The sequence below is a fragment of the Capricornis sumatraensis genome, chromosome 21 (assembly GCF_032405125.1).
Source record: "Capricornis sumatraensis isolate serow.1 chromosome 21, serow.2, whole genome shotgun sequence".
Lineage (NCBI taxonomy): Eukaryota > Metazoa > Chordata > Mammalia > Artiodactyla > Bovidae > Capricornis > Capricornis sumatraensis.
In genome coordinates, this window is record NC_091089.1 from 26,176,228 (window position 1) to 26,464,585 (window position 288,358).

The 288,358-nt window shown below is 39.0% G+C and overlaps 1 protein-coding gene across 1 annotated transcript; it reads right to left on the minus strand.

Annotated features, from left to right (window-relative positions):
• Positions 1–655: 655 nt before the first annotated feature.
• ASXL3 (ASXL transcriptional regulator 3) lies at positions 656–194,820 on the minus strand. The gene is made up of 12 exons (XM_068993650.1): positions 194,329–194,820; positions 161,081–161,163; positions 123,043–123,151; positions 121,699–121,807; positions 103,295–103,416; positions 90,479–90,596; positions 89,399–89,518; positions 74,272–74,435; positions 17,198–17,294; positions 15,051–15,156; positions 7,245–9,207; positions 656–4,375 (listed from the first exon to the last, which is right to left on the minus strand). Exons 1-12 carry the CDS (start codon positions 194,818–194,820, stop codon positions 656–658), a joined length of 7,203 nt encoding a protein of 2,400 aa, XP_068849751.1.
• Positions 194,821–288,358: the final 93,538 nt, after the last annotated feature.

Here is a 288,358-nt window from a genome sequence, read left to right on the forward strand (position 1 = left end):
GTACCATGTCCAAGGCAGATCCAGGTAATCTGCCCATCTCCGAAAAGAGTCAAAAGGGAGGAAAGAGAGTAAGGGCAGTGGAGTTCATTAAAGGTATACCTCCTTTAATATCTCTTGTGATATGAGTAAATACAAGGAATCATACACTTAAATCAGATTCCCTTTGCCAAACAGAATGTCATCACTTATGGTGAAGGCAGATCCAAAGGAGTCAACTGTGGGAACCCTCACTGGAATGGTTTACCTGTAGAAGAATGCATCACCACCTCAAAATTGCTTTTACCAATCTCTTTCTACATCTCCATTTCTGGTTACCATGAAGTAATTAAATTGTCCTTTTCCTTGCTACACCTGGATTTTTTTTTTAAGCAACAAATTGGGAGGGAGTGACCTGTATACACACGTGTAGAAATTTTCCAGGAGTTGCAAATAGCAACTGAATATGCAAAAGACATGCTGCTGAGCCCCTTGGCTGGGATGCGATCTCGCCTCTCCCAGAAACGCCAGAAAACAATATGAGATACAGAAAAGAGCCTCTGTTCCAAACTAAAATAAATTAGCATGGGATAGACCCCAGAGTGACTCAATGTGGTGTTGATGATGCCGTTTGGCTTTTCCGTAGAGGAAAAGGGATACTGCACCTTTCACTTGGCTTTTATCGCACAACCAGGCAAGCGACACAGAGTTTAGAAGGCCCTATGCAGTCGTCGTGGCAGAAGGCCCCGCAGCCTTTGCACACAATCATGGCTTTCAGCCGGCAAGAGCATTTCAGTTCCAATTCGTCCGCGTTGCTGCTGTCGGCAAAGTTCTGAACAGGCATCTGGGCGTTTTGAGCGGGCAGGCCCGTGGTGGGACTGGAGCCACTTCCCAAAACCCCAATGGACTTTTCAATGGCAGACGTGGCCCTTCTGAAGCTTGTGCTCCCAAAGTGGATGGTTGGATAGTTTCCACAGACCTGCTGTTGTTGCTGCACCTGCATTTTCTGAGCAGCTAATTGGGTAAAAGGCTTTTGGGGCTCGGAAAGCAAATAGGAAGAGAAATCGGCATTTTTCAGCGCAAAGGCCTTCAACTGTTCTTTCATCTCATTCTGGTCATAGGAAACTTGTTTCATGCCCAGTTCGCAGCTGCTGCTCAAACCTTCCTCAAAAGAAAGAGGTTCCGATTTTATATTGCTACATATGCCCGTGGACTGTGGCCAACTGAGTCGCTTAGTGGTTTCCATGGTAACCGGCGGTTGTTTTTGCTCGGGTGGGACTTCTGGGTTAGGATGAGGTGGAGGTAGCGGAGGTGGCGGTGGGGGGGGCGGCGGGGGCAGAGCCAAGGGGGGCGGGGGCGGGGGTGGAGGCGGCGGGAGATGCACCAGGGCCTTGTGTGGCATTCCGTGCGGGTTCCCCCCGACGTCATCACCTTCTTTAATGGGCACGTTGGGGGGTGCCATGTTGGCTAACCTCAGCTGGTGAGGCGCCGAGGAAAGGCCAACCTCCCCCAGTCCCTTCTGTTCAAGGTGCCTGTTGAAGGCGAACGCATTACAGCCTGCTGAGGTCTTGGCAGAGGCCGGTAACAGAGCTGCTGGAGGAAGGGGGCCCCTGGGTGTCAGAGGCATTTGGTAAAACTGCTGTCTGTGCGAGGTCCCGGGGTCGGGATGGAAGCCCCCGTTCTTGTCGACGTGAAACAGGGTCTGCTGGAAGCTACACGAGGGGAGCAGCCGCTTCTGCTGTTTGACCTCAGGGCTGTGAGCAATCCTGCTCTGCGCAGGGTGCTTGTTCAGCCACTCCTGCTTCAGAGGTTGGCTGTGTGCCAGCGGACTCAGGCCGGAGCCGAGGACACAGGGCACCCCTTTCACGTCGGGGTCCGCCAGCAGTTTCCCCGGCTCACATTTCACTTGTGTGTGCTCCCCCACGGTCCTAGCCACCCTCTTCTTGGGGTGGTTCTCTCGCTTCCTCATTTGGAGCGGTGCCAGGGCTCCGGCCAAGTAGCCCTTCCCATCTGGATTGGGCGAGCTGAGGGGCATTTCAACCACGTTCCTCTCTGGGGCTGCTTTACCCGCTGAGGTAGTCGGAAGAGGCAGGGGGAGCCTGTTGATCTCCAGCTTGGCTCCCAATCTGGGCTGCGGCAACACTTTCTCCAGAGGCAGGTTGCCCTGGAGTAACTGTGTGACGAGGGGGTTGTTGGCCTCCACCGACGACAGGCGGCAGCTGGAGCTCCCAGCGCTGGGCACCCGCTTCAGGGTGTCTGTGGCCAAAGAGACGGCCTCCTCCAGGGGCCCGGAGGCGGGGGCCTTCACGGTCTGCGGCGGCTGCGCACTCGGGGCTGCCTCGGCGGCCGGAGCAGGCAGCTCGGAGCTGGGGAAGTCTTCGGTGTCCATCCTGAAGCCCTTGTCCACGTCGTGAGGTTCGGACTTCACGGGGAGCGTGACGCTTGTGATGAGATTCCGGGGCTGAAGTTCCGCCACGTGCGAGTAGCAGGCATGCTCGGTCTTGATGGACTTGGGACAGCTCTGCTCCAGATAGTCCTTCTGTTTGCTGGAAGCCGGATGGCTGGGCGGAGGCTGGCCCGTGCTCCGCATCCCGTCCTCACTCCAGCAGATCCGACTGCCCGGGTTGTATGGATGGCTACAGGTGGTGTCAGCTTCACTCTTGAACGCGGCTGAGCCACGCCCCTGCTCGGCAAAGCTGTGACTTGGAGGATGCCCCTCTTTTAATTTATCGGGACCAACCAGGAGTCCTTCACGAAGACCCGGACAAGTGGCCTTCATCGTCTGACTGTCTTGCTCGGCTGCGGAAGCCGCGATGAAACTGGAACCGTGATCTCCTCCTTCAAGGGCCACTGGCTCAGGCCTGCTGATGACAGACACCTGCGGGAAGGCCACGGGTGCCCCGGTTGCCTCCGTCCTCCCGGGCCGGGTCTGGAGCTCCAAGCCAGCTTCTGCGCTCTCTAGGGAAACCGTCAGAGACAGGGTGGAGGTCAGCGTGGTGCTGTGGTCCACGATGACCTTACACGGGATCGATCGGTTTATGGGTGCTGGTGTGAAGCCGCCCGGGATTGGCTGAGGTTTCCCAGAAGGGTCTCCCCTGTTCCGAGTCCCTGAAGTCTTTTCCAGGCTTTCGGCACTTAACTTGGGAGGGCTATCATAAGAGCTGATGGTCAGCATGCTTCCAGAAAACACTGCCACGGGTGGGCGTGCCACCAGGGCATCGGTGACTGAAACAGGGTCCCTACAGCCAAGGGAGGCTCTCACAGTGGTGCCAATGGGCACGGTGGCCGGTTCTTCGCTCCCAGGCATGGCTATCTTCTCAGAAGGGTATCTGTTGTTCATTCCCGTTGGGGGCATCAAAACAGAGCTCGTGGGGAGATGATTGGGCAAGTTGCTTCCAATCGAGGGAGCTGGCACGGAGGTGTACTGAGCAGAGCTGAGGCTGCCAGCACTGCTGCTGGGTACCAGTGCCAGCTGGTCATTGCGGGGGCTGGCCGAGCCTGAGCCCTCTGAGGGGGCGGGGAGAGGTGTGCTCTCCATACATTTTGGTATAATGGCTATGCATGGGGTGTCCGTTCCCTGGATGGTTTTTAACATGCTTATGTTACAAGCAGAAATTGTAGCGTTTGCACTGTCAACAGACATTAGGACGGAGGATTTATCAACAGGACTTACAAAGGGATGCTCTTTAATGGCTCCCGACAGAGCGGTGCTGCAGACAGACGCGGGGACGGGGTTTTTATTAAAAAGCATGGGCACACTGCTATTTTCAGAAGAGGTAGATGAAACCATTTTCTCAGGTAAGTGTGACACAGGTGTGTTTTCGTCAGAACTATGCACAGATAAGTCTGTGGCGGTTTCTGGAAGTTTCGTCGGGTTGAGAGGCTGCTGTAGAACCGTGACGGTGTCCCGGAGGTGCGCGGCCTTGTTGCTGGGAGATCGGCAGTTCGGGTTGACAATGATGACGCCAGGCGAGCCTTCAATTTTTGTTTCAGGGGCAGGAGAGACAACGTCTAAGCTTGGAGGCCCTTCCTTTGGGCCGAGCAGGGGAGGCCCCCGGGGCTCTTTCGGGTTCTGGAAGAGGTGGGCTCGTGCTTGATGCTTAGCAAAGAGCTTGGCCTTCGTCTGCTCTTTGATGTGCGCCAGGGTCCGGGCCTTCCCGCCCTCTCCGGGGCTCCCCATGGCACCTGAGACGATGCTGGCCGCGGCTGCCACAGCTGCAGCCGCCGCCGCCTCGCGCTGGGCCCTGGCTTGCTGCGCTCGGGCCTTGATGTCTGCCAGGGTCCGGGCTCCCGTGTTCCTCCCGCTACTGACCGAGGTGCTGGAAGACGCACGAGCCTCTGGTTTGGAGACGGGTTGGCTCTTGATGATAAAGGGTGGCCCAATTTTGGAAAGCTGGATCTACAGGAAGGAGGCGGGGGGCGGGGGGTGGGGTGGGGCGGGGCAGAAATGAAAAGATAAAGTAAGCGTAAGGAGCACGGAAGAGGCGCATGTGCACATGATTCCAGAGGCGCGCATGAACTCAAGGGCAGGGAATAACCACGTTTTTTAAGGGCTAACCCCTACATCCAGGAATGGGCTTTTGGGGGTAAAAAAAAAAAAAAGCAACAATAAACGCAGCAGGAATGTGAAAATTAAAAAAATTTAACCTCTGTTTTAATCTACAAAACATCAAACAGTGACTTCATTTGGCATGGAAATGAAACATATTAAATGGAACATCTATGAATGGAAAGGGAGCCCAAGTGAGAGGAACCCTCTTCAAATGAGGTGAACTAAAAATAGTTAAGCTTTCGACTTATCTTCCTGGCTGGCATGAAAAAGCAGGACCTTGACTCTGTTTGAATTTACTGGTCTTAATTTGACATAAAGGAGAAAGCCCCAAGGAAGGCTCAAGACTAGAATTCTCAGCTGTGATCCCAGGCTGTGTACTTTAGTTTCTCCAACAACCTCCCAAGTCGAAGGCTGGAGGTTTTATGTGGTCCCATACCACCTAGCATGCTGCCTTATACATATAATAAGCACCCAATACAAGTTTGTAAATTCAGTTGTAAAATGAGCCTGGCTATTTCCGGTCTATTTCCTTCACAGAGCTGTTATAAAGAGGGAATGAGACTGTTTTTGTGAGAGTGCTCTGCCTTCCAAAGGGATTTTGTTATTAGCAGTACGTTATATTGAAAGCAAGGGCAACTTTAGTTTTCTGCCTCTAAAATAACAGGGGTTGGGCAGTTTATTTTGGAAATCCACAGTGTGCTGAATTTCATACATGTCCCAACACACACTGTTCACTTACTCATGCTAACTGAGAAACGCATATGTGTGTGCTCAATTGCTAAGTCATGTCTGACTCTTTGCAACCCTATGGAATGTAGCCTGCCAGGATCCTCTCTGTCCATGGGATTTTCTAGGCAAGAATATTGGAGTGGGCTGCCATTTCCTCCTCCAAGGGATCTTCCCAATCCAGGGCTCAAACTTGCATCTCCTGCTTGGCAGGCGGATTCTTTACCATTGAGCCACCAAGGAAGCCCAAGAGATGCACAGTTGTCACCGAATTCATGAAGCCTAAGGCCTAACAACCAATATCCCAAAGCAATGGCCTGTGATATGCTAGCCACTGAGAATGTTCACAGAGTCACAGATTTGTGGAGCTGGAAGGGATCTAGTTAAACCCCTTAAGGTACAGTTGCAAACACTGAGCCTCTGGAGATAGGCTGCTCTGGGGTCGTCTAACCAGAGCACGATGGAGACTTTCAGCTCCCTGTTCTCTCCTGTTGACATGTACTATGCTTCCTTTTATTCTGTCCTCTAGAAAAAAGATTCTTCCTAAAAAACTTACATCTCTCTTCTTAACATTTGTGCACTTACATATGTTGACATTATAAACACGTGACACATATTACAAGATCATTTCAACTTGAAATTATCCTTTAGAACACTGGAAGGTGGAATTATTTTCCTGAGCTCTCATTTCTCATTTTCAAACATGTGCTGGTTCTCTTCTAATCCAAGGCCTCCAAGAAAGATCAATTTAGAAAAGGATTTCAGCTTTTCCTTTTAAGTACTTCCCTTCATTTAAAAAATTAGAAACATAAAGCCTAACAACAAATTTATTTTATCTAACTAATCCACATATGTTTACATAAAGGCATATTATCACTTTGAAAAACAGCTTTTGACAAAAAACAGGATACTTCAATGTATTATATACTTGCATGTTTGTCTATACTTAAACATATTATACTTAAAAGTATTTCCTAGGGGAAGCATGCTTATTATATTTGTCTTTTCATTGCTTCATAAATTAAAATGCATAGCAGGGTTTTAATGCGAGCTTAATGTTCATCTTTTATATCTCTAGAATCTTATTTAATAGGGAATGATTCATTACACAGAATAACTACAATCACACCCTTAAAAGTCAACCTTAGGGAGATTAAGAGTCCCTATTACAAGTAGATGTCAGAGCAGAATAAAATAAAAAGACATGAAGAAAAACAAAGGCTGAGTTTGTTTATAATTCTTTGAATCAATCTTAATTTTCAGTTCACTTAGGCAGATTCAATTATATAAAAGATTGGTATTCTGAGAGTTAAAATCTACCTGAGAATCAAAATAAAAAGTATAATTAGGAATGTTTGCCTACAGGCTTTATTATTTTGTGAAGTCAAATACTTCCTAACTATCTTGGAAATAAAATAGTAGCATTTGTATACATGTATATCTGTGGCATTTTCCTCTGGGTTTGCAAAGCAATTTCATTTATTTATTCAGGAAGTATTTAATGAAGGTCTTTCAGAAGCCGGGCCCTCTCTGCTGGGCAGTGTGGTGTGTGGGGAGTTCAATGTTTGTTGGCAAACAAATGAAGGGATAATACGTACTTTCATTTCTTGAGTGCATGCCTCTGACTTGATCACTACTGTCTCTAGTTCTGATAACTTTTATAGAATGCTGAATTAACCTTCAAATTTATGTAGATCTCGGTCCTACATCTTGGAGTCCCCCAAAGGCCATGTATCTGAGTGGCCTATGGGCTCCTCCAGGCTCAGTTCTCCCTCTTCATTTTTTTTCCCCCTTAAATGCCCAGGTCTAAATATATACATGTATCTAAACTTACTGTATGAACTCAATGCAGTCTGAAAAAGAATCACTTAGTATCAGACTGGTGCTGGGAGTACTGGATTATAAACTGTGACATGTATTTTTGAAAAATGAAATATCTGAATAGGAAAAGCCTATCTATGGAATTTTTCATTAAAAAAAAATACCATACCTTGAGAGGTGGGACCCTTGGCTCCTCTCTTGGGGGTGGCTCTTTCTCAGGTGGGCTGCTGGACGAGATGTTCCGTCCAGCAGATGACTGGTCATCGTCTATCCTAGCCCTCTTCTCCTTACAAATCCCGAAACCGTGATGCTCTGCAGTTTTCCTCTTTGATATTTCAGATTCTCTGCTTTCATTTCTTACCCCATCTGGGGACTTGGAGGGCTCTGACAACTTGGAAGAATGTGAGTTCTCCAGCCGATTCTGTGAGCTCCCCTGCTTATGCATTTTATTTCTAGAGCCTTCTGAAAATGAAGCCTTATCTACTGACGAGACGTATTGTTTGTCCTGTAGTTTAGCTGATAGGACCTCATTTCCCTTACTCTCTGTCTCTTCAGAAAAGATGGGTAAGTCCAATGGTGAAGACATCCCTTTCTTTTCTGCTCTTTGCAGGATATTATGATTTTTCACTTTGATCATTTCTGTAGAAGGAAGTTCTGGAATTGAAGTAGGATAAGATTTCTCAGTTTCAACGTGTGATTTACAAGGCTGCTGATTCAGGGTGTTACTGTGTAATTCTTCTGATGAATACGCTTCAGGAGCAATCGAAGAAGAAGCCATTTTGATGGGTTCAGGAGCATTTGATAGAATCTTCTGTTGAGAGGTAACACCCTCCCCCAAGGGCTTGGCAGGAGCAGAACCTTCGTCTTTCTGCGGGGAGGGTGGTTCTTCGGATACGGAAGTGGACTTCCTTTGTTGATGCACCATTCTTTCATTCATGGAAGAACTGGAAACTGGAGATGTTTCTGAAGGAAGTGGCAAACTGGATATAAAAGTGGTCTCAGGTGTGAGAAGCATGGAAGACACTGAAGAAGTTTCTGATGTCAAAGGTAAATCAGACATGGGTGAAGTTTCTGATGTTAAAGGTAAATTTGATACTGGGGATGCTTCCGATGTCAAAGGTAAATTGGACATCAAAGATGCTTCTGATGTCTCAGGTGAGGTGGATATTGGAGAGATTTCTGACAGCAAAGATGCATGAAGGTTTTCATCAGTGGCATTTCTCTGATTGTATTTGTCCACATTTTCAGTGCTAGACACCTCAGAGCAAAATGTTGTCTCAAGGGAGGTTGGAGTACACGACTCTTCTGAAGTGGATTGGTTTTCCCCTGCTGGGGATGTCAGACTGGTACAGGCTCCCTCTGGGCTCTCAGAAGAGAAGGATGTTTCAGAGACACAGGCATTTTCAGAAAGTTGCTCATCAGGCTCGCTCTGCAACTCCATATCCACGGCAATTCCTTCACTTGGAAATCGGCCTTCTAGGGATGATGACCCCGTTTTAATTTTTGGAGTGTTGGTCTCTAGTGCAGTTTCTGGCTCCTTATGTTCTGTGTCACTAACATGAGTCACGGATAAAGTGGAAGGAACGAGGGAGTCACAGACTTCCAGCTGATCAATGACAACCGACATCTCTTCCTGGGAAGATTCTGATTTCTCTTCCACGTTAACTTCGATAGGAGGCAAAGTTTCCAAAACATCATTCATCATAACACAAGATTCCACATGATCTTCAGGAGGTGCTAATTGCGGCTCTTCATGAGAGGTGACTGGACTTTCCGACCCCTCAGAAAATTCAGGTATTGTCTTGTGATTCTCATCCTGGCACTCACAGATGCTGGTCTCGACCTCTTCTGCAATTTCCTCCTGAATCACGGATTCCTCAGGGATCAAGATGTCCTCTGATTCTGACTCTGTCATTAAATCTTTACCTACATCTACCACAGGACAAAGAGTAGCGCAGAATTCAGGCTCTGGAGAAATTGGGCTTTTCATGCTTTTTGGCTGTTGTTCTTTCAAAGGAGTCTGTGCAGAAATACTGGGAAGGCCAGGGGTCCCACATGAAGAACTACTTTCAGCTCCATCAATGTTTGGTCCAGATGTGAGCTTTACAGAGTCCTCTCTTGACATGCCCAACCTGAACAGAAATGAGAAATACTAAATTATTGTTCAACCACAAAACATGAAAGGTACAACTTGGATCTCTCACCAAATAGAGCATTCATAGAAGTAAATGCATCAAATTAATTTTATTATTACTAAGTAGCATGCTTAGCCTATGTAAACTAGTTTATGATGGCTTAGGTTTTCTACTCCTTTTATGTGCTCAGTTGCTCAGTTGTGTCCAACTCTTTGCAACCCCATGGACTGCAGCCCGCCAGGCTCCTCTGTCTGTAGTATTCTTCAAGCAAGAATACTGGAGTGGGTTGTCATTTCCTTCTCCACAGGATCTTTCTGACCCAGGGATCAAACCTGCATCTCCTGCACTGGCAGGCAATTCTTTACCATTGAGCCATGTGGGAAGACTGCTTTTATAATCGTAACTAAAATAAACTCTGCATGCATGCTCACTCAGTCATGTCTGACTCTTTGCAACTCCATGGACTTCAGCCTGCCAGGCTCCTCTGTCTATGGGATTCTCCAGGTAAGAATGCTGGAGTGGGTTGCCATTTCCTCCTCTAGGAGATTTTCCTGACCCAGGGATTGAATTCGTGTCTCCTAAGGCTCCTGTTTTGACAGGCAGATTCTTTACCACTAAGCCACCTGGGAAGCCCCAAAATAAACTTTAGGTTTTAAAAAAAGTATTGATTTTTATTCTATAAGTAAGGAAATATCAACCTTACCAAGTATTAGTAATAATAAAATTGCATAGTACAAAAGATTAAAAAAATATGGGCTGAAAGGCAAAAGAATATAAAAAAATCTAAACTTTTATACTCAGAAAGTAGAAATATAGCCTTATAGTAGAAAATCTCATAGTCCTCAAAAGATGCAACATAACCAAGTAATTAAGATAAATGGAAGATGGGTATGCTGTAAAATTCTATAACTGAAATGACTTCCAAAGATTAAGTTCTCTTAACCCAATGTAAAAGATGCCCATCACCTTATTTTAGTATCTAAATGTCTAACCTAAGATATGATGGAAATTTCATTAAAGAATAATAAATATGTTTGGGGTCATCAAAGTTGATTCCACTAGATTACATCTGTGTGAGGCAAGATATTTCAGTTCTTTCAAGTAGATCTCTTACAGTAAAAATATTCCATAAAAAGATAGCATAGAATATCAAGAAATAGCCTAGGCCATAAGACAAAGTTCATCAGAATTATGATTGATAATATTGTAAATCACTATTTCCTATCATACTAAGTTACAATGTTAGCATCAGATGGTAGGAAAATATGCTGTTCTAAATGAAGTTAAATTAGAGTGCAGGCAATTACAAGGATGAGCAGGAGAGAGAATATTCCCAGAGGAAGAAACATATTTGAGTGAGGAAATAGAGCTGTAACAGGAAAATACCTCAGTGAAATCTTCTTCAACCTTTTACTTAAATCCTCAAAATAAAAAGAAAGTAAGAAAGAATGTGCTTTTTGGGTATATGATTATTGCCTTCTTCACTAAATTTCAGAAAGCTGAGAAAGAAAGATGGAGGATACTTCCTTCATAATTAGTCTCTCTTCTTTCAACTTTCCCTAAGATGGGTTCAAATTAAACCACAGTTTATATTATGCTAAGAAGGAAAGAATAATATAACTAAAAAATTAACAGATGAATTTAGAACAGAAAAATCAGCTGGATACAAGGTCTCCTGGGGCCAGATCAAGTAAAGATATCACTGATACTAGATTAGATAGAGAATACACAAAACCTACCCACCGGCAGCCAAATTTCAGCTAGATGAGTCACAAGGATATTATTAAATATATACTATAATTTTGGGTTAGCATATTCATAATATCTACACAAGTAATTAAAACAAATTTAAGACAGTATTCTATCAAAAATCCTCAAGGAAATCAACCCTGAATATTCACTGGAAGGACTGATGCTGAAGCCGAAGCTCAAATATTTTGGCTACCTGATGTGAAGAGCTAACTCATTGGAAAATAATTTGATGCTAGGAAAAACTGAGGGCAAAAGAAGAAAGGGATGGCAGAGGATGAGATGGTTGGATGGCATCACTAACTCAATGGACACAATTTTGAGCAAACTCCAGGAAATGCTGAAGGACAGGGAAGCATGGCGTGCTGCAGTCCACGAGGTCGCAAAGAGTCAGACACGACTTAGTGACTGAACAACAACCCTAGATTAAAGGCAGAGTAAGCCAGTAAGAACCAAAATAAAGATCTCAAAGAGCAGAAAACTAAATCAGACAGATCTTAACTAAAGGGGAGCTTCAGTGGTAACATTCTTGGGAGAACTCAGAGCAGTGAGAAGGCACATGGTGTCAGCCAACAGAAAATTATCTGATGGGAGGAAAATATCCCTCCTGTATTGAGGGAATATAGGTAATCTGTAAGAAAATTAGAAGGGCAGTCAATGAAATGTCCAAAATGCATCAGTCATCCAGTATGTAATCAAAGATCAGAAAAGATAAGCAAGAAGTCCAGGGAGGTAATGGGACAGAAACTCTATGGATAAACTACAGCAAGGAAAGGGTCAATTAAATAAAAGAACTGTTGAATGAATTATCTGCTGACTGAAGAAAAGTCTCTGTGTGGTCTTGCAACATGGGCTGTCTGACATAGTGTGTGTGGCACAAAGACAATGCTTGATGAAGACTGAGTTGATAAAAGAACAGGCCCAACACACAATAAAAACTAAGGACAGGTTCTTTGGAGGTGACTGACTTGCTTATGCTTCTTCCATTACAGACAAGAGTGCTCCCAACCCTCCCTTTGTCAGAAAAGACAAGGAAGGCAGGGTTCTTAATTTTGCTGGACCTCAGCATGATGGAGAAGCATCTAAAAATACAGATTCCAGGGTTCATCTCCTGGAGACCCCCAATCAGTATGTCTGGGGTGGGTGTCCTAAATCTGTATCTACTCTGTTTTTTAATTTAATTAATTCATTTACGGTTGCACTGGGTCCTTGTTGCTGTGTGCGGGTTTTCTCCAGTTTTGGCAAGTAGGGGCTACTCTTTGTTATGGGGCCCGGACTTCTTATTGTGGTGGCTTCTCTTGGTGTGGAGCGCTGGCTCCAGGTGCATGTGAAGTGAGTGAAGTCGCTCAGTCGTGTCCGACTCTTTGCGACCCCATGGACTGTAGCCTACCGGCTCCTCTGTCCATGGGATTTTCCGGGCAAAGGTACTGGAGTGGGTTGCCACTTCCTTCTCCAGAGGATCTTCCTGACCCAGGGATTGAACCCAGGTCTACCTGCATTGCAGGCAAATGCTCTAGGTGCATGGGCTTCCTTAGCTGTAGCATGTGGACCCAATAGTTGTAGCACAAAGGCTTAGTTGCCCTGTGGCATGTGGAATCTTCCCAACCTAGGGATTGAACCTGTGTCCCTTCTTAACCACTGGACCACCAGAAAAGTCTTGTATCTAGTTTTAAAAGCTGCAATGAGGACTGTGATGCGAGCAGGCTTGAGTAATAGTGCTAGTAATGATATAAGAAGGCTGATAACTAGCCTGCCGCAATTTTAATTTTTGAGAAAGGAGATTACAGCCTTTTAGTTTCGCTCAAATATGTATATGCATCCAAGGTCTCAGGGCAGCAACTGAAAAGGAGCCTTCCTCCTCTTGAGGATGGCTACTTAGGACAATTCACCAGGGATGAAGTGCACTCATGAGAGACTCCCTCTGACATTTTTCCTCATTTACAGGGGAGTTTTGTGAAATTAGATCAAATGGTACAAGTTCTATTGCCTTAGTGTCTTCTATACAAAACACCACTTTCAAGCATCAGTTGTGTTTGTGAGAATTAAAGCACAAATTCTTCTACCTAAGATGGTCTAAAGTGAGTGAAAGTCGCTCAGTCATGTCCGACTCTGGTGACCCCATGGATTGTATATACAGTCCATGGAATTCTCCAGGCCAGAATACTGGAGTGGGTTGCCATTCCCTTCTCCAGGGGATCTTCTGAAACTAGGTCTCCCACACTGCAGGTGGATTCTTTACCAGCTGAGCCACTAGGGAAGCCCAAGATGATCTAAAGTTATTGTCAGCTGTCAGCTCTTAAATCCCTCTTTTTTTTCTTATGAATCTGATTGTCTGTGAGACTCAAATTCTGCTCAAGGAAAATGTGTCCCTGTTAACTGGGAGCCAAAGGAGAGGATACTTTCAATTTAGGTCAGTCACTACCACGCTTATCTATGTCTGGCATTATCTTTAAACACACACACAAATCAAAATAAGAAATTAAAAAGTGGTTATACCCTCCTACACTGTTGATGAGAATGTAAATTGGTGCAGCTACTGTGGAAAACAGCATGAAGATTCCTCAACAAAATAAAAATACCATTGTCATATAAGGCAATAATCCCACTCCTGGGCAAAGATCCAGAAAAAACTATAATTCAGAAAGATACATACACCCCAATGTTCACAGCAGCACTGCTGAAAATAGCCAAGATGCAAAAACAACCTGAATGTCCACTGGGAAATGAACAGATAAAGAAGATGAGGTACATAAACACAATGGAATACTACTTGGTCATAAACCCTAACGGAATAATATCATTTGCAGCAACATGGATGGCCGTAGAAATTATCAGCCCAGAAGTTAAGTCAGACATTTACAATATGTTATCACTTATATGTGGAATCTAAAATATGGCACAAATGAACTTATCTACAAAAGAGACTCACAGACACAGATAACAGACTGGTGGTTGCCAAGGGGTAGGAGAGAGAGGGATTGGGAGTTTGACATTAGCAGATGCAAAGCGTTCTATACAGGATGGATACACAACAAGGTCTTACTGTATCACATGGAGGTGGTTTAGTCGCTAGGTGTGTACAGCCCTCGCGATTCCATGGACTATAGCCCGCCAGGCTCCTCTGTCCACGGGATTCTCCAGGCAAGAATACTGGAGTGGGTTGCCATTTCCTTCTCCAGGGGATCTTCCCAACCCAGGGATAGGACTTCGGTTTCTACATGCAAGTAGTCTCCTGCCTTGCCGGTGGGTTCTTTACTGACCGAGTCACCAGGGAAGTCCATGTATCACATGGATGGAGCTATATTCAATACCCTATGATAATCCATAATGGAAAAGAATATAAAGAAGAATGTACAATATATATTTATTATACATACATACACTGAATCACCGCTGTAGAGCAGAAATTATTACAACACTGTGAATCAACTATCCTTGAGTAAAATAAAGTTTTTTTTTTTATTAAAAAAAGTGGTTATAAAGGAAGAATGGACAGAGCAATAGATAGTACTTCAGGCTTTCCTTAAAATAAGGACTAAACAAATGTATACTCAGAGTCAACATTTTTGGAAAAATGTGAGAAATAAATATGTGCCTGCCGCTAAGTCACGTCAGTCGTGTCCAACTCTGTGTGACCCCATGGGTGGCACCCCACAGGCTCCTCTGTCCCTGGGATTCTCCAGGCAAGAACACTAGAGTGGGTTGCCATTTCCTTCTCCAGAATATGTGTCTAAGGCTGCTTATCTCTAATGATTCATTAATGAAAATACTTAGACTAAAAAAATAGCAGATTTTTACTAAAATCCAGTTAAGAAAGACAAAATTGACTTCTCTGGAATTTCATGTGCTATTTTCAGTCCAAAATGAATTTTCATGGGCGAGTTATAAACCATTGAAAATGCATTTTTTAAAAAAATTTAAGTGCTGATGTGTCACTATAATTTTACCTGCAATTTCTTACACTGAGGGACTATTGCCTTTTATCACAGGTTTATTAAGTTTTACAGCACATGAGTATGCTATGTGAAGCAAGAGAATTACATTTTCATTTCCTTCTAAGAGAAATGACAAAAAAATGCTCTAGTACTTACTTTTCTCCATAAAACCTTTCAAAGAATTTTTCTTTCCAAGGTTCTGTTTTCTTTTCCTTCTCAATTTCTTGCCTTATCCGCAATTGCATTTCTGGAGTAAACTCTCCTAGAAAGAAAATGCTTAGATATTGAGGAAAAGCTGTCATATCTTTTGCCAATTAATAAAGAGAATATGTAACTAATTTGAGTAAACGTTTATAAATACTGAAAAGTAACAGGTTGAGTGCTAATGATATTTCTACGGCTTCTCTTTTTATGAACATCACTCAGTAATTTAGTCACAGACAGACTTGAAAGCATTTAGTAAATGTACTGTGTACTAGAGGTGGTAAATGAAACTGTGTATATTCAGTGTCCTTGATGAAACCAATCTGGTGAATGCCAAAGCATACCATTGAGTATAATAATACAAGGTGGAAAGCCCTATATAGGCTATAAGTAAGAATATTCATAAATGTAGGGAAAGTACTTAACTCTGCCTAAATCGATTAAGAAAGACTATCTACAGAAACTGAGTCTTGAGTTAGCCTTTGAAAGATGACCACGCTTTCATAAGGTCATTAGCTCACAAGGCACAGAGATATGAATATGTATATTTATGTTCTTTTAAGAGGCCAATTGTGAGTAAAATACAGGATGAAATGGAATAGGAAAGATAGGCTGCGGTCAATTAACCAACACACGTTTTAAAGAGAGCCCTGAATGTTTTTCTGTAAGAGACTGAGGGAGGTCCTGGCGGTGTTCAGGGAGGGAGAAAAATGGCCAAATAAGCAACTTAGAAACTGGCAGGGAGGCTACTAGGTAGCATAGACGAGAGATGGAGATTACAGTCAGGCCAGCATCTTGAGAACGTTGAAGAAGATGCAGATTCAAAAACGCAAGTTCCTAACCAGATGGACCTGGGGAGAAGGGAGAGGAACAAAGGTATCACTACGGTTCCAGAGTTAGGAGCTGTGAGAAAAGGGGTGCCCTCAGGAGACAGAAGGCAGAAGAAATGGTAGACATTTAAAGGGAATAGAATTTAAGGCTGGCATTTTGGTTTTGAGGGGCTTGATGCTAGGAAGATCCTGCGGACTTGTGGAACTGGAAAGAGTAGCTGAAGACAACTTTGGACGTTATCAGCTTATGGGCCATAGATGGAATCCTGGTGGTGAATAAGGCTGCTCGGAGTACATGAAGAGTTATAAAAGCGAAGAACAGGGAAGAGAATGGTGGAGGCATCACTGTTATCGGCAGGTGAAAGAACAGGAGCTCCTGAAGGAAGCTGAGAAAAGGCTGTCAGAAAGGTACCTGGGATGCAACCTAAGATATATTATGAATGTCTAAAGGAAATGGCATCAACTGCTCTGGTGAAAGAAAAAGCACACAGTTAATTATAATAATGTAAAAAACCCTGTAAAAGTCACAAGAATAAATGTTGTAAAAGTACAGAGAGGGAAAGCACTTAATTCTGCCTAAAGCAACTAGGGAAGACCCTGCATAGAACCTGATTCTTGAGTTAGCTTCTGAAAAGTGACCAAGCTTTCAGCTCACAAGGCACAGAGATACGAATATGTATTGGATGGGGTAGAAAACAAGTGAGATATTGGAGAAGCAACATGAAAGGCAGGACAGAGGACACTGGACTTTAAAATCAAGAAAGCAATTTATATTCTCTAGAAAGAACTATTTCCACTGTGTAAGACTGGGCCACTCCCAGCTGTAACAGCGTGCTTGGGGAAGGGAGTAAAAATGTGGTAACACTGGATATTTTCTAGTCTTTCAAGAAGATTGGTGACTAAAGGAAGGATAAGGCAAAGTGTGCCTTCAGGGGAAGACAACATTAAAAGAAGATTCTTCAGACTCTTGGGCATTAAGAAAATATATAATATATCAAACATATAATTAAAATGATTATTCTAAAGAATATCTTGCTATATCAAAATGTTATCATGTTCTAGACAATGCTATGCTTTCTTCAAAATTCCTGGACATCAAAATTGCCAAGAATAATAAGAGAATTAATTAAGTCATTCGAAATAGGATGTGAGTTTTAATTCAAGTATACTTCAGTGGGGGAAATGACTTGGGAATCAGAGAAGAGTGCAAATCTCAGAACAGTATGTGTACTCAAATCTGTCAAATAATAATGGAAAATAGAAATTTACCTTCTGCCAGTCGCTGTTTCCAGCCTTGTGCTGCATATGCAAAGAATTCATTATTTAGAGCTGAAGTACTGAGGCGTAAAATTCCATCACTTCCCATCTAGGAAATAAGCCGACAAAAACAAGATTCCATCAAGAATAATTCAAAGCAAAAGCAAGCAGGAAAGAAGCGAAAACTGAAGGTACGTGTAAGAGAGAGAGAAAATGAGAGTGAAAGACAGGGCAGGAGGCAGGGAGGAAAGGAAGGAATTTAACAAAAGATGAATCTCCTAGTAGGAAAACTGCACTGCTTACAGTGACTATTATAATGACTAAATACAGCAATTTAAAGGAAGTCTGTATTAGGCATTTCCATTATCAGTGGTGAGTATAACAAATATATGTGGTTTAATCAAAGAAGTTTTCTATCTTTATCATTTTATTGTGCTTTAAGGGTACCAAATTAAAAATCAAGATATGTGCACACCTTTAGATTGAGTTTTTTTAAATTAAATTTTCTGAATTTTTTGTGAAAGCTAAAGAAATCTAGTCAGATCACTTGGATTCTTCCACTGTCTTGAGGTTTAGACAACAGAAAGTTCTGGAGCATATTAAAACACACCCATGCTCTCATACATACCTCTCTCTCTCTTCTTCTCCCCTCTCTGGATGCACACAGGAAACAAGTATACAAAGTTTAACAGCAGTATAGGCTATATGCTACTAATGTTTTCCCTCAAATATTTTTAAAATTCATGTATAGAAGAGATTCAGAGAAGCATCACCAAACTGGATGCTTTTTTTAACTTTCCAACTATTTACAACATCTTTTCTGGGTATATATTCTGCCTGCTGAGAAGGGATAAAAAGAACTAGTGTGTCCTTGGCTGACTTTGTAAGTAGCTGTGGAGTGAAGAGAAAACATATAAAAAGTTAAACAATGCCAAAAATAAGGTGAGTGGGAATTAAGAAGGGCAAAAAAAAAAAAAAAGTTAGGGAAAATATCTAGGTGGCCCTGAGTAGTTGAGAAGAACTTGATGCCAGAGGTGAAATGGGTTAGGGTCTTGGGAGATTAACAGGATTGGGACAGGATGGTTTTGTACAAAGCATACAGTACAGGGTGTAAACTGTGTTGTGGACACAGGATGTCGCGATCAGTGACTGGACGGTTCGTGAAGAGGTGAAGATGTCTTAGCCTGCTACTCAAAGGCTTGGCAAACTGTAGCTCCAGTCATATCTTCAAAGATTTCTTTTTATTCTCACAAACACACTCATATCCTAAGCTTTAAGAAGTCTCTGCCATCTGAAAACACACTCAGATTTCTTAGCCCCATGTTTTCATTCTTTTTTTTTTTTTTTTTGTCTTCTTTACACGCCATTTTCACCCACAGAAATGCTGTCCCTCTTTTAAAATGTAACTCAAACCATGACTTCATGAACGTGTCAGCTCAACTATCATTCAGGAGCAAAGGAGAAAACTGAGTTGAACACTAAATCTTATACTAGCGACTCGAAATGGAATCTCTTGTTGTTGTTCAGTCGCTCAGTCATGTATGACTCTTTGCGACCCTATGGACTGCAGCACCAGGCTCCTCTGCCCTTCATTGTCTTGGAGTTTGTGCAAACGCGTGTCCATGGAGTCAGTGATGCCATCCAAATATCTCATCCTCTGGTACCCCCTTTTCCTCTTAACCTAAATGGAATAATGGTCAAAAAATCCAGAGAAGAGAGGCACTGAACAGATGTGACATAAGCTGAATGCTGCCATCACGACAGCCACAGATTAGAGATCTTGAATTTCCTTACCTAAGATACCGATAACCACACTAAAATATTTAATCCACTGGGAAAACTTCACCCAAGACTGTTCACTCATGGATTCACCATTTCCTCCCAATGATTTCATCTTCATCCAATAGATACTTATTACATGTGTGCATGTTCAGTTGCTTCAGTCGTGTCTGACTCTTGCGAGCCCAGGGGCTTGTAGCCCCCTGACTCCTTTGTTCATGGAATTATTCAGGCAAGGATACTGTAGTGGGTTGCCATTTCCTCCTCTAGGGAATCTTCCCTACCCAGCGATCGAACCAGCATCTTCTGTGTCTCTTGCATTGGCAAGTGGGTTCTTCACCACTAGCACCATCTGGGAAGCCCAGATACTTATTAAGTCACTTATATGAACCTGTGTACCTGGCACTTGTCTGGGTGCAGGCAATACAGCGGCAGTAAAAGGAAAAGCCTCTACCCTCATTTTCGAATATACTCCACATATAGCAGATGCTTCTGGTCCCTGTATCTCTCCCACCCACCTGGGCTCAGCACAGTTGTGACGTCTGGTGACACTGCCATGACAGTCTCCACCTCAGGGTCTCACCACAGCCCCAAAATGGGAGTGGATTAATTGGACAATTCTAGGACACCACCTTTTGGGATGCAGTTATGAACTGAACCAAAGGATGCCATTTGGTGCTGTGTCCCCAACAGTTAGAACAAGTAGGTGGAAGGCAAGTGCCTTGAAGAGAAAAGTGAAGTCGTTTACTATGAGGTGCATTTATGGAAGGCATGATGAACAAAGTTAGATTTTCTACATCTGAGCACATGCGTGTGCTGAACAATTTGGAGTCCATGCACAATGCCTGTTATATTGCAGGTACTCAAGAAATGTTTATTGCACTCTCCTTGCTTTGTGTAAGTGAACGATTTAACACTGAACTCTAGTAGCTGACATGCAGGATTTTAGTTTAGTACATTTTGCCAGGCCAGGGGACATGACAAGCTATTAATTGACATTTCAGCATAATTTTAAGACACAAAGAAATACCAGATCCAGATTAGCTCTGACAGAGTCTCAAGATTTCAGCACATGAAAATGCACAACAGTGTGAAATGACCACATTCAAGAATATGGAAGCTAGCCCTGGAGGAAACTGTTTTTCTTTTAAAACAGAAAAATAATATTAATGGCCAGCCTTCCAGCCTGTATGAGACAGCACAATTAAACATGAGGGCTGAATTTGACTTAGGAAATACATGCCAATAAAACTTTTGAAATACACAATTAATTTTATGGCCTTTAAGAAATACTGTCCAAAAGACATGGCATTTAAATGAGCTGGAACAATAAACATTTCTGAAAGGTTTACTTATTTATCACCGAGCTATAAATTCTTGTTTTTTTCTGATTACCCACAATAGAAATATTCATTCTATGTAACTTTCTTACAATGAAAAATCTAAAGAAGTTATTGATAAGTTATGTTTTATTTTTAATTAGAAGGAGAAAAACTCTGTGTGTGCTCATTGCTCTGGAGGAAAATAAGTGTGAGGAAGGAAATCTTATTTGTGGAGAGATCCTTTCACGAAGATTTAAGTCTTGATTGGTGAGTATATCACTTGCCTTTGGGGTTGATTACATTAACATACCTTTTATGGGATGTCTATCAGTGGAATGCAAAGGATTAAAAAGATGTTGCTACTTACAAGCCATCCAGTGTTTGACATTCAATTAATATTGTTCTATATGAGAATATATCTTGGGTTAATAATAATCCTTTGCACATCTAATAGATTATGTATCCCTTTTTCTAATTTGGGATTTCCTGCAAGTGATTTGGGCTTCCCAGGTGGTGCAAGTGGTAAAGAACCCTCCTGCCAATGCAGGAGATATGAGAGATGAAGGTTTGATCCCTGGGTTGGGAAGATCCCCTGGAGGAGTGCATTGTAACCCACTGCAGTATTCTTGCTGGCAGAATACCATGGACGGAGGCACCTGGAGGGCTACAGTCCACAGAGAGGCAAAGAGTTGGACATGACTGAAGTGACTTAGCACACAAGTGATTTGGAATGGATGGCAGGTGGGCTGCTTAGATTAACAGTGAGAAATGTGCTGCAGAGTCCAAAAGTGGCTAAATCCTAACAGGCCATCTGGACAGATCAAGCAGTTTGGAATTTATTCTACAGGTAGTGGGGAGGGAGCCAATCGAAACAAAGTCAAAACAAGATGAAAACGTCCATGCTGAGAGTGTGGTAAGAAGCAGACTGTCAATCTGTTGATGTAGATGTGGCGTGCGCGGGACGGGCCTCTCTGCTCATCGCTGATCAAGAACACCGGAGCCAACACTTGCATGAGTGAAGGAGAAGCCACCAGCCATCGGGGGAGGGTGTGCTCAGTGGATGGATGTACTTGCAGAGGCCCTCAGGTGGGGCTTGCGAGGAGGCCCTAAGAGCTCAAGAGACCTTAACAGTGGGAGGAACAGGGGCTCAAAGACCAGAATCATACTGGGCCTGGCAGCCCACTGAAAAGACTGACTGGTCCCTCCTGAGTGAGCTGGAGAGCCTCTGGGGGATTTGGGCCCAACAATGAAAAGCTCTGACATTTCAAATGGAGAGCTCTGACTGCTGTGTTTAAAAAAGACGTCAGAGCTGACCAAGAGCAATATAAATACCAGGTCACGTCTGTGATTTTAATTTTTCTAATAATCACACTGAAAGCAGTAAAAACTGAAACTCATTCTAATAACACAGTTTTAATCTGACCTATCCAAGACGTTGTTTCAATATATAATCAGTATGAGACATTGTCAATGAGCTATTTCTCATTCTCTCTGTATACTAATTCTTTGATGTCCACTATGTATTTTTAGAACGTATCTTAGTTTAGATAACCCATATTTCTAAAGCTCCACAGTCACTGCTGGCTCGCAACTACTGTTGTGGAGGGCACAGTTTTAGAAGACAAGAGACTCACCAGGGACATGAGGATGTAGTTATTGAGATAATCCAGATGGTAGCTGCACTAGGTTGACAGCTACAGAGATGATGAGAAAGGCTGGGTTCCAATTATATTCAGAAGGTTGAGCCAATAGTACTTGATGATGGACTGGATGTGTGGTATGAGTGAAAGTGAGCAGGCAAGGGTGACGCCAAAGACTTCTGGCCTTGGCAATTAAAATTATGAATTGCTATTTATTACAATGTAAAAAAATGGGAGGAGGTTTGGTCTGGAACCAATTAAGGTTGAGATGCTGATTTTAATTCCAAATTGAGGTCTTTTACCTATCATTCTGCATATAGTATAAAGAATGCCCTGGACAAATGCAGGACTAAAAACAGGGACTTCTGTCAAGAAGTAACAAGAGAAGACCAAGGAACAAATGATGAAAAGTGTTGAGACTACTCAGCAGCAGGAGTAAAGACGGATGACATGTAGAAGTATGGGACTCAGAAATGATGGGGCTGGGTGAGCGTGTGTTGGGTGGTGAATGAACTAAAGGCTTGAAAGATGATTCCCAAGAAGAAGGCTTGGCTAATTTGGTGGATGCTGGAAAGAGACATTAGGATAGGTAAAAGCACAAGGGGGGAGTAGTGTCTTAGACAAAGAAATGATGGGATTTTCTTTGAATATGTTAATATAAGGGTATGGAGAAGGCAATCAAGTAAAGGTGATCTAATCAATACTGGAAACTCAGGGAAGAAGCTCACTGGTGAGGAAGGAATCAAGCATAGAAAATTTGTCATTAGTAGTAAAGAAAGTGTAATTGAAAACATGGACATGAGTGAGAACACCCAGGAAGAGCTAACCAAAAGAGAAGATGGCATAAAGCAGAGCCCTGAGGAACACCAACACAGAAGGAATGGCCAGAAGTAAATCCTGCTAGGAAGACTGAGAAAAAGCAGTCACAGGTGGGAAGAAAATCAAAGCAGATGGCATCAAAGCTGAAAGAAAAGAGTTTCCACAAGATGAGCTGTACTGTGAACGTACTAATATCTACCGAGCCATATGGGATTACTCAGGTCAACACTGTGTATAGTACACTAGACTAGCTGTTATGTCTGATAAAACAATCAATAGGGTCTTTAGAGCAAGGACAACCTAGTCAGTGAGAGACCAACCAGGAATCCAATGCAACAGCAAAAGAGGAATGAACAGACAGACTATAAGCAATTATTACCAACCCTCTTATACCTTGGAACAAGCATCCAGTGCCCTTGTAGTCTATACTCCAGGAAGAATTAAAGTTGGGGAATTCATCCTCTCTAAACAGTAATGTTTCATTTTTTACCTTACCATTAAGTATGATTCAGATGGCTCAGGAGACTCTCTATAAGTATGGCTCAAGTTTTATCCATAAGAGAAAATGTAATTCTTTAAGCATAAAGTTAGACATAAAAAGTGAAAGAGGGCTGCTGAGAGAGATGGGTTAGTAAGGGAGAGAGAATCAACGGCATGCTAAAGATAATTTGGCCAATAATTTTTGAATGCTATTTCTAAAACTGCATTAAGACAATATTTTCTAAACTGTGTGTTGCAAAACAGGGATTTTTCAAATGAGGAATTACAATTTTAATGGGTAATCTATCTAAAAGGAAATTGATTCTACTATCTAATAAATAGAGCCTAAACTTCCTAAATATGGTAGAATGATTTTCTTTACTGCATGTATTCTGGAATGTGTTAGGATTTATTTTAAAGCATCATGCAGTATTTCCCAAAGTTTTAAACCCTGCAATCCTCTTCTAGAAGAATTATCAGTATCTCACAGAACAAAAACAAGTGTTCTCCAAAATACAGTTTGGGAGAGGATGTATTGGGTTGGCCAAAAAGTTCGTTCAGGTTTTTCTATAATACTATCTTATGGGAAGAAAAAATACCATCTTAAGGAAAAAATGGAATGAACTTTTGGCCAACTCAATATTAAAAGTTGTGCAAGTGTCATTGTCAGCAGCAATCAAATGAGATAAACCTACCACAGTGAATTTGCACACACTAGGTACTAAATCCTTGTTAAGCAAAATGAATAAAAATTTCTAAGATATAGATATGGGATAACTTTCTGTCCATTGCAAAAATCAAATATTCATAATAAATAAAAAAGTAAAAACAGTAAAGGATGATGCTATAAGTCTAAACAACCTCAATTTCAAAGCCTACTGCAAGAAACAATTATTTCATGTTACTTTTAAAAGTCTTATCGAGGTATGTGTGTGCATGCTCAGTTGCTTCAGCCATATTGGACTCTTTATGACCCTGTGAACTGTAGCCCACCAGGCTCCGCTGTCTGTGGAATTCTCCAGGCAAGAATACTGGAGTGGGTTGCCACTCCCTCCTCCAGGGGATTTTCCTGACCCAGGGATCAGACCCACATCTTCTGCATCTCCTGCCTGCAGGTGGATTCTTTACCACTGAGCCAGCAGGAAAGCCCAAAGTATAAGTGCATATAACAACTTTTCTTTAAATACACAGAAACTATCATTATAAAATTGTAATCAAGACTATCTGGAACTATATGGATGTTAAAGAAAAAAGTGCAACAACATTTTCATCTTTCCTCCACCTTATTTTTTAAAAATGTGCACGGAATTAAGCTAATGTGAACAAAAAGAAATCCCAGAAAATATTACCAAAGAAATCAACATTTAGATTGAAAAGCAGAAGGCTTTTTTGTCATCACTGTCATAATGGGCCATTAAAATTGGTTTTATAATAAAAGCCTCTCTTCTGAGTCATGCTGATTCCTTTTCTTACTATTTGCTCCTCAGGAAATCCCTGCTGAACGTTACGTTGGAAACCACAAGATAAGTAGTTGAGCAGGGAAGAATTTGGGAGGTGGAAGATGCACTCTACTGAGGGTGATGGCAGGTGTAACTGTTAACTAGAATAAAGCTCCTGAGGCAGAGGTGTGGGTAACATTTAATTATTAAATGAGATGTGCAAGTATGTAAACTGCCAAGGGGTTTGAAAACAAAAGAAGATTATAAGATGACAAAATAACAGCTAGTCTTGTGGGAGCAGATTCTCACCTCATTAAAAAATACATGTAAACATATATGTGGGTCGGGAAGACTCCCTGGGGAAGGGAATAGCTACCCACTCCAGTGTTCTTGCCTGGAGAATTTCATGGACAGAGGAGCCTGGCAGGGTACAGTCGATAGTGTCACAGAGTTGGCTATGCCTGAGCAACTAACACTTTCACTTTTTTTCATATACCTATATAATCATGTATAACTATGTGTATATAATAAAGTTTTCTTCATTTTCTTTATCTGGAAACACACTTTAACAATCCAATGACTTAGCTAAGATAAGCATTGCCTTTGGAATGGAATCTCTTGGACCTCTCAAGAGAATTGTTCACCAGACACCTCCCCAAGCCTCCAAGTCGACAGAGGAAGTGTTCAGTTAAGTGGTTAGGAAGGCCATGCCCCAGGATAAGACCTGCTGGAAATCAATTTCTCAGGTCCCAATTAATGAGCAAAAGGAACTCCCTAGAAATAAGAGAAAAAGATTTTCTCATAATTGCTGCTACAAATTTCAGCATTTACAATCAGAAGATCCACACTTGAGGGATGTGTATGATATTAAAAATATATGAAAACACCATTTTGATATTGATTCTTAAAAGACTTCAATTACTGAGTTTCAATTACTTTACTTAAATGAGATTTACCTTAATCTTATATACAGTATTAAAAGCAAATATCATTTTCTAAAGACATTGTTTTGTACATTTACATTCTGCCACTTTTTCTAAGAATCACTCTATTTTAAATTGCAAAGGGAGGAATCTCTCTGTTCAAAGTGCTATAATGTCTCTAATGCTTCAGCATCCTGCTCAGAAGATACATAGCCTGTGGTGAAATAGGTAAAAATAGTGAAATACAGACATCTAAAGAGAGAAGTCAAGTCATGGACAGATCAAGCTTTAATCACCCTTTCAAAATTAGAGAAGTATGTTTTGATCTTTATGGTTCATCTTTTTCATTAAACTTTGTGAACAACCCCCTGGCCACATACTGGGACAATCTGACAGGGCTTGATGAGAAATGACTTTTTTGATCCAAATGTAGATAAACAAAATTTGAACATGTTTTAGCAAATATGAGAATGTGTGTATATCTTAAAAGACATTCTCTCTTATAACTGTATTTTCATCAATGTTCCCTCTGTGGGAGGGAAATGCAAAAGCAAACTTCCAATGCAACCATATAATACTAAAGTTTTATGTAGTGAAAAAAGTTCATGTTCTTGTACAGATAAAACAAGGTTCTGTTATAATGTGGTGGGAATCAATGAATCACTGATTCTGCTTGTACTACACAGAACAGCTGTGTTTAATTGACTATCTATTAGTCACTCATTTCTTTAACAAACATTTCATAAGCAGCTACTACTTGCCAGGGACTGTGAAATGGACATATAGCTTCTGCTGCCATAAGAGCTTTATTAATATCTAGGATAGGACAGAAAAAAAAATAATGTTCACTGTAATGGTACAATAAGTACCCAGAGGAGGAAAAGCTGCTATGACAACTTCCAGGCCTGGCTAACTAGTATGTCTTTAGTTTCCCCTTTTATAGCCTGTTAATATCTATGCCTGAAGTATACTCCTCTCCCCAGTTAAACAATGGCTCAGCCCACTATTCAGAGGAGGAAATGGCAACCCACTCCAGTACCCCTGCCTGGAAAATCCCATGGACGGAGGAGCTTGGAAGGCTGCAGTCCATGGGGTCACTGAGGGTCAGACATGACTGAGCAACTTCACTTTCACTTTTCACTTTCATGCATTGGAGAAGGAAATGGCAACCCACTCCAGTGTTCTTGCCTGGAGAATCCCAGGGACGGGGGAGCCTGGTGGGCTGCCACCTATGGGGTCGCACAGAGTCGGACACGACTGAAGCAACTTAGCAGCAGCACTAGCCCACTACTGTTCAGTTATAGCTATATTTATAATAATAAGTATAATTAATTTAGTACCTACGTAGGTAAGTGGTAAAACAGGATTTTATCACTTAAATGAACATATGTTTATTCTACTATGGGGCTTCCTTTAATTAACATGCAGGCATTTATTCTTCTACTCAAAACCATTATGTGTTAGGTGTTGGGTAAGAAAACAACAATAAACAAAAAGATAGGTCCTGTCCTGAAATGTTATAATGAAAAATTGTGCAACATGTACAGTGACACAATGTTCCAGGTTCATGTATGTCGGAAGGATTCTCTGAGATACTAATTTCAAGGCAGTGATGTATGTGAAGGCAGGGATGAGTAAGCCCTGTAAAAGGTGAAGGATAGTTCAGTTGGTAAATCATCCGCCTGCAAGGTGGGAGACCTGGGTTTGATCCCTGGGTTGGGAAGATCCCTTGGAGAAGGGAAAGGCAACCCACTCCAGTATTCTGGCCTGGAGAATTCCACGGACTGTATAGCCCACGGGGTCATAAACAGGCAGACACGACTGAGCAACTTGCACTTGCACTTTCATCAAAACTCTGAAAAGAGAGGTAAAGGATACAGTTTGAAGAGAAATGGGGTTGAGAGTGTGGTAGCTGAAGGATTATGTAGCATCAAGATCTGTTGTTGTTTGTGCATATTTCCTTTTTTTAAAATGGATACTCTTAGCTGAGAAAGATCCACCTCTACAGGGTTTAATTTCTCTGCTTGTAAACTAAGGATAACAAACTATTTGTTTCACAGAGTTTTTGTGAGGATTAAATCCCTAAATATGTACAAAATGCTTTGACTAGGGCTCATTTAGGGAGAGATCTCAAGAAGTTGAGCTATAATAATAACTAATAGTAGATGTGACAGACACACCCCAGGGTACCCCTGATGTGCCTCTGTGTGTGTGTGTGTGTGTGTGTGTGTGTGTGTGTGTGTGTGTGTGTCTTTGTGCTGAGTATCTGTGTGCTGAGTATCATTGTTCGGTTGCTAAGTCATGTCTAACTCTTTGTGATCCCATGGACTGCAGCCCGCCAGGCTCCTTTGTCCATGGGATTCTCCAGGCAAGAACACTGGAGTGGGTAGCCATTCCCTTCTCCAGGGGATCTTCCCAACCCAGGGATCGAACCTGCATTTCCTGTACTGCAGGCAGATTATTTACCACTGAGTCACCAGGAAAGCCCTTGCTTATCTGTGTTCAGGGGATTAAAAGAGAGAATACAAGACTCCAAGCAGCATTATCAAGGAAGATGGATTAAAAAGAAAGAACAGGCTAATCTCCGTGGGGATAGAGATTTGCGTTCCATGATAGAGCAGGTTCTTAATAAATACTTGTTTATTTTGTTGTGGTTTAGCTGTATCACTATTTGACGCATCTATGTAACCTTATCTAGTCTTTCGATGGCAGTGCCAAAAAGACGCTTTTGTTAGGGGTGAAAAAAACAACAACTGATTTTATAAGGAACATACAGAGAGCAGGAGCTAATTTTAGGTACTGTTTCTGATGTAAAGTCACAAAGAAGAAAACAAAGCAGACAATGGATTTTAGCTTTCACCCAAGGGGTTATCAACACCAGGGTTATGTTACTGTAACACAACCTCCCAAAGTGAGACCAATGGATACTTTCAAATTAAATCAATCAGTTGTGCAGCAAAACAGAAAATGGAAGGAATACTCTGGTAGGTTTTAAATCCTTCCAGAGTGGAATGTAGAGGTTACTATAATAAACTAAAACAAAAAACATTACAACAAACTTCTAATGTTTGAAAGATGCTCCGTGGCATTCTCCTTAGGTTAAGTCACCAAGCATATCAAAGTGGAAAGAGGGCTGAATTTAAAGTCAGTAAATCAGGCTGCTCATCCCAGTTTTGCATTTCCTATCTGTCTGAAGATGCTCCAGATTCTTAGCAGCTTCAGCCTCTGTCTCATTACTCAATGGAAAAGTAAACAACCTCGCAAAGCTGTTCCGTGAATTAGAAATAACAAATGGAAAGAACTCAACCACTTTCTAGTGAGTGAGATTTTAAAAGATAATACTTATGAAAAGCGACATTTTAAGAAATCACTATCTAATAATGCTGCTGCTAAGTCGCTTCAGTCGTGTCCGACTCTGTGCGACCCCATAGATGGCAGCCCACCAGGCTCTTCCGTCCCCGGGATTCTCTAGGCAAGAACAGTGGAGTGGGTTGCCATTTCCTTCTCCAATGGATGAAAGTGAAAAGTGAAAGTGAAGTTGCTCAGTCGTGTCCGACCCTCAGTGACCCCATGGACTGCAGCCTTCCAGGCTCCTCTGTCCGTGGGATTTTCCAGGCAAGAGTACTGGAGTGGGTTGACACTGCCTTCTCCACTATGTAATAATACTAACCATCATTTACTGAGTAGTCAGGCTATAATCTTTTAAACCTGGGAATTCTTAAGTATGTTCTTTTTCAGTTGACATCACTTGAACACATATACCACTGATATTTGCAACATTTGCAAGCAGTTACCTGCTTTTGAAACTAAGTGTCATAACTGGAGAGCTGCATACCAGGTAGATATTGTCTTAGTGTTGGCTTGTCACCTGAACTCTGCTGTTCCCTTCTGAGTAATCAGTCCCTTAACCTTGAGCAATATTAGTCCTGCTACTCATGCCAAAGCTGGCTGGCAAAGACAAAGCTGTCAGAGAGAGACATTCTATGAAATTGAGATAACCAATTAATTACCTCCTCCCTGTTTCACAGAAAGAAATAAGATCTGAAACACCATAAGAGATGTCTTGAGAAGAACCAAGATATACCAGATCATCTAACTAAAGAATGGAGAGGTCTCTACATTTAACTCCTTCCTCCTCCGCTGTAATTACTTAAAATCCTCGCCACCAACTCATCAGATCTCTTTTTCTTGCAACCTGAGCCAGGCCAGATGAATACAACTAGAAAGTATTACACTGAGTAATCTATTAAACATTTTCTACTTTGAAGAGAGTGCGCAGTTCATTGGAGAAAGAAATTCCATCTGCAAAGGGAGCCAACAACCATGAAAAAAGCTGAACTGCAATGCAAATGAATAACGAGCCAGCAGTTCAACTTACACAGCACATTATAAGGGGAGAGTTTCATAAAGATAAGACTCTAAATCAACTTGTAAATTTTTATAACAAAATGCCAAACATGCCACTTAAATCAAACCGACACTGAGCACCTAAGTGAAAATCCTAAGACACACAAGCCTCCCTTTGTCAGTAACGGAGGATGCCTGTCCATCCCAGATAGCTAAATTACTTCAGTCAGATGGTGGCACACCTAACCTCCATTCCTTTACTTCCTCGTTTCCCCAGTACATTCTATGATAGGAATCCTTGAGATATTATTCCCAGGGAAATAAATAATTTTATGGTTAATTAACTTTATCTACACAAAGTTCAACAAGTTCCTTCTCTGCAGAGCTTTGGAGCCTTTACTATGCCAATGAGTGCGGCCTTTCTTAAACTCCTGAAAGCTCAGAACGTAGCTCCCCATGGAATATTCTGGGGAAATGAGGCTGTGAAGATTGTGTTCACGACAGGAAAGGCTGCCTTATGGTATCTAAAGTACAGCAAGTCGGAGCATTGACAGAGTCAGAGTATGGCCTACAGAGTGAAGCAAGTCAGAAGGAGAGAAACAAACATCTGATATTAACGCATATATGTGGAATCTAGAAAAACGGTACAGATGAACCTATTTCCAAAGCAGGAATGAAACCCAGATGTAGAGAACGGGCGTATGGACGTGGGGCGGGGACAGGATGGGGCTGGTGGGGAGGGGAGGTGGGATGGATTGAGAGATTGGGATTGACATAGAAACACTACCATGGGTAAAACAGAAAGCTAGTGGGGAGCACGGGGAGCCTAGCTCGGTGCTCTGTGAGGACCCAGAGGGGTGGGATTGGATAGGGGGAGGTGAGGTAGGTCCAAGAGGGAGGGGATATATGTGCACATAGAGCTGATTCACTTCACTGTACAGCAGAAACTAACACGACATTGTAAAGCAATTATACTCCAAAAACAAAAACCCACTGTTTGTTCTGTGAAAAATAAATAAATAAACCCCACACACATATCCCCGCCCCCCGAAAAAGGATTATAGACTGAGACTCTTACTCTATCCCTCAATTGACTGGTCTTTGAAATTCCAGTTCAGTGAACTCTCAGCCTGTTGTCAAAGGCCAGAATAAAAGAGGCCTTTGTGAACCATGTCCTGGTCATTCTTACAAAATTGCCATTGAAACATAATTCACATGCTATCAGGTATTCCCTATATGTAAACCAATTATTCTGTTTTTTTTTTTTTTAAATGAAGTCTGTGTGACTTTTTGTGCTTGTACTCAGCTCCAGAGTATGTCCACCATGAACAGACTCATTGGCACTGAAAAGCAGGAATAAAAGAAAATAAGTAACACACTGAGACCTCACTTGACCTTCATGTCTATCGACCTGAGTCACTCGCTATTGCGGGGTGTGCTGACGGGAGAGGAGGGAAAGAGGACCCCTTGCCAAGTGGAATAACCTCACACCTTCATTTGAGCTGACTGTACTTCAAGCCAGCACTCAACTTGTTTCCAGGTAAGGAACATTACCAATGGTAAATTTTAACTAAACTTGCCACCACAAAATGAACAAGAGGCTTGGAAAGGTCTCTTCCAAGAAATGAATTCAACATTAGCAAGCAAGTTTAAGCAAAAAGAAACAGAGTAGAGCTGCCAGGAATGCTTCTAGTATAAACCCACTATGGGTCACATAGAAAGAAGGCTTCCCTTGTGGCTCAGCTGGCAAATAATCCTCCTGCAATGTGGGAGACCTGGGTTTGATCCCTGGGTTGGGAAGATCCCCTGGAGAAGGGAAAGGCCACCCACTCCAGTATTCTGGCCTGGAGAATTCCATGGACTCTATAGTCCATGGGGTCGCAAAGAGTCGGACATGACTGAGCGACTGTCACTCACTCACTTACTCACTCACTCATTCACATAGAAAGAAGGACCAGGATAAGGAGGATGGGGAATGGGGGAGACTGGAGGGAGATGTGGGGAGATGCATACACTGTGGGTCTAGAGAATACCACCAACTCAGGAAATAACTTGTGGTCTAAAGCCGAGTGAAAGGAAACTTGGACAGAATAAAAAGGATGCTTGCTTCTCAAGGGAAATATGGGAGCAATAATTGGCCTGTTTTAGAGTCAGAACTAACCATATGTCCTTAGGCGAGTTACTGGAACCATATGAAACTCATTTACAAGGTCTATAAAATGAAGTGATTAAAATAGAAGACCTGGAATGTTTCTTCCAGACCCAACGTTCTCTGACATCGGAAGAGGGAAGGAACAAAAAATGACAGTGAGTCCTGAGACCAAACCCAAAGGCGCGCCTGTTAGTGAAATTAGGGCAAAACGAAGTAAGGAAGAAAGTAGCTGCAGACAAACTCAAGGAGTGGCCTGATTCCATGGGCTGTGGCCACCTGCACTCAAGGTCACCTGAGTCCCTGAATGTCGCTGCCCTAAAACCTGTGACTAGATTCCCCTGAGATTTAAGAACTAGAGAATGTGTGCGTGTGTATGTGTATGGGCAGGGTTACCTCTGTAGAACTGCAAGAACAAGAGGCAAGGATGACGTCCAGGAGAAAAGCTTTCTAAGAATAAGAAACGCCATTTGAAGTGTGTAGGTTGGGGTGGGGGGATGGGGAGATACTTTCACATTTATGGGAACATTCTTGGCCTACAGAGGGCAGAGTGGAAAGATACAGAGGTCCAGCAATGCGCCCACAGTCACATAATGCAGAAATACCCTGCAGTTCATACGTCTTAGGGCTTCCCAGGTGGCACTGTGGTACAGGATCTGCCTGCCAATGCAGGAGTTGCAAGCAACACGGGTTCAATTCCTGAGTCGGGAAGACCCGCTAGAGTAGGAAATGGCACGCAACTCCAGTATTCTTGACTGGAAAATCCCATGGACAGAGAAGTCTGGCGGGCTACAGTCCATGGGTCTGCAAAAAGTCAGACATGACTAAGCACGCGCGTACACACACACACACACACACACACACACACACACACACCCGTATGCCTTTCAAATGACTCAATGGATGTGCATGTGCGCGCACACACACACACACACACCATATGCCTTTCAAATGACTCAATGGATGTGCATGCAAGGAAAATACCTGCTATGCTGGTCCAAAGCTAGAATATAAAACCAGCTTTTTGAATGGGTTTTGGTATCCACTGATTTTCTTTCTTGGCATACACCTAATGTATATTTTGAAAGAAAACTGCAACTTGCTGCGTTCAGAACTTTTATGAAGGTCACTCACAGAAAACTGCATCACTGAAGTTACCTCCAAACCTCTATCAACAGTCTGCTATGGTGTTTATCAGTCTCCAACCGCAGCCATGGCACTCCCAGTCATTCCACATATACGTGCATCATTCTACTCCCTAGCAAGCCTACCCAGATGCTCATCCCTGACCATTTACATACCAGAACATGTAACACTTGACTAATAGTAATCTCTGCTTATTTCTCTTGTATAATTATATAATTCGTATAGTATTTAAAACTACGTGTATAGGAAAATTGTCTTTTCTGTGATTTTTGTTTTAAGGCAGTAAAAGGGCTTTACAAAATATACATTTTAAAACAGGGTCACTGCTTCTGAAGACTTTACATCATTGGTTTTAAAAGTTTTGGGTTCACAATGCCTTTTCTACATTACATAATAACTATGAAAGAAACTGGGCTTCCCCGGTAGCTCAGCTGGTAAAGAATCCACCTGCAATGCAGGAGACTCCAGTTGGATTCCTGGTTTGGGAAGATCCTCTGGAGAAGGGATAGGCTACCCACTCCAGTATTCCTGGGCTTCCCTGGTGGCTCAGACGGTAAAGAATCTGCCTGCAATGCAAGAGACCTCCATTATGCAGAATACTCCAGTATTCCTTCCTGGAGAATCCCATGGACAGAGGAGCCTGATGGACTACGGCCCATGGGGTCGTAGAAGAGTTGGATACAACTGAGCGACTAAGCACAGCACACAGCATGAAAGAATCTGTGGGTGCAAACTGTGTGGCAAGCTGCTACTCTCCAAGCATTCATCCTGTCCTTCATTCCTTCTTAATTACAAACATTTCCTGAGTCTGAGCAGCAGTAGAGACGACATTTTCCAGACTCTCCTGCAGTTAGGTGTGGCCATGAGACTAAGTCCTCCACAATGGAAGGTGAGCAAACATAACCTGTGTATCTTGTACCTTATTTCTATAAGCTTGCCCTCCACAATCCTTGAACTAGAACATAGATGTGGTAACTTCAACCTCTGGGAATGAAAAGCTCTAAAGGGTAAAACTGTCCAGTCTCCATAGACCAACTCTCTACTTGTGCACTATGATGTGAGAGGAAAAAAACCCTGCTACCATACTTAAGCTGCCCTATTCTGGAACTCTCTAACACAGCAGGATAGCCTCTACCTTGACTATCACACCCTGGAAATAAATAAACAAAAGCACAAGCATGCAACATAACACACACAATTTCAGGAATCCCACAGACCCCTGAAGCATTCCTTGGTGCTCTGAACCAAATATTTTGTAGTAGTTTTAATGGCTCTTACGAAATGTCTCTTTAGGTAGCTAAATTTTGGGTAGCTTAGTTTTAATGTCTCTTAGGTAGCCAAAATGTCTCTTAGGAAAATCAGCTTTGAAAACATCGGATGAGCATTTGTTGTGGAGTAGTCACAAGAAAACTCATTTTGTCACCTGGTATTGCAATTGACAGGTGAAACAGGAAAGCATTCTGAAATAGGAAAGCATGGTAAATGACTGGCTTTTTCCCCGATAACTGAAATTCCTTCATATCTCCTCTCTGTATGTTCAGGACTGCAAGCCAGGACTGAATGTCAAGCTCACTTGGGTGTGCTAATGTTAAGTATCAGAAGCAATAATCATTGAGACTTTAAGACTACAATACAGCTCTTCTTTAAATGAGAGAAATCACTACCATATCATAGCTCATACTCTCTTTGTGTCATTAATAAAGGGTAAATTACCAAAGTAAATATCTTGCAGTAAGTATGTAAAGTAGCAAGCAAAGAGCCAAAATCATACTTTATGATTAACTCCTATGAACAAATACACTTAAAAAAAAACAAGAATTTAGCAAAATTATAGCCACTGAACAATCAACAATTGTTCTTAGTGTTTTCCAAAACAACATTATCTATTTCCCCTTTAATTTTATATCACTTCTTAGAAAGCAAATAGTATTGCCTGAAGAATATTTTGTCCATAAACTAAAAAGTGTATGAATATGCAAAACTAGTTAATTTCATATAGTATGAAAATATAGGACAATAAGGATTGCATATTTTGTGACTGTATCACCGTTTTTCCAGCAACTACAGGAATGGATAGAATTTTAATATTTTTGACAGAAGTTTTGTATTGCTTAACAACATACAAGTAATGATACCAAAAGCATGAAAACATAGGAAATCAGAGAGGAATTTTTAGGGAAGCAATACTGTAAAAATTCAAGAGATATCTGCAAGAGACACCCACAGACCCCCACCGTCACACCGAAAGCAGAGTGATCTAACCACACCATATGCTCTCTCCCATGGGACACACATGACCTACATGCAAACAGTCAACTGAACCACTAAATTGTATTCAGGATAAAAAAGCAGGAATGCTTTTAAAATTCCAAGTTATTTATAAAAATCAGTTACCACTGATACAATTCATTATCGTAATAACTGAAAAATGTTTCCATCTAATTAAATAATAACCATATACTGACAAGTGGACAGTCAGTCATTTGGGAATTCAGATAGCCCAAAATATATGGTTCTGACCTCATAAACAGGAATCAAATGCAGTTATATAAATATTGTACACAATTAGGTCAGGGGAGCTGAACTAAATTTTGATAGAAAATTATGTCTATTTTGAAAAGCAGTTTGAGGCATATGGCATAAAATCAAATCAAATATTAAATGGGAAGAATGTTCACCAAATTTGCACATAAAGGCAAAAAGGGGAGCAAATGTGAATGCCAATCAACATCAGAAATTTAAAAAAAAAAATTATTTCCCCCAAATGGATAGAGAAATTATGGCAATAAAATAAATTCAAACACCTGCTTACAAAATAAGATGTAATTTAGTTAATGTAGAAATCAAGAAAAACCATGATATCTACATTGATTCTAAAATGACAAAATTACTCTCTTGGGCTAAAATATAGGAAACAGAATAGAAAATCTAAATGACATAATGAAAAAGGCAAGAACATCTTTAAACAACATTAGAAAAAGAATACAAAGCTATGTATAAGTGCTTTATATATAAATTTATTCCATCATAAACTGTTATAAACATTTTATAAAATATAGTCTTGGTAAAATATTTTTCCCAGAAATAATCAATCATACAAAACTTCCCAAACATTCAATAAAAAGATAAAGCTGAAAGTGCCATATGGGAAAAAAAAAAGGAAGTGTGATATGGTCAGGTAAACTGAAAAATCTATATATTTCATTAAATGATGACTAAAGACAATAATTTAACACAGAAATTATCTTATGTTTGAATGAAAAAGATTGTTAAATATTTTCACCAATAGATCCATATCTAAACAAGTAGTGAATTATAAATTAGATATTCAAATCAAGGACAGAAACTCAAGGAAAACATATTGGTTGGAATCAATACCATTTAAGAAAGGTAACTATAGAGATACGTCTTCAACAACATAAATAGGGAGAGTCTATGTTTTGTTTCTTTGAATATATATATTCAGAAGTTCACAGGCATCCTTTTCCAAGTGAACTATGATCAAGTGAAAGAGGAAACTCAAACTACAAAAAAAAAAAAAAAGTTGATTATGAACAACTCTCTCTAGCCAAGACACTGTAACTGTGAAACTGTGTGGACCTAATTTTTTATTCTGATACTAATGCTAATTAAAGTTTCCTAGCTGATCTTAATGAGTTACCAATGAAACAAGGTACAACAAGAAGAGGAAAATACCACGTTTTATCCATATCAAAAGCTATGACTCAGCTTTTAAGACAGATCTACCAAACTCCTGATGCTATAACTGGGGGTAGTGATGGGACTGGAGTGACCAGAGAGTGGTAGGGAAAAGGAACAGCAAAAGAATTCTCCTTGAACGTATGGCAGGACAGATTGGCTACTGCAAAGCCGAATTATGGAAAGAAAAAACGTGTTTTAAAACTTTTACCACCTTTCCTTGAAAGGTAGCATATATAGAAAATGAACAAATTACAAGTATATAGCCTGAACCATTTTCACAAAATAAACACTTCTGTGTTATCAGTATCCAGTTTAAGAAAGAGAACAGGTACAGCTAACAGAAGTTCTCCCTCCCTGGTACTAATCCCCAAGGATAATAGAACAGGACAGATGAGCTGCATCCGGCTTGACCTTTATGGCTACTGAGGACATAGTACCATATACTTTTGTACTCAGCACATACGCTCAGTATTCTTGTGAGATGCATCCACGTTGTTGTGAGCAGAGGTACTTCATCTATTCTCACAGTGGTGAATTCAGACACTGGAATAACACCCAGCAATTTAGTTATCCATTCTCTTGTTCACACATATCTCAGTAGTTTTCCAGGTTTGGGATCTTTCTAGGTACTGAAACAGTATGACTACAATAACTTCTGTTCATGTCTTTTGGTAAACATATGTATGATCCCACTGGGTATAAACAGAGGAATTTAAAGGCTGGATCAATTTTAATAAGTATTGTCAGACCATTTCTCAAAGTCATTGAAAACTCCTACCAAAGCAAGAGTTCTATGTACTTCACTTCCTCACCAGCATTTTTTATTATCTATAAATGATTCCAAAAAATTTTTTTGTTTATTTGCTTATAATGCTAACCATCTTCTTGGATGTGTAGTTGTATTTCATCATGGTTTCATTTGTGTTTACCTCATGCATAAGGATGCTGAGAACCTTTTCCTATGTTTCCTGACTGTTTTTATACCATACTTTTGAAGTGCCAGCTCAAGCTTTTTTGTTCTTAATAAAAATTATTAGCATTAACTAGGAAATTTAACAAAAGTGTTGGATAACAATCCATAGAGATCAATGTTATCGCTAAATGCCAGCACCAAATAGAAAATGACACCACCCTCACGGCAGAAAGTAAAGAGGAACTAAAGAGCCTCTTGACGGTGGAAGAGGAGAGTGAAAAAACTGGCTTAAAGCTCAACATTCAAAAAATGAAGATCATTTAAAGTTCGTGTTTCTTTGTTAATTTTCTGTTTAGTTGATCTATCCATAGGTGTGAGTGGGGTATGCTATCCAAAAGTCTACAAGCAATAAATGCTGGAGAGGGTGTGGAGAAAAGGGAACCCTCTTACACTGTGGGTGGGAATGCAAACTAGTACAGCCACTATGGAGAACAGTGTGGAGATTCCTGAAAAAACTGGAAATAGAACTGTCTTATGACCCAGCAATCCCACTGCTGGGCATACACACCAAGGAAACTAGAATTGAAAGAGATATATGTACCCCAATGTTCATCGCAGCACTGTTTATAATAGCCAGGACATGGAAGCAACCTAGATGGCCATCAGCAGATGAATGGATAAGAAAGCTGTGGTACGTATACACAATGGAGTATTACTCAGCCATTACAAAAAATACATTTGAATCAGTTCTAATGAGATGGATGAAACTGGAGCTTATTCTACAGAGTAAAGTAAGCCAGAAAGAAAAACACCAATACAGTATACTAATGCATATATATGGAATTTAGAAAGATGGTAATGATAACCCTGTATGCGAGACAGCAAAGGAGACACAGATGTATAGAACAGTCTTTTGGACTCTGTGGGAAAGGGAGAGGGTGGGATGATTTGGGGGAATGTCATGGAAACATGTATAATATCATATAAGAAACGAACTGCCCATCCAGGTTCGATACAGGATCTTTGGGGCTGGTGCACTGGGATGACCTGGAGGGATGGTTCGGGGAGGGAGGAGGGGGGGGGTTCAGGATGGTAACACGTGTATGCCTGTGGCAGATTCATGTTGATGTATGGCAAAACCAATGCAATATAGTAAAGTAATTAGCCTCCAATTAAAATAAATAAATAAATAAAATGAATATGATCGAATCCAGTCCCATCACTTCATGGCAAATAGATGGGGAAATAATGGAAACAGTGACCAACTTTATTTTGGGGGCTCCAAAATCACTGCAGATGGTAACTTCAGCCATGAAATTAAAAGACACTTGCTCCTTGGAAGAAAAGCTATGAAAAACCTGGACAGTGTATTAAAAACCAGAGACATTACTTTGCCAACAAAGGTCCATCTAGTCAAAGATATGGTTTTTCAAGTAGTCATGTATGAATGTGAGAGCTGGACCATAAAGAAGGCTGAGCACCAAAGAATTAATGCTTGGAACTGTGGTGTTGGAGAAGACTCTTGAAAGTCCCTTGGACCGCAAGGAGATCAAACCTGTCAATCCTAAAGGAAATTAATCCTGAATATTCATTGGAAGGACTGATGCTGAAGCTGAAGCTCCAACAATTTGGCCACCTGATGAGAAGAGCCGACTCGTTAGAAAAGACCCTGATGCTGGGAAAGATTGAAGGCAGGATGAGAAGGGGATGACAGAGGGTGAGATGGTTGGATGGCATCACTGACTCAATAAACATGAGTAAGCTCCAGGAGATGCTGATAGACAGGGAAGCCTGGTGTGCTTCAATCCATGAGGTCATAGAGTCAGACATGACAGAGCAACTGAACTTGAACAATAACAACAAACAACAACATGAATACTACTTTGGAATAAATAAATCCAAATGAAAAATGTGAGATCCTCTATACCACAGGTTCTCAACCTCTTGTTCAGTTATGTTATGTCTAACTCTTTGTGACCCCGTGGACTATAGCACACCAGGCTTCCCTGTCCTTCAGTATCTCCTGCAGTTTGCTCAAAATAATGTCCACTGAGTCAGTGATGCCATCTAACCATCTCATCCTCTATCACTCCCTTCTCCTCCTGCCCTCAATCTTTTCCAACATCATGGTCTTTTCCAACAAGTTGGCTCTTCCCCTTAGCTGACCAAAGTATTGGAGCTTCAGCTTCAGCATCAGTCCCTCCAATGAATATTCAGAGTTGATTTCCTTTAGGATTGACTGGTTTGAACTCCTTGCAGTCCAAGGGATTCTCAAGAGTCACCTAAAGCACCACAGTTTGAAAGCATCAGTTCTTCAGCACCCAGCCTTCTTGTATGTTCCAACTCTCACCTCCGCACATGACTACTAGAAAAATCAAAGCTTTGACTATACCTCTTAGCCTTTGAGCCTTTGACTTAACTTCTTAGTCTTGAGATATTCCTCCCCCTGGGGACATTCTGAAACATCAAGAGAATATTTTTCATTGTTAGTACTAAAGGTGTGGGATCCTGCTGACCTCTAGTGGGTAGAGATCTGGTGTGCTGGCAAACGTCTTACAGTGCACAGGACAGCTCTCCCCCAAGCCCGGCCCCCACTCCCCACCCCCAACAGAAGACTATCTTATACAACATATCATTAGTGCCAAGGTTGACAAACCCTGCTGTATACTGAAAACTATAAAACATTTAAAAAGTTAAAGGATAAGTAAACAGGGAATGGGATATACATTGTTTAATGGATTAGAAGATTTTAACAAAGTATAGATGTCAGAAAGGCATGAAGAAATTATTTGGGCTGATGAGTATGTTCATTATCTGAACTGCAGCACTGGTTTCAGGAATGAATATGATACCACCTTGTACACGTTCGAAGTGTGCAGTTCATTTCATGCCAACCATACTTCAATAGAGCTATTAAGATATTTGTAATTCTCCAAACTAACATAACTTTTAAAAAATGAATTTAAGAGACATTCTACATCTATTAAAAAACTGAATTTGTAATTAAAAGTTTTCCACAAGGAGTTTTCCATGTCCAGCTAACTCTGTAAGTGGATTTTTCCAAATAGTTTGGGAAAAAAAATATCCTATTCAAACTTTCTCATCAAATAAGGTATTTACTAAATAATTTTAAGAGGCAAGCATCACTTTTACTAGGAAAACCTGACAAAGACATTGCTGCTGCTGCTGCTAAGTTGCTTCAGTCGTGTCCGACTCTGTGCGACCCCAGAGACGGCAGCCCACCAGGCTCCCCCGTCCCTGGGATTCTCCAGGCAAGAACACTGGAGTGGGTTGCCATTTCCTTCTCCAATGCATGAAAGTGAAAAGTGAAAAGTGAAAGTGAAGTCGCTCAGTTGTGTCCGACTCTTAGTGACCCCATGGACTGCAGCCCACCAGGCTCCTCTGTCCATGGGATCCTCCAGGCCAGAGTACTGGAGTGGGGTGCCATTGCCTTCTCTGACAAAGACATTACCAGAAAGGAATTACTACAAGTCAATTTCTCCATCGATCATAAATACAAAAATCCTAAGCAAACTACAAACAAATTACATTTATATGTATGAATGTATGTGTATGTTTTGGAGAAGGCGATGGCACCCCACTCCAGTACTCTTGCCTGGAAAACCCCATGGATGGAGGAGCCTGGTAGGCTGCAGTCCATGGGATCGCAAAGAGTCAGACATGACTGAGCGACTTCATTTTCACTTTTCACTTTCATGCACTGGAGAAGGAAATGGCAACCCACTCCAGTGCTCTTGCCTGGAGAATCCCAGGAGTGGTGGAGCCTGGTGGGCTGCTGCCTGTGGGGTCGCACAGAGTCGGACACGATGAAGCGACTTAGTAGCAGCAGCAGCATGTGTGTGTTTTATTTTAGGAATACAATTTTTTTAATGTCTGAAAAGCAATTGTTATTTATCACATTAATATAATAAAAGAAAAAATCATCTTAATATATGCTTAAAATATCATTTATGACTAAAACTCATAAAACTAGGAATGAAACTTCCTTTATATGATAAAAAATAAAAACCCTTCTCCTGAAAAGAATCTGCAGTAAGCTTCCTGCATAAAGGTGAACCCCTTCAAGGATCACAAACTCATGGTTGCGAAAGGGCTTGTGTAACTCAATCAAACTATGAGCTGTGCAGGGCCATCCAAGATGGGTGGGTCACAGTGAAGAGTTCTGACAAAACATGGTCCACTGGATGAGGGAATGGCAAACAGATATGACTTCACAACTGAACAACAATAAAGGTGAAACCATAAAATCTTTATCCCTGAGACTGAAAACAAAATACAGATGGCAGCTAACACTACTTCTGTGTGAAACTGCACTGAAGGTATTATCCAATGCCATAATGTAATAAAGAATTTTTCTAAAGTAAAACTGCAATTAGTATCGAAAATATAACTCTATCTTCAGAGAATCAAAAAAAACTATATATACTTTTTAGTAAGTGATTTAGTAGATTCACCAGGAAAAATTAGCACATGAAATTTACTGTGAATAGTCAGCAGCTATGGAGGAATTTGGAGAAGGCAATGGCAACCCACTCCAGTGTTCTTGCCTGGAGAATCCCAGGGATGGGGGAGCCTGGTGGGCTGCCGTCTATAGGGTCACATAGAGTCGGACACGACTGAAGTGACTTAGCAGCATGGAGGAATTAATCTACTGAAAGATGTCTAAGACCTCTCCTAAGGAAACTGCCAAATTATTGAGAGAAGTTAGAGAAGACCCAAATCAATGGAAGGTCAAACTATTATTCATTGATTAGAAAATTGAATGTGCAAAGTTTTAATTCTTCCCAACCAGTCCATTCTGAAGGAGATCAGTCCTGGGATTTCTTTGGAGGGAATGATGCTAAAGCTGAAACTCCAGTACTTTGGCCACCTCATGCGAACAGTTGACTCACTGGAAAAGACTCTGATGCTGGGAGGGATTGGGGGCAGGAGGAGAAGGGGACAACCCAGGATGAGATGGCTGGATGGCATCACTGACTCGATGGATGTGAGTCTGAGTGAACTCCAGGAGTTGGTGATGGACAGGGAGGCCTGGCGTGCTGCGATTCATGGGGTCGCAGAGAGTCGGACACGACTGAGCGACTGAACTGAACTGAACTGAAATCAGTCTATATATTAGACTATATATGCATTCCTAACCAAAATCCAAGCATTTTTATGAAAATTGATACTGTTCCAAAATCTCTATGGAAATACAAAGGGCCTCTGAAAGGTAAGTGAAAAAAAGGTTGGTGGATTGCCTCTATCACACCTCAAGCTGCCAACTGTCAAAATAAGATGGTCTGGATGCAAAAAGAGACAAAAAGACCAATGTAAACAGCAAAGATTTCTGGTCAAGAAGCTTTTGACAAAGGTGACATTACAGTTCAATGGGGGAAAGAATGCCTTTTCAGTAAATTATGTTTGTCAAACTGGATATCATTTAAACAAAAACTCTGTATCTCATATCACACTCTAATTTAACCCCAGTGATTTGTAGGTGTAGATCTAAGGGGATCATTTTAGGACATTTCTCATCATCACACAAAAAGGTTTAACACAGTAATAAAAATCAACAATTTGGGGTACTTTAAAGTTAAGAACTTCTCTTCATCAAAGAAAAAACACCATTTAGAAAATCAAAAGACAAGCCAGAATGTGAGAGAAGACATCAGCAAGTACCAAGACAAATCAACAAGGAAGAGATGACTAAAGTGGATTAAAGACTCTGAACTGGTAAGTGACCAAACGGGCTATCCAAATATCCAAAAACAAAATATTGCTCAGCCTAATTAGTCATCACAGTAATACAAATTAAAACTACAATATAAAATTATAAACACTGACAATTTCCAGTCTTGGTAAGGATGTGGAATAAACTGAATGTTCACATACTCCTGATAGAACTGGGGTAACTACTTTGGGAAGTTGTTTAATACTATTTTTAAAAATTGAATATATACAAATTCTATGATCCATCAATTAGACCCATAGGAATATACTCCAAAGACTTTTGTACTTAGGTAAACCAAAAATCACAGATAACAAGTGTTCAGAGCAGTACTACTCAAAACAGCCCAAACTGAAAACAACCCAAATGTTAATCAAAAGATTCAATATGAAAACAATGATGTAATCACACAAAGAAAGGCTACACAGCACAAGAATAAACTAATTACTGCCACACACAACAAAATGTATGAATTTCTCTCACATATTTACCTTAAAAAAAAAAACAACAAAGTATACATGGAATGACTACATTTACATAGTTGATAGTGACACAAATCAGGATAGTGGTTCCTCTGCAGGAGTATTAAGAAGGCCAAACAGGGTTCCGAAATGGTAGGATATGCTTCATCTTCCTAAGAAAGACTGCACACCAGTTTTAAGGATGTGCATCTCAGAAATCCATGAAATATACAAATATCAGATGGACATTCATTTGTCTGCATGTTGTATGTCAATAAAATGTTTGTTTACATGTAAACATGAAGTATGTTTTCCTCTCTCATTGTAAGAGACAGCTGACCCAGAGAACAGCAAGTAAGAGAAATGTGGTAGCTGAGACAGACCTAGAATTGATAAAATCAGAAACTGCCACGGTAAATTTGGGGGCTTTCCTAAAATAACGTAAGTTTAACATTTTCTGCAATTATCTATAGTTTGGCATAAGCTTTTAAAAAGCTAGAGAAAAAAACTTGATTTTGCTGCTAAATATGTTTTATTTTACATAAAGTAAAAGCTTACAGTACTTTCCTGACTACATTATTAAATTTAAATCAAACTATCAAACACATTTGGTATATAACGAAAGCATTTTCGGTTAAATTTCAATTGCAGCATATCTTGAGTTTTGAAAGCGGATCTGTGTAAAATTGGTGGGATGGTATTTTCCAATACTTTTTCTTCCCTGATGAAATACTCTGATATTCAAAATACAATAAATGTTAGCTTCATTATTGCTATAAAGTTATTTTGTCTTTTGTAACATTAAGTGTAAGTGTGTGCATTTTAACATAACCAGAAGGCAAAAATTTTCCTTATTTCTTAAGAATCAAACATATATCAATATATGGAAATATATCAATATAATAAATATCTCTAAGCTATTAAACATATCAAATAAAACCTGTGCATCAATAAGAGCTTAGTCAATTCTGCTTAATAGTTTTTTCTGGCTTCTTTCTTTTCCTTTCAATAGAATCTCTGAACAGATAAAACAAGTATCACATGAATAATTTAAATAAGAACACAGAGCACAAAAAGTAGCATTCTGGAAACAATCCCAAGAGGCAATTAAAGAAAATGGGGAAATTGAACCACCTGAAGCATTTCCTCAGCCCTCCATGAATGCCTTCATTCTTTCTTTCACTCACCATTTATTTAATAGTATTGTTATGTACCAAACACCAGATTTAAATAACCAAAACTCTGGCACTGAAACATCAATTATTAAGAAATCTGAAAAGGCTTGATGCAAAATTACTATAGGCAAGAAAAAGAAATGAAACATATATTCTATGAGTCATTCTCACCTCCGAGCATATTTCTATGGCACACTTCTGTTTTGGACCTTACCATTTTTGAAGATTCTTCCACCTTGTATAGTCCTTGTAACTTTACCCCATTGCTTACCAAACAGGATGCTTATGATCAGGATCCATATTTATGAGTATGATGACCGCTGAAAATCGGGCATAGGGAAGGGACTTGTGGTCACAGAGGGGGAGGAGAGGGTGGGACACGGAGAAAGAAGCACTGACAGGTACACATTGCCGTGTGGAGAACAGATGGCTAGTGGGGAGATGCTGGGCAGCGCAGGGGGCTCAGCCCGCTGCCCTGTGGCAACCGAGGGGCCAGGATGGATGAATGAGAGAGGCGGGCTATATACACACTCACAGCCGCTAACAGCAGAAACCGACACAATACTATAAAGCAATTATTCTCCAATCAGAAATAAATTTTTAAAAAATTAAAGAAAAGAAAATCTGCTATAAATTATCTCACTCTCCAAAGCAAATAGACACAAACACCTCAAAATTATGGAGGATAATGACAAAGTGAAAGTGAAAGTGAAAGTGAAGTCGTGTCCGACTCTTTGCCACCCCGTGGACAGTAGCCTGCACCAGGCTCCTCTGTCCATGGGATTTTCTAGGCAAGAGTACTGGAGTGGATTACCATTTCCTTCTCCAGGGAATCTTCCCTACCCAGGGATCAAACCCAGGTCTCCCGCATTGTAGACAGACACTTTACCATCTGAACTACCAGGGAAGTCAAAGATACAATCAAAAGAAACATTCCTTTTTTTGAGGGAAAAGTACCTTAAATAATTACTATAGTTAATTACTGAGTGAAGTGAGTGAAGTTGCTCAGTCGTGTCCAACTCTTTGCGACCCCATGGACTGTAGCCTACCAGGCTCCTCCGTCCATGGAATTTTCCAGGCAAGAGTAATATAGATATTAATAATGGAAACTGAAAAGCTGTGTTTTTTAAGTAATCTTATACTTTAGTACAATCCTCTCTTTACAAGCTTCTGTAAAATAAAAGAGCTTAGCAAAACTGCAACTTTTCTCTTTGAAGTCTTTATGTGAAATATAATCTAAGATGACAGGAAAACTATAAAGCAGTTTTTCTGAGGTGTTTTTACCCACAGAAATATTAATTTAAATTTCATTTAAAAATACTTATTGAGTACCTACCACAATATAGCACATATCAAAATAGCTATGCATTATTAATATGTCACTTTTAGAAAAAGGATGGCTTACTCAATAAAGGGTTTTAGTATACTTGGAAAACAGTATACTTTAGTATACAGAGGAAAACAATTTGAACTAATATTTATTACCATCTATAAAAGCTACAATTAAATCGAAACGCAGTGGAGTTCCATTTTCAGACTGCTTGTGAAAGGAACTCTTTGAACCTGTCCCCAGTGAAACAATTATAATAGTAAAAAGTTATTCTAAAAAAAATACAACCATTTAAATTTTCTGGAATTTGTCTTAAGGGAATATAGCAAGTGAAGAGTTATCCAAAAAATCTACTACATCTTGGTAACCACAGCAAGAGTCTGTGTCAGTTAAAATCCAAACCATTGCCTCCACCCAGCAGGTTCCTGCGATGGAAGCTTCTCTCTAGGTAGCTGTGGTCAAGAAGAGGGGACTCCTCTCTCCTCAGTGTCCAGTAAAGGAGCCCAGTAACTCAATGGGAGGGACAGGCCAACAGCATATCTCACCCCCTTCTAGCCCTGAAGTGCAGGGGCTAGATTCCTGGCAAGTACAACCAAGAGGTCAAGGGTTCCTTCCTCTATCACACTCCAGACAGTAGAGCTACTTCCAGGTGAGGAAGGCCAGGAGTACTGGACCTTGAACGTTCTTACTTAAGCCCACCTGCAGGGTGGAGGTTCCATTCCAGCAGAGACAATATGAGAAAACCAGAGACTTGCACTCCCACCAATCTTTGCTTCTAAAGCAGGAGTGTCACTCCTGTCCCCAGCTCTGGAACAGTGGCTCTGGATTATTTTCCAAGGTCAAGAGGGACTCAATAAGAACAGAGACCTTCTAAAGTCTTAAGTCAAGGCTGATTGTACTTAAAACAGAGTGCAGGGATGTTCAAGCTGAAGGGTGCTCTTGAAACAAATGGTGATTTTGCTGGTAGGCAATTAAGAGGAGACTGGAAGGTTTCTGAGAGCAACAAGCTAAATTTATCAGCAAACCAGGGAAAGAGACAGGTAAGAGGTGCCCTCTTAGAGTTTAAACAAACCTCTAAAAGCAGCCTCAAAACCATCCCTAAAAGGGCTCTAATTTAATTGGATCAGACTGTGGAGAAATTTATGCCCCAAGGCCTAGTTAAAAACATAAAGCAATTAGGTAGCAATTAATAGAGCTTAAGGGCTGAGTGTAATACCAAATGAAACTGTAAAATCCTTCAGCACACACATTATATCTACCCAATAATCTTATCCCCCTTACTCACCAAGGAAACAGAACACTTAGAAAGAGGCTAACAATGTGTATGAATGGCAAATTTAATTTTATTATGATGACTGAAAACCTAATACAAATTGATTCCCATTCCCCAAAGCAAATATAAACAAACTTTTTAAGATTATAATAAATAATGATAAAGTTACAATCAAAAGAACTATCCTCCTTCTTTAATGAGAAAAAATATTTTAAACACTTATCAGATTCAGTGCAGATAATTATAATGGTTTAGCAGAGAGATCAGGGAAAGGGACAAAGAGCTCCAGCATGACTGTGTTCATGGCCAAGGCTGTGCTCTTTAAGAAGAAACAGCAGAGGCTTCACACTGCAGGAAAAATCAATTTCACTAAAATAATCCAGCCAAGTCCCTAATCTAATTAACAAGAAAACAACAACACAAACAATCCCTAGAGAAGGGCTGGAAGTGGAATCAGTATACAGATGCTGCAAGATATAACGTACAATTTCTAGAGAGGGAGACAGAGAGAGGGAGGGGGGCTACTGAGAGAGACATAAAGAAACAGGAAAGTGTGACCCATAGGCTGGAAAACAATCAGGCAAGAAAAGTGCTTGTGAGAAGCACGGATGTTAGATTTAAGACAAAAAGGCTTCAAAGCAGCCATTATAATTACCTTTAAATAATTAAACAAAATTATGCATAAATAAGTTGAGGAAGGTATGCTGACAATGTGTCATCAAATAGAAAATATCAATAAAGAGAAAGCAACTATGAAAAAGAACCAAGTGAAAATTCTGGATTTCAAAGTAAAATAAAATGAAAATCACACTAGAGGGGCTCAACAGTTAATTTGAACTGGCAGAAGAAAGAATCAGCAAACTTGAAGATAGAGCAATAGAAATTACACATTCTGAAGAACACAGAGAAAAAAAGGATGACATGAATGAACAGAGCCTTAGAGAAATGTGGGGCACAATTAAGTGTACAAATGAATAGGTAACAGGAGTAACACAAAAAGAGGAGAGAGAGAGAAGGGAGCAGAAAACGGTCAAAGGAATAATGGCCAACCATCCCAAACTGAATGGAGAATGATCTACAAATTGAAGAAGCTCAACGTACTTTAAGTAAGATCAATGTAAAGCAATGCACACTCAGACACATCATAGTAAAAATGCTGGAAACCAAAGAGATAATTCTGAAATAAACAAGAAAGAAAAGACTGATTATGGACAAAGAAAGCATAATAACATTCATTACAAATAATAAAATAGGGGACCTCCCTGGCAGTCCACTGGTTAAGACTCTGTGCTTCCACTATAGGGGACCCAAGTTTGATCCCTGGTTGGGGAGCTAAGACTCCCACATACCATATGGCAGTGGTTAAAATAAAATAAAAGAATACAGTAGTAAGGGGTACATTTAACAGAAGAAATGCAAGATTTATACTCTGAAAACAAACAAAAAATTTTTTTAATTGAAAGAAATCACAGAAGATCTAAATAAATAAAAAAACATCCTAAGTTATGGATCAAAGGACTTAATCCTGTTAAGCTGGCAATAGTCTCAAAAGTGATCTACAGATTTGACAATTCCTATCAAAATTACAACTGGCTTCTTTACAGAATTTGACAGGCTGATCCTAAATTCATTGGGAAATTCAGGATCCCAGAACAGATAAAACAACCTTGAAAAAAAAATGGCAGGATTTACATTTTTAAAAATCTAAAGGAAAAAAATTTTAATATTAAAAGACTAGACTAGTTTGGGGTATATGTGTATAATATTGACATAGGCAATATATTCTTAAGCTAGACATGAAACCGTACATCATACAGGAAAAATCATATTTTCTATAGAGCTAAGGGTAGCTTAAGAAACACTATAGGCATTTGGAGAAAACCAGGAAAATACTCCCAAATTCTATCACAATAGGTAGAACAATAGCAACAGCACAATATTGCTCTATCACAATAGCATTTAATCATATATTATGCCAACCCAGCTTACTCTTGCAAACTTGTTCACATACTCCTACAAGGACCATTCCTGGACTTTCACCTCTTTAACTGCACCCAGTTCACTGCTGCACCACCATCAAAAAAGTGAGAGAGTTCCAGAAAAACATCTATTTCTGTTTTATTGACTATGCCAGTCTTTGGCTGTATGGATCACAATAAACTGTGGAAAATTCTGAAAGAGATGGGCATACCAGACCACCTGACCTGCCTCTTGAGAAATCTATATGCAAGTCAGGAAGCAACAGTTAGAACTGGACATGGAACAAAAAACTGGTTCCAAAGGAGTACGTCAAGGTTGTATATTGCCACCCTGCTTATTTAACTTCTATGCAGAGTACATCATGAGAAATGCTGGGCTGGAAGAAGCACCAGCTTGAATCAAGATTGCCGGGAGAAATATCAATAACCTCAGATATGCAGATGATACCACTCTTATGGCAGAAAGTGAAGGAGAACTAAAGAGCCTCTTGATGAAAGTGAAAGAGGAGACTGAAGAAGTTGGCTTAAAGCTCAACATTCAGAAAACTAAGATCATGGCATCTGGTCCCATCACTTCATGGCAAATAGATGGGGAAACAGTGGCAACAGTGGCTGACTTTCTTTTTCTGGCCTCCAAAATCACTGCAGATGGTGATTGCAGCCATGAAATTAAAAGACACTTACTCCTTGGAAGGAAAGTTATGACCAACCTAGACAGCATATTAAAAAGCAGAGACGTTACTTTGTCAACAAAGGTTCATCTAGTCAAGGCTATGGTCTTTCCAGTAGTCATGTACGGATGTGAGTTGGACTATAAAGGAAGCTGAGCACAGAAGAATTGATGCTTTGAACTGTGGTATTGGAGAAGACTCTTGAGAGTCCCTTGGACTGCAAGGAGATCCAACCAGTCCATCCTAAAGGAGATCGGTCCTGGGTGTTCATTGGAAGGACTGATGTTGAAGCTGAAACTCCAATATTTTGGCCACCAGATGCTAAGAACTGATTCATTTGAAAAGACCCTTATGTTGGGAAAGATTGAAGGCAGGAGGAGAAGGAGATGACAGAGGATGAGATAATTAGATGGAATCACCAACTCAATGGACATGAGTCTGGGTAAACTCCAGGAGTTGGTGATGGACAGGGAGGCCTGGCGTGCTGTGGTTCATGGGGTCGCAAAGAGTCAGACACGACTGAGTGACTGAACTGAACTGAACTGAGTCCACTGTTCCTCTCCTTTCATCATCCCCCTTGTTATCAACTTTGCATCTTCTTGCTCATCATGTTCAGATGATTTTGCCCTTCTCATCTTCTGGATACACCCATAGGATGAAAGCCCAATCTATGGTAGAAAGCCCTTGTTATTCTCTAGCCAGTACAGCTGGTATATTTTGGAAAAATCTCTTCTATAAAGTAGACAGTTTTGATAAGGCAGTCTTCAACTCTGGGACACATATCTCTCTCCAGCTTGTCTATTCTGCTGCTTTCAATGAACTGACTTTCTCACTCTTCAGTGACTATTTCAACTTCCATTCAATCCTCCCACACATGAAAAATTTCAGCCAAAATCTCACCTCTGTCCTTAAGTTATGCTGTTCCAGTTAACCTTACGACTATTTATACATCAAAACAAATTTCTTAAATGATATATTCCTGTCTCTATTTTTTCCCTTCCTTTTTTCAATTTAATCCTTACCCTCTTCCAATCTGGTTTTCTTCACTATCAAATAAAGGAACTGCATCTAAAAGGTACACTAACGAGGAAAAAGGAATTACAATTATCATTGTTCATGATACGATTATCTGAAAAATTCAAGAGTACAAAATGAAAAACAATTAAAATATATCAAAAATTGAGTAAGATGGCTACGGGAAAAAAATAGCTTTCACATACACAAGACAATTCTGTTACAGAAGAAAAGACTCCATTTACAATAGCAATTTTTAAGAGAACAATGGCCTCAAGGGACTCAATAAGAAATTCTAAGATCTTAGAAATCTTTCAACAAGAAATTCTAAGATCTAAGAAATTCTAGAGCTTTCCAGGTGGCGCTGGTGGTAAAGAACCCACCTGCCAATGCAGGGGAGGTAAGAAATGTGGGTTCGATCCCTGGGTTGGGAAGATCCCCTGCCAGAGGGAATGGCAACCCACGTATTCTTGTCTGGAGAATCCCATGGGCAGAGGAGCCTGGCAGGCTACAGTCCAAAGGGCTGCAAAGAGTAGGACACGACTGAAGTGACTTAGCACAGACATGCACACAGGAAATTCTGAGACTTATATGAATGGAAAAATGAAGCAGTCTCTCCAAATTCTCTCCTTTCATTCTCTTTCAAAGCCACTCTCCAGTGGTTTTCCTACTATACCTTCAAAATTGTTCTTGTGAGGATCACCAGTGAAATGGGGACCTATCCATCATCACCTCTTAGATACTTGAGTGTTAATATAATTCACTCACTCCTTAAATATTTACTCCTGCTTTCTGTGATACAAACACTCGGTTTTCCTCTATGTCACTTCATTGGCTATTGCCTTTCAGTTTTATTTGCAAGCTTAATCTCTTACTCAGCCATTAAGACATGGAAATATCAAGCCTAAGCCTTAGTCCTCTTCTCATTCTATCCTTTAGTACATGTCATTCATATCCATGGCCTTAACATCTATAGGTTGGTGGTTCCCTATTTTTTTTTTAATACCTTCTGCTTAGAACTCTAACCTTCAAACCGACAGAGCCGATTTTTAAATTCAAAATTTCCCTACAGACTTCTCAAAGGCCCCTCAGATGGAGCATGTCCAAAACCAAAAACATGATTTGCTTCCAGTTTTACCTACCCCAGTGAATGGCACCAAACATCCATCCACTGAAGATGGGCTAACAAGACACTGAAGCTGAGCTATCAGAGGAAACCAAGGCAGTTACAGTTCACATGAAGAGAATCAGAGAACCAAAGAAGAGAACCAGAGTACCTCAGAGAGAAAATCTAGAGTTCTCCTTGGACATAATAATCAGGGGTTCGGTAAGAACTACTAACAAAGTCCTCACCAAGAGACTGGAAGAACACAGACCTCAGTCATGGGGAAGAATCTGCCACAGACTGAACGCTTCTGATTCGGCTTAAAATATGTAAGGGTTCAAGTATCATGTTGTTTACAGGTACAGGCATATCTCATTTTGTCGTGTTACTCCACTCATCAGATACTGTGTTTCTGCAAATTAAAGGTTTGTGGCAACATGCAGCAGCAGTCTATCAGAGCCATTTTTCTAACAGTATTTGCTCACTTTGCTTCTCTGTATCATATTTGGGGAATTCTCATAATACTTCAAATGTATTATTATTATTATTATTACATTTGTTATGGTGATCTGTGTTTAGTGATCTTTGATGGCACTACTGTAATTGTGTCAGGGGACCATCAACTATACCCATGTAAGATGTCAAACTTACTATAGCACTTACGATAGTGCTGGTCCCTGTTTCCTGTAGAATGTCACGAACCTCATTCCATAGTTCATCAGGCACTCTATATATCAGATCTAGGCCCTTAAATCTAATTCTCATTTCCACTATATAATCATAAGGGATTTGATTTAGGTCATACCTGAATGGTCTAGCGGTTTTCCCTACTTTCTTCAATTTAAGTCTGAATTTGGCAGTAAGGAGTTCATGATCTGAGCCACAGTCAGCTCCTGGTCTTGTTTTTGTTGACTGTATAGAGCTTCTCCATCTTTGGCTGCAAAGAATATAATCAGTCTGATTTCAGTGTTGACCATCTGGTGATGTCCATGTGTAGAGTCTTCTCTTGCGTTGTTGGAAGAGGGTGTTTGCTATGACCAGTGCATTTTCTTGGCAAAACTCTATTGTCTTTGCCCTGCTTCATTCCGTATTCCAAGGCCAAATTTGCCTGTTACTCCAGGTGTTTCTTGACTTCCTACTTTAGCATTCCAGTCCCCTATAATGAAACGGACATCTTTTTTGGGTGGTAGTTCTAAAAGGTCTTGTAGGTCTTCATAGAACCGTTCAACTTCAGCTTCTTCAGCGTTACTGGTTGGGGCATAGACTTGGATAACTGTGATATTGAATGGTTTGCCTTGGAGACGAACAGAGATCATTCTGTCGTTTTTGAGATTGCATCCAAATACTGTATTTCGGACTCTTTTGTTGACCATGATGGCTACTCCATTTCTTCTGAGGGATTCCTGCATGCAGTAGTAGATATAATGGTCATCTGAGTTAAATTCACCCATTCCAGGAGACAGGGATCCTGTCACCCATTGTACAGGAGACAGGGATCAAGATCATCCCCATGGAAAATAAATGCAAAAAAGCAAAATGGCTGTCTGGGGAGGCCTTACAAATAGCTGTGAAAAGAAGAGAGGCGAAAAGCAAAGGAGAAAAGGAAAGATATAAGCATCTGAATGCAGAATTCCAAAGAATAGCAAGAAGAGATAAGAAAGCCTTCTTCAGCGATCAATGCGAAGAAATAGAGGAAAACAACAGAATGGGAAAGACTAGAGATCTCTTCAAGAAAATTAGAGATACCAAGGGAACATTTCATGCAAAGATGGGCTCGATAAAGGACAGAAATGGTATGGACCTAACAGAAGCAGAAGATATTAAGAAGACATGGCAAGAATACACAGAAGAACTGTACAAAAAATATCTTCACAAACCAGATAATCATGATGGTGTGATCACTAATCTAGAGCCAGACATCCCGGAATGTGAAGTCAAGTGGGCCTTAGACAGCATCACTACAAACAAAGCTAGTGGAGGTGATGGAATTCCAGTTGAGCTGTTTCAAATCCTGAGAGATGATGCTGTTAAAGTGCTGCACTCAATATGCCAGCAAATTTGGAAAACTGAGCAGTGGCCACAGGACTGGAAAAGGTCAGTTTCCATTCCAATTCCAAAGAAAGGCAATGTAAAAGAATGCTCAAACTACCGCACAAATGCACTCATCTCACATGCTAGTAAAGTAATGCTCAAAATTCTCCAAGCCAGGCTTCAGCAAAACGTGAACTGTGAACTTCCTGATGTTCAAGCTGATTTCAGAGGAATCAGAGATCAAATTGCCAGCATCTGCTGGATCATCGAAAAAGCAAGAGAGTTCCAGAAAAATATCTATTTCTCCTTTATTGACTATGCCAAAGCCTTTGACTGTGTGGATCACAATAAACTGTTGAAAATTCTGAAAGTGATGGGAATACCAGACCACCTGACCTGCCTCTTGAGAAATCTGTATGCAGGTCAGGAAGCAACTGTTAGAACTGGACATGGCACAACAGACTGGTTCCAAATAGGAAAAGGAGTACGTCAAGGCTGTATATTGTCACCCTGCTTATTTAACTTATATGCGGAGTACATCATGAGAAACGCTGGACTAGAAGAAACACAACTGTGATCAAGATTGCCGGGAGAAATATCAATAACCTCAGATATGCGGATGACACCACCCTTATGGCAGAAAGTGAAGAGGCACTAAAAAGTTTCTTGATGAAAGTGAAAGAGGAGCGTGAAAAGGTTGGCTTAAAGCTCAACATTCAGAAAACGAAGATCATGGCATCTGGTCCCATCACTTCATGAGAAATAGAATGGGAAACAGTGGAAACAGTGTCAGTCTTTATTTTTGGGGGCTTCAAAACCACTGCAGATGGTGATTACAGCCATGAAATTAAAAGACGCTTACTCCTTGGAAGAAAAGTTATGACCAACCTAGGTAGTATATTCAAAAGCAGAGACATTACTTTGCCGACTAAGGTCTGTCTAGTCAAGGCTATGGTTTTTCCTGTGGTCATGTATGGATGTGAGAGTTGGACTGTGAAGAAGGCTGAGCGCTGAAGAATTGATGCTTTTGAACTGTGATGTTGGAGAAACTCTTGAGAGTCCCTCGGACTGCAAGGAGATCCAACCAGTCCATTCTGAAGGAGATCAGCCCTGGGATTTCTTTGGAAGGAATGATGCTAAAGCTGAAACTCCAGCGCTCCACCTCATGCGAAGAGCTGACTCATTGGAAAAGACCCTGATGCTGGGAGGGATTGGGGGCAGGAGGAGAAGGGGACGACAGAGGATGAGATGGCTGGATGGCATCACTGACTCAATGACCGTGAGTTTGAGTGAACTCCGGGAGTTGGTGATGGACAGGGAGGCCTGGCGTGCTGTGATTCATGGGGTCACAAAGAGTCGGACATGACTGAGCGACTGAACTGAACTGAACTGATAGTGCTGGTCCAGAACACGTGCCATAACTACATCAAGCTCACTTCTTTGCCTGCTCATAAGCTTCCTCTCTCTTCAAAAATATATTCCCAGTGGCTTTCTGTACATTCCCTCCAATTGTGGTTTCTCCTACCAGACTATAAGCTTGGTGAAGGCAGATACCAGGTAATCTCATGTAACTGAGTATCCCCCATGACTAGCACCCTACACTTAGCTCCCCATTAAACTTCCATTAATATTTGCAAATATAACTAATTTCCTCTGAATCATCTTTAGCTTTAACTGAAACTGCTGAAATCATTTTTATCCTGTTTCTGTATGACACAGTAGACCTTGTTCTCTGAATTGTCACACTGGGTCCAGTTTCTGGACTTCCAGGTCTATCCTACGTCACCTTATTGAGCTCTCTCTTCATCCTAAGACAGAGGTCTGTAGGTGTTGGATCATTACTGGATATTGAGATAGTCTTTTCAGAAACTCAGTTGCACCTTGTTCAAGTCTTTCAGATCCAGATAAGGGATCAGGAAAAAGTACACGCTCACCCTACTGATGCTTCCCCAAGTAAAGGTTTGTACTTGTGGGGAGTAACAATTGATGCTTTAAAAATAATCTACTAACCACATGTTTAAGGATACATCACTGAGTCTAGGCCTCCCTTTAGCTGGCAAAACAGCCAGTCGTTGGGACACAGAAAGCCAGCTAACCCCTTAGGCAAGCATGGACTGGAAACATGTTCTTCAGTGGGAATGTCCACAGTTGCAAGATTAAATCCTAGAGGAATTTCCACAAAACAGGAGCCAGGTAGAGATTTACTCCTCCTCCCAAAGGCTCCACCCTTGCTTCTGACCCTGATAACACAGCCGGGTTCCATCTAAGGTAAATCTACAGTCTCTTTCAGTCAAATCCCATACCAGTTCTCTGCTGCAGGCAGTTATTTTTATTCTGGTCACCTCTGAACTCCATGTGGGTTTCCCAGGTGATGCAGTGGTAAAGAATCCAGCTACCAATGCAAGAGGGCCAAGAGAAGCAGGTTAGATCCTTAGGTTGGGAAGGTCCCCTGGAGTAGGAAATGGTACTTCGCTCTAGTATTTTGCCTGGGAAATCTCATGGACAGAAGAGCCTGGCAAGTCACAGTTCATGGGGTCACAAAGAGTCGGACATGAAAGCACATACACACGTAACTCCATCTAGTCTCATCTGCATTATCTCCAGCAGAAACCTCTCACAGTTTCTGGAATCGGGATGGCATTTTCCATCCAGGTTCCAAGACTGGTAAAGAAATATAATGATGGGTAAAAGCCAGTCCCCTTTTAATGGGAACTTTAGAAGCAGGGAAGTAAATTAAATATGCAGACTTATACTGCCAGCTTAATCCAGAAGCTCAGACATAATTATACCATTCCCATCCCGCTTATAATTGATTCTTTACTCCTTTACAGTGATCTTTAATAAATTTGACAAATAGAATGAAAATATTTTCTCAGGCAATTTTATTTTTTGATTAGGGCTTAATAACTGCTATGAGTTCTAAAGGTGAAATCTGTTCTCTTCTTCTCTTGAGCCTAATTTAAGAGTAAGTCACCGTATGAGACCTGTTCCTACTCGTCCACAGTGACCTTGGCATTACAATACCCCTTATTAAAAGGAGAGGCACTAATATGTAACCTGCCATGTGCATGACTCTCTTTCTCAAATCTAGTCCTTTGTATGATAAGACAAGTTGTTCAAGTTCCTTGTTCTCCATTCCTGTATAAGCTGGTAGTTAGGAACTAAGCATACACGCATTATTAAATAATTTATATAAAAAAAGGTAATTATGAAAATATCAGATGACAATATTAAATATTTATCAATCTGATATGCCAGTGACCGTTGATAATACAGGGCCAAGGATACCCCCTCATGCCTTGAGAGCGGCCACTTAGTATCTAATATAAAGGAGGAAAGAAGTGGTTTAACGCACAGAATGGGACATTGTCCAGGTTAAATGAGTTTGTGCTCTTCAATTAATCACCTCACACATGGGATGGAAAGAGGCTCCATTTGTTGTACTGCCTATTACATGCAATTACTTGCACATCTGTAACTCAATCCACTTTAAACATTATTTGATACACACTGAAGCAGATCCTGATAAACAGAAGTTGATGTTAACTATCCAGTTAGCTAAGAAATGAATAATATCGTGATGAAATCACTTCCCTCCATAAGCATAAAGCTCAAATGGCCAGAATGGAAATATGCAGGCGTGGTCTGCATGGATCTCTCTGACTGTGCGTGATTTACAATCACCACTAACTGAGTCAGGATAGAAGGAATATTGGATTTCCTAAGTACTTTAAGATATCCTTTCAGTAGCAGGGAAAAAGCCAAAGTGTCAGTTCCATTAAAATAATTACATCTCAAGTACGCACTTACTTTTACCTCAAGGCTTAAGATATGAGTATTTCTTTAATATCTTTAATACGTTCAAATTTTTATAATCTGTTAGGTAAATTGACATTTCATTATATATGCTATTTGTAGAATAAAATAACGGTATAATTTTAAAATCAATATATACAGTACATAGAGCAATCTCTAAGAGGAGCCTGAGTTATTGCAAATGTATGAGCTATTCCCATGAAGGAAAAAGATGGAAAGCCCTTTCCCATTTGCATTTATAAAGGCTGCGTGACTTCTTTAAATATATACACTGATGCCAACAGAGCCATCAGAAATCAATAAATCACATTCTCCCGTGCTGTAAAATGTCTGACACACGCATTCATTTTCCCGGTCTGAAATTCTCTGCAAAAGGGACTGTGTAAATGTTCCATTTTGGTTTAATGACATTCTCCACAGTTAAAATTATGTGCATTATTGCCAGTGAGTTCAAAAACCTGAAGAGCACAAAGCTAGATCGGATTTTAAAGAGCCTACATAGTACATATCCTTCAGTGGCCCATCATTTAATAGACCATAGGCACACAGAACCAAATGGGAAGATAAGTAAGAATGGATTGAAATACTGCAATTACCATTTGCACACAAAAAAATAATAGGCATAATTTATTTAGAAGCAGCTGGGGGAAGGCCCTGTAAGTATTTGGAGAGACAGTCTGATAGCCTGACGCCACCGAATGGAGGCAAAGATGAACATCACTTAAAAATGATACGGATGACAGAAATGACAACTATCTATTCATCAGTGATTTTCAATCTGAGTGTAATAAAAACCTAAATATGACTCCACTTTAGTTGACACTTATTCTACCAGCTGCCATATATTTTTAAAAGGTCATAGAAGTGTCCTACGTCGATGTCATTTATAAAGTACAAATTCTTAAAGAAAGAAGGGATATGTTATGTACAATCAAGAAGGTTCTAAAAATTCTCCAAGCACATCTTGCAGAGAGCTAAGCAAAAAAGCCATGTCTGAAATAAACCCAAGCACTGAATTTAATAAGCCAGCATGGGGACTGAACAAGAACTAGCTAGCGACAGTTCTACCTGCTCACCGGCAGTAACCAGTGCTGCCCTGGCCCACCCCTTCTTTCCTTTTTTTTTTTTTGCAGTTTTATTTACTTATTTTTGGCTGTGCTGGATCTCCATTGCTGTGCAGGCTTTTTCTCTAGTTGCAGCAAGCAAGGCTCTCTCTCCAGTTGTGGTGTGCGGGCTTCTCATTGCAGTGACTTCTCTTGTGGAGCACAGGTTCCAGGGCACAGGGGCTTCAGTAGTTGCAGGGTCTAGAGCACAAGCTCCACAGCTGTGGCACACAGGCTTAGCTGCTCTGCAGGCTGCGGGATCCTCCCAGACCAGGGACCCAAGCCACGGCTCGTGCATTAGCAAGTGGATTCCCCACCACTGAGTCACCAGGGAAACCCCACTTCTTTCTTTGTGTTGATCTCTGAACCAAAATGCTGCGGCCAAGGAGATGACATTTGACTCCTGTGTTTTCCCAAACTGGATTATACTGAAAGTGTGTTATTCTGAGACTCTTTTTTTTAACAATGTGTCTTTCTTAACCTTTAACCCACATTATCCTTTTCATGAGAACTCCACCCACACCAGTCCCCTTGACCTAACTTTTCTTCCTATGGAGCCTGGACCCCATAATCAGTTGCCCGAACAAGGATCTCACAAGTCCCTTAAAATCTTTTGGCTCATTTTTAAATCTTCAACAGCTCTGGCAAAACTCAACTGCTGGCTCCAAGCTAAATGGACCACTATCTAGCAGTGTTGAGTGGAAAACACAGAAGTAGACCAAGGATGTCTGCCACCATCTACACTCAAATGGGGCCTCCATGTTGGTCAGCAAGCACTTTTCTCCAGGATGAATTCATAGGACAATCCATCCAGCTGCTTTCCAAAGCTCTTTAACTCTCATGAAATCCCGAATCCTCTAGTTCCTGAGCAGACAAACCACCACCCAGCTGAAAACCCCTCACTTTACACCATACTCTTTGAAAGAAAGTGTTAGTCTCACAGTCATGTTCACCTCTCTGGCGACCCTATGGAGTGTAGGCCACCAGGGTCCTCTGTCCAAAGAATTCTCCAGGCAAAAGTACTGGAGTGGGTAGCCATTCATTCCCTTCTCCCAGAATCTTCTTGATCCAGGGATAGAACTCGGGTCTCCTGCATTGCAGGCAGATTCTTTACCATCTGAGCTACCAGGGAAGCACTGTACCCTTTACTTTCAGTTATTTCTTCACTCCATCCTTCATGATCATCTTCTCTCTGAGCTCAGAAATTAGCACTCTTTTTTTTTTTTTCTTAAACCAGCTTCTTCAACAAGAAGTCTATCCGTTTCCATTATTCTAAGACTTGGGATCATAAATCAAATCCTTGCTCTTCTATCTTCAATTTCTTCTGTGAACTGCCTCAATTTTTAGGACAAAATCATGTTTAAGTCCACCCTAGCTTTAAAAATACAGCAATACTTTGCTATTCTCAAGTGCACAATAAATAGTACCTAAAAGGAGTGTTGCATTTCTCCTTCTCCTTCAAATCCAATTACCAAGTCATGATGATTTTATTTCTAATGTCTGTATTGGGCAGAAGGGCCTCCCCTCCTGAATTCACAGGTTGAAGCCCTAATTGAAGCCCTAACCGTACACTTGGAGACAAGGCCTTCAGAAAGGTAAATGCATGTGTGCTAAGTGGCTTCAGTCGTGTCCAACTCTTTGCAACCCTGTCGACTGTAGATCTCCTGGCTCCTCTGTCCATGGGATGCTCCAGGCAAGAATACTGGAGTGGGTTGCCATGCCCTCCTCCAGGGGATCTTCCCAACCCAGGGATCGAACCCACGTCTCTTATCTCTCCTGCATTGGCAGGTGGGTTCTTTACCACTAGTGCCACCTGGGAAGCCCCTTTCAAAGAGGTAATGAGGGTTAAATCAGGTCATACTGGTGAGGCCCTAATGCAGTATGAGAGGTGTCTTTATAAGAGAAAGCGACATCGGAGTTTGGGGCATGCAAAGCAAAGGACAAGTCAAGGCACATATAAAAGGAAGCTATCTACCAGCCAAAAGAGCAGAGAGGCCCAGGGAGACTCCAAGAATGCCAGCACCTTGATCTTGGACTTGCAGCCTCCAGAACTGGCAGAAAACAAATTGCTGTTTTTAAGTCACCCAGTCTGTTGCATTTTGTTAACAGCAGCCCTAGCAAACTAATACACTGTCTTCTGAATAAGGCCCCTCCTTTCTATTCTACAATATAGTGGCTTTGGCTAAAATTCTTATTTATCAGACATGTTAAATTAGCCTTTTAAGGGGCTTCCCAGGCTATAATCATTCATTCGTTCAGAAAACACTTACTGAGCACTCATTCCAGGCCTGGAAAATCCCATGGATGGAGGAGCCTAGTAGGCTGCAGTCCATGGGGTTGTGAAGAGTCAGACACGACTGAGTGACATCACTTTCACTTTTCACTTTCATGCATTGGAGAAGGAAATGGCAACCCACTCCAGTGTTCTTGCCTGGAGAATCCCAGGGATGGGAGAGCCTGGTGGGCTGCCGTCTATGGGGTTGCACAGAGTCAGACACGACTGAAGCGACTTAGCAGCAGCAGCAGCAGCACTCCAGACCAGGCACAGTGAGGAGGAGAAATAGAGCCACTTTACCCTGGGGCTGTTAATTTCCATGGGGAAAGACAAAAGAACAAATACGTAAACAAGTTAGTCACAGACTTTAATAAGCGCAGGAAAGGAAACATAGAAAACTTAGAAAACAACCAGAGATGGTACTTTAGATAGGAGGAGAGAGAAGAAAAGCGCTTGTGAGGAGCTGACATTGAGACTTAGTGGAAAACGAGGTGGCTTTGCCAAATGATGCTGGGAAAGCATTTCCGGCAGAGCTGAGGGACAACAAAAGGCTGAGGCATCAGGCACAGGAAGGAAGACAGTGTGGCTACATGGTACCCAGATGGAGAGCGCGGGATCTCTCCTCTACCATGCTTCGCTCTTCCAATAGAGCTTTCTCTGTAACACAAATCTAACAACAGCACGCTCCAAACGTAAAATCTTGGTATGTTCTACATTGCTTACTGACCTATGAGGCCTTTTTTAAAAGCTCACTCCACCTGCCTTTCTAGCCTCAACTTTCTCCCCTCAGCCATCTCAAATTACATGTGGACAGATACCATACGCTTCTCTGCTGGTCCTGGCCGCAAGGGAGCATGATGTAGGGAAAGAACATCACGTTGGGGGTGGACAAATCTGTGTTCAAATTCTGGTGTCCATGTTTTTACTTGGAAGAGGCTGGGTGAGACCTTTCCTTTCCTTATCCTCAGTTTCCAGTTATATAAGACAGGAACACAGACTCTTCAGAGAGCTGCTGTAAGGACTAGTGACCATTTCTGTGGGAGGCCTGGCCCTGTAGGCAGTCAGTGTTATTACTGGTAGGCATGCTTTCCTCTGCTAGGAATGCCCGCCTTACTTCTTAACCTGGGAAACTTCTCCATCATTTTGGACCTCGTTCAATAATATCTTCTCTTGAAACCTTCTCTAACTCCCACAGACAGGATATAACCACCTCCTCTATGTTCTCATGGGACTTCACTGGTAGCTCAGCTGATAAAGAATCCACTTGCAATGCAGGAGACCTCCATTTGATTTCTGTGTTGGGAAGATCCCCTGGAGAAGGGATAGGCTACCCACTCCCAGTATTCTTGGGCTTCCTGGTGGCTCAGGGGTAAAGAATCCATCTGCAATCCAGGAGACCTGGGTTCAATCCCTGGGTTGGGAAAAGCCCATTGAGGAGGGCATGTCCATCCACTCCAATATTCTTGCCTGGAGAATCCCCATGGACAGAAGAGCCTGGTAGGCTACAGTCTATGGGCCACAAAGAGTTGGGACATGACCAAGTGACTAAGTGCAGCACATGTCCCCTTAGCACAATGCATATGCCACCACCACAGCACTGTTCTCACCTACAGGCTTTCCTGTCTCTCTTCTCTAACCATTACTTCCCTCAGGATATGAACCGTAAGTATTAACATCTGTATCATCAATGCTTTCCCAGGAAGCACTAGCAGTAAAGAACTACCTGCCAATGCAGGAGACATAGAGATGCAGGTTTGATGCCAGGGGCAGAAAGATTCCCTGGAGGGCAGGATGGCAACTCACTCCAGTATTCTCGCCTGGAGAATCCCAGGGACAGAGGAGCCTGGTAGGCTACCATCCACAGGGTCACAAAGAGTTGGACACAACTGAAGTGACTTAGCATGCACGCACAGGTTACATACACGTAGTTGAATGAATGGACCATATATCCTTCCCCAAACCACCAGAATTGGCTTTCCATCCATATCATTCTACTTCCTCAAAGGGTCTGTCAGTCAGGAACCCAGCAGGTACAGGTGACTCATTTAAGTTAGCATTCTTCAAAGAAAGTAGATTAAAGGGACTATTTATAAAGATGTGGGCAGGATGCAGCCAAACCACGGAGGACAGTGCAGTAAGCCAGAGTGAATGATGGGGGCAAGTATTTGACCTGAAGGGTGAGGGGAGAAGGGAGTGATTGGAACTTGGAGAGGGATTTGTGGTGCAGACTTTCTGATAGAAGCTGCTCAATGGGTGTGGCCTCTGTTGTCCAGGAAGGGCAGGTGAGGGGCTCAGTCTCACTCTGCTTCCTCCCCTGCTGGGGCGTCCCAACAACTGAAACCAATTAAGAGTCCAGGGGCCTTCTCATCCTCCTCCTGAGTGATTCAGGCCGGAAGCGTATATGAACGCAGGCCTCTGAGCTAGAGAAGTTGTGGAGGGACTCGTGTTGGTGCAGAGTGGGATCACGGAGCCCAGTGGGGTAAGGTGAGTGACTGTATGGAGGGGAGACCTGGAGAGGGGTGACAGAGCAGGTCGGGGGGCACCTTCACAGCGTGAGGGAGGGGTCAAGCAGGAAGGGAAAGGTGCAGGGGAGGTGGGGAGGTGGGCAGTCATGGAGAGTCAAAGCCTCAGGCTGGTAAGGAGACCATCCCCACGGGGAGGTAAGGTGACCAAGATGGAAGACTGACTGACTCCCAGGGGGTTCATGGACTATTTAGGTATATTGAGAGTAACAGAAAGTGATTTATCACTGTCAGTGTTGGACAGCTACAGAAAGGGATAAAGCTAGGATAAACCAGGAGGCATTAGGTTAGTTTTGACGCATTAGTGTGAATTCACAGTTTACAAGTTAAAGAGGTGCGTCTAGAAATAAATGTAAATGGAAACCGTTTTACAGTTATGGACTGTGAATAGGCTCATACTCTTTCTCCTGTAAGATGTGCCTCGTCTCCAAGACACAGAAGGTAGTCACACACAAACATGCACGTGCATGTATGCATGCACGCACTCCTGCATATACAGACATGTATGTATTTCATAAGTCTGTCCTAGATCTGGGAGCAGCCACACCCCAACAGCAAAGAACATATGTATAGTAAGATCTTGATTTCTAAATACTACCTTCCAGTAAAGGGAACTAAGGTTCCTTGGAGAAGGGGTGCATTCCAGGGCTGGGGCAGGGAAAGTAATAAGATGAGATTGGAACAATTCCAAATGAGATACTCAAAGAGTGATGGAGACACTTCAGAAGCCAGAGGAACCAGCTTGAACAGGCTCCTAGTGACCAAATGTGGACAACTGAGCATAATAACTTGCTAAAAAACTAGGGAACAATGAAGAAACCACAGAGATAGGAGTAAGTGGAAAAACTGACAGGCTGAAGAGGAATAGGATATCTACACAGCTTAAAAGAAAGTCCTTACAAAATACTATTTAATTACAAAGAAAAAATATGTAATATTACCCTGTAGAAGCCTTGGGGAATACATTTTAATAGAATGTTCAAGTGATCAACATCAGTATCAGGAGAAATCAAATTTGTGCCAGCTCATAGGTGCAAGGAGAACACATCATCATTTGTCATATTCTTGCTCGTGGTAAAATCTGAATCTGATCACTAGGAAACATCACACAAACTAACATTGGCTTATAATCTTCAAAAGTGTCAGAATCACAAAGTCAAGGGAAGAATGAAGAACTCTTCTAGAATGAAGGAGACTAAAAAGATATGACAACTAAATACAATGACAGATTTGATACTAAAAGGATCTTGTTACTAAAAGTGACATTACTGGGACAGGTGGCTAAACGTGAATAGTCTAAGAATTACACAGTAAGAATCACAAATGCCAGTTTTCTGATCTTGATTGGCTACATTGTGCTTATGTAAGAGGATGCCCTTGTTTGCAGGGAAAAAAAAAAAACAAACCCAGGCTTAAAATCATAATATATTGGGGACAGGGGGTCTGATGGATAATGAGGCTTGAAACTTCTCTACTATATTTTTAAGTCTTCTAATAGTTTGTTATTATTTCCAAGCTATGGTTTTTCCAGTAATCATGTATGGATGGTAAGAGCTGAGGACCATAAAAAGGCTGAGTACAAAATATTGATGCTTTTGAACTGTGGTGCTGGAGAAGATTCTTGAGAGTCCCTTGAACTGCAAGGAGATCAAACCAATCAATCCTAAATGAAATCAATCCTGAATATTCACTGGAAGGATTGATGCCAAAGCTGAAGCTCCAATACCTGGCCAGCTGATACGATGAACTAACTCATGGAAAAAGACCCTGATGCTGGGGAAGACTGAAAGCAGCATGAGAAGTGGCAGACGGGATGAGATGGTTAGATAGCATCACTGACTCAATGGACATGAGTTTGAGCAAACTCTTGGAGATGGTGAAGGACAGGGAAGCCTGGCATGCTGCAGCCCACAGGGTGACAGGGAATTGGACACGACTTAGCGACTGAACAACAGCGAAATTAAAAACAAAGGAAGACAGAGGCATTGTTCTTGCTGAGGCAGTAGTCCATATATACATTAGTCTCTATAGACAGCCTCCTGGAGCAAAGCAGAGCCAAGGAGGCAGAGGGTGGATCTAATGGAATGAAGGAAAGATGTCCCACTTACTCCCTGTGACCTCCTAAAGTCCATTTGACACTACTGCCTGCACATAATCTCATTGATGATCTCACAGATTTGCTATTTTCTATCTATTCCCTGGCTCCTCCCATACCCTTTGTAATATGCACTTCCTCACAAATATATGTCTTTTCCTGGAATGATTATGATATCTCACAGTATCATCAAATGCCATAGCTGACACTATAATCTATGTAGATTCTAATCATTAATTATATTTTCTCCAGTTACAAAACTTGAACACATAATCACTTCTGGACATTTCCTATAATAGAAGCATCTCAACCCAACACATTAAAAATAAAACCCATACCTACCCCATTACACTGAACAATGATAGTTGATATTCCCCTCAGAACCCCACTGCACAGCCTCCAACAGAACTTCCTAAAAACCAAATTTCTAAAGTATTCCTGAATTCCTCACAGTGCACTATTTTACTTTTGAAGATGATGAGCACTCTAAAGTTCAAGAATAGGCCTGGCTGCTTTAAACCAATTTGAATATTCCATTTCCCCCAGTTGGAGTCATTGTTTAAGTGGACAGGTGATCCATATAGTACCATTCATGTGACTCTTAGGTCTTGTTTTTGAAATACTAGGACAGAAGTATCAATATGTAATAGGAAGGAAACAGTCAGGGCACAACTTATGAAGGAATGACATAGTCCAAGGACACAACATATACCAATTAAAATCAAATGGGTCCAAGATGGCAGACAAGTAGACTCTGACTAGCCTTTAATCCTCAACCAGCAAGCTAAATGACACACCCAGAGGCTTCCTGACAGTTCCAAAACACTACCAAAAGACAAAGGAGTGGGCCCAATTCCTGGAAATCTCCATCCCTTCCCCAAAATAGCTGGAATACCCTCCCACTCATTAGCATATGAAGTTACCCAGCCCATAAAAACTAACCACAGCACATTTCAAGGCCACCAGATTCTGCCCTCTGCGATGGCTCATACTCTCTCCAGACTCACCCTCTGCAATGGCCCTTACTCTCTCTGTGGAGTATGCTTCTCTCTGAATCTGAAAAAATCCACGTATTACCTATCCCTATTTTTGTCTCTCACTAAATTCTTTCTGTGATGAGGCATCAAGAACCTAAGCTCCATTATGTCCTGAAACCAGTACCGTGGGTTTGGGCTGGAAGGAAATGGCACCCCACTCCAGTACTCTTGCCTGGAAACTCCCATGGATGGAGGAGCCTGGTAGGCTGCAGTCCATGGGATCGCTAAGGGTCGGACACAACTGAGCAATTTCACTTTCACTTTTCACTTTCATGCATTGGAGGAGGAAATGGCAACCCACTCCAGTACTCTTGCCTGGAGAATCCCAGGGAATGGGGATCCTGGTGGGCTGCCGTCTATGGGGTTGCACAGAGTCAGACATGACTGAAGCGACTTAGCAGCAGCAGCAGCAGCAAGTCCTGACCATGTGGGTTTGTGTCCCACCCTGGGTTTTGGCTGGGTTGGAGTCCCAGCATAAAGTCCCAATCTGAGGTCAACAAACAGCTTCAAATATATTCCCTAAGAATGTGAACCAGTAGAAAAACATCCAGTTTTTAAAAATTCAGGTAGCCATCTTACCACAAAGGAATTCAGGTTTAGAATAGTGCCAACTACAAGAGAAAAGAATTTTTTAAATGAATTCTTTAAACACAGTTAAACTGGTCAGTGACAACTGAATCCTTGGACTAACTGGAAGCCTACTCCAACCTTCATCTTACGATTACCTGAGCCAATAAATCCCCTTTATATTTAAGTAAGTTTGAGTTCAGTTTTCTGTTAATTGCAGCATAATGTGTGTGAGGTAAAATTAAAATAAACTAGATGTGACAAGGTTATAAAACAACTAGGAATATGTAAAACATGTAATCTAAGATAAACAGTCCTCTAGAAAAAGAAAGGAAAAGTACAAACATGGGAAAAAAAAACAAATACCAGAAAGGCTGGCTTAATGATAAATGAGGAACCCAGCTTCCCTTATTTTAAAGGTGTCATAATGAATTACACTTTGGCTTCACATGGCCCAGAATAGGAGAGCTGTAGGACTGCTTCAGGGAAGAACTCAGGCAGTAACCTGGGCAGTCAAAGGAAGCAGACAAGAAAGCTGAGAATTTCAAATTTTGTAAAAATATGTGAAATCAGGCTTTCATACAAGTGAAATTTCATATAAGTGCACTAGCTTCCACTGACTCAAGTAAATTTGTGTAATCAGATTCACATTTCCATGCCTTTCCTACTCCTTCTGGCCTAGAAAATGGTGATGTTCACCTCCTTTTGGATTTTTATAAACTGAACAGAAATAGAGCAGTTTTGGAAGCTTGTTGCATTCAGTCGCCTGTTCCTTGCTGCTGGGAGAGAGGGCTGAGCTCAGCTCCAGCAGGGCAGAGACACAGTTCTCAATTTCTCAATGTCGAATGTGGATGGGGCCACAGAGTCTTCCTGTCCTCCCAAATAACTCTAGATAGTATCTCCAGTTGCCTCCAGACCTTCTACAAACCGACCCCACAGGGAGTGTCATTTACTCTTCAGGGTTGAAAATATGCAGGCAATTCAGTCCTTTCGTTTCTTCTCCAAGGCCTGATGTCTTAGGACAGACTCTTAATCTCTCTTTTTTTAATTAATTTATTTTTTTATTGAAGGATAATTGCTTTATAGAATTCTGTTTTCTGTAAAACCTCAACATCAATCAGCCATAGATATACATATATCCCCTCCCTTCCGAACCTCCCTCTCATTTCCCTCCCCACCCCACCCCTCTAGGTTGATACAGTGCCCCTGTTTGAGTTTCCTGCGCCACACTGCAAATTCCCATTGGCTATCTGTTTTACGTATGGCAATGTAAGTTTCCATGTTACTCTTTCCATACATCTCACCCTCTCCTCCCCTCTCCCCATGTCTGTAAGTCTATTCTCTATGTCTGTTTCTCTACTTCTGCCCTGTAAGTAAATTCTTCAGTACTATTTTTCTAGATTCCATATATATGCATTAGAATACAATATTTAAATATTTAATCTTTTTCTTTCTGACTTACTTCACTCTATATAAAAGGTTTCAGGTTCATCCACCTCATCAGAACTGACTCAAATGTGTTCCTTTTTATGGCTGAGTAATATTCCATTGTGTATATGTACCACAACTTCTGTATCCATTCATCTGTTGATGGACTCTAGGTTGCCTCCATGTGCTAGCTATTATAAATAGTGCTGCAATGAACAATGGGATACATGTGTCTTTTTCAATTTTGGTTTCCTCAGGGTATATGCCTAGGAGTGGGATTGTTGGGTCCTATGGTGGTTTTATTCCTAGTTTTTTAAGGACTCTCCATACCATCTTCTATAGTGGCTGTATCAATGTACATTTCTACCAACAGTGCAAGAGTGTTCCCTTTTCTTCACACCCTCTCCAGCATTTAATGTTTGTAGACTTTTTGATGATGGCCATCCTGACCCATGTGAGGTGATATCTCATTGTAGTTTTGATTTGAATTTCTCTAATAATGAGCGATGTTGAGCATCTTTTCATGTGTTTCCTAGCCATCTGGATGTCTTCTTTAGAAAAATGTTTGTTTAGGTCTTTTTCCCATTTTTTTATTGGGTTGTTTGTTTTTCTGATATTGAGTTGTATGAGCTGCTGGTATATTTTGGTAACTAATCCTTCGTCAGTTGTTTCATTTGTTATTATTTTCTCCCATTCTGACGGCTGTCTTTTCACCGTCTTTACAGTTTCCTTTGCTGTGCAAAATTTTTAAGTTTAATCAGGTCCCATGTGTTTACTTTTGTTTTTATTTGTTATTCTAGGAGGTGGGTCATAGAGGATCTTGCTTTGCTTTATGTCACCCCTAAGGAGACAAAAGAACTGTACACAGAAAATTACAAGACACTAATGAAAGAAATCAAGGACAACATATAGAGAAATATTCCATGTTCCTAGATGGGAAGAATCAATGTTGTAAAAATGAATATACTACCAAATGCAATCTACAGATTCAATGTGATCCCTGTGAAATTACCAATGGTATTTTTCGCAGAACTAGAACAAAAAAATTCCACAATTCATATGGAAACACAGAAGACCCCGAAGAGCCAAACCAGTCTTGAAAAAGAAGAATGGAGCTAGAGGAGTCAACCTTCCTGACTTCAGGTTATACTACAAAGCTACAGTCATCAAGACAGCATGACACTTGCACAAAAACATAAATATAGACCAATGGAATAAGACAGAAAGCCCAGAAATAAACCCATGCACCTATGATAACCTTATTTTTGACAAAGGAGGCAAGACTACACAATGGGGCAAAGACAGCCTCTTCAATAAATGGTGCCAGGAAAACTGGACAGCTACATGTAAAAGAATGAAATTAGAACACTTCCTAACACCCTACACAAAGATAAACTCAAAATGGATTAAAGACCGAAATGTAAGAAACCATAAAACTTTTAGAGGAAAACACAGGCACAATACTAGATGACATAAATCAAAGCACTCTCTTAATCTCTTATCTCAACTACTGTCTTTATCTCTTACCCAGTCTCCCTGGGTCTTATCTTTGGTCCAATACATTACTTACAGGGCTACTGGCTCCTAAGAGAAAATAAGGACTGACTTCATTTATCCTTTGGATCTTCTTCTCCTGCCCTAGGTCCAGGCAGTACAACATTTATTTAAATTATTCTTCGTCTGCTGTTTCTCATTTGAGAAATTGCTTGAGTACCCCCTGGTTTCAGAAAAAGTTAAAGAGTTGACTCTGCAACCAGGTCTCCCAGGCTGTAGACCACTGTCCTTTAGCACAGTATCCTACATACACACAGCAAGTCTTTGTAAATGACAAGCTCTCCCTTTGTAAAATGCACTTTCTCTTGATGCTACTTACAAAACACCTTCAAGGTGCAAGTTATGCATCTGTTTCATCCTAAAATCTTCTTCAGTACTAGGATGCTTGGGGCTGGTGCACTGGAACGACCCAGAGGGATGGTACGGGAAGGGATGGGGGTGGGGTTCAGGATGGGGAACATGTGTATACCTGTGGCGGATTCATGTTGATGTATGGCAAAACCAATACAATATTATAAAGTAATTAACCTCCAATTAAAATAAATAAATGTATGTTAAAAAATAAATAAATAAAGTTCTTCACCCTCTCTGCCTTCTGAGGACTTTCTTTATATTTCTATTTATAAGACAAGATAGAAAGCCTGGTCTTATACTAAATTTCCCATAGATCTATCCAGTTATCAGACTTCTTTCCTAGTAAACAGGAAGCTATATTTCAGGATAAGCTTGTCTTTCTCCTCCACCTGCTATTCCTCTGCAAGAATCATTCTTGAAGCCTCTGTATTTAGCAAAGTAATAATACATGCTCTGTAAATATTTCTTGAGTATGTAATTTCCCACTGAACTACCTGTTCTTTGAGGACAGATATTGTGCCTTATTCATTTATATGCCTCACAGTGACTGGAAAATACTGAGTAACAGAAACTGCTACAGGTTGGTTTAAATATTAGACTTATTCAGAGTGGCCTCTGGGTTACTGAAATACTTGGCTAATCCTAAGACAATCTGTCATTTCTTTATTGCAAAAAGATGTGAGTATTTTATATATGCTGAATCTCATTCCAGCAACAGGAGGCAGAACTGTAAACAAGATAAACCACACATACCTTGAAGTGGAGGGAATAGCTGTATAACTAATAACTTTACTGTCCCCCAAATAAATAAAGTTTTTCTAAATACCTGAACGCAATGCTCAGTCATACCAACTTGAAACCCAAGAATTATCAGAGACTTCTCCCAAAATCCTGCTTCAACTGTTATTTGGAAAAATGTAAAATTGCTACCACTGGATGATAGTGATGATATGTGACTGGTGACGGTGACTGCATTATCCTATTCCTTTTCCCTTGTAGCTCAGTTGGTAAAGAATCTGCCTGCAATGCAGGAGACCTGGGTTTGATCCCTGGGTCTGGAAGATCCCCTGGAGAAGGAAATGGCAACCCATTCTAGTACTCTTGCCTGGAGAATCCCAGGGACAGAGAAGCCAGGCAGGCTACAGTTCATGGGGTCGCAAGAGTTGGACGCAACTTAGCAGCTAAACCACGTTCCTTTTCAAGTTCAATGCTATTCCTCAAATTCAAGCTCTCGTTTTGCCTTCTGGAACAACTAAAATGACCTTCTAACAACCCTTTCCACATGCTTCCCATCTCTAACATTCCCTTTTCAGTACTGCCAGAATAATTTTCTTAAGAAGTAGTGATCTTATTACACAGCTCTGCTCAAAAGCCCTCAATGGCTTTGCACTGCAAACACAGCAAGAACACTGTTCAGACTTCTTAGCCTTATACTCAAGGCATCTTCTAAAATCGACTTCGAATTTGTCATTCCAGACGCACTGGTACTGTCGTTCCTATAATCCAGACTCCGCTCACAATTCACTTTTGATTTTGTATATTTGAATCTTTCACATAAAACACATCTCCACCTATTTTATTCAAATTCTGCCTATACTTCTAGGCCCAATTCAAGGATCTTGAATTTGTCTGTGATTTTTTTTTCCCTTCTACATACAAAAGTTCAATTTACTTTGTGCTTTTCTCTATATGTTCACCTGTTTCTAACTCATATTTTCATTATTTAGGAATATAGCTTCTGTGTCCAACTAGAGTGTATTTAATCACTGATTAAATAAATATGTAATAGGTACTTACTGTATTTCTGTTATTCCAAAGCACCAAATATTTATTTTATTCAGAAGTAAATATTGGATAAATTTTCAAACAAAAATGCACAAAAATCAAAATAGTATTTTTCTAAAATGAACAATAATATCCACCAAAGATATACGAAAGAATGGTAGAAAATAGCAGCTCATCAAATTTTAAGTATGTATGAAAGGGTTGTTAAGTTAGGAGAAAACAGAATCAAATAAAAAGCTAAGAATATTTGTTCAAAATAATATGGAAATGTTGAATCAACCTTGCCCATATCAATTTATGGATGTGTCTATAGTTTTGAGATGCAGATTTATAAACACATGCATAATATGTCCATCAACTGGAAACTACATACAGTGTCAACTCTTATTGAAATGAGAATTGCAAGGAAATGTTTCCTTAGTTACCATTTAATAATTTTGCGAAATTTAATAAAAGTTTATGTGATGAAGTATTTTTTTTTTTCTTTTCAAAGCAAACAGCTTTAGGAGATGATTGATGCCTGCTATTATGAGTCTATATTTGTACTTCCTTATTTTATAAGCTTTTCAAAAATACAAAAATACACTTAAAGCATTTCCAGTTCAACTAAAAATAAAGATAAAAAGGTGATTATTTATAGGCAATCATATTCATGATGATAGACTCTCAGAAGCCAACTCCAAACATAAATTTTAAATGCTTTTTGGAAAGAGCTGAGAATGAAAACATTTACATAATTTCTTAGAAACCCTGGCTTTTTATTGCTGCACTTCAATATTCCCTCAGGGCAAAGGAGCAGCTACTTCAAAGATTTATTTGATAATAGAACGTTTGATTTCTTTGTTTTTCCTTCTCAATGTGGGCAGGTCTGTTGTTTCCACTCTATGGCAATGTGCTATATTTTAAAATTTGAATTGGCTCACTAGTGATAGTAAAAAATGAGTCTGTTTTGGCAGATTAAGCAAACACACTAATGCCAGCAATAAGTATATAAATTACATAAATATACTAGATTATTACAAAACCATCCACTCAGGTATCAGGCATCTTCGATAATAGACCCGGCACTTTGTAATGATATAACTGGTAACTGATATCAAATGTCTGAAACTTCTACTTACCTGCCTATCCACTTCTGGGAGCAAAAGCAGGAGGTACTGTTGAAAATGCTGAGGTAAGGAAGCAAATGTATGTTTATTTATTAATGCCCTCAAGTTAGTGTTGACAAGAATAGATCCCGGGGTTTCTATGTCAATGTCCTCAGCTTTGGTCCATTTCAAGTGTCCTGTGATAAATAAGCAAGAGGTATGAATTCACTATAGATTGGGAAAACATACACCTGTACACACACATAAAATGTATACTGAAGGTATATATATATTCGATAATGTACTTAATTGTGTCTCTTTCAGAGTGACATTTCAGAAGAAAATCTCCAAAGCTTCTTTGCGTTTGTATTTTGCCTTAGTTGCCTTTAATTTTCATAATGTCTACTTCACTCAATACCATCTGTTTATTTAACCCAAAATAGCACCAGGTCTAGATAAAGTTGATAAAAATATCTGGAATGCAGCATTAAAAATGAGTCAAAAATGCAGGATAGAGCAAAAATACAGGGAATAGATTAAGTAGTCAGGATGCACATTTATAGGAGTTTGAGAATGAAAAAACACAGCATATCACAGAGGGGCAATATCTGAAGAGCAAATGTCTCTCCAAGTTTAGAACTAAAAAATGACAAGAGTCCTCAGAAAAAGCAACATACCAAATCACAAAAAGGATAAATACTCATTCCTCCATCTGATGTGTTGAAACAGCAAAATATCAAAAATAAAAAGAATATCTTAAAATTATTTTGAGCAAAAACAGATTGCCCGCAAAGAGATCAATATAAGACCCAGGAATCATATTACCAATAAAAAACAGATGACAATGAAATATCTTCAAAGGGCCAAAAGAAAATAAGTTTTGATCTAGAATTTCATAAATAAAAATGTCCTTCTAAATGGCAGTGATAGCAATAAGAATATTTTCAGTACCATCCAAAATGGAAATTCTCTCAGATATGCAGATGAGACCACACTAATGACAGAAACAGAAGAGGAACTAAAGAGCCTCTTGATGAAGGTGAAATCATAGAGTAAAAAGCTGGCTTAAAACTCAGCATTCAAAATAAACCTAAAATGGTGACATCTGGTCCCATCCCTTCATGGAAATAGATGAAGAAAAAGTGGAAACAGTAACAGATTTTATTTTCTTGGGCTCCAAAATCACTGCCAATGGTGACTGCAGCCACAAAATTAAAAGATTCTTTCTCCTTGGAAGAAAAGCTATGACAAACCTAGCCAGTGTACTAAAAAGCAGAGACATCACTTTGCTGACAAAGGCCCGTACAGTCAAAGTTATGGCTTTTCTGTAGTCATGTACAGATGTGAGAGCTGGACCATAAAGAAGGCTGAGTTCTTGAGGAATTAATGCTTTCAAACTGTGGTGTTGGAGAAGATTCTTGAGAGTCCTTTGGACTGCAAGGAGATCAAACCAGTCAATCCTAAAGGAAATCAACTCTGAATATTCATTGGAAGGATTAATGCTGAAGCTGAAGCTCCAATACTTTGGCCACCTGATGCAAAGAGCCAACTCATTGGAAAAAGACTGTGATGCTGGGAAAGACAGAGCACAAGAGTAGAAAGGGGCAACAGAGGATGAGAAGGCTCGATGGCATCACTCTCTCAATGGACATGAGTTGAGCAAACTTGGGAGACAGTGAAGGACAGAGAAGCCTGGAGTACTGCAATCCATGGGGTTACCTTAAAGAGATGGACACAACTTAGCAACTGAACAATAGTCCCTTAGAGAATCATGCTGAAAAATCATTAGTGCATGCTTTTAACAAACAAAGAAATTAACTCAAAGCAAGAATGGGTGGGTTGCAGAAGTAATAAAAACCCAGAAGATGAATAGACATGAGTAACTCCAAATAAATACTAACAGAGGAAAATAAAACTAACACAAATTAAAATGGAAAAAAGAAAAAGAAAACAGTACACAGTTGCATGAGAGATGATGCAGTGTGACTGAAATAAGAATGCTATATAACTCTGGCACTGTTTGGGAACAAAAGAGATACCATCTAGTTTTTAAGTTTGTTAAAACTCTGTAGGTAGAGTCTATAGGTGTCATTGGGAAAAATGAAAGACTTAGAACTTCCAAATAAATTCCTGGAAAGAAAACTCAATCATATGAAGTCATAAAAGGAGCAGAAAAAAATTTTTAATTAAGTCCCCCAACTCAATAAAAAAATACACAAGTGGATTTTCATATTAGTTTTTTAAAGTAACACAATCCAATTATATGCTGTCTTACAAGAGATACTTAAAGATCACATGAATAGAAGAAAATGAGGAGAAAAACTCAAAACAGCAGGCAGACATTCAACACAACAAGAAAAGCAATACTATAATATTAACATCAGATAAAGATTAAAAAAAAAAAAACCTTTTTGGGGGTAAAAAAGTAATTCCTTAGGTATAAAATGAATTCACTGGGAAAATACAATGACCTTAAGCCTGCATCCATTGAAACTGCATAACATTCAAAATTTAAAACTGAGAGAATTAAAAATAGAAATTGGTATTCCATTATGCTAGTGGGATATCTGGACATATTTTATCAGACAGTAGACGGTGAAGAAGCTGCCTGCAATACAGGAGACCTGGGTTCAATCCCTGGGTCAGGAAAATCTCCTGGAGAAGGGAATGGCTACCTACTCCAGTATTCTTTCCTGGGAAATCTCATGGACAGAGGAGCCTGCTGGGCTACAGTCCATGGGGTCACAAAGAGTTGGACATGACTGAGTGACTAACATTGAGGTAACAGGTACAAAACTTGTCTTAAGAATGCAGAGGACTTTAAAAACTATAATCAATCTTAAACCAATGAATTTAACATACAGCACTGAACTAAGGCATTTTCTTTTAGTCAGCACTCAAGAAACAGTTTTTAAAAAATACCCTAAACAGACCAGTGAGTCTCAACAAATACTGAAGAATAACAGAAAATCTCATCTCTATATCCACAAAGAAATAAAGTTAGATATCAATAACAGAAATGTAGCAACTCTCTGGTCTTCCCACACCCATTATATGTTTGGAAACTTGGAAGCAAACTTACAAGTCACTCATAAGATAAAAAATTTTGTAAAGGAAATTACAAAACATTTGGATTCTAAGTGACATGTCAAAATCTGTAAAAAGCAGCTAAATTGATTATAAAGATAAACTGTGCATATTTAAGAGTAGAAAAAATACTGAAAATTCAAGAGTTGAGTGTGCAAATCAAGAAGTTAATGAGTGAACTATTGAATTAAAAACTGAAAAAGAAAGACTGTAAAGAAGCAGAATGGATATTCATAAGTAGAAAAGAACAATTATGACTATCAAGAACAGAAAAAGGATTTTTTCATTAACATTAATAAAACAAGTATACCTCTAATGAGAGATGGCTTAAATAAACATTAATAGGAATAAAACATAGGCACATATTTGAGGTACAGTATAGATTCAAAGGCAAATATAATTATAATGAAAAGTAGAGTTAAAAAAGTATGTATGGATGGATGCTCAGACGCACTAGACTGATGCCAGGTTCCTCTGTCCATAGAATTTTCCAGGCAAGAATGTTGGAGTGGGTTGCCATTTCCTTCCCAGGGGAATCATACTGACCCAGGGATTGAACGTGCATCTCTTGCGTCTCCTGCACTGGCTGAGACAGAAGTAAGTAGGTGCCCAATATGCTACTGGAGATCAGTGCAGAAACAACTCCAGAAAGAATGAAGGGATGGAGCCAAAGCAAAAACAATACCCAGATGCAGATGTGACTGGTGATAGAAGCAAGGTCCGATGCTGTAAAGAGCAATACTGCATAGAAACCCGGAATGTCAGGTCCATGAATCAAGGCAAATTGGAAGTGGTCAAACAGGAGATGGCAAGAGTGAACACCGACATTCTTGGAATCAGCGAACTACAATGGACTGGAATGGGTGAATTTAACTCAGATGACCATTATATCTACTACTGTGGGCAGGAATCCCTTAGAAGAAATGGAGTAGCCATCATGGTCAACAAAAGAGTCTGAAATGCAGTACTTGGATGCAATCTCAAAATGACAGAATGATCTCTGTTCATTTCCAAGGCAAACCATTCAATATCACAGTAATCCAAGTCTATGCCCCAACCAGTAATGCTGAAGAAGATGAACCGTTCTATGAAGACCTATAGACCTTTTAGAACTAACACCCAAAAAAAGATGTCCTTTTCATTATAGGGGACTGGAATGCAAAAGTAGGAAGTCAAGAAACACCTGGAGTAACAGGCAAATTTGGCCTCGGAATATGGAATGAAGCAGGGCAAAGACTAATAGAGTTTTGCCAAGAAAATGCACTGGTCATAGCAAACACCCTCTTCCAACAACACAAGACAAGACTCTACACATGGACATCACCAGATGGTCAACACTGAAATCAGATTGATTATATTCTTTGCAACCAAAGATGGAGAAGCTCTATACAGTCAACAAAAACAAGACCAGGAGCTGACTGTGGCTCAGATCATGAACTCCTTATTACCAAATTCAGACTTAAATTGAAGAAAGTAGGGAAAACTGCTAGACCATTCGGGTATGACCTAAATCAAATCCCTTATGATTATACAGTGGAAGTGAGAAATAGATTTAAGGGCCTAGAGCTGATAGGTAGAGTGCCTGATGAACTATGGACGGAGGTTCGTGACATTGTACAGGAGACAGGGATCAAGATCATCCCCATGGAAAAGAAATGCAAAAAAGCAAAATGGCTGTCTGAGGAGGCCTTACAAATAGCTGTGAAAAGAAGAGAGGCAAAAAACAAAGGAGAAAAGGAAAGATATAAGCATCTGAATGCAGAGTTCTGAAGAATAGCAGGAAGAGATAAGAAAGCCTTCCTCAGTGATCAATGGAAAGAAATAGAGGAAAACAACAGAATGGGAAAGACTAGAAATCTCTTCAAGAAAATTAGAGATACCAAGGGAACATTTCATGCAAAGATGGGCTCGATAAAGGACAGAAATGGTATGGACCTAACTGAAGAAGAAGATATTAAGACGACATGGCAAGAAAACACAGAAGAACTGTACAAAAAAAGATCTTCACAACCCGGATAATCACGATGGTGTGATCACTCACCTAGAGCCAGACATCCTGGAATGTGAGGTCAAGTGTGCATTAGAAAGCATCACTATGAAGAAAGCTAGTGGAAGTGATGAAATTCCAGTGGAGCTATTTCAAATCCTGAAAGATGATGCTGTGAAAGTGCTGCACTCAACATGCCAGCAAATTTGGAAAACTCAGCAGTGGCCACAGGACTGGAGAAGTTCAGTATTCATTCCAATCCCAAAGAAAGGCAATACCAAAGAATGCTCAAACTACTGCACAATTGAATTCATCTCACACGCTAGTAAGGTAATGCTAAAAATTCTCCAAGCCAGGCTTCAGCAATATGTGAACCGTGATCTTCCAGATGTTCAAGCTGGTTTTAGAAAAGGCAGAGGAACCAGAGATCAAATTGCCAACATCCACTGGATCATGGAAAAAGCAAGAGAGTTCCAGAAAAACTTCTATTTCTGTTTTATTGACTATGCCAAAGCCTCTGACTATGTGGATCACAATAAAGTGTGGAAAATTCTGAAAGAGATGGGAATACCAGACCACCTGACCTGCCTCTTCAGAAACCTATATGCAGGACAGGAAGCAACAGTTAGAACTGGACATGGAACAACAGATTGGTTCCAAATAGGAAAAGGAGTACGTCAAGGATGTATATTGTCACCCTGCTTATTTAACTTCTATGCAGAGTACATCATGAGAAACGCTGGACTGGAAGAAACAGAAGCTGGAATCAAGATTGCTGGGAGAAATATCAATAACCTCAGATATGCAGCTGACACCACCCTTATGGCAGAAAGTGAAGAGGAACTAAAAAGCCTCTTGATGAAAGTGAAAGAGGAGAGTGAAAAAGTTGGCTTAAAGCTCATCATTCAGAAAACGAAGATCATGGCATGAGTTCCCATCACTTCATGGGAAGTAGATGGGGAAACAGTGTCAGATTTTTTTTTTTTTTGGCTCCAAAATCACTGCAGATGGTGACTGCAGCCATGAAATTAAAAGACGCTTACTCCTTGGAAGAAAGTTATGACCAACCTAGATAGCATGTTGAAAAGCAGAGACATTACTTTGCCAACAAATGTCCGTCTAGTCAAGGCTATGGTTTTTCCAGTGGTCATGTATGGATGTGAGAGTTGGACTGTGAAGAAAGCTAAGCGCCGAAGAATTGATGCATCTGAACTGTGGTGCTGGAGAAGACTCTTCAGAGTCCCTTGGACTGCAAGGAGATTCAACCAGTCCTTTCTGATGGAGATCAGCCCTGGGATTTCTTTGGAAGGAATGATGCTAAAGCTGAAACTCCAGTACTTTGGCCACCTCATGTGAACAGTTGACTCATTGGAAAAGACTCTGATGTTGGGAAGGATTGGGGACAGGAGATGAAGGGGACGACAGAGGATGAGATGGCTGGATGGCATCACCAACTCGATGGACATGAGTCTGAGTGAACTCTGGGAGGTGGTGATGGACAGGGAGGCCTGGCATGCTGCAATTCATGGGGTCTCAAAGTGTCGGACATGACTGAGTGACTGAACTGAACTATGATTTTAGCCAATATCTTTGAACACATCCCCAGTGGCTAAGACGGTAAAAAGTCTGCCTATAATTGGGAGACGCGGGTTCAGTCCCTGGGTTGGGAAGATCCTCTGGAGAAGGATGGCAACCTACTCCATTACTCTTGCCTGGAAAATCCCAGGGATGGAGCAGCCTGGTATGCTACAGTCCATGGGGTCACAAAGAGTTGGACAGGACTGAGTGACTTCACGTTCACCACAGACTATTCAGTTAAAACTTTATGGTTCCCTGGTGGCTCAGACGGTAAAGCGTCTGTCTACAATGTGGGAAACCCGGGTTCAATCCCTGGGTCGGGAAGATCACCTGGAGAAGGAAGTGGCAACCCATTCCAGTATTCTTTCTGGAAAATCCCATGGATGGAGGAGCCTGGTAGGCTACAGTCCATGCGGTCGCAAAGAGTTGGACATGACTTCACTTTCACTTTTGAAGACAGATAAACTAAAATATTTCAAGCTCACAAATTTTCAAATTATATTAAAAATAGCAAACATCAATAAATTTGTGCAAATTCTTATAAAATAAATAGAAAACCCTCCTACTCAAACGGTATACACATCACATATTACAAACAAACAGCTCTGAAGACTAATTTTACCAATACATCAAGCAACTCTCCCACCACATATATACATATATTCCAGAGAATAGGGAAAGAAAGACAGCTCTTAAATTTACTTTATGAAGTTAATATAACTTAGTTCAAAATAAGGACACACAAGGATAATACAAGAAAGAGAATTTGTGGCCAACCTCACTTCTAAACACAAAAATGTACAATTTTATCAATTAAAAAAAAATCTAAAGGATTCCCAAAAAAACTCTTGACATTTGTTAGGAGTGAAGTCAAAGTGATACAGATGTATGTTTGATTAGCACCTTTATTTTTCTACATATTTAAAGTGTTTCACAGGAAAATAAAATAGACTATAAGGAGAAAGGAATTTCAAATATGCTGTTGGTTACTATCTGGCATGGTTCAAAATATTTAAGAGTATCATAGGGATGCAAAGAAAGATTCAGAGAGGTACACAGACTTTCATGAGAAAATAAAAGAACAAGATCTATTTCAAAGATGTCCATCAAAGCAAAAAATATGCTTTATAATTTCAGTACAAAGACAGAGCAGATGAAGTGAAGTCACTCAGTCATGTCTGACTCTTTGCGACCCCATGGGCAGTAAGTAGCCTGCACCAGGCTCCTCCATCCATGGGATTTTCTAGGCAAGAATACTGGAGTGGGTTGCCATTTCCTTCTCCAGGGAATCTTCCCAACCCAGGGATCGAACCCAGGTTTCCCACAGTGTAGATAGACACTGTACCATCTGAGCCAGAACTTATTGCTAAATTTGTGGCCACACAGGATGTTTAATCCCATTTTAATTATCCTAACAAAGTTATTCTTAATTGGCTTAAGAACAAGCTCATTATATCTAAATTTATCTTATACTTGTCTTATCTTATCAAAGCTAGTACCTCACCTCCCTAATCAGAGGAAGAAAAGATGCAGGTATCTTAGTGTCTAATTCCTGCACACTAAAGTATAAAGTAGTTGAAGTCTAGAGAAGCAGAGAAGAGAAGGGACAAACTGCCACACTAAGTGTCTACATTACAGAAGACAACATTAGGAGTCACTAAAATCATGGGAAAGCATCTGATCGGGGTCAGGGAAATTATTGTAACCAAAGGGAGTTTGAAGAGCATCAATCTGAGTAAAGGCGGCAGACTCTGGAGCTTTCCAGAAGGGAAATCCCACAGGATTAGCACATAAAATGTCCACAGGAGATACACTCAAGCAGAGGGAAGGAGCCCATTAAAGAGGCAGACCAAAGCTTTATGTTACAAGAACTGCCCAAAGAAATACAGAAAGAGCTCAAAATCAAAGAGTTCTTCGTTGTCTCAAAAAAATTACAGAGGAATAGATTCTGAAAGAGCTCAGTGAAGAAAAGTAGGCTTTTGAAGAGTGAAGTCTAAAGAAAAAACAATGATCAGAGGGCAAAATCTAGCCATCTACAACCTAAATCCAAGTACCTTTCACAAAATGACGAGACTGTAAAAATTCTATCAGGGAGCATTGACTTGATTACAATACAGTACCATGAGGTTAGTGACAAACAAGGATTATGGAAAAAAAAATAGATTTTTAAATGTTAATAATCCTGATGGACTCTTTGCAACCCTATGGACTATACAGTCCGTGGAATTCTCCAGGTCAGAATACTGGAGTGGGTAGTCGCTGCCTCCTCCAGGGGATCTTCCCAACCCAGGGATTGAACCCAGGTCTCCCACATTGCAGGAAGATTCTTTACCAGCTGAGCCACCAGGGAAGCCCATTTAAAAAATAACATAACGAAAACACAGAGGTAAGAGGGACTGTAAGTGTGATTATCTCCCCCTCCTTCAAAATATATTATCCAAAGTTTGAGTAGTTAAAAAAATTATCACTTCTATTTCAGTCTGTCACATTTTAACAGCTTTGGAGAGAACTTTCAGATATGAATACATCTTGTGGCAATGTTTAACGATTTTGTTTTTGATTTTACTTCCATTCTTTTTTATTATTCAGGCCAAACTTCATTAAATTTAGTATTTTTAATTAAAATGGTATAATTCGGTCTTTCTAAGATGACTCTGACTATGGCTACACATTAGGAGATGTCAAATACTACTTATAAAACAACAGGGAAAGTTATTGTTGATGACAGGATTTCAGGTTACTATTCAATTTTTTTACTTTCCTGCATTAATTTATCTTAAAAGTATGTAACATTTTATGAAACCAGCAAAGTTGTAATTCTTCACTACAAAAAGATTAAACCTAATAAAATATACTGGAATGAATCCCAGAAGTTGGACTCACCGAGGACATTTATTAAAATCCCCTCAGAGACATCCATTAGAAGCTTAGAATTTGTTTAGCAAGCACTTTTTAAACTCCTACTGTGTGACTAGGAAGGAAGAAGCATAATTATAAATGGTATAGATCAATGACCTCTAATTCAAGGAACTTACATCTTACTTATGGAAATATACAAGAAATTAATACCAAAAAAGTGGTAAGAAAGATTATCATTAATAAATTTTTGTAAATTTCATAATCCATCTCTCAGAAAACTCCATAGGTGAGGTTTTATATGAGTTTTATCCTTTGCTAAGATAAGGATATGGGCTTCCCTGGTGGCTTGCTGCTGCTGCTGCTGCTAAGTCGCTTCAGTTGTGTCCGACTCTGTGCGACCCCATAGATGGCAGCCCAATCTGCCGGTAATGCAGGAGACCTGGATTCGATCTGTGGGTCTAGAAGATCCCCTAGAGAAGGAAATGGAAACCTTCTCAAGTATTATTACCTGGGAATCCCATGGACAGAGGAGCCTGGAGGGCTACAGTCCATGGGGTCACAAGAGTTGAACAGGACTTAGCGACTAAACCACACCAAGTTAATGATAAAGGACATTAAAACAACTGATTAGGAAAAAAAAAAAAAACCCATATACTTCAAACTCCATTTTCAGTCAGAACCCACCTTACAATCTCACTGATGTGGTTTTTCCACCTAGTTATTTGGTGGTCTAATACTATACTAATTTTCAAGCCCTGAGATAATCAAAGGGCCCTTGTAGATACTGTTAGTTTCTTTTCATGCATGTCAGATTAGTATATTCTACCAGGCATGACTCAGAAATGGGAGCGGGACCAACAAGGTTTCGGTTGTTTTTTAATATAACATCATCAGAGAAATACTCTTTAGATCCATTTTCTTTTTCAACTGCACTCACTCAGAGTAACCCACGTCACCATGTCTACTCAGCCAGAGAGCTACTCGGAGAAACAGCCACAAAACCCTGGCCAAGAACAAATAAGATAAAACAGGAAAAAAAAAAAAAAAAAAACTATGCGAAAAGTAGTGGGTTCCCAAGCTGAGTGCTATCAGTATTTCTAGGAAGAATTTCAAGATCACTATCAGAACCGGAACAGCTGAGGGACGCTGAAGCTTTCTTATGATTACTACTGTAGCACTGTCACTGCTGCCACACCACCACCACCACTGTGTGCTCCTCAGCCTCCCCAGAAAGCTGGCCTGTGAAGGAACCTGAGGAGGGTTGCACTGTGGTCTGTCCTTTACTGCAGGGACCTCGGGGAAACTCTGGAATTCACTGTGTCCTGGGCCACATACATTTAGACGCCAAGATCCTGTTGAAACCTATTACCTTGGACAGGGTGACTATTCCACTATTGGACAAATTAAGTAATTGCCAAAGACCAACAGGAAGCATCCAGGGACAACTAGGAGTATTTTATGTCCTGTTAGGATAATCTGACAATGAGGATCAAACTCTTCACAGTCTGAAGTCTAATTTAGACTGGATTTAATTTCAGAATTATCAGCTGAAGGTAGAACAGACTTACAGCATTTATTTTCATTCAGAATGATTTCAACAGGCTAGGACTTATATTCTGAAGGAGATCAGCCCTGGGATTTCTTTGGAAGGAATGATGCTAAAGCTGAAACTCCAGTACTTTGGCCACCTCATGTGAACAGTTGACTCATTGGAAAAGACCCTGATGCTGGGAGGGATTGGGGGCAGGAGGAGAAGGGGATGACAGAGGATGAGATGGCTGGATGGCATCACCAACTCGATGGATGTGATGAGTGAACTCTGGGAGTTGGTGATGGACAGGGAGGCCTGGCGTGCTGCGATTCATGGGGTCGCAAAGAGTCGGACACGACTGAGCGACTGAACTGAACTGAGGACTTATATAGTTATCTCTCCATAGAGAAGACAAAGAAGGTTAAAGCTACATTTCTAAAACTGTGTGAATTAGATATCTAACTGGTAGGAGAGGCAGATGACTCTATCTGGCTGGCTAAGGAGTGTTGGGTGGGCTCATTTGGTTTTGCGTTCACCTTGTGTCGGTTCAACAAAGACAGACCTTCCCGAAGAAGCACAGGGTCAATCTTATTCAACTACACAGAAGTAACTATCCTACTATGCAGAAAACTACAGGATGTCTCACTCATCAAGACAAATATACTTGCCATCCTGTTACTTATAAATAACTCGCTGAAAACGTATTCAACACCTACTAAATGAGAGAGACATAATGGGTGCAGAAAGTACTACAAAGATAGATGGGAAAGTCACTGTTTCTAAGGAAGTAACAACTTCATGGCAAAGAGTGGGGAGCAAAATGCACATATATATATGAAGTAATAAAACCATCCTGATTCTAAAATGTTGCACAGCACACAGAATCTTTTACTCTATAAGATCCCCAAGGTCACAGAACATCAGAAACATCACTTCCTAAAAGAGACATGAGATACTACCTGGAGATGGTTACATTTAAGGCCGTTTTACTTCCCTTTGACATGTTTTCACTTATCATTTTACAGTGATGGGCATACACTGGAGGGTTAATCACTACTACCGACTTCATTTGCACAAAAGAAGCCGCTGTACTCAGTTGGTTGCTGGGTTAGTCAGTCAGTCAGAGTTCCTTCCTAGTAATAAACTTCAGGTAACTTTTGACAGATTTTTACATTAATTGACTTATTTTAAATCCCACCTTCTTCCTCTGTCTGATCTTATAGGATCAGCCAGAAAATCTGTCAGTTACTAGCTCTCCTTCTATGTGTAACCAGGGTCCCTACATTTTAGTGCCCATGGCAGGCTCATCACATCATGGATGCTATGCTGCTCTTCACTGATGCCCACAAGTCTAGGTAGACTAGACATTCAGAACATATCCCCAGATAGCAGTTTAGATTTTGGGAGCCAGCCAGTCCCTGGCTTAGATCTTTAGCCATATCATTTATGGACAACCTCCTTCACCCTCTGGCCCTCAGTTTATTCAGGTGCAAAATAAAAATCATTCCACTGTACATAATTGAAGCAAATGAGATAACATGGCAAAGTATCTAGTCATTGTTCAGTCGCTAAGTTATGTCCGACTCTTCTGCGGCCCCATGGAATGCAGCCAGCCAGGTTCCTCTGTTCATGGGATTTTTCCAGGCAAGGATACTGGAGTGGGTTGCCATTTCCTTCTCCAGAGGATCTTCCCCACATAGGAATCGAACCCAGGTCTCCTGCATTGGCAGGCGAATTCTCTACCACTGAACCACCAGGGAAGCCCCATAGTACCTAGACCACTGCATTAAATACAGGGAGTGGGTAAGATTTTACCCTTCCATTCCTTCCTTAAAGTAGCTCCATTATTTCCAGTACTCTGTAGTCTAACAAAAAGCAGGTTAAAAAGAACATAGTGGTCTCTCTCCTTTATCGCCTTTTAAATTTGCTAGCAAATGAGCCAAAATACCTTTACTGGTTTTTGTTAATGCGTAAGATGTTTAGTGGCATGCAGGATTCCTAGGTTACAACAATTAAAACAAAAGATCCTGACTGAAGACCCGAACATCTGATAGGATCCTGAAAAGAGTACAAGCCTTGCTTACCTCCCAGCGCTGAAGGCAGCTAATTAAAGGAATGAAGAGGTCCCTGTGCCTTGAATTTTCTTAAACTCATGATATGGTGTTGACTTTCCTGAGGTTGGTAGCACACAAATTTAACAGACGGTCACTGACTTTTTAATTACTTAAGGTATCATATGGTGACTGCAGCCATGAAATTAAAAGACACTTACTCCTTGGAAGAAAGTTATGACCAACCTAGATAGCATATTCAAAAGCAGAGACATTACTTTGCCAACAAAGGTCCGTCTAGTCAAGGCTATGGTTTTTCCAGTGGTCATGTATGGATGTGAGAGTTGGACTGTGAAGAAGGCTGAGCACCGAAGAATTGATGCTTTTGAACTGTGGTGTTGCAGAAGACTCTTGAGAGTCCCTTGGACTGCAAGGAGATCCAACCAGTCCATTCTGAAGGAGATTAGCCCTGGGATTTCTTTGGAAGGAATGATGCTAAAGCTGAAGCTCCAGTACTTTGGACACCTCATGCGAAGAGTTGACTCATTGGAAAAGACTCTGATGCTGGCAGGGATTGGGAGCAGGAGGAGAAGGGGACGACAGAGGATGAGATGGCTGGATGGCATCACTGACTCGACGGATGTGAGTCTGAGTAAACTCCGGGAGTTCGTGATGGACAGGGAGGCCTGGCGTGCTGTGATTCACGGGGTCGCAAAGAGTCGGACACGACTGAGCGACTGAACTGAACTGAAGGTATCATAACATGATGTTTTGGGGGGCTTGTTTCTTTTCAGTATATTCTTTACATATCACTCTCCCATTACACTTTTCAACTTCAGAAGCTACTTAAAATACTTTAGAAAACTCAAAGATTAAAGGGAAAATGTCAATATATATGTAGGTATGGTTATACACTAACTTACACATTTGAGGCCAGACAATAACTATAAAACGATTTAGCCTCGGAAACAATGAAAAAGATAATTATACTATATTTAAAGAATTTGAAGCAAAAATAAATTCTGTTTTCCCAAAGATCTCTGATATAAGGCTATCTAAACCCTATTATAAAGACTTTACTGAAAATACGCTCCCAGAATTTAACAAAATCTTGGTATACAGTTGACAATCAATAAATCTTACTCAATCAATAAATACATAGGTTAAAATCTTGCTTGAATTTTACAAACAGATAAACTCTGCAAATAAGAATTACCGTAAGTTGCCAAGAAAGTAAGTGGCAGAACCAGTAGTAAAGTTCAGGTCAATAAATTTGTACTTTCTACCAGCCATTTTACAAAATGTTACAATGATCATTACCCTTACTCAGATATAAAATAACTGAGAGAAATGAAGCCATTAGGTCCAGGCATCCAATAAGGCAGGTTTGGTCTAGAATTTTAATGTTCAGCCTAGGATATGTTTATTTCCCTCTTTCTCAATTTTCATATTCCTTTTCCCCCTAATGTTGCTGTTAATTTCCTGATGAAAAGTTATCAGGAAGGAAATCTTCAGAAGAAAACCTGCGGCTGACTTGCAGGACCTCATATGTGTGTCTCCTACACTTCTCAGCAATTGTACACTGTTTTTCAGACAAGCACTACTGAATATTTCAAGCAGCATAAGATGAAAAGCAAGGCAGAGTATTTTTACTGCAGCGTATCCCGACAGTGTACTCTTTAGTTCAGTGAACACTTTATAAAAGTTGCATTTCCCCCCCTCCCCCCAGTACAGTGTATTCCAATAAAGTGAAACCCAGCAGCAGGAACACAACACGGCACATTAGATTGAATCATGACTTGGCAGATAATTACTTGAATCGTATATCATTTAAATCCCTTATCTTTAGCCTCTGCTCCATCCAGCAATATCATTCACAAATTTAGCAACATGCTTAAAATCATTCCACTGTAATATGCTGCCTTATTTAGCACCTTCTTTGGTTTAGATACACTGGGAAGATTTAAAATTTCCCTTGTTTAACTATTAAAAGAAAGTTCCTATTATTTCATTCAACAATATTTAAATCTCTAAAATGAGAAATGTTATAGTCAATCGAACACTCACCTAAACCAGACTTTTTTAATCGCTTTAAGTGCTGACTTGTTTGTTTTCCAGTGGGAGATTTTTGCCCATGTTTCATTTCTTTATCTGAACTGTCTGCTTCACCATTTTTAGATTCAGATCCTAAAAGAGGAAATAGTTATTATGTCATTATCTTCCTCTTGCTGTCCTTGAAAAGAAAAATCTCAAATTGTTTTACCAACTATAGATATAATCTCCTTTTCTAAGAGTTAATACACTGCCTTTGGCCACAATCTGATTCCTCTACTGGATATAAAGAGAAAAGTCCAATAAATCAATCAAACAGAACAAAAAGCAGGAACAGATGGCCTAATAGTGGAGTCAAAAACACATTCACTGATCTGATAGCTTTTAAAAGAAACACTCAGATCTTTTGTGAAAATATATGAATACACTTCAACAATACTATGTCACTTGGAGACGATGCAAGGCCAAGACAGAAAGATGAAGGATGAAGAGAGGGAGAGATCATGCCTTTATGAATAACTTTACGTTGAAGCAGGAAGACAAAACGCAAACATCAATCTATAATAAATAGAATGATACATAGCGGAAAAAGTGACAGAAGGTAAATTAGAAGAAAAGGTCAGGGCTGCACTGAGGTGAGAAGAATGCCGCCAGAACACAAAAACTAATAAACGATTCCTACATTTTGTAGCAGAGGATGGCAAAACAAATTCACACTCACAGAAGAATGGCTTTTGATGGCATTACACATCAGCATGTGGTCCAGCATTCAAGTTCAGCATTCACACAAAAGCCAAAGCAAGAGAAACCCAGCTAGCAGTACCACACATCTCCTTACATCTACTGACATTAGCAAATGAAGTCCTGTGATGATGAGCAAGACATGCTCTTGCTTTTTTCTTTTTTAAGAGCAAAATGCCCAGTGAGGTTTGAATCAAGGAAAGAGTCGAAGGCACACACACACACACACACACAAATGAAACCTTAAGTGGAAATAGTATTCAGTTTCAGAGAAAATTCATGACATCTCTCTCTCAGTGAGGAACTCTCCTCCAGGGAGTAACTGACCAAGCATAGAATATTTTAGCTCTTTACCTGAAGGCGAATCCGACTGCTCATCAGACACCTTTAATGGTGTCAGAACCACACGAGGGACAGTCTTGTTTACCATCATTGAGACACCATTTCTTCTCTTCTGCTGCTGCCTCAAAGCCTACAAAAACATGATAATAAAATAGAACAGAAACATGTAGTCAAAATGATTTCTCATAACTGAATTAAATGATCCACTTGTCTATCATTAGATAGAACCTCTCAGACTTAAATTCCACAGAGTCACTCATTTGTCAAGACTCTTCAGCGTCACCTTCCTGTCATTTTTCCCTCAAAAGCATAAAATTGGGCTTTGGCAGAGGGTAGAAACCTGAGACCATTTTCGGGAGAATTCTGAAAACCAACCAGCATGGGGAGGTTTGTGGTACCCGAGCTGTGGCTTGAGAGCCCATGGAATTGGAAACCATGACTCCCAAAGAAAAGAAATGTAAAATAAATGTTTCGCAACCAGGATAAAAATATATGTGTCTGCACTCCTCTTGCAGGTGCGTCCTCTCCAGTGGGCTGCTCAGTCAATCAAGTTAACACCGAGTGTCATCAGTATGTACAGCAGGTAAGGACTACAGTATTGATGCACTCACTCAGCCGTGGGGAGCGCTGCACAAAATCACTGAACATGGCAGGAATCATTTATTTCTGTGAAGGGAATCAGTCCTAATCTTGGAAACCTTGCAGCACTTGGCTCCTGTCTGCTTGACTTTGGGCATTAACCTTCAGAACACGAACATGACGGCGTTCTGGCAAATCCAGTGCGGGGGGTGGGGGTGGGGGGGAGATTGATACGAGAATAAATTGCTCCAAATGGGAGTGCTTTATGTTTCATAAATGAATCGGCCCTGGTGATGATAATGTAATAAAAAGACATTGAAAAGTTTTGAAATACAGCTTATCTAGCTGATCGTTTTACGCAGAAAATTACCCGTAATAAAAAGGGGCTTAAGCATACACAATTGAAGAGACATTAAATTCACGGTTCCAGGAATGCTAAAACTCCTCAAAAGGGTAAAAGGCTGACCACAGACAGTCTCCAACCTTTTTATTCCTGGTTTCTGTGTAATTTCTACCAATTTTATAACATCTCAGTTACTTGATTAATGTTCTTTGACCAATAATTGTCACTGTCTCCTGAAATGCTGTATTGACACTATAGCTCCCTGCTGACAGAAACAACACTATTGTATATGCAAAGTGTTTTACCTGAATGTCCAACTTGCTGACCATGAAATTCAGCAATCAAATAATTACAGGTGTGTAAAACTAAATATCACTTAAATGAGAGAAAGCATATTCAGATGAGAGTTAAAACCAGATGGGGAAGTGAATAGCTTAGGAAATCTCTTATAAATGATACTGTTGCTAATAATAATAGGGGACATTTTCCCTTCAATTCTTACATTTAACGAACTTATAAAGTACCAGCCACTTGGGGGGGCACGGGGGGGTGGAGGGGACAGGAGATACAAAGATGATAAAGACGCCATCCTCCTCATGAGTTCATGTGCTATATAAAATATTTATAACATTTACTCTTTCATTAAGATGTGTACATAATTGCATACATTTCTCTAGCCCTGCATAAGAACTCCAAGCAGTTTATAGACATTAACCTACAATCCAACATAAAACAATATAAGGCAAGGCAGTACCTTAAATTAAAATTAAGCTCACCTTTGCCCACTATATAAGATAAGACTTCCCAAAACAATTAAAATCTATATAAAGAGCGATCATTTTCTAGGAGTCTACATAGATTTCAAATTTTTCCCTTGGCAATCCTAATAAGTATTTTTAAAATATTCATTTAATGGCACAGTGGGGCAGTATATTTTGGACAATGTTGAAGAGATGATGAAAAGATAAAAGAGATGATACAATCAGAGGCTTAGAAGCCAGAATCACAAAGTCAAAGGTGACATGTCTTTTTATAGGGTTTGTGGTAAATAATTACTAAAATAACAAAAATGCTGTCCTCAAGTCTTACAGCTAAGACTCTATTATAGAAAAATTAACAGTTGGACAGAAATAAACCAAGGTAACAATAATATGAAAAGAAAAATCCATGGCTATTTTGAATTTTAAATAGTCAAGCTGGAGCCAAGGTAGATATAAGGAATGTTAGTCAATATTGAGCCCATTTCAATGGTCTCAACGATTTTTTCTGAATATATATTTCCTACTCAGAAATTTGAACATTTCTTGGTACAGCATGTTCTAAAACATTGAAATGCAACGCTACATGTTTGTAGGTGATGAAAACTTTGTCGAGCTTTCTTTTTTTTTTTTTTTGCTTGTACTGTGTGGCAACGCAGAATCTTCTTATTTCCTGCCTACCAGGGGTACAACCCACACCCCATGCAGTAGAAGCATCCTAACCACTGGATGCCTGGGAAGTCCCAACATGTCTACCATTGAAATGACTTTTGCTCTTTAGTTCTTCTATGTCTTTGCTAAAGTCTCGTTAGTAAGTGATGATGGGAAAACTGGACAGCTGCATGTAAAAAATGAAATTAGAATACTCCCTAATATCAAACACAAAAATAAACTCAAATGGATTAAATACCTAAACCTAAGGTCAGATACTATAAAACTCTTAGAAGAAAATATAGGCAGGCAGAACTCTCACATAAATTGCAGGAAGATCTTTTCTGACCCACTTCCTAGATTAATAAAAACAAAAACAAAAATAAACAAATGGGACCTAATTAAACTTAAAAGCTTTTGTGCAGCAAAGGAAACCATAAAAAAAGTGAAAAGACAAACCTCAGAATGGGAGAAAATATTTGCAAACGAAGTAACTGACAAAAGATTAATCTCCAAAATATAGACAGCTCATGTAGTTCAATACCAAAAAACCAAACAACCCCATGAAAAAAATGGGCGGGAGTCTATTAGACTAATGTCTATTAGTCTAATTAGACTAAATGTCTAATTAGTCTAATTAGACTAAATGTCTATTAGTCTAAATAGACATTTTTCCAGAGAAGACATTCAGATGGCCAAAAGGTATATGAAAAGTTGTTCCACTATTAGAGAAATGCAAATCAAAACTACAGTGAGGTATTGTCTCACATCAGTTAGAATAGCCATCATCAAAAAATCTACAAACACTAAATGTTGGAGAGGATGTGAAGAAAAGAGAACCCTTTCACAATGTTGGTGGGAATGTAATGTGGTTCAGCCACTGTGGAGAACAGTATGGAGGTTCCTCAAAAAACTAAAAATAGAACTAGCGTAGGATCCAGCGATCCCACTCCTGGGTATATCCCTGACGAAAACCGTAATCCGAAAGATACATGCACCCTGATGTCCACTGCAGCACTGTTCACAATAGCCAGGACACGCAAGCAGCAAATGTCAATCAGCAGAGGAATGGATGAAGAAGGTGCGGTACATACATGCAATGGAACAGTGTGTGCGTGCTCTGTCACTTAATCATGTCTGACTCTGCGCAACCCCATGGACTATAGCCCATCAGGCTCCTCTGTCCATGAAATTTTCCAGGCAAGAATACTGGAGGGGGTTGCCATTTCCCACTCCAGAAGATTTTCCCAACCCAGAAATGGAACCTGCATCTCCTGCATTAGCAGACAGATTGTTTACTACAGATTCTTTATTATCTGGGAAGCCCCAAATGGACTATTACCCAGTCATAAAAGTAAACAAAATAGAGCCATTTGCAGAGACATGGATAAACCTGGAATCTGTCGTATAAAATCAGAGAGAAAAAAAAACAAACATTTTATAATACAGTTTATCTGAGGAATCTAGGAAAAGTGACACAGATAAACTTATTTGCAAAGCAGAAATAGAGAAACAGATGTAAAGAACGAACTTCTGGATACCAAGGGGAGAAAGAGGGGTGGGATGATTGGGAGTTTGGGGTTGACATATGTACACTATTGATACTATGTATTAAAATAGATATTTAATGAGGACCTACTGCATAGCACAAGGAACTCTACTCATTGTTCTGTGGTACCTAAATGGATAGGAAATTTCTTTTTATAACTTTATTTAACTGGAGGATAATTACTTTACAATATTGTATTGGTTTTGCCATACATTAACATGAATCCCCCACAGGTATACACGTGTTCCCTATCCTGAACCCCCTCCCTCCTCCCTCCCCGTACCATCCCTCTGGGTCTTCTCAGTGCACCAGCCCCAAGCATCCAGCATCATGCATCGAACCTGGACTGGCAATTCATTTCTTATATGATATTATACATGTTTCAATGCCATTCTCCCAAATCATCCCACCCTCTCCCTCTCCCACAGAGTTCAAAAGACTGTTCTATACATCTGTGTCTCTTTTGCTGGCTCGCATACAGGGTTATCGTTACTATTTTTCTAAATTCCATATATATGCGTTAGTATACTGTATTGGTGTTTTTCTTTCTGGCTTACTTCCCTCTGTATAATAGGCTCCAGTTTCATCCACCTCATTAGAATAGCAAATGAAGCAACTGACAAACAACTAATCTCAAAAATATACAAGCAACTTATGCAGCTCAAGTCCAGAAAAATAAACGACCCAATCAAAAATGGGCCAAAGAACTAAATAGACATTTCTCCAAAGACGACGTACAGATGGCTAACAAACACAGGAAAAGATGCTCAACATCACTCATTATCAGAGAAATGCAAATCAAGACCACAATGAGGTACCATTTCATGCCAGTCAGAATGGTTGCAACCCAAAAGTCTACAAGCAATAAATGGTGGAGAGGGTGTGGAGAAAAGGGAACCCTCTTACACTGTTGGTGGGAATGCAAACTAGTATAGCCACTATGGAAAACAATGTGGAGATTCCTTAAAAAACTGGAAATAGAACTGCCATACAACCCAGCAATCCCACTGCTGGGCATACACCAGAATTGAAAGAGATGTGTACCCCAATGTTCACTGCAGCACTGTTTATAATAGCCAGGACATGGAAGCAACCTAGATGTCCATCAGCAGACGAATGGATAAGAAAGCTGTGGTACATATACGCAATGGAGTATTACTCAGCCATTAAAAAGAATACATTTGAATCAGTTCTAATGAGGTGGATAGGAAATTTTAAAAACAGGATATATGTATACATGTAACTGATTTTCTTTGCTGTATAGCAGAAACATAACACCATAAAACAATGATACTCCAATAAAAATCAATTAAAAAAACACTGTTCTAAGTGTATTAAAAATATACACTTTGTTTGCCTTACCTCTGAAAAACAAGCATTATTTTCTATTCCAACTAACATTTTTAGGGTCAAATAAGCAAAAACTGGGAAGCCTTTGTTTACTATGATGCTAGTATCTAGCAGCTGAACTCAGGAGTATCGCGATTCAGCTATCAGAGAGGGCATCTTGATTATGTTTACTAGATCCATAGCCATTTTAGGGTGAGTCATTTTAGGAGAGCCTGAAGCTTCCAACTCATTTTCTAGAAAACAGGACTTATTTGGCTATGGATCCTGGGGATACCCTCCAAGCAGATCAGAATATGGATAGAGGAGAAAAAATCATGCTGACTTAACTGAGGTGTCTGGGATAGTTTGGGATGACTTGCGACAGGAGAACTCCAGTGTTTGTTATGTGCATGCGGTGGGCAGTAAAGTGATTCGGAGTCCCCCACGGCAGGGTATACATTCTGCAAACAGAGAAGCTAGCTGCTCAAGGTTTGTTTGGGTTGGTTATATAACTATATTTCTGCAACAACGTGCACATCGGGCACTCGCCACATATGCTGCATGTCTCCTGACATTCCCCTGAAAAATACGCAATGCTTTCTGGACCATGCTGGCCAGGGTAAGACGATGACAAGGGGTAGGCTGGGGACTGCAAAAGCGCATAACCCCTGGAAGGGGAGTAACGGCCCAAGAGAAGAAACGCAACTGGACTTTTTGGTGAGGTTTCCTGTTAAACAATGTGCCTGACAAAACAAAGAGGATTCTGAGCCAAATTCAGCCAGGGGGCACCACTTTTTGATACCTGCTGCTGCTGCTGCTAAGTCACTTCAGTCGTGTCCGACTCTATGTGACCCCATAGACGGCAGCCCTACTAGACATCCTTCCCAGTGTTTCTCAACCTTCCCAAATAAATGAGTCTGACCCACTGCCTGAGAGAATTATTCGAATCCCCCTCCTCTACTGGGCTGACTTACAGCAGAACAGGGGCTGCAGAGCTATCTTAATGCCTGTGAGGTATGAGGCTATAGAGTCAGTGAAAGACTTAACTCATGAGCTGAGTAATGCTGGGCAAATTACTTGGGTAAATGCCCCTGCAAAACAGAGACAACAGTGTTGGTAAGATATCTTAAATAGGAACACCACAGAGCTATGGTTTAATAGGCTTTGGGGGGATGGTTGATAGCCACCTGGCTTCCTCTCAGTGAGTCCTCTGAGACTATGTCTAGCACCCCCTTCACAACATGATACTCATGTACCCCATTATCCTTAACTTTATCCATTTATCCTTAACATCATCCATTATCCTTTTAGCTTCACCTAAAATTCCAAGAGAACAAGAAAACTGCCTATTTTACACTAGAAATACAATAGAGGAGAAATGAAATTTACTTTGTAATTGTCTAAGCTTGGGTATCCCAATCTGGAAATACACATCCATGTAATAGATCAAGAAAATATGATTAGGAAGGCCACTTTCAATGGTCATGGAAGATTTGCTCTGCACAAGGATACCCTGAAAAGGAAGATTATCTGTTGTTGTGACAACATGAGGATCGGATGGTTATTTCTATTCCACATCATAGGTTTTAATTAGTGAGTGGTGGCCCTGTTGATCAATCTATAACACAGTTTTAATTTGTCATTGATATTATACAATAAGTCTTATTGTATCAGTCTAGACTCATTTTTAAGAAGAAGATGTCAATGAGGTGCCTCCAACTACTCAACTCAGGTATATGTCGGAATGTTAATGGAATTATTTCCTTGAACAACTTTAAATCTTAATTTCAAGTCTAGAAAGAAGCAATACTGAAACTAAATAAAAAAGCAGATAGCACGTGTAAATACAGTCCACTATAAAAGCTGCCCATACATGTAATGTCCTCATGTCCAAACTATACAGAGTACATTGGACTTGCCAAGTTTAATACTTTCAGGTATCATTCAATATGAAAGAAACTTACAGGCTTGCACTTGGAAATAGACTTACTTATTAAAGGAAACCAACATAACAGAGCTAAACCAGTCTAGGAAAGTAAAGATCATGTCACACATCAATTACAATTCTGGCTTTAAGTGAAAAGAAAGAAATCAAAAGATGCTGAGTGAGCATGCTTTCCTCTAGAGATGTATTATAATATTCTCTTGTAAAAAGAGACAGAAAATCTTTAGATAAACATTTTATTTTAAAAGAAAAAAGCTTGGGAAAACTAAAAATATGGAACAATTCTCATTTCCACCTCAATGAAAAATAAAGTAAAATCTAAAGTCAGAGGCTTTTATGTTAACTTGGGATTTACATAAAGAAGTAATACCTTCTTTGTTTTCATAGAGAAAGAAGAGCAACAGTGTAATTTAAGAATGCACTGGATGTGGCAAACCCTTCACTGAAAAATCTGAAAATAGCACATGCTGTGAATGCTGAAATAATGAGAAATACACACATATGAAACAGCTGGCTGTGTCAGGCACCACCAACGTGCATTGTTGCTTGTACACTAAATGTCAACACCCACGTTCAGAAACTGCTATCGGGCAACACAACCTTTGGAATTTCACAGTATTGGTCAAACATATAAAGCGGAAGCAAAATACCAGGAATATGTCTGATTTGTGATACAAAGGGGGAAAAGTGATCTGCAACTTTATGAATAAATTCTACCATCCTAAATAAATAATGAAGAAAGTCAAAGAAACCAACAGGACCAAGACAGAAAGGTTCTCTTGTCCTCGTGTTACCTCCCATCGTAACATATCTCATCCTTTTTTAATCTTGTCTTTGATTCTGCTGTTTAGAAACTTCCAAAATTTAATCTTCCTTAATTATGCTTCCTTGAAATTCAAAATATAATCATTTCACACTTTTTAGGATCATTACAGCTAAAATATCCAGGCAGAAAGAAGACAGGGAACAAGGTAATCATCAGCAATCTGCTATTCTCCAGAGGCTTCTGATTATTATTTTGAAGATGTTATTCAGAAAAATAACTACTGAAATAACAACATATTATTCATGCAGTTAAACTCCACATATGATATGAACTAATGTTCCGATGATTAGAAAGTTAAAGGGACCCAAATATCAGGAGCAATGAAAATACCCTACATCAACAGACAAGGGGCATCCCAGCTTTCACAAAGCCCGGCCTGTAATTACACTGCAGTCAAGAGTGGTGCACAGTTAAGTACCCACTCACTGTGGCAACATGCTTTGGGTGGGGGTGGGGGCTTCAGAGCTGGGGGATTTTATCTGGCTTGTTTGGCGTAAGGTTTGTTTCAGAAGAAGCAATTAAAACATCTTTTAATTTATTTTATTATTGACTGTGCTGGATGTCTTCATTACTGCGTGGCTTTTCTCTAGATGTGGTGGCTTCCCTTGCTGCTAAGGACAAGTTTTACAGCTCTTGGGCTTCAGAAGCTGCGGCACGTGCACCTTAGAGCACGGGCTCAGCAGCTGGTGCATGGGCTTCATTATTCTGTGGCATGTGGGATCTTCTCAGACCAGAGATCGAACCCACGTCTCCTGTACTGGCAGGTGGATTCTTTACCACTGAGCCACGAGGCAAGCCTGAGGTTTGTTTTAAATTATTTTTCTTCACTATGTGCTGTGCTGTGCTTAGTAGCTCAGTCATGTCTGACTCTTTGTGACCCCATGCACTGTAGCCCGCCAGGCTCCTCTGTCCATGGGGATTCTCCTGGCAAGAATACTGGAGTGGATTGCCATGCCCTCCTCCAGGAGACCTTCCCAACCCAGGAACTGAACCAGGGTCTCCTACAAATCAGGCAGATTCTTCATCAGCTGAGCTACCAGGGAAGCCATTTCTTCACTATACTTACATGTAAAAAGCTGCTGCTGCTACTGCTAAGTCACTTCAGTCATGTCCGACTCTTTGTGACCCTGTGGACTGCAGCCTACCAGGCTCCTCTGTCCATGATATTTTCCAGGCAAGAGTGTGTAAAAAGCTACTGGATTTTTTTTTCCCCACCTTCTTTTTCTAAGAATCTACACTGCACAATATAGAGCTGAAATACAAAAGCCCTATTGACTCAAAAAATACTCCTAGTAAAATGATAAAAGCTACTATATTTAAGTATCTACCTTTAATATGTGCTGATACTGAACACAAGCAGTCTTTGTTAGGAAATAATATTCTTTTTTGAAAAAATTATCTTGTTTTGGCTGTGCTGTGTGGCACACGGGATCTTAGTTCCTGGACCAGGAACTGAATCCATGCCTTCTGCATTGGGAGGTGGAGTCTTAACCACAGAGAAGCCCAGAAATAATATTCTTAATGACTATGTGCATTGGAGAAGGAAATGGCAATCCACTCCAGTGTTCTTGCTTGGGGAATCCCGGGGACGGGGGAGCCTGGTGGGCTGCCGTCTATGGGGTCATACAGAGTCGGACATGACTGAAGTGACTTAGCAGCAGCAGCATGCTTTCCTTACATTATACCACTACTCGGGAATGCAGGTTTCCTTGGATAATGTCAAAACTCCATGTATCCTATTACACTGCTGTAGTTGTTTTTAGTTGCTAAGTTGTGTCTGACTCTTTTGCGACCCCATGGACTGTAGTCCACCAGGCTCCTCTGTCCATGGGATTCTCCAGAAAATGATACTGGAGTGAGTTCCCATGCTCTTCTCCAGGGGATCTTCCTGACCCAGGGATTGAACCCACATCTCCTGTACTGCAGAGGGATTCTTTACCACTGAGGCACCTAGGAAGCATATGCTAAAAGGAGCTAATAGTTGAGAGGGCAGAATCTGAAACTATGATTCTGGGTTCAAATGTCATCTTCAAGATTTACTCACTGGACAGTCTTGGGTAAGTTTTCTAGTTCCTCTGGGCTGTAGCTTCCTCATTTGAAACATATTTTAAAGGATTACTTTAAAAGATTTGTGTGAGCATTAAATGGCATAGTGCCTGTTAAATGCAGAGCATAAAAATAAATGACAAGCTAATGTAATTATTATTAGGGTTATTCGGCTGGCCCTAGGTTCTTAAGATTATGATTCATGCTGTAAGATTATGGTTTATGTATACACACAAAACATATTCACAACCACAGAACACATACATATATATATATATATATATATATATATAAAACAGTATATACACTTTCAAAGAATTCTACATGGTCATGGGCCATTCAACTATCAAAAAGAAAGCTGCAAATCTGCTGAGGCTGCTGCAATTCAAAATGCCGCATGTTCAGTCAATTTTTGAAATGCTGCCTTAAGAAACTCAGCAATTACAAGGAATCTGGCAAAATTCTACAAGAACAGCTTTTCTTCTAAATGTACTTCCAATACGAATTTGATTATTAATCAAACATTAGCATATCTTCTATATATTGTGCCACACTGTCCGGGTGACTAACTTGTTACCTGATTATAAGACAGTAAGTTTTAAGACATGAATAAATAGCTCTCTCAGGACATTAAGAAGCTTACAGGGCTGGCTCCTTAAAACAAGGTTTAGATGCTAATCAAGCAAGTGGTACTTCCCGTGGACACGCGATCTACAAAAAATAAAACAAACAAAAAATACCCAGGAACTCAAAACTGTGTCATGTTTTAGTAATTGTAAAAAAAAAAACAGAAAACAAAAAAAGTTCAAAGGATATGAAACAAACATGAAGAAAGTTAAAAATAATGCAACATGACAGTAAAGAGATGTGAATGAATAGCTTTGCATTCATATGGAGGATGGATTCGCAGTGTCCACAGTTTCTAAATCACTGCTCTTCAGAAGCATGAGTTCGTTTAGGTTTGCATCTACGTCTCTTTTTTTAAATTTTAAATTTATTTATTTTAATTGGAGGCCTGTCTAGGTTCAATGCAGGATACAGGATGCTTGGGGCTGGTGCATCTACGTTTCCTAAATGCTCAAGTCAGCAGTCTCCCGTTTCGTTGGTATGTTAGTACCTGCATCCACTCTCCCACTGGAATCAGCCTTTCCCCAGGCGTCCCTACCATCACCCCTAGTTTATTTCATCAGGGAAAAAGGGATCGCCACACTGAATTTAATTTTGTTCTCTGGCATCTAAAACACTTCACAAGAGCAAGGACACAAATGGCGAGCTCAGTATTTGACCTCTGCAGGATGAAACACTGTTACTACCTTACATATAATACCAGTGAATAAAAATACTGTGATTTCAGTAGCTAAGACGGAATTAAAAAGTAACAGAATTCAGTATAAAAATGTTATTTCTTTCTTAAAGTTTCCTAGTTTGAAACAGAGGAGTCGGTGGAGACATTCTAACTTCAAGAGATTGGATGGGAATATTACGTAGCTTTATGTGTTGGTAAAACTTTAAAAATGTTTTTAACTTTATTTAAAAACATGGCTTCTTTTTCCTTCTTATAAATCTACCATTTAGAATGACACCTCTATTACTAGACTTGGTAAGGGTCAGCAAGGGGTGAGGTGGAGGTGGCTGTCACAAAATGATGAAAATAAAAAATCAGGAAAGCAGTTAAACAAGGGAAAACCATGAATTCAGGGCTAAATATGTGAGCTCTGCATTTACTGACATTATTCTAATCACGCACTGCTCCCCTCTGCCCACAGCATCTCTTTCTTTTCTTCTGGACACACGCAGCATTTCTGGGGTGGCTGTAGCTAACATTCATGAGCAATTATTATGGGCTACACATTCACTTTACCACCTCCTTTCAGCTTATCACCTTGCTTAATTCTCGGATCATTCCCAGGTGAAGGGTACTTTTATTTTCTCCATCTTCTAGAAGAGTTAAGATTCAGAAAAGAAATGTGGCTTACCCAGAGACACACAGTGAGTAGCAAGGGTTGAAACCAGGTTATGTCTGAGTGGTAAAGAATCCGACTGCAATGAAGGAGACCCAGGTTCAATCCCTGGGTCAGGGAGATTCCCTAGAGAAGGGAATGGCTACCCACTCCAGTATTCTTGCCAGGAGAATTCCATGGCCAGAGGAGCCTGATAGGCTACAGTCCATGGGGTTGCAAAGAGTTGGATACAACTGAGTCACTAACACTTTCTTTCTTTCTCGAGTCCAATATTATAACCACACTTTTCACCACCATCTCTGGACAAGGACACACAGGTCAAGACTGCTTATGTAATGTGGGGATGATACTGCAAAGCTGACCTCTATTCAGCACCAAACACACTAACGCATAGTCGAGATGCAAGGAAGCCACAACCGCTATTTTTCTTATTTATAGCAATGCATTTCAGTAACAAGAAAGAAATTACATTTCTTTTTGACGTCAACTATCAGATAAACATAAGACCATAAATAGAGACAGTATTTTCAAAATACGTGTATGAACAAGCAATATATTTGCTCTAAATCACACACACACACACACACACGCACACTCTTAATTAAGTTCGATATGTTTCCAAGCACACTTTCCCTCTTCTATTTTACATCAAAGTTCTCAGCCAAGCCTCTCCTAGTCTGTAGCTTAAAGTCAGCATACAGGATATTAGGAGGGTGGCTGAATCTAACACATCTCTGCTGCTTTCAGATTACTACATTCTTATTTATTTTGCTTTTCCTGCATAAGCTTCGTTATCTTAAGTAGGTAGAACTGAGAGACAAACAAGTGCCAGCGAACTTACCTGTTTGAGAGCCTTTTTGGTGTGTTGCTGGAAGGAAGACACTAACTTGCTCTGCACTGCTGTGTTAGGAAGGCTTGAATCTCGGGTGGAAGACGCCTCATCGGTTACCTGCTTCGCACACACTAGAAACAGAGAGATAAAGATATTACTAATTTGAATTCCTTTTTTTTTTTATATTCACTATAATTAACTCACTTGGAGCTTTTCTCCAATTGAAAATGGATACCTAAAATAAAGCAAAATAGCACAATATAAAGATGAGCATCTCAATTTGAAAGAAGGGATCATTTAATCACTCTGTGGCCACAGTTACACTGAACCTCTCTGAGCCTCAGTTTCCTTACCCGCTAACTGATGATAATTTCAATGTCTCGGGCTACTGTACAGACATAAAAAAGAGCACAGTATCTGTCTCAAGAGGTGGGAGTCAGTAGGTACTTTCTGGAGGTGAGTATGCAGACTGGGCAATTCATAACATTCTGAAGAAGGAATCTACATCAATGAAATTGTTTTCAATCTACCAACCTCAGAATCCCCTGGAGAAGGGAATGGCTACCCACTCCCGTATTCTTGCCTGGAGAATCCATGACAGAGGAGCCTGGTAGGCTACAGTCCATGGGGTCGCAAAGAGTCAGATACAGCTAAGCGACTAACACTTTCACTTTCAACCTCAGAGGTACTGTGAATCTTCCCTTTAAAAGCCCTCCGTCTATAGAATCTGTGCACTGGGGTGTGTGTATATCCTCTGCTATGGGCCAAAGTACATAGCATGGAGAAGGAAAAATGAAATGTGAGATGCTGAGTGTCAACTGAAGGTAATTATTTTTAAGAAAATCATGGACTCTGCAGATTACAATATGATCTACCCATTTTTACTACAGTCAAGCCTTCCAGGTGCCTCATTTATGGAAGTCAAGTTCACTGTCATTTCTACTCTGTAACACCTGTGCTGGAGCGCCAACGCTTCTTTCCATCCTCCTCAGACACTCTGCCTGAGAGAGCGGGTTTCACACTGGTGTGACTCTGGCAGCAGCAGAGATAGAAGGCCTTTTCTCTGTATTTCAGGGGAGGGGGAATTTATGTGGAAAATCCACACGAGGAAGCACTGCGATTAGTGGCAAAAGGAGGCATATGTCAAAGGCAGGAGGCAAGAGGAAGTCATATGGAAGAAAATAACTCAAGAACATATTGTAAAAGCTTAAAATAAGCCTTCTTAAGGGTACCAGGGTTAACACTAATCTAAGAAAAATTTCCAAGGAACAGGAGCTTGGGACAATTCCGACCTGAGTGTGAAAGGTGGGTGGACGAATTAAGATTCTAGTCACACTGTAGAGTCATTTTACTCCAATAAAATCTGAAACAAACAAACAAAAATTCTAGTAAAAAATGCAGACATGTGCATGTGGCTGTGTTGACGGCACTGTTTTGGGGAGGTGGGAGGGGGATTCAGGATTGGGAGCTCGTATACACCCGTGGTGGATTCATGTCAATGTATGGCAAAACCAATACAATATTGTAAAGTAAAACAAAGTAAAAATAAAATTAAAAAAATAAATAAATAAAGCTCACACTGACTAGAAATGGAAAATGCAGCCCATGAAAGAGGATGCTCAGGCAAAAGAGTGAATCGAGTTTTGTTTGAATGATACAAAGTAGGAAGACAAAACGAACACATTTTAGAAAATAGCTGTTAGTTATTAATGCCAGGCATTTCACATACGTGACCTCATTTCATCCTCACAGCTTCCTTGCGAGATGGAAAAAGTGTCATCTCCACATTGGAGAGAGAAAACTACAGCTCAGAAATGGTCATTCATGTGCCCACGGTCACAGCCAGTAGAACAGCAGAACTGGGGTCCAAGGCCAGGTTCATAATCTTCCATTTAGAGTATCTGGCTTCAAAGCCAAGAACTGATACAGAAAATTTAATGTCTAAAGAACATGTTGCATAATGTTGGAAGACATGAAACAGGAAGTTAATAAGGCCACAAAGAAACAAGATGTTGAGCTCTGATAAGAAAAAACTGAGGTCAACTGGCCCAGAAAACATTAAGGTCGAAGTAGCAAAAGGATGAGCCCAGATATCCAGGGAGAGCAATGCCTGAGTTAAAGATCAGGTAACTTTTTTCTCTTTGATACACTATGACATTTTATGCTTAAAACAATCTAAACGTTCCAGTAAAGAAACATTTTATACTACTGCTTACATAAACTATGGCTTCCTGGCCTCTCTCCTTAATATCATCACTTATTTGTACCCTTTGCCAAAGCTTACTTATCAAGGAATATGAGAAATAACCATCAGTTTATATTCTAAAGATAAATTTATTTTTATACTGATTACATGGAACACTTTTTTTTTTTTCAACATTCTGGAGTCAATAGGAAGTGTGACAAACTGGAGAGATGAGAGGAAGGTGGTGGATACGTTATATAATCCCAACTGAACAGAGCTAAATGGATGGAATGTGAGCCCAGCCAAAAGAAAAGTGCACATTAGCAAATAGGTTTTACTACTTTCACATTCTTAAATTAGTATCACCACCTAGAAAAATACAAACCTAATGGTAGTTTAAAAAGACAGCCAAAATGCAGCACGTGGGTTTCAGGGAATTTGTAAAAAGCATCAGAATGCTCCTGGCCTACTGGGCATCAAAACACATTCACCAATTTTCTCAGGAAATGATTTTATTCATAAGTGTTTCAAAGGTAAACGTCAATGCAGCAGGATCAAAAAAACAACAATTACTGAATCAGTGTGGGTGTAATCAAAACCTTATGTCTTTTATTTTCTGACTGCTACAATAAGCAGTATACACTCAGCTGTCACTTCCTGAGGATAACAGGTATCTAAATTACAACTGGCTCTATTTGTTTCTGACCTAGGAAACCACGGGGTATTGTGATACCTATTTCGGTGTCAGTGTATACGCTGTATGGTTGTTTAAATTCACTACCGCATTGTGTTAACAGTGAATCACATGTGTTTACACACAGTGCTTCCAAAAGAAAGAGTTGTCAACATATAGCCCAGAATTTCAGTTGGAGGGAATGACAATAAAAGTGAAACAGCCTCAAAAAATACTGTGAAGTTTTTCCTCAATGTGATTCAATTCCCTTTAACTCAATTCTGTTTTACTTCATCTTACATTCCAGCCTAGACCCAAGTGAAGCATCATGAGAATTCCTTTACTACAGAGTCATTTTCCTCCCTGGTTCCTCTTTCTGAACTTGATCCTATTTCTCTGGGCCAAACTGGTTTCCCTGTAATTATTTAGTTCTAAAAAAATAAATGCAGATTCTTAAAGAAAAATGTAACAGAAAATAAAATATATAAATGAGTATTCCTGTATATTTAAAACTTGTTTCTAAGGGAAAGTTCAAGAATAAAAATGAGTAGGACACAATATAATGCATGCACAGCCTTCAAAGAGTGTGTGCCTGTGTGTGTGTGTGTGTGTGTGTGTGTGTGTGTGTGTGTGTGTGTACTGATTATACAGACCCTAAACACGGGCATCTAAGTGATATATTCATTCTTTGCCATGAGGGTAGCTGAATCTAAAACCACTCACTGTGGAGATGGAGCAGTGGTTGAACACACTCTTGCAAGATTCATATTCTGACAAAACACACAGTTTTCATTCTTACTTTATCCTTGCAGCTTTCTTAACAGATGTGATAAATAAATAATACAGGGCTTATTTTAAACAGTTGCCTGAATATTTATCTAAGGGGCTGAGTTTGGCCTCTGAAATACAAGCCAAAAAAAAATTAATGTTCAAGAAAGGGCCAGGGGAAATCCCCTGTATGTTGAAATTACAACAGGAGCCAGGAAACTGAAGAATTAGGACAGATGTTTTAGCCAATAAATATCTAACTCTGACATGGAGCTTAGAAGTGATATCTTCTTGGCACTCGGGATAGAACAGAAACTGTTTCTCTTTTTTTCTTTTGTAACTCTGCACTGGCAGCATCACAAAATTCATGCTAGGACTTTATACCTGGAAACCCCACAAGACTGCCTGCCCTACTTGTAGCTGGACAAACTGAAGACTAGAAAAAAAAAATGTTTTAAAAGGTACAGGAATATTATTTCTATGTTTTGCTTGCCTGATAAAACTAGGCAAGCTAAAAGCATAGTTGAAAGCTAATCTGCCAGGTTTAATTCAAACAGTTTAATGGGACTTTTCAGTCGCTGTCGCTCATCTACCTCTACTCTCATTCACACTCAGATTCCCAAACTCCTCCTCCAAAATATTTTACTGAGAAGGCTTGGGACCCAAGGGATTACAGGTCATCACCAGTTAGCCCTCGAGGCTACAGGAACTGCTGAGTGCATCTCAACAAGAGATTGGATGGCAGCCTCTTTTCTCCAAGTCCCAAGCTGTCCCTTCCCCTCTCTCTTCTTTTTCGTTCACCATGAGACCCAACAATGTGACGGAACTGGAAAATATGAACTAAAGCTCATACTTTGTAAGCAGGGCTGCTCAGAGTGGGAAATGACTGAGCGCCTGAGCACAGCACTGAGATGAAGGCATGGGTGACATTCCCCCTAGCCTAAGTACTAAGCCCCTGACAGGTATACAAGAGGGCTTTGAACTTTAGCACAAAACACAAAAACAGGGGAAAGGAGAATGGACTCCTTTAAAAAAAATTTTTTTTTAATTTTACATTAGCGTATAGCTGATTAACAACATTGTGATAATTTCAGGTATACAACAGAATGATTCAGTCACACATATATATGCATCCATTCTCCTCTAAATACCGCAACCCACCCCGCCACCATCCAAGCTGCCACATAACATTGAGCAGAGTTCGCTGTGCTATACAGTAGGACCTTGTTGGCTATCCGCTTTAAATATAGCAGTGTGTACATGTCGATCCCAAACTCCCTTCCCCCGATAACCGTATGTTTGAGCAGAATGCAATCTTGACTCTGTCTTTATTTCTAGTCTCACACCTGGTCATCTTCCCAACTCCCACCTCTCTGATTCAGCCAGTCGAAATCTTGTGGCATTTCCTGAACACACATAATACTCGCTGTATTTGTCTCACTTGCTCTGACCGTCCCTCTTTCATCTTTCTGCCTAGCAAACTCATCTTGACAGACCGAACTCAAACAGCTTCCTCAAAGCTTTCCTGACTATCCCCATCTCTGAGAAAGACTTACTCTTCTCCTACCCATGCTTTCTTGGAACTTAGTGTTATGAATTCATGTCAGTCTCTCAGATACTGTTGCCTGCATCTGCCTTATCACTCACAGGCCCAGCAACTTGAATACTTACTTCTGTGCAAAGACAGGCACAGAGCAGTTGATCCATGAATATTAATTAAACTAAACTGTCCAATTTGATTTTTATGAAATTTGTCTCAAGTATCTATTTCTTTTCCTTAAAAAAAAAAAAATTGGCTATGCTGGGTCTTCATTGCTGTGCAGGTTTTTCTCTAGTTGTGGTGCTGCTGCTGCTGCTAAGTCACTTCAGTCGTGTCCGACTCTGTGCGACCCCATAGACGGCAGCCCACCAGGCTCCCCCATCCCTGGGATTCTCCAGGCAAGAACACTGGAGTGGGTTGCCATTTCCTTCTCCAATGTGTGAAAGTGAAAAGTGAAAGTGAAGTCGCTCAGTCGTGTCTGACTCTTAGCGACCCCATGGACTGCAGCCCACCAGGCTCCTCCTTCTGGGATTTTCCAGGCAAGAGTACTGGAGTGGGGTGCCACTGCCTTCTCTGGTAGTTGTGGTGAGTAGGGGGTTATTCTTTGTTGAAAGTGCTTGGGCTTCTCATTGCAGTGGCTTCTCTTGTTGCAAAGCATGGTCTCTAGGCAATTGAGCGTCAGCAGTTGCATCTCTAGAGCACAGGCTCAGTGGTTGTGGTGCACGGGCTTATCTGGCCTGTAGCATGTGGAATCTTCCTAGACTAGGGATTGAATATGTGTCCCCTGCATTGGCAGGTGGATTCTTAACCACCCAGACCACTAGGGAAGTTCTAAAGTATTTCTTTCTAAAGTTAACTTTCAATTACTGTTTTTAACAAGAATTCATGGAAGGGGAAGTCAGCAAAGCACAGTTGTGGTTTGTTGGTTTTTTTTTTTTGGTGGAAAAGCATATATACACAAATGAATTTTTAAAATTTGAAAACAGAATCTTTATTAAAAGATTGCACATTATCCTAAGATAAATTAGGGAAAATATGAAAACCAAACTGAAAAAAAAGCATCTTATGCAAGTCCATGGCAGATCTATGTGAAGTGTGAAAGCTAAAAGTGTTAGGCGCTCAATTGTGTCTGACTCTTTGGGACCCAGTGGACTGGAGCCCGTCAGGCTCCTCTGTCCATGGAATTCTTCAGACAACAATACTGGAATGGGTTGCCATTCCCTTCTCCAGGGGATCTTCCCGATCCAGGGATTGAACCCAAGTTTCCTGCATTGTGGGCAGATTCTTTAACATCTGAGCCACCTGGGAAGCCCCATGACCTGCCATTAAATGTAGATACATTTCCTTTTGCTGTCCTTACTTGTTGACTTATTTCAAGAGGAACATCACAGTCTGGAGGTTTCGTGTGGTAAAATAAAAATAACTATCACTGAAAAGTCAAAATTAGAAATGACAATGCTTACTTGAAATGTCAGGAGCCGTGTGGGGGCAGAACCACAAAATAGCCCAGGATGTGGGCACAAGAGAGTCAACGCAACAAAGATATTAATCATCATATGTCTCATTCATCTACATACTAAGTGACTGGCTACCTGAGGTAACCAGGGTTCAAAGGGCTAATGAAGGCAGGAAAATGAGCATTCCTTGATCGATTTCATTTCTTTCAGTTCTTCCTCCAACTACTTCATTTCAATTTTCTCAACAAACAGACACTCTCAAATCAAAACAGTTTTCCGTCAAAGTGATCCTGTATACGCTATAGGCTTAGCAGAGTTCTTCTAAACTACAAAAATTTAAATCAAATAGCACACAGTATATGAGGATTAATAATGTGGAACTGCGGTGTTGGAGAAGACTCTTGAGAGTCCCTTGGACTGAAAGGAGATCCTTCCAGTCCATTCTAAAGGAAATCAGTCCTGAATATTCATTGGAAGGACTCATGCTGAAGCTGAAACTCCAATACTTTAGCCACCTAAAGTGGTGCGAAGAGCTGACTCATTTGAAAAGACCCTGAAGCTGGGAAAGATTAAGGGCAGGAGGAGAAGGGGACGACAGAGGATGAGCATCACCAACTCAATGGACGTGGGTTTGGGTGGTCTCCGGGAGTTGACGATGGACAGGGAGGCCTGGTGTGCTGTGGTTCATGGGGTCACAAAGAGTCTGACGCAACTGAGCGACTGAACTGAAACTGAATGTGGCACATTGTTAGAATTCAATTTCAAAAGAGGGCTGGATCTTAGAGGAGCTTAATTGTTTATTAATCATTTATTCAATTGCAACACTTTTATGAAACACTTTCCTGCCAAGGACTGTATAAAATGCAGGGGTATAACAGTGACTAAGACCTAAGACCTGACTTTGAGCCCTTAAGTTTTCTTAAAAGTACTTTTTTCATATAACAATGGTATAGGGCTTCCCTGGTGGCTCAGTGGTAAAAAAAAAAATCCGCCTGCCAATGCAGGAGGCATGGGTTCTACCCCTGATCTGGTAAGATCCCACATGCCACAGAGCAGCTGGCCCATTCACCACAAATACTGAGCCTGTGCCCTGGAGCCTGGGAACCGCAGCAAGAGGACTCACCGTGAAGAGAAGCCTGCACATGGCAACTAGAGCCCAGCCCCTACTCCCTGCAACTAGACAAAAGCCCTCACAGCAATGAAGACCCAGCACAGCCAAAGATAAGGAATGATTAAAAAAAATAAATAAAAAGGTTTAGAACTATTCCTTCTGCCTGAGAAAAACCAACCCTATGAACCTGCTGGCAGTGATAACCAAAATTTGTTTTAAAGGATCGATAAGTGGATAATTCAAAATTATCCCCAGATTGGCAAATAACCCCAAAAGTTTATGTTTGAACTGTGCTATGTTTTATGTGTCACACTTACATTTGAAATTGTGCATATCAGATACTTTGGATATAAACAGCAGCAAAATACATGCCAAAAACTGTTGAAGATGACTTAATGACAACCAGACAAAATCATTTGATCTCAACTAAATATTTCCAGGACTCCATTTCTTTCAGGAAAAAGGCAACTCCTTAATCCTTTTTGGATTCAGACTGAGGAGAACCGCTCCTCTCAGAGCAGTTCTTATTCCAAGATATGTTTAGGTATCTAGATTTAAACAATTTCCCTTGTTGCATTACAAGAAAACATCCAAAGGGTATAAGAGGTGAGCAATTAAACAGAGAAATAACAGCAATAAAATAATGGAAACAGCAATTTTCCCCGCAGACTTTCAAGGCAGGCAGTGTCTAAACATTGTAAGTACTGGTATTAGATAGTATTTGAACAACATTCTCTATGAATAAAATACAACTAATATAACTTGGATGGTGATTTCAGTCATGAAATTAAAAGATGTTTGTTCCTTCGAAGGAAAGCTATGACAAACTTACACAGCATATTAAAAAGCAGAGACATCGTTTTGCTGACCAATGTCCATATAGTCAAAGCTATGGTTTTTCCAGTAGTCATATACAGATGTGAGAGCTGCACCATAAATAAGGCTGAGCACTGCAGAACTGATGCTTCAAATTGTGGTGCTAGAGAAGACTCTTAAGAGTCCCTTGGACTGCAAGGAGATCAAACCAGTCAATCCTAAAGGAAATTAACCCTGAATATTCATTGGAAAGGCTGATGTTGAAGCTCCAATATTTTGGCCACCTGACGCAAAGAGCTGATTCATCGGAAAAGACTCTGATGCTAGCGGAAGATTGACGACAAAAGGAGAAAAGAGCGGCAAAGATGGTTAGACAGCATCACCGATTCAATGGACATGAGTTTGAGCAAACTCCAAAAGACCATGGAGAAGAGAGGAGGCTGGTGTGTCCATGGGGTCCCAAAGAGTCAGACACAGCTAAGCCACTGAACAACAACAGTAACAAACTAAACTTTACTATACAGTCTGCTATATTAGGTCAACAAGCCCTTTTCTTGGTCAGAAGAGGTCTGCAGAAAAGAGAGCAAAAATTAACTAGGAGGAAGAACGAATCAGATGATTCATGATTATACCAGGCATGTATATCAGTAAGAACGTGCTCCACAAGACGTAATCATGCCAGACACATTAATGATTTGGGTGGCAGATATCATGCACTACAAATGACGGTCATCTGATATCCCAGACCTAGATGTATTGCAATTTTATTGCATTGTCCTCAAATAGTTCACAAACACATTGGTTTGTATCAGACCAGACAATGAATTTCCACAAGTAACTAGGAAGAATAGTTTACTCATTGAAGGTATAGGAATCCCTCCTAATCAGCACTCAATTTATCACCAGGACATTTTAGTTGGATTAGTATCTCTGTATATCTAGACAAGAAACTCAGATGAGAAAAGAGAAACAAAACCAGAAATAATAATATTTAATAGAAAAAGCATACATATCCCATAAAGTGAAGTCACTCAGTCGTGTCCAACTCTTTATGACCCCATGGACTGTAGCCTACCAGGGTCCTCTGTCCATGGGATTTTCCAGGCAAGAATACTGGAATGGGTTGCCATTTCCTTCTCCAACATATCCTATAACCACCTAATCCCTCCTATCATAGAACTGATATAGAATCCACTTAGAATTATGGAAAATAACACAATAAGCTGCTTTGTGTGGTGGGGGGGGGGCGGTAATTAGAAGCTATTTCTCTTATACCCCACAACACCTGTGATCTACATGGCAACAAGTTCCTGAAACATCTGCTCCAAAATACAGCAACCCATCTAGAAAATGAGAAATAGAAAAAAGCAGCCACAAAGAATATCATTAAAAGGTTGGTACAGGTCAAGGATAAGTGCTTCATTCATGGGCACTACTAATGACTTCATACTTCAACATACAAAGCATAACTCCAGTGAATAAGAAAGGGAGTTAGACAAACATATGGTTAACTGTTTGAGAAATGGTTATACCCTGTCACTTTAGAGAAAAAAGAAACGATGGATTATCTGACATGACTGAAAAAAGTACTTCATTTTAAAAGCATGGATTCTTTGTTCCTCTCTATCAGTCACAAACTGTATCAATCAAGAAGAAATCTGACTCTTTGGGATGAGTAATTGGAAGAATACATTTAATTTTGGTTTTATTTGAGAGGGACTTCGCTTTTATCATGAGATCGTACTCTATTTCCAATCTTTATCTCTATATTATGAAATATTTCTTTCCTTGAACAAGAAAAGAGGGGAAAGTACACTTAAATGGGTCACTTTATCTACACTTAAAAACTTTTTTTTTAACTCCATGACTCTTGGACTGTTAAAATTAACCAAAATCCATTTACACAGGAACAAAGTTCAGGGTTCAAGGGGAAATATGTAAGAAAAAGAGGTCCCTAATGGGTAAAAGAAATGGAAAATAGTATCTATAAGTCATGTTTGAAAGAGCTGGGATAAGTTATTTGGAGGAGTTAAGATGAAGGGGGTGGGAGCTAAGATGATGCCCAGCTGTTCTCCATCATCAGAGGGGGGGGAAAGGAGAAAATTGGTTTAATTAAAAGCTCCAGAGATTTCAGCATAAGGAAAAAATTCTTGACTATAAAGGTTATCAAAAACACAGAGACACAAATATAAAGAAGACTGTGGGATTCCCATCCCTTTGGGCATTTACTATTAGAATAATGTCTACTTGAATCGACTGGCTTAAGTAAAATGCTGACATGAGAGAGATCCAGGCCTGTGTGAATCTCTGAAGTCCCTCATACTTCCCCTGAACTGTGAAGGCTGTGGGCTGGGATGAAAGAAAGGAGAATGAGAAAGAGTGGGCAGAGGAAGTTGTATATCCTGCCAACGGTCATTTCTGACTGTGAAGAGTATTCTTTTTCCTCTGTTTTTTCTTCCATGTGTAACTAAAACAACAACATTTTCACACACTTTAGTTTCCCTGGGCCACCAATGTAGAGCAGGTGTCTCTAGGAGCCAACAAAGCTGTTAACGATAATGCAGACGTGGGATAAAAGACAAATTCGCTCAACCTGAGAAAAATCAGGGGCCCTGACACAGTCGCTGAAAGAATTCCTTCCCTCCTACAAGATTCTCAGGAATGGCTGTCAGGGAGAGATGGGTGATGAACACAAAGAAGGCTCATGTGTCATCTGATGTAAAATCACACGTGAGCAGTCACAGGCAAGCTCCTGAAAAAGCCCAGCAACACCAGATCAATACCACCGCGAGCAGAGACACCCAATTGTGGGGCGACCTCTTCAAAAGTTACTTGAACACATCCTTCACAGCTCCAGGGTGCACACATTCTCCTTTCCCACCCCTTGTATAAAACTGCCAGGGATAAACTGTCAGTGTGACTACTCCCAGAGGGCGCCGAAACCTTCATTAGTACCCTTCTCACTTCCTCCAGGAAGCTGCTCATCTGGGTGTAATTGATGTCTCAACTGAGATCCTATCCACACACTTCAGGCCATTTTAAAGCACTTTTCACTTCTGAAAAACAGGCCCCTCAAACTGCGGCCTCTGAGCCAACGCAAACAAAGAGTGAGCTGAATAATGTTTCATTAAGTTAACATGACTCTGCCAAGAATCATACAATCAGAAACCCGCTTATAAAACTGGCCATAAGGAATAATGAAAAGGGACCACATAAAATTCTGCGAACGCTAGAATCATTATTCACCCCGGGATCTGAGGACTAAAACATAGGATGTGTGTTCTCTATAATCTTTTTCCTTAAATAGAGACTTTGAAAATACTAATTCTCCAGCTAGAGTGCTGCTTCCTCCCTGAAAGCCATTAGGGTTAATAACAAGCAAAACCTTTTTTGATCTCTATGGATGAAAATTGTACATTCTCCAGTTTCCTCATTTTAAAAGATTAAGTAGGATGGCTGCTTTGGATTTTAAACATGAAATATATTATGGCCACCAAAAGAGAAGCTCATTTTTTTTTCTTTTTAATAACAATTTATAAACAGAAGGGGAAGGAGGTGAAGACGATCTACCGATGGTATCATTTCTATAAAATATGTATGGTTTTCACAGCCAGCCATGTATTGTAAGTCAACTTAATATGTATAAGCAAACTCATAATATACCAATGTATTATGTTCAGAAAGCAACTCAGATACAAACATTAGCATAAATCTCAGACTAAAATAGTCCACAAAATTCTAAATGTTTTCTTTGGGTGACATAGATCTTTACTTATACAGACATAAATGGTCATGGGTTGTCAACAAAGATATATTCACCAAGTGATTCTCCTAAATCACTCTTTCACCTCTTGAGCTAAGCCTATAAAATGTGAAGAGTTTACTTTCTTGAGTCTCTAATTCTTATTAACTTGAAAAACTGTTTAGGAGTCAAAGAAACCTAATCCACAGCTCTAGTTTTGTGTCTTGTTAATTCTAGAATTGAGAATGTATTACCTTTCCCATACTGTAAAAAAAAAAAAAAAAGGCAATCAGACTTTAAAATAAAATAACTTGGCGAAGCGTCTATCATTTAAAAACAAATCTGTTTTGCTGGCCAACGGACTGCAAGAAGAAAGCAAATGCATTACTGTTATTATCTTTATCTAAAGATTCACATGTCACTGGAATCAAGCTACAAGACTTCTTTCTGGTCACCAGCTTTCGTAAAGCACTTTCTTTTCAAATACTTTTCTGAGCTTCCGTTTAGTGGTGTAACACATGTCAACTAATCTCTGTTCATCTGAAATAACTCTATGGTAGCAGAGGCTTAGTCTCAGGACTGTCACAAGGGTATCTTACCAATTGATAGTTATTATTCACTTTAATACTATTCACTCTCTCATATCCCAAAGGAGGAATGGGAAAAGGAGAAAAGAATAAACATTTAAAAAACAGATGGTGGGACCCTCCTCTCCCCTGCCCTCTCTCCCAAGGCCCCCACAACCCCACACTTCCCACCTTCCCTCTCTAATTATATTTTCAAAGCGTATTTGTACAGCTGTAAGAAGTGTGGAAATTATATCCATTCTAACTGCCGGTTCAAACACCTATTAGAAATAGAGTAAGTAAGGAAATCATCTAAACCAGTTCAGCTTCATGGCATTTATTACTGATTTGTAAGAAATCATGTGGTAGCCCATTCCTTCATTTGGATAAGCCGGTGGTTCCTCCTTGTCAAATTCTCAAGTTTAGCATCAGAACAGAGTTGGACAACTATTGCAAAACTAAACTGCACCAGTGACTCCCGGGCTAAGAGTGTTCCCCAAGGTTCCAGGCAGGGTCACATAGTGGTCAGAGCCTGGCTTTTGGAGTCACTCACATCAACCTGAGCATGGCACCCAAATGAAACACTGAACCTCTAAGCCTGTTTCCTTACTGGTAAAAAAATAAATAAATAAAAAATAAAATTAAAAGTATAAACAAAATAAGAATCAAAAATAGAAAAATTCAATCAAATACAGCAACAGAGCCTAGGAAGTCTGACTAGCTCACAGGAGAGCTGTCAGCATTAATCAGTCTACATGTAAACAGTTCACAAAGGATAGGCGTTGTGAGCACTCAACATATTTTCAGTATCGAGGTTTAAAAATCTATCCTGGGGTTAACGGACTGTACACAGAAGTATATGGTATTCATATACATAGGGAACACACTCGTTCTACAAGAAGCAATTGTGGTTTGCAGTAAGATGTCAAAGTGGGCAAGTCAAGGAACACTCAAGGAAATAAGCTATTTACCATTCTTTCAGTGATTTCTCAAAGCAATTTCGTTAGTACAACTTCAAAGAGAGATCAGGAAATCCAGTTTTGGTCCCCATTAGCTGGAGATGTGTGGGTATGTGCTCTTTGGTGAAGTACTCATTCACATTTCAAATTAGGGGAGTTTGCTTATCCCTGTTGTGGTTTAATTATTGCCTAAGTGCTTTCACCCTGCCCTGGACCCCTTCAGAGCCACTAAAACCCTCCCACTCTTTCTTCTGAAACTCAGGATTAGTCATTAGCAAAATCTGATTGACCTGGCCCTCGCCCATGGACACTACTCCCCCTGGAACCTTCTCAGGTAGCAGCCTGTGTCTTTCCCACACATCTTGTATTGCTGGGCCTGAAAATGGGACTCCTGACCTCTATGCTCCTTCCTGCTCCTTAAACGCCCCCAGCATTGCATCTCCAACAGTCGGTTGTCAACAGACTGTTCTACCTTTCTGTAATTATCTACCAACTCTTGGGTCACTCCCTTTCATCTCTGGACGATTTCAGCTCCTAAATATCACACCCTTTCAATGCTAGTTCTGTCGTAACCGTTTCAATATCCACACAGATGATTCTCTACTACCACCAGCCTTTACAACATCCTTGTGCGGATAAGAAAAGACAGTATTTCCTCCATGTTGACCCTGCTCCATCTCATGACAGCAAGTTGGGCAAAGGAAGGGCTGCTCAATTTCAGTCACTGATGCTCACCTTGGCCAGGACACTCTGAAGAGGGCCCACACTACCTAACCATTCATAACAGCCTTCAACCTCCCCTCCCTCTTTCTTCTCAGCTCAGACACACCTCCCATAATCCACTCTAGCCTCAGGTTCAGGGCCTTCCCCAGTGGCTCAGGGGTAAAGAATCTGCCTGCCAATGCGGGAGATGGGGGTTCGATCCCTGAGTTGGGAGGATCCCTTGGAGAAGGAAATGGCAACCCACTCCAGCATTCTTGCCTGGGAAATCTCATGGACAGAGGAGCTTGGCAGGCTACCATGGGGTAGCAGAGAGTTAGACATGAGTTAGCAACTGAACAACAACTACAACCTCAATTTCATATATTCCACTCTTAAAGCACCTATCCTTCCAACTCATTTCCTCTTGAACACCAAATCAAACGATTCTTCTTCCCTAAGGAGACCTCCACCTCTTCCTTCATGCCATTCCTCACACAAATGTGCCTTTGCTCAACCCCCACAACCAGCTTAAATTCCACAGAGATGGGTCTTAATGCTCCATGTTATGCACCCTCAACTCCTGCACCCCTCTCTGGCTTCATCGTTCACCCCTGAACCCCAGATCTGGTCCACTTCAACATCGGTCTACTCTGCACTCACAGAGTGGTCCTGAACGTGACTGGAGAAAAATGCACAGACATGCTGGCTGTTCTCACGTTAAATTCAGGATCAGCAGTCTCAGAACTGTCCTTAATGATGTCAGACCCAAGACAAACATTTTTTCTATCTTCTCCTTAGATCTACAGAGCTACCTCTCCATCTTCACCCGTGGCTGAAGAATTTATTTCCTATTTCACTGAGAAAAATGGAGCATTAGGAAGTGAACTTGTGCAGCCCCTCCCCACATACTCACCTACCTTCATTTCTAGCTAGCACCCTCATTTTTCCTATTGCTTCCTTACAGCACCAGTCAATACTCCTGAAGAGTGCCAATCTCTTCATCTGTGATCTCCTTCCCTCTCATCCAATCAAGTACATGGCAACAGGACACCTTCCTCATCAAAACCTCTTCAACTGGATTTCTTCCCAGCAGTATATGATTGTTTTCACATTTATCTCTCATATTCAGAAAACTTTCCTTTTTTTCACTTTCTCTTGCAGCCATTTCCCCATTTCACTCCTTCCCTTTATCTCAAAAAATCTTGAAAGAACTGACTACACTTGGGGTCTCCCAATTTCTGTTCTCCCATTCTCTTGCACATTACTCCATTTGTGCTTGCGGTCTTAACGCATGATAAAAAAAAGTCATTGCCAATAATGTCACAAAACTAAATCCAATGTTTTATTCTCGGCCTTCATTGTAAGATGACACGGAGAGAGCAACTGACACATTTTAGTTACCTCCTCCCCAGACACACTTTCTTCACTGTTTTCAGAACTGACAACATAAGTTGTCTGTCCACTTATCCTCTGTCTCATTTGCCGGTTCCTATAATCTCTCCTACCTCTTAAATTTCAAGTACCCCAAGCTCAGTCTTTGAGCCTCTCCTCTTTTCTATCTGCCTTCAATTTCTTGGTGATTTCATCCAGTTTCTTATCTTTAAAGCTCATCTATAAACTGACCACTTTCAAATGTATATTTCCAGCAAAGTCTTTCCCATTAATCTAAGACAGACAAGTCCAGTTATTTAACATATTCACTTGGATGCTGAAAATTAATTTCATGTTTAATATGTCCTACACTGAGCTCCTCTGTCAACATCCCCCACCCCAAACTGACTCTCTTGCAAGTATTCCATCTAAGTTAAAGAAAATAGTTCTACTTGCTGGCATTCAAAACTCTGAAGTCATCTCCAATTCCTTTCTTTATCTCATAACTACACTAATTCCAGCAGTTCCTATTGGGTCTACCCTAGAATTCACTTACTTTTCATCACATTCATGCTACTGCTATTATTCAAACTCCATCATCTCTTATCTAGATTACACCAAAGCTTTCTAACTTGTCTCCCCGTTTTTGTCCTTGTTCTCTTATATATGGTTTTTTTGTACTTAGTGATCCTGCTAAGGCCTGAGATCATTGTCCTTCTAGCTCAAAACCCTGCAGTGGTTTAACATCTCACTCAAAACAAAATTTTGTGTCATGGCACTCCAAAAATTCTCTGCAACTGTATCTTACCATCTTCTCCTTTGCTCACTCTGGACTCCAACCACACTGGCCTAATGTTTCTGGAACATTCCAGGCACTCTCCAGCTTTAAGGCCTTTATAACTGCTGCTTCCTCTGTCTAGAACTCTCTCCCATCAAATGCCTGTTCCCTCACTCCCTTGGGTCTTTTCTCAGATGTACTTCTCTCTCGTTCTTATCTCCTTATTTAATTGATTTGCCCCATAACACTTGTCAGCACTAAATAAGCTGTAAATTTCACATATTTATCTTGCTTATTGTCTGTCTCTCTACCAATATACAATCCATGCGAGGTCTCTTTTTCTTCTTCTTTTTAACTGCAACAACTATAATGTTGAGAACAGCACTCAGCACATAGCAGAAACTCAATATATATGTTGATCTACATTAACAGAAAGTAGGTGGGAGAGACAGGGAGGTTGCAAGTGTTCATGCAAGCAGGCAGTACAGCAAGAGGACCCAGTAAGATTCCCATTCAGCCACTGAAGGAGAATGTGCCCCATTCACTAGGCCTGCCAGAAATCCAGAAATTGTCCTGCATCTCTGCTCTGTTCTCTTTCTAAACACAAGGAGCTGCCAAAGTTCACAGCACTACCGTGATAGTGGTGGGGGGTTTAGTTGAGTTTTCAAAAGGTACAGGAGGAATAAGGACATCAAATTAAATGAAAGCTGGTTTAAAAAAAAAAAGTTTACAAAGCTGATTTCAGTCATTTTACTAAGACAAGAATCTGTGTTTCCTATAATAATTCAGCACCTTGGCTACAGGTCAGATGGCACTGAAGCAAAATCAGCCTCTAGGGGACTATCAGAAAGACACCAGTTTAAAGGGCAGGAGTGGCTAGTCAGAATACAAAGGGACTCCTACAACCATTAATGAAATGAATGGCTTTGGGCTATTACTGAAATATGATATTCCTGCAAGGATCCTTTAAGGTTTGTTTGTTTAACGGTAATTTACTGATTTCTATGAGTCCACCTACACAGACTTTAATGATACAGTCTTCCTCTCAAAGCATGATATGGGTCCACTTGGGGGACCAGTGAGTTAGGTTAAAAAAATAGAAAAGAACAGCAGCTTTTGTGGAGCAAAGATTTGCCAAAACTGCAGTACAGAAATTACATACACCAACAGATCATAACGCAAGTCTTGAAAAAGTTAAAAATGAATCCACATGGACAGAATTCAAGTGGAAAATGCCCCCTCAGAATTCCAGAAGGGTTGTTCACTTTTCAAAAGCATTTCATAAGAATATAACTCATTCGGTCCCTGTTTCACTGTGAGGAATGTTAACATTAAGCTTAACTTATTAAAGACAAACCTAGGAACAAAGTTATTATAAAACTACTTGGGATCACAGGAAAAATCAGCACAATCAGAAACCAAACATCAGCCGAGCCGTCTCAAGTCTCACATAAGGATAAAACCACAGCAAACCGCATAAGCCTCTCACCTTGCACAAGAAATATAATGATAACACTCAAGAATACTAGGCAGGGAAATCCATACTGTTAAAAAGCAAAATAAGGCAGAAAGCAAACAACTGAATCCTTTTCTTAGGTGCTAACCTTTAGAACTGTTTAATGATAAATGGTGGCAAAAACTTAAAATTGTATCAATAATGGTAGGGAACTCAATTAGCAAGTTATTGGAACTCTACATAACCTTTAAGAGAACAGGATTTCTATCTCAAAATCTGCCACACTTACCTCCATTTCCTTCCCCATTGGCATTGGCCTCCGCCATCTCTGAGCCATCCAATTCAGACTCACAGCCTAAATCCAAAGTTCCATCAGCTGAGCATGATGACTCCTCTTTCTGTATTATTTTAAAAATAATGATTTATGGAGATGTATTAGCAATGGAAAACACTCAAAATACTTCCAGAGCCCTAAGGAATTATCAAAGTTATTTGTGATTTTAAATTGCAATACTGATTTATTTTTTAACATAAAACCACTCCTTGGAGGGGGGTGGATTACTGGGAAAAGCACACTGCAATAGTTGATTTTTTGGGGAGATAACCTTTAAAATCTACACAAAAGACAAAGTTTCTTTTTGTCATATGTTTCTCTTTTTCTCTCTACCGTCTTCATTTTAAAAAATGGCTTTGCAACTTGGATATAATCATAAATTAACCCCCAAGTAGCTACAAAAAATAATAAATAATACAAGTCTTTTGATTAGCCTGTATTATTTTCTGAAACACACACATAGAACAAGAGCCTGATGCTTAAGAGCTGAGAAAGAATCCCCACTTCTTTGCCAGGTATAACTTTTACCATTCAAAATAAAACAGAAGAAACTTCTCAAAGGAAATTAATGAATTTTAAACGTAACCCATCATTTACTAAAGCTGATACTTTCAATTTATGAGAAAATACACTGATTTTGCATGTTCTAAGTTATACAGCCATTTGTATCAGCTTTTGTCCTCCGGAATTTGGCATCTTACATGGCATTTCCATTCCAGATGTAAACGGAAATTACACGAAAATCATTAAGACTTTGTTATCTGCAGCTTTTAATTTCTCTGTTCTTCTCATACGAGTAAAAGCTTTTATTACTAAAAACTTCCCAGAGATCACCGTTTCTTTCAAATTTGAATAACATTTAAAACAGCAAATTTTCAAGAGGAATGGGTACATTTCTTATTTTTATAAAAGACAGACATACAGGTGTGAAGCTGGTGTATCAATGTGTAATCATCAAATCAAATAGTTTTTTGGCAACTGTGATCATCTTAAAACTTTTGGCTGATGAACCATGGCGTTCCTCCATGTAAATTTTTAAGAATCAAGAATTTCAAGGAAGCCACAACCATTTTCCATTACTATATGTTAGAGTGAAACCACAGATATGCTTTCTTTAAAGAAGAATGTCATTGTTTATTCTTAATATGAAATCATTTTTAAGACATCTGAAAACATTTAAAAGGCAAAGGGATCATTCTACCCCCTCACCCAAATCTAATTTTGTTTACCTTCACATGTCTCAATAAAGGCATGATACATAGTAATAACAGACATAATATGCAGAACAGTCCAACTTACTTTGAGAGCATAGAGGCCTGACTTCCCAGGGATTTTGAAGAATGTTCCATCCCCGATTCGCGTGTTAGTGTGAAGCATTGCATTCAGACAGGCTAATGGAGAAGTTCCACTAGAAAATAAAAGTGCGCAAAAAATGAAGCAGTCTGAGACGCAGTTTCTGGGGCAAAACCGTTCTCAGTCTCTTGGGGGAAAAAAAAAAAGACCCTCTTGCATGCCTTTTTAAAATATCCTCCCAACCCCGAAAACATCTACATTACAATAACAGGCCAGTCCAGTTTCGCCAAAGTTAATCAGATGCATCTGTCTTATAGGCTTCAGGCAAAAAGTCTCCTGAATTGAAATTATGCTTTTATTCATAAAGCAACCAACACTATATTTCAAAGAAACCAAAGCCCAAACGTTTATGTGGTGTTATTTTGCAAATAACACCATGAAGCCTCAGGTTTTAAATATTACAGACAAGTTGATGGTTGCACTTGAATGATCAAATAAACCAAGTTCAAGGACAGCTCCATCCTATAGGTTGAAAAGCAACAAAAGAATAATAAGAAACCAGGCAAGAACTGATTTAAAATTACAAGTATTTAAGTTACTCATGGGATTGCACTTCTCAGAAGGCCAAGTAAAAATCTATATCTATGCTTCTTCAGTGACATTCTTTCCTCAGCTCTTTACTTGTCAAATAAAGAAAACATGTGTTTGGGAATCCTACCCAGCTAATGATAATGTTCTGCAGTAAAGAAGTAAGTGACTGAACTATAAAAACAGATTTTTTTTTAAAGGAATCAAATGGTATTAAATATTGATTAAAATATCAAAACACATATGTACAAACATCTTTGAAATGTATTCATATAATTAAAAAGATGTTTATGAAATGTATAATACATATATATTTTCTGGGGTAACTTTAGAACTTCTTTTGTGTTTTGTTTGTAAACTGGTATTTCTGTATACTAGAATTTAGAGGTAGAACCGTTACTTGCATTTAATTATGTTTCCATATATACTTTACTTCCTAATACGTTATAAGTTCAATATTTGGTTGAATCAATACAGATTAGAAACCCTATTCCCCATCTCATTCACCTAGTTAGGGTTCTGGGTGTATAATCCAAGATATCCTTGGACAAGAGAACCTTTAGGATATCAAGGTTTCGAAGTTTGAATTTCTGTGATAGAAACATATTTTTATGTGACTAAACTAAAAGTGTTCTAAAAACCAAGACTGTCCCATCTTTTACTTACTATGAATGCTCACCAATAAAATGGAAAAAGCCAAATTTGCTGAGCTGCCACAACACACTTACTAGCCAGTCAGCATATATACACATCATGGTCATAAAGGTTTATAAGTATTCTAATAAGAACACTTTATTATTTTAGGAAACAGTTTCTCTATGCCAACACATCAGTACGTTTCCATTTGGTCTGACAGGAAGCAAGAGCCCTAGCATAAATTTGGTCACAGAACAACACAGAACAGTGAAGTACACATGGAAACAAGGCTGGGAGTTTATGTAATAGCTTTCCTCTCGAAGCTTCTACAAGCCTACAGACCTCATTTCATTATTTTTCCTCACAAAAGATGCTCTGCTCATATGTAAAGTGGGCCAAGCATTCCTTATAAAGTAAAATACATTCATCTCCCAGAAATAGCTGTCCGTGAAGAAATTTCAGATAAACAAGGCTATACATGTTACACTGAACACTGTAAAATATATATTTTTATCATTATTCTCTTCAGAAAAAGCACAGACAATTTGAAGCTGGGAATTATTATACCAGATTTGTGGAGCTTTAATTTGGCGAAACTGTCAGAAACACAGATTTTTTTCTGTAGGGACCTAGCAAGAAAATGTTACCACTACAAGGAAAATAGAATTCTATACACATAAATGAAACAATATGGTTTTGAAATATAAAAATACTTAATACTACTAATTGTCCACATTTCAAACCTCACACACATTCTTCCTTTTCTTCTTTCCTAAGGTCCTAATACACACAATTTCAAGAAGTCAGACTTAGAATTTTAGAGAATAATGCAGATTTAAAGACAACTAAAAAATACAGAATAAACATAATTTAATATCACTATAATTTACATTTTCTTTCTAAGGTATAGTAAACCAAAGATAATGGTGGAAGATAAAGTGACTACTAAATAGTTAAATGCTATGCTTGTTTCAAACGAAAGTGATAATACCCAGTTTCATATAAATAATAAGCTCTGTTGAATAGGGATATATTATTAAACTATATTGTTTATTAACTCAATAAATTCAAGATTTACTGTGGAAATATTTTTTATAATCACATGACACAGATATCCAAAAGTCTCAAAGACTACTGTCATTTTCCCCAAAACAAAAAGGAAATCCACTTTATTTTAAAACTATACATTTGCATTTCAGAAGAATTAAAAATATTTTGCAATCAAATGCAAATTTTACTACTCAGGCTGATTAGTCACTTAGTTTTAAACATATCAATTGCATTTCTTCATAGAAAAAAAATCAAATTAAATGGCCCATTCATTTAAAAACTGTAAAACTTTAGCATTGAAAGAGGAAGTGCTTACTAGAAAGGTAACTTTCATCCATTGCATATCCATAGGAAAGTGAATTTTAAAAATCTTTCATACCCTTTACTTATTGCTATCATTCTCAACATTTCCACAGAGTCTAGAAATTGTGGACTGCTTTCCCTGAAAAAGTGAATGTCCTAAGTAACTGCCACTGAACAAGAATAAATAAAAATCTCGTTAATGTATTTCTATTATTTTAATATTCAGAAAAAATAGACTCAGCAAGTGTACATAGGCCAGCTTTAAGAAAGATATAAATATATATTTATATATCTGTATATATTAAAAAACACAGTGTCTTATTGTGGGTATGAAAAAAGATGAGGCAAGTATGTGTTAAAAGTCTGTATTCTTAGAGAGCATAGACATCTTCTATGTAATATTCCTTATTTTTAAATTAAAAAATATTTGCTCACAATGCGAGTTAATTGCCTAAGTCAGAATCTGAAAGCAAAAAATTCTGGAATAGACTATGTGCCTGTGTATACTGTATATGACATAATAACACATCAACATTTTAATTCAAAAATCTCCAAAATTTCAAAAGTTACTTACTTTCTAAAAGGATGAATTGGAAGAATGCGGTATCCCATTTATAAAAAGAGAGAAAAAAAAAAGGGAAAAAAAGTTAGTTTTCCAGCTTAAAAATGCAATTCTACATCCCACTATTTCAATAAATAAGACAGTATACAAGAAACACACCAAACTCTTAGATTTGGCTGTAAACTCTGGAGGACTGGAGTAAAAGGTAAATTCCACTTTCTTCCCTACACTTCCATAATGTTTTCATTTTGTCTACAATGCTCATATATTGATAGCACCATATTGGGAATATAATTAGAAATAAACAATCAGGACACTATTTGTCCCCAGTTCCTTTCTTTCTGCCATGCCCTGTAACTAGGCCCTTCCCTATACACCTGCCAGGATAGATCTACAGCTTCTTCTATTTGTTTGTCTTCCTCCCTAGACTGTAGGGTTGTGGAACCCTTCTGGCTTGTTTTCATTTCCCACAACCCCTGAAGCAGAACGGGGTGAAATTTGGAGGCAGGGGAGCAGGCATAATTTAAACTGTCTAGACATCAAAGAACCCCCAGAGATGCTTTGCAGAGCCCCAGTGCTGTGTGAACTACAGAAAAACCGTTGCTTTATCACATCCAATTGCTGACAGAACATATAAAATTTTACTAATAGTGCACACTTGGTGAAGAGAATGGATGGCCTATTTTAATAATTTTTAAAACCAGAGAAAATACCTGGGGAATGCAATTGGAAGGATATTTAGATACGACAAAGAAAACATCATTCCTTTCCATAGAAAATTAACAATGCTTTATAAGGCAATAATTAAGTAATCCAAATCTTAAGCTACTTTATTTTACTAAGCATCTCTTCATAAAAATTTCAGATGAAGCTATTTCCTGAAAACATTTTTAAATCTTGCTTTGTAATCTGGGGAACATTGAAAAAAGTAATCCTAAACAACGTTAAGTCTAAAAATTCAACAGATTTAAGGAGTGATTATTAAGCAGCATTATTCATCAGTTACTGTGCTAAGTCCTATTAATACAAATTAACTGAGCCAATTTTATATTCACTCTTTAAAATAAATTAATAATACTTCAAGTATTTTCAGTGTCGAGAGCCAGGAGAAAATGTCTTAATTGTAAAGAATATATTTTTAAGAGGAAGTTATGTGGACCTCTGAGATAGAAGTAATGTTTCAGTTCTTTATACAGAATATTGGTATTCATTATGTGAAAATTAATTGTTTACTTAGGATTCGGTCATTTCATTTTATGTATGTTATACTTCCCAAAAATGTTTTTTAAAATACTGAAAAACAAATAATGCACCCTTGGCTTTATGCATGTGCTTACATATTCAATGGGCAAGTCACTACTAGTGGAGAAGAAAAAACTATTTCTACCACGGAATGTGGATAAGTCTTAAACACACATACACACAGTTTATACCAGTTGATAAATCGGTAACCTATATGATTAAAAACTATCCTAGAAAGTCAAGGCCAAACTAACTTCTTTTTATTTTTTTGAAAGGCAAATAAATTAAGCATTTATTGAGTACATCATTATTTTTTTTACTTATTTATTTTAATTGGAGGCTAATTACTTTACAATATTGTAGTGGTTTTTGCCATACATTGACATGAATCAGCCCTGGGTGTACATGCAAACTAACTTCTTACTCTAAGAAACAATACTGTTAGTCTGGAACCCTTGAAAATGATTGGAAAAAAAAAACCTGAAAGTTAGAGTCCCATATACATATACATTATCTGAAGAAGCTCAGCACACAGAATATTAAGACCAAAAAAGAATCTACAGAAAGTCTGAATTTGATTTGGATGATGAGAACAGTGTCTCAAATTTCACAGTACCTCTTGGATCACTAGTGAAAGTTTTTTAATGGGCACTGACATATGACAAATAATAAAGATTTAAGTTATAAAATGTAAGTTTGATTCCAAGTTTTGCAGGTGTAAGTGAGACTGCAGTTAAGAATCTCACTGTAGTCAACTAGCTAAGAGATACAGCTGAAATCTAAATTCTACTCTGATTTCAAACACCATGCTGCTGCTGCTAAGTCGCTTCAGTCGTGTCCAACTCTGTGCGACCCCATCGACGGCAGCCCACCAGGCTCCGCCGTCCCTGGGATTCTCCAGGCAAGAACACTGGAGTGGGTTGCCATTTCCTTCTCCAATGCATGAAAGTGAAAAGTGAAAGTGAAGTCGCTCAGTTGTATCCAACTCTTAGCGACCCCATGGACTGCAGCCTACCAGGCTCCTGCGTCCATGGGATTTTCCAGGCAAGAGTACTGGAGTGAGGTGCCATATATAACATACAAAAATAAACAAGAACAACCAATTAATTCAAGAGATGAGTCATTTAAAAGGAAAATATTTTGCATATTTCTTTATAAAGAATACCTACATGCTTTTCATTATTCAATGTGTCTGTAGGGTAAAATTGGAAACATAGCCCCAATATTCTTTTACTAGGTATGGATATTGAAGCAAGAAATAATTACCAAGTGACATATGTTGCACAATTCTTAAATTTAGAGAAACAGTTTCAGACTCCAAACCTAAACACACATCTCTGATTGGCTTGAACAATGTAAAATTATATTCTTTGGGGAATATAAACAGGCATTTGAACTTAGACCTTTTATCCACTTTATGGACACAATGAAGCTACCACTAGGTAGACTACAGTGATTCCTATAGTCATGTTCACTAAACAGACCTTTTGTTTAAGGAGACAAGAATTTCAAAACATCAATGCAAGGACAAAAGTTTGATTAGTATTATTTTAGAATAGTATCTATAAGGAAAATTAAGAAATAGTCCTATAAAAATCTAAGCTAAAGCATATAATCTAAATTACAATTTTTAAAGACCTCAAAGTAAAATATGAGGTGATCTGGTTATCTTTGATTATAGACATTAAGGGAAGGATATACCGCATGTATAGCTGGATACGAGGAACTGTATGCATGTCGTGATGGGCCACATTACCACTGCTACCCTAGGAAAGGCAATGCCGTGCAATGAACGAGACTCTAGCTTCTGAAGCCAGTTAGCCTGAGCTCAGCTGAGGATAGACCATTTACTAGCTCTATGACTTTAGACTTCATTTCTATGGGTCTCAGGCTTCACAACTACAAAATGTGGATAACAAAGGTCACTATTTCGTAGGGCATTATTCTGAAGATTCAATGAGTTAAAATACATAAAACACCCAGAATTGTGTCTGGCATACTGTATGTGTTTAAAAATTATAAATTATTACTATGTATAATAATAACAAATTATTATGAAAGGAAATCAACTCGGAATATTCATTGGAATGACTGATGCTGAAGCTGAAGCTCCAATACTTTGGCCATCTGACGCGAACAGCCGACTCACTGGAAAGACCCTGATGCTGGGAAGCATTGAGGGCAGCAAGAGAAGGGAGTGAGACAGGATGAGATGGTGGGATGGCATGATCGACTCAACGGACATGCTGCTACTGCTGCTGCTAAGTTGCTTCTGTCGTGTCCGACTCTGTGAAACCACACAGACAGCAGCCCACCAGGCTCCTCCATCCCTGGGATTCTCCAGGCAAGAATACTGGAGTGGGTTGCCATTTCCTTCTCCAATGAATGCATGCATGCTAAGTCGCTTCAATCATGTTCAACTCTGTGCGACCCCATGGACAGCAATCCACCAGGCTCCTCTGTCCACAGGATTCTCTAGGCAAGAATACTGGAGTGGGTTGCCATGTCCTTATCCACAATGGACATTAAGTTTGAGCAAACTCCAGGAGACAGTGAAGGACTGGGAAGCCTGGCATGCTGCAGCCCACGATGTTGCAAAGAGTCAGACACAACTTAGCAACTGAACAACAATTATGATAACTACTATGCCCCAAAATAACCAACATCTAAAGATACAAAGGATGGCAAATGGAAAGAGATTAAATATTCTGTAGTTTAAAGAACTTATTCAGGTAAAGTTTTATTTAATTTCATTTTTGTTTCATTAGCAAAAATAAGTGAAGATATGCAAGTGTATACATTCCTTTCCCATAGCCTTTCACATGTGATTAATACTGAAAATAACTTATTCAGTAGAGAAAAGATGCTAAAAATATCTATTATTATAGATGCCATTTATTGAGCATCTCTGTGTGACTGGGCTTTCATACTATTATCTATATTCCTTACAGTTCCCATAAAATGTAAGCATGATCCCTAGTTTTACAGATGTAACCGAGGCTGAGAGGTTAAGACTCAGAGTGTAGTCAGATAACAACTAAGTGATACAGCTGAAATCCAAATTCTACTCTGATTTCAACACCCATGCTCTTTTGACTACCCCCAGTTCTCTGTCTACAGAGTTGTTTCTTCCACTTAACTAACCTTGGATACCACAAGTGAATACATAACACTTGAGGGAAACACACAAAGGAAAGCCAGATGCCAGAAAAGAATAAGATGTTGGCTTCATCTTCATTTAATATTGTCTGTAACAACGACTCCTCTAGGGTAAATTCCAAATAATATAATGAAAGAACCAGATTACAGAAGATGACATTGTTGGTTGTCTTGTTCAGGTAATGCTACCCTATGAAAACGAAGGAAGAAAGACCTTTGAGAGAATATGGTTAAGAATTCAGACCCATAATTGAGATGCCTCTTTGCAGAACTAGATCATTAAAGAATAACACAATCCATTAGTTGAATAAATATTTATTGAGCACATTATATATGTGAAGCTAATCTTGAAATAAATTTGCACTCTTGACAGTGCTTTGCACAGAACAGAAACGTAGGCTGGGCTGAACTGAATTCTCTGAATACATATGAAATGACAAGGGATTCAGGAGAAAGGAGCCTTGAAGCATGTGTCACAAAATGAAGAAAATCATTTGGAATTTAGATGTTATCCCTAATTTATTCTAGGGAGGCAACTGAGATGCAATCACTTGTGGATTTATTCTATCACCAGCTCCAGCGCAGAGGCAGCCAACCCATGGTCTTTGATGGCTCTTCAGGACTTTATACTATTTCCCTACAACTGTAGTCTCAGAGTATTTTCACTTAAGCCAAAAAAAAAAAAAAAACATATAAAATAAAACAATGGATTTCATATATTAAAGAAACAGCACTGTCAGCACAATTGGTATGATAAAACAGGTTTGTATCAAAATGTTAATTTCTGTATCCTACTTGCAGCTACTCGTACTCACACTCTCTCATTTTTTAGTAATGGCCAATACCACAGCATTTCTGAATGTGCGCTATGGGATGTTAGTTCCAAGTGCGTCTCAAAAAAACTGTCAAAGGAGTTTCAGAAAAAAAATGCATTCTCCTCTTGCAAACTCAGCAAATATATTAACAGTGTACACTAAAATCTCTGAAAAATCTTACATTAACTCCAGAAACCTGCTTAAGTCAGTGTTTCCTAAGCATATGTAATTTAAAAATCTTTTCCACAACAGTATGTAGCAACATCTCTGATTATAGTATGCCAAGAAAAATACTTGAGGAAATGCCGAACTATATTTATGGTTAGGGTCATGAGGAAATAGTACCTAGCGGTCATATTCCCAGGAACATTTAATTGTATTAGCAAGATGCTTAAAAATTATTTGAAAAGTATATAAAATAGTTGTTTCTCTGTGTAAAAATAATGGAGTGTGATTATTCTTCCCTGTGTAGACTTACAAAATTGAAAAGCATCCAGGTACTTCAAACAGCATTGAAAAATTTACAAACAGTATCCATATATAAATGAAAACATATTTGCAATATCATATTACCTGAAATGAAAGTCATCATACTTATCTCTCCCAGTGGAGAGCTTCCTCCTGACTCTATTTCTCTCACTCAATGAGTATGGTCTTCCTCTTCATCACCCAGAAATGAAGCATTTCTTAGACTAGTAGAATTATTCTGCCTCAACAAAGTTCATCTTTCAATTTACATTTTTCACTTCTTCACAGCCTAATTCAAACAATCTTTACATCACAAGAGGACAGTTTTAGAAACCCTAGCCCTACCCCTGCCTTCAATGTCTGCCTGCTGCAATTCCATCTACCCACAGGTGCCAGGGCCATGTTCCTATTTAAAAGACAAAAACAGATACAATGTTGCTCAGGCTTCAGGCCTTGATGTACACCAGATTGACTGACTGCTTCTTTACCATCAGTACTTCTCACTCCCTACCAAAGGAAGCACAGAGTCATTAGGATCCTCTACGGTAGGATCCGCAAGCCCTTCATCTCCACCTTCCCCAACTCTCAGGTTACTCCCCAACCCCAAGACTACTCTCCTCTAATCTGATGCAACTCAGTAAACCGTGTGCCTCTTGCAGTTTCCCATCTCTCTGTTTTGGCTCCTCTGGCATCCTCTGCCTGGAAATGCATCCCACTCTTTGCTCCATTTATCACTCAAAACAGTGTTTAGCTACCACCTGTATGGGGACGTCTTCCGTGATACCAAGGTGTCTCCCTCACTGTACGGCAGTCTCAACACCCTGGATATCCCTCACAATTTCCTCTCATTACAACCGTTTATGCATCTAACTCGCCTACCCTTAAAACTTCCAACAAGTTTGGGAATGCCACGGGGGACAGACACATATTTATCTATCCTTTATCATTTGACAAGCAATCCCAAGGCACTCAGAAGGTGTTTGTTGAAATGAACATAATCATTGCTATAAAAACTGTTGCAATCACGGATCTGTGGACATAACACCCACACACTGAATAGCCTCTATAGTCTATTTAAACTCCTGACTACAATCATGTGTGTCAAACAGCCAACATATCACACAGGCTACGTCGCAGCCATATTATATTTGCACGCTCTGCATTCCTTTCTCCTAGGAACTTTCCTTACTTTAGCCATCACTGAAATGGTCCTGACTTCATCAGAAAAGCTAGCCTTGGGAACTATCTGGCCAGATGGTAGGAGTTCGAGTATCTTTGGGGAAGCATATAGAAATAAAGGGAACGAGCATACATTATTTTCAGTAGAAACATAAGCTGTAAAGGGACAAAAAAAAAATATTAGCTAGGGACTACCTTCACCTCGACAAGCAGGGAGCCTACCAAGAACAAAACTAACCACAGTCAAACAGCAAAATAGCGGAAGAAAACATGGGGGAAATGATGGCATCACTTGGACTCCTGCATTATCTAGTCATGTTGAAGGTCAACTGGATGTCCACGTTAAATAACCCAACAAATCCCTTGCTTATTTTATTGTTGACACTTGGATAACTGAGCAGCTGACCTCATTTTTCTAAGCCTCAATGTGCTCCTCTGTAAAATGATGAGTTTAAAAGAGGTGATGATGATGCATCTGAGTCAGTTCTAATGAGGTGGATAAACCTACAGCCTAGTATACAGAGTGATGTGAGTCAGAAAGAAAAACACCAACAGTATATTAATGCATACATAATGGAATCCAGAAGGATGGTACTGACAAATCTGTTCACAGAGCAGCAACAGAGACGCAGACACCGACGACAGACAAATGCACAAGGGTTGGAGAGAAGAGGTAGAGGGTGAGATGAGCGGAGAGAGTGGCATGGATGCAGCAACGTGAAAGTCACTCAGTTGTGTCCAACTCTTTGCAACCCCATGGACTATACAGTCCATGGAATTCTCCAGGCCAGAACACTGAAATGGGTAGCCTTTCCCTTCTCCAGGGGATCCTCCCAACCCAGGGATTGAACCCAGGTCTCCCTCATTGCAGGTGGATTCTTAACCAGCTGAGCCATAAGGGAAGCCCAAGTGAGTAGCCTATCCCTTCTCCAGCAGATCTTCCCAACCCAGGAACTGAACTGGGGTCTCCTGCACTGCCGGTGCATTCTTTACCAGCTGAGCCACACGGGAAGCCTGCATGGACGCACATACACTAACATATGTACATATATGACCAGTGGCAACTTGCTGGATGACTCAGGGAACACAAGCTGGGCTCTGTAATAACCTAGACGGTTGGGAATGGGTGAGAGGTAGAAGGGAGATTCAAGATGGAGGGGACGTATGTACACCTATGGTTAATTCATGTTGATGTATGACAGAAACCAAACCAATATTGTAAACCAATCATCAATCAATTAAAATTAAATAAATATTTTTTAAAATATGTGATGAGTTTTAAATAGCTTTAAAATGAAAGTTCTACTAATATCTTTCTGGTTAAGGCTTCAAGGGCAATTACAAATGGTTGGACAATTGGCACGTTGTTCATTTTAGCCACGCCACCTGTCTCTTCGCCTCTCTTCCTACTCATTTGTCAAAGAAGGCTCCCATTCACCTCCTAAAACTTCTAATCAACACTCTAGTCTATAGCAATGGTTTCTGAACTTCCGTAGGCATCACAGCCTGTCCTGTGACTGCAGCATTTAGTTCTGGGCTATCTAATATCTCACGGCTCAAAGGCAATAAGCGCCTTAGGGTGCTGGCTTCATCAAGACCCTTTGGGTCCCCCTCATAAAGGCCTTGTCAGACTCAGATGCTCAGATAACACTCAGAGACTGGTGATAAGCTTAACATTTCATTATCTACAGAACAGAACAAAATTTGAAGCATGGCAATACCAGCAATCGGCTGAGGACGTCCAGAAATAGGAACTATGAATTACTCTAGTGAGAATATAAACTGACACAGCCAGTTTGAAAAGACATCTGGCAATATCTAGAGAGAAAACAAAACCAAACAGGTGTGCAAGCTTTACAAATCAGCAATTCCACTTTTTGGTACAGACCCTAGAAAAACTCAACTCACATTCACAGTCCTTAATTTTTTTAGGAGAAAAAAAAAAACTGTCAGTAAATTAAATGTTCACCAGAACATAATAACTATAGACATAGATACACTTAATCTATATATACACAGTGAAATTATAAAATCCTGAGCCACAATGGTATACAGCAAACATATAACAATGATTAACTCTGAGTAAAAAAGGAAATCAAAGGAACTCCAGCTTTTTCTGCCAGACTTTATTTAAAAGAAATCCAAAGCAAATATGACAATACGTCTACAACTGTTAATTCCAGCTGGTGCTTGTTGGTCTACGATATTTTGCTGTATTTTCAAAATTTTTCAGAACAGAAAAAATAAAGACTATTGATAATTTTGTTCTTTAACCCAAAGTTTATCTGCTGTCCAATTCTATTAGATCTTTCTCCCTATTTCAGCTTATATTAAGGTTTAAACATTTTGCACATGTAAATCCATATATACATGGAATTATATGGAAGTGTAAAGGTACATCATTATACAGACTAAAAGTAATAAGCCACTCTCAACTTCTCCCAACGACACCCATTGCTTCTGAAATAATGACTATTAATGATGTACCACTTTTTTTTTCTCCCAGAGCTTTTCCTATTTTATTCTGATATATGTATAGATTCAATTCTATGCTTTTATATTTTAAATTTATTTTCAACAGAAGTGAGAGCTGTTATTGCATACCAGTAGATGCATGCTTTTTTACTTAATAACCTTAAGTAAGTTTCCCATAGAATATATTTTTTGTTCTTAATGTTGCACAGACTATTAAATGCTCTTAATAATCATGCAATGCTCCCACTATCCTATAGAGTAGATAAGCTGTACTATAATTTTTAAACTTCTTTTTTATTTAACATGTAGCTTGCATCTGATTTTACCCATTAAAACAGTGCTGCAATGAAGAACCAATATATACACCTCCTTGTTTATGTGCTATAGATTGAACACTTGTGTTCTCCCCAGATTCATATGTTGAAACCTAATCCCCAATGTGATGCTAACTGAAGGTGGGGGCCTTTGGGAAGTGATCATATCACAAAGATGGAGCCATCACCCATGGTATCAGTGTTGTTATGAAAGAGACTGTCCACAGCATTTCCCAGGCGAGAATACTGGAGCAGGAAGCCACTGTCTTCTCTAGGGGACGTTCCCATCCCAGGGATCAAACCTGGGTCTCTGGCCTGGCAGACAAATTCTTTACCATCTGAGCCACCAGGGAATTATAGCAGCCTGAACAGTTGGACTGTGAAGAAAGCTGAGCGCTGAAGAATTGATGCTTTTGAACTGTGGTGTTGGAGAAGACTCTTGAGAGTCCCTTGGACTGCAAGGAGATCCAACCAGTCCATTCTGAAGGAGATTAGTCCTGGGATTTCTTTGGAAAGAATGATGCTAAAGCTGAAACTCCAGTACTTTGGCCACCTCATGCGAAGAGTTGACTCATTGGAAAAGACCCTGATGCTGGGAGGGATTGGGGGCAGGAGGAGAAGAGGATGACAGAGGATGAGATGGCTGGATGGCATCACCGACTCGATGGACGTGAATCTGAGTGAACTCCGGGAGTTGATGGACAGGGAGGCCTGGCGTGTGGCGATTCATGGGGTCGCAGAGTCGGACCCGACTGAGCAACTGAACTGAACTGAACAGAACAGACTAAGACAGTAGGTATAATATAACTATTCCTCTAGGATAGATTTAAACAGTACAATTACTACATCAAAAAAGCATTTAAAACAATGTTTATAGCTATTTCCAAATTATCTTCCCTGAGAGTAACTACTTTCCCCACCCGAGGCAAGGGTGGACAGTATGAATCTTTACATTTTTGCTGATCTAATCAAATGGAGGTAAAGTGGTCATTCCAGGTAGAGGGAGCAGCATGCAGGAGGCACAAAGGAAAGAAATGGAACATGTCTGCAGACACAGAATCATCTGGTATTTCCAAGCGGCGAGTGGGAGGGAGAACAGGGCTGGACCCCAAAGGCAAGGTACACACCATGCCAGCTGCATGACACTTATGCGTGCTTAGGTGCTCAGTCATGTCCGACTCTTTGTGACCCCATGGACTGTAGCTTCCCAGGCTCCCCTGTCCTTGGGGATTCTCCCAGCAAGTATACTGGAGTAGGTTGCCATGCCCCCCGCCACCCCCAGGGGATCTTCCCAAACCAGGGATTGAACCCAGGTCTCTTGTATTGCAGGCAGATTCTTTACTGACTGAGCCACATGGGAAACCAAGGATAGTAGAGTAGGTAGCCTATCCCTTCTCCAGAGGATCTTTCTGACCCAGGAACCGAACCAGGGCCTCCTGCATTGCAGGTGGATTCTGTATCAGCTGAGCTACCAGGGAAGCCCAGGCATGACGTTTATACCTCAGTTTAAACTCTATGGAGAGGAGTTTAGACTCCATGCAGGACCTGATGGAGAGCCCCAAGGGACTTTCAGGAAGGAAATGCCCTTGTCCTGCTGTACACAAGATCCAGAATGAGACCCATCTCCAAGAAGACACAACAGTTAGGACCCTGCCGTCCTTGATTGAGGGAAGACAACCTGAGCTTCATCATAGCAATGATGGTAAGGAAAGGATGTAGAGAAAGACTCAAGAAATACATGAGACGAGAATGAACTTGAGGTTGCTGAGAAGACTGGGAGGAAGGGATAGTTTGGGAGACTGGGATGGACATGTACACACTGCTGTATATGAAATGTATAACCAACAAGGACATACCGTAGAGCACAGGGAACTCTGCTGAACATTATGTGGCAGCCTGGATGGGTGCGGAGTTTGGGGGGAGAATGGATACATGTATATGTATGGCTGAGTCCCTTCAATGTTTACCTGAAACTATCACAACACTGTTAATCGGCTATAGCCCCATCAAAATAAAAAGTAAAAAATTCAAAAGAGATACATGAGAAGAAATGTGGGGGACAAAACTCAGGAGGACACAGAAACTGACTAGATGTGTGTGATGAGGTAGCAGAAGCGGGTTAGAATTGCTTCAGGGGCTGGGGGTAAGCAGTGGCGTTATTAATTAAAATTGGTTAACATAAAAGAGATGGTTTGGGGAAAAATATGGTAAATTTAGTTCTGGACTCACTAACTTAAAGGTACGCAAGCATACAAAATTCAGGTACACACACACACATCACAGAGTTAATGCTGGGGTTAGAGACTAGACACTGGGGGACCATCACTTATACAGGGTATTTGGAAAGGTGAAAATTGAAAGGCACAGATGTGGAGTGATAAGAGAAAAATGACTGACTGGAGCTTATTACATTTCTGAGTCAGAAAACTACATGAGAAGATATTTCTGAGATGAAAAACAGGAAAAATGAATCCTATGGAGAATTTCATTATAATAATATGAAATGTAACTCTAACTTGAGGATATGATTATTTTAGAAGTCAGAACAAATCTCTGTAATCACAGGGAGAAACAACCTGTGAGTAGGAAATTACCTAGAGGATCTCACCAGCAGGGACTTTTCTTTTAAATATGCTTTTTTCTTTTAATATAAGAACATTACTAAAATATCTGTCAACTGAATAAAAGATGAAAAAAAATCACTAAAAATTCTCAATTCCTTATAACAACGCTGAGCATTTTACAAACTTTCTACTAGTCTATGTTTCTGGTAGGTTTCTATTTTAAAGTTATGATTTACCTAAATGTTCAATCACCACATTTTATTTTATACTATACCCTGTCCATACTACTACACAGCCATAATATATCAAGTGGTTAAAAATATTCTATTGACATGTGTCAAGCCAGTGGTTTTCAATCTAGCCATGCATTAAAATTTTTAGGGCAATTTTTTAAATGCAAATTTTGAGGCAATTCCAAACATCTTAAATAAACATCTCTGGGTAGAGCCAAAGCATTGGCACTCTCTTTTATGTTTTTTCCAAATGATTTTACTGCACAGTCAAGTTTGCGAATAACTGATATTACTGGTGAGTGTTTAAATTACATTCATTTATAATTGAAATAGAATTGATCTGAATATTTTAGTATATATGATACTTTTTTTTCCCCTTACATTCAAGAATATTTTAAGATAGGCTTGCATAAGTGGCATTATTATTTCAGGAGATAAATGTTATCTAATGACCTTTTGCAAATAATGCCAACTGGCTTTTCAAATGAGTTGTTTTAGTTCATACTCTCACCAGGAGTGAGAAAGCAGAAAGCATCATTTGGAGTCAGGGTGAAGTGCTTGTACTGACTAATTTATTAGGTAAACCAAAGGACAATCTCCAATGGCTACTTTACCTTGCATTTCTATGATTACTAGGCAGATCAAATCTTATCTACATATTTGTTTATTCCCTGGTTTTATGCACTGCAGTTCCTCTGTTCATGACCTCCGACCACAATGTTCTAAGGTCAACACCTCTTTTTGTTTTCATAATCTCTTGAATTAATACCTCTAGCTTATATTAACTAGAAATATTAACTAAAAATATTTTCTGCATTGTCACAATGCTTTTGTGATATCCAAACATATAAAATTTTATGTAGTCACATACATTCATCTTTCCCTTTGTCTATTGTAAAGCTTCTGTGAAGAGTCATTCCCCTCTCAATGTGTGCATGTGGTAAGTCACTTCAGTCATGTCTGACGCTGCAACCCCATGGACCGTAGCCTGGCAAGCGCCTCTGTCTGCAGGACTCTCCAGGCAAGAATCCTGGAGTGGGTTGCCATGCCCTCCTCCAGGGGATCTTCCTGACCCAGGGATCGAACCCACATCTCTTCTATCTCCTGCCTTGTCAGGCAGGTTCTTTACCACTAGCGCCACCTGGGAAGCCTCTTCTGTCTCAAAGGTGAATTCAAATGTTAAATCTGAATTTTTCTGTTTTTCCAGTGGTATGACTTTTCATGCTTTAATTTTCGATCGTGTCTGTTTCTTCCTCAATATAAAACATAACTAACACATTACATGTTCCATAAACACTATTAAGGTGTATAAACATTTCCTTGTCAATTACTTCATTTCTGATTCATCCTCCTACCCCTCTCTGCAGAAGACTCTGGTACTACTGATGGGAAATTCCTTGATCAGCAGAATGTCAAAAGAACTCAACTCAGAGTTTTGCTGGCTATGGGAAAAATTTTACCTTTATATGTTTGATAAAGGAAATGTCTAAAAATAACTACACCAACCACTACTGTTAAGACTGGCAATCATACCACAGGACAAATGTCAATTTAACTTAAGTTTTCTTCTCCCTTCCTTCCTTCCCTTCTTCTTTCTTTGACTACTTGCATTCTCAAGGCAATTTGTTCAGCAGCAGTTGTCTGGTTTGATTAAAAGTATTCCCATAAAAAGATATTTAATAAATTTAGCTTTTTGCTATAAAAATAGAAGTGTTATCAAATTCAAACACCATAATGATTTCAGATAGCATGAAATACATCCACAAAATTCAGACAGAATTATAAAGTAAAAACAAACTTGAGAAAGGAAAAATACAAAGATCAGTGAATTTAAGCATCTTTCCCTTCCCCAAACTTAATGTTCGACACCTAAAAATACATCTAAGAAGCTGGCAGTAGGCCTAAAAGAAATTTAATACACCTAGTTCTTGTTTTAATTTCACCCTCTGGGAAATATGATTCATGAGAGACATAGCTGGGAGTAGGGACTGCAGAAAAGCAACCCAAATTAAATCTCTCCGAACAGAGAAAAAGAGTAAAATAAAAGCAACAATGGCTAGGATCAATGCAAATGTAAAAAGAGAATAAATAATACTGTTTCAGACTAATGTTTGTTGAAAACTATAAAATTATACTCACATACATATTAATAAATTCCAAAAGTAATGCTACTGATAAGTTATATATGTATTACCTCTGTTTTATGGAAATAAACATCTTCCTTAGGAAAAATGCGCATTTTGATGACCCAGGGGAAGAAACGTATCTTTAGACAAAACAAGATTTCCTGTACATTATTTTATAGTAATATCAATGTTCCATCTAGGCACACAGAGACTCTCCAGACAACAACTCCAGCAACAAAATGAGAGAACAATATGTAAATACAATTGGGTGGGGTGGAAAGGAAAAGAATTCAGGAGCCAATTCAAGAAAAATTATTTTAAACCTGAAGCCTTGTTTAATCAACTAAATGGTAACTACATAGTTATGAAAATTATAGAGAACTATCTATGTTTATGTAACAATAAATGGTCTTCTGCCTTCATTCTTCAATGTTTTTTAAAAAATAAAATTTTGGATATGATGGCTTCTGGCCACTTGGCAAACATCTTATTTAAGTAAGCCCAACTACTCCAAACCACTCATTTAGTCTGAATTAATATTCTTGAGGCTTTAAATACCCACTTGAAACTTCCAGGAAATAGTTCTTCAATGCACCTGCCACCTAATTTCATGAAATCAATATTTCACTTAAGCTAAGTCAGGAAATCTTAAGATGTTGAATTCAATTATGACCATTACTTCATGAGCTGCTAGCAGATAAAACACAGCACTGAAGTTGAAAATCACTACAGTTAAAGAGCTTTACCTCTTTGGAAAAGTGGGGTGTTTTCTAAGGTACCATTAACATAATTAATAACAGCATATCATGTTAGGATAACAGTAACAACTTAATATATCATATAGTGCCTTTCTATTGCCAAATGTTAGTTTATAAGCACAGAAACAATATCTCTCTGGCTATGCCTACAATAAATCTACTGGGATGGTGGGAGGCATCTATCTACCAATAGAAAAAGGAAAACTAATAATATTGATCCAAACTTCATCCAAAGATGTAAAAAAGTATTTAGTGAAATCCACATATATTACTGTTTAAGCAAAACACAATCACCACATCTTCAGTCATGTATAAGCACAATGTTATACATGAAAGGCAACAGGAAGCTGAGGTTCCACACAGAAAAGCTCACAAACACATTAAAAGGAAAAAATAAACTTTTATAAACAGTAAACACCTGATACTGGTTTTCAACTGCTGTCCCTCCCCAGATAAGTACTAACTACCTGACTGGCTTCCATGCACCGACTCTTCTATTTCCTAGAGTCCAGAGTGGGGTATCATTACTTCTATTTCTAAACAGAGAATGAAAAACTGTCCAAAGAGATAAAATTTGAGATTCTAAACCTCTCCATCCTGTAAATGGTAAACATTTGATGATCATTAAATTGCTCCTTTTGTCACCTGACTTGTGAAAGTGAGTTTTAAGAAAACTCAGGAAATATTAAAAATAAATGTTATGCTAATACATTCCTAGGTCTCCCATTTCCTCCTTGGTTTGTTCTAATAGGTATTCTTTTTCTTCTTTTTTATTTTCCTTCAGGACCTCTTCTTCAAGTCTAACGTTTGTCTGTGACTTAACACTTGACTGTGATAGAAAGTTTGAAATTTCGAGACAGCCAAGCCCAGGCTCAAATACCAGAGCTTCCACTTATAATTGTGTGAAGTTAGGGAAGACATCTAACTTCTCTCAGCATCGATTTCCTCATCTGTAAAATGAAGAAATAACACCCAACTTCTCAATGTATACTGTACGGATTAAATAAGCTAAAGGATAAAAACTGCCTGGCTCAATGCCTAATACTGACCAGTTACTGCATAAAGTTTGTTTCTTGCCCTTTTGCCAAAATGACAATCAACAGACAGTTCTAATGATATTCACAGACACATTTATCCGTGTTTGTCCTTTTCTGTTCTTTACTTGTATTCTACTCTTAGACCTAATGAACTTCACGCATGTGCAACACTCAGCAAGCTTTTCATTACCATAAAGGAAAATAACTGAAATAATATTACATAAATAAATAGCAGCCGAGAGGAAGCACCAAATTTATAAAGAAAATATTCAAAATTGAAGACACTCTAGTATATTCTCTCTAAAAACAAAATGCCCGAGCAGTTTAATGAGGACCGGCAGAATTTATTAAAAAGTACAACCCAATTTGATTCTTAGTAAAACAGGGTTAGAAAAATGAAGTGCTCTCAGTGAAGGTAAAGCGAAACATTCACTGGGAAAAGTCAGCCATCACCCGCAACACTATTTATTAATGTAGGCAGACTGCTTAAAAGAGCCCCAAGCGAAAGGGTGAACAAGCAGACTACAGCTTCAGCAAGAGGACCATGGAGATGCAGTCAGTGTTCACAGGGAAGAAGGCTCCAGATATATACCAGAAAGGAAAATAAAATATTTCTATCTAATGTTACAATGGGATTTTTGTGTGTAGATGAATTTGGAGTCAAAATATGGCCACAGTTTACACAAACTGTCATTCAGACAGAGAAACCAGAAAGCACAACGGGGCCTCCCAAATATTCTCTTTCCAACAAGTCACGCTTTCTCAGTTTAGATTCTAGTCTTCACTGTCACACAGACAAAACAGAGATAATGTAGGTAAGCGACACCAAACTGGGAACCACCCTCATAACCTTCTTCACAGTCATTCAAATCACTGCCTGGCCTCCAGGTGGCCAGTTGTCTCCTCACACCCACTAAACATGAACCGGGGAATGAGTGACAACGCCAGGGTTCCACACGGGGGACCCTCGATGTCCGTTTTCACCCAACATCACTATCTGGTACCTACCCGGAAGGAATGAACGGAACCACTCCAACGCAATCCCAGCCACTCCTGCTAGTTCAAGCATTCGGTTCAGCATCACCTCATGACCAACACGAAAGCAGCTGAGGCTCTAATATAATCATCATGGAAAGTTGTCCCAAATCCTTCATTCGAGGAAGATCCTTCATACACACCAACGCTGTCTCCAAGCCATGCCGGGGTCTGAAACCAGACTGGAAAATATTATATATGTGTATATATAGTAAAACTCCCACAAACCACTCTTCTCCTACGTCACATTTATGAACAGCTGCTCAACCCCTCCTGAACACATATATTGCCTTCTCAAGGTGAAAATATGAACATTCAAAGAAAGATCTTTTCCACAGTAGAAGGGAAACTGAGAGTATATGAAGACCTGGTGCTGCCTGGTAAGGTGGTTGAGGCGGTCCCAAACGGAACATACTTTGTCCTGAAGGGGAAAGAGAAAACACAATATTGGTTTCCAAGGCTAGTCTTCTAAGCTTGGTACATAGGATCAAGCTCTTCCAGTATTTACAAAACACAACAACAACAAGATATCTTGACTTTTTCAGGAGGTGGGAAAGCAATGCCATATAAACCACTGATGCTTTGTTTGGTATTACCAAGGCGCCTTCTTCCTCCTGAATCCCACTGTGTGGTCACCCACCACTTTTGTAATCCCACCTACCACTGCCTTGACTGCATTACCAGACTCTACTGACGCGGGAGGTCCATACTGACTACATTTGCTCACTATGTAGTCACAGCCAGCAGCCTTTGAATGAACAACAACTTTAATGGTAGCAATTATTAAAAAAATGATCAATGAGCCCCAAGAGGTATTATATGCTAAAGAACAAGAACAAACTAACTTTAAAAATACCAATTTTCCTCCTCACTTTTTAATGAATAGGCTTTTGTAGAAACTGACATTATATAAAGTTTTCAAAGTTTAAACAGATAATCTACTATTTTTATCCTCTTGAGACTTCTATTACAAGATTTAAGACGATTTCCTTTTCACTTGTCCCTTTCTCTCCTAAAACAATACTTAAAACTAAAACTTTCAATGCCAGTACAGTATTTTACTAAGCTTCTCTATCTCCAGAGTGTGTCTAAAATAAAATTTAAAAATGGGTTAAATCACCGCAGTGTTATTTTCCATGTGCTTAGCCTAAATGATCTGAATCAAGCAAATGGCTACCTATAAGATGCTCATCATATATAATTCCATTTGAAATTAATAACATTCTGTTTTCTAATCTCCATTTCATTTACTTTACTGGCCAGACTCATCCCATCCTTGCCAGTTACTAAAATTAAAAAGTGTGGTGATGCCCATCTGGTGTACTGTTTCCTCTGCCCACTCGGTATATACTTTGGTTCTCAAGTCAATTATTCCATTGATGTGAAATATCCAGAAACGTCGTAGACAGGCTTGGACCTGAGATTTATACCGAACATGACACTCATTAGATTTTTCTGGACACTCTCCACTAACTTCACTGTATTTCATAAAATATGACATGTCTCTCATAAAGAAAACGTGGAATGGATCACCTACACAAAGGACTCAGAAAATATTACACTGAAAGCAACAGATCCCTTGGTTGCTTAGCTCAGACATACAGTCCTCTCGGTGCTTAGCAAAATACAATGCTTTTCCTCCGAAAATTTTAAGTCCTTGTATATGACATATTGCCCCTCTTATGCATAATCTGTGGGTCTGCAAGTATAGTAAGTATAAGCGTCTTCTCAAACCATCCCATTTACAGATCTAAGATAACAATGTCTATAAGTAATACATGTTCAAGAAAATAAATATTCACTGAGATGTCTGTCATGATCTAAGGACTATACAGGATGTGCAAACATGAGTAAGATATGTCACTAGCTGTCTCGGAATTCATAGCTTAGTTGAGAGAAAGACATAGAAACTAAAAGAATTGTGATAAAGTTACATTTAAAAATCTCTCTTGTAATATAAAAGAAGGGACCATATTTCTGCCTGGAAATCGAGGAGAAAGTTTCCAGAGCAGGTGATCCACATCTTAAATGATGAATAGCTATTATTCCGGCAGTGATGGTAATAACAAACAGAAGCTAAGGTATTAGCATATGTGTAATTTACAAGAATATTGGAAAAAAGGATCACTACTCAAAAGTAAAATATATTCTATCCTATAGTATTTAGTTTATGGACAGTAGAAATATTTCAGTATAGTGAATATACTCCTAGTGTTATAGGAACGTTCAGTAAATACTAACCAAGCCAAAGCTATGAGATCCTTAATGACAGAAGCATACAAATAATGATGTAGATTTTTCCTAGAAATTAATAATTCCCACATACTTAAATGCAGACCTCCTCGGAGACAGCAGAGTAGCTATGTTTACTAAAGTCTCTTCTTCAAAATATCATTTTGCATATATGAAACTTCTCAAATTCCAAACAAAATTAGGATGATAGTACAAATATACAGGACTCCGAGACACATCTTTTTTTTTCCCCAAAACATACCATTTAGATAATTAGCAGGAGGTACTGTCAGGTTATGACATGTTAACATAAAATTTGGAGAGTGGAAAAGCAGAAGAAATAGGACATCTATATTGTATATTCAAAAGGCTAAAGTGGCCCAAGTGCTCTAAGTATGAGAGCAAGATACAGAAATACACCTCTTTAGTTACAAATAAGATTGTCCTCAAAGCATTTCATTTAATGAAAAACAATCTACCCACTGGTATGTTGTAAACTGGGAAAATCCTCGATCCAGGAATCCCAAAATTAGTCACTGGCAGGCATCATACTAAAAACAATTCGGGCTCTGCTTCATCAGGTAACAGTGGTTTTAAGTCTAATCACTGAATCTGAGTTTAAGAACACAAACTGATTAGAATCCCTTTGCTAACTTCTCATGAACTTTTAGATTAAAATTTATGTATTAAATAATACAGCATGCAGGCACATTCTGTAGCACTACAGCTGCCTGGGAAGCCCATTCGATAATATTATATACTTCTTAGTGAAATATGAATCTTTTAGCACCAGTGTGCCAAAATATCACTGTGAAATATGGTCAAATACAAATTTACTTGATAACCCATTCCATCTTGATTAATTTTTTTAAAGTACTACTAATGCACTAGGGTATGAAATCTCACAAATCAAACATATGATTGACAGTACATTTAAAAAAATTATTTTATCCTCATTTCAGCCCTACAATACACAATAAAGATCCATAAGTTTCCCTATTTCACTGGAGAGAAAAGACAAAAAAAGAAAACAAAAAAGACTGAGTGACTTATCCAGGATAACACATTTCATTGGAAATGGAAATAGAGCTAGAATTCAAATTTCCATTCAGAAAATATCATGAGTCTATTATATGAAGGGCACTATGGGCAAGAGAAGGATCCATGGGACAAAAACTGCAGTCCTGTTCTAACAAGAGAAAATCTGAGATAGTTTATTAGCTACTACAACAAAGGCATAGATGTATTAATGCTATAAAGAAACAACACGGATAAAATGATGAATTAAAGCTAAAGAACTCTTCACTGAGGAGGTGGTATATGACATGTGAATTGGGCTCTGGAGGCAAGGGGCAAAAGACAAGAAATAGTGAAGTTCATAACAGGCTGTCTAGAGTCAGAATTGAAAATATATGTTAATGTCTGCGTAAAGTCAAATATATAGGTAATTTTTTCAAATGTCACAAGTTACAATATATACTTAACTAAACCAAGTCTAAGCAGGAGATTTTATTAAAAATAGATACAACAAAGGCTAATAGTTGTTCCCCTCAAATTACCTTTCCCTACAGCTAAGACTCCCACATTTTAGCTGGGAACATGCTTCCTGCAACAGACTACACTCTTCTGTTTCCCATTCTGCTAACTGTAGATATATATCTGGTCAGTGGGACATGAGGAAAATGGATGCACTCAATGCTTAGAATGTATCTACAGAGGGACTGTGTCTACCTCTTCTTCTACCTGCTGCTTGGAACACGGATTTGGTGGCAAGTCATGTCAGACCACAGTGATAAGGACTCAATCCTAGGGACAACAGAGCAATAAGACAAAAGGACCCTGGCTCCTTGCATATCCTGATATAACAAAGCTATCCCATCATTGCTGGGACGCCCCACCTTCAGACTGTAATGTGAGAAATGAAGTTTTATTTGATCAACCACCTATTTTGGGACTCCATGAAACCCATGCAAACCTATATACTAGCTTGTATAAATATCTATGCTATGAAAGTGAAAGTCACTCAGTCGTGTCCAACTCTTTGTGACCCCATGGACTATACAATCCATTGGAATTACCCAAACCAGAATACTGGAGAGGGTAGCTGTCCCCTTTTCCAGGGGATCTTCCCAACTGAGGGATCAAACCCAGGTCCCCCACACTGCAGGCAGACTCTTTATCAACTGAGCTATCAGGGAAAGATAAATAAATACACATTAAAAGTATTCTCAAAACCTGAGAAAAACAAGCTGAAAATATTTACTCACAAAGGATTTATATAATCAGCAATATGCAGTTGTCATAATAGGCTTTCAATCTATTTTTAAATTTGAATCTATAAACCCCTAAACAGTGGAAAGGTCAGAGATCAATACTATTACAAGTGAAGAATAAAACAACAGATCAGGCATTCATTACAAAAAAACTTGGACAGATTCAAATTTTACTGGCTTTAACTTCATTTAATCCATGAAATAATCATTACATATATTTCATACTATATTGATATACTAAAGATCCATTTATAAAGAAAAGTCAAATGAGTTGTTAATACCCAAAAAACGAATCAATAAATGAAAACTAGATTTTTACTGTAAGTTCACATTAGTTGACAATGTTCCATTTACCCACTGGACTTCTCAGGCCACTCAATTTTATTTTGATTATCTTTAAATATTTCTATTCATTTTTTATAGAGAAGAGAAGAAAATTTAATAAGTAAACATAAATTAAATATATTACCATGATGTGAATGAAGAAACAGAGCAGGCTGCAAGAGTCTAAAAGGAAAAGAGAAAATAGAGGCTGGATGCCCTGTGTGCATCAAATTGTCTGCAGGCAAATCTATTTACCCTTGCTTCACAAATTACTTATATTATAGACATTCTAAAGAATAACAGGAATAAGCATGTTCAATAAAATGATCCATGACATCGTGTCTTACTGAGCTCACTGGCTCTCTATGTCAACCCACAAAGGCAGGAGTGAAAGGCAGTCACAACCCTTTCCCTTGTTCTTCTCAGACTCCTTCTTTGGGTAAAGTCTTGATGGTAACTGAAAGCCAATGAGTCCAGAATCAAGAATACCAGATAACCACCTGAAGTATAAATTACAGAACATTCTCTCTTGCACCCCAGTCCCCTGCCAAAATATGTACTATTGGAGGCAAATAAAACCACGTAATAGAGGGTGACTGGATCAATGAAAACACATCACTTCAGGAAAATCGATTGAAAGACATGTCCTTTCTAATAGTACCTTAGAATAGAAGATTTATATTCTTTTTTTTTTTTTTTTGGTCTGTACTTTACTGGGCTTTTTGCACATCATTCTTCTCAAATTCTGAAATGATCATCCTCTTCTAAGTTTTAAGATGAGTCACATATTTACTAGTTCTATTACGGTGGACAATCCATCTTCTCTAAGCCTTAGTTTATTGATTTGTAAAATAAAAGCTTAAGATGATATGATCTACAAAGTCCTTAACAGGAGCAAAATGTTATTGTTCTGAGTTAAACTTCATTCACATCTTAGATTGCATCGTAATGCTGCTCTAAATGCCCTTCTTTTAAGGAGGCTTGCTTTCAAATAAATTCTCCAAAGGATGCCTAAAAACTGGGAGAGTGATGACCACAGCAAATGGCCCTTTGTGTAAACTAGTCCTGATTTTTACCGAAAGGTCTAATGGCTACCCACTCCAGTATTCTTGCCTGGAAAATTCCATAGACAGCAAAGCCCAGCAGGTGACAGTCCATGGCGTTGCAAAGAGTCAGACACGACTGAGCGTATACCTTTACCTTTAACTCCTCAGATTCTAGGAATTAGGAATTCTGTTACTCTCTTACCACAAGAAGCACTTCTAATAAAGGCTGGAAATCGCCTGGGTCACCAGGTGGTAGAAAATGCTCTTACTCAAAATTCTACAGACATCATTTCACAATATGCCATCCCTTTCAAAGGAAAAAGAGGAGATAAGAATAAAGGAGAACGTGGGACACATTGAGACATTCCATAGCATGGAAACATTCACATTACCATGGGTAAAGTAGATAGCCAGTGGGAATTTGCTGTATGATGCACAGAGGCTCAAACGGCGTGATCTGTGACAACCTAGACGGGTGGGATGGGGAGGGAGGTGGGGGGGGGAGGTTTAAGAGGGAGGGGACATATGTATATCTATGGCTGATTCATGTTGATGCATGGCAGAAGCCAACACAATTTTGTAAAATGGTAATTTTTCAATTAAAAATAAATACATTAATAAAATATAAAGAGAAAAAAGAACATGCCACTGAACCTAACAAAATGATTTATAACACTTTGAAAACTAAAAGTTTTCAGTGGCTTGACTCAAAAGGATGGTGCTTAAAAACATAAAATAAACCCTAATTTTAAAATCCAAGTTCATACTTTCAATATTAAGGACAAGTAAAAGAAATGGGCCATAAAAACAACTATTCTAAGTAATTCCAAATAGTACTGTCTAGCGTTGGTGGTTCAGGGGTAGAATTCTCGCCTGTCAAATAGTGTTTCCTGTATACCTGATTCAGCACTTTCCTTCTTGGCATGAGGATGCAGGGTGATTCCAAAGTGATCTCTATTCTTCAGAATTCAGCATTTGAGCCACTGACTATCCCACTAGCCACAATGTATTCCAACAAATCTTCATGCGTGATATTTTTCTATATCTAGCAATCAGTAGGTCACCTTCAACAAATGCAAATTAAGCAACAAATTGAAAAATTATCATTGCACAAATTGTATTTCATGCAGACTGGTTAGAGAGGAATGAAATTACAGATTTGGGCTATCTGCAGTGGTCTGATGGAGAAAGTGCTCTACCCGGAAATTTTACAATTGTCTTTTGTAAAAATGAGCAATGAAAGTAAAAAGGAATGAGTGGTGTTTTTATACCTCCCAGTAGAAATACAATGGATGGATGAGATGAGAGAGGATGGCTAAGTGGTCATGACATAGATTCCCAATAACAGTAAAGTTTATCTGACTGGTCTGCTTAAGAAAATGTTCTAAAGAATGCAGTGATGCTAGTCCTGACCATACTCATCCATTCATTTGTACCTTCTTTTCTTTCCCTAGATGCATATCTTAAAAAAGAATAATGTTAATAACAGCATCCTCCATCCCCATGGTTTAGTCAGTCTCATCTATTTTCATTCAGTTATTTCATAAAAATAGTGACTACCACTTTCTAAAACTGTCTTTTGTTAGCAGTATGCTTTGGCCACAGTGAAACAATTCCCCCAGAAACAATCTATAAGTCCAACTTCAACAGCAAAACAAGGAGAGTCCTATGGAGGCCATGGTTCTTCCATTATCCAAAGCATGTATCCCACCTTATGACATCATCTTCCAGATAAAACAGCAAAGAGTTACAATGCAAATACATCTTGCTGCTACCCATAAGCCCCAGTCTTCACTAAAGATCACCCACCCTCCCACTTCATGTTGGACAAGCGTAACAGGTAAAGTTTGGGAAAGGCTTTGAAGCTTCCAAATCTGGGTGATGGAAATGGAATTTAAAAACTCCTTTCAACTCTGTTTACAAATAGGCTCTAAATTGAGAGTCTCAACACACCTATCTACAGGCTTGACTTAAATCTCAGTGAATTTTATACACATATATAGACAATCAACAGTTAGCCAGAGAAGCTGCAGCTGCTAAGGGAGTGGGGGTTGGGGTGGGGGGAGTATTTACTTGATAGACTCATACAAACAATACTTTTAAAAACAAAATGTTATCCTGCCAACAAATATTTTTAAAGATTAAGTGCAATTTGAATCAGATATCAAACTCCAGACTTGTCACCTACTAGCTAAATGAACTATCTCAAGTTACTTAATGTCATCTGCCTTAGTTTCCCTATCTGTAAAATGGGAAATATAATATCTATCACCCACCTGTTTAAAAAGATAATTCATGTCAAGTCCTTACTCTTAGGCCTAATAAAAGTAAATTATAAAAAAAAAAACAATTAGGTATTCTTTTACTCGTCAAGCCCCTACTCATTAATCTGCTTGACATGCTACAGTAAGCATGGTATCTCAGCTCTAGGCAAAATAAATTAATGGATACATAGATGCATGTTCCTATCTTTGAGGAGCTTATGTTTGTGATGGAAGGACAATACTTCTTGATAGGTTGGAATATCATATATTTTATAAAGAATTTAGAAATTCCTAAGTTTAGCTTTTTTAATAAAAAATAAAAACCCATTATGTTCTATGCTGAAGACATCCTCCACAGAGGAGAGGTTAAAAGATATAATTGAATGATTCAGAGAAGAATGTTTGGAATCACATTGTTAAATCTTCAAAAGAAGGAACTTTATTTTATTCATCTATGAATTCAGCAGCTTCCACGATCTCAAGAACATAGCATATGCTTAATAAATGTTATTGGAATGAGGATATGCCTTAAAGCTTCCACAAAACCCCTGGATTTTACACAGCAAAAAAGGACACCCTTGATAGGTATTTGATTAACTTATCAATGTCCACACTTGTTTTCTTTTCTCTGATGTTCTCTTATTTGACTAATAAACACCTGGAAAAGGTCTACCCACATGCGTGAGTCCCCTGGCCAGAAGACAGTCACCAACAAACTGAAGAGAGAATAGAGCCCAAATACAAGCCTTGCCCAGCACCTAAAGCAGGGCTTAACTAACTTTTTAAAAAATGTTAATAGAAATCATCTGAATTTCAGAAAATTATCCATGTGATTCTGTATAAGACATTCAGGAGGTAGGTAGGATATATAGTCCTTAATTGTCCTGAAAGAACTAGGACTTTGTCTAAGGAATTATCCACTGTAGCTTTTAGAAAACCTGTCTTAACAAAATGTCATGATTTTTATTCCTCTGAAAACAAATCAACTATAAAAAGAAGTCCTCATGTCAGCATATCAACTGTTTTGCATTTGAATTATGTTGTCAAGTTCAAAACATGGAAGCAAAACTAAAATCATTTAAGCATGTGGCAATTAAGAGCAGAAGCAATGAAATGAGGAGATAAGGAGAAAACCACCACCTAGAAAAAAATTAAATAACAATACCCCAGTTAAACGGGTATTTCGCCCGAAAGATTTTCACCTGCATAGGATACTTAGAAAGACTCAACTACAATATAATTTTATATCCATTTCTGCTCCTATTCCACACTGAAATGTTTATAGAGTGCTCAGTATTTCTGGAATAAATTATACCAAGATCTTGATAAAGCTGAAATCACCTAAATTACCTCTTTTGTTCAATTATTTGGAAGAATGGAGAAAGAAAGCTTGACAGAATAAAATGTTGTATTAAGAAATGGCCATTTCATAGCTGTAATTGCATACCTTAGTGAATATTGATGCCTTGAGGGTTATGTGCAGTCACCACAGCTATTTTTACCAAAGGCTTCAAATAAAATCCAAATCAATTTATGTTATGTGACTATATACATTATATTTGAACAGGCAAGTTAAGCCAAGTATTTTATCAGTTTATATGTTAGGAATAACATATGAAAACACATATTAGGAGTCTGTAATAACAGAAGCACAGTACAGTGTTAAGCACACTGTTACGAATAACTTCCAAGTTGAATCAGATACTCAAAATTCTAGAAAAATTCTATGGTATGCCATGAATTCTAGAAACGTAAAGTCCCACGTTCTGAAAGACTCTTGTAGACTGAATGTGTGTGCACCCCATCCCACAATTCCTGTGTTGAAGCTCTCGTCTCCAGTGTGGCTAGGAGGGATGGTTATCTCTCAGGAAGGGATTAAGGTTGAAAGAGGTCATATAGATGGAGCCTTGATCTGATGGGAGTGTCCTTAGAAGAAGAGACACTGAAGAGCTTTCTCTAGCTCCCTCTGCACACACACACACCCAGAAAAGGCCATGTGAGGATACAGTGAGAAGCTGGCTGTCTGCAAGCCAGGAAGAGTGCCCTCACTAGAAACCTATCCTGATGGACCTGCATCTAGGACTTCTAGCCTCCAGAACTATGAGAGAGAAAAAAAACAGTTCTGTTGTTTAAGCCGCCCAGCGTGTGATCATTTGTTATAGCAGCCAGGGCACAGTAACCAATCGCTGCTATTATGACCTCAGTCTGGGAACCAGGAGGGGTACAGATGCAAATTTATTCCACTGGTTTGAGGCTTTCTGCCTGAATACTGCTTCCTTTCCATTCTGTAATCCAGTCTTACAGAACAATGTGAAAACTACCAGAAGTGTGTGACACACGCAGACACAACATCGCTTACTCCCGTCTCACAGGCCCTACTTCTGCTTTCCAAATTACAAAAAGGTGCTGGGAGAAATTTCACAGCAAAGGGAAGTACAGTTGACCCTTGAGCAACATGGAAATTAATCTGCATATAATTCACTGTCAGCCCTTTGTATTTGCAGTTCTTCCATGTCTGCAGATTCAACCAATGACACATTGTGTAGTACTGTAGGATTTACTATTGAAAAATATTTGTGTATAAGTCGATCCACAAATTTCTAAAACCCAAGCTGTGCAAGGGTCAGCTGTAGTCAACTGTGGCTGCAACATCAAAAGCGTGACTGCAAAGGCTTTAAAACTGCCCAAGTCCAGGCTGATTAGGGCTAGGCTGAAGAGCTGAAATCTGACCCTGTAGGGTAATGTTTCACACAATTATGTACCTAATTCAGGAAATGCTTCCATAGTAATATATAATCGTATTATCCCCTTGAAGAATTATTCCAATCACTGTGTCATCATAAAAAGAAGGAACTTTAAGAAAAGTTTAATTATGAGAGATTATCATACTCATGAGAGATTTTGCTTTTAAACAATGAATGATACCCACATATAAATTATGAATACTTATTTAATCAGTTTTATACCATTTAATTTAAAACTAATTAATTGTGCACAAGGCACACAATTCTAACAAACAACATTTTAAGTGATATATTTGGGGAAGAACCAAATGTTTGTAAAAATGACCAAATTAGAAATTCCAAATCTTATATCGAAATGTAAGGTATTCATCATTCATATCATAAACCCTACATTATCAGAATAGCATGTGTTTCTTCAGATACCATGTGACTAGAAAAAAGTACCACGCCTGATCTCATCTAATTATATCCAAACATACAACCAACAACAGCTTTTGACTCATAGTTTATTAGGTACAATATATTCTCTGCATTATTTTGGATTATCAGTTAAGAAATGCTACTATAAATGGGGCAGTTGTTAAGAAAAAAATAGATTTAAAAGGGGGAGACCAGGTTTAAAGAGATGAATTAAGAAGACACTGTATTAATCTAGTTGAAAATTTTTAAGTGCAAAGAATGAATGGCAAAGACTAGGAATACAGAGAAAGAAAGATGTAGTTAGAACACAGAACTAACACTAACCAAGAACCAACTGGCCATGAGAGGAATGGGAGAAGAGAATTAGGAATGATCCTGACTGAGATTTGTAATCCAAGTAACGACAAGTAAAATTTTATGTCAACTAAGAGAGAAACTATTCTAAAGGCTTGCTTACATACTCTCATGAACACACACCTAGACACCCATATAAATACATGATTTACATATGATTTTTCTATGATTCTGATTAATAACATCACTGTCTCCTTCATTCCTTTCTAAGTAGGTGAGTGTGCACACCATTTACACAATGAGAGAATTAGATGTTAGCACACGGCAGGGTGACACTCTGAGTTAACACTGTAATTCTAAAAGGCCCTGACACAAACTAGACCACCATTTCAGTACAAAAGGGGCGATGCCAACATGGAGTCTGGAAATAAGAATTGATTTTCCAGTTGAAATTATTTGTGTTTCTTTCTTATCTTTAGACAAAACATTTCAGCAGTGAGAAAGAAGCATCTCCTATAGCACTAATTAGAAACATAAATCTCACCAAGAGAAATGCCAAGGAATTTTATTGTTTGTCACTGTACATGCTAATGGAATTTTTTTGACATTTTATCCCCCTGGAAAAATGCAACATCTGTAATAAACCACAGTACAAAGTGAAGACCCTTATTTCAGAATATCATGACAAAGCCTGCAAAACAGAAAACATGGAAGACCTTAAGACAGGAGTGAACAACAAATTTATTCTCAGAATTCCCACGGGGAATAAAAAGTTCTCATTGACAGCAGGATAATTACGAAATCTTGGGTTGTCAACTGCATGCTCCACATTACAAAATCAAAAATATGTCAACGTCCTGAGTAATACCAAGCACGAGAGAGATCGTTTATAAACTTTTTCAAATGTCTCTATTGTGATATGTAATTATAGGTTGCTGCCCTATAAATGGTTGATGAAATCGAACATAGATTTTTTTTTTTTTTCCCCGAAGTAAGGCATCTATAGTATTGTAAAAGTGTACCTTACAGGGCTTCCCTGGTGGTCCAATGGTTGAGAATCTGCCTGCCAGTGCAGGGGACTTGGGTTTGATCCCTGCTCCGAGAAGATCCCACATGCCAGAGAGCCACTAAGCCCATGTCACAACTACGGAGCCTGCACTCTAGAGCCTGGAAGCTGTGACTACTGAGCCCATGCACCACAACTATTGAAGCCCCTGTGCTCTGCAACAAGAAAAGCCCCCCCAATAAGAAGCCCACACAATGCAACGAGAGAGGAGCCCCCTGCTCTCTACAGCTAGAGGAAGCCCAGGAGCAGCAACGAAGACCCAGTGTAGCCAAAAATAAATAAATAAATCTTTTTTAAAAAATAAATGTACCTTATAAATACTGCCCTGCCCCTAACCCAACAGAGGGTTTTTTAATCATGCTGTGATTTTTTGACCATTATTTTAAGACTGCCTCACCTCCGTTAGAAAACTATTTACCTACTATCAAATAATATGCCAACTATATCACAGTTTATGCTACATTAATGACCGGTATCTTGTAACAATAATGCTGGGCACATAACCAGTTACCCCCACTGACAAATGGGGCCCCTCCTTTCATTAGGTAAATGCTACAGACCTCATTCCTTGACCTACTGCTCCTGGATGTGTCACTCAAACAGCATATGTTTCTCTGGAAGCATTGCTTTAAAAATTACATGAGCAGAGAAAAACATATCCTTGGGCATCAAAACTCCCTCAGTCCCCTTTGTAAAGGAATTATAACTTCTGAATAAGCAAGCCAAAAGCAGAAAATCAGAATTAGGGCAAGGCAACCCCCAAAGTCATCCAAACCAACACAGTCACTGCAGTTGCTTTCTCTTTTTCTATGAACATATGTTTAATTACTGCAGACAAGACTAGAGTCCACAGTAGCACCCTCTCTCCCTCAGGAAGTGGGAATGTTTAGCCAAGCAGTCCAAACAGGAATATCAAATATCCATCCATAAAAGCTGCAGTCTAGAATATGCACATTTCTATCCTCTCTGGGCAAGCAACATGGCTCTTTGATTGATTATAAGATTCTGATCATGTGAAAAGCATTCCAAACAGCTCTGTCTAATCAACTGTTGACAACTCATTAGCACAAAGTAACAGAAGCCTGGAAATAACTCAATCAGTAAAGCAAGTACAATATAGATGGACCAGAATAAAATTATATTGATAAAGATCTTCTATGTTATTATACAGAAGGGAATTAAAACTTACCAGATATATCTTCCTTAAAAAAAACTTCTAGGAAATCTTGCCATGATGATATTAATTTTCTCTAACAAAAACTATATGTTCTTCTGACAATTTACTATATTTATATACCTTTTTAAAAACCACATGGGGAATTCTTATTTCAGTCTAGCTTTCCCAAATACAGTGCAACCAAATACTACACATTTCATCAATAACTTGAAGAAGATACACGGAACATGATATAAAAGGGCTGTTCTCTTTTTATCCTGTCTGTATGAAAATTATGCAATTTGAAGTGTCCCTGGCAAAGAAGAAAAGGTACCATAAAATGTCAAAAATAAATAAGTGAACAATATCACATCTACTGAACAAAAACATCAGCTCTGCCAAAATTACTGGTTTATTTTTTAAGTGTCAACCAGAGGCACCTACAGTGTTTGAGAACAGGCAACGGCACAATAAGCTCGTGTGTTCACCACTCATCTGTCAGAAGCGATCTGCATGCATCTATTTAAAGGGATTCCCTCAAAACTGGTAGATTCTTTTTGATTAAAACAATTAAAAATAGGATTAAAAAATACAACCTGTAATGCCAAAAAGAAGCTTCTAACTTTAAATGCAAGCCAAAGGGATCACTGAGGACCAGCAAGTTAACATCCTGAGGAAGAATGTTTGCTCAACAAATATTTACTGAGTATCTTCTGAGTGCCAGGAGTGTGAGGGTACCCTCCCCATAAGGAGCTCACAGACCAGCGGGAAGACAAACAAGGACAAATTTAGAGTCCAGTGAGGTCCAGTGTTATAGGAAACCTGCCTGACACATAGGACGAAGAACCCTCCCCCCACTGCCCAACAACCCAGCTCTTGAAAGAAATGGCGTTATTTTAAAACAAATGGCACTGGAATGATGACGGATAAAGGGCCAATCTTCTCTCTTCCAGAAATGCCAGGCGCAGCGGTGGACTGGGGGAGGGCTGCTAACATGACCTCTCATTCATAGAGACCCCCGGGAGGTTATGGGCGCATCAGTAACCTTCACAGTCACTCCCTGGCAGTTAATCAGGCATATCTGAAAGCCTGCACATCTTGAAAAGCACATCATTAATAAATACCTAGAAATGAAACAGCTATGCTTGACCTTATGATGATGGAATTTTTAAATGTAACTTTACTTAAGAAAAACAGATACAGTTACACTTCATTTACTCAGCTCCCATAAATACTTGGAAACTATTTAAGAATTTGAAAGGTAACAAAATAAAAATAAATGTCAGAATCTGTTCCCTAAAGTAATATACAATAGGAAACTCAAAAATCTGAGAACTACTTTTATTTTAGAGATGATTCTAATAAGCAGACTAGAAAAGAAGAATGGTTACAGATACAGCAGTTGTAAGGAACCATCACAACTGACAGGAGCGAGAATTCAAAGAGACAGAAAGAAACAGGGACATAAAATGCACAGTGTGAAGCCCTCTGCACAGAGTTGATTTTATAAAGTAGAACTTAAAACAGAACCACGGTCTCTTTCTTGGCCTATTCCCTTTCCTATTTAACTTGTGAATTCCTTGCAGGTAACTTTAAACAGTTCTACACAGGTTCATCCGTACTTATAATGACATTTTTTTTTTTCTTCACAGGACACAATAATAGAGGACGGGGATGATGAAGAGGGGTTGAATTCAGAGGAACAGGGTATGTTTTCCATTTCAATTTTCATACTCTTTAAAGAAGTTGTTTGTGTTTTGTTTGTTAACATATAGTTAAAGCCCTTTAATGTACCATTCTGGGAAGACGAGCATCTTGAAAAAACTATGAAAAAAAAATGCTGTTACAATGGTTAAGTGTAATTAAAATGCTGCTCATGGCCATGGTACAGGAGTTTTATATCTCAAGGTACATAACAGCTGATAGTGGCCTGCTCACTCCTGTGGAGAAGATCATGGTGAACACATTTCAAGTGTCTGCTTATAGGAGAAGCTTCAAGTGCTTGCACTGGTAGACTGCGCTGGCTCAGCCCACATTCAACAGGAGTTCAGATCTTTAGGTTTGTACCCCTTCTTTTCTTCTGGCTATAGCCCACACATTTCGGACAGGCAGTCAGGAGAATATTAATTTCCAGGTGTCCCCGTTTTGTTCCTGATCCCCTTATAATGACGTCTGGCTTAGAAGCAAGGGACCCCTCTAAGAGAGTTGTTAGGCGCTGTCAGCAAACTTTCCTCCCCAGTGTTACCTCCACTTTGTGGGAAACAATAATTGCAAACACTGTAGTTACATTAGCTCGGGCTCTTTCTTCAGAACAGGCAGATAAAGCCTCTAAAACAGAGATGAAAAACTGAGCCTAGGAGTCCTCCATACCACTAAATTGTGATGTTCATGGGTAAAACTTGCAAGAGATGCATTTTAAACAGCTAGAAGCCAATGATACTCACAGGTTATAGTAATGAGTTTCAGATAACACCAATTTTGTAGGAAAAGTTAGTCTTGGGAGGACATTGATTGCTCTCTGCAGATGCTATCTCAGTTACCAGATTCAAAAGGTAAGTCAGTGGATTAAATTTTCACCAAGCTGAGACCACTGTCTTGTCAATGACTTACAGGTAGGCAACATCATACAATTCAAAAAATTTACTCTATGTAACATGAATGAGTAATACACATCTGACAGCTCTATGGTTATTTTACCTTATAACAAATTGCTTTCTTCTCTTTGAGTAATATCATTTATATGGCCCTAAACAACTGGATAAAGCCAACACTGTAAAATTCATAACTAAACAAAAATAAAGGATCACCACAGATAAAGAAAATGTAGTTTACATCCATTCAATAAAATATTATTTGGCAACAAAAAGAAATGAAGTACTCATTCATGGTACCACATGGGTGGACTCTGAAAACATGATGCTAAATGAAGCCAGTCACAAAAGGCTATACAGTGTATAATTCCAATTATACAAAATGTCCAGGATAGGCAAATCCACAGACAGTAAGCATGAGTGATTGCCAGGGGCTGGGGAGAATAGGGAATTGGGAGTGACTGCTAATGGATATGGGGTTCACTTAGGGTGGTGAAAATGTTCTAAAATTAGATAGCGGTAATGATTGCACAGTTTTGGGGAATGTTCTGAAAACCAACAAATTGTACATTTTCAAAGGGCAAATGTTATGATATACGAATATCTCAATAAAACTGTTATTTTTTTTAAAAAAAAGACTCAATAATTTATCCAAGTAGAGTAATTCTAAATAGGAGAGGACTAAATTTTCAACTACATTCACTGGCAATTTGAATTTTATCAGAATGAGCTCATCTTACATCCTGGAATCTATCTGTGAAGACTGTAAAATGTTTCTCTTTCAGTAGTCACTTTCAGAAACAAAAATCTTCTCTTACAAGAAAGATGAGTAACTCCAACTATAGGCAAATTCACACAGTGCTGCTCCTTGTTAATGAAATACATTCTCTATCAGTCTAATTTATTAAGTGAACAAGTAGTTTCAAGGAAATCTTGGGTCACTCAAATATTTGGCAGTCACCAAAGAATCCTCATGTAGCTACTTAATTTGCAATCAACTACAACATCAAAACCTAGATACATCTGTTGCTCTGCAATCAGTAGCAATTGTTAATCAAAGAAAACAGAAAATGTAAATATGAATACTGACCTTGTTTCTTTTAACCCTTCTTTCTGAATGACTTCCAATATCTGCTTTGCTGTCATTGGTGAGTTGGGGTGTTTCTCTAGTGCCTAAAAAATAAAGACAGACATAAGACTTCTAGATTACTGCATAGAAGCATACAAGATGAAAATGTGTGTGAATCATGCAAATTTTAAAGGGGAAGGGACTATTATGCCAAAATTAGGTTACATGATACATGTCAGGTGTGCAAGTGATAGGATATAATTTTTTCCTGGGCATTTATGGCAATTTCTGCAACATACAGGGGCCATTCTGCAAAAATGTCACAAAGGCATACACCACAAAAAAAAGTAATGTGAAACCTAAAAACACCGAGTTAGTAAATGTATATAATTTCCTTTATTTAAAATTGCTAACATTTTATTGTTAAAGTCATGTTTTCAGGCTGTTAAAATGTTTCCTAAATTTCTAAAAGCTTGGAAACATGAGCCTGAATACCATCAACAGCAGAGAACAAAGCACTAGTCAGAAATAACCTCACTGGATTCATAGTCTGATCAACTTCTTCTGTATTAAAAAACAACAAAAAACCCTGTATTAAAAACCCTTCGTGGCCAAAATGGAGAAAAAGCATACAGAAACCCAAGTATCCCATTACAGTGTATCTTCCAGTTCAGCTCAGTTTCCTTTCATTTGCCTTTTCCAATTCATTTCAAGTAAACCCCCTTCCTCTTCCGGTTCAGCCCATCTCAGCTTTATGAACTGAGTCCTATTTTCCTTCTCTCCCCATCTGTCCTACTTATTTTTGAGTGGAGGAGATTTTTTGAACAAAGTATGGGAAATGACATGGGACACAGTTAATTATTTCCACAGGCATTAGACCACCAGCCCTGGAAATCAAGGCTCTTTATTTACCCCGGGACTGAACTACACGCAGTGAAAGCAGTGATCAATGGTCCCCACACTACTCACGAACAAGGGCTGTGAGGACCACATCTGGGACAAGAAAACAAGTCTACACATATCTCCACAATGACTTCTTCCAAGGGTAGATGACACCTATTGTGTTAGCCAAAACGTTCATTTGGGTTTTTCTAGGACGGGGAAGCCTGGTGGGCTGCCGTCTATGGGGTCACACAGAGTCGGACATGACTGAAGTGACTTAGCAGCAGCAGCAGCAGAACATCTTATGGAAAAACCCAAATGAACCTTTTGGCCAACCCAATACTTAAATTTTCTGTACAGGAGTTTGTGCACAAGTCATGGCCCCATGCAACTTCATGATTCTAGAGTCCTAATTTATGATTACTATGATTATCAGACCAGAATTATCATAATAATTGAGAATTAATCAAGAAGTTTTTAGGCAAATTTTAAACTGAAAAGGCTTCCAAATATATTCAAAAGAGCTCTGTGATCTCTTCTACAATCAATGGCTAAATTTCAACAAGGTCACTGGCAAGGCTTCTGCTCCTTGGGGCTCTGTTCCTTGTGGTTATCTAGTGAATTATACACAGCCTGCCCTTCCTCACCACTAAGGCCACTTTTCTGTTCTCGCCTCTAGTTCCCAGAAAGTGTCCCCGGTTTTCCCAGTCTGGTCAGTCCCTTAGTTGCAGATGGCAATTCTTTAAAGAACATCGAAACATGCTACACTGGAAAGAGCATAGCAACAAGTATGTCAACAGGAAAGACGAAAACTGTCCTCAGAGAGGAGACTATTGGGAGGGATGGACTGAAAACTATCAAAGGGAGGCGGGGAGAAACATAGGCACAGTGGTGCAGGGAAGAGGACCAAAGAGTAAAAATATTGGCTTAAAAAAGGCAAGAAGGAAACTGCATGAAAGAGCTGAAAAGGGGGAAAGATTAGGTTACAAAGAAAGGCAGGAAAGATACAGACATGGAAACAAAAAAGCCGACAGAAGTTTTGAAATAAAAAAGAACCGTCAGTATCGTAGAACAGCTCATACTCATGAGTTACTGAAAGGCGATGCTCTGGTCACATGGACTAGATACAAGGTGGGCATCTCCCCCAGGGACAGGCAATGCTGGGAACAATGGTCTCTCATAGAAGGTATGGGCAGAAGGTGAACAGACACACACATACATGAGAGCAAGCAAGGAAGAGGGAAGCTGGAGGGGAGAGACACAGGATGGCAGAAAAGAGAGCGGGCAAAGGAGAAAGGGGAGAAAGCAGGCATATTGAGCTGAACTGGGAATGTCCAAAAGGCAAACTGGTTAATTCTAGAAAGGGCGCAAGAGGAAACTCCAGTGTACTGGGTAAGGTTTTCATGGAAAGTTGGGTGCACTCAAAAGTGGGGTTACTCACTGTGGAGGACGCCCTGTTTCTCTTCCTGAGTACAGGCCCCTCAGCACACCTTGGCAGCTCCTCCCAGCAATTGAGAGAATTTGGATAGCCCTGTCCCCTTCTCTATGACATCACAGCCTACTCTACAAAGGAAGTAAAAGTGCGAAGAATTACATCGCGAAGTGGATGAGAGGCAGGAAGGAAATGCTGAAGCCACACAGAACACCAGAAGCCACCCTCAGCTCCTGCAAGACAGAGAAAGGGGATGGAGCAGGAGAGGGTCCTGGGTGTGAACAGGCTTCACTGAACTAGCTGTGGGAGCATTCAGAGAACAAGATAGAGATAAATTACTTTCACGGGACAATAACATGGATAGCACTGAAATAACATGACACATGGCAGGGACAAGATTCAGACCAGCAGGCAGCCATACTCAAACACAACAGAGGGAAGAAGCCACAGTCAGAGGGAAACTACAGCCCCCAGCGTTAGACTGAGGAAGCACTCACACATGCCAGGAGTCAATGTCTTGGCTGTGTAGTGCTTCCTAAGTCCTGAAAAATCATACTTCCTGGATTATCTTTCTTGACATATTCAAATACAACGAGCATTTGAAAATGTCTTCCTGGTTATGTAACGCTTAATCTGAATTTAACATATTCTTCCAATTGTTTTCCACCTTGTACCTACCTCTTAGAAACAGGGGTCAAGGATGCAATGGAGCAGTGAAGAGTGGGATTATATACAATTTTTAAGATTATGTGTCATAGAAAGATTAGTAACAGAGCCAATAAATATTTCAGATAATCAAAACAGGTTCAAACTGTCTTGGGCAATAACAATACAATTAAGACAAAATATAGAGATTCCAATTTTAGAGTTCACCATGGACAACAATAATTTTAAAAGTCTTGTTTTCTGGTTGAAAAAAACTGGAAAAATCCAAATTCATACCTGTATTATAAAAAAAAAACAAAATGCGCTAGTGAGCTTACGACCAAAAATAATTTCCCAAAGAATACACTGAATGTAATGTTCTTAGAATATTATTGAGTCAAAGGATATGAGCTCTGTCATGTCTCTTGATACATTGCCAACTGTTTGAAAACTATTTTAACAATTTATACACTCACCAAGCAGAACTGAACCTGCCTCTCTCCACAACTTTGCCAGGATTAAATATTATCTTTTTCACAATATTTGCCAACTTGGTAGGTCAAATAAGTTGTAATTCATTGTTACTCTAATTATACTTTTGTAAATACTAACGAGAACAAAGTTTTTTTTTCAAATGAATACCATATGGGATATCTCTTTCTTGCTAATGTGTAAAAAGCTATTTATATATTAAAATGATATTCATTATTGGGCATGTTAATAACAGATTTGTATTCTTTATGTTACTTATTTTTGGATATTTATGAAGACACATAAAGTATTCTAGTTTCCCATAATTACTTATGCGACTTTTCCATTGTGGCTTTACCTGCTCTTATGTTTAGACATTCCTTTTATCCAGAGAGTTGGTAATTATCTACAAATATTTCTTGTATTTTATGCTTTCATTTTTAATCCCTCAATCAATCCAGAATGCATCTGTTTGCAGCCTTGTGAATAATTAACTTAAGCCCCACCTACTATTAATATAGGTCAAGATTCCCCAACACAATTTGTTTCATAAGCCAGTTTATGGTTTATGGTTAGTGAGGCATCTCCTGCCATATATTACAATTAGGGTGATGAAAATGCTTCTGGATGTGAAAACAACATAAAAATGTGGAAACCCAATATAAAGGCACAGATGGTCAAGAATCTACCTGCAATGCAGGAGATTTGGGTTTGATCCCTAGATAGGAAGGATTCCCCTAGAGAAGGAAATGGCTACCCATCCAAGTATTCTTGCCTGAAGAATCCCATGGACAGAGGATCCTGGTGAACTACAGTTCATGGGGCTGCATAGAGTCAGACAGGACTGAAGGGACTTTGCATGCAAAGCAGAGCTGTTGCTGAGGTAGTGATGAGAGTGCTCAGAACCCCCAGCACTTACTCCCTCTAATGGCCAAAGGCGCTTCTGGGAACTTTTCCAGTCTCTGAAATGAACTGCAAACCACTGTCCCCGGGGCTCACCCAGAGGTCCTGCTATGTTCCCCTGTGAAGTGAAGTGAAAGTCGCTCAGTCGTGTCTGACTCTTTGTGACCCCAAGGACTGTACAGTCCATGGAATTTCTCTCCAGGCCAGACCGAAGGGAATCCAGGTCAAATCCAGTTCTCTCGAATTGCAGGCGGATTCTTTATCAGCTGAGCCACAAGGGAAGCCCAAGAAGACTGAATTGGGTAGCCTATCCCTTCTCCAGGGGACTTTTCCGACCCAGGAATCGAACTGGGTCTACTGTATTGCAGGCAGATTCTTTACCAACTGAGCTATCAGGGAAGCCCCTATGTTGCCCTGACTTTCAGTCAATTCCTGTGCCAGCACCACCCTGTTTAAATTGCTGTGACATTACAGCACACTTCACTCTCTGGATAGGACATGGCTCTCATTATTCTTAAATTTTTCATTGCTCACTTCTTTATACTTCTAAATGAAACGTAGATTGGAATTAAATGAGACATTCTAATTAAACTTTCAGGAAATGTACACACATTGTTCCATGTTTGAGTTTTATTTTATAAACTGTAATAGGCTTTTTATTAAGTGCTTTATATTTTGGGCTGCAACTCTGAATATACTTTTTTCATAAAATATTTTCACATTTTATTGCTACACACAAAAGCCACTGAGCTGTGATAATTATTATCTATATGAACAGCTAATTGAATTCGTAATAGTTCCAATAGCACATAAGTACAAAATCACATTTTCTACAAAAACTATGAATTGTGTCTCCTTTCCAATAGTTCTATGTTTTCTTTTTCCTACATTATTTACTTTGGCTAAAAAATGATCTTTTCTAGTCCCTTTCAAAAAATTTCTTGCTGAAAATGGAGCTGTTTTATAATTTATTTCCTCAAAAACAAGCCCCTAAAACTGCCATTTCCCGAAGAAAATCTGTAGCTAGAGTTATTAGCCGAGAGAAGGCTGCCAAGAGAAGGCTGTAATTAGAAACCTTTGGCCAGATATCACTGTCTCTTCTATACAAATCAGCGTCTGTCACAGTGTTCAATCTTTACATAAGATGCCCTTTCTTTCTTTGTAAAACAAATTGCTCTCCTGTGTTAGAGCTACATTTGTGATTCCACTTGACTTTGTCTCCCTAAGAGTTGGCTCTTACGCCTCTCATACTTCCTTCTCATGGACTAAAGTCCTTTCAATTTTCAACTATCTTCTGTCTCCTGCATTGCTACTCCCAACAGGTTGCAGGCTCAGCACTGCTCAAACCAAAGTGGAATTTCCATGGCTAAGGACACAAAGCACATATATTATCAATGGCCTCCCTAACAATGGATTCTCTTGCATTTTCCAGAGGGCATGAACAGATGTGCAGAACTGGTAAACAACCCACTGGATGTCACCTTCCTTACTGATGTGGCTATTTATATCAGCCTGTAGGCATGCATGCTAAGTCACTTCACTTGTGGTTGACTGTTTGCAATCCCATGCAGTGTAGCCCACCACTCTCACACTCTTGCCTACTGGAGTGGGTTGCCATAGCCTCCCCCAGAGAATCTTCCTGACCCAGGGATCAAACCCATGTCTCTTATATCCCCTGCACTGGCAGACGGGTTCTTTACCACTAGTGCCCCCTGTGAAGCCCAACTACATCAGAGCCTATCTCAAAGACACGTACATTTATGCAACTTTGAGACACGACGGACAAGAGTCTATCTCAGACTGCTCTTCCCCAGATTTCTACACGCCCCATATGAGGAGAAAAAAAAATCTGCAAAAAAAGATAGCAATATAGAAAGAGAAGGAAAGGGATGTTTGCTGAATCACTGAGGACACAGGCCATGCTAAGAATGATTTCTGTCTTAGGTTCATTCTTTCAGCACTTTTCTGGTCCATATGTCAAACATTTTAAAGCTTACCCAGAAAAGTCATTTCCAGTACCCTACGATAAACTGACTCATTCAAAAAGACCCTAATGCTGGCAAACACTGAAGGCAAGAGGAGAAGGGGACGACAGAGAATGAGATGGCTGGATGGCATCACCGACTCAATGGACATGAGTTTGAGCAAGCTTCAGGAGTTGGTGATGGACAGGGAAGCCTGGCATGCTGCAGTCCATGCGGTCGCAAAGAGTCGGACATGACTGAGCAACTGAACTGAACTGAAGATAAACATATAAGACCAATGTTCATCTAAAGGTAAAAGTCTTGGTCCTTCAGGCCCTGAAAAAAAATTTCTGAGCTTATTTATTTAATTATGCAATAAAATGACTTCTACAATTTATTAATACAGTCACATTGATGATACAGGTTTAAATCTTTCTCAAACATTAAAGTATCTTCCTTTAAATCATATTGACAGTTCATTAAAATGTTTAGCTATTTAAGGTTTCATGTATTCAGTAAATGATTCAGAGGTTATAACAATAAACCATTATATAGCTCTCTACAATCAAAGAGTGTTTACTTACAACATATATTATTTCATTTGCTTATATATGATTATATATATTTATATATATATATAATTTGACCCTGACACCTCAGTGAAATGCATAGGAGAGACAGGATTAACTTCCTCTGAAATGCACTGAGGTGAGGTAATTGGTCCAAGGTCATAAAGCTACTTTGTAGGACAGGACTTGCACACATGATAATATTGATGATGACAATGTTTAAATACAATAAAAGCAGCTAATATATATTAGATACCTTGTCCCTGCTAAGTCTCCAGAGGTTTTACTTGTATTACAATAGACTCCTGGATTTATATATATCAGTTCAGTCACTCAGTAGCGTCCTACACTTTGTGACTCCATGAACTGCAGCACGCCAGGCTTCCCTGTCCATCACCAACTCCCGGGGCTTACTCAAGGTCATGTCCATCAAGTCAGCGATGCCACCCAACCATCTCATCCTCTGTCTTCCCCTTCTCCTCCTGCCTTCATATATTTAACATTCCCTATTTCCACTCTTCTTGAGAAATCTCAAAGGTCCATGTCATTTTGATGAGACATGAATTTCAATGGCTGGTAGTATTTAGGTGAGAAAATGAATCACATAAAAAGTGATAGCACCTTGCTCAGCGCCCAATATCTATACCTCAATGAGATGGTTCTCACTTCTAACATATGTGGTTACTAGTTAAGGGTAACTTAAAAATGATACTCTGTTGTTGTTCAGTTGCTAAGTCGTGTCTGACTCTTTGCAACCCCGTGGACAGTAGCCCACCGGCTTCTCTGTGCATGGGATTTCCCAGGCAAGAATACTGGAGAGGGCTGCTGTTTCCTTCTCCAGGAGATCTTCCTGACCCAGGGATCGAACCTGTGTCTCTTGCATCTCCTGCATTGGCAGATGGGTTCTTTACCACTGAGCCACCAGGGAAGCCCCAAAGATGACCCCCACAATTTTTCTACTCTACTTCCCTGCATTTTATGGGGAAATCGCATGCTGTAGTAGTATCTGTGAATGTGTGACTTAAAAGATGCAAAATTTTGTTATAAAAGCTTTGAGAGTCAGGCCAACTTCACCTACAAGAAAAGGTGTCCAAGAAGATAGAGTCTCTGAGACCTGGCAGCAGGAAGTCAATGGGTCTAGCCAAGAGAAGTCTGCTCCTTCTACTAAGTTAAATTGCTTCTCATCTTGAGCACAAGGCTCTCATAGAAACCGTGGGCCTGGAGTCAAGACATTATACGCGCCATCCAGCTCATCATGCCCCTGTCAGCAATCTCCCACTTCAGAACAAATCAGATATTTCCTTGAACTCTCAGATAACGGTTTAACCTGTACTTTCCCATGGCAGCTGTCCTTAATTAGCATTATCTGTTTAATGATATTCTTCCAGGGACACTGCAAGGCTTGTGCGATCAAAGACCTTGATCCTCATTCACGTCTGTAGCATCAGATTAGAGCATCATTAAGCAGGCTTCGATGGAGACCAAGTTAGTTTTGAGTTGCTGCACATTAGGAATTTTGATAGCATAACAAGGAAGTCAGATAAACCAGGAACTGCTACTCACTAGCTGTCTGATCTTAGATATTTAACCTCCTTGAAGTCAGTTTCTTTATTTTCTTTTTTAGAAAAATATTGTGAGAACTAAATGGGAGCTTGAGTGTAAAGCACTGATTATTTCCGGATGCCAAATGACTGCCTACTACAACATGTGTTAGTAAACATTAGCTAAATACTATTGGCTGGGAAAATTGCCTCCTTTGAGCACAGCTTAGAAACATGAATCTTTTCAACACAAAGAAGGGAGCTACAGAAATAATAATAATAATAATAATAATGGACATTAGGTGGAGTCTTTCTTTGCAATTTCCTGCCTAAACTGCACTAGGGTTTCCACAAATCAGGTTAGACACATATCGCCAACCCCATTCCTGATCATGGTCAAGTTTATTCCCTGTGGATTCAGATGTAAACCGGCACCACTCAGTATCTGCTTTCACCAACCCAAAGTCTTCCTCCCGGTGTTTAACAAGAGGGATTATCCACTAGGGCACTCTTTCAGACACTGCTCTGTTATCTAGGAAGAAAAGCACTCTTTGGGGACAAATTATCCAGTTGTGTTCGTGTTACAAATCAAACAAAAATAGAGAATACCAGAAGAGACAACTTACTTCCAACAACATATACTTAAAGATGAACTTTCTAGCAATTATGATCTACAGTATTATACAATGTCCATCAGAAGGAAATTCTGTCTTACAGTAAAATTATTTTGGTGGCTCAGCTTCATAAAACCTGAGCAGGGCTCAGAGTACAGAGATGGTTTTCTGAAGCCTGGAACAGTTCAGACAGTGACCACTACCTAAATCTGCAGGTAAATTTCTATGCAACTGAGAGATGACTTCTAATTTCCTGTGGGATTTTGGCAAACTTGTTCTACCTCAGTAATTTTCTAAGCTCGACAAACAGTTGACATTTCTTTTACACACAGATAAAAAACACTAGTGAGAGACCTGGAATTTCCACAATGTTCAAAAAAATGTAAAAGAAAAATATTAATCTATTTAATTGGAGATACATATGAAACCTGTCTTAAAAAGTCAGACATCTCTTTAATGAAGAAGAAATACTCTTATACCACAGAAATTTGCAGATGGCCTATTCGGAACCTACTGATTATTAAAATGTTTCTTCTGTGTATCAAGCAAAAATTCTGCTTTCCTATTACTTCTGCAATATAGTCCTGGTTTTTGCCTTTGAATGTGACAAATATTTAATATTCAATTACAACTACTTGGCTACCACGGAAGCCTAAAGTAAGGTAATTGTGTTATGGGTAATTAAAATGGGATCCAATAATTTATTCACATGATATAATGCTACCTGTTTGAAAACACTATTAGGGGCCCAGCCTCCCTTTGGTTGTTTAGTCGCTAAGTTGTGTCCAGTTCTTCTGCAATCCCATGGACTGTAGCCTACCAGGCCCTTCTCTCCATGGAGTTTCCCAGGCAAGAATACCGGAGTGGGTTGCCATTTCCTTCTCCAGGGGGTCTTCCTGACCCAGAGATCGAACCCAGGTCTCCTGCATTGGCAGGTGCATGCTTTACCACTGAGTCACCTGGAAAGGCCCAGCCTTTTATTTTCAGGCTAATGGATCCTTGGTTTCTTCCATCCATCCTCACATAAAATAGCTTGCAGACTACCTCCCAAGTCATCCTTCCTTGAATATTCTTGAATTTGCTACTGTCATCTGTAATTCATGTCTTTAAGAACTATCCTAATTAAAGTAAATTAGTTAAATGCCATTGATAAATATTCCAAATGTAGTTTGATTGAAACATAATCTGTATAGTAAACCTATTACTTCCATTTCTCTAGCTCATATAATTACATTAATACAATCTAGCAGAACACTTGCTCTTTTTCAGCAGTCCTCACACTGTCAATCAACTAAAACTTCCAGATCGTTCAACATTTGCTTCTGAAACCACATGCCTAATTCTGTGGTATATTTTCCAAACTCGCCAGACAGAAATGTATCTTTATGCACTAGTGTTTGTTTCAATCTATTTTTGCAGGCTCTGAAATCCTATTATCCTCTAATATCTGATTATTTAAGGTAACAGGTAAATTTTGCTTTATCCACAAAGTGGAGAAATATTTATCTGAGTTAAATTTCATCTTTTTAGGTGCAGGTTGTTCGTCCAAGCTTCCAAACTTCTTTTGGAATCATTATTCCCTGGTCCAACTGTTCAGTTTCCCTTTTTATTTTGTGATATCCACACACGTGACAAGCATGATTTGACGGATTCCTCCAAGTGATTCCTGACAGGAGACTAATGCAACGAAAAACAAAGCCACAAACCACGTGGCTGCCACTGGGATCTCCTTTCAAAATGATACTGATGAGCCAATCAGTATAATTTGCCTATAGAAGCTCAATCTGCTAAAAATTCATTTAATTAAACTATCGCCCAGTTCATATTTGCCCATCAGTTTTAAAAGAGTCCCACAAGAGAATACGTCAAATGACTGGCTGAAATTCAGCTCCACCAGGCGCATCCTCCTGCTGTATGTCTAATAATCCTATCAAAAATAAATTAATTTAGTTTGACATGAATTAACTTAGAGAATCCATAATGCCTTCCAGGGATCACTACTTCCATTTCTGTTTAATAATGCTCTGTAGAATTTTACTGAGACTTGAGATAAAGCTCTACAGTCTGTAATTTCAAAAAGTTTTTCTTTTCTTCTTTTACAATAACAACAATAGAAAATACCCAATAGCTACCCTGCATCAAATTCTGTTCTAACATAAATACAAGCTTACTTGATCCTCACAACCACCACTTTATCATCATGGGAAGTAGTAACACCCTCATTTTACGAGAGGGGAGGCAACTAAAATGCAGGCATGTTCATTTGACTCTCCCAAAGTCACACGGTCACAAAAGTGCTTCAGCTCTTGGAAAATTACCCCCCTGCTCTCTGTGGTTTTCCCCACGGTTATGAGCAGCACCCCTGATCATATCTGTAGATTTTTCTCAGTATCTTGTTTGTCAAGCTCATATTTTATCATTTCTTATCTCATCTAAAACATAGGATATAACCTCTCTATTACTTTATTATATGTTCTTTTTAGAAATAGGCACTAATTTAAAGAAGAAAATATAGGGAATATTTGAAAACTAGGAAATCATGCCCTGTGATCAAGCTGCTGTGATTCTGACCTAGAACATGGTACTAATTCTAAGGCAGCTAAAACGTAGAGACAAACAACCAGTTTAAGTCCTATTAGCTTCATGAAAGAAACACTGGTTTGTCAGAGAAGATAAAGTTTCCTATCCCTAAACTAAGAGGATCGTGCCAAGTGAAATTCACAGAGGCACTGGGTGGTAATAGGCAGGATCCCCAATGAGAGTTTCACAATAGCAAACACAGAACATACATAAGTTCATATAGCTGAATCTCTCACACAATCTAAGCATAACATAAAAATACAATGTGTGTGTGCTTAGTCGCTCAGTTGTGTCTGACTTTTTGTGACCCCATGGACTGTAGCCCACTAGGTTCCTCTGTCCATGGAAGTCTCCTGGCAAAAATACTGGAGTTGTAGCCATGCCCTTCTCCAGGAGATCTTCCAGACCCAGGGATTGAACCCAAGTCTCCTGCACTGTAGGCAGATCTTTTTTTACTGTCCAAGCCACTAGGGAAGCTCAAAAATATACTACTACTACTACTACTACTAAGTCACTTCAGTCATGTGCGACTCTGTGCGACCCCATAGACGGCAGCCCACCAGGCTCCCCCATCCCTGGGATTCTCAAGGCAAGAACGCTGAAATGGGTTTAGTTCAGTTCAGTTCAGTTGCTCAGTCATGTCCAACTCTTTGTGACCCCATGAATCACAGCACGCCAGGCCTCCCTGTCCATCACCAACTCCCAGAGTTCACTCAGATTCACCTCCATCGAGTCCGTGATGCCATCCAGCCATCTCATCCTCTGTCATCCCCTTCTCCTCCTGCCCCCAATCCCTCCCAGCATCAGAGTCTTTTCCAATCAGTCAACTCTTCACATGAGGTGGCCTAAGTACTGGAGTTTCAGCTTTAGCAGCATTCCTTCCAAAGAAACCCCAGGACTGATCTCCTTCAGAATGGACTGGTTGGATTTCCTTACAGTCCAAGGGACTCTCAAGAGTCTTCTCCAACACCACAGTTCAAAAGCATCAATTCTTCGGTGCTCAGCCTTCTTCACAGTCCAACTCTCACATCCATACATGACCACTGGAAAAACCATAGCCTTGACTAGACGGACCTTAGTCGGCAAAGTAATGTCTCTACTTGAGTCTAATTAGGTAGACAGTATTCCCAAGATCTAATATGATTAAGTTAAAGAGTGTATACCCTAATGACAACTTGGAGTTTATTTATACTTTACTACTAAAGGTAGATGGACTTTCCAGGTGGCGCTAATAGTATGGAGCCTGCCTCCAATGCAGGAGGTGTAAGAGATGCAGGTCCAATCCCTGGGTCGGGAAGATCCCCTGGAGGAGGGCATGGCGACCCACTCCAGGATTCTTGCCTGGAGAATCCCATGGACAGAGGAGCCTGGAGGGCAATATGACTGAAGTGATTTAGCATGCACGCACTACTGATAGATATGACGACTCTGAAAAGCAGACGTGCAGCAGCAGAATAAGATAATATGAAAATTAAGAAGTTTAATTTGTATTTTTGTCCACACGTAGGAGAATAAACACCAGTCCATATGGAGGTCTCTGGTCAAGCTCCGTGTTCTCTTCAGCATAACATTATGAAGGAGCAATCAGCTGAGACCCAACGTTTCCTTATCTTGGGAATCCTTACATGGTGCTCATGTTAACAATAGCAGATAGTACTTACATAATACTGGGAAGAATTTTTAATAAAAATACATGAGACACTTTTATAAGAACTTGACTTACATTAAAATATTTAGTTTTCACAGTCACCAATCAAGGTAGGTATTATTTTTCTGTACGTGAGTAAACTGAGATACAGATAAATTAAATCGCTTATTCCAGGCTAGTCCCAAGCCACAAGCAGAGGGGAGATTCAAACTCATGCTCCTGAACTCCAAGTGTTTCACCACCACAATATGATACCTTGTAGCAAAAAGTCCAAACTTAGTTGGAGGGTACTGAACAGTACTATGAAAAGGTAAGAAGGTAAGTGGTCCCATTTTTCAAATCTAGTCTATCTTTCTGGACTTCCCTGACAGCTCAACTGGTAAAGAATCCACCTGCAATGCAGGAGACCCCAGTTCGATTCCTGAGTCGGGAAGATCCACTGGAGAAGGGATAGGCTACCCACTCCAGTATTCCTGCACTTCCCTTGTGGCTCAGCTGGCAAAGAATCTACCCACAATGCGGGAGACCTGGGTTTGATCCCTGGCTCGGGAAGATCCCCTGGAGAAGGGAAAGGCTACCCAAGAGTCGGACACGACTGAACAACTTTCACTTTCAGTCTATCACTAGGTGTTTATCATACAGAAATCCTCAGCTCATCCTGCATATGCAACAAAACATCATTCTAAAATTGTTTTTAAAAAAATACAATCTAAGAGAGGGAAGGTTAAATAATGCAGGCACATACATCCCACAAAATAACACACAGACATTAGAAGGAAAACATGTACTGATATGGAAGGATATCCACTGGAAAGTGACGAGTAAAAAATATAAGCACGCTGAAAAACAATGCATATAGAAGGGGCATATATGCAAGTACATGTGGTGCACATACAAATACACCCACAACCCCCCCCCACACACACACACATTCACACCAGATAAAAGGATCCAAACATCTAACAATTGTTACCCTGGAGAGTGGCAAAAAAGCAAAAGCTGAAGGAGGAAATTTCATATTCTTAAAATATTTTTGTATTTAGAAGCACAAATTACTTTTATAATCTTTAAATTGTATATTAAGATAATCTTTATATCATAAAACATATAATGGAAAAATATATAATATAAATTATATAATATTTAACTAATTTAAAATCAATTTCAAAACAAAATAAAAATGAATATTCAAACAACAGCAGACACATCTATATACCCTCTACTGTAAAGCACAGTAGAGAAAATAAAATGCAGGTATATTGAATTTTTTCCAAAGCAAACATTATTCATCATTCAATCTGAGTCAGAATTCTTCAGTGTTATCCTCATAGACTAGCTTGAAATGACACAGCATCCAGATGCAGCTGCCAGAAGGAATTAGTTGCAGAATATATCTTGAGATAATTGTAGAAAATGACTTTGTTATATGGGATTATTTGATTCTGACCTCTTAAATGTTGAAGAATGACAAAAACAATGATGCTTGCTTTGTCACAGTTAATAGGAACTCTTCTCCTGACTGGAGCTAAACAACAGCATCATCTCCTCAATAATTCATTGATTTAACAAATATTTACCAAACACACACACATACACCAAAATGAAATACAATAAAACACGCCATCATCATCTCTAGAGACACTCACCCTTTGGTTTACTATTGCTGAGGAGGGGAGGGTGGGAAGCATCAAATTTATTTAGAAATGACTTACAAAGGAGACTAACCCATGTCTTTTTAATCTTGATTCAAAATGCTAGTTTAGTCTACATAGAAATGACCCTTCCCTATCCTATTCCAGTGATGATATTATAAGTCAGAGTCCGTGGAAGTAATTATGGTCATCATGGTATTTTGTTTCTTTTTTGGTCATTGCTTTATATCCAATTACCTGGCACATGGAAAAACTTATACCTAATGAATGAAAACAAGATAAATAAATGGTAAGGAAGAAGTGATGTATTAGACTTCTTGTTTTGTGAACATATTACTCTCCTCTTTTGAAAAATACTCTTCTCTACCTTGATTTTAATGGGGGGACAATCTATTTCTGCAGATACTGAAGTTTTGTTATTTAGTCTCTGTGTTGTATCTGACTCTCTGTGACCTCCTGGACTAGAGCCCATCAGGCTCCTCTGTCCATGAGTTTTTCCGGGCAAGAATACTGGAGTGGGGTTGCCATTTCCTCCTCTAGGGGATTTCCTGACCCAGGGATCAAACTCATGTCTTCTGCATCTATTGCATTGACAGGAGGATTTTTTACCACTAAGCCACCTGGGAAGACTCTCAATAGTAGAATAACTGTTATGAAAACTTACTTCTTTTTCACTGGTAACCCCAATTCTTAACCAAATAAAACTCAGAAATTCCGAGTCAGTCCTTTGTCAGGCATGCACTTTGATCATCCAGAGACAATAGTTAAAAGATTAAACAATTGTATAAAATTAGGAACTCTCCAGGCAAAGCTATAAATAATTCTCACAATAAGAAGTCTTTACCCAGAACTCAACTCTGATGAATAATAGTTAAAAGAATTTCTGAATCCCAGGCTTCAGAAATAGGGCCAACATTTAAAAATATGAAGCAGGTACACCAATATTTTAGTGATATAACCTACAGGCCTTCTATAGACCAAAGGCTTCTGTGATATGTGCTTTCCTGTCTGTAAATGAAAGCATGCATAAAAATCTACCGTAACTATTTATACTAAAAGCCAAGTCAAAGATCTCCCACCAGATTTACTGTACTCAAGTAATTAAGATATAATTAAAATATCTGCAACACAATTTACTCTAAATACATTCTTGGGGCAATTACTTTAATATTCTACTTGATGTATTACCTACCTTAAAATTAGCCAAGTTTTCCAATTTTCCATCCAACCCTCCTTTCTGGTCCTGTCTTAAACTACGTGCCAGAGGAATGAAGGCCATATTTATCAGGGCACAAAGCAAACAGAACTGGTTTCAATCAGCCCATATTTGTTGATATGAAGTATAGGCTGAGTCTCTTTAAGGAGGCAATGGAACATTAAAACTTACCTTTGCCAACAAAAGATTCTTTATGAAATCAGATAGTCCCTATTTGCTTTTTAGCCTTCCTCAGTCCTGACTTTACCAGCTGAGTTTTGCATACAACCAGGCTGCAAGCTCATTATACCATAATGCCACCTTTAGAAGTCAGAATGAAGAAAAATTATTAGTTCCAATATGATCAAAATATCTATCCCTTTGAAAGAAATACAAATAAGAGTTACCTATTAACCAACTCTAAATTAGTGCTTTTATGAAGTCTCAGTTAGGTTTTTCCCGTAAGTTGTGATTTAGCGTTATTGAATTATGCCCGAATATAAATTAGGCCAGATGTTTTTCTCCTAGATACACTCAACTATGGGCAGTAGATATTAGGCTCAAAAGGAATCAAATTCTCCCTGAGGAAACGATCTGTAGGAAAAGTTTTGAGAGTTCTGCTAACTACCTTGACATTCAGGTTTTAAGCACTAACTACACCTGCCATCAGGTATAGAGAACCGACAGAACAAACTCTGGAATATCCTAGCCACCTGGCGCAAAAGGAAGATAAACACAAAATGCATCCTCTTCATATTACTGGGAAATCATATAAGAAGATGAAAGTCTACTTTGTAACCCTAACAATTCAGTCATGGCCTTGCCTATAATAATTAAAATGGAGTAGCTACACTTCCATATAAAGGCCAAGACATTTTGAAGATAAGGAATTCATTGTGAAAATCAATGTCTCCTACAGATAAATTATGCCATAATGAAAAATATAATTTAACATGTAAGGGACTGTGCATGAACAACTCCACTGCTATTTGGTAGAAACGTCTAGAAAATCTGGTTTGGAGTGTTTGCTTCCAAGCACGGAATAGACAGGTCTGCACACTGGCAAGCTGAAGGGCTGAACAAACATTGTTCATCTGGTTTAAGATGCATATGGTCAACACATTCCTTGGGTATGAAAATCTGCAGGCTTTCAAGACAAGTTTTCTTCATTTTCTCCCCCTTTTCCTACATGAAAAGGTAGGGCTCAATGGGGAGTCTGTCAGCTGTCAAGAGTTTCTGTGTGCTGTACCTAGAAAGAGTAAAAACTGGTGGGAAACGGCTGGAGGGTGACCGAGCCCTCAATGGACGGGAAATGGAGACAGGACGCTCTGAGACAGACTGGGAAATATAATCCCTGAGTGGGGGCGCTCCTTTCCACCAGCTCTCCTCTCAGCCAAAAGAGAGAGAGAGAAAGAAAAAGAAAGAAGGAGGTGTTATTGCAGTGTCTGCTTTCCTCTTCTCAATGGTGTTGAAATCTGGTCATACCTTTGCAATGTGAAACACACTTCGTCTGGACTTGGGAACCTGAACTTGTTGAAAATGTCCAGGGGCCCTTTTTCTATCTCTGCAACCATCTTGGAACTCAATTCCTTGTTAACAGTAATTGTTTCACTCTCTCTGGTTAGAAATCTGTCCTCTTGAGTAGACAGATGGAAGGAAAAGCATGTTTTTTTTTTTTTTAAAATCAAGAAAAAACATAAACAGAATTATCTTAAGAGAGAATAGAAACAAATTTTCCTTGCAATGAAAATCCTCTACTGGTTTCTGGTTTGACAAATATCAAAGATATTTTTTACAAGATAGGGTGATTTTACAAAACAGTTTAATGTAATGAAGAAGAAAACAGGGACTTAACCTTGTTTGCTTTACTTACCTCTTAAGCATGTAATTAAGCATTTACTGTCTCATAAACAAAGGGAAAGGGTGGCCTGGAACAAAAACATCCCGTGTTGCTATCAGAACTGTATCTGTCAGGAGGCAGGGATACAAAACAGTAAAAACCAACCCCCAAATCTTGGTGGATTAAAACAAATGCTGATTCCTCACTCGCCTCTGTATGTCCAAGCTAGAAGCAGGGTGTCTGAAATTTCATCTTGTTACCAGCTTCTGTGATTAACACATCCAAGAAAGAAAAAAGCTGAATCAAACCCTGGCTAGAGGGAACAAGACCATGCACCTGGTAACACCTACTTCAAGGGGCAATAAGTGTCGCCCTGTGCCAACCTACTGCCTATAATGAAAGAGCCAGTCAACCGTTCATCAAAATTGAAGGAAGAAATTTTAAAATATAAGTAGTAGAAAACTATCTTTTCATCTCTTTGAGTCTCTCCAACACAACTGAAAACCAGCTGACCCTTGAGCCACACTGGTTGTAACTGCACAGGTCCACTTACAGGCAGATGTTTCAACAATAAGTACTACGCGATCCATAGCTGGTGGAATCCATTGATATGGAACCACAGATGAAGAGGAACTGAGGGTAGGGGGCACCAACTCTAAGTTATGTAGGTTTCTGAATGTGCAGATGGTCAGTGCCCCTAACCTCTGCGGTGTTCAAGGATCAAGTGCTTATTCAAAACACACAGAAAAAAAATTAAAACACTAAGTTTTATCAAAGTCCTACTATTGTTCCTTTATCATTCATCTTTCTGGATAATACCTTTAATGTGCTTCAAGTTGCTTCTTTCTGAAAAGCTGCCTATGGCTATCATCCACACCAGGAAAATAAGAAACAATTCATGAAAAGAATGGACTGGGAAAACTAAACAAATTTTTAAAGGGCCTCCTTCTCCACTGAAGCTTTTAATGAATGAAAATAACTTTACGAATCTTGCATTCTCTACCAATAAGCTGAACTCACTTAACAGTGAGTTCTGGAACAAGGAAAACTAAAACAGTCATTTGGAGACTAAAAGGTAATGCAATATCTGTATTTGCTCATTGATTTTTGTTTTTCCTACTGACAGTCCTTCAATTCCCGTTTAATTACTAGTACTTGGTTTGTGAAGACAGCATTAGTTAAAAGTGATAAAAACAGATATCTAAAAATTGGAGGAAGGAGGAGAACAGGAGTCAGATAGTATTTTTGTTTATACTTAATAGTGTTTTATTTTTACTTTTCTCATTTCCTCGTTAAAGATCCTGGTGGGCTAAGTGTGTTTTTCTCTTTATTCACAGTAGCATCTCTGCCTAGAACAGACTGTGAATAAACATCAAAAAGCTCAGTGGCATCAACCTTCATCCAAACTGAGAAGGGACGGTTAAATTTCCACAAGGCTAAGAGAAAGAAAAAGGGAGAAGGAGAAGAAGAAATTTTCTAAGCACAACTTTTGTTTCACTTAAGCTCTAGAAGAGAAATGCCATTAAATGAATAAATAAGAAGTGACAGCCGTAAGATTGTGATGGCCACTGAACTGTACATAAGACAGGGAGTCACCATCTTATGCTGATCTCTTCTCAATATTCAGAAAAATGAGTGAGGGTTTACGCTGGGGAGAAGAAAAGTTTGCTCTCTTTCATTAAACTAACATTCTCTTAGGGTCACAATTGATCCTGTGAAAAAATCTTGGCATTTAGTCAGTGAATGAAAGTATTTACTTGCATCCAGAAAGAACCTGGAAGCCTCATCCAGAATTATTATATACTTCGTGAATTCAGGTCATGAATGGTGCTAAACTATAAATATTATATAAAGACCATTCATATAGAGTGCTATTTAAAGAAACTGGTCTGTGAGGAAAAACAGAACAGAAACCATCCATTGTAATATCTAGCCTCTAAATCAGGAAAGTAAGTTCCAGAGGAAACGCTCCAAAGAAATCTTTAGAATTTTTGCAGTGGCTGTCTTGGCTTTAACATCTTGAAAATGTGAAACAAATAATCATAAAACTAATACCGGGAAGAAGGAATAAAAAAGTATCTAACTTTACTACGCTTAATGTCTAGAACTCTGAGCATGGCCAGACATGGGTTTTAATCACTGCTCTACTACTGAGTGGCCTTCCCTGATAGCTCAGTTGGTAAAGAATCAGCCTGCAATGCGGGAGACCTGGGTTTGATCCCTGGGTTGGGAAGATCCGCTGGAGAAGGGAAAGGCTACCCACTCCAGTATTCTGGCCTGGAGAATTCCATGGCCTGTATTGTCCATGGGGCCACAAAGAGTCAGACACGACTGAGCAACTTTCACTTTCTTCTACTGATGAGCTTAGCAAGCTAATCCGCCCTCTCTGAAAGCACAGGGCATGGCATATATAATTTGATTTTCTGGCATACTTTCTATCTCCCTTTTATTGGTGCTTTTGCATAATTTTCTTCTGCTCCAAGTCATTGCTGCATGCTAATCCATCATGCTACCTGATCCTGGCCGCTGCTGTTGGTGAGAGATGAGTAAAACAGTCAAGTAGGACAAAGTAAAGACTACCCTGAGAGGGCATTTAAAATAACAGCAATGATAATAAAGAGGAGAAGCAGGGAAAGTGGTTCTTTTTATGCTTGGAGGATGCAGGTCGGGGGTGCCAATGAGCATCTTATCTTGACCAAGACTTCTACCAAATCCTGGCTGCAGTATTAAGCCAAGGAGAAACAAAGATAAAAGATGGAGAGAAAGCAAATATTTTGATGACAGTCTGTATATCTCTATACCCACTTACAATTGACTGACTTCCACCCTTGGATTTCTCAGTTAAGTGGGACTTTTTGCTTAAACTAGTTTTTGCTAAATTCATTTCACTTGCAACTGAGAGAAACTAAACTGGCACTCTAAATCTCAATTTCTTCATTTAAAAAAGATGGACTATGCTATAGGTTTGCACTATAGGTTTGCACTTAGTCTCCTAGGTTTGCACTTAGGATTAAACAATATAATGTACTGTATATAATAAATTAGTGTACTATCAGGCATATAAGTACCCAATAAGCATTATTTAAAAACTCTTATTAGCCATTTTTAGTCATTACTTTAGCAATAATTATTTTAATTACTTTAGTAATAGTAATATTTTATGATATCTGATATATAAAGTCTGTTTCATCATTACATCAGATTTCTACACTCTCAAAAGGAAACTGTGACATCAAGTTGTAAATATTTTGCATGCATGCTCAGTCACTAAGTCATGTCCAACTCTTCAGCTCTTCGCAACCCATGAACTGTAGCCCACCAGGCTTCGCTGTCCATGGAATTACTCTTGCAAAAATACTGAAGTGGGTTGCTGTTTCCTTCTCCAGGGAATCTTGCTGACCCAGGGAATGAACCCATATGTCCTGCATTGGCAGATGAATTTTTTACCACTTTACTATATGAACACCAGGGAACTCTTTATAAATGTTTTACTTACATGTATAAAGGAGATTATTTACTTTGTAAACATTTCCAATCTGTGTTGTAATAAATATACTATATAATTCTTCTCTTGCTTTGTAAGTCACAGAAAGCCTTTATAAAGTAAGATACATCATTGTATCTTACTAAAATCAAACATAAAAGATTACTTTTATGTTACTGAATTTCTCCTAAACTTTGCAACTTAAAATTTACAGAAAAGTATCTCTTGGGCTTCAAGGGTTGTGTTTTTTTTTTAATGTTAATTTCCCAAAGGTCAAGTTCCATATTTTATTGTATTCACAGGGTACATAACATATTAATGGCAGGAATTGAATATTTTTTCATTGCCATTAACTTCAACAAATTATTCCAAAATAATAAAAGAGGCTAGTGAATTGACAGTATACACAGATTTTTCAAAACCTATCAGTTGTCCAACTGAGTCTCAGAAAATCAGATCCCTTCTCTAGGCTATACAGTGACAATTCAGCAATGACATGGAAATAAATCAAGAAGAGATAAGTTTTATAGTTCTACAGATCTTCTGAAAGCTTAAAAAAAATTAGCTATAAAAGCTCCTCTGAAAAATCTCCTTTGACTCATTCACTTTATTCAACTATAATCAGCACCCTCTTAACCTGATATAGTACATCAGGTACTAAGGAAACAATTATAAATAAGAAAGTAAGCAAGTAATTATAATAACAGTCCCAGCTATGAAGTGCTTTGGGGACATACAAAAACTTCTTAAAGGAAGTTGAACTCTGAAGGGAGTGTTAAGAATTTACCAGATGAAAACGAATAGAAGGGGAGGGAGGGAAGATTTACAAAGAGAAGGAACATGTACAAAGTTGAGACAAAATATGGGGCAGTATGATAAGTTCAAAGATCTAACAGTACTTTTATATTAAGGTGTTTAAAATGCCAATGGTGAGAGAATCAAGCAACGAAACTGGAGATGTATGCAAAGGACAAACGTGAAGGATCCGGAAACAAGGGGCAGGATGCTCTTAGAATCATGGGAAGCTACTGAAAGGTATTTGAAAAAGAAATGTTTTCTGCATTCCCCATTAGCAGCTCCAGATTCACTTTTTACTCTTCTCTACTCAGCTTCATGCCAGTAGGCTGACAACCATGAATTTCCTCAATGGAAGTCCTTTGTCTTCTGACTTATACATGGATTCAGCCTTAGGAGGCACCAACTGGAGATCAGAAGATGGAAGGAGAGTGGAATCAGAATGACAATGAGCATGCTTCTCCCCCTTGCAGGGGTGATGGTGCTGGCTATGCTTTACTTCTGATCCTTCTATAATCAGAGCCCACATCTCTGCAGTAACCACTCTCTGGTCTCCTTGGCCCTTCAAGTCTAAGAATAGTAATATCCTTCTGCTGGTAATATCCCTGATTTGTCTATCTCTTGTTCTTTTCTTTTATTGTGCCCTAACTTTCTTTAATCACTCATTATAAGATAATGCCATCTGTTTCCTATAGCAACTTAGTCAGGCTCAAGGGGATAACATGAACCAGTTCTACCTTTAAAGAAGCAGCTGTGGATGTAATAAGGAGAATAAGTCTGAGTGGAAGCAAGTCTGGAGTCAGTAAAACCACTTACAAGGTTGTTGTATCAACTTAATGAGAAGATGTGAACTACCAGGCAAAACATTAACTGGCACCTTCTAATGTCAGACACTGTACTTAAGTACCTTATGCACGTTATCTTATTTAAATATTCCAACCACTCTGTAATGCCATTATTCCATTTAATAGACAATTGAACTAAAATTGAGAGATGTTAAATAATTTGCCCAAGGTCAAACACATAGTAAGTGGCAGAAATGAGCCTCAAACATAAATCTGCCTGACTTTTAGGCCTGTCATTAATCTATATTCTTTCCCAAACCCATACACTGCCTGAGTCAAGATAAATTATAGTGGAAATGGATACGTGTAGCATGTAAAGACAAGGATTTGAAAATTTGAAGAAAAGGAAATAAAACTGGCATAACTCAGTGATTACTGAATAAAAAGAAAAAAATACAAAAGGGCATTAATGCTGACAAGAAGGTTTCTGGTTTGAGGAACTACAGAGAGGGTGATGGCTTTCACTGAGAGAAGAAAAACGGGGAGCAGAATAGCTGAGAGCAGGTGATGGAAAGAGGTGGGGCATTCAGTTTTAATCTTCAGTTGGCTTTATTGCCACTATGAATATATAAACATAGATGCTTCCACTACAGTAGTGAAGAGGCCACATACACCTTCTCATCAGTCTTCAGCAGCTAAGGTATAGACTTGGGAACTAGAGTCTGACAATTAGATGCATCTGCCTGTGAATTTGAATCTTGAGTCTTGGATGCAAAGACAGAGGAGACTATAATACATTCATATGAAACAGCAGAGTCCAATGTCAGCACTAAGTCACAGAGGTGACCATTATTGTGCTAGTGGTGTCCACAGCCACAGTCCAAGTAGACTGATCTGGCAGCATGACTGTGTGTATTTCTGCTGCTCATCCTCTATTGATCTCTGCCGATTTTTCCAACCTTCTTTTTTTTAAGAAGAAGGTGATGACTTCCTGATTAGACTATATAAACTACTTTATGGTCTCCAAAAAAATCTCAATTTTCTGTACTTAAGTTAGCAAGAAGTGGTTTCTGTTGCTTGCCATCCACAATTCTGACCAGCCAAGCCAGCACAGTCACTGCTGTATCCTGTTCCATATTAGGGAAGTCCTTTCCACATTGTATTTAAATCACTGCTAACCCATAAACTAAACCATTAGATGCTGTGGGAACACTTAGAAGACTTCAAAGAATTCATGGCCTGCTGGGGACACAAGACAATATAAGTTCTATACCAAAACATGATTAAAATTTTAAAGTATAAAAAGGCAACAATTAAGTTTACTCTTTAAGAAAAGTATGGAAAGGAAATGGCAACTATTTCCACTCTTCTTACCTGGCAAATGCCATGAACAGAGGAGCCTGGCTGGCAATAGTCCACGGGATCACAAAGAGTCAGACACAACTGAGCAACTAAATCCACACACTAAAAAGTAAGCTCTAGATACCAAGCATAATATCAGAAAGACAGACATTTAAGACAAAGCATTAAGACATAACTTCAGCATAAAGAGAACATGCACTCTCAGATACAAAAAGCATATTACTTCTTTAAAAAGTAACAATGAAACTCATCACAGACAAGACATTACAACCACTGATGCAAAAACATAAGGAAGAAACATCTCCAATGTACTAAGGATAAAGCAACTGTCAACTAAGACTTTTATAACTAGTTAAATTATCACTTAAAGGTGAGAGCAACATAGAATATCTTAATTTTTTCCTACTTAATTTTTTCCAAGTTTTTCCATTTATTTTCTAATGGAAGATGAGCTGAACTTTGTGAGAATAAAAATCTTTTGAATTATAATCCACACATTTGATGGATAATACTTCCTAAAAACCAAGGTTGATCACTTTGTACACCTGATCTTTTTTATTTTTTTACACCCAATCTTGACTACATTAAGACTAAAATTATGAAAACAGGGGGGATTGGAGGAAAGAGTATGGATGATTAGGAAGGATTGGACTTTTTCTTAAGTCCAATAGGAAGGAAGGACTTTTTCTTAATTCTTATAACTTCATATGAGTCTGGAACTAACTTAAAACACAAAAGCTTAATAATCAAAATTTTAAGGTATGGACAGTTTTTAAGGGGTAGACAAAAACATGTCAGAAATGCAAAGCCTGTGAACCCAGAGACCCTCAATTAATTTTTTTAAAAAGTTGTTAAAGGAGGCAATTTAGAGTGAATGCAATAAAGAAATAAAGTTGAGCATGGAAGTTAATAAAATGTTATTAATTTATGTCATATTAAAAATAACTGCTGTGTTTTAAAAGAATTTAAATGTAAGGCTGCAGAAATTACTACATGATGGGAAGGTTGGTGTGATGTATAACGGATAGAACATGTTAAATTCTTGATACTATTAGGGAGAACAATCATATATCACTTTTAAAAAAGGATTTCTAAGGTTAAAATGAGTTTCCCATGACCTGCCGAACTTCAACTTAAAGGTAATCACAAAACTATAAGTAGAGGAATGATTCAGTAAGATCAAATCTGTTTGAGAAAGATTAATACAGCTTCACTAAGTAAAATTTGGAAAACCCAAATGAGGTTCAGAATTAGTTGGAAGGTCAGCACTCCGTAAAACACAGAGAATGAAAAGAGGAGGAGCTAAATGTGAGCTATAGTTAGAATTTCCACCCTTCACAGATATTATTTATGCTCATACATGTACGTGCCCTCCAGACAGGAATGATATCCTTTCCTGTTGTGGACCCAATGCATTGCACATTTGTGGGAGGTCGCCAATGAATATTTAACTGAACTGGATGAATGTCATTTGGAATATCCATAGTGCAAGGAGATAAACAATAAAAATTGTTGGTATAAATCCAAATTTAAAGAAAAAATCAAAGCTAGAGTCTTGTCCTGGGATACCTGCCACTGAAGTGGGTGAGACTGCTCAAAGAGAGGGAGAAAACTGAGAATAAAAAGGAGGGAGACATAATTCTGAGATATAGCAACATGAAGAGGGAAACTGAGAGGAGACCCTACAGCAAGCAGGAAAGAGCAATCGCGATGCAAAGAAAACAAGTAAAATATCAAAGTTTAATTCAGAATGTTTAATTGAATTTCCAGAACTGACTCAAAAGAGATTAAGAGGACCAAAGTAGACTAAACAGGGACTTCGGCAATGACAATTCCTGATTGTGAGATTTTGAAGATATGACAACACATATCTTAAAGCAAGGAGATTTTCTTATAAACAATTTTTCAAATAATGAGTGTCTGTTGTGTGTGCATGGGAAGGAGGGGGAGGAAGGGGAGGGTGGTGGTGGGGAATACAGAGTCCTGATGGTCCAGACATGGACTTAGTTCTGCAGCCATGTCAACAAGGTTTCTATACACGCACAAATTACATGTGTAGTCATTTATTCCGGACATTAAAAAAAAAAATTAAGAAAAACCAACAGCCTCACTATATATCATGTCTTCTTCATGACTAAGCTGGAAAACAAGCCCAAAGACCCAATTTCAATTTCTAATTTCTTGAATTCATTAAAACAGGTTTCACTACATGAAAGTTAACAAAATCCTGAAAATACCATCTGTCCTCTGAATAAGATGAAGAGGGTCCCTCCCATTCCCTTCGTTAAGACATAAATCATACACTCAGAAATCAACTGTTGGATTGGTTAAAAAAAAAAAAAATTAGAACACTTGCCCAAAAAAATCAATTTTGAAATTATTTTAAAAATCATTAAGTTTTTAATGGACTAATGTATGCTACAGATAAACTGATATAAACAACTGTATCATAAAGTCAATTATACATCTATATACTTAGACAAAAATCTTACAAGTTCTAAGCTTGTCCATTAAGTATAAATTCCAATGCCTTGGAGAATTCCTCAGATTCTAAAAGATCCACTGAAGCTAAGGTCTTAGATGTCATTTAAGTTGTATATTGCAGCTATTAAAGTCAGTGTTCTGACAAGCCCTTTGGCTCTAACCCCAGGGCATGAATTTGCCCTAAAACTACATAAGAATGTGTCAGAGGGCTACATGTCAATCAACCAGGAGAAGTGCCTATTTCCAGTTTGGTGTTGTCAGTTGCTGACATTAAAACCAGCAACAGTTAATTGTTATCCGTTTCAAGTGGGACTAGGGAGGGAAGAGGAGAGATAGGTGTCTAAGTTCAGGCAGATAAAGCTGTTAATTGCTACCCTTTTATGTAGATTTGTTTAATAATGAAAACAATGTGGCTAATCATATAATGTTTCTATTTGTTCCCCAAGGGCTCTTCAGGGAAAGTTTCAGCCAGGGCTAGATTTCCACAGCTACCAACTGTGCAGGGACAAAGGCAGAACAATCAAGGCTCTCAGTGCTGGCAAATAGCGGAAAGTCCTTCTATACAGATGCCCCTCCTTCCAGTCCCACCAGGAAGGAGCCAGGATCTGCTCCAGAGAACCTCAGGGGTGGGGGAGAGTGTATTTTAAATTATGAATTAACAACAGCAGCAGCAGCCATGCAAGGTTTTGATGCTTAAAAAAATGGGGGGAGAAGGAAATGAAAGACAGGCAATCTGAAAGATGGTCAGTAAGTCTGATGGAGGCTTGCATCCTCCCTATGCCTCCATGCAACAAATCAGTTAAATTTAATCAGTTAAAATGCTTGTATTATTTTTAAAATATCAGACAGCACATAATTTTTCAAAGGACTTAGGCCAGCCCTGCTCCTTACAAACAAAGTAAAGACACTGGATACATCATTAAACCACACACCAGGAGAATGAGTTACTGAGCAAACCCCAGCTACCCACGGATCTCAAGGGAGTATATTCAGCAAATGAGTGCTCTGTATATGTTTTCTACAAATACAATGTATAATACTTACTAATGTTTACTTTTCCTCATTTGGAAGGCTATGACACAGAACAAAGTTGTGTTTTCTTAAGTAAAATATTTCTAACATCAATTTTGGTTTCAGATTCTCCAAGTAACGGAGTCCCCTCTCTATAAGGAATAGTCATTTGGGAGTATGTATGTACACCACGTGTTTCTACTACCCCACTACCCCATCAGCCCCATGCTACAACTTACAATGTCCAGCTATCTTAAAATGACTTTTCGAACCCCTCTCCAATTGAGTCACAATCTAATTTTCAACTTTATTGCAGTGCAAGTTCCCCTCAAGTCTTCTGAGATTTCTAGACTGGCCTGTTCATTGTCCCCTGAATACTTCCTCTCACCTAACACCACACCTTTGTCCATACAGTTCTCTTTTCCTAGAAAGTTTCTCTCATCACCTGTTTAATCTTACTCATATTTCAAGGACAAATCAAGCTTCTTCAGTCAACTTCTCCCTTCTGTAAATCTATAAACTAGCACCTCTTGATCATCCATGTGATGATGCCCAAGGATGGTGTCTGTCTGCTCAGCCACCCTCCAGGTTCGCTCATCTCCCCCACTAAACTCTACACTTCTTCAGAATAAAAGTTTGGATTGCCCCTGGCATTTGACCCATATGCTATGTAGGAGCCCTCAGAATATTTAGGGACTAAACTTCACATTTCCAATGCATTTCAGTGACATATTAAATGATTACATTATTAAAAATTAAATTGAATTATTTTATCAGTTTGTTGTTCTGTGGTGAAATTCCTTTACAGGTATAACTCTACAAGTCTAAAAGCTACCTACCATATGCTCATCTGTGACCAAAGAATTTGTCCAAGAGAGAAAAACTTAAGAAAGAATTCTTAAAATTCTCTTTCATGTCAGCAGGAAATAAAAAATTAACAACCTATACACTGCCCCAAGTTCACATCCCTCATTCTTTTTTTTCCAACTTGAAACTCTTTTTTTCCTAGAGAGGCACAGAGCTTGCTAACTTTTTTCCATCTTTGAAATTGCAAAATGAAAATTTAGGTTCCATATCTGAAAGAAAGATGATGATACAGACATAAAGAAATGATGCTATGTGTGAATCACAGAAAACAGCTGAAGCAAGCCAACTGAAATGTAAGCTATTGAAAATAAAATTCCATTTGCCAAACACATCAGCCAGTCTCTTAAACCAGTAATCACTCTCACAGTTATGCTCATGTACACCTTTGGGGCTTACCCCAAATCACAAGTCAAATGTTCGCTCTTACAAAGGCCTGGTCCTAACCTAAAATCTAAGCACCACTAACACAGTGAAAAAATGCCAAAAGCAAGACCAATGCTCTCTGCTCTACCCTACATTCATCACCCCTGAAAAATTACATTTATTTCTAAAATACAAAGACAAAAGGCAAGGCAACCAGTAAATGAACAATTATGAATTGTTTTCTAGTTTAACAGCTACCATTACCATTCAGCCTTATTTGATAAAAACCTAACAGTTTATTTAGAATATAATACATTATGCAAAAGAATCTTCACTGTGCAAAAGATTCACACAGATTTCCTTTAATTAATAAACCCCTACTTAATTTTTAATACAGTATGATTTACAAAAGTTCAATTTACTTAAAACCTTCAGTAACTCTGCTAGGGCATAAAGGAATATGTGCCTGCTTTTTTCTCAACAATGAGGCAAATTTGCCATTAAAATTTTTTCCAAAGGTCACCTTGAACCCCACCCACCCCCCCAAAAAAAACACTGATATTCATTATCTGTGTGAATGTATCTAAACCACAAGCAAATAAATCAGCCATGTTACCAAGCACAAAGCTATTGAAGATTGTTAAGATTTATTTTCAGGTGCCAGTGAGACTAAACAAAGATTGTAAGGAACAAAACAAATAGAAGGAAACTCAGGGAACAAATTAATACATTGAACCATTATCTTAACAGCAGCATTCCCTATAGAACAAACTGATGAAACTATCAAAAAGCACTTCTCAAAGCAACAACAATTTTGCATGTCAAAAAAAAGAGAGAATTAACCTAGACTAAATATATAAATAACAGTATGTTCTGTGTTAAGCCAGTAACAAAGAAACCCCTTAGTGCAGTAAAACAAAGTCCTGTCAAATCCCCATTTTTTACAAAGAAGCATGAAGATCCTTTCACAATGGTTTAAACTGTATTTATAGTAACAGAGTGAAGACTTGAGATAAAAGTCAAAAGGATTAAAGTCAAAGCCCCAGCTCGACATGAGTTATGGTTTTGATTTTTATTCTTATTGTGGGCTACAAATATTAAGACAGAAGACACTTCCATGTGATTGTGGGATCCTCTGAGACTCTACAACCTTAGACGAGCAGATAAAACAGATGAAAATGCATCTGGTTTGGGAGCAGACTCCATATTAAATGGTCCTGCGCTAAGTAACCACCACAACTGCAGAAGGCCGAGGGGGAGGGGGGAGAGGCTGAGGGCTGAAATTTCTGCAATTGATGCAGGGCAGAAAAAAAAAAAGAGGGGGGGGCAAAGATGTCATATTACTATTTTAAAATGGCAGCCTGTTAATAATCACCACATTCCTGAAAATACAGGGGAATTATGCCACCAGTCCTCCTTTCCTAAGATAAACAAGCCCACCACATCCAAACAGGACATACTTCTATGAGAAAATTGGTGGAGCTTGATAGCTACATCTCCATCTAAAACAAAATCCCTGGAGCTACCACTCAGTTTACAGATTTGGATGCCGGATACTTTTCTTACAAAGAAAGAAAATCAAAATTCTGTTGTTGAAGGGAAGTTCTAAGTTACTCTGGAAAGAACTGCTCTCCCTTATACATTTTTCTTAAAAATGAATACCAAGCTACACTTCAATATAAGCTTTTGGTCTCAGTTCAAAAAATCTATTTTGCATTTCCTCTGCCCTGATACCCTTCCATTCAAGATAATCACATGCAAACACACATACATACACACCAGTAGAATATATATATGTACATATATATATAGATATACACACATATGTATATAGATATATAAAAGTATACATGGCATATTTTTGAAGATTATTCTTAATGTTAATTTGGATACTTTCTCTTTAGTTCATATATTGCAAGAACCACATACTGAGCTGCATATTTTCTATCGATCTTTAGTCTTTAGTTCTAAAATCAGACATCTGGTTTAACATTTGATGGAGAAAAGGCTAAAAATTCTTTACCACCACCACAGCAAAATCAGCAGTGGCAGTGTGAAAATATAAAATAGGACTTCTATCACAGAAATGCACACAAAAAAAGGCATTTTTTTCCATTGAGTATAATACTATCACTTTTAAGAGTAAAAATGTTTTTCATGCAAGTTCGGAAGAGAGTTTGTCTATATGCATTCACATAACCATAAAGAAAACATGAAAAATTGTCACTATTACCCAAGTGGAATCATTTCTCCTTTTTTACCAAATAAGTTAAGAATGATCATAAGTCACCATTATAAGTGGCAAATTTCTGAAAAAGATATTTACAGTAACAATTATTTGCTCCTTTATTCAGTATTTTATTTCAACTGTCAACATTTTGAATACATACACATTTGTACAACTACCAGGGGAAAAATAACTTGAACCAAATTGAAAAATTACCATAACTACTAGTTCAATATGTCTGGTTAAAACAGAGACATCTGGTCTATCATTAATTCTTTTGTGTTGATGACTCCTAGTGTGTCTTTTCCCATCAATGAACTTTGCAAGAGGAAAATGAAACTTTTAACAAAAAACATGTAACTCTGAAACCTATTTCGAGATTTATCACTATAAGACAATTAAATCAAATAAAGTGTAGTACTTTCAAGAATAGCAACATATACTGATTGACTACAAATGGTTAGCTTTAAATTCCATCAGAATACTGTTATTCATTAAGAATTCTCTGCAGGCAGATATAGCTAATTCATGAACCATTATTTTAAAATATTTATAAATCAACTCATTGTTCACATGTTTAAAATACATACACCGAAGCTCTATAATAATACTTGACTGCCACTCCAAGGAACTGGAATAAAGCATTTTCAGAAGCGGTGCACAACCCCCCCCACACACACACAATTCTGAATTAATGGCTGAGCAAACAATAAATAACCTACTCTGCTCGAGCAAAAATCCAGTGATAACATCAATCTGGCATTTACTTAACACTGCTTACTTTTCACATATTCCTTACAAATAAGTTCACTCTCCCAGATGCAGTTCATTAGAGAATGACTATTACCTGCCCATTCATCCACGGAGACTGAGCGGTTTAGCGATTAACAGGACCGCAGATAAAGCGAGAAATCATAGCATACACTATTACAAATTAAAAATGAATAAAGGGGCCCGGCCACTTCAGCTACCAATAACTAGACTGCAATTAAGAAGGACTTCTGTCACTTCTGCGCAGGGCAATAGGGCCAATTATCTAAAACCCTTTGCCAGAATCCAGAAACATACCAGCAAGGGCCTTCAACCAAACTCAGATAATTACTTTTGACAAATGTTCTCCTTGAACATGATGTAGTTACTCAAAAGCTTAAAAAAAGAAAGAAAGAAAGAAAGACCACAGTTATAGTAAAACAATCTTTAAAAGTCAACCCAGTAACATATCCTGGGGTTTTCAGCTCCCCCCACCCCCACCCCCGCTGCATGCAATCTGCTTTCTTTTGGTCAATTTATAACAGATAGTAAGTTGGTGAATAAATATTTAATTTATGCAACCGAAAGCCTGAAAGGCTAAGCTTCAAACGTTATCCCTTACATTGCCGTGAGACACACTGTACAGAAATATCCTTAAAAAAAAAAAAATAAAAAACGTTTACAGCTGTCCGTTAAAAGAAGATGAAGAAAAAAAAAAAGAGAAAAACCCACACGAACACATACATCAAACCAAAGACGCCGACGCCCCTCTGCCAACCAGCATTTCTATAGAGACATTCTTTCGCTGATTAAAACGTAAGCTCCGAAAGGTTAAAGAAAAGGAAAAGCAGCGAAGTAACACCGCCCAGGAAGCCAGCAGCGAAACACACCTAGCTATACACTCTTCATAATCCCCCGCTACAAATGACACTGACTCAACTTCACGAAACACACAACACACCCGGACAAACATACTCACAAATGGCACACACGTGCAGGGAATGTACACACAAACATCGGGCTGAGCACAATACCTACAAACACCAACGAACTTGAGCCACACAAAACCTGCACGTATCAGTGTGCATACATAATGCACACGACACGGCACACAGAGCCGCCACGACGGAGCCCACATGCAACACGCCCCACAAGTCCGGGTAGGACACACACCGGGCATGCACGTGTGAAATGCATGAACTCACAAACGTCGAAACCCACACAGACCGTGCACGGAGAGTTATCGATGGAATTCCGGGGGGTGGAGGGGCCGGGAGGGAGTGGTAATTGCCACACAAAGGTCTCCGGAGCGGCAGAGCGAAGCGGAGCGCGGCCGAGCGCTCGGAAATTCCCCGGCGGAGGAGGCACGGCCGAACCCCGAGAGCGAAGTACCGGGAGAAGTGTCCCGGGCGGTCCCGGGCGCGGCGGGCGCCGGGCTCCCCGAGATAATCGCTGTGCCCCTCCGCGCGCGCACGCACACACACACACACACAGACACACACACACTGGGGCCCCCGGGCGAGCCCACTCCCGCAGAATAACAAAGAGCGGGAGCCCGGCGAGCTGGCGGCGGCTTGGGCTGGAAGCGGCCGTCTCCGCCGGCGCGGGCCGGCGCGGGGCGGCGGGCGGGGGGCGGTACGTACCAGGCGGGCAGCCTCGGCCCAGGTGCGGTCCTTCTTCTTCCTCTTGTCTTTCATGTTTGCATCTCATTGATGGTTCTGCTGATGACGTGGGGGATTCCACGGGGTGCTCGGGGTTCGGGCGCCGAGACAATGACCCAGTGACCCGGTGACCCGCACTCGCTCCGCGGGGGGAGGCGCGCGGGCGGCGGGTGGGAGGGATGGAGCGAGGGGGTGGGGTGGGCTGGGTGGGGGCGCGCGGGCGGCGGCGGCGCGCGACGGGCGGGCCGGGGGCGGGGGCGGCGGCGGCGGCGCGGCCGGGGCCGGGGCCGAGGCCGGGGGTGGGGGCGGCGCCGGCCGGGCTCGCTCGTGCGGGGCTTGCACTGCGCCGCCGCCGCGGTGACAGCTCCGGGGATGCTCCGCTCGGCCCCGCTCACAACAATACACTCTGACGTCACGGGGAATGGCGACGCGGCCGCACACTCGCCGCGCTCACACTCGCCGCGCTCACACTCGCCCTCTCTCGCGCGCGCACACCCGCGCACACTCGCCGCGCGCCCCCCACTCCAGCCACGCCCTGAAACCCTCGCGAGACCCCTCTCCCTCCCACCTAGACCCCGAGCCCCTCCGGGCGCTGCCGGCTGCGCTCAGGCCGAGCCTCTCCGGCCCCCTTTGGGCCAGCCACCGCGGACACGCGGGCCTTCGGAACTTGCGTACGAGTCCGCTCCGCAACTCGACGCCTCTGTCCTGTGCGCTCACACTCTCTCGCACACTCATTCTCTCTCTCTCTGCACTGCTCCCCTCTGCTGGACTCCTTTAATAACCCTTTTCTGCTGGGCTGGGTAGATTCTTAGAGCCAGAAAGGGTGAAAAAAAAAAAAAAAAAAAGCCTCTTCTGATATAGAACTAATTCTGAACGTGTGACTTGACACAATGTTGAGCCCCCTACATCATCTAAAACAATGCGAGACCAAAGCGCGGTGGCCGTGGATCAGTGCCGTGCGGTGTCTTAGCATTAGTTATTTTTAATAGTGTCCAGTCATCACTCTATAGCGTAAAACATAAGAATCTAAACAGTTGCACAGCTAACGCTTGTGTATTTAAAAATTGTTTGTAATGGCCAGGTATGGGGTGCGTGAAGAGTTGGACTGTTAACTTTGCTAGCGAACTACAAACAGCAACAACAACAAAAAAAAAACGTGTTAAGCCTTGAAAGTTTATTGTAACCTTTCCAACTTCTCAGATCGCTGGTGAAGTGTTTATGTCAATAAAGTTATTGTTACGCCAAGAAAGAAATGGCTCTATGACCCTCACATTAATTATGTGTGTATTTATCTTGGGTATCTAAAAAAGCAAAACGAGCACTCATTCTGGATGATTTATGTACGGTTATTTCCTGACTGTAATAATAAAGTATGTAAATAGTAGTCTTCTTTTTTCATATACGTTATCTCATTTCATCCTCAAAACAACGCAGTTAAACATATATTTTTCCCTCTACTGCACAAAAGAGGAAATGAAGCTTAAAAACATTACATTGCATTCAAGGTCTCTAGCTAAATCAGTTCTGAATCAAACTCAAGTCTTTTGACCCTAATCCCATATTGTTTCTATTACTCTAAACTGCAATGCTTAAAAATAAATACTGCTAACTTGAAATGAACGTCTAATGAAAAGATGTATGTCTGAGAATGAACCAATTATAGTAAGGTGATTCCTTTGAGAACCGTGTCAAATGACTGAAGTAATAAAAATATTTGAAATTAAGCAGAGGCAGTACTTAATCATAAAGAACTGATTATGCTAATTCTTTAAGAATATTTACCTTATTAATTCATTAGAATAATAAAAATCTATTCATTGTCTTTAAATATCAAAAGATTATCTCCATTTTTTTCCTCTTTCTTTTTAAAAATGGATTTAGAGAACACACTGAAGTTCTCCCTGGGCTGAAAGTAGTGGTAGTTTGGTCTCCAAGTTGTGTCAGATTCTTGTGACCCCATGGCCTGCAGCCGGCCAGATTTATCTGTCCATGGGATTTCCAGACAAGAATACTGGAGTGGGTTGCCATTTCTTTCTCCAGGGGATCTTCCTGACCCAGGGATCAAACCCAGGTCTCCTGCTTTGCAGGCAGATTCTTTACCATCTGAGCTAACAGGGAAGCCCTTTGCATAACTCTATTCCTGTGTATTATATTTTAACTTTACATTTCATATACATTAAAGTTGTATTACATTCACATCTGTATGCTCATTCCAATGTTTTCTCTTCCATTCAGAAATACTTATTTAAAGCAATCAGACCATAGGATATATATATATAAACATATAATTTGTTTTTTGTGTGTGAAATAGTGCTTAAGAACTTTTGGAAAACATACATACTCAGTTCCTTTGCAGCAAATTATTCTTCTTTAATAACCAATTCTGATTATTAAAGAAATATATCAATGCACTTTGTTGTTGTTGTTTAGTTGGTAAATCATGTCCAACTCTTCGTGACCCCCTGGACTGTAGCCCAACAGGCTCTGTCTATGGGATTCCCCATGCAAGAATACTGGAGTGGAAACCACACTGGGTTGTGATTTTCTTCTCCAGGGGATCTTCCAGACCCAGAGACTGAACCTGCATCTCCTGCATTGGCGGGCGGATTCTTCATCACTGAGCCACCTGGGAAGTCCATCATCCACTTTAAGCAGATGTAAACAATTATATTTTCAAAACTAAAACAAAAGTTGTTTATACATCCATTCTTTGACAGTGAGCAAAGCATTATGAACTGACACTTTAGATTCTACCTACCCCAGGTGGCTCAGTGGTAAAGGATCTGCCTGCCACTTAGGAGACAGGGGTTCCCTTGGTCAGGAAGATCCCCTGGAGAAGAAAAGGGCAACCCACTCCAGTATTCTTGCCTGGAAAATCCCATGGACAGAAGAGCCTGGGGAGCTACAGGCCATGGGGTCACAGTGAGTCAAACACTTAGAAACCAAACAACAATGAGTCCATAGTAACTAAGTCTGATTAAAGATTTTATCAATATTCTCTTTCCAAACAGCATATGTTTCATATAGCACCAGAATAGAGGTGGGCCCCTTTCCAGAGATGCTGATGCTGTTGCTGTTGTTGCATTCTTTTCTTCTGTGTATACTTATCTACATTCAACCATACTTTTCCTTATGAGTAACTCAATCTCTCAATAAATGTGGTGTGAAGAGGGAATATATGGATCAATTATAGATTTTTTATAGCTTGCTAAATTCCATGAGTATCTTTTTTTAACAGATGAATGTTATGTGATGAATGTCACCAGAAATGTACAAGTGAAATTTTATGAAAATTAGTAAGAGAACTCTCTACTGGGGAGATTAAAGAAGGCTTTAAGAAAGATGTTCTTTGAAATGGGATCTGAAGGATGGGTAGGATTTGAACGTTCAAATTTGTAGGAATTAAGAGAAGCTTTTCCAAATATAAGTAGAGTAAAAAGTCAGGACAATTTAGAGCTAGGAAAATATTCAAACAGAAAGATGATATCCACCAAGCACTGCTAGCATTCATTTAAATTTCATATAAGATCACATATATTTCAAGAACCCTTCCTTCAAATGAGGAGAGAAGAGTAACTCAGAATACAGGTTCTAGTCAGAACTGCCTTATAAATTGTTCCTTTTCTAAGATTCCCATCCCAATTACATAGCCATAGGGATAGCTCGGAAATTCATTTGACATCTAATAGCACCTTCTCTGCATTTCTCTGCTTTTTAAAATCCCATTCTTGCTTCTAGGTTCAGAATTCAACAGTTCAGCCTCATGTGTGCATGTCTCCCATCATCAATTCCAGCAGAGCCTTTAATGTCCTGGAATGTTGGGATTTTCTGGGCAAGGGTACTAGAGTGGGTTGCCAGTTTCTTCTCCAAGGGATCTTCCCAAGCCAGGGATCAAACCCAGGTCTCCTGCATTGCAGGCAGACGCTTTACCATCTGAGCCACTAGGGAAAGTGAAGTCAGTCAGTCGTGTCCAACTCTTTGCGACCCCATGGACTGTAGCCTACCAGGCTCCTCTGTCCATGGGATTTTCCAGGCAATAGTACTGGAGTGGGTTGCCATTCCCTTCTCCAGAGGATCTTCCCGACCCAGGGATCGAACCCGGGTCTCCCGCATTGTAGACAGGTGCTTTACCGTCTGAGCCACCAGGGAAGTCCTTATTTTATATTACACTTAACTTACAATTACACTTAAGGGAAGCCCTTATTTTATAATATACTTACAATTACACTTCACCATTGATAAGTGTTCGGTACTGATCAAATCCAAACAGTAATCAATATCAGTTTGAAAAAAACAAAACAGAGGTAATGTTGTACTGCAAAAGGGTTCATGTTCATATGAAAATCCAATACTAACACAAGAGAGACTGTAGAATCTGAGGACAGAAGTTGTTGTGTCATGACTGATCTGTTAGGGAATACAAATTTTCACCATGGATCCTAAAGTGTTGACCATAGATGAGAAAATCGAGGTGTTTCAGGCAGGAATAAGGGACTGAGATTGCTTCCCCAGCCATCCCGCATCCCATTGCCTGTGGAAGTCTGGAATGAGAGGAAATCTCTTCTACCCCTCCCCCACACATGCCCACCAGCAGGCACAGCACAGAGCAGAAGGTGGGGTGGGGAAGGAGTAATAAAAGTTGAAGAGAATAGAGTCAAGGGTTGCAGAGGAGATGGGAGAAGTCTTAGGTTGTCTTGATGACCAGGCAATATTTATTTCTGAACTATAGATATATATAATCCAGAAGGTGCGAATCTCTGAATTCTACAAATAATAGTATTTAATAATCCTATTTTTTTTTCCTACATATCTTTTGTTAATGATCAATTAAGTTCTAAGTAGTCTGGAAATTCCACGAAAGTGGTGTCTTATCTTCTTTGTCCCTTGCCCCATTCATTGAATTTCCAGCACAAAGCAAATTACTTGTCATAATCCAAGCCACAATAAATACTTATTGAGTTAAAAATAAATTATTGGAAATTGAGGAAAATAATTCCTGTCATTGTACATATGATAAAAGTCCAGCCAATCAAGATGCATTTGCTTTTTTTCCCTCTTGATAGCAAAATGCTCCCTCCCCAAATATTTCAACTGAGCAATTCGGAGTAATACAAAGCAAAGTGAAATGGACCCAAGTATCAGCATTATTAATTATGTATAGTCAAAATGCTGATAAACATTAGCTTCACTCCAGGAACATACAGAAGGGTTTTAAAAATATTGTCTGAGACTAATTTTATCTAAACAATTGACAATTCTTCTACTAGGAAATAAGTGGATTAACTGTGGTTGCTTTTGCTTTGGAAATCTACAACAGTTTAATATTTTAAGATTTCAATGTGCTCTCATTATAGAAATATTGTAGCTAAAAAGAAAAAAAAGATTGTAAATTTTCATCAGAACCTCTCTGTAACTAATTTTATTTGCATTGTCAATATATATAGTTTTCCTTTTTTAGTTGATTAGAATGGTTTGATGCCCATTTTAAATTATCCAGTCAGTTTGTAGTACTGTGCATTTAAGTGCACTAAATTAAAAAAATGCTCACCTTATATCTAGTCCTTTTAGCAGGTAAGGCATTCTTAAATCGGAGGAGAAGTAGAATAAAATGGCTAAAGCACTGTCATAGTTTTCCTCTTTCATTCTCTTAAATTGCTCTCTTTTTTCTGCTTTATCTCTCTACTTCCTTTGTGAAATTACAAACTCTGCTTCTGAGTAGAGCCCTTCATTCAAGAATTTACCTTTTCCCCCTTTAAACCCTTAATTAGGCATAGAGAACACAGTCTGATTTATGGCCTAGTGTTTAACAGGACTCACACTTAATCCATTACACAAAGAGGGATACACATATTCCCTAACAGCACCACTCATTAGTTTATACAAAGTGAAAAAAGAAAAAAAAAGACACTTAGGAAATGTAAATAAAGCTTGGCTTGATACTATCTTCTTATGCAGATGTAATGTGATCAGAATATCAACATTGCAGTCTAACAGCTTTTTGCTTATTTTCCAAACTACAAATTAGATTTCTCTAGGTAAACTCTAATTCAATCCCACATTTAGTGGATAAGAAGGAAAATTACATGCTGCTAAATTCATCTTTGTGTGGAAAGAATGTTCTTAGTTCACAAGGGAGACGACTAGAATTCTGATTACAACTACTATCTGAAACTCTAATTCACAGGAATCTTGGCCATGTTTCTGATACTCCCCTTGCCTCAGTTTCTGTGTTTACCAGGAAAATAATTTTTGTGATTGAGACTCCTAGAAAAAGAACTTTGGAGGAATCACAAACAAGTAATTTATTCCAGTAATTTTTCACCTAGCTGCTATTTTAAAAAGATTGGTCAGTATAGGGATATAAAGGATACACTGAGGTACAGAGAGTAAGGTATATAAAGTGAGGTATATAGAGGATACACTGTGGATATTATCTAATGGTAGGACTTCCTCTCTATTCCATTCCTAGCACCAAAAGCTCAAAGGGAGATACAAGGCCATTCTGAAAGTTTTACAAGGACGGATTGAAGTGATGGGGAGATAGGACTCCTTTTGTAACTGAAGAATTCTTATTGCTTTCCCGTTGAGTTTTATTGCCGGGGACACGGCTGATCATCTTAGCCAACACACTTCCAGTAACCATGGGGTGACAAGATTGATTATCTAAATAGCAAGAATAACTGGGAGATCTCTTAGGAGCCCATTTAGCCAGGGAAATACCATCTAATTGTTTACCAGTTTATGTGATGACAGAAAAGAAGTGTGTGTGTGTGTGTGTGTGTGTGTGTGTGTGCGCGCGCGCATGCAGGAATTTCCACCTCCACTCAGGGACCCACCTAGCAGTGAGGGAAAGGAGTAGTATTGCATTTCAGAAAAGAGAACAATGACCCTGAAGTGTCTAAAATCTGTCCAGGATTTTCACAGCCCCCCTGAGGCGTGGGGGAAGGGTGGAGCTAAGCATATTTACCTTTTAGTGAGAATAGAGAGATGCAGAAAAAGAGATTCTTACTCACCCACTCCACCTGATTTTCTGTTACTCTATCATGTTTAAGTAAGGTATCCCCAAGGAAAAGGATCAAAGATAGTTATGACATTTAGATGTCAAAATAATGAATCATGCATTTTTAACAATACCTGGATTGAGTTGCTGGTAGGAATTTTGATCAATGCGCATTTTTTAGTAGAAATTCTTTTCTCTAGAGACTTTCCCCCTTAATCACCCAGAGGTGATTAACTCTGTAGTAGATCCAAAATGTCTAGATCACAACTCTTCTACCTAACTCATAATCATTTATTTAACTTCCATTTAATAAATCTAATTCCTTCCCCCTTTCCATTTGTGGGTTTATTGCTAATTTCACTTCTTGGGCAAGGAGTGTTTGCTTTGTAAAATTTAAATATTTTTAAAAAGTGTATGCTTTTTTAAAGCTTGAGGTTTAATATAATCATCATAAAATAAAATGCACAGGTCTCAAGTGCCCTGTTTGATGACATTTGATAATTGTATACATCTCAGTAACTATACCCACAACAAAGTACAAAACATTTCCATCATTCTCAGAATGTCCCTCACAGAAATAACCACTTTCATAATTCAATCACCAAAGATGAGTTTGCCCTTTTAATGGACTGTTAGTATTTTCCCCTGGATGTAGTTTGTCGATTCATTTTTTGTAATGGCCTATTTAATGAAGTCAGTTTTATCAGTTTTTCTTTTATGTTTAGGGCTTCTGAGTATTGCGCAAGAAATCTTTGCTTATTTCAACTTCAAGAAGGTATTCTATCTTTTATTCCCAGTTTTGATTTTTTTTTTACATTTTTGGAAATAGTATTTTAATTTTACTTTTTGATTATTTGATGATGACATATAAAAATAAAATTGATTTTTTAATATTCATCTTGTATACTGTCACTTTGCTAAATTCATTTATGATGTTACAGAGTCAAGTAGAGTCTCTGTGTCTATAATTATGTTGCTTACAAATAATAGAAATTCTACTTCTTTTCTGATTTAATATTTCATTTCTTTTTCTTGCTTTATTGTGCTGGCTAGGGCCTCTGCAGCAATTCTGGATATAAGTTATGAGAGTAAACACATTTACTCTATCCCCAAACTTTGGAGTAAAGATTCATGTTTCACTTAAGTATCATGTTAGCTGTATGATTTTTTAAAGACGCCCTTATTACTGACTGAGAAAATTTTCTTCTTTTCCTTGAAGACTAAGAGTTCCTCCCTTTCCCACTATGAGTGAGTTTTAAATTTTATTAAAATCTTTTCTGCATCTATGGAAATAATCAAAAGAGTTTTGTCTATCATTCTGTTATACTGTGTTACACTGATTTCCTTTTTTTTTTTTCAGTTTTTATTTATTTTTGGCTGTGCTGGGGCATCGTTGCTCAGTGAGTTTTTCTCTAGTGACAGCAAGCGGGGCTGCTCTCTAGTTGTGGTGCACAGCCTTTTCCTTGCAGTGGCTTCTCTTGTTGCAGAGCATGGCCTCTAGGGTGCTTGGGCTTCAGTAGCTGTGGCCTGTGGGCTCCACAGTTGCAGCTCCCAGGCTGAAGAGCACAGGCTCAGTAGCTGGGGCACATGTGCCTCATGGCTCTGTAGCATGTGAGATCTTCCTGGATTGGGGATCGAACCAGTGTCTAGTGTACTGGCAGGCAGAGCCACCAATGAGCCTCCTTGATTTTCTAAAAGTAAATCAAGCTTGCATTTCTACAATAAATCTCACCTGTTCTTTTTTATTACATTTTTATATGTTGATGAATTCACTTTTCTAGTATTTTGTTAATTTTGTCTTCATGCTCATGAGGAATATTGATCTTTAATTTTATTTCCTTGAAATTTTTTGAGTTATCTTGCTATCATGGTAGTGCCGAACTCATAAAGTGGATTGGAAAGTTTCTTCATCTTTTGTATGCCAGAATATGGAGAGGATTATTTGTTTAGTCAGTGCAGTTCAGTCGCTTAGTCATGTCTAACTTTTTGTGACCCCATGAATCGCAGCACGTCAGGCCTCCCTGTCCATCACCAACTCCCAGAGTCCACCCAAACCCATGTCCATTGAGTCGGTGATGCCATCCAACCATCTCATCCTCTGTGGTCCCCTTCTCCTCCTGCCCTCAATCTTTCCCAGCATCAGAGTTTTTTGAAGTGAGTCAGCTCTTCGCATCAGGTGGCCAAAGTACTGGAGTTTCAGCTTCAACATCAGTCCTACCAATGAACACCCAGGACTGATCTCCTTTAGGATGGACTGGTTGGATCTCCTTGCAGTCCAAGAGACTCTCAAGAGTTTTCTATTTTTTGGATTACTGTTATTTCTTCCTTAAATGTTTGGTAGAATTCATTGATAAAACTACCTGGAACTGGAGTTATAATTGTATGTGTAAATGTTTTTGAGAACAAATTCAATTTCTGCAATGCAGAGAATGAGATGGTTAGATAGCATCAGTGACTCAATGGGTATAAAGTTGAGCAAACTCTGGGAGATGATGAAGGACAGGGAAGCCTGGTGTGCTGCAGTATATGGGGTCGCAAAGAGTCAGACATGACTTAATGACTGAACGGCAACAACAATTCATGAAAAACTGTTCATTAAAGCATTCCACTGTTTCTGTGAATTCTATTTTATTAAAGTTTTATCAGTTTTATTGAGGTATCATTTACATACCACACATGAATCCAAGTTAATTGTACAGTTTGATGTTTTTAGTTTTGAAAATTTACACAGTTATGCAACCATCACCTAGTCTAATTTTAAAAACTTTTGATCATCCCCAGAATTAACCTCATGCCCATTTGAAATCAAACCCCAGTTCTACCTCCAGGACATGGAATTATACAGTGTGTAGTTTTGTATCTGTCTTCTTTCACGTAGACATAATTCATTTTACATTTGTCAATCTTTTTCTTTTCTTTATTTTTTTAAAATATAAATTTATTTATTATAATTGGAGGTTAATTACTTTACAATATTGTATTGGTTTTGCCATACATCAAAATGAATCCGCAACATGCATACATGTATTCCCCATCCTGAACTCCCCTCTACCCTCCTTCCCCATACCATCCCTCTGGGTCATCTCAGTGCACCAGCCCCAAGCATCCTGTATCCTGCATCGAATCTGGACTGGCGATTCATTTCATATATGATATTATACATGTTTCAATGCCATTCTCCCAAATCATTCCACCCTCTCCCTCTCCCACAGAGTCCAAAAGACTGTTCTATATATCTGTGTCTCTTTTGCTGTCTCGCATACAGGGTTATCATTACCATCTTTCTAAATTCCATATATATGCATTAGTATACTGTATTGGTGTTTTCTTTCTGGCTTACTTCACTCTGTATAATAGGCTCCAGTTTCATCCACCTCATTAGAACTGATTCAAATGTATTCTTTGTAATGGCTGAGTAATACTCCATTGTGTATATGTACCACAGCTTTCTTATCCATTCATCTGCTGATGGCCATCTAGGTTGCTTCCATGTCCTGGCTATTATAAACAGTGCTTCGATGAACATTGGGGTACACATGTCTCTTTCAATTCTGGTTTCCTCGGTGTGTATGCCCAGCAGTGGGATTCCTGGGTCATAAGGCAGTTCTATTTCCAGTTTTTTAAGGAATTTCCACACTCTTCTGCATAGTGGCTGTACTAGTTTGCATTCCCACCAACAGTGTAAGAGGGTTCCCTTTTCTCCACACCATCTCCAGCATTTATTGCTTGTAGAATTTTGGATCACAGCCATTCTGACTGGCGTGAGATGGTACCTCATTGTGGTTTTGATTTGCATTTCTCTGATAATGAGTGATGTTGAGCATTTTTTCATGTGTTTGTTAGCCATCCGTATGTCTTCTTTGGAGAAATGTCTATTTAGTTCTTTGGTCCATTTTTTGATCAGGTCATTTATTTTTCTGGAATTGAGCTGCAGGAGTTGCTTGTATATTTTTTGAGATTAGTTGTTTGTCAGTTGCTTCATTTGCTATTATTTTCTCCCATTCTGAAGGCTGTCTTTTCACCTTGCTTATAGTTTCCTTTGTTGTGCAGAAGCTTTTAAGTTTAATTAGGTCCCATTTGTTTATTTTTGCTTTTATTTCCAGAATTCTGGGAGGTGGGTCATAGAGGATCCTGCTGTGATGTATGTCAGAGAGTGCTTTGCCTATGTTCTCCTCTAGGAGTTTTATAGTTTCTTGTTGCATGTATCAATAGTGTGTTTCTTTTCATCTCTAGATGGTATTCCACACTGTATGGATGCTGTTGTTCAGTTCCCAAGTTATGTCTGACTCTTTGCGACCCCATGGACTGCAGCACACCAGACTCCACTGTCCTCCACTATCTCCTGGAGTCTGCTCAAATTCATGTCCATTGAGTGAGTGATGCCTTCCAACCATCTCATCATAAACATTTTGTTTATCCATTCACCAGTTCAAGGACATCTGGAATGTTTGCAGCCTTTGATTATTATAAAGAATTACTATTATGACTATTTGTATACAGATCTTTGGTTAGACATGTTTTTATTTTCTTTATGTGTGGAATTATTATAAAAGTTGCCTTAAAGCTCAACATTCAGAAAACGAAGATCATGGCATCTGGTCCCATCACTTTGTGGGAAATAGATGGGGAAACAGTGGAAACAGTGTCAGACTTTATTTTGGGGGGCTCCAAAATCACTGCAGATGGTGACTGCAGCCATGAAATTAAAAGATGCTTACTCCTTGGAAGAAAAGTTATGACCAACCTAGATAGCATATTGAAAAGCAGAGACATTACTTTGCCAACAAAGGTCTGTCTAGTCAAGGCTATGGTTTTTCCAATGGTCATGTATGGATGTGAGTGTTGGACTATGAAGAAGGCTGAGGGCCAAAGAACTGATGCTTTTGAACTGTGGTGTTGGAGAAGACTCTTGAGAGTCCCTTGGACTGCAAGGGGATCCAACCAGTCCATTCTGAAGGAGATCAGCCCTGGGATTTCTTTGGAAGGAATGATGCTAAAACTGAAACTCCAGTACTTTGGCCACCTCATGCAAAGTGTTGACTCATTGGAAAAGACTCTGATGCTGGGAGGGATTGGGGGCAGGAGGAGAAGGGGATGACAGAGGATGAGATGGCTGGATGGCATCACTGACTCGATGGAGGTGAGTCTGAGTGAACTCCGGGAGTTGGTGATGGACAGGGAGGCCTGGCGTGCTGAGATTCATGGGGTCGCAAACAGTCGGACACAACTGAGCGACTGAACTGAACTGAACTGAAGAACATGTTTGAGTTTCCCAATTACTGTACCTTATTTTAAGTATACATCTACATTTTAAAGAAACTGTCAAACTGGTTTCCAAAGTGCACTCTATTTGATGAAATGTGTATTCAAATATTTTAGCCATTTTAAAAATCATGTCACTTAAAATTTTATCATTGAGTTTTAAGAGTTCTTTATATAATATGTATTTGAGTTATTTATCAGATATATATTTTTTCCCTTAGTCTATGACCTATCTGCTTATTTTCTTAATGGTATATTTTGAAGAGAAAAAGATTTCATCCTTGATGAAATTTGATATACCAGTTTTTAATGTAGTATCCTTAATGGCATCATAGCTGAGAAATCTTTGTCTTACCTAAGATCACATTTTTCTTTTGTTTCCTTCTAGGAGTTTTTCTAGTTTCAGCTTGTAAATATTTGTATACAACTAATTTTGATATATGGTGTGAATATGGTATAAGGTAAGGTTATCAGTTATTATTCGTGGCATATGGATATCCAATTTTTCTAGTACCTTGTATTGAAAAAAAAGTTCCTTCCCCTATTGCAATATCTTGACACATTTTTCGAACATCAGCCACAGTTACGTAGTTATTTTTCTGGGCTATCTATTATGTTGCTCTGATATAGATAGATATATACTTTATACCATTATCAGACTTCTTTAACTACAATAATATTATAAATCATGAAACCAGGTAGAATAAGATCTTCAGTTTTCTTCCCCTTTATAAAAACTGTTTCATCTATTCAAGATTTCTCAGATTTCACATCAATGTTAGAATCAGTTGGTCAGTTCCTGCCAAGAAAGGACAGGGAGGAGGGTACTGGCACACAATCTCTATGAAATTCTTCCATTGTCTCTTCATTTGCATTATTTTTTGCTGAGGATTCTGAAGTGGTCTGTACCTTTGTTTCTTTCTTCATAAGGAGTCTTTTTCTCCTTGGAGGTTTTAATTTTTTTTAAATTTGGCAGTGAATTTTGAGCAACTTTATTATAAATTTTATTGGTGTAGTTTACTTCATGGTTCTTGTGTGTGGCATCCATTGAACTTCTTCCATTTGAATGTATGTATTCAAAATTTCTTCAGTCATGAACAACTCTTTCCGTCTCCTGACTATAGCCCACCAGGCTCCTCTGTTCATGGGATTCTCCAGGCAAGAACACTGGAGTGGGTTGCCATTTCCTCCTCCAGGGGATCCTCCTGACGCAGGGATTGAGCCCACGTCTCTTATGTCTCCTGCATTGGCAGGGGGGTTCTTTACCACTAGCATCACCTGGGACGCCCATTTGAATGTATCAGCTCGGTTCAGTTCAGTTCAGTCGCTCAGTCATGTCCAACTCTTTGCAACCCCATGAATCGCAGCATGCCAGGCCTCCCTGTCCATCACCAACTCCCAGAGTTTACCCAAACCTATGTCCATCGAGTCGGTGATGCCATCCAGCCATCTCATCCTCTGTCATCCCCTTCTCCTGCCCCCAATCCCTCCCAGCATCAGAGTCTTTTCCAATGAGTCATCTTTTCTCATGAGGTGGCTAAAGAACTGGAGTTTCAGCTTTAGCATCATTCCTTCCAAGAACACCCAGGACCAATCTCTGGGTTACAAATCAATAAAACTTTGTTTGTATTGGTGCTCAAACTGTTCCAGTTTTGGCCATTGAGAACTCTTTCAGATGGCTTCTATGTTTGTTTGCTTTTAACATACTCCCATTTTTTGCTTTTAAAAATATTTTTCTTTTTGTTGTTTTAAGAAACACATCCTTACCTTCTGACACTAGAAGGTGCTTGAGGCTCACTTTGTATATTTCCTGTTCCAATCTTAGAACCAGCCATTTCTCCAAGAAGCCCTGGTTCTTTTATCAGAGAAAGGTATTTAAAATGAAAATCTGAGCATTAGCTGTGGTTGTTACTCCTGAGGTCTTTTTTCTAACCCTTCTCATCTGAAAGAGCAAGGAAATACATGTATGAATACCAATGTATATACTATTTATAAATACCAGCTCTCTATATTTCTAAATGTACACAACTGTATCTATTTAAGGTGAACACCAGTTCATACAATTGGTCTTCAACTAATTTGTTACCACATCTATCATTCTAGTCTCTTCTTGCTTATTTATAACCTTCCAGTACAACAGTTTAAAACAACTCCAACTATCTGCCATCTATTTCATTGTTCAACTTGACATATACATAATTATATTTGAATTGTTAACCAGCATCCCCATGTGAAGACACTTCAACAGGTGGAGTACAATCCTCATGTATAGTTCAGTTTGCCTTTAATCTTACAAATTCCCATATCTCCTAACTTAGTTCGGTTAACAGTGTCTACTTTAAGCCCCTTCAATGATATTGTTTCACACATTTGTAATAAAGTTATTCTTTTGTCACATTCTGCATTCCAGTTTGTCATTCTATAATGTATCCATTATTATAGAATCATACTGAATATTTTCACTGCCTTAAAAAAATACCCTGTGCCTCATGTGTTCAAACCTCTCTTCACCAAGCCTCTTGGACCACTGGCAAACACTGATCAGTTTCCTGTCTCTATAGTTTTGCCTTTTCTAGAATGCCATTTAATGGGAATCACACAGCATTTACCCTATTTAGATTGGCTTTTTTCACTTAGCCATATGTGTTTAAGTTTCATTTGTCTCTTTTACTGATTAAATAATGCATTCCTTTTAACTGCTGAATAATATTCCATTATACAGATGTACCATACTTTGACTATCAAAAGGCATCTTGGTTGTTTCTAGTTTTTAGTAATTATGAATGCAGCTATAAACACTTAGTTTTTGTGTGGACATAAGTTTTCAACTCATTTGGGTAAATACCTAACAATGCAACTGATGTATCAAACAGTAAGACTGTTGTTCTCATTTTGTAAGAAACTGTCAAACTGTCTTCCAAAGTGGCTGAAAGATTTTCATTCCCTCCAGGAATGAATGAGAGTTCCTTGTGGCTTTTCTTCTTCACCAGTTGTCAGTTTTCGTCTGGGTTTTAGACATTCTAATAAGTATATAGTGGTTATCTCATTGTTGTTTAAATTTGCATTTCTCTAATGACAAATGACTGAGCATACCTTTATATGCTTATTTGCCATATGTATACCTTCTTTGGTGAATTTTCTGTGTGTATTTCTTGCCCAATTTTTATTGGTTATTTTATTACTGAGTTTTAAGAGTTCTCTGTATGTTCTGGATACAGGTACTTTATCAGATATGATCTGCAGACATTTTTTCCATGTCTGTGGCATGTCTTTTCATTCTCTGAAATAGAGTATTTCTCAGGGCAGAAGCTTTAAATTTTTAATTAAATCCAAACTGATTATCTTTTATGGATTGTAGGTCTTGTGTGTGTGTCGTTAAAATTTCAACACCACGAAAGCCATCACAATATTGTAAAAAAATTATCCTCCAATTAAAATAAATTAATTAATTTAAAAAATTCACCACCAAATTAAAGGTCAGATAAATTTTTTCTTTTTTTTCTGAAGTTTAATAGTACTGCATTTTACATTTCAATTATAATACATTTTGAATTAATTTTTGTGAACAATTCAAAAATTTTTGAATAATATCTAGGTTCATTTTTTTTTTTTTTTTGCCTATGCATGCCCAGTTGTTGAAAAGATTATTCCTTCTCCATTGAAATATCTTGGAAACTTTGTCAAAGATCATTTGAGAGACAAATATTTAATATGTGTATGTAGTTAATTTGACTGTTAAAAAGATGGTGCTAATGAGGTCAATTACTTTACTAGCATGTGAGATGAGTGCAATTGCGCGGTAGTTTGAGCATTCCTTAGAATTGCCTTTCTTTGGGATTGGAATGAAAACTGACCTTTTCCAGTCCTGTGGCCACTGCTGAGTTTTCCAAATTTGCTGGCATATTGAATGCAGCACTTACATAGCATCATCTTTCAGGATTTGAAATAGCTCCACTGGAATTCCATCACCTCCACTAGCTTTGTTCGTAGTGATGCTTTCTAAGGCCCACTTGACTTCACATTCCAGGATGTCTGGCTCTAGATGAGCAATCACACCATTGTGATTATCTGGGTCATGAAGATCTGTTTTGTACAGTTCTTCTGTGTATTCTTGCCACCTCTTCTTGATATCTTCTGCTTCTGTTAGGTCCATACCATTTCTGTCCTTTATCGAGCCCATCTTTGCATGAAATGTTCCCTTGGTATCTCTAATTTTCTTGGAGAGATCTCTAGTCTTTCCCATTCTGTTCTTTTCCTCTATTTCTTTGCATTGATTGCTGAAGAAGGCTTTCTTATCTCTCCTTGCTATTCTTTGGAACTCTGCATTCAGATAGTTATGTCTTTCCTTTTCTCCTTTGCTTTTCACTTCTCTTCTTTTCACAGCTATTAGTAAGGCCTCGCCAGACAGCCATTTTGCTTTTTTGCATTTCTTTTCCATGGGGATGGTCTTGATCCCTGTCTCCTGTACAATGTCACGAACCTCCGTCCATAGTTCATCAGGCACTCTACCTATCAGATCTAGGCCCTTAAATCTATTTCTCACTTCCACTGTATAATCATAAGGGATTTGATTTAGGTCATACCCGAATGGTCTAGCAGTTTTCCCTACTTTCTTCAGTTTAAGTCTGAATTTGGTAATAAGGAGTTCAAGATTTGAGCCACGTCAGCTCTTGGTCTTGTTTTTGCTGACTGTATAGAGCTTCTCCATCTTTGGCTGCAAAGAATATAATCAATCTGATTTCGGTGTTGACCATCTGTTGATGTCCATGTGTAGAGCCTTCTCTTGTGTTGTTGGAAGAGGATGTTTGCCATGACCAGTGCATTTTCTTGGCAAAACTCTACTAGTCTTTGCCCTGCTTCATTCCACATTCCAAGGCCACATTTGCCTGTTGCTCCAGGTGTTTCTTGACTTCCTACTTTTGCATTCCAGTCCCCTATAATGAAAAGGACATCTTTTTTGGGTGTTAGTTCTAAAAGGTCTTGTAGGTCTTCATAGAACCATTCAACTTCAGCTTCTTCAGCGTTACTGGTAGGGGCAAAGACTTGGATTACCGTGATATTGAATGGTTTGCCTTGGAAATGAACAGAGATCATTCTTTCGTTTTTGAGATAGCATCCAAGTACTGCATTTCAGACTCTTTTGTTGACCATGATGGCTACTCCATTTCTTCTGAGGGATTGCTGCCCGCAGTAGTAGATATAATGGTCATCTGAGTTAAATTCACCCATTCCAGTCCATTTTAGTTTGCTGATTCCTAGAATGTCGACATTCACTCTTGCCATCTCTGGTTTGACCACTTCCAATTTGCCTTGATTCATGGACCTGACATTTCAGGTTCCAGACATCCTGGAATGTGAAGTCAAGTGGGCCTTAGAAAGCATCACTACAAACAAAGCTAGTGGAGGTGATGGAATTCCAGTTGAGCTATTTCAAATCCTGAAAGATGATGCTGTGAAAGTGCTGCACTCAATATGCCAGCACATTTGGAAAACTCAGCAGTGGCCACAGGACTGGAAAAGGTCAGTTTTCATTTCAATCCCAAAGAAAGGCAATGCCAAAGAATGTTCAAACTACCACACAATTTCACTCATCTCACACACTAGTAAAGCAATGCTCAAAATTCTCCAAGCCAGGCTTCAGCAATACATGAACCATGAACTTCCAGATGTTCAAGATGGTTTTAGAAAAGGCAGAGGAACCAGAGATCCAATTGCCAACATCCGCAGGATCATCAAAAAAGCAGGAGAGTTCCAGAAAAACATCTATTTCTGCTTTATTGACTATGCCAAAGCCTATGACTGTGTAGATCACAATAAAGTGTGGAAAATTCTGAAAGAGATGGGAATACCAGACCACCTGACCTGCCTCCTGAGAAACCTCTATGAAGGTCAGAAAGCAACAGTTAGAACTGGACATGGAACAACAGACTGGTTCCAAATAGCAAAAGGAGTATGTCAAGGCTGTATACTGTCACCCTGCTTATTTAACTTCTATGCAGAGTACATCATGAGAAACGCAGGGCTGGAAGAAGCACAAGCTGGAATCAAGATTGCCTGGAGAAATATCAATAACCTCAGATATGCAGATGACACCACCCTTAAGGCAGAAAGTGAAGAGGAACTAAAAAGCCTCTTGATGAAAGTGAAAGAGGAGAGTGAAAAAGTTGGCTTAAAGCTCAACATTCAGAAAACGAAGATCATGGCATCTGGTCCCATCACTTTGTGGGAAATAGATGGGGGAACAGTGGAAACAGTATCACACTTTATTTTGGGGGGCTCCAAAATCACTGCAGATGGTGACTGCAGCCATGAAATTAAAAGACGCTTACTCTTTGGAAGAAAAGTGATGACCAACCTAGATAGCATATTCAAAAGCAGAGACATTACTTTGCCAACAAAGGTCCATCTAGTCAAGGCTATGATTTTTCCAGTGGTCATGTATGGATGTGAGATTTGGACTGTGAAGAAGGCTGAGCGCCGAAGAATTGATGCTTTTGAACTGTGGTGTTGGAGAAGACTCTTGAGAGTCCCTTGGACTACAAGGAGATCCAACCAGTCCATTCTGAAGATTAGCCCTGGGATTTCTTTGGAGGGAATGATGCTGAAGCTGAAACTCCAGTACTTTGGCCACCTCATCCGAAGAGTTGACTCTTTGGAAAAGACTCTGATACTGGGAGGGATTGGGGGCAGGAGGAGAAGAGGACGACAGAGGATGAGATGGCTGGATGGCATCACTGACTCGATGGACGTGAGTCTGAGTGAACTCCAGGAGTTGGTGATGGACAGGGAGGCCTGGTGTGCTGCGATTCATGGGGTCGCAAAGAGTCGGACACGACTGTGCGACTGAACTGAACTTTGATATTGCAGCTCACCATTCTAGGTCCAAGGACTAGAGGAAGGGATGCCAATAACTAAAGAAAAAAATTATGGATATATATGCATTCATGTGTGTTAAGTTGCTTCAGTCATGTCTGACTCTTTGTGACCACATGGACCATAGCTTTCCAGGCTCCTCTGTCCATGGGATTTCCCAGACAAAAATACTGAGGTGGGTTTCATTCCCTTCTCCAGAGGATCATCCTGACCCAGGGATTGAACCTGTGTCTCCTGTATTGCTGGTGGATTCTTCACTGCTGAGCCACCAGGGAAGCCATAGACACTCACACACACACACACACAAACACACACATATATATCTATATATATATTAACTTTCTGTAATGTGGTTTTATTAGCTGTGGAATTGTTGTCCTTGCTTCTTCTGACTCCCCTCTGCTGGAGGAGGCTAAGAGGCTGGTGTGTTTCCTGATGGGAGGGATGAGTGGTGGGAAAAACTGGGTCTTGCTCTGGTGGGCAGGGCCATGCTCAGTAAGGTTGCAATCCAATTATCTGTTGATGGGTGGGGTTGGGCTCCCTCTCTGGTAGTTTTTGACCTGAGGCAACCCAGCCTTCAGATTCATGGTGACCTCCAAGAGTGTTTACATCAAAATGGACCTTCCCAGACTGCTGCTGCCAGTCTCCCATCCCTGTGGTGAGACCCTGCCAACTGGCTCCTCCACAGGAGACCCGCCAACACTAGCAGGTATTTTGGTTCAGTCTCCTGTGGAGTCATTGCTCCTTTCCTCTGAGCCTTGGTGCGTGCAGGTTTTGTTTGTACCTCTAAGACTGCAGTCTCTGCTTTCCCCAGTCCCGTGGAAGTCTTTAATAAAATCCTGCTGGCCTCCAAGTCAGATTCCCTGGGGATTCTCAGTCCCTTTGTGGGGTCCCCAGGCTGGGAAGCCTGATGTGGAGCTCTGAACCTTCACAACAGTGGGAGAACTTTTTTGGTATTATTGCTCTCCAGTTTGTGGGCTGGACTGGATGAAACACAAGCTAGAATCAAAATTGCCAGAAGAACTAACAATAGCCTCAGATATGCAGATAATACCACCCTGATGGCAGTAAGTGAAGAGGAATTAAAGAGCCTCTTGATGAAGGTGAAAGAGGAGAGTGAAAAAGCTGGCTTAAAACTCAACATTCAAAAAACAAAGAGCATGGCATCCAGTCCCATCAGTTCAGTTCAGTTCAGTTGCTCAGTTATGTCTGACTCTTTGTGACTCCATAGACTGGAGCATGCCAGGCTTCCCTGTCCATCACCAACTCTCAGAGCTTGCTCAAACTCATGTCCAAGTCAGTGATGCCATCCTACCATCTCATCCTCTGTCATCCCCTTCTCCTCCTGCCTTCAATCTTTCCCAGTATCAGGGTCTTTTCCAATGAGTCAGGTGGCCAAAGGATTGGAGTTTCAGCTTCAGCATCAGTCCTTCCAATGAATATTCAGGACTGATCTCCTTTAGGATTGACTGATTTGATCTCCTTGCAGTCCAAGGGACTCTCAAGAGTCTTCTCTGGTTCCACCCTTTTATGGCAAACAGATAGGGGAACAATGGAAACAATGACAGACTTGACAGTGACATGTCTTGTACTCCAGAATCACTGTGGATGGTGACTGCAGCCTTGAAATTAAAAGACCTTGCTCCTTGGAGAAATGCAATGACAGACTCAGACAGCATGTTAAAAAGCAGAGGCATTACTTTGCCAACAAAGGTCAGTATAGTCAAAGCTATCATTTTTCCAGTAGTCATGTACAAATGTGAGAGCTAGACAGTAAAAAAGACGGAGTGCTGAAGAACGCATAGTTTTGAACTGTGGTGTTGAAGAAGACTGTTAAGAGTCCCTTGGACAGCAAAGAGATCAATCCAGTCAATCCTAAAGGAAATCAACCCTGAATATTCATTGGAAGGACCGATGCTGAAACTGAAGCTCCAATATTTTGGTTATGAGCCAGCTTATTGGAAAATACCCTGATGCTCAGCAAGATTGAAGGCAGGAGGAGAAGGGGATGACAGACGATAAGATGGTTAGATGGCATCACCAACTCAGTGGATATGAGTTTGAGCTAACTCCAGGAGATGGTGAGGGTCAGGGAGGCCTGGTGTGCTGTAGTCCATGGGGTCACAAAGAGTCGGACACGACTGAGCAGCTGCACAACAACACGTTTATGGGTCACCAAGCTGGCAGGTATGGGATTTGATTTTATTGTGATTGTGCCCCTCCTACCATCTCACTGCAGGTTCTTTTTTGTCTGTGGACATGGGGGATCTTTTTTTGGTAGGTTCCAGGATCCTCCTGTCAATGGCTGTTCAACAGCTAGTTGTGATTTTGGTGCTCTTGCAGGAGGAGATGAGTGCATGTCCTTCTACTCTGCCATCTTGAACCGAAAGCCCTACTATTATCTATCTCTATATGCATGCACTGCTGCTTTTCTTTCGTAGCACTTTTCAACTGCCAGCAGTTAGGAGCTATCCTCTTGCCCTAACCTTTGCAGTTATAGCAACTTTTACTACTATTAGAGGAAAGTGTTTCTGATCATCATTGCCTGGTTTTTTCTACCTAATAAAAATCACCATGCCCTGCAATTCTTGCAGCAATAAAAAAATTAAACCACAAATGTTTAATACTAAAACAACAATAACCCTTCACATTCATTTTGCAAGATAAGTCACTCTATTTAAAAGCAAATAAAAACAGCAACAGCCCAAGCACTGTCTTGCCTCATAGCTTTGAAATGCATTGAATAATGAAAGAGGTTATGATGATGTCCACCTCTGAAAGCTCTGCATCTCTCCCTTGAATACACAATTAACACAAAGGTAATAGTAGGCACGTACATATCTGGGAGTTCATAAAACCCACTTCACAGTCCAAATCAATGTCAACAAATTTCTCTCCTGTGAGATGAGCTCCTTTAGAATTTTGTTGGCTTGTCAGCTGTTTCATTAATATTTTATAACAGAAGGTAAATGTCTTGAGAATCCAAAATCATCACAAACTACCCCAGCCTCACTCTATTGGTTATTATAATGTCATCAAAATCCTTTGATATATGTATAGAAACCTCCTTACAGGGGATAGTTTCTATTCTCAGTTTATACATATGCAGAAGGAAGAAAAGCTACAAAATTCAACTTCAATGCCATTGAAGGTTTGGAAGGCCGTTTTAGAAATCTGTGTACATTTTTGTCTTCTGGATGGTTCCCATGGTGAAGGGTACTCAGCACCTTTTTTTTCAGGCAACATCAACCCTCTTGAATTTTTCATCTTTTTTATCTGGCCTCCTGTTTACAAATTGATAAAGAAAATATTAAAAGGGAATGAATATAAATAGCAGCTGTAGAATGTATTTTGCCAAGAATAAATCCTGTCTTAGAATTGCTAATGTATTAGAACTGTTTCACAGAGAAAAAATAATGCTTTTTATGACATTTCCTACTCAGTAAAGATTCCTCTCCAGCTGTAGTTGAAACTTAGAACTGTATATATACATACACACACACACACACACACACATATATATATATATGTATGCAGATTAAAGTGAAAAATTAAGGCAAATAGAAATATTTCCTTTCAAATATGTGTCTTTATATCACAAGAGTCAAATAATTATTTGCTCACTAGAAGTGATATTTAGGAGATAATTCATAGTGAAAATTAATTTTTCATGAAGTAAACATAGAAAGCTTTATTCTTCAAACCTTTTACCTTAAAACATTACCATAAAGCTAAAACTGGGAAGAACGAGCACATATATTGTTCACTTAGATTAAGTAATTGTTGTTACAGTATTGTTACTTTTGAATTTGCTCTGTGTGCATGTGCTTATGTCTTTAAGTATAAATAACTTTAGCTATAAATTTGTGAGTTTGTGATGAGGAACTGAACTTTCTTTTGGGTCTTCTGTTCACATTGGTATAGAGTCCTAGGGTGCAATTAACCTCAGAAAACACCTAGAGGATACCTACAAGGTCAAATGGAGTGGTTTTACAATATAGTTTCCTAAGGGCACATCCTAAAGAATTTTAAAAACTATTAGTACTACATGCACTACTATTCTTACTCTCTAGAATATTAGCAATTTATATCTTATCAAACATACACAAATCACAAAATATGAAGAAAGTTCTAAAGATGAAATATGATACTTGTCATTTTTCATTTAGTTAATTCATTAAGGATAGTCTCATTGAAATGTCAAATAATCAGTATTAGTTTTTAGTGACAGCATATAATAAAATATTTTACTTTTAAAAATGTAGTTTAAATTTGAAATAAACTTATTAGTTAACTAAATTAGAAATAAAGCTAGCTGAGTTCTAAATTAGCTTTATTTCAAGTCCTGTTTCTAGTGGCTATTGAACTTGCAAATATACATAGAACTAAAGGAAGAAAAGTTTCAATTACTGTACTTATTAAAAGATAAAGCACATTTTCTTTTTAATTTATTCTTGTTTAAATTTTTATTTTATATTGGAGTATAGCTGATTAACAATGTGTTAGTTTCAGGTGCAGAGCAAAGTGATTCAGTTACATATATACCTGTATCTATTTTTTTTTCAAATTCTTTTCCCATTAGGTTATTACAGAATATTGAGCAGAGTTCCCTCTGCTATACAGCAGGTCCTTGTTGATTATCCATTTTAAATATAGCAGTGTGTACCTGTCAATTGCAAGATAATGTACATTTTCAACCACATTCACCAATAATGAACGCAAAAATGTATGTTAGTTCAGCTAATGTATTTCCATACAATGCCAATGATTTGCTTTAGCAAACTAATTGGAAGATGTTGGATTTTAATCACTTTACCAAATTGGTTAAAAATAAATTACTGAAATTCTTCATTTGCAAGATTAATGGGTTAAAAAACTCTATTTCCAAAGGTTTTTATTAACATGACCCAACATGTAAATCTTTTATTTAGAGTTGAAACACTTAATATCACATCAGCCACAAAATTCACTTAATGACAGTAACATTTTCAAACATCTATTTTCAGCATTCTCTTTTATTCTTAAGATTCTTTTGGAAAAGCAGCTATTTTTTTTTCAAGTATTGCTAAAAAGCATGTCTCCCTTAAAGCAGTAACTGTAACTATATATACAGTTATAACAGTTGACAGCCATATATATCATATAAAAATACGAAAAATTGGAACAAATGTATTTTTGTTAAACAAAAGAAATATATAACTCTTTAAGCTCAATGACTGTTTTAAGTATTTCACTATTGGATAAACTTCAAACTCCTGTATGGTACAAAAGGTTTTCATGTTCCCTCCTGATTTCTTTATAAGGTGTTCTAAAGATTCTATTTAAAATCATGTACAGTTGGCCCTCTGTTCTGTGGCTTCCACATCCTTGTGGATTCAGTCAGCTATGATACTATGCCATTTTAAATAAGGGACTTAAGCATCTGCAGAATTTGTTTCCAGTGCAGGTCTTGAAACCAACTCCCTGTGTATACCAAAGGTGACTCTCTTTGACCAATCTGTTACTTCACAGTACACTGTGAATGAATGAATGATTTGAAACTGAATCAATAACTTTGAAGGCCACTGTGAGATCCTACGTGTCATATAATTTTTCATTCTTTTCTCTAAGGATACCTGACAGTCTCTTTATGACATGTATCCCAATATCACTCTAAGTATTAGAAATAGCAATGTATCCATTATTTTTTCTTTCTTTTATCAGAAAAAGTTATAAATATGGACAACCTAATTTTTGTTTCCAGATCCTCAATACTTGATTTTACATGTTCCCTGGGACATGTGTATCCTTTTTTTGGAGACCACAAGTATGAAAGATATTTCAAACTTGGGTGTGATTCAGTCTTTAGTAACAGGAGGTACAGTATGTCCTGAAGAACATCTATTTCAGGAAGTCTTACACTGGGTCAGGGTTTAAGAAGGCATCTTTCTAGAAGATCTGTCAGGATTAGCAGCAACTGGGCAGATCCAGCCCTTTGGAAAGAGGGCTGGGCAAAAAAGAGCGAGGATAGTCATTCAAGGAAATTGTAGTTTATGTTATGACAGAGTATTACACCAGGAAACTCATGGACTGGAAATCAAGATGAGAGCATCAGACAGAGCACACTGAAAACCAGAAGCCAAGTGTGTATGTAGGGCTTGCCCTGGCATACCTGATCAGGCTTTAATTAACTCTGGAGAAGTCTGATGGGAGAGGAGTGGGGGGAGAATGAAGGAACACAGTGGCCATGACCAGCCATTATATCCCAAGGATGACTCTGACTATTCCAAGACCCACTGGAGGTTGCAGTAGCAGCTGTGCTATACACTTCTTTCCTCAGTCAAGATTACTCCACATTTGGAGAGTATTATGCCTGCAGCATGTGAGAGAATGAACAAGAAGAGGCTGATTAAAATATAAACACTAAATGCGCTAACATTTTGTAAGATATTATGAATGTTTGTGAGCCATTGGAAGGTAGTCTGGTGAAAGCTACCAACTCGGTCAAGCTTCATATTCAGTAAAACTATTGAGTTGTCATGGTTATCTTTCTCTCTCTGTGCTCAGTTGCCCAGTCATGTTCATCTCTTTGTGACCCCATGGACTATAGGCCGCCAGGCTCCTCTGTCCATGGAGTTTTCCAGGCAAGAGTATTGGAGCAGGTTGTCATTTCCTACTCCAGAGATCTTTCCTACCCAGGGATTGGACTTGCCTCTCCTGTATTGCAGGAGGATTCTTTACCACTGCATCACCTGGGAAGCCATGGTACAGGGGCTACTGGATAAAAAGGACTTCAGATTTTGACCTGGATTTGGGACCTTCATACTTGCATGAAGTATGAAACTTACATCTTTCTTTGTTATGCAGAAAGTTATGCAAACTGTCTTTCTATAAATAGGGAGTGGACTTGAGATTTAGAAGGACCAGTGACGATGCTTTTGACTAAGGTAGGGCCTATACATATTTTGCCAAATGAGTCTTAATAATGGTGTAGATGAATTCAACTAAATCAGAGGATTGGGGGTGGTAAACAGGAAAAGAGTAGAACGGTACAAACTCTGCAGACTTGTCAAAATACCTTATCAGTAGAATGGGCTCCTTGATCACTGTGAAGTTTGAGAGGAGTTTTGTATATAAGGATAATCTTTTCCAAATGGGCTTTAGTCACCCAAGAGGCATGAACCTGTGTGCAAGGGTGAAAACATGTAGACCATGACTAAAAGATTTATATTCATCTGAAGGAAGAAGTTGAAAAAAATGCATTTGCCACACCTTGACTGGTCCATTAGGCAGTTAAAATGCCTCGGAGCTGTACAAGCAGGCATCCTTTAATTGTACTTTGAACAAGCAGAATAAATGAAGTAGGCACTTTTTATGGCCTTATTAATGTTTCCCCACCAGTACTGATTCATGAAGGATATCATTTTGTCAGTAGACAAATGGTTTAATGCATGTACACTGGCAAGGAGTGGGGATTTTTAGTCTCCAGAAGGACTGGGTTGTTATTTGGTCATAACCAAAGCTTACTCTTTTTATCGAACATAATTGTTGGATTTCAGGCTTGGTTTTCCATATTTTGAGGTCAATTTCTGAGCTTCTCTAGACAGTTTTTTAAAATTATCATTGAGGGAACTATTCCCTTGGGGACCATGACAGAGATTTGGCTGCCGCTCGTTCCTTTAAGGGCAGAATTCCTTGTGGAAATATCAGCAAGGTGATTTCCCCAGTTCCCAGATGGTCATGTTTAGAATGCCCTAGAATCTCAATAATAGCTGAAGCAGCAGGTAGAAGTACTGGGTCCAATAATTCTTATACATTTAAGGACATTTACAATTTTATAACTGCTTCAAGTGAGAAAGCCATGCTGTTTCCACCACATTCCAGAATCATGAGCTACATTGAAAGCACATCCAATATCAGTATAAATATTGGCAGCTTTGCTCTTGGCTAATGTGCAACCCGTATTAAGAATGCTTAATTCAGCCTGTTGAGCCAAAGTAGACATAGGTAAAGATGTTGCATCAACAGTATCAAAAGGAATAGCAATAGCATACTGAACACAATATTTGCCATGTCACCTTTTAAACAAGAACCATCAGTGATCCATGAGAAGTCAGCATTACCCAGAGGAATTTCCTGCAGATCAGTACAAGGAATCAGGAGATGATACCTCAGCTTAAAGCTGTCATGAGGGGCTTCATCAGTGAAGAAGGGAGAAGAGTAGCTAGGTTAAGGTTTGATGTTGTTCAGTCACTAAGTCGTGTCCGACTCTTTGGACTCCCATGGGCTGCAGCACACCAGGCTCTTCTGTCCTCCACCGTTTTCCAGAGTTTCCTCAAATTCATGTCCATTGAGTTAGTGATACTATCTAACCAATTCATCCCCTCCTGCCCCCTTCTCCTATTGCCTTTAGTCTTTCCCAGCATTAGTATCTTTTCCAATGAATTGGTCCTTCCCATGAGTTGATCAAAATATTGAGTTTCGGCTTCAGCATCTGTTTCTGAAGAGTTTTCAGGGTAGATCTCCTTTAGGATTGAATGGCTTGATCTCCTTACAGTCCAAGGGACTCTCAGGAGTCTTCTCCAGCACCACAATTCGAAAGCATCAATTCTTTGGTTCTCAGTCTTCTTTATGGCCCAACTCTCACACCTGTACATGACTACTGGAAAAAAAAATAGCTTTGACTATACGGACCTTTGTTGCCATAGTGATGTTTCTCCTTCTTAATATGCTATCTAGGTTTGTCACAGCTTTCCTTCCAAGGAGCAGGAGTCTTTTAATTTCATGGTTGTGGTTACCATTGCAGTGATTTTGAACTTGAAGAAAATAAAACCTGTCACTGCTTCCACTTTTTCCCCTTCTATTTGCCATGAACTTGTGGGACTGGACACCATGATATAAGTTTTTTAAATGTTGAGTTTCAAGCCAGTTTTTTCACTCTCCTCTTTCATCCTCATCAAGAGGCTCTTCAGTTCCTCTTCACTTTCTGCCATTATAGTGGTATCATCTGCATATCTGAGGTTGTTGATATTTCTCCAGGCAATCTTGATTCCATCCTGTGATTCATCCAGCTCAGCATTTTGCATTAGGTACCCTGCATAGAAGTTAAATGAGCAGGGTGATGATATACAGCCTTGTCATACTCCTTTCCCAATTTTGAACTAGTCAGTCATTCCATGTTGGGTTCTAACTATTGCTTCTTGACTTGCAAACACATTTTTCAGGAGACAAGTAAGGTGATCTGGTATTCTCATCTCTAAGAATTTTCCACAGTTTGTTGAGATCCGGACAGTCAAAGGCTTTAATGTAGTCAATGAAGCAGAAGTAGATGTTTTTTTGAAAATTCTTTGCTTTCTCTGTGATCCAACGAATGTTGGCAATTTGATCTCTGCTTCCTCTGCCTCTTTGCAGCCCAGCTTGTGCATCTGGAAATTCTCAGTTCATATACTGCTGAAGCCTATCTTGAAGGATTTGAGTATAATTTTGCTAGTATGTGAAATGAGCACAATTGTACTGTATTTTGAACATTCTTTGACATTGCCCTTCTTTGGGACTGAAATTAGAACTGAACTTTTCCAGTCCTGTGGCCACTGCTGAGTTTTCTAAATTTGCTGACATATTGAATGTAGCACTTTAACAGCATCTTTTAGGATTTTAAGTAGTTCGGCTAGAATTCCATCCCCTCCTCTAGCTTTGCTGGAAGTAATGCTTCCTAAGGCCCACTTAACTTCACACTCCAGGATGCCGGATGTCTGGATCATTAAGACCTTTTTTGTATAGTTCTTCCATGTATTCTGCCACTTCTTTTGCTTGTAATCTGTGTAATCTCTTTTGCTTCTGTTAGGGCCTTACTCTTTCTGTCCTTTATCGTGCCCATCCTTGCATGGAATGTTCCCTTGGTATCTCCAATTTTCTTGGAGAGACCTCTAATATTTCCCATTCTCTTGTTTTCCTCTATTTATTTGCATTGTTCATTTAAGAAGGCCTTCTTATCTCTCCTTGATATTCTCTAGAACTCTGCATTCAGATGGGTTTAACTTTTGCTTTCTTCTTTGCCTTCTGCTTCTCTTATCTTCTCAGCTATTTGTAAAGACTCCTCAGAGAATCACTTTGCCTTCTTGCATTTCTTTGGGGTGGTTTTGGTCATTGCCTCCTGTGCAGTATTACTAACCTCTGTCCATAGTTTCTTAGGAACTCTTGTCTACAAGATATAGCCCCTTGATTCTATTCATCACCTCCACTGTAGAATCACAAGGGATGTGTTTAGGTCATCTCTGAATAGCCTAGTGGTTTTCCCTACTTTCTTCAATTTAAGCCTGAGTTTTGCAATAAGGAACTCATAATCTGAGCCATAGTCAGCTTCGGGTCTTGTTTATTGACTGAATAGAGTTTCTATATGATCTGCAAAGGACATAATCGATCTGATTTTGGTATTGATCATCTGTTGTTGACCATATGTAGAGTTATCTCTTGGGTTGTTAGAAAAGGGTGTTTGCTATGACTGGTGTGTTCTCTTGACAAAACTCTGTTAGCCTTTGCCCTGCTTCATTTTGTACTCCAAGGCCAAACTTGTTTGCTATTCTTGCTTTCTCTTGACTTCCTACTTTTGCATTCTAATCCCCTATGATGTTTTTCTTTTTCCAATTGTTTCAGGTATAAAATTAGGTTGTCTATTTAATGTTTTTTCTTGTTTCTTGAGGTAGGATTGTATTGCTATAAATTTCCCCCTTAGAACTGCTTTCACTGCATCCCACAGGTTTTGAGTTGTTGAGTTTTCATTGTCATTTGCTTCTAGAAATTTTATTTCCTTTTTGATTTCTCCAGTAACTTGTTGGTTATTTAGAAATGTGTTGTTTAATCTCCATGTGTTTGTATTTCTTACAATTTTTTTTCTTGTAATTGATATCTAGTCTCATGGCATTGTGTTCTGAGATGTTTGATATGATATCAATTTTCTTTAATTTACCGAGGTTTGACTTGTGACCCAAGATGTGGTTTATCCTGGAGAAAGTTTCATGTGCATTTGAGAAGACAGTGTATTCTTCTGCATTTGGATGGAATGTCCTGAAGATTTAAATGAGATCCATTTCATCTAATGTATCATTTAAAACTGTGTTTCCTTATTAATTTTCTGTTTTGATGATCTGTCCATCGGTGTGAGTGGGGCCTACTATTATTGTGTTACTGTCCATTTCTCCTTTTATGTCCGTTAGAGTTTGTCTTACATATTTAGGTGCTTCTATGTTGGGTGCATAGATATTTACAATTGTTATGTCTTCCTCTTGGATTGATCCCTTGATCATTATGTAGTGTCCTTCCTTACCTCTTGTAATCTTCTTTATTTTAAGGTCTATTTTGTCTGATATGAAGATTGCTACTCCAGCTTTCTTTTGCTTCCCATTTGTATGGAATGTATTTTCTATCCTCTCACTTTCAGTCTATATGTGTCTTTAGGTCTGAAGTGTGTTTCTAGTAGACAGCATATATATGAGTTTTGTTTTTGTATCCATTCAGCCAGTCTGTGTCTTTTGGTTGGAGCATTTAGTCTATTTACATTTAAAGTAATTATTGATATATATGTTCCTATTGCCATTTTCTTAATTGTCTGGGGTTGTTTTTGTAGATCTTTTTTCTTCTATTGTATTTCTTAACTATATGAGTCCCCTCAACATTTGTTGTAAAGCTGGTTTGGTGGTACTGAATTCTCTTACCTTTTGCTTGTTGAAAAGCTTTTTATTTCTCCTTCAATTTTGAGATCCTTGCCAGGTACAGTGATCTTGGTTGTAGACTTTTCCCTTTCAGAACCTTAAATATATCCTGCCATTCCCTTCTGGCCTGCAGAATTTCTGCTGAAAGATAAGCTATTAAGTGTATGGGGTTTCCCTTGTATGTTACTTGTTGCTTCTCCCTTTCTGCTTTTAATATTCTTTCTTTATGCTTAGTCTTTGTTAGTTTGATTAGTATGGGTCTTGGCGTGTTTCCTTGGATTTATCCCCTATGATTAAAAGGACATCATTTTCTGACATTAGTTATAGAAGTTGATGTAGGTCTTCACAGAATAGGTCAACTTCAGCTTCTTCTGCATCAGTGGCTGGGGCATAGACTGATTACTGTGATGCTGAATGATTTGCCTTGGAAATGAACCAAGATCATTTTGTCATTTTTGAGACTGCATGCAGTACTGAATTTCAGACTCTTTTGTTGACTATGAGGGCTACTCCATTTCTTCTAAGGAATTCTTACCTACAGTGATAGACATAATCATCATCTAAATTAAATTCACCCTTTCCCATCCATTTTAGTTCAATGATTCCTAATATTTTGATGTTCAGTCTTGCCATCTGCTTGACCACATCCAATTTTCCTTGATTTATGGACCTAATATTCCAGGTTTCTATGCAATGTTGATCTTTATAGCACTGGACTTTACCTTCACCACTAGACCCATCCACTACAGAATGTTGTTTCTGCTTTGGCCCAGCCACTCCATTCTTTCTGGAGCTATTAATAATTGCCCTCTGCTCTTCCCCAGTATCATATTGGACACCTACTGACCTGGGGGCTTATGTTCCAGGGTCATTTCTTTTTGTGTTTTTGTACTTTTTGCCTTTTCATTCATGGGGTTCTTGTGGCAAGAATGCTGAAGTGGTTTGACATTCCTTCTTCCAGTGGACTACATTTTGTCAAAATTCTCCACTTACGATCACTCTGTCTTGGGTGGACCTGCCAGGCATGGCTTATAGCTTCGTTGAATTATGTAAGCCCCTTCACCACAACAAGGCTGTGATCTATGATGGGGGGGGGGGGCGTGGAGTGTGTGTATGTTAAGGTTTCTACAATGTTAAAGAGTTGGGTGAGGAACAATTAACAAAAAAGACTTAAAGACAAGCCGACTTAAATACCCCAAAGGTGGTTTTCATTTACAGAAGGGAAAAGTGAATCCAATAATCAATATGCCTAATGGCAGGTAGTTTCATCAAACCCTCCTTTAAAACCTTGAAGACTATGTCATTTGGTTCTTCCCATAAAACTGGGTTGGGGTCATTTTAATTTTAATAAAACATGTGGAGATTGGCTATAAGAGAGAAAACTGAAATCCGGTTTCAGCAGTAACCAGCTGGTCTGAGAAAACCTCACACTTGCTTCTTAGCTTTGAAAAACTTAGGACACCATGAAGTCTATCTAGGTATAGCCCTTGTTTTGATAGCACATGCCCTAAATATCGAACCTAGGTTTGGTCAAACTGCAATTTTTCTTTGATGATCTTATGTCCCTTTAAGGCTAAAAGCTTTAGCAAGTGGATGCTTTATTTCTGTGAGGAGGCTTGAGAAGGAGAACAAAGAAGCAAATCATCCACATATTGCAACAAAATCAAGCCACTGGGGAACTTTATATCATTCAGATCAGCCGTCAGGATTTGCAAAAAACAAAAAGGACTCTCAATAAAACCCTGAAGCATTACTGTCCAGATGAATTGCTTTACTTCCCAAGTGAAGGCAAAAAGATATTGGTGAGCTTTATCAAATGGAATACTAAAAAATGCATTGCATAATCAGTTACAGTAAAAAAAAAATTACTTCTGGTAATTCCCATGGATTTTAGTAATGTATGAGGTTTAGGAACAATAGGGTATTAAGGGATGACAATGTTATTGCTCAGAAGTCCTGGACAAACCTCCACCCTCAGCCTGTAAGTTTTCTCACCAGTGAAAGAGAATAGTTACAAAGACCAGTACAATGGATAATGAGGTCTTGACACTAGTAATCTCCTATAATGGGTTTCTTTACTTATAGGGTATTGATTAATTTGGGAAGAGGTTTTGAGAGACCTATTTGAATCTTGATGGTAGATGCTCTGTGAGTTTGGCCAATATCAGTTAAAGACTGTGTCCATAAGAAAAATGGTAGTGAATTCAATAGGGACAAATGATTGGTGTTTTCAGAATCTGCTCCGTATCATCAGAGATGGAACAAATAAAACATGTCAAAGCTTCATTTCATTCACCTGGTTGGTTACTTCGATAACTATCACCAGTTTCTAGAATCACTGTTCTCTTTTGGGATAAATTCCAGTATGATACCTCTCAAAGAATTCTTGGCCTAATAAATGAATCATGGATGGAGAAACTAAGGAGAAAAGAATGTGTCTATCTCAAAAAACTAAAACAAATGGGAATAAGATCAGAGACAGGAACTTTGTGAGGTTCATTTTAGCTATTTGAACTGTTTCAGTACTCTGAGGCAGGGGCTGCTTTATAGCAGTGGGGTTGAACATCGAGAGTGTGGCTCTGATATACATTAGGACTGAAAGAGATTCATCCACAATTGGAGAAATGTTTCTCTGGACTGATTTAGAGAGAAGACTAGAAAGAGCTCTTGTAGTTTCTCAGGGCCCTATCACCAAGAATTGGAAGGACACTGGAAAGTATAATAGGGGGCTAAAAAGTGACTAAAGTGCTTAAATTTGTAACAATCTCATTTTCAATGTCCTCTTTGCAATAATAGCAGAAACTAGGAGGGTTTGGGTTTCATTTAGGAGCCTTCGTTTACTGGAGTTGATCAAGAGTTTCGGTGGTCCTCCTTTGCGATAAATCATCCAGGCTGGGAGTGGCTGATTTGCCAGATTAACTTAGTCAGAGTACACACAGTTTCCTATTCCATCCTGGTCTTTTTTACTAGAAGGAAAAGGCCATGGTTCAGTCCATTAATAAACATAACAATTAAAAGCTACCCAATTGTTTCCTTAAAAACTCTCTGAAGTGGACTGTAATATTCATGAACAGGATCATGAGATTTTTGCCTGAAAGCCTGAATTTTGTTCCAATCAACAGGCTCTTGAAAAGCCCTCAGAAGTGCTCAATAATGGAGCCTACTGCTGCTGCTGATGCTAAGTCACTTCCGTTGTGTCCGACCCTGTGTGGCCCCATAGACGGCAGCCCACCCGGCTCCTCTGTCCCTGGGATTCTCAAGGCAAGAACACTGGAGTGGGTTACCATTGCCTTCTCCAATAATGGAGCCTAGTCATATAATAATTCATGGGCTGGTCTCCCAGTTGTAATTTGAGCAACCTTTCAGGATTTTCCCAAGTAGCAGCTGTCATCCAATGCTAGGCCTGACTTTCACCAAGTATATGAACCAGTGAAGGAAAGCAGACTGATAAGTTTGAATGACTATATTAAAATCCTCATCAGATCTGGGAAGATCTTCGGTTACTTTGGGAAAATCTTTGGCGATGGCTCATGGTTCAGCTTGAGTCCATGGAATACAAGAAATTAAGGGTTTCCCTTCTGGATCCCCATAAGGCTTAATTTTAAAGGGGCAGGTTCTGACAAGTTCAGAGGAAAAGTGAGTGGAAAAGAGTTTCTGAGAGAAAGTGAAGTTTGACAAGATAATTAGCTTGGGGAAGTTGAGGTTTAGAGAAGGTGTAGATAGGAGGGAAGGGAAGGAGAAAGAGGGAGCCAGAGGTGAGTCTGAGGGCAAGGAGCTGAGGAAGAGACTCAAGATGGTGAGGGAGGCACAACCTGAGATAGAGAAGCCAAGGAAAAAGAACTTGCAGCCTTGGGGTCAATTTTATTTTCCTTTAATAGTTTGCTTGCCTCAGTTAATCTCAAATCTTTTGCAGAAAGGCAATTGTAGGTTCCTGATGACATTGGGAAGCTTTGAAAAACCAACTGAAATAAGCATCCCACTCAGTCCTGGAAATGTTTGAGCTTCTGAAGTCCAATTCGGTTTTAAGGAAACTAAGTTTGTGCGTTTCAAAAATTTCCCATAATGGCTATTGATATTCTAAATTATGTTTGGTCTCCTTTGTCCATTTTGTTGAAAGCACTCATCAGGAACGACTGCAGCTTTTAAAAATAAAATCGGCCAAGTCCCCGTAGGGGAGCACCCTTAAAATATTTATATAACTTGGATCTCTTTTCTCAGACAGTTTTCTCTAAAGAACAATTTTCAAATAGCTCAAATAATTTATAGCTCAAACAGCTCAATTCAAACCAGCTAATCTCAGCCAGTTCTAAAGAGACAGCTTGGTCCTGGAGAAGTCAGGCTAAAGGCTTTTTTCCCAGCCAGTTTTCAGAGAATAGCCCTATCCAAAATTATAGGCAAAGGCTGAAAAACAGGCACAGATTCAGAGAAGTAGCCCCTGCTCCAGAAGGAAAGAGTGAAAAGCATTTTCAGACAGCTTTGGTTGAAACAGTCTGATTTCAAAACAGACCAAAGTGCCAAATGAATACTTGCCTACAGAACAAGGCCTTACCTAGAAAAATAAAACCTTATAATAGATCCCAAACAAAGCTGGAGAGTTCCAGAAGCAGAGGGTGGAGCTTGGATCCAAAAGAAAGAGGTACCTTCAAAATCCAGGGCTGGAGAGACAAGCTGTGAGCAGCAATAGGCTCAATTGTGAGTACCAGGCCTGTGTTCTCACTGGGCTCAGAGCTGTCAGGGGTCTTCTCCATCCCTTGCAAATGTAGACCTAAAACAAACAGCCTGCTGGGTATGTCTCTAGCAAAGATGAGTTTATTTGGGATCAGTAGAGATTTACAGTTTGGAATCTACAACCATGACAAGTGAAAGTGAAAGTGTTAGTCACTCAGTCACGTCCAACTCTTTGCGACCCCACCAGACTCCTCTGTCTGTGGGATTCTCCAGGCAAGATTGCTGGAGTGGGTTTCCATTCCTTTCTCCAGGGGAATCGTCCCCGCCCAGGGATCAAACCTGGGTCTCCTGCATGCAGACAGTATCTTTACTGACTTAGCCATCAGGGAAGCCCTGGTAACAAGCTATAGGTTAGCTGCCGCTGCACAGCAAAGAAAAAAGAACACTTATATAGAGAGGGAAAGGGAGGTGGGATGATTTTAGTAAACAAAGAGTGCATGGCTTTTCATTGGCTGAGTCCTTGCAAGGAAGGAGGAGTCTTTCTTCTTCCCGTTGGGCTCTGATATCATCCCAGGATGTGAGAGCTTCCCTTTCTGATCTCCCAACTCTGTTTAACTGAGGTTTGTGTCTGCTAATTTTTTGCAATTTAAAAATTGGCTTAAAGTGTATACCTTATGTTAAGTACTCTTATCACAAAAATAATCATAACAACAAATATAGAGCGCAAGGGGAAATTTATATAGGTGATGTGTATATTTATGACAAACATCGTGATGGTTTCATGGTGTACATGTGTCTCCAAATCATTAACTGTTATGTATTAAATAGGAATAGCCTTTTGTGTGATGCTCATACTTTAATAAAGTGTATTTTTAAAAAAAACAATGTAATACAGCAAAAAAATGATGTTTGACTAATAAATATATTGGTTCTTTGGAAAACAACAGAATATTTACCTAATATAATGAACTTCTACCTAACGGTGGTAGACTTCTACTTAATTAATAAAGAAAATGGAGAAAACACAGACATACAAAGTAAGAAATGGCATAAAGGTAATAACATTGAAATAGAAGAAGCATTTAATAAAATATTGAAAGAGGATTCTTTGAAAGCCTCTATGAAAATAAATTTGAAAGCCTTGTTTAAATTAATACATATAGAAAAATAACTGTTAACAAAACTGATCTTTTAGAGTCAAAAAGCTCAGCATATTAATTTCTGTAGAAGGAATTTTAAACATAACTAAGAAACTACTGTACAATAAAGGGCATCCCTGGTGGCTCAGTGGTAAAGAATCTGCCTGCCAATGCAGGAGATGTGGGTTCGATCCCTGGGTCAGGAAGATCCCCTGGAGAAGGAAATGGCAAACCACTCCAGTATTCTTGCTTGTGAACTCCCATGGACAGAGGAACCTGGCGGGCTATAGTTAATGGGCTTGCAAAAGAATCAGACATGACTTAGTGACTAAACAACAACAACTCTATAAGAAAGCACCCAGTCCAGTCAGTTTCCCAAAAGAAACCTACAAACTTTTGAAGAACAGATAATCACAATGCCAAATAAAATGTTTTGAGTGGTAAATGAAGAAATATGTCCCAACATTTTTTGAAGCTAGATTAAATGACGACCCTGTATGCAAGACAGCAAAAAAGACGCAGATGTGTATAACGGACTTTTGGACTCAGAGGGAGAGGGAGAGGGTGGGATGATTCGGGAGAATGGCATTCTAACATGTATACTATCATGTAAGAATTGAATCGCCAGTCTATGTCTGACGCAGGATACAGCATGCTTGGGGCTGGTGCATGGGGATGACCCACAGAGATGTTATGGGGAGGGAGGTGGGAGGGGGGTTCATGTTTGGGAATGCATGTAAGAATTAAAGATTTTAAAATTAAAAAAATAAAAAACTAAAATGATCAAAAAAAAATAAAATCAATAATTAAACCAAATAAAGATAGCACAAAAAGTTACAAACCAGTAAATAGAAAATCCATTACTCACTGTACGGCTTGGTGGTCTACAGTTGAAAGGGTTGTAAAAAGTCAGACTGAATGACTGAATGACTAAATGTGTGCACACACGCACACATGCGCACACACACACTTACACACACACATATGCATAATGAAAGGTAAGTGGTATTTATTTCAGGAAAGCAAGGTTGGTTATTTATGTAAATTAGATATAACTATAGACATCCCAGGGACAGGGGAGCCTGGTGGGCTGCCGTCTATGGGGTCGCACAGAGTCCAGAGCTGGACATGACTGAAGTGACTTAGCAGCAGCAGCAGGATAGACATAGACATATGTCAGGTAAAGAGAAGTAGTCCTACTCTCCCCTCCCTTGTCTCTCTGTTATTTAGCTATTCAACACTGTATTGGAGGTATTACCTAATGTAATTTGATAAAAGAAAGCAGTGAGACATCTGAATTAAAAAGAAGTAAAAATTCCCTATTAGCAAAGATACAATAGTATACCTAGAAAACATGAGAGAATCAATTTTCATATTGTCAAACACAAAAAATGAGTAAGGTAGCAAGGTATACAAATGATATTTTAAAAAATCAGATTTTCATATATATAAATAGCCACCTAGCAAAAATGTTAGCAAACACCTCATTTTTAATCACTAAATAAAATTAAAATACTTGGAAATTAATTTAACACATAATGAGCAAACCAAAATAGTCCTAAAAGACACAAATGTAGATTTATACAAAGAAAACACATCCCTTTTCTTCAACAGAAGTCAACATCACAAAGATATCAGTTCTCCCTAAAGTAATTTTTAAACTTTATACAATTCTTTAAAGTATTCTTAAATTCTTAAAATATTTAAAGCCAATAAACTAGTTTTTTGCAGCTAGAAAATTTGATATTAAATTTCATAGGAAAAATAATAATGTAAGAATAACAAGGAAAAAAAAACAGAGGAAAACCTGTAATAGACTTCACAAGATATTAAAACATGAAATTGCCCCCACAATGAAGGCAGTATAGTATTAACTCATAAACAGATATAACCAGTGTATAACAGAAATTTCAGAAATAGACCGAGGTACATATGTACAAATTAAGTACATAACAAACATGGCATCACAAATCACTGGGCCAAGATAGGCTCTTTCTCAATGATGCTGAGATCACTGGCTAGCCATTTTAAAAAAGATGAAGATGATGATTCATACCAGACACTATATGTAAAAAAGAAATTCAAATGTATCAGGGATATCCATAGAAAAAATACATACAAATAGAAAAAGACAAGTAGTGCAAGTTCCTCAAAAACTTGGGTGTAGAAAAGACTTTCTAATTATGACTCACAATCCAGATGTAATATTGACAACTTTCCAAATTCTATTATATTAGAAAAAGCCAAACTTTTGAGTGATGAAAACATAATGCTGCTGCTGCTGCTGCTGCTAAGTCGCTTCAGTCGTGTCCGACTCTGTGCAACCCCAAAGACGGCAGCCCATCAGGCTCCCCCTTCCCTGGGATTCTCCAGGCAAGAACACTGGAGTGGCCAATAAAGCAATCTAAAAAACAAAGGAAACCGGAGAAAAACTTAAATGTACAGCAAAGTTAAAGGCTAGTACCCCTAATATATGGGCTTCCCTCATGGCTCAGATGGTAAAGATCTGCCTGCAATGCAGGAGGCCCACGTTCGATCCCTGGATTGGGAAGATCCCCTGGAGAAGGGAATGGCTACACACTCCAGTATTCTTGCCTGGAGAATTCCATGGATAGAGGAGCCTCATGTGGTATAGTCTATAGGGTCACAAAGAGTCAGACACAACTGAGCAACTACCACACACACACACGCATCCCTAATACATAAAGAACCACCAGCAGCTTCATAGTGACTGTCTAGAAGCACCAGAGCAATTATTCACTTTCTTTCTGAAACTTCCTTGTCATAATTAGGCCTTTCATACAGAATCATTCATGTGGTACTTTAAAAGAAAGCATACACTTCCACTATTTGAATTAAATATGAGTGTAGTACTAAACTCAGAATACAGAATGTAGCTGTAAATTCAGTGCTTTCGGCAAAATTGTCTTTTGGCAAATTGAACTCAGAATCATTTGATTGCAGAAGTCATATCCCCAGCCTGATTTTATGCTAATTGGCCAGGTGATTCAGGTTTTAAAAACAAATTTCTTTCCTTCATCCCCTAATCAATTTACTGCTCTGTCTTTGAAGTTTTACTACACATTCTGGATGAATCCATGGGTAAATCCACCACAGTCTCTTTGACTAAATGGATGTTAATGAATACAATATCGAGCTTTTTGTTGGCTAAATTACCTCTAACAAGATATTTTTGAGTTAATTTAATGAAGTGCACTAGGAAGTAAAGTAAGTGGCTTATTTTATTGAATGAGGCAAGTTGAAAGAGAATAAACACAATAAATACTGCAAGGTAAAAAAATACCATAATTTTATTGTCTACAAAGTGTTTTGAAATCCTTTAAATGAAAAGGTCACTGTTGTCATTAATCACTTCCTTCTATGTCTTATCTCCCTGAATATTGGATTGATACATTTATTTTATCTCTTGCTATTTGGGGGCTTCCCTGGAGGCTCATATGGTAAAGAATCTGGCTGCAATGCAGGAGACATGGGCCTGATCCCTGGGATGGGAAGATCCTTTGAAGAAAACGGCTACTCACTCCAGTATTCTTGGCTGGGAAATCCTATGGACAGGGGTGCCTGGCGGGCCACAGATTTTGTTCCAGGATGATTTCATGTAAACTAAGTAAAACAAGTACATGATGTTACTATGTAACTTTGATAGATGTATCTGAATAGTAAAGTAGAAAAAGCTGCAATCTTTACTTGTATTAACTATAGAAATACTTGTGTTGTTTTCAAAATGTCATTAGAGATAAGAATTGCATGGCTATCTTTCCTACTTTTAGGAAATAGCTCTCACCCTAAATATGGGCATACTGATTTAAAGTTTACATAGCATTTGACATGTATTATCTCTTGATTCCTACAACAAACCTTCAAGATAAACAAAGAAGGATTTTCTGCATTTTAGAGACAGGAAAACAAAGGAACTAAAAGAGGTTAAGGACATAAGATCATACTGCTGATATTGCTGAACTTTTCCTATAAACTAAAGGCTTCCCTGATGACTCAGACAGTAAAGAATCTGACTGCCATGTGAGAGACCTGGGTTCGATCCCTGAGTCGGGAAGATCCCCTGGAGAAGGGCATGGCAACCCACTCCAGGATTCTTGCCTGGAGAATTCCAGGGACAGAGGAGCCTGGCAGGCTACAGTCCATGAGGTAACAATGAGTTGGACAGGCCTGAGTGACAAACACTTTCTCAATTGCTGCTATAAAAAATAAAGTTGATTTATTAACTGGTCTGGGGACAAGCTGTTGCTACATGCAGAAAACAATCAGTTCACACTGGCCTCTTTAATTTATATTCTACCATCTCCTTGCCAAATCAACAAATGCTACAGGGAAGAGTTTTCCTGATATTTCTACCACTGCTGAGCAGGGTTCAGCAGTGCATAAGTTGGAATGCATATGTACTTTCACCAAACATTATGAACTCTGAAGACAGATAAGAAACAGGGACACCCTCTGGGCAATCAGTCCAGAAACTTGTTGACTTGCCACAAACACATGCTGTACTATTGTGTTGAGCTGGAAGCAGTCATATACTTGCAAATGTCTAGCAACTGGCTCTCTAGGAAACCAGAAGTCCTGATTTGCAGGGTTTGCCATCTCTGTAAATATTCTCACCAAGGCTAATTTCAAACTTCAACATCACTGAACAGAGTTGGGAAGGGATATGCCCCATCCAATCTCATCGGCAGATGTTATTCAGCCCCACCCAACACATCACTGGCTGAAGGTCACCATTAATTTCCATGTCTGAAGTGTAGCTTTTGGAAAAGAGGTTGTGGAGAATATACTTTTCTATTTAGATTAGATTCTGTATTTTACCTGGATCACTTGATATTTTCACCTAATCCATAGCCAGCTTAAGACTGGGGGAATATAAAAGCACAGAGATGAATGTTTCCTACTCCCATTTTACCAGAAAACTTTCAGTAGAGCTCTGATGTAATGAGTCAACTAAGAATTTAGTCAAAATTGTACCACAGGAAATAAGATAGCCCACAGAACTCCAAAAGAGTGTATATTTTCTGAGTCTGAGTGAATAAAAGAGACCTTCTTTGTGTTTCACAAATAGGATTTTCCTCTTAAAAGTCAGAACTTCGTTGTGGTCATGGCAAAATATTAGACAAGTCAGGCATGCGCTCTGTTTTCTAGGGGTCTACAATCTACCTGGAAGAAGGACTTAAACATAAGTACCAATAATGTATATCTTTAACAGCAAGCATTTTAAATCTATATAGCTTTGATGTAGTAAATCTCTAACTGCCTACTCACTTGACATCAATTTTTGAAGTCTGTTTCTTTCTTAAAAAAAAAAAAATTATTCATTTCACTGCACCAGGTCTTAGTTGTGGCATGAGAGATCTTCAATCTTTGTTGCCAAATGCATGATCTTTAGTTGGGGCAGTGATCTTTACTGATCTTTACTGTTCCCCTACAAGGATCGAACCTGTAGCCCCCACACTGGGAGCAGGGAGTCTTAGCCAGGGGCCATCAGGGACGCCCCTAATGTTTCTCAGTCTTTCTTTTCACACAGACCAATGAGTTACTTGTGATCCTTGGAATTAATTTAGGTTTTTCTCTGGAATTGATATGTTCAACATGTTTTATGAACACTAACAGTAGATTAGGCTGGCACATTGTTTCTGAATGATAACTTTGTGTGAACTGGAACAATGTTCCTTAACTCAACCAGTTATTAAAAATTGACTCTTCTCTGTCTGGATGATCCTGTGTGATGACAATCCATAGCAATTCCAAATGGTTTTCCGGTGAGAGTTTTCCTGGAAGGTCTGGTGAATAAATCTGTTCTAAGTGACTATAGTCTCCACCTAGGAGGGCTGCCTTGTGTCAAATTATTGAGAAATAACCTTCAATGAGGAGTATTTATCCTACTCTTCAGTTATTCTATCTAGGTGACAATCTGGTTCCCTGCACTAACACCACCAAAAAGTAGAATGCTAGAAACAAACAAAAATCTGTTGAAATATATAGGCTCTATTCTTAGAATTTCCGTTACAAAATTGTCGTTCAGTCGCTAAATCATGTCTGACTCTTTGCAACTCCATGGACTGTAACATGCCAGGCTCCTCTTCCCTCCACTATCTCCCAGGGTTTGCTCAAACTCATATCCTTTGAGTTAGTGATGCCATTCAACCATCTCATCATCGGCTGCTCCATTCTCCTTTTGCCATCAGTCTTACCCAGCATCAGGATCTTTTCCAGTGAGTCTTTTCTTCACATCAGGTGGCCAAATTATTGGAGCTACAGCTTCAGCATCAGTCCTTTCAATTAATATTTAGAGTTGATTTCCTTTAGGATTGACTGGTTTGATCCCCTCACAGTCCAAGGGACTCTCAAGAGTCTTTTTCAGCACCACGATTCAAAAGCATCAATTCTTTGGTGCTCAGTGTTCTCTATGGTCCAACTCTCTCATTGGTACATGACTATTGGGAAAACCATTGCTTTAACGCTACAGATCTTTGTTGGCAAAGTGATGTCTCTGCTTTTTAGTACACTGTCTAGGTTTGTCAAAGCTTTCCTTCCAAGGAGCAAGCATCTTTTCATTTCATGGCTGTGTTCATCATCGGCAGTTATTTTGGAGACCTAGAAAATAAAATCTGTCACTTCTTATACTTTTTCTCCTTCATTTTTCCATGAAGTGATGGGACCAGATGCCATGAGCTTAGTTTTTTGAATGTTGAGTTTCAAGCCACCCTTCTTACTCTCCTTTTTCATCAAGAGGCTCTTTAGTTCCTCTTTGCTTTCCGCCATTAGAGTGGTATTATCTGCATACCTGAGGTGGTTGATATTTCTCCTGGCAGTCTTGATTCCAGCTTACAAAACTCCAGTTACAAACTTGGCCATGTTTAACTCATACATCAACGGTTTTCATAGTGAGGTTCCTGGAGTAGAAGTAGCAGCACATGGAAATAAATTCTCCACCACATCTGGTACCTACTGAATGAGAAATTCTATGGGTGGAACCCAGGAATTTATAAGCTCTCCAGCTGATGCTGATGCAGGTTCAAGTTTGAAAATCACTCTTAGGACAAGTATCTTTAATATGCAAAGACTTTCTCCCCCTACTGGTTTAATGAATAAAATTCTAGAAAGATATATGGGCAATTACTTTTTTCTTGACATTCTTTCCTTTTCAGTAATTTTTTTCTAATTTTTTTCTCTTAACCAAAATCTTCAAATACTGTTTACCTTTTGGTATTAACTTCTGTGATGGAATAAACTCATTCTATTGAGGAAAAGCTAACTGACCCTTCTAAGACTTCTAGACCACTTAAGTTACATTTAATTCTACTTTAAAAACAGCATAAGTTTGATTTGAATTTTAGGGCTTTTAAAGAGAGGTGTTTATTTTGTAGTTAATAAAGGATGAGAGGACCCTTCCAGAAATTTCTGGTTGAACACTTTTATGTGAGCGGGTCTTTCAGGCTAAATTTAAATCCCATAATTTCCCAGAATTGCCTGTAAGAGTCCAGGAATCTCTGGCAGAGGACTGGGTCAGTGGCAGCCTGCTGCAGGGCTGGGGGCACTGAGTGTAGCAGTGCATGCATGGGACCTTTTGAAGGAGGTTGCCATTATCTTCATTACCTCCATCATAGTTTGGCCTCAGGTAAATAACAGGGAGGGAACACAGCCCCACCCACCAACAGAAAATTGGATTAGAGATTTATTGAACATGGCCCCTCCCATCATAACAAGACCCAATTTCCCCCTCGGTCAGTCTCTCCCATCAGGAAGCTTCCATAAGCCTCTTATCCTTCTCCATCAGAGCTGAAAACCACAATCACAGGAAATTAACCAGTCTGATGACATGGACCACAGCCTGTCTAACTCAATGAAACTATGAGCCATGCCCTGTAGGGCCACCCAAGATGGGCAGGTCATGGCGGAGAGTTTTCACAAAATGTGGTCCACTGGATAAGGGAATGGCAAACCACTTCAGTATTCTTGCCTTAAGAACCCCATGAACAGCATGAAAAGGCAAAAAGATAGGACACTGAAAGATGAACTCCCCAGGTTGGTTCAGTTCAGTTCAGTTCAGTTCAGTTCAGTCGCTCAGTCATGTCCAACTCTTTGCGACCCCATGAATCGCAGCACGCCAAGCCTCCCTGTCTTTCACCAAATCCCGGAGTTCACTCAGACTCATGTCCATCAAGTCGGTGATGCCATCCAGCCATCTCATCCTCTGTCGTCCCCTTCTCCTCCTGCCCCCAATCCCTCCCAACATCAAGGTCTTTTCCAATGAATCAACTCTTCGCATGAGGTGGCCAAAGTATTGGAGTTTCAGCTTTAGCATCAGTCTTTCAAATGAACACCCAGGACTGATCTCCTTTAGAATGGACTGGTTGGATCTCCTTGTAGTCCAAGGGACTCTCAAGAGTCTTCTCCAACACCACAGTTCAAAAGCATCAATTCTTTGGCACTCAGCTTTCTTCACAGTCCAACTCTCACATCCATACATGACCACTGGAAAAACCATAGCCTTGACTAGATGGACCTTGGTAGGTGCCCAATATGTTACTGGAGATCAGTGGAGAAATAACTCCAGAATGAAGAGATGGAGCCAAAGCAAAAACAACACTCAGTTGTAGTGTTGGAAATAAAGTTAGATGCTGTAAACAGCAATATTGCATAGGAACCTGGAATGTTAGGTCCACGAATCAAGGCAAATCAGAAGTGGTCAAACAGGAGATGGCAAGAGTGAACATCGACATTTTAGAAATGGACTGGAATGGGTGCATTTAACTTAGATGACCATCATATCTACTACTGTGGGCAAGAATCCCTTAGAAGAAATGGAGGAGCCATCATGGTCAACAAAAGAGTCCGAAATGCAGTACTTGGATGCAATCTCAAAAATGATAGAATGGTCTCTGTTCGTTTCCAAGGCAAACCATTCAATATCACGGTAATCCAAGTCTATGCCCCGACCAATTATGCTGAAGAAGCTGAAGTTGAACAGTTCTATGAAGACCTACAAGACTTTTTAGAACTAACACCCAAAAAAGATGTCCTTTTCATTATAGGGGACTGGAATGCAAAAGTAGGAAGTCAACAGATACCTGAAGTAACAGGCAAGTTTGGCCTTGGGGTACAGAATGAAGCAGGACAAAGGCTAATAGAGTTTTGCCAAGAGAATGCACTGGCAAACACCCTCTTCCAACAACACAAGAGAAGACTCTATACATGGACATCACTAGATGGTCAATACTGAAATCAGACTGATTATATTTCTTGCAGCCAAAGAAGGAGAAGCTCTATACAGTTAGCAAAACCAAGAGAGGGAGCTGACTGTGGCACAGACCATGAACTCCATATTGCCAAATTCAGACTTACATTGAAGAAAGTAGGGTAAACCACTAGACCATTCAGGTATGACCTAAATCAAATCCCTTACAATTGTACAGTGGGAGTGACAAATAGATTCAAGGGATTATATCTGTTAGACAGAGTACCTGAAGAACTATGTGTAGAGGTTCATGACATGGTATAAGAGGCAAGGATCAAGACCATCCTCAAGGGAAAAAAATGCAAAAAGGCAAAATGGTTGTCTGAGGAGGCCTTACTAATAGCTGAGAAAAGAAGAGAAGTGAAAAGCAAAGGAGAAAAGGAAAGATATACCATTTGAATGCAGAGTTCCAAAGAATAGCATGGAGAGATAAGAAAACCTTGCTCAGCTATCAATGCAAAGAAATAGAGGAAAAGAACAGAATGGGAAAGACTAGAGATCTCTTCAAGAAAATTAGAGATGCCAAGGGAACATTTCATGCAAAGATGGGCTCGATAAAGGACAGAAATGGTATGGACCTAACAGAAGCAGAAGATATTAAGAAGAGGTGGTAAGAATACACAAAGAACTATACAAAAAAGATCTTCATGACCCAGATAACCACGATGGTGTGATCACTCACCTAGAACCAGACGTCCTGGAATGTGAAGTCAAGTGGACCTTAGGAAGCATCACTACGAACAAAGCTAGTGGATGTGATGAAATTCCAGTTGACCTATTTCAAATCCTGAAAGATGATGCTGTGAAACTGCTGCACTCAATATGCCAGCAAATTTGGAAAACTCAGCAGTGGCCACAGGACTGGGAAAGGTCAGTTTTCATTCCAATCCCAAAGAAAGGCAACACCAAAGAATGCTCAAACTACTGCACAGTTGCACTCATCTCACACTATAGTAAAGTAATGCTCAAAATTCTCCAAGCCAGGCTTCAACAGTACATGGACCGTGAACTTCCAGATGTTCAAGCTGGATTTAGAAAAGGCAGAGGAGCCAGAGATCAAATTACCAATATCCACTGGATCATCAAAAAAGCAAGAGAGTTCCAGAAAAATACCTACTTCAGCTTTATTGATTACGCCAAAGCCTTTGAGTGTGTGGACCACAACAAACTGTGGAAAATTCTTAAAGAGATAGGAATACCTGACCACCTGACCTGCCTCATGAGGAATCTGTATGCAGCTCAGGAAGCAACAGTTAGAACTGGACATGGAACACAGACAGGTTCCAAATTGGGAAAGGAGTATGTCAAGGCTGTATATTGTCACCCTGCTTATTTAATTTCTATGCAAAGTACATCATGAAAATGCTGGGCTGGATGAAGCACAAGCTGGAATCAAGATTGCCAGGAGAAATATCAATAACCTCAGATATGCAGATGACACCACCCTTATGGCAGAAAGTGAAGAAGAACTAAAGAGCCTCTTGATGAAAGTAAAAGAGGAGAGTGAAAAAGTTGGCTTAAAACTCATCATTCAGATAACTAAGATTATGGCATCTGGTCCCATCACTTCATGGGAAATAGATGGGGAAACAAGAAACAGTGACAGACTATTTTGGGGGGCTCCAAAATCTCTGCACATGGTGACTGGAGCCATTAAATCAAAAGACGCTTGCTCCTTGGAAGAAAAGTATGACCAACCTAGACAGCTTATTAAAAAGCAGAGGTATTACTTTGCCAACAAAACTATGTCTAGTCAAAGCTATGGTTTTTTCAGTAGTCATGTATGGGTGTTAGTTTGGACTACAAAGAAAGCTGAGTGCCAAAGAATTGATGCTTTTGAACTGTGGTGTGGAGAAGACTCTTGAGAGTCCCTTGGACTGCAAGGAGATCCAACCCATCCATCCTAAAGGATATCAGTCCTGAATATTCATTTGGAAGGACTGATGCTGAAGCTGAAGCTCCAATACTTTGGTCACCTGATGCAAAGTACTAACTCATTAGAAAAGACCCTGATACTGGGAAAGATTGAAGGCAGGCGGAGAAGGGGATGACAGATGTGAGATGGTTGAATGGCATCACCGACTCAATGGATATGAGCTTGAGTATACTCTAGGAGTTGGTGATGGACAGGGAGGCCTGGCATTGTGCAGTCCATGGTGGTGAAGTCGCTCAGTCGTGTCTGACTCTTTGCGACCCCATGGACTGTAGCCTACCAGGCTCCTCCATCCATGGGATTCTCCAGGCAAGAATACTGTTGGGTTGCCATTTCCTTCTCCAGGGGATCTTCCCGACCCAGGGATCGAACCTAGGTCTCCCTCATTGGAGGCAGACTCTTTAACCTTTGAGCCACCAGGGAAGCCCTGGTGCAGTCCATGGGTTTGCAAATAGTCGGACATAACTGAGAGATTGAACTGAACTGAAGTCCCATAATGAACAGTGAACTCCTCTTTTTCCTTTTCTTCAGAAATAGTTCCCAAATATTTGAAACTGCAAGTGAAAGTCGCTCAGTTGTGTCTGACTCTTTGCAACCCTAGGGACTTTAGTCCATGGAATTTTTGAGTCTAGAATACTGGATTGGGTAGCCTTTCCCTTCTCCAGAGGATCTTCTGAACCGAGGGATCGAATCCAGGTCTCCTGCATTTCAGGTGGACTCTTCACCAGCTGAGGTACAAGCAAAGCCCAAGAATACTGGAGTGGGTAGCCTATCCAGGAATCAAACTAGGGTCCCCTGCATTGCAGGGGGATTCTTTAACAGCTGAGCGACCAGGGAAGCCCCATTGGGAAATTAATTTAGACGAAAACAGTACTCTATTGCATGTGTGGTTAGCCGAAGATGGAGCTTTTCCTGAATACTAGCTTCAGCTGTGTAAGACAAGCCAGTCTCCACAATAACTCATAGAGTCAACAAAGCACAGGTTCCCTAGGCCTTTCCTCCTTTCTCTTTTCCCAGATATGTTGCTTCTTTGTTTCCTGCTTGAATTATTCCCCAAGCCACTTTTCTCTATTTTATCCCCAGTTAATTTTTATTTCCCACCTTCTTTCTTGTTCTGACCCTACTGCATTTCATTCTGCTAGTTTTATCCTGGTTCCTTTGTCAGGAACACGGACTGGCTTCAATTACAGAAACCTTATATTTACTCTTTTAAGATTCATATTTGAAATCAACCTCCTTCACAGATAAGTACATTTTCTTTTTTTTTTTTTTTCAAATGGACTACTGCTATTCAAAGAAACACTTACTGACATTAGAAATAAGATTATTGATTCTGGTTTAAGATAATCAAGAAAGTAAAAGTCTTGCCCTATTGACAAAAAGATCTGCTGGATTTCCCCCCTTTGCTTACTTAATGGTTTATAACGTTTTAAAGGTAATTTTTTAAAGCCATAAAAGTTTAAAGCTATCCTCTAATGAGCTTCTACCCACTTCTTGTCATTTTGTTTATCATTCTTTACAAAGTACTGGTAATTGTTTACTTGTTTTTTTAAAAAACAGATTATTCAGATTATTTTGAAGGTCATAACATTCAAGAAATGCTGTAATTTCTACAGTTTTAATATGCAAATTAAAACTTCAAAATTTTCTGTTTTAATACCAGAATACCCTACAAATAATCACAATATTTCTGTCTACATTTTCTCAGGCAATGTAAATGTCACACATCTACCAGTTTTTAAGTTTGAAATACTATAAAAATATGAAACACTCACTTATCAGAACATGAATTCTTTGGTCCTTCGGTTTGTAGGTGCTCTTTTAATGTGCAAATATGTGGAAGATTATTCTACAGCTCTCTCCCATCTCAGAGGAGTTGGGAATTCTAGACACTTTGTTAGCATTCTTTAGATTTTGCATATCAACCTCATGCTTAATTCTCACTAATTTTGTTGAATAAATTAATTCTATCCTTAAGTTAAGTAAAGAGGCAGTGTGTTCATTTTAGTTTTTGTTGTCACTTGCGTGAGCAAAAAGTAATGTGAGCAAAAAATACATAAGAATTTAGTACAGATTTCATGACTGATTCAATTAAAGATATTTTTCAATTCCTAAATATTTTTTACTTACTTTGAAGTATCTAAGTATTTAGATGTACTTATATACCACATATTTCCAAAATTATTTTTGAAAAAATTAAAAACAGAAAAGTACAAGTATTATAGACAATTACATGCTGAAATTAATAAACACTAGCATTTTATTATTTGCTTCATAAGTATTAATAAAAGCAAAATTATAAGTACATTTAACATTTCCATTTCCAAAAAACAAAAAAAAATGTCCATTGTCCATCATTCCCATTTCACTCATTATTATGAATTTTATATTTATTCTATCAGTTCTTATTTTATATTTCAACAAATATATGCACATCAATGAATATAATACAATTTGTAGCTCTTTCAAAAATTGTATGTAAATGGCATATTATTCAATCACTCTGCTGCTGGCTTTTAAAAAATTTATAGTGCTAAAAAATAGACCTATTTTATTCAGTTTATTACTGTACACTCTTCCATTCTGCTAATCTTCTATATTTTAAAAACTGTTTCTGTACTGACAGCATCTTTTTGCTGTAATAAACAGTTTTTCAGTGAACAACTTCATATCTGTCTGTTTATGACCTTGTTGGAGGTGTTTTTCTATTAGGGTAGACACCATGACAGTTGTTGGGTTATAGGGTATGGATATTTTCAACATGACTAGATTCCCTCAAAGTGTTGAACAAGGTGATTATACCAATGCACACTTCCACAATCTATGAATGAAGTTTCAGTTTCCTCATTTATTAGTTAATGTATAATCATAGTTGATGTAAAATGTTAGCATAATGAGTGAGAGATTTTCTTATAACATTAATTGCACTATTTCTGATACTCAGACTTTCTCTTTTGTGACTTCTCTATACATATTTTTATAGCATCCTTTGTCCTTTTCTTGTTTATCTACATGAGAGCTTTATATATTTTAGATTTAAATAATATTTTTACTATGTTGCAAATATCTTTTGGTTGTTTATCTTTTAACTTTGATTATATATATAAAACATCTTAATTATTAAAAATGTTAATTATAATGTCTCCTCTGATTGACCAAGAAGTATAACAATAATTTGTGTTCCAGTTCTCCTTGACTTACAGCTCTAATTAAATATTCAAGCTGAGAAGTAATATTTAACTTTTAAGAAAAACATATTTGGAAAACTGACCTCATTGGGAATATATTATAATTATTATGTTTCTTTGATCAATGACATCAATGAGCTTTGAATTCTTAAAATATTTGGAACTATATGGTATGATTAAGGACTAGATTCCCAAAGTTGCTACATTTTGGCATTGAAAGCAGTCTGAGATCAACTTTTTCTTGTGTTACACAAGCTGGAACTAAAATCAAGAAAATGTAATGGCCCCAAACCCAGTATCTATGGGGACATTCAGCCAGAATCAATACCTATTTATTAGCTATTTTGGAGTATTTTCCCTGAACCACAAAGCAACTCCAAGAACAAACAAATGTATTTCACGTTTCAGAATTAAAGTAACTGGTATTTTTAACTAGCATGTTTCCTTTCTTTCCAGAAATGAGTAACATTTGACAGTCAGTTCTCATATTTCAAGATAACACCAACTTTCATTGTAATGGGGGAAGGTAAGAACATGACCTAGTTAGGTTCTTTTAAACAAGTGAAAGGGGCACAGGCACCACATATATTGCTCTTCCTGGTGACTCCGCTCGGCAGGTGGCAGGGACTGGAAACAAATCTAACTTGCAGAAGTTTTACCAATTCCAGCTCCTAGAAAATTGTTTGCACATTCAGAGAAATTCTCTAGTAAGGCTGCACTAATCCCAGGTTTCTACGTGCCAAAGTTAAGTTTTTAAACATTGTTCACAATATGGAGACTGTTGGCCAGAGTAATTACAGTGTAATTATGTTTGTCGTGTGTTTCCAAGTTCCTATAACAGGAAAAGCAGTAAACATTGCAGATGCTTAACTACTTACTTTTACCTTTAGTGCAGCAACACCGTTCATTTTCATTTGCTTCAGGAATCAGTTTAACCATTCAGTTTTGTTGTTGCTTTCCAAGCAGAAAGAACCTGTGGTTGGCAAAGGGATTAAACAAATACAACTAAGAATACACCTTTGAATCAGTGTGCAGCTATTTTAAAGGGTAGCTGAAATGCTCTCAAACATAACCTGAGCTTTCTATTCCCTGAGTTGTTTGTAAGTAGGCATCCTTTCATCTTTCTGTGATAGTTCACCGCTTATTTACATCTTTTAATAGTACATTTTGTAGTTCTGACATCAAGGACTATATGTTCTTTCCAGTTTGTTCAGTTTGGGATCAAAATAAAACTAGAGGGTATTAGAGGCAGGAAAAAAATTTAGTATTTTAATATTGTATTAGTGTACATAGGAGGCTTCCCTGGTGGCTCAGACAGTAAAGCGTCTGCCTGTAGTGCAGGAGACCCGGGTTCGATCCCTAGGTTGGGAAGATCCACTGGAGAAGGAAATGGCGACCCACTCCAGTACTCTTGCCTGGAAAATTCCATGGACTGAGGAGCCTGGTAGGCTACAGTCCGTGGGGTCGCAAAGAGTCGGACACGACTGAGCGCTTTCACTTCACTTCACTTCAGTGTACATAGGAAGGAAATCTACACCGCAAGCAAGTTTACATATGTGATACCTACGGCATGAAGCGTGCTGAGTCTTAGAGGTCAGTTTGTGCCCCCCATAATATTCTCCAGTTGCCATGGCAATTACTTGTTTTCATTGGGTAACTGAGCGAATGGCCACATCTGTTCTTGCTGAGCTCTCTTTTACCCCTACGTAGCACAGAGCGTAGGGAATAGATTCACTTCTGAGTGCTCAAAGATTTACACGCATAACTGTCTCCACATCAAGGAGAGACCATAAATCTTAGGTCAGAAAGTCACACTTGTCCTCGAGTCCCTCCTTTTTTTCTGCTCAAAAGTTCTTCTGTTCTTATATAAACACAACTAAATATGCATGTATTCAATGGAAAAGGAGACGTAACATTCCCCTGAGGCAATAAAGCAATGTATATATATATTGAAAAAATGGCAACTTTTCCACAGTCACGATGATATCCTACAATTCAAAATAATAGTTTCTTTGGGATAAATTTGCATATTTTTTTCCTTTTTAAGCAAATATTTCTCGCTTTTTTTTTTTTTTTTGGTAAGTTCCATTGCCTTTATTTTATTTTTTAAAATTAATTAATTTATTTTAATTGGAGGCTAATTACAATATTGTAGTGGGTTTTGCCATACATTGATATGATTCAGCCATGAGTGTACATGTGTCCCCCATCCTGAACCCCCTCTCCCACCTCCCTCCCCATCCCATCCCTGGGGTCATCCCAGTGCACCAGCCCTGAGCACCCTGTCTCATGCATCGAACCTGGGCTAGCAATCTGTTTCACATATGAAAATATACATATTTCAATGCTATTCTCTCAAATCATCCCACCCTTGCTTTCTCCCACAGAGTCCAAAAGACTGTTGTTTACATCTGTGTCTCTTTTGCTGTCTTGCATATAGGGTCATCATTACCATCTTTCCATATATATGCATTAATATACTATGCTGGTGTTTTTCTCTCTGACTTACTTCAGTCTGTATAATAGGCTCCAGTTTCATTCACCTCATTAGAACTGATTCAAATGTATTCTTTTTAACGGCTGAGTAATACTTCATTGTGTATATATGTTCTATAGCTTTCTTATCCATTTGTCTACTGATGGATGTCTAGGTTGCTTCCATGTCCTAGCTATTATAAACAGTGCTGTGACGAACATTGGGGTACATGTGTCTCTTTCAGTTCTGGTTTCCTCAGTGTGTATGCCCAACAGTGGGACTGTTAGGTCATATGGCAGTTCTATTTCCAGGTTTTTAAGGAATCTCCACACCGTTCTCCATAGTGGCTGTACTAGTTTGCATTCCTACCAATGATGTAAGAGGGTCCCTTTTCCCCTGCACCTTCTCCAGAGTTTATTGTTTGTAGACCTTCTGATAACAGCCATTCTGACTGGTGTGAGATGGTACCTCATTGTGGTTTTGATTTGCATTTCCCTGATAATGAGTGATGTTGAGCATCTTTTCATGTGTTTGTTAGCCATCTGTATGTCTTCTTTGGAGAAATGTCTGTTTAGTTCTTTGGCCCATTTTTCAATTGGGTCATTTATTTTTCTAGAATTGAGCTGCATGAGCTGCTTGTATATTTTTGAGATTAATTCTTTGTAAGCAAATATTTCTTAGTTGATGAAGTCTTTAGGTAAGTATTTTGATATCTTAATTCTGATGCCAAATAGGACTAGAAGACATTTTTGCACCATAATAAATTTGTACCAGCATCACAGTTGAATTGAGTCCATTCTTTTCCATTTCCTGCACCCCCCAGACACAGAGAAGGGAGAACAGTGATGTTAGAGATATTTAAGCCAACATTCAACTCACTAATATTGAGAGTCATGAAAGAGATAATTTCTGGTACTTCTCATGTCTTTTTTTTTTTTTTAATCTGAAGATCACAAGATACCATCTGACAAAAGAGTTAGCACAGAGCTTCTTGTATTTCCTATAGTTATCAAGTACTTTTCTAAGGCTAAAGTCTCATATTCATATTCTTCTAAATTTGCAGAAGCTACTGTGTAATTTTGCTAGATTTTTCCTAGGATTGGGTTCAATCCTCAAGATCTAAGAGATTTTTCTAAAGATGTTATTCTGTGTGATATGGAGTTATCTTAAATTCTGCCAGATAGACAAGGGAAGTTAGAATTTCTTAGGTACAAGAAATCCTACTGGATGACTCTGCTCAACTTGAGAGTCAATTGGTTTTCCAGATATTTTCACAGGATGTGAGGCAGAAGTTTTAAGAAGCAGAAGGACTGCATGGTGGTAAAAAATTCTGGCTGAGAAAAGCTGGACACCTGTTGTCAACCTGACCCTAACAGTTAAGCCAAACCTGAGGAGATAAAAGGATAAAGAGGAAAAGTGGGCATTAGAGCACAAAGGCAGGGATGAACTTCCTCCACGGTAAGGGCATCCAACAGTGGAGTCCAAAGCAGAGTCAAGAGTCAAGCTGTTCATCAACAGAGACAGGAAATATACAGAGGCCTAGGCATGTGAGGGTTTAATTCCTCTTCCTGAGGAGTTAGAGTAGGTCTGAGTTGAATATAAGGTCACAATGGCTGAAATGCAGGAACAAACAATGAAATTTCAGGAATAGACACTGGGTTCTACATTACTGAGTTATCCACAGCAACCAAGAGAAGGAAGAACAGAAGGGCAAGTTCAAGTCCAGACCTAGAGCAAGTACTACAGTCCAAGGATGACTGCTGAATCCTGTCTGGTGCAATGCCTGAGCATGGGCTTGAGACAAGAGACCATGGATCGGGGTGCACTGGATTGGTACAGGGAGGCAGAGTCAGTTGGAAAGGGCAGAGTAGCAAAGAGATCCCTTCCAGCAAGGTTAGTGTGCCTTTGAGTGGGTCCTGCATGCGTGCTCAGTCACGTCTGACTTGTTGCGACCTCATGGACTGTAGCCCACCAGGCTCTTCTGTCCGTGGGATTTTCCAGGCAAAAATACTGGAATGGTTTGCCATTTCCTTATCCAGGGGCTCTTCCTGGACCAGGGATCCAACCCACGTTTTCTGCATTGGCAGGTGGATTCTTTACCATTGAGCCACCTGGGAAGCCCCTTTGAGTGGGTCAGCCTGATTTAAAAGCACTGTATCCAGCTGGACATATGGAGATCTGAGAAATCAGGGTAAAGAGTCAAGAGATTCCTGTGTTGATCACAGTTTTTATGAAATTTACACATTATAGATATTCATGTTCCTCTGCTGAGTCCATGGCTAAAAATCTTAGTACTGGCTAATTCAGGGACTTTGTCATTATCATTAAACCAGGCCAAAGAGTTGAAAGCCACAAACAGATTCCTTAAGTCTTTGTTGCTTGTGGGAGTCAGAAGGCATGAAGTTATATGCATTTAACAACTTGCCCATCACTTATTACTATGTGTGTGTGTACTTAGTCGCTCAGTCATGTCCTACTCCGTGATCCCATGGACTATAGCCTGCCAAGCTCCTTTGTCTGTGCAATACTCCAGGCAAGAATATTGGAGTGAGCTGGAATGCTCTCCTCCTGACACAGGGATCAAACTCAAGTCTTTTGTGTTTCCTGCATTGGCAGGCAGATTCTTCACTGTGCCTCTTGGGAAGCCCTCTCACTAAGTAGTATTTAAAAATAGTAAGTCAGATTATGCCAACATATTAGATTTCTCCCTTTCATTTTTCAGTCGACAAATATTATGGAATGCATACTGTGTGTGAGACAGAATCTTGGGTGACATGGCCATGATACACAGTGAAATAGTAAAAAGGCCCAGTTGCTCCCTCAAAGGGCTTAGAGCCTTAAAGAGAGACAAATGTTACATAGCTCATTTGGCCAGTCAGGCTGCTGCTGCTCCACTTTTCTGGCCTAGCTCTATTTCTGCCTTTTTCTTTCATCCCTGACCAATTATTCATGCGTTTTCTATCTCTTTTTTGCTTCTTTGGTTATTACTGCCTTTCCCATCCTTCTCTAGAGGCTCTTCCTCATCTCCACTTCTCCTTCCCCTCCTACTGGTTCCTTACCCTTAGCACTTTCAGTCGGTATCTAGACTCTTATGAAAATGTGGCAGGATAAAATTTAGAGATTTATATTTGACTTGAGTTTTTAGTTTTCGTTTGACTGAGAGATGAGACTGACCGGGTTGATATTGGAGATTGGGGGAAACAGGTGACTGCAATTTAAATATTTATTGTGTAATTAGAGTACCTCCATAAAGTTGTTCTCAGGTCCTATTAGGAGGTAATTCCATGAAGGCAAGGATGGGGTTCCTTTAGTCCATTTGCAGCCTCAGTGCCAAGACAGCCCTGGCACATAGCAAATAGTTTTTGGTGAATGAATGCACACATGAATGAATGAACAATTAGATGAATGAATAGTGGAGGATAGACAGGAAGAAACAGGATTGGACTGTAGGTTCTTGGAGTCACTGTTAGGATGGACATGCTTGCGTTTATGGCATGGTATAGGAACTGAAACATTAAAGAGCCTTGAGACACTAAATCAAAGTTCTGTCCACTTCACAGATTTTACTGGAGAGGGGCCTAGCTCATATCTACAGGTTTACAGAAAAATAAAGCCTCTGTGTTTAGTCATCTCATAGGCCTTGGAGTTGGCTGGACCTGGATTCACATGTCATAGCTCTGGGGCAAGTTACCTAATCTTCATCCCAAGTCCCTTTATTTTTAAAACTAGAAAATGATACTTATCTGAGAATATATCTGCAAGGATTAAAAATGAAGCGGCCAGAATTATTTCATTTCAATGCTCAAGGAAGTCTTTCTTCTTCTTTACAGCACTTGCTATTCTTCCTGCCCTTCCCCACTGACTCCTCACTCATTATCAGCTAACTTGATTTCCAGTTTGGTTTATATTTCCTTTGTTAATGGAAAAAGTAAACTATTTAAATAAATGATGACAATTATAGTACATCTGAATTTTAAAGAGAATTCTGGCAAAAATGTTCTGGATAAAATGGATAATTTCAAAGACTAAAGCCAATCAGAACAAATAACACAAGACAAATAATATGTGCGAACATTTGCAATAAAGAGCAAGTCTCAAGTTGTTCTTTCAGAGTACATTTGAGCTTCTTATTAATCATAATTTTATATTTATACAATCAATGTAAATGTGAGGGTTTCAGGAGATTTTATTAGCATTAATCCATCTTCACAAATACTGCTATTTCCCCCCCCATTTTCAGACATTTAGAAGGTATTTAAAGCTACAAAAGAAATAAAGCATCTCTTTTGCTTCCAAGTTTGATAGATTTTTTTCAGGGAAATCTCTGGGGTTTATTTAAAACAATTCTTTGAATGAAATTAAATGTTAATTACCAAATTATTTCATGTTTAGCCATAGATGAATGCATTTTTGCACACAGATTTATAAACTTTTGAAAAAGCAATAGCTCAATTGTTATACAGCACCGGTAGTTGTCTTTCATATGTATGAACCAGTATAAAATGAACAAGCTTTATTCAATAGTACATTTTCACATTTATTTCAACAGACTAAAAGTATCCCCTTGATTCTTTTGCATATGGATCAAAATATTGTGACAATGACATTGGGAAGGAAATTATCCTATTTAAAATACTGGTAAAAAGAAAGTTACTCTGAAACCAAGCTTTATTAGATATGTCAAATAATTATCCATTTTTAAAAACTATATTTTCCTTTAAAATGCCACCAAGATACAATTAATTCATTGCATGTTCTGCCTAAACAAACCAGTAATAACAACTACAATAAATATTTGAAGGGTAAAATTACAATCAAGATCTGTTTTAAAAGTTATCTCCATGTTTGTCATATTTGTCAGTAAAAACAATCTAGTTTTAGTGAAAGGTACAAGTTATAAACTACGTAGGGGGCTTCCCAGGTGGCTCAGTGGTAAAGAATCCACCTACCCATGCAGGTGACACAAGAGAGGCGGGTTGGATCCCTGGGTCGGGAAGATTCCCTGGAGAAGGAAATGGCAACACATTCCAGGATTCTTGCCTGGAGAATCCCATGGACCAAGGAGCCTGGCAGGCTATAGAGTCCATGGGATTGCAAAGAGTTGGACACAACCTAGCGATTGAGTACGCACATTAACTAAAGGCAATACTTCACTTGTGATCTCAGATTTCCTTTGTTAAGACTCAGATCTGAGACTGAAATACCTTTCGATTTAGGGAGAAGCAGGAGTCATAAAGTGTGTTTGTCTAAGCTGGTCCATCCGGGCTTTTCTGTAGGGTTGGAGTTGCAGGGTTCCCAGGCCCAGCCTGCCCAGGAGCTCTCACCACAGCTCACTGTGTGCTTTCTGAGAGTACCTGGGATGTAAAGTGTTTACTCACTATGTCTACTCTAGTTTTTTTTTCTTTTCAAATAAAGTCAGTTGTGAGTAAAAAGCTGTTTCTTGAAATTTCTCCAAATTAACTCATTATGTGCCTTCAAAAATGACAAAGCCTATTCTTATAGCTAAAACTGTTCTCTAAGAAGGTACTTTCATTCCAGCTGTGAAACTGATTGATGTTTTTAAAACCCCTGAGGAACTTCTGCTGGCAGCTAAGTTGTAGTTTCAAAGAAGAAATAGATGTGGCATGTGTCCTTTGGTAAAGAAATATTTCCACCTGAAGGAGCAGCATCACCGCACATGAGGGACTGAAAAATCAATGCAATTAGTCAACATCTACAAATTCATTTTACTAATGCTTAACTATTTTAAATTAATACAAATATTGGTATATTTTTAGACTACTGCAGCATTGCAGAGATGGCCCAGCTATGAATGATCAAAATGCTATATTTTTGAGGAGGTTGTTCAGAGCCAGGAAAATCATTAAGGACTTATTTAGTGGCGATTAAAAACATTGGAATATCTCTATGCATACTTTGGAATATGTGTCTTAGGGGAGGAAAGGAGAAGGAATACAAAGGAGAAGAAAAGTGAATAGTGAAAGTGTTGTTTGCTCAGTGTGTCCAACTCTTTGGTACCTCATTGACTGTAGCCCACCAGGCTCCCTTGTCCATGGAATTCTTCAGGCAGGAATACTAGAGTGGGTAGTCATTCCTTTCTCCATGGTATCTTCCCAACCCAGGGATCCTGCATTGCAGGGAGCTTCTTTATTGTCCGAGCCATCAGGAAAACCCCAAGATACTAAAACAGCACGACAGTTGACTCCCTTCTCCAAAAGTAACCACTGAGAAGCTAGGCGGGAAAATAGCAAAAAAAGAAGAAAAGTGTAAAATTCTTCTGGGTAATAGGGGGATTGTCACAAAACAGTGGGTTTGAGGGAGGTCAATTCTAGACTTTAACCAGGTCAAGATTGGCTGCCTGGGGTTATTGAGAGAGGGAAGGTGGCAATGCTGGAGCTAGAATTCTGCTGGGAATTGTTGCAAAACAGTGGGTTTGAGGGAGGTCAATTCTAGACTTTAACCAGGTCAAGATTGGCAGCCTGGGGTTATTGAGAGAGGGAAGGTGGCAATGCTGGAGCTAGAGTTCTGCTGTTGCTTCCTCTCTATTATTGCTTTGGCAGAAAGAATGTCTGTCCACAGCAAGAGTGATACAGAATTCTGGTGCAGGTGTCTGCAGGAGGTAGTTCCCATTAGAGAAATAGTAGAACTTTGGATCATCAAATTAGCTGAAGTGCCAAAAGTGGAGACTAGAGGAGACATGGCACATTTGCTGAATTTTGAATTCGTGTCGTGTGTGAAGCAAACAAGCTGTAATGGAAACCAGAGATGAATCAAATGCAATTGTAGGAAACAAAGACCTTTCAGGGGAAATGACTCCAGCAAATATACCAGAACCAGTGAACTGATTATCTGAAGCGAGTTTTATGAGGACATTTTGCTGATTTGGGGGAATTGAGGCTATGGACTGAAATTTCTAGCTTTGCAGGACAGAGGGCCTCTGCAGAGAAAGCTGGGTTTTTAGCCAGCATATGGGATAGAGGGAAAGATAGAAAACTGTGAAAGACAGAAAACTGAGTCTTAAAAGAAGACGTTCTTTCTTTTAAACATTTACACAATTCTAAGGCTGAGCGCCGAAGAATTGATGCTTTTGAACTGTGGTATTGGAGAAGAGAGTCCCTTGAGAGTCCCTTGAGAGTCCCTTGAGTGTCCCTTGGACTGCAAGGAAATCCAACCAGTCCATTCTGAAGGAGATCAGCCCTGGGATTTTTTTGGAAGGAATGATGCTAAAGCTGAAACTCCAGTACTTTGGCCACCTCATGCGAAGAGTTGACTCATTGGGAAAGACTCTGATGCTGGGAGGGATTGGGGGCAGGAGGAGAAGGGGATGACAGGGGATGAGATGGCTGGATGGCATCACTGACTCGAAGGACGTGAATCTGAGTGAACTCCGGGAGTTGGTGATGGACAGGGAGGCCTGGCGAGCTGCAATTCATGGGGTTGCAAAGAGTCGGACACGACTGAGCAACTGAACTGAACTGAACTGAAAACACTTCAGTGCAGAAAACTAAAAAGTTATGCCAAAATCTCTCAAAGGATCACAGTACTCATGCCATTCTGCACTGCTGAGAGGACAAAGACCAAATACAGCAGAAGCCCTAATGAATATAAGCATGAAAAGTGAAAGTGTTAGTTGCAACCCCATGGACTGTAGCCCACTATGTTCCTCTGTCTGTGGGGTTCTCCAGGCAAGAATGGAGTGCATTGCCATTCCCTTCTCCAGGGGATATTCCCAACCCAGGGGTCGAACCTAAGTCTCCTGCACTGCAAGTAGATTGTTTAGCATCTGAGCCACCAGGGAAGCCCAAACATAAGCATACTCTCATTAAAAAACTTCTGAAGGCTAAGCCCTAATGACAGAACCATCCAGATGCAGACCAAGCCTTATTAAAATGTCAACCAAGCAGCCAACTCCATCTGCCTAGCATAAAAAAGGGAAAATACTCTCAGGATGTGATAACATTGTCATAAAGAGTCAATAAAATAATATTAGCCAAGAAACAAGACAATTTGACCAGGCTAAGGAGGAATACATAGACAATAATAAAATAATAAAATGCAGATTAGATAGTGAAGCTATCAAAAACTTTAAAACAATTATAACTAATCCATTCAGGATAAGAAAGAAAAAGTTGTAGAAAACACATGAAAATATTGAGTTTCACCAGATACTTGGAGTACACAAGGAAAACATATATAACAGAGATTCTAGAATTTAAAATACATTATCTGAAACTAGAAACTTATTTACTAGGCTTAACATCAAATCAGAAGTAGCATACACCAAGATAAATGAACTGAAGGACAATAGAAACCCAAACATAAAGCACAAATTAAAGCCTATCAAATGTGTAATGAGAATCCCAGAAGAAAACAAGAAAATGAATGGACCAGAAGCAACACTTGAAAAAGTCATAGCTCACTATCTTAAAAATCTTTAGGAATCCCTATGTGAAAGTGAAAGTCAGTTGTGTCTGACTCTTTGCGACCCCGTGGACTATACAGTCCATGGAATTCTCTGGCATCTCCACGGACACCAGAATACTAGAGTGAGTAGCCATTCCCTTCTCCAGGGGATCTTCCCAACCCAGGGATCAAATCCAGGTCTCCTGCATTGCAGGTGGATTCTTTACCAGCTGAGTGACCAGGGAAGCTAAGAATCCCTATAAGGATCTATAGAAAGATAACCTATCCACAGCATGTCACCATAAAACTTTTGGGCAACAAAAACAAAGAGAAAGTCCTAAAGGCAGTAAGAGGTGAGAAAAGACACATTACCTTCTAAGGAAGAATAATACTAATGATGGAAGCTGGAACACAGTGAAATGATACACAATTAAGGAACTGAAAAGAAAAACTGCCAACCTAGAATTTCTTTCCCAGTAAAAATATTCTTCAGTATACCTCCATGAGGGTAAAATAAAAAGGCTTTTAGACAAGCAGATACTGCAAAAATATGTTGCCTACAAACTTGCCCTAAAAATATAAAGCAGTTAAAATTCTAGAGATCTTTTATGTAAAAGCTTGGAAGTCATCACTCCTGTCCTTAAAATAAGACAACAGTTGAGCATATTGGAAACCAAGGACTTTTTTTAGATTCATCAGAGAAATGGGGTCACAAGGCAAACTGCCGCCCTGAAATCTGGAAGGACTCACAGCTGAGATTGGTTTATCTGGAGCGAAAATTACTAAAGCCACATTCTGGTGGGAACGCGTAAATGACAATTTTGATGAATTGTTGGAGGCTAAGGATAGACTAATTTCAGAGTGAGAAACTCTTTAGGGCCCCACATTTCCTGGATTTTTCCTCTAAAAATTCTGCCAAGTTCTAATAGTAAAGCAGTGGAGTAAAAATCTCCATGTGCTTATGGCAGGAGATGAAAGCATCCATTTAAAAATACACCCAGAGCATTCCCTATTAGAAAAACAAAAACCTCCTCTCTAAGAGAAAATACTTTACCAGAGCCTTATCTGACCTTTGTTGCTGTTGTTCAGTTGCTCAGGCGTGTCTGACTCTTTACGACCCCGTGGACTGTAGCATGCCAGGCCTCCCTGTCCTTCACCCATCTCCTGGCATTTACTCAAACTCATATCCATTGAGTTGGTGATGCCATCCAACCAGCTCATCCTCTGCCATCCCCTTCTCCTTCTGCCTTCAATCTTTCTCAGCATAGTCTTTTCCAGTGAGTCAGCTATTCCCATCAGGTGGCCAAAGTACTGGAGCTTCAGCTTCAGCATCAGTCCTTCCAGTGAATATTCAGGGATTGACTTTCATTAGGATTGACTGGTTTGATCTCCTTGCAGTCCAAGGGACTCTCAAGAGTCTTCTCCAACACCACAGTTCAAAAGCATCAATACTTCGGCGCTCAGTCAATTTTCACATCCATACATGACTACTGGAAAAACCATAGCTTTGACTAGACATAGCTTTGTTGGCAAAGTAGGATCTCTGATTTTTAATATGCTGTCTAGCTTGGACATAGCTTTTCTTCCAAGGAGCAAGCATCTTTTAATTTCATGGCTGCAGTCACCATCTGCAGTTATTTTAGAGCCCAGGAAAATAGTCTGTCACTGTTTCCATTGTTTCCCCATTTTTTTTTGCCATGAAGAGATGGGACTGAATGCCATAATCTTCATTTTTTGAATGTTCAGTTTTAAGTCAGCTTTTTCACTCTCCTCTTTCACTTTCATCAAGAGGCTCTTTAGTTCCTTTTTGCTTTCTGCCATAAGGGTGGTATCATCTGCATATCTGAAGTTATTGATATTTTTCCCTGAAATTCTGATACTAGCCTGTGCTTCATCCAGCCTGGCATTTCACAAGATGCACTCTACATAGAAGTTAAATAAGCAGAGTGACAATACACAGCCTTGACGTACTTCTTTCTCAATTTGGAAGCAGTCTGTTGTTCCATGTCTGGTTCTAACTCTTTGACCTGCATACAGATTTTGCAGGACACAGGTAAGGTGGTCTGGTATTCCCATCTCTAAAATTTTCCAGAATTTGTTGTGATCCACACAGTCAAAGGGTTTAGTGTGGTTGATGAAGCAGAAATAGGTATTTTTTCTCTTGCTTTTTCTGTGATTCAATGGATGTTGGCATTTTGATCTCTGGTTCCTTTGGCTTTGGTAAATCCAGCCTGTATATCTGGGAGTTCTCGGTTCATGTACTGCTGAAGCCTAGCTTGGAGAATTCTGAGCATTACTTTGCTGGAATGTGAAATGATCTTGAGAAACCAAAATTAACCATTCCAGCCCTCTGACCTTCCTGTCTCATGTCAGGGGTAGGTGGGGAGGAACTAAGAAGCATTTTGAATATCTTGCCCCAAGACTCAGTCCCAAGGGGAAGAAATTTTTTTTTAAATAAAAATACAGGCTTCCTCTCCTCAATTTACCATTACTTCAACAAGCTGACACATTAAGAACAGTGAATTGCAGCTGAAAGAGCTGCAAGACTCGTATCTGATCAAGAAAGCATTCTTAGAGAAATCTAGACAACAGGGAAAAAGAAAAAGGCACTTGAGAAGACTGAAGCCTCTGAACCTACTTGTACTGCAAACATTAAACACAGTCCAATTTTGAGCCAATTAAACATAAATTCTCCCGTCAAAGGCCTTTGTATCTCAGATCTTATTACCCAATGTACCACATCAAGCTTTCAACAAAACTTTTCAGGTACACCAAAGAGAATAAAAAAATAGTCTGAAGATATACAGCAAGAATTGGAACCAGACTCAAATATGACACAGATTTTGGAAATATTAGACCAAGAATTTAAAATATATATGATTAACATTTTAGGGGCTTTATGGAAAAAGTAGACAGAATAGATGTGTAATTTATGCAGAAAGATGAAAACTCCAAGAGTCAAAATGATATGCCTGAAATTTAAAATGCTGGAAAAGAAGAATGCCTTTGATGGGCTCATCAGTAGACTAAATCAGGAGGAAATTGCAGTGACTCTGCAGATACATTAATAGAAACTTCCCAAAGTGAACTGCAAAGAGAAAAATAACTTAAAAAAGAATATCCAAGCATTATGAGGTTGTGGGGCATTTACAAAAGGTGTAAAATAAATGTAAGTGGAATACAAGGAGAAAAAAAAAAACAGGCAAAAGAAATATTTGAAGTAATAATGACTGTGAATTTTCAACTTTAATGACAGACACCAAACTACTGATCCAGGAATCTCAGAGAACACTAAGCAGAGTAACTATCAAAAACATAAAACTAAGCCATATCATATTCAAACTTTAGAAACCAAAGGCAAAGAAAATCTTCAAAGAATATGGAAGGGAATAGGGGTACACTTTACTGAGGAGAAAAGTAAGAATTACATCAGATATCTCATCAGAAACAATGAAAGGAGGAAGAGAGTGGAGTGGCATATTTAAAATGACTGGAAGAAAAAAGAAATATCAAACTAAAATTCTGCATCCATGGAAATGAAGAGAAATAATGACTTTCTCAGAAAAATGAAAATGAGTGAATTCACTGTAGTACAACTTCCTTCCAAGAAACATTACAGAAGTTCCTCTGAGAGAAGGGAAATGATGTAGATCAGAAAACCATATCTTCATAAGAAAGGAAAAGTATCACAAAAAGAGTAAGTGAAAGTAAAATAAAGCCTTTATTTTTCCTATTCAAAAATAATCTATAAGATAACTGTTCAAAGTAATAGTAGTAACACCATACTAGGTGATTATAGTTTATGGATAAATGAAATGAATAGCAGAAATGTTACAAGGGATGGGGGAGAGGAATTGGGAATTGGGACTAATCTGTTATTATAGGAGTAGTAGTTATAATATACATATGTATGTATAACATATATATACATATATACACATAGGAGAAAGATCAATAACCTCAGATGTGCGGATGACACCACCCTTATGGCAGAAAGTGAAGAGGAACTAAAAAGCCTCTTGATGAAAGTGAAAGAGGAGAGTGAAAAAGTTGGCTTAAAGCTCAACATTCAGAAAATAAAGATCATGGCATCTGTTCCCATCACTACATAGGAAATAGATGGGGAAACAGGGGAAACAGTGTCAGACTTTATTTTTTTGGGCTCCAAAATTACTGCAGATGGTGACTGCAGCCATGAAATTAAAAGACACTTACTCCTTGGAAGAAAAGTGATGACCAAACTAGAGAGCATATTCAAAAGCAGAGACATTACTTTGCCAACAAAGGTCCATCTAGTCAAGGCTATGGTTTTTCCAGTGGTCATGTATGGATGTGAGAGTTGGACTGTGAAGAAGGCTGAGTGCCGAAGAATTGATGCTTTTGAACTGTGGTGTTGGAGAAGACTTTTGAGAGTCCCTTGGACTGTAAGGAGATCCAACCAGTCCATTCTAAAGAAGATCAGCCCTGGGATTTCTTTGGAAGGAATGATGCTGAAGCTGAAATTCCAGTACTTTGGCCACCTCATGCGAAGAGTTGACTCACTGGAAAAGACTCTGATGCTGGGAGGAATTGGGGGCAGGAAGAGAAGGGGATGACAGAGGATGAGATGGCTGGATGGCATCACCGACTCAATGGACGTCAGTCTGAGTGAACTCCGGGAGATGGTATTGGACAGGGAATCATGATGTGCTACTATTCACGGGGTCGCAAAGAGTCAGACACGACTGAGTGACTGAACTGAACCAAACATATACATATAACATACATATAAGTTCAAGTTCAGTCACTCAGTCGTGTCCAACTCTTTGCGACCCCATGAATCGCAGCACACCAGGCCTCCCTGTCTTTCACCAACTCCCGGAGTTCACTCAGACTCACGTCCATCGAGTCCGTGATGCCATCCAGCCATCTCATCCTCTGTCTTCCCCTTCTTCTCCTGTCCCCAGTCCCTTCCAGCATCAGAGTCTTTTCCAATGAGTGAACTCTTCTCATGAGGTGGCCAAAGTACTGGAGTTTCAGCTTTAGCATCATTCCTTCCAAAGAAATCCCAGGGCTGATCTCCTTCAGAATGGACTGGTTGGATCTCCTTGCAGTCCAAGGGACTCTCAAGAGTCTTTTCCAACACCACACTTCAAAAGCATCAATTCTTTGGCACTCAGCCTTCTTCACGGTCCAACTCTCACATCCATACATGACCACAGGAAAAACCATAGCCTAGACTAGACGGACCTTAGTCGGCAAAGTAATGTCTCTGCTTTTCAATATGCTATCTAGGTTGGTCATAACTTTTCTTCCAAGGAGTAACATATAACATACATATGTATGTTGTATACATTTAGTATTAAAGTGTCCTAGAATCTATTATGAATTATCTGTACTACTCATGAAGTAATGTGGTGTGCTTTGAAAGTGGATTAGTTAAACATGTAGATTGCAAAATTTAGAGCAGCATCTAAAATTTTTTAAGTATAATTGATGTGCTAAGAGAGGATAGAAAATGGAAACAGAATATTCAATGAAAATCAGAGAAGAAAGAAAACTGAGAGAAAGATTTTAAAATGAAGAACAGTTATAATGAATAGAAAATACTTACAAACTGGTACTTAATAATCCAACTATATCAGTGGTAGCTTTAAATGTAAGGGGCCTAGGTTTGCTGTTTAAAAGACAGAGATTGTCAGAATGGTGGTAGAAGAAGAAATAAGACCAAACTATGTTGTCTACCAAAATACCTTGTTTTAATATAAAGACACAGGTTAAAAATAAAGGAATGGAGAAAGACATTACATGCTAACAATCAAAAGAAAGTTGGAGTAGCTATATTAATTTCACATAACACAGACTTCAGAACAAGGAAAAAATATTAAGAATAATGAGAAGCATTTCACAATGATAACGGGGTCAACGCTCTAAGAACACATAAAAATCTTTAAAGTGCACACACCTAACAACAGAATGTCAAAGCACATAATTTAAAAACTGATATGTGTGTGGATTTATCTCTGGGCTTTCTATTTTGTTCCATTGATCTATATTTCTGTCTTTGTGCCAGTACCATACTGTCTTGATGACTGTGGCTTTGTAGTAGAGCCTGAAGTCAGGCAAGTTGATTCCTCCAGTTCCATTCTTCTTTCTCAAGATTGCTTTGGCTATTTGAGGCTTTTTGTATTTCCGTACAAATCTTGAAATTATTTGTTCTAGTTCTGTGAAATATATCGCTGGTAGCTTGATAGGGATTGCATTGAATTTGTAATTTGCTTTGGGTAGTATACTCATTTTCACTATATTGATTCTTCTGATCCATGAACATGGTATATTTCTCCATCTATTAGTGTCCTCTTTGATTTCTTTCATCAATGTTTTATAGTTTTCTATATAATCCACACACATATGGACACCTTATCTTTGACAAAGGAGGCAAGAATATACAATGGAGTAAAGACAACCTCTTTAACAAGTGGTGCTGGGAAAACTGGTCAACCACTTGTAAAAGAATGAAACTAGATCACTTTCTAACACTGCACTCAAAAATAAACTCAAAATGGATTAAAGATCTAAATGTAAGACCAGAAACTATAAAACTCCTAGAGGAGAACATAGCAAAACACTCTCTGACATAAATCACAGCAGGATCCTCTATGATCCACCTCCCAGAATTCTGGAAATAAAAGCAAAAATAAACAAATGGGATCTAATTAAAATTAAAAGCTTCTGCACAACAAAGGAAACTATAAGCAAGGTGAAAAGACAGCCTTCTGAATGGGAGAAAATAATAGCAAATGAAACAACCGACAAACAACTAATCTCAAAAATATACAAGCAACTTATGCGACTCAATTCCAGAAAAATAAACGACCCAATCAAAAAATGGGCCAAAGAACTAAATAGACATTTCTCCAAAGAAGACATACGGATGGCTAACAAACACATGAAAAGATGCTCAACATCATTCATTGTTAGAGAAATGCAAATCAAAACCACAATGAGGTACCACTTCACACCAGTCAGAATGTCTGCAATCCAAAAATCTGCAAGCAATAAATGCTGGAGAGGGTGTGGAGAAAAGGGAACCCTCTTACACTGTTGGTGGGAATGCAAACTAGTACAGCCACTATGGAGAACAGCGTGGAGATTCCTTAAAAAATTGCAAATAGAACTGCCATATGACCCAGCAATCCCACTGCTGGGCATACACACCGAGGAAACCAGAATTGAAAGAGACACGTGTACCCCAATGTTCATCGCAGCACTGTTTATAATAGCCAGGACATGGAAGCAACCTAGTTGTCCATCAGCAGATGAATGGATAAGCAAGCTGTGGTACATATACACAATGGAGTATTACTCAGCCGTTAAAAAGAATACATTTGAATCAGTTCTGATGAGATGGATGAAACTGGAGCCGATTATACAGAGTGAAGTAAGCCAGAAAGAAAAACACCAATACGGTATACTAACACATATATATGGAATTTAGAAAGATGGTAATGATAACCCTGTATGCAAGACAGCAAAAAAGACACAGATGTGTATAGCGGACTTTTGGACTCAGAGGGAGAGGGAGAGGGTGGGATGATTTGGGAGAATGGCATTGAAACATGTATACTATCATGTAAGAATCGAATCGCCAGTCTATGTCCGATGCAGGATACAGCATGCTTGGGGCTGGTGCATGGGGATGACCCAGAGGGATGTTGTGAGGAGGGAGGTGGGAGGGGGGGTTCATGTTTGGGATCGCATGTACACCCGTGGTGGATTCATGTCAATGTATGGCAAAACCAATACAGTATTGTAAAGTAAAATAAAGTAAAAAAAAAAAAAAAAACTGATAGAACTACCAGGAGAAATAGACAAATCCACTATTACAGTTGGAAACTTCAACACCTGTTTATTTCAAAAGTGAAAAAATCAGTAACGATAGAATTACATGAAAGAGCAGCTTCAATCACTTTGTTCTAATTGACATTTATAGAGCATTCCATCCAGCAAAAGCTGAATACACATTCTCCTCAATCTCAAATGAAATAGACCACATTCTGGGCTATAAAACACAGCTTGAGAAATTTAATGCAATAGTAATCACTCAAAGTATGCTCATAGATGACAATGGAGTTAAACTAGAGATTAGAAAAATAACAGAAAATTAGATGAAAAACAAAAATAATGGACATTAAATAATACTCTCCTAAATAACATGGGGGTCAAAGAAGTCTCAAGTGAGATTTTAAAATATTTTTAACTAAATAAAAGTGGAAATACAACTTATCAATATGCAGCATGCAGCAAAAACAAAGTTTACAGGAAAGTTTATAGTATAAAATGCATGTATTAGAGAAGAAACATATCTAAAATGTAAAAATCTAAACTTTTCCCCTAGGAAATTAGAGAAAGAAAAGCAATTTATGCCCAGGCAAGCAATTTAAGTCAAAAGAAAGAAGAAGAAAAGAAAAATTAAAGCAGAAATCAATAAAATTGAAAACAGGAAATCAATAGGCAGAATCAATGAAACCAAAAGTTGGTACTTTGAAAATATCAATAAAACGTCTAAACCTCTAGCTGGACTAACCAAGAAAAAACCCTTCAGCAGATGGAAAATGATTCCAAACAGCTATGTGGAAACACAGGAAACAGTGAAAAGCAATAAATGGTAAATACAAATGTATACTGATTGCATAAGATGATAACAATATTTTGTAGAATTCAAAATACATGCAGAACTGACATGCATGACAACAGCAGGGCAAAAGATGAAAGGCACAAAAGTAGAATTCAACCATCCTAGGATCTAAGCATTATCAGGAAAATGACAAAATTAATCATTTTACTAGAGGCATCAGGCCACATATCTGTCCTGTAAAGTAAAAATCTCTAAAATGACCATTAAATAATTCCTCTTGATAGCAGCTTCAGCAATCACCTCAGCAGTGGGAAGGTAATGTGGTGAATCCCACACTTGCTTTGAAATATGTCCCATCAATGTGATACACACACACACACACAAGTAAAAATAGTAAAAGAATGTATAACCAATTAAAGATGGGGAAATAAATAATTTAACATATTTTCCTAGTTCAAAGAAAACAAAAAGGCATAGAAAAGTAAACATAAAGAGATCAGTCACAAATAAAGCCAATTGCAAGATGACAGACATTGACCCAAGTAAATCAATAATTAAAATAAATGGAAAAAATATTTCAATAGAAGAGTCAAATTCTCAGACTCAGAATTTAAATATAACATAGTAATTTGAAGTAAATAACATGGCACAGAACACTTGAACCTCAAGGAATGAGAATCACTACCAGAGCTCCATGGAGACATTTGGTAATATTGTCTAACTCATCGGTTAGAAACAAAAACCATAAGTATATGTGTGCACAGTTACATATCTGACAGTATATCAGATAAAACCTAGTTAAAGTAAATAGTGACCTACACAAATCTACAATCCTGTCAGGAGATTTTATTGTGCTTCCTTCAATAGCTAATAGGACAACATAAGGAGTCTTCCCTCTTAAGTCAACTTATACCCGAAAGACAAAGCTTGCAACTCTAGTGAGAGGTTTTCCCAAATGAAGAATGATTATCTGTGTTTTTTCTGCTGTCTAGACCTCTGTAATCACAGACCATATCCACTCTCCTCCCTTGAAACCTATAAGGCTTTATAACCTGAGATCTGACCTCCCATACTTATTATCTGACAGGATATCTGATACCCCCAGAGGAAATGTCCTCACAGAATAAAATAACTAGCTATTTGAAGAGAATGATTTGTAAAGAAAAAAAAAAACACACACTGCATAAAAGTCCTTCAGAAATAGAAGCATCAGAGCAAACAAAATTTTAAATTAATAAAGTATAGTAAAATATAAATAAGGTATTTTTAATGTAGAGTAAGACAACATTAGAAGAACAAACAGGAAAAAAACTAATTTGAAAAATAGAATAGTCAGTGTAAAGAACACAATGGTTATAAGATTTGAATTGATACAACTGAGGGAAAAGTTAATAATTGGTAGACCCACTTGAGTAATTACCTAGGAGAAAGAACTAACAGAGAAAGAATGAGAAAATATTATATATTAAGCTATCTGGAAAATAGTATTAAAGTAGAATAAAAAATACAGATAATAGAGCCTTAATAAAATCATACAAAAACTGAAAGAAGTAATAGAAAAATATTTCCTGGAATTAAAAAAAATAAATGAAAAAATTCATATTGTAAGCATATATGCATTGTTAAAAGTGAGAAATTAATAGAAGAAACCCACCTGGGAATGAAAGAATCTATCAAAGACAACAAGAAACTTCTAAAAGCTTCAGAAAGCAGGAGCATATCAAGAAAGTCATCAGGTCAGCAAGACATTTTTCAACGACATCACTGGAAGCCATATGAAGTTGGAATAGTATTTTGAAGACACTGAAAGAAAAAAATTTGAACACAGATGCTTAGACTCAACCAAACTAATTCAAATATTATGTGATTAAAAAAAATTTCACATGAATTCAAAGGGTTAGTTTTTCCAAAAAAAGATTTGCATTGAAAATATTTTTGGATATTTTTGAAAATAGCATTTTAAATAATAACATTTTTATTTTGCAGTAAATCTATGAACTGCTATAAGAAATATGAAGAAATGAAATATGTCAGTGAAGTTTATTTTCTTTAAAATCACAGTGAGTGTCAGAGAAAAGAAAATAGATGCACATTGTCCCAGAATAAAATCTAGATCACATCAAATTAAGAAGGAATGAGGATGTGCGTGCCAGCAGGATGAGAAAGTGTATACCATTCTATTTAAAAAGAGAGATATAGATAACAGTTGAAGACAATAAGTAGAAACGAGTTTTAAAATAGACACAGAAAACATAGATTAAACCAAAATATTAGCATTTAGATACAAATATATGAAAAATTAATCTAAATGTAGTTTCTCCAAACTCACTATTCAAGACACATTTTCAGATTAGATAAGATATATGTTGTTTACAAAAGAAAGAGCTAAAGAATAAAGACATATAAGACTAGAAACTTTTTAATAAGTGAAAGTATTTTTATCAGATAAATAGTAACCGAAACTGGTTTAGGTAAACTACTATTAGAAAAGTGTACTTACAATCCTGTAGTACTGTGTAAAACAAGTTATAATCTATCTTAGCACGTCCTACTCTCTGCCCAGATTTTTGTGTGGAAATGTTTCTGACACATGACACAGGGAAGTGGAACCAAAACAGTAGGAAGTGGTTAAGAATGAGCAGAGAAGAAGGTGATCAGAGTTCTGGGAGGCAGAAGTAGCTGGAAATCTGTACGTCATTGTTACAAAGAAGAGGGATCCATGCAGAGAAATGCTTCCATAAATCTTCATGTTTGCTCAAAGAGTAACCAATAAGGTGTAAACTGAATATTTCACAAAGCTCACACAGAGCTGGACATGTGCATCCCAGCCAGTCAAAATAGAGAATCTTTGGAAAATACCCTAAGCATTCAAAAGAGACCCCCGAAAGAGGCATGTATTAGTAGATGGTTAAATTCCAGAAAAAAAAGCACTATAAATGCACCAAAAAAGTCTTAAAAACAGCTTTCTATTAAAAAATAGAAAAATCTCAATAGTTATGTCTTCTTAAAAAAATTGAGTTTACAAGTAAAAAGTTTCACAAGGAGATTCTGTCCCAAATGGATTCAACAGTAAATTCTGTGAAACATTTCATAAGGAATAATACCATTCTCATACAAAATTTTTCAGAAAATAGAGGAAAGGGGGACACAGGCTAACTCATTCAATGAGAAAGCATTGCCCTAATAACAAAAACAGAAAACTGGATTACAAAAAAAAAAAAAAAAATTAAAGAATGTTACAGTCAGTTGCATTGATTTATATTTAAAGGACACTTCCCTGAAACACTACTGTATAACTGCCTCTTTGTTAAATATCAGATTTGATGTCCTTGGGGCAATGTACCATGTTAAATTATGAATGGATGAAGGGTAGGTGAGAAAAGAAGAATCAACCGGATTTTAGGAAATGGTACATATGAAAGCTTGTGGTCAGGAAACTGACAGCTTTAAAATTTCTGTTACCTCTGGCATCCATATTTGTAATCCTAAATTATATTGTTAAGCAATGTACAAGTATCTGCCCTGTTGCCTGAATAACATTTCAAGATTCTTCAGAGAGGAGATCTCGCCTCCAAGGATACTCTTCTGCTTTGCCTTTTATATAGTTTACAATTATGTTTTACTTACCCTTCATTTCAACCAGATTGTTTTTATTCACCAACTTAATAGGCATAGAAATGGGTTAATTTTTAAAATCTCCATTATAATTTTATCTTGAAATATTTATTATAGTTGTTAATGCTAGTTCATTTAGGCATGAGAATTCTGTTCCCCATCTGACTAAAAATCTGATCATGTTGTTAAAATATTGAAGCATCTGCCTCCAATAGAAGTACTTCATGCAAAGTACTTATCACAGTTTCTTAAGGGTAGAGAAATAGGACTTAATTAACTTGAAAATAATAGATTGTTTAGTATATTTATGATTGCCTGCTAATAAGTAATTATGGCAGAATTTGTTTCAAAATGGTTTTTTTATGATATACAAGCTAGTTTAAAATTTGTCCAGTCAGTCAGTTCAGTCGCTCAGTCATGTTCGACCCTCTGCGACCCCATGAATCGCAGCACGCCAGGCCTCCCTGTCCATCACCAACTCCCGGAGTTTATCCAAACTCATGTCCATCGAGTCGGTGATGCCATCCACCCATCGCATCCTCTGTCGTTCCCTTCTCCTTCTGCCCCAGTCCCTCCCAGCATCAGGGTCTTTTCCAATCAGTCAACTCTTCACATGAGGTGGCCAAAGTGCTGGAATTTCAGCTTTAGTCTCAGTCCTTCCAATGAACACCCAGGACTGATCTCCTTTAGAATGGACAAGTTGGATCTCCTTGCAGTCCAAGGGACTCAAGAGTCTTTTCCAACACCACAGTTTAAAAGCATCAATTCTTTGGTGCTCAGCTTTCTTCACAGTCCAACTCTCACATCCATACATGACCACTGGAAAAATCATAGCCTTGACTACACGGACCTTTGTTGGCAAAGTAATGTCTCTGCTTTTGAATATGCTATTTAGGTTGGTCGTAACTTTCCTTCCAAGGAGTAAGCGTCTTTTAATTTCATGGCTGCAGTCACCATCTTCAGTGATTTTGGAGCCAAAAAAAATAAAGTCTGACACTGTTTCCACTGTGTCCCCATCTATTTCCCATGAAGTGATGGGACCGGATGCCATGATCTTCATTTTCTGAATGTTGAGCTTTAAGCCAACTTTTTCACTCTCCTCTTTCACTTTCATCAAGAAGCTTTTTAGTTCCTCTTCACTCTCTGCCATAAGGGTGGTGTCATCTGCATATCTGAGGTTATTGGTATTTCTCCCAGTAATCTTGATTCCAGCTTGTGCTTCTTCCAGCCCAGCGTTTTTCATGATGTACACTGCACAGAAGTTAAATAAGCAGGGTGACAATATACAGCCTTGATGCACTCCTTTTCCTATTTGGAACCAGTCTGTTGTTCCATGTCCAGTTCTAACTGTTGCTTCCTGACCTGCATAGAGGTTTCTCAAGAGGCAGGTCAGGTGGTCTGGTATTCCCATCTCTTTCAGAATTTTCCACCATTTTTTGTGATCCACACAATTGAAGGCTTTGGCCTAGTCAATAAAGCAGACATAAATGCTTTCTGGAACTCTCTTGCTTTTTCCATGATCCAGCGGATGTTGGCAACTTGATCTCTGGTTCCTCTGCCTTTTCTAAAACCAGCTTGAACATCTGGAAGTTCATGGTTCATGTATTGCTGAAGCCTGGCTTGGAGAATTTTGAGCATTACTTTACTAGCATGTGAGATGAGTGCAATTGTGTGGTAGTTTGAACATTCTTTGGCATTGCCTTTCTTTGGGATTGGAATGAAAAGTGACCTTTTCCAGTCCTGTGGCCACTGCTGAGTTTTCCGAATTTACTGGCATATTGAGTGCAGCACTTTCATAGCATCATCTTTCAGGATTTGAAACAGCTTAACTGGAATTCCATCACCTCCACTAGCTTTGTTCGTAGTGATGCTTTCTAAGGTCCATTTGACTTCACATTCCAGGATGTCTGGCTCTAGGTGAGTGATCACACCATGGTGATTATCCGGGTCGTGAAAATCTTTTTTGTACAGTTCTCCTGTGTATTCTTGCCACCTCTTCTTGATATCTTCTGCTTCTGTTAGGTCCATACCATTTCTGTCCTTTATCGATCCCATCTTTGCATGAAATGTTCCCTGTTATCTCTAATTTTCTTGAAGAGATCTCTAGTCTTTCCCATTCTGTTGTTTTCCTCTATTTCTTTGCATTGATAGCTGAGGAAGGCTTTCTTATCTCTCCTTGCTATTCTTTGGAACTCTGCATTCAGATGCTTATATCTTTCTTTTTCTCCTTTGCTGACAGAATGTGGTCCACTGGAGAAGGGAATGGCAAAATTTGTCCAAGGAGTCCCTAAAGCGCTCACCTAACTCAGATTATTGAAGAATGCCATAATTATAGATGGACAGCTCAGGTGACAACAATACCTCCTTAAAATCAGGAGTAAGAAATCTTATTATTTTTTTTACTAAGAAATTTGATGATGATTATTTTTTTACTTCTTACTTTCATTTCCTTTGAGGACTTCCCTTGTGGCTCAGACAGTAAAGAATCTGCCTGCAATGCCGGAGACCCAGGTTCGATCTCTCAGCTAGGAAGATCCCTTGGAGAAACGAATTTGTACCCACTCCAGTATTCTTGCCTGGAGGCAGAGGAGCCTGGTGGGCTATAGTCGATGGGGTTGCAAAGAATTGGACACAGCTGATACTTTGGCCACCTGATGTGAAGAGCCGTCTTTTCCAAGGAGTCGGCTCTCCTTGGAAAGACTGAAGGTAAAAGAAGCAGGAGCAGCAGAGGATCAGATAGTTATATAGCATCACCAACTCAATGGACATGAGTCAGAGCAAACTCCAGGAGATAGTGAAGGACAGGGAAGGCTGGTGTGCTGCAGTCCATGGGGTTGCAAAGAGTCCGACGTGACTCTGTGACTAAACAACAACTATCTATAAATAATTAAATCTCATTGTCTAACAATGAAATATTTTAAAATAAATAAAATATAGATATCCAAACAAATGCTAACTCACAAGAGATAATGTAACAATTTTTATGTTTATTAATGTTTTGTTCTTGAGAAATGGTTTTCAAATGTTATCTACCCAACAAACTGCCTGAGAATGATCGTTTCTGTGTGTGTGTGTGTGTGTGTGTGTGTGTGTGTGTGTGTGTGTGTGTACAGGGAGAAGAGAGGCTGTTAAATCCAGGTTCATGGGCCTCTTTCACAACTAATGAATTTAAATGTCTGGGAGTGGGACCCAATAATTTACATTTTAACAAGTCTCCTCTCCCAAGGAGATTCTGATTCATGTTACATCTTGTGAGCAACATCTTCAAAGTCTTGAGATATATACATATTTCTTTTCTAAATTGTTCATACAAATGCAAATGATAAATTGCTATTAACATCATTGTCATAATTAATTTAAAATGATTAATGAATTGGCTTTAGTTTTCCTGGTTTAATTATTTGCTAACGACACTAGTTTAATTAATTGTTCATGTCGACAAATATATGATTCCTGTTTGCACAGTTCTTCATAAGCCCACCCAGAAAGCAGATCTTTTATCAATGCAAGGCATGGCCCACCTGTCACCATTTCATGTTGCAGTCATGTGCTAATTTGATACCGTTTAAATAGTGCTATATCCATTTCCTTTTCCGGCCTTTTATTCAGCCTAAACATTTCCAAAGGCCTAACATCTAGTAGGCAATGGCACCCCACTCCAGTACTCTTGCCTGAAAAATCCCATGGATGGAGGAGCCTGGAAGGCTGCAGTCCTTGGAGTCGCAGAGGGTCGGACACGACTGAGTGACTTCACTTTCACTTTCCACTTTCATGCATTGGAGAAGGAAATGGCGACCCACTCCAGTGTTCTTGCCTGGAGAATCCCAGGGACGGGGGAGCCTAATGGGCTGCCGTCTATGGGGTCACACAGAATCAGACACGACTGAAGCGACTTAGCAGCAGCAGCAACAACATCTAGTAAGTTTTGTCTTGGTATCCACAGACATCAACTGCACCCCTGAAAAGGAGTTCCTTCAGTAACTCTGATGAACATGCATTTGCCACGAGACGGGAATGGAGAATGTGGAATTATATGTATTTTAACATACCCCTGGGGAAATTATGCTTTAGGAGTAAGATAACTATTTTTCCTCAAGCCTTAGAACCAAAAGGTCTAATTAATTTCCCCCAGGAAACTGAATAGAATAATTCCTTGCTTCTGTGGCCCCCAACTTTATTGTTTAGGGAAAGGAAACACTTTCTTCCATGATTCTATTTGTTTTTCTGGCATCTTTCTTTATGGAAAAGAGTAGAAAATTTGAAACATCCTGTCTCTGCTGGGGCATCCTGTTACAAACGCATTTGTGTACTTATTAGACCATGCCTGTTTTGTTTACATCATACAACCAGCTATAGCACAGTCCTTGGACTGTCATAGGTACTTGGTAAATGTATCTTGAAGCTCTCAGTTTTGGGTTACTTCTTAGAATATTAGGGCTGTTGCACTGTCATTCTTATGTACAACCTGCAGGAAAAGATATATTTTCCTTGAAACATTTTCCTGCTGAATTTTAAGCATGTAGCAAGTAATTATCTTAATCTGAAAATTTGTTTGTCAAACTACTTACTCATTTTCTTTCCTTTTTATTAATTGCCACAATTTTGGCTCAGAATATCTCTCTCACTAAGTTGGTGAGACATTTCCCTCTTATCTCACTGCCATTTTTACCAAGTCAGGAACCAAAGTACAAAGTCAGCAAAGCATTGGGAGCTGAAATGCAGATCTGAGGAGGAGAATTTTAAAGGCATAAATGATTACTGACATGTGAATAAAATGTATCTCCCCCAAAATTTCAGCGAAGTATAACCTCACATATCTGGGAAAGACATCTGGTTTCAAGATGGCATACAAGTTTATACAAGGGAGACTGAAAAAAGATTAAACCTTGATGTATTAAAAATTCCGATCCTGCATGTGTATTAACATTTTAAAGCAAACCACTATTGTAGAAATAGACTGTAAAACGTACAGAGAAGTAAATAGAGCAAAGAAAATGTAATCAGGCCAATAAAAGACAGAAATGTTAAAAATGAGAAGGAAAAAGAGAGTACCATAAATATGAAACAAAATGGCAAGAATAAGTTCAAATAAATTAACAATAACAATAAATAGTGTTTGGCTGAAGAATATTTGTTGTTTGTGTCAGAAATAAAGCTACATTTTATTTTCCAGACACACGTCTGAAACAAAGTGACACAGGATGATGGAAAAAAAAAAACCTAGCAAGTACTAACATAGAGAAAATAACTCAAGGTATAAAGCATTAAAAGGATCAAGGTAAGGCACTCTTTTTTTCCATAAAAGGAACCCTCCACCTTAAAATAATACAATAGGCACGGTCCTTACAAAATAAACTCCTAAAATACAACGAAAAACATGACAAAAATGTTATATTGACAGATTTAAAAACATCTCTCTCAGATTAATAACCATGAAGCAAATTAAACTCTAGATGTTTTAAATATTATAAATGCTGCTACTGCTGCGAAGTCGCTTCAGTCGTGTCCGACTCTGTGCGACCCCATAGATGGCAGCCCACTAGGCTCCCCCGTCCCTGGGATTCTCCAGGCAAGAATACTGGAGTTTGATCTAATTGGTAGTTACTCAGAATTATTTGCACATAAAATAGATGCTATAGTTTTTTAAGCATTCAAGAATTTTGAAAGACTTTAAAAGTAATCATGTACTAGAGTCATAATTTGAAAAATTTTTCCAGAAATTGAGAAACCTATGAATTGTATGCCTTGATTAAAATGCAATAAATATAAAGGTCTGATGTGTGTGTGCTCAGTCACTCAGACAACAAAATGAAAGCCAAACATCTTGTGCAATGGCAGTGTTGTAAAATAAACTTGCAAAAAAAGTGATGGGTCAAAGAGAACATCAAAATGAAATTGTTAACATTTACATTTAGAATAAATATTGGCTAACTACTTATGTATAAACAGTGTGGGACATTTTAGCCTTGAGAAAAATGTAGAACTTAAATATATTAGAAAATAAAAAAATAAACAATAAGTAAACTGAGAGTTCTCTTTTGATTAGCATGTAGGATGCTTGTGATATAATTTTGCTTCCGTGGTGACACCAACAGCAATAGCCACTTCTTAGGTGAAGAACAAACCCTTCATAGGTGTGTACGGAGCTGAGGAAAATTCTACAGCTGGAGGTGAACATCTTGCCTGCGTTCAACCAGGTCAAAAATCAGTCTGGTTGAGATGGATTATTCTTTTTCTGTCGCTAAGTCGTGTACAACTCTGCAGTCCCATGGACGGCAACACACCAGGCTTCCCTGTCCTTCACCGTCTCCTGAAGTTTTCTCAAACTCATAACCATTGAGTGGGTGATGCCATCCAACCACTTCATCCTCTGTGGCCCCCTTCTCCTCCTGCCCTCAGTCTTCCTCAGCATCAGGAATGAGGAGAAGTCAACTGGGTTGGGGAAACATATTAAGATCTGGAGCCCTAATTGCCCAAATGAATTGATTAGTCCCATGATTTTATCAATACATGCTCTCTCCTCCCAAATTCTACAAAGAAAATAAAAGTGGAAGGGGGGTTCAAAGTGGAGGGACACTGTTTCATGCATTCATGTGATAATTGGATTCTAAGACCCTAACCAAGTTGAATTCAAAGGTGAACTAAAAGACGCAAAAGTACAGTTACCCTCTCCCAGGTCAAAAAGTGACTATATTGAAAAACAGATGTGTGAGAGAGGTTAGATGCAGAGAACACAACTGGAGAAACTGACCTAATCAAAACTAAGGAACAGCATAAGACCAACTTGACCCTTAAGAAAAATTTAAATAATCAATAATAATCTTAGCTACCACAGAGGAAAGACTTTCATAGTCTCTGAGGGGGGAAAAAAAAAAAAAAACTCTGCAAAATCTTACAGTCTCCATTGTCCTTGTATACACAATGTCTGGAGTAAAACAAAAATTTATGAGACAGGCACAGATGCACATTTTCCTTTAATTCTTTAGATATGGTTTCCTTTTGTTCTTTGAACATATTTAAAATAGCTCATTTAAAGTTTTTGTCCAGTAAATTCAATGACTTAGTACCCTCAGGGGAAATTTTTATCAATTGATTTCTTTTTTTTCCCTCCAAGTATGAGCCAAACTTTCTCATTTCTCTACATGTTTTATTAATTTCTTTTGAAAACTAGACATTTAAACATTAAAAAGTTTGTCGTTGTTTGCAGTTGTTATTGTCTTTTTGTTGTTTGCTTGTTTAGCAGCTTTCCCGGATAAATTCTTTTAGGTCTGCATTCTTTTTAGCGAGTGGCCAGCGATGTCTGTGCTCAGTTAGCTTAATGGCTAGCTAATGACTGGACAAAGATTTCTTTTAATGCATGAAGCAACAAGTCTTTCAGATTATGAACAAAGTCTTTGTGTGGTTTGGGGGAGGCACTGATTTAATGTCAGACATGAAGTTTACAAGTCTACCTTAACTTTTATTTCCTATGTGTGCAGAACTTCACATTCATAGGTGGAGAGCTTAAAGGCCCTCTCAGCTCTTTCATAGCTGTTCCCAGAGCCTTTTGCATGCACATGGCCTTCCAGATTTCTAGGAATATTTTAGAGCTTTTCAAAGTCATCTACATATATCTCATTCAAAACTTTTCCTTTTGAGATTTTTGATCTGTTTGATGTTTGTGTCAATTTCCATTGCTACCTAAGCAGTTGGGATATTAAACAATTGTGGCTGATTGTTTCTGACAAACATCTCTAGGGAAAAGGCTCTCTACATTGGGCCAGCTCTGTGTCAGGCCAAAGAAAGATTAGCCTTACTGTTGGGATTGCCCAGAAAACTACTAGAGAGGTCGAATAATGACACTTATCTGGGAATCGGGTTTTAAATGTTATCTCACTCTGTTATTTCACCTTCTAGGCTGTAAGGCTGTTGCTTTCAGTAAGCTGGTGAAGCATTGGTTTTCAGAGCTACTGTGGGGTTGATGCAGAGTCACAAGACTAGGAGAAGTAAAAATAGCACAAAGTTCACTGTTATTATCAAGATTCAGCCAATTTTCTTGAATAAAGAACCTACAGGTTATTGACTGTCTTTGGCTAGTTTCCACATTTCTGAAAATGTTGATTTTGACAAGTTTGTATGTTATCACTGCTTTTAAGAAGGAGAAGATTGTTGGAGCTCCTTATTACACCATTCTTGCTGACATCTGGCAAAGAGTTCTTAGACTTGATACCAAAAAGCATGATCCATAAAATTTTAAAAATTGATTGTCAAAATTAAATTTTTTGCTCTGTGGAAGACTCTGTTAAGAGGATAATAAAACACATCACACAGTGAGAGAAATATCTATAAAGCACATGCCTGATAAAGGACTTGCATCTAGAACATAAAGAACTCTCAAACTTCAGTATTTAAAAAAACATCAGTCAAATTAGAAAGAGGGCAAAAGACTGGAACTGACACTTTTCAAAAGAAAATATGAAAATGGAAAATAAGTGCATAAAAATATGTTCAACATCATTAGTCGGTTCAGTTCAGTTCAGCCGCTCAGTCGTGTCCGACTCTTTGTGACCCCATGAATCACAGCACGCCAGGCCTCCCTCTCCATCACCAACTCCCGGAGTTCACTCAGACTCACATGCATCGAGTCAGTGATGCCATCCAGCCATCTCATCTTCTGTCATCCCCTTCTCCTCCTGCCTGCAATCTCTCCCAGCATCAGAGTCTTTTCCAATCAGTCAACTCTTCGCATGAGGTGGCCAAAGTACTGGAGTTTCAGCTTTAGCATCATTCCTTCCAAAGAAATCCCAGGGCTGATCTCCTTCAGAATGGACTGGTTGGATCTCCTTGCAGTCCAAGGGATTCTCAAGAGTCTTCTCCAACATCATAGTTCAAAAGCATCAATTCTTTGGCACTCAGCTTTCTTCACAGTCCAACTCTCACATCCATACATGACCACTGGAAAAACCATAGCCTTGACTAGACGGACCTTTGTTGGCAACGTAATGTCTCTGCTTTTGAATATGCTATCTAGGTTGGTCGTAACTTTTCTTCCAAGGAGTAAGCGTCTTTTAATTTCATGGCTGCAGTCACCATCTGCAGTGATTTTGGAGCCCCCAAAAATAAAGTCTGGCACTGTTTCCACTGTGTCCCCATCTATTTCCCATGAAGTGATGGGACCAGATGCCATGATCTTTGTTTTCTGAATGTTGAGTTTAAGCCAACTTTTTCACTCTCCAGTTTCACTTTCATCAAGAGGCTTTTTAGTTCCTCTTCACTTTCTTCCATAAGAGTGGCGAGCTTTAAGCCAACTTTTTCACTCTCCAGTTTCACTTTCATCAAGAGGCTTTTTAGTTCCTCTTCACTTTCTTCCATGAGTGGTGTCATCTGAATATCTGATGTTATTGATATTTCTCCTGGAAATCTTGAGTCCAGCTTGTGCTTCTTCCAGCCCAGCGTTTCTCATGATGTACTCTGCATAGAAGGTAAATAAGCAGGGTGACAATATACAGACTTGACATACTCTTTTTCCTATTTGTAACCAGTCTGTTGTTCCATGTCCAGTTCTAACTGTTGCTTCCTGACCTGCATATGGGTTTCTCAGGAGGCAGGTCAGGTGGTCTGGTGTTCCCATCTCTTTCAGAATTTTCCAGTTTATTGTGATCCACATAGTCAAAGACTTTGGCATAGTCAATGAAGCAGAAATAGTCACTTAAATAAATGCAAATTAAAACCAACCAACTGTCAGAAGAACCAAGTTAAAAATAGTGATAATACCAAATATTGGTGAGGATGTTGAAAACCAAATCTCTCCTACATCTCTAATAGGAATATAAAATATTGCAAGCACTCTGGAAAAGAGTCTCCTAGTTCCCTTTAAAATTAAAAAATGTATTACCGCATGATCTAGAAATGGCATATGTATTGTATACATATGCCAAAGTAATGAAAACTCTTTTCCTTGTAAAAACTTGGACATGAATATTCTTAGCAGCTTTAATATAGTAGTCCCAAACCAGAAACTATCCAAATGTCCTACATCCAATTAATTATTATTATTATTTTTTATCTTTGCTCTTCATTGCAGCATGGGAGATATTTAGTTCCAGCCTGTAAAGTCTTAGTTTTTTTTTTTTTTTAAATTTTAAAATCTTTAATTCTTACATGTGTTCCCAAACATGAACCCCCCTCCCACCTCCCTCCCCATAACATCTCAGTGGGTCATCCCCATGCACCAGCCCCAACCATGCTGTATCCTGCATCAGACATAGACTGGCGATTCAATTCTTACATGATAGTATACATGATAGAATGCCATTCTCCAAAATCATCCCACCCTCTCCCTCTCCCTCTGAGTCCAAAAGTCCGTTATACACAGCTGTGTCTTTTTTCCTGTCTTGCATACGGGGTCGTCATTGCCATCTTTCTAAATTCCATATATATGTGTTAGTATACTGTATTGGTGTTTTTCTTTCTGGCTTACTACACAATGGAGTATTACTCAGCCATTAAAAAGAATTCATTTGAATCAGTTCTGATGAGATGGATGAAACTGGAGCCTATTATACAGAGTGAAGTAAGCCAATTAATTATTGTATGATTAAGAAAGTAAGATGCATCTGTGCCATAGAACACTACTCAGGAATAACTTGCTATTGAAAGCTACAATAACTTGCACGAATGTAAAGGACATTATGTTGAGGAAAACATCTAATTCCAAAAGGATATATACTGCATGGTTCCATTCATATAACACTCGTGAAGTAGCAAACACATGGATGCAAAACAAACTAGTGATTGTTGAAGGTTAAGATGCAGAGGCAGGAGTGAGTGTGGGTATAAAAAAGTTGAATAGAGGAGTCTTATCATAATGGTTCAATTAAGTATCTTGATTGTTGTAGTGATTACTTATGCATGTGATAGAACTGTGCAGAGCTATACCCCTCCTCCCACACATAAATGAATGTGCTTATAACTGGTGAAATCTGAATAAGCTCTAAGGGTTATACCAGTGATAGTGCCAAATTACAAATAAAATATTAGCCAATCAAATCAAGCAATGTGTTAAAAGGACAATGTATTACAAACAGAGAGAGGATAATCAGTTATCTGCTAAATACTCAGCTTCCTTCTTCCCTAGTAACAATCCCCTCATTTTAATCCAATCACTAACATAACCATCTTAAAAATTATACTTTTCTCAATCTTTTGGAGGTTGGATGGATAACAAAATGCAAAGAGAAACTTAGGGTTAGGACTTCTGGGAAACTATCATTACTCAAATCCCTTCCCTGCAACTCCCCCCTCATTTTTCCTGCCTGTAATGAGGACATAATGCTTACATTTCTAGTGGTAATCTTGGGATTACAAGCAAAAACAAGAAGACAAAGACTTCCCCCCTTATATCCTTAAACTGCTGAACCAGTGCCAGCAACTGCTTTACTCTAGACCTGATTATGTTGGGAATATGAGCCCTTGTGTATTCAATTCACCATAGCCAGGTCTCTCATACTAGTAGCTGAATGCAATACTTTATGATATACTGACCAAGAAAGCTTATCCATGCATTGAAAAGATGGGTCAAAATGAGAAACTCTATCAAGGTAATTTTCTTTGTTAACAGACTTGAGGAGAAAATTGTATGATTATTTGCATGGATGTTGATTAAGAATTTTATAAAATCTAACATACATTCATGGTAACAACTCAAAAAATGAGAAGTAGAAACTTTCTTAATTCATTAAGTACCATCTGGTAAAAACTGATGCAAAAATCACACTTAATAATGAAATATTAAACACATGCTCAGTAACAGCAGAAATAAGAACAGAATTTCTTTGACCATTTCTATTATTGATTGTTATACTGGAGACTAAAAGTAAAATAGCAAAAGAAAAAAGTGGCTCAAAGATTATAAAGATAATGTTCTTCCTAGAACATTTAAGAGAATCAACTAATAAACAATGGAACTGATAAAAAAAAAACTCAGCAAGTTGGCTGGATAAAATTTGCCATGCAAAATCAATTTAGTTTTCATCAGTAAAAAACTAAAAATCAAAATATATTATAAGAACAGTTACAACAGTAACAGAAAGTTAAGATCCTTGGTTTTAAAAAAAATTAAAAATGCAAGATGTTTACAGAGAAAGTAATAAAATCTTATTCAGTAATACATATAGATATAACTAAAAGGAGAAATATGCTATGTTCATAAATGGCAATATTCAATATTAGGAAAAATATCAGTCCTCTCCAAATCAATCTAGTCATAGAAATGTATATGAAAACAAAGTGAGATTATTTTATGCAAAAGTTTTAAAAAGTAATGTGTCACGAAAAAAATGTAGAAAGCAGATTCATTCTAAGCTATTTTTAGAGTATGAAAACATTGATTTACTCACATTAGGTAGAAATTTGGAAGTATAATTAAAAGTAAATTTTCCAAGCCTGTGACCTTGCAATTCTATTTCTAGATATCTGCCTGAGGGCAAAAGAATGTCTGCTGCAGCATTATTTAAAATATCAAAATATTAAAAACAAACTACACGACTTTCCAAAGAAGTTTAAGAGACAAAATGTACATTTTATGAAATACTGTCTATGAATTAAAATATACAATCTATAACTATCAACATAGATTACACTAAAAGTTTTATATTGTACAGTTCATGGAATATGATAACCTTTAAATAAAAACAAATAGATAAAATAATTTAAAACAGCACACACATACACTAATTGAAGTTTTTTTAAAAAAGGATATATGCACCAAAGACATAATATTGATTACCTAGAGGAATGGGAAATGATACTATGACTGAGGAGGTCAAAGTGGACTTTAGATTTAGATATAATGTTTTTGAAAATGTAAAAGGAAATTGTAATTATATCTTAGTTGTGCAATTAAAAATGAATTTAAAGGGTCTGGTAAATATTTGTATAAGTGGACTTTGATGGTGATCAGTCAAAAGGTAGAACAAAATTCTCGGTCATGCTGGATTAATACAGGTATACTTATCAGAGATTTGCATTGGACACATGCTTAGGAGCACGTATAGGCACATATAGCACAAATAATCAACCAAACAATATACTAAGTGCTATGACAGTGTTGGGAATAGAGAAGAGGAAGTTGCTGGCATTTTCTTAGGAACTATGAGGAGGTAAATTTGAATTTTGAATTTGAAGGGAAAAAAATTTTAAATTAAGAGCTCAGAGTGAGCAGAGTGATTGCAGGTCAGGTGAGCAGCCTGTACCAAAGATGTGAATCTAGGGAGGGTTCGACATGTCTGAAGGATAGTATTTGCAGGCTTGACTGTGTATGGAAAGCAAAAGTTGTGGGGGCTGTAAAGAGAGCAGAGGCTAGAGATTAAATGTCGGTGGCAGACTGTGGGATCTTTCTGCACAGAAATATATATGTTGTTTTCCTGATCTCTAAACCTCTCCCTAAATTTTCTCTACTTGTTTCACCTATTCTTAAGTTTCTACCTAAAATCCCATGGTACTTTCCTCACCTACCTCAATCCATTTTGAGTTTTTCAGAATGTTTTTAGTGCCTGTAGTCTATATACATCATTTTAATACTTAAGTGTCTTCATTCCAAAAAAATTAAATTGTGTTATATGTTTGCCACGTATCCTGAAATCACTAAAACGGGTGTTAGGATCATAATGGATGACTATATTTTCTGAGTTGAACTGAGAGGAGATAAAGTGGTACTTTCTAGGCTCTCCAACAAAATTAGCCTTTAACATGGGCAACAGTGTACAGAGTAAGGCCGCAAGAAGTAATTCATTTCAGTACCCATTTTGCTTATTAGCTCTGTTGCTTTGAAGGGTTGTTTACGTTCTTTGTCATTCATTTTCATCAATAAAGTAGGGATGATACTAACACATTTAATTTGTTGGCTTTTTGCAATATACTAGGAACATTGCTAAGGTGTTGTTTTTTTTTAAACACATAAGAGGTACAAACTGGCACCATAACACTTACATATATTAATTGTAACATTTCTTTAGTTTTCTAAAGTAAATCAATTCTAGCTTAATCACTACCTGCCAGGGTTTGAAGAACCACCCACAACCCTTGGGACTGATATAAACTTGAGGTTTAGTCTAGAGAAGCTGGACTTAGTCTGTATGTACATCATTATATGTGGTTATTATTCAATTTTAGAGACCCATTTAAAGGCAGGTGACTTTGCAGCTTAAAGAATGCCCTCCATTCTTTCAATACCGAATTCAGCTTCTGACATTTACTGTACGCCAGTGGTTCTCCACAGGGTGAAGGGGATTTGGCCCTTCAGGAGGCATTTGGCAATAATAGGAGACAGTTTTAGTCGTCACAGTTTGGAGGGGAGGTGCTAATGGCATCTAGTGAGTATAAGTCAGGGATGCTGCTAAACATCTGGCAATGCCAGGACAGCTCCTGACAACAAAGAATTATCCAGCCCAATATATCAACAGACCAAGGCTGAGAAATTTCTCTGAGGGTTAGCGATGATACTATGCACAGAACCATGGGGATTGTGCTGTTTGCTGAGAACTAAGGAGTATAACCAGAACTCAGTAGATCACAGAACCTGCTAGGATTCCACTTGATTTAGACAGAGTTCCAACTATTTCTTCCTTCTGCATCAAAATGCTCTAACTTCCCTCCATCCTCACAACTATGATATAATTGCATGTTCCTTTATTTAAAAAAAAATTTTTGGTTCTTTCAAACAAGGACTCGTTTGAGAAATTTTCTTAAGAATGGATCTTGAAACCCAAAGAAGGTGGTTAGGAAGCCTAGAATATGGCTGTCCATCCTACCTCAGGAAAAACAAGATTAGAATTAATATCTCATTAAATGATCCTATAACATTTTTTAAAAGAGAAAACTGAGATTTTGCAGACATAAGGTCACTTGTCTAAGACAACTAAGTTATGAAAAAGCTAGAGCCAGTTAACTGAAACCTAAGCTTAGCAGTTTTCTTCAATAAGAAAAGATCTTATTTAACTATGAAGTTGATCGATGGCCTGAAGTCACTTTCAAAGTCACTTTGTCCAGTAAACTTAAAACAGATGGAAAGTAATACATGTTCCCCTGTAGCACATGTTTTATTTTAAAGTATTTTAGTGAAATATAATATATCAAAAGTACACATATCATATGTGCAGGCTTGATGAATTGTTACAAATTGAATCTACCTACATAACCAGTAAGCAGATGCAGTAACAGTATATTACCAGCACCTCAGAAGCCCTATTAAGGTCCCTTTCAGTCATGAATCTCTTCTCTCCCCATAGTGTAACACTAGTTTTCATATTTAGATAAACTGCAGGTGCTTCTCAAAAGCCTGTAACAATACTAACAATACTCAATTCTATTTTTTTGCATATTTGAAAAAACAAGTATTGTTGATTTACAACGTTGTGTTAGTTTCAAGTGTACAGCCCAGTGATTCACTTATATGTATATATATGTATACATACATACACATATTCTTTTTCCTTATAGGTCATTACAGAATATTGAGTATAGTTTCCTGTGCTATACAGTAGATCTTTGTAAGTTATCTATTTCATACATAGTAGTGTGTATAGGTTAATCTCATCTTCTTAATTTATACTCCCCCACCTCTATCCCCTTTGGTAACCTTAAGTTGTTTTTTTGTTTTTTTTTTTATGTCTGTGGATCTATTTCTGCTTTGGAAGTAAGTTCTTTGTATTTTTGTTTTAGATTTCACATGTCTTGGCTATTGTAAGTAATGTTGCTTTGAATATTGGGGTGCAAGTATCTTTGAATTATAGTTTTCTCCAAATATATGCCCAGGATTGGGATTGCAGAATCATATGGTAGCTCTATTTTTAGTTTTTTTGGGAAACACCATACCATTCTGCAAAGTGGCTGTACCAATTTACACTCCCACCAACAGTGTAGGAAGCTTTCTTTTTCTTGACATCCTCTCCAGAACTTATTATTTGTAGACTTTTTGATGATGGTCAGTCTGACTAATGTGTGGTGATACCTCATAGATTTGATTTTCATTTCTCTAATAATTAGTGATGTTGAGCATCTTTTCGTGTGCCTGTTGGCCATCTGCATATCTTTGGGGGAAATGTTGATTCAGGTCTTCTGTCTACTTTTTGATTGGGTTGTCTGTTTTTTGACATTGACTTGTATGAGATGCCTGTATATTTTGGAAATTAACCCTTTGTTTGCTGCATCACTTACAAATCTTTTCTCCCATTCTGTGGGCTGTCTTTGCACTTTCTTTACGATTTCCTTGGCTGTGCAAAAGCTTTTAATTAGTTCTCATTTGTTTATTCCCAATTCTATTTTCTCTGTTTTTCATCTCTCTCTTTGTTTTTTACTCCTCCCTCCCACTTGCCCCATTTTTTCTCTTCTCTTTCCTTCTCCCTCCCTTCATTCCTTTATCTTTGGCTTCCACCATTTACTAAATATTTTCTCCCATTATTCTTAATAAACTTGGGCCAATATAAAGGAAAATAGATACTAAAGTAGAGAACTATTATGGTAGAAGAAAAATACTTCAAAGTTATGGCACAATCACAATAATGTTGATTGCTCATCTAAATCCAACATTACTAAGCACCTGGGTTCTATGGAAGTTGGCATTACAAATATGATTTTTAGAATGAAATCCCATATAACTGGAAGAAAACCACGTACACTGCCAAAAACAGCAAACAGGGAAATAGCCAACTGTGTTTAAACAAGCAAAAAACTCCTGTCCCTCTTGCATTCTGTCTTCAATGATGCTTGCGAGTGTAGTGTGTTTAACATTAAAGATAAATAATTTATCACTTTTAAACATACATAAACCAGTTTTGCCCTCCTGTAGTAAAGCTTGGTAAAATTTAGCCATTTAGGGAACTGGTGTAGTATTTGAATTATAGATCATATGAGCCTATTTTTTAAATAGTGAGACTAAGGAATAGAAGAAGTAGGCTTTACACCTGTTTTATAAATTAATTATTTTGCAATAGAGCTTTATGCTAGGTACTGTTATGTTCCACAGGGTGAATTTGATGAGTGAGATAACCCAAATCTGGGGAATAATCAGCCACATGAAATTTAAGTTTTCCTTGTTTGTTTAAAAAACTCAACCTTATTTCCAAGTACATTCAGTCCTTCATACTAAGTGAAAAACCCTACCAAACAGAGATCTTGCTGATTCCAAGGAAGAAAGACACATCTATCTGTAATTATTTAATAGCAAATTAATTGCCTCAGTAGTACAAATGGTTACTACCACAATATTTAAAAACAGTTGCAAATAGATTAAACATTTCTAGAATCTTCTGCAGCTGTGAATTTGCTAAGCCTGTCCTTACTTCACAGATAATACAAAATATGAGCTTTAGTATAATTTCCATATATCTGGATTAGCAAAGTTCTATCAAGTGAAATAGTCCTTAAAAAAGTCTAGGGAAATTACTACACATTCAAAGCCTGTGCCTGGTCATATCAACAAATCAGCTGTTTTTCAGTTGATTTAGCTTCTAAGTCCATCTTAACATGGCACAATCTACTTAATGAACTGTGCTTTGATTGAATGGACTATTAAGATAGCTTCAAATTGTCCAAATTTGAATCTGGTCTTTTCTCGTTGTAATGTGGGGAAGATTTATTTATTTGTCCCTGCAAAACTTTAAAATACGTGTACTCTTGGAGTACAGTAAGTAAGTAAAGTCGCTCAATCATGTCTGACTCTTTGCGACCCCATAGACTGTAGCCTACCAGGCTCCTCTGTCCATGGGATTTTCCAGGCAATATTAGTACTGGAATGGATTACCATTTCCTTCTCCAGGGGATCTTCCCAACCCAGGGCTTGAACTCGGGTCTCCCACATTGTAGACAGACGCTCGCTTTACCATCTGAGCCACCAGGGAAGTCTTACTTCTTCCAAATATGTTTATGAAATAGAAATTATTCTACTTCATGATTCCTTGTCAATGTTCATTGAACATTCTTCTCCAGTATTTTTTATTGTCGTTCCAACTGGGATTCTGATTAACCACTCAACTGATGGCTTAATATAGGATAAAACTGAGCAGTTATTCCTGAGTTATTTCTTAGTTATTTCTAAGCAGATATTCTCAGAAGAAACAAAACTTTTCCTCATAGTTCATAGGTACCTTATCAAATAACCTCTCATTTTTCAAAAATAACAGAAAATCTACACTAAAGAATAATTCTGTAATTTCTTGAAACAATTTTTTGTTCTTAGCTTGTAATATATGAATATTTTAAAGACAAATACCGATGCATTATGGACTTCCCAGGTGGTGCTAGTGGTAAACAGCCCTCCTGCCAATGCAGGAGACAAAAGAGATGAAGGTTCCTGGGTTGGGAAGATCCCCCAGAGGAGGGCATGGCAACCTACTCCAGTGTTTTTGCCTGGAAAATCACAGGGACAGAGAAGCCTGGCAGGCTACAGTCCATGGGGTCTCAAAGGGTCGGACATGACTGAAGTGACTTAACACACACGCAAGCACCTATCAATGCATTATATTTAAGGTAATATAATTTGAATTCAGGTTTTCAAGAAGGAGAGACATCAGTCTTTAACAAGATTTTTCTGAGGCAAAAATTGGGATTATATATATGAAAGTATTTTGAAAGTGCTTAAAATCAATGCTAACGTTCCATATTTGTCCTGTGGCTTTGGCCGCCTTCCCAGCCTGGAATGAAATTTAACAAGCCTGGTATTATCTGTCACAGCTGGAATCAATCTTCTCAGTTAACTAGCCAGTGACATAGGAAGCCGCCCCCTCCCCGAGAAAATGGGACAAATTTACAAATGGGGGATTTGAAAAAGAACTTCAGGAAAGCTCCTGAGACTACGGCCTGACCTGAGTGTGGGAGGGTTGAAAAGACCCCAGAATCTGGGGACTTGGGTAGTGATAGTATTCACAGCATTTCAGTTTAATGTATTTTGTAGTTTTGGCTAAGGATGGTCCAGAGGAGATGGTTTCCCTATGTTTCACCGTATGATTACGCTGAATAGAACCTAACAAGATGTCTCATCTATTCATTACTCACAGAATGGGTTCTTGATAAGTACTTGACTGGGCAATAAAGAAAATAAAGGTGTACAACTCATTCATTTTCCAATTTTCATTAGTAAGATATTTCAGAAAATGTCATCTCTATTTCATCCTCTCCCTTTCTTTGGGTTCTCAGAAGTAAATTGATTTACATGAACGAAGTAACCTAAACCAAATGCTTTAGAGTGAATTAGTTTAGTAGATAGTCTAATTCATTCTTGTCCATTTTTCAAATACTAATAGTATTAACTGAAATTGGCAGCATTATGTGTATGTATTAATATACATGTGAATTATAACAATTCAGTGCCTACTTTCATTCTATTAACAAATATGACTTAAATGGATGGGAAAAACTCTCCTAACTTTCTAGACATTAGACTACTGCTTATATTGAGAGGAAAAACCTGAAGC

What these genes read in the sequence shown, in the direction of transcription:
- ASXL3 (XM_068993650.1), bottom strand. Translation starts at nt 194,820, where the DNA reads ATGAAAGACAAGAGGAAGAAGAAGGACCGCACCTGGGCCGAGGCTGCC. An exon ending in CTGTGTGGGTTTCGACGTTT is followed by an intron (nt 161,164 to 194,328) that starts GTGAGTTCATGC and finishes TTTATTTTTTAG; the next exon opens with GCACTAGAGAAACACCCCAA. An exon ending in TCCCAGAAGTGGATAGGCAG is followed by an intron (nt 17,295 to 74,271) that starts GTAAGTAGAAGT and finishes CTTATTTCCTAG; the next exon opens with ATGGGAAGTGATGGAATTTT.